At 46.5% G+C, this 288358-nt stretch overlaps 1 protein-coding gene across 4 annotated transcripts; it reads right to left on the bottom strand.

Annotated features, from left to right (window-relative positions):
• Window positions 1-52696: 52696 nt before the first annotated feature.
• Window positions 52697-288045, bottom strand: LOC147117766 (collagen alpha-6(VI) chain-like). Of its 4 annotated transcripts, XM_085989025.1 has the most exons (39): window positions 286939-288039; window positions 286144-286240; window positions 283759-283859; window positions 270896-271507; window positions 265048-265668; window positions 257642-258205; window positions 254755-255315; window positions 252421-252999; window positions 240414-240986; window positions 236960-237315; window positions 227286-227364; window positions 217548-217693; window positions 217176-217268; window positions 216998-217051; window positions 205459-205530; window positions 205329-205355; window positions 205160-205204; window positions 205022-205075; window positions 202654-202716; window positions 177036-177101; window positions 176867-176920; window positions 170464-170499; window positions 160824-160886; window positions 157974-158036; window positions 142404-142466; window positions 140216-140278; window positions 137221-137271; window positions 126796-126831; window positions 126645-126707; window positions 114979-115041; window positions 113466-113501; window positions 113326-113362; window positions 105197-105211; window positions 104589-105082; window positions 97855-97936; window positions 95418-96092; window positions 57180-57276; window positions 57041-57093; window positions 52697-55041 (listed from the first exon to the last, which is right to left on the bottom strand). In XM_085989025.1, the coding sequence occupies exons 3-39, from the start codon at window positions 283832-283834 to the stop codon at window positions 54866-54868; spliced, it is 6861 nt and encodes a 2286-aa protein (XP_085845151.1). In that variant the 5' UTR covers window positions 283835-283859; window positions 286144-286240; window positions 286939-288039; the 3' UTR covers window positions 52697-54865. The 4 variants fall into 4 exon arrangements, with proteins under 4 accessions (XP_085845151.1, XP_085845152.1, XP_085845153.1 ...); XM_085989026.1 differs by lacking the exon at window positions 286939-288039 and having other exon boundaries at window positions 286144-286592; XM_085989027.1 differs by lacking the exons at window positions 52697-55041; window positions 57041-57093; window positions 57180-57276 and having other exon boundaries at window positions 95461-95645; window positions 95740-96092; window positions 286939-288043.
• Window positions 288046-288358: the final 313 nt, after the last annotated feature.

Below are 288358 nucleotides of genomic sequence, written 5' to 3'. Positions count from 1 at the left end.
CAGGAAAGGCTTGCGGGGCAGACGGCATCCTAAGCGAGATGATTAAACACACGGACGATAAAATGAGATTGGCTATACTGAAACTCTTCAACTTGGTTCTGAGTGTCGGTTACTTCCCTGATATCTGGAACAAAGGACTCATAACGCCCATATACAAAAGTGGGGATAAAGGAGACCCAAATAACTATCGAGGCATCTGTGTAAACAGTAACATGGGAAAGGTTTTCTGTAGTATCATAAATAAAAGACTTATAAACTTCCTTGAGGAGCACAATGTCTTGAGTAAAAGCCAAATTGGATTCCTGCCAAACAATAGAACATCAGATCATATCTTCACCCTACAGACCCTAATTGACAAACACGTCCATCAAAACAAAAGCAAAATCTACGCATGCTTTATAGATTTCCAGAAGGCTTTCGATTCCATCTGGCACGATGGTCTATTCCTGAAACTTATCGAAAGCGGGGTAGGGGGAAAAACATATGATGTAATTAAATCAATGTATACAAACAACAAATGTGCAGTTAAAATTGGAGACAAACAAACAAAATACTTCCCACAGGGGCGGGGGGGTGACGCAGGGCTCGCCAATCTCGCCGACACTCTTTAATATTTACATAAATGAATTAGCAAAACTACTTGAACAATCTACAGCACCCGGCCTCACCCTATATGAAACCAAGGTTAAATTCCTCCTCTATGCAGACGACCTGGTTCTGCTGTCACCAACTAAGGAGGGTCTACAGCAGAACCTGGATCTGCTGGAATCAGTCTGTCAGACCTGGGCCCTGACAATAAACCTCCAAAAAACCAAAGTCCTCGTGTTCCAACAAAGATCCAGACATCAGGGACCCAAATTAAATCTCACACTAGGGACAACTAAAATCGAACAAACCACTAACTACACATACTTGGGCATAAAAATCAGCTCTACGGGAAATTTCAAACTGGCTGTGAATGAACTGAAAGAGAAAGCAAGAAGGGCTTTCTACGCCATTAAAAGATCAATCCAAATAGAAATCCCAATTAGCATTTGGCTCAAAATTTTCAAATCAGTAATTGAACCAATTGCACTCTATGGCAGTGAAGTGTGGGGACCGCTAACAACAAGAATTTGCAAAATGGGACAAACACCCAATTGAGATCCTACATGCAGAATTCTGTAAAAGTATCCTCCGGACTCAAAGGAAAACCGTAAACAATGCATGCAGGGCAGAACTAGGCCAATTTCCACTAATAATTACTATCCAAAAAAGAGCCACCAAATTTTGGAAACACCTAAAAATGAGCAACCCCCACTGCTATCATTACGAAGCCTTGAAATGCCAAGAGAGGACCATAAAGAATAACTCCCTCAGTCAACTAGTCCTGGGACTCAGTGAAGCAACCACTAACACTACTAACAATAACCAGCCCCAGGACAGTGACATCGTAGCAGAGAGAATTTGACCCAACACAATTGTCACTAAACAAAAGGAAAAATACCTGTCATATTGGGCAGAAACAACAAAAACCCAAAGCAAACTCAATTGCTACTTGGCCCTAAACAGACAATACAACATGGCTGAGTACCTGACCATGGTAAAGGATAACAAACTGAGAAAAACCTTGACAAGGTACAGACTTAGCGAACATAGCCTAGCGATCAAAAAAGGCAGACACAGGCAGACCAGGCTGCCAAGAGAGGACAGGATATGCTCTCACTGCAGTCAGGGAGTAGTGGAGACAGAGATGCACTTCCTCACAGCCTGTGGAAAATATCAGGGCATCAGGGAGAATTTCTACCAAAAATTCTCACAAATATGCCCTGAATTCAGAAATCTGAATGACGACCAAAAACTCCCATACCTACTGGGGGAGGAGAGAAGCTGTGTAGCACTGGCGGCACACTATGTTACAGCTTGCCATGAACAGAGGGACAACCAGTAAACCTAAGAAAAGAGTATATATAAATAATGCGAATGTATATTTATACACTCAGGGATATACCTGTTTATACACTGTATGAATAGAACTGCGTTTATGTTTTCAACCATAAATGTATTTTGATGCTTTGGCAACATAAGATGTACCTTATCATGCCAATAAAGCGATTTGAATTGAATTGAATTGAGAGCGAGAGAGAGATTGGGAGTGTGAGAGAGAGAGAGAAATTTGGAGTGTGAGAGAGAGAGAGATTGGGAGTGAGAGAGAGAGAGATTGGGAGTGTGAGAGAGAGAGGTTGGGAGTGTGAGAGAGAGAGAGATTGGGAGTGTGAGAGAGAGAGAGATTGGGAGTGTGAGAGAGAGAGAGATTGGGAGCGTGAGAGAGATTGGGAGCGTGAGAGAGAGAGAGATTGGGAGTGTGAGAGAGAGAGAGATTGTGAGTGTGAGAGAGAGAGAGATTGGGAGTGTGAGAGAGAGAGATTGGGAGTGTGAGAGAGAGAGACTGGGGGGAGAGAGAGGAGAGAGACTGGGTAGAGAGAGAGAGAATGGGGAGATAGAGAGAGAGACTGAGGGGGAGAGAGAGAGCGACTGAGGGGTGAGAGAGAGAGATGTGGAGAGAGAGAGAGGGAGAGACTGGGGAGATAGAGACCATACCTTGGTGCCAAATATGTAACAACATGTCACAACCTGAGGACTGTTTAAAATTAATACTGAATGTACCCAACGATGTTCAACGACTTTAAATTAATATTGTTTAAACTAATATTGTATGTACCCAACGAAGGTCAAAATTGTTTGACACCTACAGAATGTTGGAAAACTGTATTTTTTGTTATGTAAGCTTTGGCAATATGGTTCCCTGTAAACTTTCATGCCAATAAAGCATTTGAATTGAATTGAATTGAAATTGAATTGAGAGAGAGACTGAGGGGGGAGAGAGAGCGACTGAGGGGGAGAGAGGGAGACTGGGGGAGAGAGAGAGAGATGGGGAGAGAAAGAGAGAGAGTAGAGAGACGGGGGAGAGAGAGGAGAGAGACTGGGGAAAGAGAGAGAGAGAACGGGGAGAGAGAGAGAGAGACTGAGGGGGAGAGAGAGAGAGAGACTGGGGAGAGAGAGAGAGATGGGCGAAGGGAGAGAGAGACTGGGGAGAGAGAGAGAGACTGGGGAGATAGAGAGAGAGAGCGAGAGAGTGACGGGGGAGAGAGAGAGACCGGGGGGTGGGGGGGGAGAGAGAGAGAGAGACTGAGGGGGAGAGAGAGAGAGATGGGGAGAGAGAGAGAGACTTGGGGGGAGAGGGAGAGAGTGGAGGGAGAGAGTGGGGGAGAGAGTGGGGGAGAGAGAGAGAGAGAGAGACTGGGGGGAGAGGGAGAGAGTTGGGGAGAGAGAGAGAGAGACTGGGGGAGAGAGAGACTGGGGGAGAGAAAGACTGGAGGGGAGAGAGAGAGAGACTGGGGAGAGAGAGACTGGAGGAGAGAGAGAGAGACTGGGGGGAGAGAGAGAGACTGGGGGGAGCGAGAGACTGGGGAGAGAGAGACTGGGGGGAGAGAGAGAGACTGGGGGAGAGAGAGACTGGGGAGAGAGAGACTGGGGGGAGAGAGAGAGACTGGGGGGGAGAGAGAGAGACTGGGGGGTGAGAGAGAATGGGGGGAGAGAGAGAGACTCGGGGGAGAGAGAGAGACTGGGGGGAGAGAGAGAGACTGGGGGGGAGAGAGAGAGAGACTGGGGGGAGAGAGAGAGACTGGGGGGAGAGAGAGAGACTGGGGGGGAGAGAGAGAGACTGGGGGGAGAGAGAGAGGCTGGGGGGAGAGAGAGAGACTGGGGGGGAGAGAGAGAGACTGGGAGAGAGAGAGAGAAACTGGGGGGAGAGAGAGTGCGACTGCGGGGAGAGAGAGAGAGAGAATGGGGAGATAGAGAGAGAGAGACTGAGAGGGAGAGAGAGAGAGACTGAAGGGGAGAGAGAGAGAGACTGGGGGAGAGAGAGAGAGACTGGGAGAGAGAGAGAGAGACTGGGAGAGAGAGAGAGAGAGAGACTGGGGGAGAGAGAGAGAGAGACTGGGGGATAGAGAGAGACTGGGGGAGAGAGAGAGAGGGACTGGGGGAGAGAGAGAGAGACAGGAGAGAGAGAGAGAGACTGGGGGAGAGAGAGAGAGACAGGAGGGAGAGAGAGAGAGAGAGAGAGACTGGGGGGAGAGAGAGGAGAGAGACGGGGAGAGAGAGAGAGAGAGAATGGGGAGAGAGAGAGAGAGACTGAGGGGGGGAGAGAGAGAGACTGGGGGAGAGAGAGAGAGACTGGGAGAGAGAGAGAGACTGGGGGAGAGAGAGATGGGAGAGAGAGAGAGAGAGAGAAAGAGACTGGGGGGAGAGAGAGGAGAGAGACGGGGAGAGAGAGAGAGAGAGAATGGGGAGAGAGAGAGAGAGAGACTGAGGGGGAGAGAGAGAGAGACTGGGGGAGAGAGAGAGAGACTGGGAGAGAGAGAGAGAGGGAAGAGAGAGAAATTTTTTCAGGGGGGAGGGGAGGGGGGGAGGGAAGGGGGCGAGTCCCCGAGCCCCGCCCCCCATCACCCGAGCCCCGCCCCCCCGATCTCCCGAGCCCCGCCCCCATCTCCCGAGCACCGCCCCCCCGATATTCCGAGCCCCGCCCCCCCCGATCTCCCGAGCCCCGCCCCCCCCACCTCAGGAGCACGGCCCCCCCCATCTCCTGAGCCCTGCCCCCCCATCACCCGAGCCCCGCCCCCCAATCTCCGGAGCCCCGCCCCCCCGATCTCCCGAGCCCCGCCCCCCCCGATTTGTAGTCCGGGCCCGCAATCTCCCAATGTCCCGCCCCGCGATCTCCCGATGTCCCGCCCCCCAATCTCCCGCCCCCCGATCTCCCGATGTCCCGCCCCGCCCCCCGCCCTCCCGAGCAGTGGCGTCCCACTCTCCGGAGCCCCGCCCTCCCGCTCTCCGGAGCCCCGCCCTCCAGATCGCCGATTGTGGCTGAGAGACCCGCCCCCTGCCCGAGCCGAGCGCGGAACAGAGAGACGGCCGCGTCTCAGCTGCTCCTGCTGCGCGCGCACCCTGACCCTCGTGGCTGACGCCGATTGTCCGGCCGAAACGTAAATATGCCTATGACCGGTCCGGAATCGCAAGCTTTCTTTTGAGGCGACGCGCGCATCGGTACGCTCTATAACTTTCAAACGTATAGAACACGGACAGACAGACATCGGGACAGACATCGGGACAGACAGAAGAGCCGCTTTACATATATATAGATGAGCCTCTTGGGATGGAGGTGGCCCTCTTGATACCACTGAATCCTGCTAGAAGCCTGCTAGTAATCTGGGCTAGTAATCTCTACAGCCTTGGCCTGGTGACTGTCTTTCGTCTGTGAAGGGATTCACCAGAGAACTCGGGTGCTGTTTCCTTGAGGGAAGGCAGAATTGTCTCCCATTAGAGATGGGATCAGAATATTAGTTGCTACTAATCACTGGATGAACAGACTACATGGAATTACTAATATCCCTTAATGTTCCAGAGACAGAGTACAGTATAACGAATATCATGAAAACCCTCTAAAATTTTGCCTTGGAAATCTCAGACTCTGGTATATTGTTCAGATATATTATTCCTGTAATATCATCCATCTCCGCCCCGCATCAACCCATCGGCTACTGAAACCCTTATCCGTCTGTGCCTTTGTTACCTCCAGATTCGACTATTCTAATACTTGCTTGGCTGACCTCCCACCTTTCATCCTCCGTAAACTTCAGATCATCCAAAACTTCACTGCTCGTATCCTTACTTGTACCAAGTCCTGTTCACCCATCACCCCAGTGATTACTGACATATATGGACTCCCTGTCTGGCAACGCCTCGATTTTAAAATTCTCATCCTTGTGTTAAAATCCCCCCCATGGCTTCGCTTCTCCCTACCTCTGTAACTTCCTCCAGCCCTACAACCCTCCAAGACCTCTGTGCTCCTCCAATTCTGGCTTCTTGCACATCCCCGATTTCCATTGTCCCACATTTGGTGACCGTGCCTTAAGTTCTGGAATTCCCTCCCTAAACCCCTCCGCTGCTCTACCTCTCTCTCCTCTAAGATGCTCCTTAAAACCTACCTTTTTAACCAAGTTACATGTCCTCATATCTCTTTATGTGGATCGTGTCAAAATTTGTTTGATAATGCTCCTGTGAAACACCTTGGGATGTTTTATTACATTAAAGGCACTGTATAAATACAAGTTCTTGTTTTTTCGGTATGTGGTTCCACCATCTAAAGCCTGAATGCCATCAGTCACAACCTGTACTTTGGAGGTCATGACTTACCTCAAAGTCACTCTTCTGTAGGCGTAAGGATAAGTTCTTGCACTGCTGAGAAACCTTCTCTGATGTTGCTGCAAGGGATTGAACTCTGCTGTCAGCCCTGCCATCTGATGCATATTTTTGGACAGAATTTGCAATGCCTTTGTATGAGTTTGAAATTCTGTTAGCATTCTTTATTCATGGCAGGACCTGACATTATCAAAATTTTCTTCAGCCAAGGGTTGACCTTTCCTTAGCCTCCTCTGCAAAGGAGCATTCTTTTCCATTTCTGGCTTCCTTGTGTCTTGTACAGCATCCAGTGCCCACTCCAGCTCTAAACTATGTACATCAACCCGAGTGAGTGAACTGAGGGTGTTGAGTACAAATGAAAGGATGAATAATGGTGTGGGCAAATTCCAGCTGGCAGTCCCTGCTGTTGAAGGTTATGGCATTGGTTATATTTCTCTCTTGCATTTTCCTTCTTGCTTCCAATTTCTGTGGAGGAAAAAGCAAAGACGTGCAGTGAGTTTCCTGCTATCCAGTTTTTCCTTAATGTTCTGCTCATCCAAGGGTCTTCATGTATTAGTGTTAGAAAACTAATTTTTTTGAGCTTTGAATTTGTTCAACACAAACCAACTGTGGTACAGGACCTCCTATGCCTTCTTCCCCGATGTCCTATTTGATTATTCTAACGAGGCCAGGAATAACTCAGTCTCCTCTTCCCTTACTGTCACATGGTCCTGCCTCACTGTGACAAAATGGAGCTACATAAATGTGATGAAATATTCCATTCACCACTGCCTGTGACTGAGATCGGTTTCAGTGTCATTTCCCTTCCCCCAGACCTCATTGTATTGTGTACTGGAATGTGCTGTATTGTATACTGGAATGTGCTGGAATGTGCTGTGTGTAGGGCTCCGCCCATACCTGGCCCCGTTTGTAAGCTAGCTTCAGTCTAGCCTCAGTCTCCAGAAGGAAGACATCTCTCTCTCTTACGTGTTACTTTCTAAGTTAATAAAAGCCTTGTTTTTGTTCTGCTAACTTCGAGTCTCGGAATTATTGAGGCACATCAATTTTATTAACTTATTTTTCAACACTATGGATCAACTCCTGAAACCCGAACGTTTGGATTTGGATCAACATGCTCTGGACGCATCAGCACGCTTCGGACACTGGTTTGAGTGTATGGAATTCTTCCTGGACAATTCCGCAGCCGTCAAAGACGCTACGGACGCTGCGAGGATGAGACTCGGAATTCTGCGGAATTGGGTAAGCCACCGGGTTTACCCCCTCATCCAAGACGCCGAGACGTACCTGGCCGCCTGCGACATCTTAAAGGCGCATTACCAGCAGCCTACGAATGAGGTGTATGCTAGGCACCTGCTCGCTACCCGCGCACAGCGACCTGGGGAATCGGTGGAGGAGTTCCTAAGCACCCTGAAAATGCTTGGCAAAGACTGCAAGTGCCGAGATGTAAAAGCCGCAGTGTACACTGACGAGCTTGTTCGCGGTGCCTTCATCACAGGCCTCAGTTCCACTTACATCCGGCAAAGACTGCTGGAAAAAACAGGGTTGGACCTGAAACAGGCTGCGGACACCGCGCGATCCCTGGATGTGGCCCAGAGAAACTCGGACGCCTACTCTTCAGCCCGCGCCGTCCACGCCGCCACGTGTGCACCGAGGGCGCCGCCATCTTGGAAGGCATCTTCCCCGCCCGACAGCCCGACACCGGCTGGGCCCCGCTCTCCCCCCAGAAGCCCTACGACTGCCGCGACGCGTCAGGGACCCAACTGCTACTTCTGCGGGCAGCCAAAGCACACCAGAAACCTGTGCCCGGCGAAAGGCACCACCTGCTTTAAGTGCGGTAAGAAGGGGCACTTTAGGAAGGTGTGCAGAGGGAACCCCGCCGGAAAACCAACCACCGGAAAACCCGCCACCGCCGCGTGTGCGCCGTGGGAGCGGCCATCTGGGACGCCATCTTGCCCGACCTCGTGGGGTCCGCCATCTTGTGAGCAGACAGCGTGGACGCCATCTTGTATCGATCAGGGCCCTACAGTGGCATCGGTCACAGTGGACCAGACCAGGCCGCACCCGCTATCCAGATCAATGGTGGACATCGAGGTAAACGGGTGCCGGGTTAAATGCTTAATTGACAGTGGAAGCACGGAGAGCTTTATCCACCCAGAACTGGCACAACAACTCTCCCTAAAGGTGGTCCCTACTCAGGGTACCATCTCTATGGCTGATAAAACCCAGACATCGACCATTCTGGGTTACTGCACGGTACAATTGTGCGTTAACGGAACTGTATATGATAATTTTAAAGTATTAATCATGAAGAACCTATGTGCGAGCGTGATCTTGGGCCTGGATTTCCAGTGCAACCACCAAAGCATCACGCTCAAGTACGGTGGGTCCCAGCCGCCCCTCACAGTGTGCGGTCTGGCTACCCTGAAGGTAAAGCCGCCTTCGCTATTCGCGAACCTTACCCCTAACTGCCGGCCAATAGCGACCAAAAGCAGGAGGTACAGCTGGGAGGACAGGCGGTTTATCGCGACCGAGGTAGACAGGCTCCTGAAAGAGCGCATTATTGAACGCAGCAACAGCCCGTGGCGCGCCCAAGTGGTAGTGTTAAGGGGTAGCGAGAAGAAACGGATGGTGATCGACTATAGTCAAACAATCAACAGGTACACCCTACTAGACGCCTACCCGCTACCCCGCATATCAGAAATGGTGAACCAAATCGCCCAATACCGGGTGTTCTCCACCATCGACCTCAAGTCAGCGTACCACCAGCTCCCTATCAGACCAGAGGACCGCCCGTACACTGCCTTCGAGGCGAACGGACGCCTCTACCAATTCCTCAGAGTCCCCTTTGGGGTGACGAATGGGGTCTTGGTCTTCCAGAGGGAGATGGACCGCATGGTCGATGACCACCACTTGCAGGCAACCTTCCCCTACCTCGACAACGTCACCATCTGCGGTCACAACCAGCAGGATCACGACTCGAACCTCGAGAGGTTCCTGAAAACCGCACAAAAACTCAACCTCACCTACAACGAGGACAAGTGCGTTTACAACACCACGCGCCTCTGCATACTAGGCAGCGTGGTGGAGAATGGGGAAATCGGGCCAGACCCCGACCGATTGCGCCCCCTACGGGAGCTGCCCCTGCCCAACACTCCCAAAGCCCTGAAAAGGTGCCTGGGGTTATTTTCTTATTATTCCCAATGGGTCCCCAACTACTCCGACAAAGCCCGCCCCCTCTTGAAAGCATCCTCTTTCCCGCTCTCTGCTGAGGCCCACGCCGCCTTCAAAAGCATTAAGCAGGATATTGAGCGGGCCACGCTACAGGCAGTGGACGAGAACACTCCATTTCAAGTGGAAAGTGATGCGTCTGACTTCGCCTTGGCGGCCACCCTCAACCAGGCGGGGCGGCCCGTAGCTTTCTTCTCGAGGACCCTCCAAGGGCCCGAGATCAGACACTCCTCCGTGGAAAAGGAGGCCCAAGCCATCGTGGAGGCAGTGCGCCACTGGCGCCACTACCTAGCCGGCAAACGCTTCACCCTACTTACCGACCAGCGGTCGGTAGCGTTTATGTTCAATAATAAACAGAGGGGGAAGATTAAAAATGATAAGATTCTTAGGTGGCGGATCGAGCTCTCCACCTTCGAGTACGACATCATTTACCGGCCAGGGGCCCTTAACGAATCCCCTGACGCCCTCTCACGAGGGATGTGTGCCAGCGCCACCGGGGATCGGCTGCAGACCCTCCACAATGACCTCTGCCACCCAGGGGTCACGCGGCTGTTCCACTTCATAAAGTCCCGTAACTTACCCTACTCGATTGAGGAAGTTCGGTCCCTGACCAGGAACTCCCGCACTTGCGCTGAGTGCAAGCCTCGGTTCTACCGCCCAGATAGAGCCCACTTAATCAAAGCTACACGGCCCTTTGAGCGGCTCAGCTTAGATTTCAAGGGCCCCCTCCCGTCCGTCGGCCGCAATGTTTACTTCCTGAACATTGTGGATGAATACTCCCGGTTCCCATTCGCCTTCCCCTGCCCAGACATGACCAGCGCCACGGTCATTAAATGCCTCAACAGCCTGTTCTGCCTGTTCGGTATGCCGAGCTACATCCATACGGATAGGGGGGCGTCCTTCATGAGTGAAGAGCTACGCCAGTACATGCTGTCCAAGGGGATCGCCATGCGCCGTACCACCAGCTACAACCCCCGGGGTAACAGCCAAGTGGAGCGAGAGAACGGGACAGTATGGAAAGCAGTCACTCTAGCTCTAAGGACCAAGGGCCTCCCTACCTCCCGCTGGCAGGAAGTCCTCTCGGATGTGCTCCATTCGATACGGTCGCTATTGTGTATGGCCACTAATACCACGCCTCATGAACGAATGTTTGTCTTTCCCCGGAAATCCACCTCAGGCGTATCCATGTCGTCATGGCTCTCCACCCCAGGTCCGGTACTCGTGCAAAGGCATGTGAGGGGCCACAAGACGGACCCTCTCGTGGAGCCAGTACACCTACTCCACGCCAACCCCCAATACGCATATGTCCAGCACGCCGACGGAAGGGAGGACACCGTGTCCATAAAAGACGTCGCCCCAGCCGGCATCGACAACAACCACGGCAATAGCGGCAACGACGATCACAGCAACTCTTACCCACCCACTACTCTTTCATCACCCCCGGAAGAACACCGACCAACGGCACCCCCACCAACTACCCCTCCAACAACCCTGGCGGCACCCCCGGCAGAGACCCAGGAGGCTACCGGGGACACCCAGCCGACACCCGCGGCACCGCAACAGCCACGTCAGTCGCAGAGGACTATCAAACCCCCGAACAGACTAAATCTATAGAAGGGGTGAATGTGATGAAATATTCCATTCACCACTGCCTGTGACTGAGATCGGTTTCAGTGTCATTTCCTTTCCCCCAGACCTCATTGTATTGTGTACTGGAATGTGCTGTATTGTATACTGGAATGTGCTGGAATGTGCTGTGTGTAGGGCTCCGCCCATACCTGGCCCCATTTGTAAGCTAGCTTCAGTCTAGCCTCAGTCTCCAGAAGGAAGACATCTCTCTCTCTTACGTGTTACTTTCTAAGTTAATAAAAGCCTTGTTTTTGTTCTGCTAACTTCGAGCCTCGGAATTATTGAGGCACATCAATAATTATATTAATAAAACAATATCTTCCTTTATTAGACTGCTGAAAAACTATAATGGCCCTGAATTTGTGGTCGGTATGACGGCGAACTGTCAGAGTACACCGTCATATCACCTTTGAAACTGACCGCAACTTCGGGATTTGGTGCATTTGCAAGTGCATGCGGAAATCCTGAAATTGTGGTCTGTCAATGACAGCTCCAAAACTGGCTGCGCTGTGCCCGCCCCCACCCCCCATAGAGCCGGCAATCGGTGAAATCTCGTAAATCATTGAAACTGACGAAAACGTCAGCTCTTCTGCAGTAAGTACGCTGTTAAATTCCCCACTAAAAGTTCGGCCCAAAGGGATTAGGTATTAATTGAACAGCGTATTGACTGCTAAACAAAGGTTAAGGGCCTGGAAAACTAATTTAAATTTTGTACAGTGTGAAATTTGTCCATTTTAATAAAAATAAAACATTTAAAGAAACTTCTCAAAAATGTTTTTTTAAGTCTGTGCATCTTTATTTCAGGTTTGCCTTTTCCCAATGCAAGAACCCCAATCTTTCTTTTGCTGTCTCTAACTATTTTAAAAAGTTAGAATGTTCGCTGTTTGTGAGAATACTGCCTTTTGATTGGCTACTTAGACAGCCTGTTGACGTCACAGCAGTTTGAACAAGGGAATTTCCATTAAGTTCCGTTGAATTGAATTCAAGGTCGGAAGACCTGAAGTTCTCGACACAGGGATTGCGAGATCCTTGTGCGGAGCATACTTTAGGGCCAGCAGCGAACACCTTTGCTTCGCTGCTGACAATTAATTCAGGACCAATGTAATCAAGACAGATGATTTTGACTTTCTAAACCACATGAGCATTGCTGTTGTGCTTTGGTGCATTATTTTAAACTTTGGCAGCTGTGTTATGCATTCTCTGCTGTTTATAGTTTATGAAATGTACTGTGACATTGGAACCACTGTTCATTTTATTATGTGTAGATATCTGTTATTGATAGATTTTCTGTGTATTTCCACCATGCTCTGTTTTTATTTCGCATTTCCAGTATTCACTGTTTTTCTTTTCATTTTTGAATTTATCACTGGGCAATTATGGAGCCATTCCTAAGGTACCAAGGGGACGAAATTTGTCTTGGGACAGTAGCGCAAGATATATACCCATTTTATACCCGGGCGATTTTCTTTTCCAATGGAATAAACGGAGTGTAAAACGGGCTGCTGATTCGTTGCTGTCACTCCAAAAAATCTAGGATGAACAATAACAACACCACCTTGCATTTATATAGCACCTTTAACGTAGAAGGCTTAGTTGGCTGTCCTGGTAGATTTTGATCAAACTCTCACACCAAAGACTATTATTCTCTCTTCTTTCTGGCTGTAAAACTATGTTTGTCCTGTCCATTATTGTAGCAGAAATGATGCTTCAAGTGAAACTCAGTACTTGACATTAGTTTTATTTAATTTAGGCCTTGCTTTGCTGCTTTAAGCAGTGTTGAGTTTGTTGTATTGTTTTGCTACCCTGTTGCTATGCTCTGATGAAATGCTTTTGACTCATACCTGTCACCACTCCTGCTGAAGCTGCTGTGAGAAGGGAGTCTGGCTGTGCCTTTCGAGGCTTGGGGATGAAGCCATAACCTCCATTACACATATGTTTCCATACATTTAGCTGCCTGTGTAGCTCATAAGTAATGAGACATGGTGGTGGTGCAACACTAATAACTGACTTCGATTTGTTCAATAGGCTTCTCCTTCAATAATGATTCCAAGAGTTGAAATTGGTAATAAAAAAACCAATATTTCCAGCCTCTGCAATGTATAATGTCACAGTAATCCCCAAACTTGACTTGAAACACTCGCAAAGGGCACTTTAAGAGCAATGAATGTTTGTGTTTCATTCTCCAGTGTATTCACAGCTTAAGCGAAGGAAGGATACATTGGCCCAGAACTTGGTGTCGGGGGCTTGCCGCGCGTGCAAGCCCCCGATGTGCACTTACCCGGCGTGCCGACATCTGAAACCTGGCCCACAGTGGATTTCCTGTCAGTGGCCAGGTTCTGATCCCGACGCGCTGTGCTAACCTGACCCAGCGGCGTAGTCAGTGCGATGTGTCGGCTGGGATCAGGTGAGCACTGTTCAGCTAATCAGGGGAGGGGAAACTTCATTCATAAGTTTGATAGTAAAGACTGTCAAACTCATGAAAAGTACGGCACCCCAAAACACTACTTAAACTTTAAATAAATTTTTAAAAAGCATCCCAATAATTAAATTAACTATGAATAACTTTAAAAAACTATTTTAAACAATTAATCAAATTTTTGAAAAAAATAAATTTTTTAAAAATAGGGTCTAAAACTAAACTTACCTTACTGTAGATTCTTTAAAAATAATACACCTGTGGAAAAAAAAATTCTAAATTGTACTAAAAGACCACTTACCTGTAAAACTAAGTACTTACGTGTGGTTTTTCAATGCGTAAAAACCGGAGCCCTTTACACATGTGCAAATCTGTAAAAATACAGGAAATCCAAGTCGCACGCGCGGCCCAATACCGCGCATGCGTTCAGCCTCTTAACCCCTTGGGTCAGAGGACAGGAAATGCCGGTTTTCAGCGCATGCGCTGTGCATGCTGAAAACCGGCAATTCCTCCTGGCACACGCGTGAGTACCCTGTCCGTACTCACGCGTTGTGACAGGAATTACTGGGCCATTAGTTTACAATCCAGTTTGTTTACACAGCCAAAGTTTCAATATAGATTGTGTGAAAAGCTGGTAAAAAGAAATCATTCAGTTCATAGTTCACAGATTTTATCCCTTCCTTAGCACAAATGCTAAGGAAAATGGTTGTGGTTGTTGGAGGTTAATCATCTCAGCCCCAGGACATCACAGCAGGAGTTCCTCAGGGCAGTGTCCTAGGCCCAACCATCTTCAGCTGCTTTATCAATGACCTTCCCTCCATCATAAGGTCAGACGCGGGGATGTTCGCTGATGATTGCACAGTGTTCAGTTCCATTTGCAACTCCTCAGACAATGAAGCAGTCCGTGCCTGCATGCAGCAAGAGCTGGACAATATTCAGGCATGTGCTGATAAGTGGCAAGTAACATTCGTGCCATAGAAGTGCCAGGCAATAACCATCTCCAACAAGAGAAAGTCTAACCAGCTCCACTTCACATTCAATGGCATTACCATCATCAAATCCCCCACCATCAACATCCTGGGGATCACCATTGACCAGAAACTTAACTGCATCAGCCACATAAACACTGTAGCTACAAGAGCAGATTAGAGGTTGGGTATTCTGTGGCAAGTGACTCACCTTCTGACTCCCCAAAGCCTCTCCACCAGGCACAAGTCAGGAGTGTGATGGAATACTCTCTACTTGCTTGGATGAGTGCAGCTCCAACAACACTCAAGAAGCTTGACACCATCCAGGACAAAGCAACCCACTTGATTGGCAGCCCATCCACTACCTTAAACATTCACTCCCTCCACCACAGGTGCACGTGTCTGCAGTCTGTACCATCTATAAGATGCACTGCAGCAATTCAGCAAGGCTTCTTCGACAGCACTTCCCAAACCCTCGACCTCTACCACCTAGAAGGACAAGGGTAGCAGACACATGGGAACACCACCACCTCCAAGTCACACACCATCTTGACTTGGAAATATATTGCTGTTCCTTCATCGTCGCTGGGTCAAAATCCTGGAACTTCCAACCTAACAGGACTGTGGGAGTACTTTCACCAGCCCATCAAATACAAATAGGGATGGGCAATAAATGCTGGTCTAAAGGAGATACCCACATCCTGTGAATGATTTTAAAAAGTGTTGCGTGTTCCACCTCTCTGGAAGGCAATGTAAAGGGCATTTGCATGAAGCAGCTGTACTTGCAGAATAGTGGTGTGAGGCTCTCAATGCCTTTCCCACCGGCAATGCTGATAGGAAACTAACAAGACAGACTTTGCAAGGTACAACGCTGATACACGAAGGGTGGGGGCAGACATAAGAAGATAAGAATATCAATCACTGATGACAGAAAGCTATAGAATCATCAGGTGCTAAATTGGATAAGGCCTGAAAATGGCCTCGCCCATTGAAAGTAGTGCGTGCAGCACGTGAAATTCATGCTGCCTGCTCATTAACATGATTGCAGTGCTGAGCCCAGCGCTAATCGCGCTGCTGGTTGGCTCAGCGTACAAGGGGCCCAATATCATGGGAAGTCTTTTTATTTAAAGGTTGCCTGCAGACCGAAAGGCTGTCTGAATTTCTTAAAGGGGAGCTGCTTTGTGAGAGAAGTACCTCATTTTAACTGGAGCTGGATTTTAGCAATGTCTCAACAGGGCAGAGAAAGGGCTCCTCGGCTCTCTGATGCAGCACTGGAGGCCTTGGTGCAAGGGGTCTAAAGGAGGCGACAGGTGCGTGAATGTATCTTCAAATGCCGTATCCCACCAACTGCACCACTAGCCTCACCCACTGCTCAATGCACCACACCCCCATCACTCACCTACCAGCAATCACGACTCCTACCTCACATTCATGGCTTCATCTCACCCTCACACACGTAGCATTACTGCATGTCTCACACCCTCATCTCACACCTTGCACACAATGCCAGTTATTCAACCATGACAGGCTCATCATCCAGACACATTGCACCACACTCACTGGCACACTTCCCTTTCCCTTGCAGGCCAAGATGGCTCACAACTGGCACGAACAGGAGCAAACAGGCGGGGAGCAAGCATGGCTGCAGAACCCGACCCAGCTGCAGGAGACAGTGCTGGAGATAATTGGAGTGACCATCACTGAGGCCTTGGTGATCGACGAGGGTAAAAGCATTGATGATGACGGTATGCTCATACGTAATCTTCCTTCTCGCATCCCACTTCCCCCTCAATCTCTTCTCACTTACAAGCTGCTGATGGTGTAAGCATGCACATCTTGCTTTCTCCCCCTCCCCTCACCAGATACTCAAGAACTGCCACCAGCTCAGCCTGTGCAGGAAGAAGTAGTGGAGGAGGGTGATGGAGAAGAAGAGACACCGTCACTCGATCTGACACTTCCAGGCACCAGCTCAGAAAATGGCACTGCACGAACTTGAGGGTAGTATAGAGGCAGGATCTGCACGTGGTGAGTCACCGGGCATGAGTGGACTCTAGCCAGGACAGGGGGAAAGGGTAGCGCAGGTGCCAACTCCCTGGCAGGCGAGGTCGCATGTGAGTTCTGCTGCAGACCCCTCAGATGAGGACTTTCATGGGGTGACCTTCAGAAGAAAAGTGATGGGTGTGCACACAGAAATACTTGGCACAATGGCAGGCCTGCCAGGTAGCCTCCTGTTACTGCCAAGTAGCATGGAGGAGTCCGGCTCCAACATTACATGGGGCTTTGCGCAAAACTTTACATGATTTCCAGGGTGGATGTGATGGGCAACTCTATTAGAGCACTTGTGGACCCAACAATGATGCTGGATGTGATGGGTGATGTTGCAGCTTCCATTGCAGCACAAGCAGAAGCTACCCAATATTTGAGTGCTGCAGTGGAAGCTCAGACTTCTGTCATGCAGGCTCAACTTGCTGCCAAGCAAGCTCAGACTGCTCTCATGCAGGCTAAGGTTGCTGCCATGCAAGATCAGATTACTGCCATCGTGACTGGGTTTACGAGTGTGGAAAGGGGCTTACAGGATCTCACAGCAGTCCAGCAATCTGACCTCCAACAGATGGCTAGGAATGCTGAGGCGCATCCCAGAGGAGTGGCAGTGGCTCTGTGGAGCAAGAATCTGCTGTCCTCTCTCAGGATGACTGCATTCGTACTTCCAACACTGCCACTCTGCCAGTGCTATTGCAGTTGCCTGTAAGCCAGCCAGCCCGGATTGCTGCCGCCCATTCTGAGGTAGTGCAGTCTATAGCTGGGCATCTAGGCCCAGAGCTGCTCGAGGCCGTCCTGCAAAGCCATTTGCAGTGTCCCGCACGGAAAGTCAGCAGCCTTCATTCAGCCATACTGTAGCCACTGGGGTAGCACTGCATAGGAGCACTAGAATAGGCAAAGGCACACAAAAGACAGACACTAAGGGGGAGAAATTCGTGTTCGCCAGCAAAGTTGCCGGTGTCACCAGCAACTGGAGTTAACGGGCGCTGATAATGGCCACAATGCCAACGGAGCAAAATTGGTCTTGGGGGCATGGAGATTGGTGGCGCAGTGCTTACCTCAGTGCAACGCTGTCCTGGTGGCGTTGCTGGAGGCATCCAAGATGAAGTTCTTGTCCTGGTGTGACGTTGGAGCTTCCCACAGCCTCTGGAAGCAAGGCCGTGTAGGTCGCAAGGAATTGTGGGCAATTAAGAGGTCTGAGAATTAAAGGGGCCATGCACATTAAAGCAATACAAATTAAAATGAAGTGAAACATTGCAGTTTTCAGCCCTTTCTGCCTTTTAAATAATATTTAACATTAACAAGAAGTCCCAAATGTGAATATTCAGCTCTTTAAGCAGAATTACCTTCCTAACCTCAATAAATGGGAAAACTGCCTCAGCACTAATGCAAATGGCTCAGCAAGCCAGGGAAGGGGCACCCAGGGTCTTGCATGCAGCACTCCAGCTTTGTGCTGGGGTCAACACTGCAAAACAGGCACAAGGGCCAGGAGGCATTCCAGAAAGAAGGATGTGGGAGTACATAACTGAGGCCGTCACTGCCAGCAGTCGCCCCCACCAGTGCCCAAAGAAGCTTCATGACCTCAGACCACTGGTCAAGGTCAGCGAATGCATCTTCAAAAACCGTCTCATACCAACTGCACCACTGCTCAATGTACGGCCCCTAATCACTCACCTACCAACAATCTGCACCAATCATGAGGCACAACTCCCATTCCTAGCCTCACCTCACCCCCTTGGAGGGGATGGTGCAGGCCATTCTTGGCAGGGGCATGGCTGAGCACATGGCCAGTGGCAGGGCTGAAAGGATACAAGATGCTGGTATCCTCGTATGTTATCCTCCTGGCATGCACCTCAAGATTTACCATCTTCCCGTCACCACAACTCCACCCCTGTGCCTTACTAATTTCACACACCCAAGAAATACAGCCTGCCCAGCCAGTGGGTGACCAAGAAGAGGGAGAGGAGAGTGAAGAACATAAGAAAATTGATTTGACGCTTCCAGCCACCAGCTCCTCAAGGTCAACCAGCAAGGCCATTTGCAGTGTCGCTACTGAAAGATAGCAGCCTTCCACCAGCCAGGCTGCTGCCACTGGGGTAGCACTGCGTGACATCAGTAGAGTCGGCAAAGGCACACACAAGACAGTCACTAAGAGAATGCATATGGGTGATGAGTTGATTTCTTGATGTCACATTGGATGGCTAGATGCATATAGGTGGATTGGAAAGTTTGCTTTGTGGTGCCTTTTATTTCAGCATCGTGGCCAAGAGTACATTGTGGTGGTCAGTAACAGATAGAAGGTAAGTTGTGTGACTAATGTTGAAAGGGGAATTGGAATTGTGGTCACTGGGACTGCAGGCGGATGATTCCATTCCAGATATCCCGGCCACAAAGGGGCTGTCTGGGATGCTTCCTTCCTTCTGATTCTTCCTTGTCTGTGCCTTCCTCTTCCCTCTGCACGCGGATGCTGTAAATGTGAAATGACAGCATAAAATGGTGGAAATACTCAGCTGGTCAGGTAGCACCTCAACCTGAGACAAGAACTCTGTTTTTCTCTCCACGGATGTTGTGTGACCTGCTGAGTATTCGCAGCATGTTCTGTCTTCTCAGAGGCCTTCATTTACCATCCAAGCCCTTGCAAGCGTCCAGCAGCACTACCTACACACTTAAAAACTTTTCACATCTATTGCCACAAGCCACCACTTCAATAAAATCAAAAAAACAGTCCAAAACCTTAAATTCAAACTTACCTGAATGATGTGTGTGTCCCTTTAAGAGATGCAGTCATTGCCACTAATACAAAAAGAAAATACTGCAGATGCTGGAAATCTGAAATAAAAATAGAAAATGCTGGAGATACTCAGCAGGTCAGGCAGCATCTGTGAAGAGAGAAACGGAGTTAATGTTTCAGGTCGATGACCTTTCGTCAGAACTGGAAAAAAGCAGGAAATGGAACAGATTTTTAAGCAAGTGTAGAGGCTGGGAAAGGGGGGAGGGGATGAAAGAACAAAAGGGAAGGTTTGTGATAGGATAGAAGGCAGAAGAGGTTAAGGGACATTAAGAGATATTCAAGGCAAAAGGAGATAGTAATGGGACAGGTTAAGAAACAAAGGATGGCTCTAGATGAAGTGTAAGTTGCACTGGCAGAATGAAAGACAGCTGCCATGTGGGGGAGAAGGGGAAAAAAAGACAGACAAAGAGTGTGGATAAAAAAAATATGATAGGGGCCGAGGTTATGATCTGAAATTGTTGAACTCTATGTTGAGGCCAGAAGGCTGTAAACTGCCTAATCGAAAGATGAGGCGCGGTTCCTCAAGCTAACGCTGAGCTTCCATGGAACAATGAAAGAGGCCGAAGACGGTGAGATCTGAGTGGGAGTGGAGCGATGAGTTAAAGTGTCAGGCGACCGGAAGCTCGGGGTCCCTCTTACGGACTGAATGGAGGTGTTCCGCAAAGCAGTCACCCAATCTGCGTTTGGTCTCCCAATGTTGAGGACACTACATCATGTGCAGCGAATACAGTATACTAAATTGCAAGAAATACAATTAAATCACTGTTTCACCTGGAAGGGATGTTTGGGGCCCTGGACAGTGGGAAGGGGGGAGGTATAAGGGCATGTGTTGCATCTCCTGCGCTTGCACGGGAAGGTGCCGGGCAAAGGGGAAGGGGTGCTGGGGGTGATAGAGGAGTGGACTAGGGTGTCGCAGAGGGAGCGGTCCCTATGGAATGCTGAAAGGGGACGTGAGGGGAAGATGGGATCACGCTGGAGGTGGCGGAAATGGCAGAGGATGATCCGTTGAATGTGGAGGCTGGTGAGGTGAAAGGTGAGGACAAGGGGAACTCTGTCGTGGTTCCGGGAGGGAGGGGCAGGGGTGAGGGTAGAAGTGTGGGAGATAGAACGGACACGGTCAAGGGCCGTGTCAACCACTGTAGAGGGGAATCCTCGGTTGAGGAAAAAGGAAGACATGTCAGAAGCACTGGTATGGAAGGTGGCATCGTCAGAGCAGATGCGGCGGAGACGGAGAGACTGGGAGAATGGAATAGAGTCCTTACAGGAGGCGGGGTGGGAGGAAGTGTAGTCCAGGTAGCTGTGGGAGTCAGTGGGCTTGTAGTGAATGTTTGTCAATAACCTATCCCCAGAGATGGAGACGGAGAAGTCGAGGAAGGGAAGGGAAGAGTCGGAGATGGACCATGTGAAGGTGAGGGAAGGGTAGAAATTGGAAGCAAAGTGAATGAAATTATCTAGTTCAGGATGAGAGCAGGAAACGGCACTGATACAGTCATCAATGTACCAGAAAAAGAGGTGAGAGAGGGGACCTGAGTAGGACTGGAACAAAGAGTGTTCCACATATCCCACAAAAAGGCAGGCATAGCTAGGACCCATGCGGGTTCCCATAGCAACACCTTTGTTTTGGAGGAAGTGAGTCAAAGAAGTTGTTCAACGTGAGAACAAGTTCAGCCAGGCAGAGGAGGATGGTAGTGGATGGGGACTGGTTGGGCCTCTGTTCAAGGAAGAAGCGGAGCGCCCTCAGGCCATCCTGGTGGGGGATGGAGGTGTAGAGGGATTGTACGTCCATAGTGAAAAGGAAATGGTTGGGGCCGGGAAACTGGAAACTGTTAAAGTGGTGGAGGGCGTTGGAAGAGTCGTGGATGTAGGTGGGAAGAGACTGGACAAAGGGAGAAAAAATAGAGTCGAGATAGGAAGAGATAAGTTCCGTGGGGCAAGAACAGGCTGAAACGATGGGTCTACCAGGGCAGTCCTGTTTGTGGATCTTGGGAAGGAGGTAGAAGTGGGCTGTGCGGGGTTGGGGAACTATGAGGTTGGTGGCCGTGGGGAGAAGATCTCCAGAGGAGATGAGGTCTCTTAACCTCTTCTGCCTTCTATCCTATCACAGACCTTCCCATTTGTTCTTTCATCCCATCCCCCCTTTCCCAGCCTCTACACTTGCTTAAAAATCTGTTCCATTTCCTGCTTTTTTCCAGTTCTGACGAAAGGTCATCGACCTGAAACGTTAACTCTGTTTCTCTCTTCACTGATGCTGCCTGACCTGCTGAGTATCTACAGCATTTTCTGTTTTTATTTCAGTCATTGCCACTGTCTGCCTGCTTGCATGCCAGGTTAACTTGGCATGTTTAGGACCCAGCGCTGAATTCAGCGCTAGGGTCGAAGTTCACGTTGGTGACATTAAGTCGGTATTGCATGCCACAATTGACGTCACCATGCTGCCATTTTTTCTTTCAGGCGCTACCAGTTACTGGCACCGCAAAGGGGGACATGAATCTGGTGGCCGCTGCGGGACCCGCCACCAGCTGGCGAAAGAGCGGCGGCCGCCATTTTTTTGTCATTTCATGGCGCTACGGAGTGACGGTATGTAGATGAATTTCTAGCCCTAAGAATACACATGGGTGATTAGTTCACTTTGTTATGTAGTATTGGATTGAACCATTTATAAATTATGTTTGAAATGTTTGTTTTGTGGTGGCTTTCATTTCAGCATTGTGCTCAAGAGGGCGCTGTGTTGTTCCATGACAGAGGGATGGTAAGGTGGGGAAGTGTTGAGCCATGGAGATCTGGCGTTTCATTCAGGGGAATTGGAGTCTGATGATGCGCTCACAGACAGCCCGTCCAGAACGGGGATTTACTGGCTGTTTGTGGGACCTTGTGCAAAATTAGCTGCCACATTTCGCTACAACAGTGACAATACTTCATTGGCTGAGGTTGTGAAATGTGCTATATAAATGCAAGTTTGTTCTTTTAGTAGGTTTGACTCTGAAATCTACATCTGGAACCACCACAACAAATGTAGATTAAATTTTTTCAAATTCATTTTTCCATGTGGTGAGCTAGCAGGATTCTTCCACTCCTTGACAGTCTATTGGAGGTATCTCACTGCTTGGCAGTCTGGTAGTGAGACTGACCTGGATTTTCCTGACATCATCGCTAAAATGGCAGGGTAGGACATGCATCCGGCGAAGTGATCCTGCCAGCACTGCATTTTCTTTGCCGGGGTGGGGGGGGCTCATTTCATAAGCAGGGTGGGATTTCAGTGAAATAGCCCAAATGCTTTGTAATGGCCAAACTTTGGAGATGTAGAAAGCCACTACAATTATTGCTCAACTATACTGAAGGGCTCCCCATGATGTGTCCAGGCACCAGAAATGGAACATGAGATTTCTGATGGCCTATTCCAGAGTGATCCTGAAAACACCACCAACTTCTTGTCCATTTTGGGCCTGGGATGGTCAGAGCTCAGATTAATTTTGTGGGACAAGGAGGAGCACGCCTGTTCCTCCGATCCGCACAAAAATCATTTCTTCCACCAATCTTTGAGGGCCTCCACTTATTGTCCAACAGGTTTTATCTGAGTGGAACATCCACATTGGATGCTCCACCCAGTAGATTGTAAAAATTGCTTCAGGGTCCTATCTATATAATAGGACCCCTGATTTAAACGTAGTCACGAGACTCCCGCCTGTCAGGCAGGCGCCTCAGCTGCCTATTAAACCAGCGGTGGGAAGATGGCACTGAGTGGCAAACCATTGGTAAGCCTAACGCTTTGATTTTAACACCCGTACCAAAGAATTCCTTGGTAACTGAAACAATTTCTGGCATGTTTATTCACATGCAGTGTTCTTTTACTTTTTGATTCCTGGTGTCATTAATATATTAAAGAGTGCATCTTGACTTCTGTGAGCTGCAGCAGAGAAATGTTGCAGTGATGTGTGTATTCAGAATACTGCACTTATTTAATGTGCTGCAAGAGGCTTCATGCATATCTTGCAGCGCATATCTGTGTGAATAATCATTAATATAGGGATATACATTAGAATATTGCATGCAGTCATTTGCCTACATAACAACAATCACTGAACTTCAAAGAATTGAATTGTATGTGAAGCACTTGGAGACATTTCCCGAATCTGTGATCAGGCACTGTATAAATGCAAGTCTTTCTTTTTTTTAAATGAAATCTTCCTTTAGATTTAAACAACACTAATCTTATTGACCAGTTTGTTGGAATAGATTAACAGCTGGTGCAAGCATGACTTAAATCCAGTAAATTTTCCAACAGTAACTTGCATTTTTATAACACCTTTAACATAGCAAAACGTCCCAAGATGATTTCACAAAAATTGACACCGAGCCAAAGAAAAAGGCATTAGGACAGGTGACGAAAAGCTTGGGCAAAGAGCTAGGTTTTAAGGAACATCTTAAAGGAAAGAGAGGTGGAGATGCCAGGAGGTTTAGGGAGAAAATTACAGAGCTTAGGGCATAGATAGCTAAAGGCACAGCTGCCAAATGTGGGGCAAAGGAATTGGGGCATGCACGAGATGTCAGAATTGGAGGAATGCAGAGTACTCGGAGGGTTGTAGAGCTGAAGGAGGTTACAAAGATAGGGAGGGATTTGAATACGAAGATGAGAATTTTAAAATCGAGGTGTTGGTAGGGCGGGAGCCAATGTAGGTCAGCGAGTATGGGGGTGATGGCTGAATGGGACTTGGTGCAAGTTCGGATATGGGCAGCAAAGTTTTGGATGAGCTTGTTAATGGAGGGTGAAAGGTAGGAGGTCAGTGAGGACAGTATTGGAATAGCTGTGTTTGGAGGTAACAAAAACATGGATGAGAGTTTCAGCAGCAGATAAGACGAAGGCAGGTATGGCGAAAGGTAATTTTACATAGGTGGAAGTAGGCGGCAGGGTTAATTAGTAATGACGGTTAATTAGTAATGACAGAGTTAATTAGTAATCTAATAGTTAAGGATCCTCTAAGGAAGAGTGATCATAATATGATAGAATTTCACATTGCGTTTGAGAGTGAAATACTTAAGCCCGAAACTAAAGTCTTAGGCCTAGAAATTGGGTATAGCCCCGCTTGGGGCGTTAGAATTGGCGCTGCGCAAATTTTATAGCCAGACGCAACTTATCGCCACTTCGCGCGATATTGGGTTGCAGCACCCCTAAAGGTGATTGAGGCACGAGTTCAGGCATTACACGGGGCTCCTAAGGCGCTAACATGCCGGCGCAACCCAATATCGGGGCGGGCGGGCGCAGCGCAGGTGCTCTCAATTACCGATCACCATGAGGCTTCCAGGCGCCGGCCAGCTCTTAAAGGGGTGGGTCAGGCAGCTCCAGCATCGACACTTAGCGCCTTGTAGGCCTGAAAATCGGAGCAGGCCCTTCTCTGGCGCAAAAAACTTGGAGCAGATGGAGAGGGTGAGGCAGAGAGCAGAGCGCTTCACCAATGAAGCTCTGGAGGAATTGGTGGCCGCAATGGAGCACCGGCGAGATGGACTCTACCCCGACAATGGCAGGAGGCCTAATCATAAGGACTACCGATGAGCTTGGAGGGATGTTTCTCAGAGGGTCACCTCCAGCAGCATGGCGACCAGGAGCCCTGTGCAGTGCAGGAAGAAATTCAATGACCTCACTCGGGTCGTGAGGGTGAGTGGTGTTTAGGCAAACTTCTGCATCCCTCCATTTACACCTGACTTTATGGCTACAGGGTGCGCTATGCCCCAATGGCCATCTGTCAGCAAGCACCCATGGCCCTTTCTGGGCACACACATGCACATTTGACTCAGGGCATCATGTAAGGGCTCTTCCACCATGGGGGGCATGAGATGATAACTCAGGGCATCATGTAAGGGCTCTTCCACCATGGGGGGCATGAGATGATAACTCAGGGCATCATGTAACATCACTTCCCGTCCTTTCCCCTGCAGGCCAAGCTGGCGAGGAACCGCAAGGACCAGCTTCGCACCGGAGGAGGTCGTCCTCAACTGCAGACTCTGACGGATCTCGAGGAGAGAGTCCACCAGATTGTTGGAGGACGTCTGAGTGGTCCTGTCACCACTGCAGCTGCCGACCCCATTGTCGACAGCGATGGTAAGGTTCTCACCTTTTACAGCTGTCTCCTTCCACTTGTTTCCCCCGCCAGCATGCTTTCTCACTGTGGACCCATGTCATAGCATTGCCGCACTCTTGCATCCCTTGCTGCCAAGCTGTCCTTTTGCTAAAGCCCCTCTTCAACCTCCCTGCTTTCAGATGCTGCATCACCAGCTCGGGAGCCGGCCCCTCAAGTTACCAGTGCCAGTGCCTCCGGAGGCGACGATCAGGAGGAAGCCGGACCATCCGTGCCAACCTCAGGGGAGCCAACGCACCTGGAGACTGGGGATAGTAGTTCCCTGGAGGGGAGGGGGGGTCTCTGATGAGGAGCCAGTTGCAGGAACCAGCGGCCTGCAGCAACGCGAGGGGGGTAGGGAAGCTCGGGGGCCGTCTCCCCGGAGGGCGAGGCAGGCCACGATGACTGCTACACAGAGTGCGGAGGAAACATAGAAACATAGAAGATAGGAGCAGGAGTAGGCCATTCGGCCCTTCGAGCCTGCTCCGCCATTCAACGAGATCATGGCTGATCATCCAAACCCTAACACCCGGTCCCTACACCGACAACCATCCCACCCAAGCCCTATCCCCGTAACCCCGTAACCCCACGTATTTAATCCCCCCTAACACTAAGGGCCAATTTTTTATCATGGCCAATCAACCTAACCCGCTCATCTTTGGACTGTGGGAGGAAACCGGAGCACCCGGAGGAAACCCATGCAAACACGGGGAGAATGTGCAAACTCCACACAGAGGTGCGTAGCCTTGCCGATATGAGCGCCCAGGCCCGGCTCAGGCACACTGAGCTTATGGCTGCAGTGGGGAGGATGCCTGAGTCGATCGACACACTGGCAAAGAGTGTGCTGGACTTTGGGGCAGCAATGGAAAGGACTGTCCAGGGCTTCGGGGCAGCAATGGAAAGGTCTGTCCAGGGCTTCAGGGCAGCAATGGAAAGGTCTGTCCAGGGCTTCTCCGAGGCAGTGGAAAGGACTGTTCCGGCCTTGTCCGAAGCAGTGGAAAGGACTGTTCCGGCCTTGTCCGAAGCAGTGGAAAGGACTGTCCAGGGCTTCTCCGAAGCACTGGCACCTGCCACGCAGGTCCTCACTGCTGCCACGCAGTCACTTGCTGGCCTCCTCCACATGCAAATTGAGGCCACGCGAACACTCACTGCTGCCACCCTAACTGCATCAGGCAGGATCACCCCAGGCCCTTGCAGCACCACAGCAGGCCATGAATCTGTGGAGCAGTCGATTGTGGCGGATGATCCGGTGCGGCCCCGTCAGAGTGCCAGTGTGTCCGCCGACCACGGTGCAGGTGTCCTCTCTCGGCATGTGAGCATTCCTGATGCCACCGCTGGAACGTCAGCAGTGCAGCTGCCACCACCTGCACGGCAGACTGCTTCCAGCCATGCCCAGTTGGAGCAGCCAGCTTGCGGGCCCTCCAAGCCCAGAGGTCATCCAGGCCATCCCTCAGGGGCTTCAGCGCTTCCAGACACTCATCAGGCGTCCCCCAGCCTTGACGCAGCCACTGGGGTCCAATTACGGAGGAGCTGCAGGGAGGGAAGGGGCTGACCTCGTAAGAGAAGTCGGTCTCCATCAAGGGGTCAACAGTAGTGGGAGGTACTAAGACGTCTCTTTTTTTGAATTCAAGGCCGTCCACACCTGCTGTGTTTGTTTGTTATGTTTTGGTTAGTCTCGCCGGTTTGCCAGACAGTTATCTGTTAGTTTGTTAGTTATGCTTTCTGTTGCCATTACGTTGTCATGCTGGAAGGAAGCACTTTTTTGAAAATAAAGAAAATGTTTTATTTACAATGGAGCTGTAGACTCTTTACAATCATGGTGGCCTTCATAGGCTTACTGCGAACCGAAGGGCGCTGTTCCAATCACACCCAGCATTCCGTCAGAGGGGCCTAGAACCGCGTCCTTATGAGCCTCTGACGAACGGCCCTTCCAATTTCTGGAGCCCTCCCATCTTCCTGCTCCTCCTCGTCCGCATGTTCCTCCTCCTCCTCCTCGTCCGCCTGCTCTGCTGGACCTTGAGGGTCGGCTGGCATTGGCTGGGTGCGTCGAATGGCCAGGTTGTGGAGCATGCAGCAGACAACGACGATGCGCGCCATATGCTCCGGCGAGTACTGTAGGGCGCCCCCCGAATGGTCGAGACAACGGAAACGCTGCTTCAGCACACCAATTGTGTGCTCCACAATGTTCCTGGTCGCCTGATGGCTGTTGTTGTAATGCTCTTCTGCCGGGGTGCTGGGCAAACGGAGCGGGGTCATGAGCCATGGGCAGAGAGGATAGCCCTTGTCGCCAAGAAGCCAGCCTTGTGGGTGAGCCAGGGCCTCAAAAAGGTCAGTCACTGAGGTCTGCCGCAGAATGAACGCGTCGTGGCTGCTGCCAGGGAATTGTGCGTTGACCGCCATGATCATCTGCCGGTGGTCACAGACCAGCTGCACATTGAGGGAGTGGAGCCCCTTGCGGTTGCGGAACTCCTCAGCATTCTGTAATGGCGCCCGCAAAGCCACGTGTGTGCAATCAATGGCCCCCTGCACCATGGGGAAGTCTGCAATAGCCGCGAAGCCCTGCGCGCGCTCCCCCTGCTTCTCCAGGGTCACAGGGAAGGTGATTAATTCGCGCCTCCTTCTATAAAGGGCAGCTGTCACTTGCCGGATGTAGCAATGCACCGCAAATTGTGAAATATTTGCTATGTCCCCAGTTGCTGCCTGAAACGAGCCGCTGGCGAAAAAGTTGAGGGCAACAGTGACTTTGACGGCCACCGACAGAGAGGTCCTGCACCATAGCCGCGGCTGCAGATCTTCAGCAAGCAGGTGGCACAGCTCAGTCACAGCATCCTTACCGAATCTGAGCCTTCGCAGACACTGCTCCTCCGACATGGTAAGGTATGAGACCTGCTGCCTGAAAACTCTGGCAGCGTATGGTCGGATTTGGCGACGTCCATTGCCCCTTCTCCTTCTGGCCAATCCCGGCCCTCTCTCCCTCCGTCTCTGTGCCCTTGCCAGTTGTTCAGCCAGGAGGACGTTCCCCTCCAAAGCAGCTCCCATTATTATGTCAGACAAGTAAGACGCAGTAATCTCTCATGATCAAACTGTTCTGGACAGGGCTGAAGGTCCCAAGGCTCCGCTGGCTCAATGAGAAGAACTCTCTGCAACTGAAGGTCTGCAACTCTCTCCAGCAGCGAGCAGGATGGCCAGCCCAAATGACTGCCACTTTTATACTAGTGCTGTCCCCTTTAAAGAGCGCCCCCCGAGTCCGAGAAGGACCTGGTAACGTTCCATCCAACTGTCACTAATAGCGCCAGGCGGAACGGAGGGGGGCGCCACTGAATTTCCGGTCCGGGGCGCCAAAAAGGCGTTTCACACTGAAATGATGTCATGATCTGCCTGCGCCCGCTTGCGGGCGCAAAGAGTTAGCGCCGGTGCTAAAAGGCTACTCAATATGGCAGGAAGCGCTGGGTTCACTGCGCCCGCCCGAAAATTGGGTAACGCCCCAAATCTCGGGCTCTTTAGGCGCTAATCGCTGGCGCTACCAACCGAATTTCTCCCCCTTAAACTTTAACTTAAATAAAGCCAATTTCATAGTTATGAGGGCCGAGTTGGTTAAGGTATATTGGGAAATTAGATTAAAAGGTATGACAGTAGATAAGCAGTGGCAAACATTTAAAGAAATATTCCAAAATTCTCAACGAATTCCATTGAGAAAAAAATATCCACGGGAAAAGTGATCCATCCATGGCTAACTAAAGAAGTTAAGCATAGTATTAGATTAAAAGAGGCATATAATGTTGCAAAGAATAGTAGTAAGCCTGAGGATTGGGGGAGCTATAGACACCAGCAAAGGATGACCAAAAAATTGATAAAAATGGAGAAAATATAAGGAGCGTTAACTATTATATCTAAAAACAGATTGCAAGAGCTTCTTCAAGTATGTAAAAAGGAAGAGAGTAGAAAAAGTAAAAGTTGGTTCCTTAGAGGCTGAGACAGGAGAAATTATAATGAAGAATAAGGAAATGGCAGCAACTTTAAACAAATATTTTGTAACCGTCTTCACAGTAGAAGAAACAAAAAGCATACCAAAAATAGTGGGGAACCAAGGGGCTAATGAGAGTGAGGAACTTAAGATAATTAAGTTCAGCAGATTAAAAGGACTTGAGAAACTAATGGGACTAAAAGCCAACAGATCCCTGGACCTGATGGCCTACATCCTAGGGCTCTAAAAGAGGTGGCTGCAGAGATAGTGGATGCATTGGTTGGGACTTTCCAAAATTCCCTAGATTCTAGAATGGTCCCAGTGGATTGGAAGGTAGCAAATGTAACCTCGCTATTCAAGAAAGGAGGGAGAGAGAAAACCAGGATCTACAGGCCAGTTAGCTTGAATCAGCCATTGGGAAATTGTTGGAATCCATTATTAAAAAAGTGGTAACAGGACACTGAGAAAATCAACATATGATAGGCAGAGTCAACATGGTTTTATGAAAGGGAAATCATGTTTAACGAATTTATTAGTTTTTTTGAGGATGTAACTAGCAGGGTATAAAAAGGGGAACCAGTGGATGTAGTATATTTGGATTTCCAGAAGGCATTTGACAAGGTGCCACATAAATGATTGCTATGCAAGATAAGAGCTCATGGTGTTGGACGTAATATATTCGCATGGATGGAGGATTGGTTAACGTGCAGAAAACAGAGCATAGGTATAAACGGGTCATTTTCAGGTTGGCAGGCTGTAACTAGTGGGGTGATGCAAGGATCAGTGCTTGGGCCTCCGCTATTTACAATCTATATTAATGACTTCGATGAAGGGACCGAGTGTAATGTATCCAAGTTTGCTGACGATACAAAGCTAGGTGGGAAAGTAAGCTGTGAGGATCACATAGAGCCTGCAAAGGGATATAGACAGGTTAAGTGAGTAGGCAATAAGGTGGCAGATGGAATATAATGTGGGTAAATGTGAGGTTATTCAATTTGGTAGGAAGAATAGAAAAACAGAATATTATTTAAATGGTGAGAAACTTAAATGTTGGTGTTCAGAGAGATTTAGGAGTCCTCGTACAGGGAACACAAAGGCTGGAATTTTCCAGGGTGGTAGCGGACGCGATCGGTGGCGGGTCAATTGGAAAATTGTTATTTTTGATAGCGGGTCAGGAACTCTCTGTCATCTCGATCCCATGCACCTATCCCCCAGGAGCATCTGTCATCACAGAGAGTTTACAGGCACTTAAGAGCCACTTTTCACTTACTCTTTAAATTTTCCTGTATGACCATGGAATTCACGCAGCTCGGGAACCACCTCTGTCAACCGGAGGCGGGAGTTCCATGGCCATTGCCCCAGCTGATGACTTGACAGCATGAAATGTACAGTAAAAGCTCCCACCTGGCAGATGATCACTTTCCTCAGGCAGAAGCTGTTGCTCATTCCATTTCCAGCACAGATTCTGCAGGCTACAAGTGTTTCCAGCAGAGTCTCCATCCAGTGTCACCTCAATGGAAGAACTCTATCACCATTGACAGAATGCTTCTGTCATTTCAACTTCACCTGCCATCTATTCCATCAGCATGGGTGCCGTTTATACTGTCTCACCTTGGTCCTCAGAATCGGAGCACGGTGAGCCCCAACATCAGTAGCACCAGGTACACCAACAACGCCAACCTTCTCCGCAATCACCTCATGCTGCACAGGACACAGGCATCAGCACCCGACCACATTGCTGCCCGGGAGGCCAGGGATGGCCACATCATGGCCAGATTTATTTAACTTTACGCTGTACACCCATATAGCTGCCACATGATGTGCCAAGTTGGCACCACCCCACACCAACACCATAAAGCATCCCTACAATGACCAATCCATTCCTTTCACACTCATTGCCATTGCAGGGGGTATGTCTCACCATTCACTGCAACTCACTAAGCCACTTCCAAAGGTGCACACAAATCTGTCCAAAAGCGGCAAGTGTTGATTTTTATGTTTGACACCACATTAACAGAAACTTTACATAAACATTGGATAAAACATCCAATGCCTACCCTTGTGTGTTGTTAGTTGGTATGATTGCACTAGGATAAATGTGAGTGTGAGGGGTGGCTAGTGAGATGGGAATGTGATAATGTAGATAGAGAGGGATGGATGGACGTTCAAGGTATATTGGTGTGAATAAGGATGTGCAGGAGTAGGGTAGAGAAGGCAGAGTGATGGGGATGTGATGAGAGGCACTGTTGGATGCAGTTGAGTGTGGCTTTTTACTAATGTTTCCTGATCTAATGAGATCATTGAAATGTTTGCAGCACTGCACCCAGGTCCTCCTGACCACATCCCTGCTTGTGACCTCCTCTGCAATCTGCAACCAGGCTGTCTTGGTCTCCTGGGGAGGTCTCTTCCGCCCATGGGAAGGGACGAGGACCTCCCTGCATATGAGGAGGGAATCATCAGAGAAACTGGGAACCCCCTGCCTCTCTGCAGTCATTATCAGTGTTTGCAGGACTCCAATGCTGTAGTGCACTGACAGCACTATGTTGGATGAAACTCCAAATGTAATGTAGCCATGGTCCCTTTAAAGATCCCAGCTGAAAACGCATCATGAATGAAGTCACGAGACCCGCTCCATCTCATTGGGTCGGGTAACGCACTGGGGGGGCTTAATAGGCCCCATTAAGGTAAGTTCATTTTCAACAGCGGGATGGAGGTAGCAATGGGCTCGGAACCAGGCATGGCCACCGCCTGCACCGGACCCGCCAAGGTAAAGAAAATTCTGGCCTAAGAGTTAGCATGCAGGTACAGCAAGCAATTAGGAAGGCAAATGGCATGTTGGCCTTTATTGCAAGGGGGTTGGAGTACAAGAGTAAGGAATTCTTGCTACAGTTGTACAGGGCTTTGGTGAAACCACATCTGGAATACTGTGCACAGTTTTGGTTTCCTTATCTGAGGACGGATATACTCGCCTTAGAGGCGGTGCAATATAGGTTCACTAAATTGATTTCTGAGATGAGAGGGTTGTCCTATGAAGAGAAAATAAGTAGATTTGGCTTATACTTTCTGTCGTTTAGAAGAATGAGAGGTGATCTCATTGAAACATATAGGCCTAGAAATTCAGTGTAGCCACGTTTGGGGCGCTACAGCCGGGCATTCGCTAAATTTTGCGCCCGGCGCAACTTAGCACCACCTTCGCCGATATTCAGTTGCATCGCCCCAAGAGGTTGCTGCTGCACTAAAGCAGGCAATGTACGACTATCATAAGGCGGTGAGCCGGGGCACTACCATCGAGGGCGGGCGCAGCGCAGGTGCGGCGAGTTGCTGATTGAAGGCAGACACGCTGGCGCTGGTCAGCTCTTAAAGGGGGAGGGCGGATTTGTTTGGCTGCCACGCCCTGCACACTGCAGCCCTGAAGCAAGGCCTGACCATTGCTGCTTCAACAGCTCAACGCCCAGGACAATGGAGAAGGCCAGGGAGAAAGCGCAGCGCTTCAGCGAGGGTGACCTGAAGGTACTGGTTGGCGCAGTGGAGCGCAGGCGCCTTGTCCTCTTCCCTGAAAGTGGCAGGAGGCCACTGCCCAACGAGTATCGAAAAGCCTGGAGGGAGGTGGCAAACAGGGTGACCTCCAACAGCGTGGTTGGCAGGACTCCTGTGCAATGCAGAAAAAAGTTCAACGACCTCACTCGGGTTGTCAGGGTGAGTACCCTTTCCAGTATCCTCCTCATCCCTGCATGTGCACCTCACTTTATGGCCAAAAGGACCTGAAAGCCCTAATGCCCAGCCCTCATCCAGCAGCTATGGGACTGTCATGAAAATCACTTGCACATTCAGGACTTTACACACTGTCAGGGCTATTCCACCATGGGAGGCAGTGCAGGCAAGATGAGGGCTTCACACTGTCAGGGCTATTCCACCATGGGAGGCAGTGCAGGCAAGATGAGGGCTTCACACTGTCAGGGCTATTCCACTATGGGAGGCAGTGCAGGCAAGATCAGGGCTTGACACTGTACTTAGAGGCCGTCCTTTCTCTTGCAGGGCAAGCTGGCCCACAACCGAAGGCAGTAGCGACAGACCGGGGGAGGCCGTCCTGACCTCAAACAGCTCAGCGACCTGGAGCAGCGTGTGGAGCGCATAATGGCAGGCCGGCTGATTGGCCCCATCGCCAGTGGAGATGCCGACCCTGTTCTGGGCCCCAATGGTAAGGGCATCACCTTTTTGACCTCTCTCTTTCCACTTGCGCCTCACACCAGCATCCTTTGCCACAATCGAACCAATGCAGTGCATAGCAGCACTCATGCCTCCCTCGCTGCCGCCCTGTCCTCACTCTAAAGCAACTCTTGTGCCTCCCTGCTTTCAGATGGTGAATCGCCAGGTGAGGAGGCAGGCCCTCAAGCTGGCACTGTGTCTGAATCGGAAATCGAGGAGGTGGAAGAGGAAGCCGGCCCATCAGTGACACCCTCAGCCGAGGCAGCCCATGGCCATGATGGGGACACGTCTTCCCTGGAGGGGAGCAGGGGGGAAGGGTCTGAGGAGAGTGAAGCTCTGGGGCCCAGCGGGCTGCAGCAATGCGGGAGGGGTGGGGAAGCTCAGCGGCCTTCTCCCTGGAGGGTGAGTGGGCCTCCAGTCCTGCTACGGTGAGCGCAGAGGAGGTTCGCTCCTTGTTGAAATGGGCGCCCAGGTTGAGCGCAGGCACACTGAGCTCATGGTTGCAGTGGCAAGGATGCCTGACTCCATAGAGTCACTGGCACGGAGTGTACAGGAATTCGGGGCAGCACAGGCCAGGAGTCTGCAAAAGTTCAGAGCAGCACAGGCCAGGAGTCTGCAGGACTTCACGGCAGCACAGGCTAGGAGTCAGCAGGACTTCGCTGCATCACAGGCGGCTTCCAGCCAAGTGCTCAGTCGTGCCGTGCATTCACTGGCTGGTGTGATGCAGACACAGACCAGGGCCACATGGGCACTAACTGCTGCCACCCTCGCTGGATTGGCCAGGCATTGCCGGGGCACTTGCCGCGCCGCAGCAGCCCAGCAGTCTGTGCTTCAGCAGATTGCTGCGCATGCTGCAGTGCTGGCCCGTGCGAGTGCCAGTGTATCAGCTGACCAGGGAGTGCCTGTGCTCTGTCAGGTTGGCAGCATTCCTGCAGCCAACACTGTCACTCCTCCACTGCAGCTGCCACCACCCGTAGGACAGACTGCTGCTGCCCAAGCAGAGTTGGAACAGTCAGCAGCCAGCTCCTCCAGGCCCAGAGCTGGTCCAGGCCGACCCCCAAGGGCATCTGCCGTCTCACCATCTGACCCTCAGCAGCCTTCCCCCAGCCTTGCTGCAGCCACTGGGGTCCCATTGAGGAGGAGCTGCAGGGCGGGAAGGGGCCATTCGCAGAAGCGAGACGGATCACCCTCGCAGGGGTAAAAGTAGAAGGTGTGGCCAAATTATTTTTTTATATATGAGGCCGAGAGGGTTTTTTTATATATGAAGGCCAAGATTGCTGTGTTCTTTTATATATGAAGGCCGAGACTGTTGTGTTCTTTTATATATGAAGGCCGAGAATGTTGTCTTCTTTTATATATGAAGGCCAAGACTGTTGTTGTGCTGCCTTCCTTTAGGAATTCATGTTAGTTTTCCAGTTAATTCAGGGGTTTGAGTAATTTGGGTCGATTTCCATTGTGTGCCGCCACCTAGTGGATATTTGGTACCTAGCAAGTGCAGTAAAGTGCAGTAAAGCGCAGTAAAGTAAACTGTATATCACAGACCTGCAGCTCAACACATGGTCTGGGAAGTTAATTTCTTGTTACGCTCCGGCCTTGGACACTATTTGTCTGTAAGTACTTGAGAATGCTATAGATGATTAGTGTACACTATATTTTGCAGAAAATGTTTAGTTTGTAACTTTTCTCTGTAAGCAAACTTACACAGCTAGCCGTGAAGTGCTCGCTCTCTGTCTAGCTGGTTAACTTGTAGCTGTATTTTGATGCACTATGTACAGGGCTAACTTAAAGTGAATGTAAGAGAATGCCTTTCAGTTTGCTAAATGTATATTCACAGTAAGCTGTGTTTCCACGTGTTTTGGTAAGTTACATGCCAAATGTACTGTGTTGCTCAGGCTTACCTAAATTTGTGTATGCATATCAGTTATGTGCTTGTGTACTAATGTATGCTTCCATTTCTGTATTGTATTTCAGTTTCGCAATAAGAATCTTTCAGTAAAGTTTACAAGAAAAGTCAAGCCTTGTGATTTTTATGGGAAGATATCAAGTTGTTAGCTACCTGTCTAGCTCTGCATAGGAACGTGCTGCAAGGGCAGAAAAGTTGTGTTCTTTTATTTATGAAGGCCGAGACTGTTGTGTTCTTTTATATATGAAAGCCGAGACTGTTGTGTTTGTTTTTTATAAAGGCCGAGGATCATGGTCATTTTTGTTTAACTGCTTTTTGCATTTTCTGAAGGTTGTGAGAGCCAGTTATGTCTCTGACTGTTTTTTGGGGGGGTTTCTCTGAATTAGTTTGTTATGCGGGAAGGGCACAGAGTTTGCACAGTAAAAATTTTTCTTTAATCGCATTGTCCATGTTTGCTTTTGGAAGTATTTGTTGCCTTGACCGGCTGAGGGCTTGCGGAGCGGCTACATTCACCTTCTTTCATTGGCACACGCCATTCCCTGAGAGGGGGCCTAGAACCGAGTTGCAATAAGCCGCCGACGGACGGCCCTTGCACTTTGTGCCTCCCTCCCGTGCTGGTGCTCCTCCTCCTCCTCCTCCTCTGGTGGTCCTCCAATGTCTGCTGGCAGTGGCTGAGTCCTGCGGATAGCCAGTTTGTGCAGCATGCAGCACACTACAACGAAATGGGAGACTCACTCAGGCGAGTACTGTAGGGCTCCCCCGGAACGATCCAGACAGCGGAACCGTTGCTTCAGCATGCCGATTGTGTGCTCAATGATGTTCCTGGTTGCTTGATGGCTGTCATTGTATTGCTCTTCAGCAGGGGTGCTGGTCGCATGGAGCGGGGTCATCAGCCAGGTGCACAAAGGATAGCCGTTGTCCCCAAGAAGCCATCCTTGTGGGTGAGGCTGGGCTTCGAAAATGTCTGCCACAGAAGTCTGGCGCAGGATGAAGGCATCGTGGCTGTTGCCTGGAAAGTGGGCATTGACAGCTAGTATGAGCTGCCTGTGGTGACACACCAACTGCACGTTGAGCGAATGGTAGCCCTTCCGGTTGCGGTAATCCTCGGCATTCTGTAGAGGTGCCCGCAAAGCCACATGCGTGCAGTCAATGGTGCCCTGCACCATGGGGAAGCCCGCTAATGCTGCAAATCCCATTGCACACTCTTGCTGTTTGCCCAGGGTCATAGGGAAGGAGATGAACTGACGTCTCCTTCTGAAAAGGGCATTGGTCACCTGGCGGATGCAGCAATGTACTGCGAACTGGGAGATGTTGGCAATGTCCCCAGTAGCGGATTGGAAGGAGCCGGTGGCATAGAAGTTGAGAGCCACCGTCACCTTCACTGCCACCGACCGAGACGTCCTGCTCCTCGGCTGTGGCTGCAGATCTCTGCGAAGCAGGTGGCAGATCTCATTGACCACCTCCCTTCTGAATCGCAGCCTCCAAACACACTGCTCCTCAGACATGTTCAGATATGAGAACTGCTGGCGGTATACCCTGGGTGGGTAAGGCCTTCTGTGCCGACGCCTGTTGGCCCTTCTCCATCTGGAGATGGAGAAGGACTCTCTCACGGCATCTCTGAGCCCTTTGAATGCAATGCAGTAAGCCAACGTTTCCACCCATTGCAGCCCCCATTATATGTTTCGAATCAAGGCTATGGCACTGAAAGTTAAATCCAAGTGCAAAGCTCTGGCCTGAAGCCACAAGTACCTGTGCGAGCGTTGAGTCAAACCAGAAAGCTCTCTCCCTTTGTCTCTCTCCAAATATCCGTCTCTCACAAAGAAGGAGTGGAACAAAATGGCTGCCACTTATACTGCAGGAGGAGTCCCCTTTAATTAGCGCCCCCCGCGCCCCGCAGCGACTGGGAACCGTTCCCCTCTACCAGTCGCTGGGGGCGACAGGCGCACATAAGGGCGGCGCCACTGAAGTTCCGGTTCGGGGCGCACCAAGGGCGTTGCACCATGACATGACATCAGGATCTGCGCGCGTGGCTGAGCGGGCGCTGCGGTTTTGCGCCACTGCTAAATCTTGAGTGAAGTTCGCGAGAGGCACAGATCGCGCCGCGCACGGGCGCTAGCCGCTTAGCGCCCCACTTCTCCTCCTCCTAAGGTGCTAGCGGCAGGCGCTAACAACTGAATTTCTAGGCCATAAGATCCTGAGGGGATTTGACAGGGTAGATGCTGAGAAATTGTTTTCCCTGGCTGGAGAGTCTAGAGCTAGGGGGCATAGTCTCAGGATAAGGGGTAGGCCATTTAAGACTCTTCACGCAGAGGGTTGTGAATCTTTGGAATTCTTTACCCCTAGGGCTGCGGATGCTGAATCGTTGAGTATATTCAAGGCTGAGATAGATAGATTTCTGGACTCTGGGGGAATCAAGGGATATGGAACTCTGGTGGGAAAGTGGAGTTGAGATCAAAGATCTTCCATGATCTTATTGAATGGCGGAGCATACTTGAGGGGCCGTTATGGCCTACTCCTGCTCCTAATTCTTATGCTCTTATGTTCAGATAAAGGCTAACATTCCATTAGCCTTTTTGATTACTTTTTGTACCTGTGCACTAACCTTTAGCGATTTGTGTACCTGGACACCCAAATCTCTTTGCTCTGTAACAGTTTCTAGTTCTCACCATTTAGAAAATACTCAAATTTGTCTTTCTTGGATCCAAAGTAAATGACCTCACACTTCTCCCCATTGAACTCCATGGGCAGGATTTTCATTGAGCCGTGGAGGCAGGATTGGGGGTTAAAATCTTGAAATCTGGGGGCACGAACCCATCCTGCCCCCAACCCATGCCAGTTTCAAAGGAGGCGGGTACCCGATCCGCGCTGGGACCTGCCTCCCCGAGGCGGGAAGGGGATTAGTGCCAATTAACTGCCTGTTAACAGGTAGTTAACAGGCAGTTTTTAGCCTAATCCCTATTTTTATTGGTGAAGTGTGGGATTCCCGACGTCTCCAAACCACGCCAAGTTAGCGAGGCGGGCCGTTGGGATGAAGGGCTTGGAGGGGTCGAGTGTTCAGGTGAGTGATGGGTGCATGAGTGCAGAGTTAAGTGTGTTTGGTGTGTGTAAAGTGTTTAAAGAAGTTTTACTTACATGTACTTACCATTGCAGCCTTCTGTAAAGGGTCGTTTTAACGAGCTTATGGTGTGCTAAATCGGTTTTGATTTTCGCACTACTCGTGAGCGGTTACGAAGCGCTCCCCCCTCACGGTTCTAGACACTGGGCTTATTGCCAGACAACCTTTGTGTGTTGGCCCAACTCGTGACTCGGAAGACAAATGGTCAGATGAGACAGATTGAGTTTTAAATCAAAACGATCTTTATTTTTGAAAGAGAATGTACACAGAGAAAAATGGCAAGAATAAATGCAGACGAAAAATAACGTTTCTCACAGAGGACTAAATTATACACTGAGAAAAATAACTTTAAAGCATATAAACAGTTCTAAAATAGCGATAAGCTAAAAGCGGGGGTGAGGGAAGCACACGGACACATCGAGGGATAAATCACACTCCTGACTTACAAATACCCTTAACGTTACAAACCCTCCCGTTACTGAATATACCTCAATTATGTCAGTTAGGTAGAGTTGGGCCTTTATGCTCACCAGAATTTCAAAACCCTTCTGGACCTTGGTACTTCTTGTTACGTCTGGAATTTCCGATCTTCCTTATGGGACCGGCTCCTGGACCCTGTTACTTGGTGTCGTCCGGGACCTCCGACCTTCCTTATGGGACCGGCTCCTGGACTCGCTCTCCTGTACAAACTTTGGAAGTCCTCCGAAATCCTCGAGCCGTTTTCTGTTCCGCACGGTCCTCGAACTCCTGATGGTAACTGGACTTGGACGTCACGGTGTGAACCGTCTCCGGAGGAGTCTTCCTTACTCTGGTCGAATCTTAGACTGACTTGCTGACGATTTACCTGAACGGTTATACTCTTTTCTGGCCCTAATCTTGGCGCCAAATCAACCGTTTTCCTTTGTTAAGGTTGCTTTAACAAAAGCAAGCACATTAATTTTAACTGCTCGCAAATCGAACTAATGGGAATCTGATTAGTGTCCCTTCGTTTGTGTGTGCTCAGCAGTTTCTGAGATCGGTTACCGCTTTGCCATAATGGGAATCCATTTAGTGTCCCTCCGTTTGTGTGTGCTCAGCGGTTTCTGAGATCGGTTACCGCTCTGCCAGTGATTAGTGCACCTCCAGGTGCTAATAGTTTTGTTTACTGCTGTAACCACATTACAATATCAAAAACAGTAAGGTTCTAGATTCTTCTAATCGATGATGACTCAGACTGCTTTAAGGTACTGTGTGTGTGTCCTTTTGAACTGGGCCATGAGAACTGCCAACTCCATTCTGTGTTCTCACAATGTGGCCACTTCAGGGGCCCTACCCGTATACTGTATTTCCTGGATTTTTGCGAATCCTACAGTCCCCCCTGTGATACAATGAGCATCTTCAATCATCTTTGTATCATAAAATGTCTTTGGGTGAGCACAAATCCGTTCCCTCCCCAACTGACCTTCCCCGTAATTTACTTTGCTAAGGAGTGTACCTCGCCCGCACTTTCCTCATTCCGAACAACGAAGTTTGAGAAAACATTTCCTATTGGAGACAAACCTTTAAACAATATACAGACTCACCTAGAGTCATAACAGAATAATCATAATACAATATAATGCGAAATCAAACAAGGTACAGAACAATCCAAAATATTAAAACAACAGTAATCACACAGGCGACTCCCCGTTTATACTGACATAGTGGCTCCGCCAATTCGGCTGACTAGGGAATTCCCTGCTGTGTCCCTTCCTTCTGCACTGTACACAGACCAGGTACAAAACTATCCCCAGTTGGCACACCACCAAAATGTGGGAAGCCAGTCGGATCCATGATGGGACCTCTATATTATCAAAAAGGTCCCACCACGGTGGAACCACTATATCCTGAATTTCTGCCCCTATATCAACGGTCTTTTGTTCCAAAGTGAAAAAGTGTTTCTGCGAGATGGCGACCGCTTTGAGCAGCACGGTTAGGTGTTCTGGGAGAGGGGGAATCGTAAAACCAAAATGTGCTACATACTTTTGGCGATCAGTGAAATTCTCCTTAACGGTGAGGTGAACAGTGGATGGTTCGGGGATCGGGACAATCTGCAGCTGTGCCACTTGAACTATTGCCTCGGGTTTAAAACAGAAGCTGCTGTCACTGACCGCGCACCAGCCGTGCTGTCCGTGCCGGTAGTGAGACGCTGCGGTGGCGACACAATATGTCCCACCTCCTATGTATGCCACCTGTGGGGGAACATGGCCTTGTGCCATGGCTTCCATAGTGCAATTGATAGGCTTAGCGTCAGCAGACCTGAACCTGCATTGTGGTATTGAATAGGCATTCAAGTGCTGGGGACACAGGATTATGTGTGCTCCCCGGCTACGGCACCCCGAGAAGTCAGTCCTCGTCATAGCATGCTCCCACTTAATGACGTAGGGTGGGACGTCTGCAAAACGGACATGAGCTCCCCCCGAATGACTCCAATGCTCACCACCCTATACACTGGCGCAGGTCGGGCTGTCCTGCTTATTATGGGGATCCGCACGACGACCCCCATGATGGTGTGGTTGGAGCGACCACAGTCCACAGGGACTGGGTAGGCCTCAGAAGCGAGCCGGAGCTGGCACGGACTCAACGCGTTCTCAAAGGGGTGGAGGGCTGCGAGGTGTTTGTTACTGATCCAGGAGGGGACCAAACCCTGTTTTAAGTCCTCCAGATTGCTGCGGCCCTCGCCCAGCAACCATGCTCCGTATAGTACGCACACCTCATTCTGGGCAGCCTGATCTGAGGCGTTCCTCTCCTCCCTAATGAGAGCGTTGACTGCCCGAGCCTGCTTCTCCAGCTTTCTTTTAAGTGGAGAGTCATAGCCTGATCCTCATGGAGCTCCGAACCCACCACCCGATTTTCGTCCGTGAGGATTCCCTTCAACTGGGTCTTTAACCCGTTGACCTGCTGCTGCAGTTCAATGTCGTCCAAACTATTTATGATGGACGACCCAGTGTTAAACCCTGTGAACCAGTCGTTCACGGCGCCCCTTCTTTGTCTCCCCACTTGCTCCCATTCCTTGTGGCCCTCGGTATAGAGTTTGGTCCTGTTGACCCTTGCGAAGTCAAATTCAAAGAACTTCTGCAGGGTCTCTTTTAGCAGGGCCTGATATAGCCTTCCTGTTTCTACGGGGCACCATTCCGGCAGGTGCACCTCGGTCAGGTTGAGGATGACTGAGGCCACCACGTAATGGACCCCCTGGTAAGCCATTTGATCAGTCGGAACTAAAACTAAACCGTTCCCCGGTCCCTTGGTGGTGGGGCACCCCTCTGTTACCGTCCGTGGTGTCTGGGTCGTGGGCAGGGGCTGTCGGGGGCGGGTCACTAACTCAGTGGCATTAACTGCGATTGGGGAGTAGGGGACCGCGCATGCGTCCAAGCGCGATTCCCAGTCCATCCCCCTCCCGTTATCTTGCCACTGGCTGTGGAAAATGATGGAAACACCTGCGGGGCAGACTTTTCCTGAACCTCACATACATACGTAAATCCCTTGATCGGGTTCCCACCATTTATCCCAGCACACTGTCAGCCCTCCCTGGGTCCCTGTGATGGTCCGGTGAGTGTTGTTCCCTAACCTTTCCCACTGTCCTCTGGGGTTCCCCATGTCCTTGCTCAGTTTCCTGAGCCACCACCACCTATCCAGGGGGACGTTCCCCCTGCACGTTAAACAAATTCATTTTCCCACAGTAACACTGATCCGCGTGGCCTTGATCGTGACCCGCGGACACGATAGTGAAACTTCTCCATAAGTGAAACCAATGTCATTAGAGTATTTAGTGGCGTTCGATCCCAGCCAACCCGGCCAGTTGCCCTCGTGGGTATATCCAGCGACTTCCTCTGCCTTACGCAGGCCCTGCCCGTCGTGGGCCAGGGGCGCCGTTTCCCCGGTACATCCGAAGATGTGGTGATCCTCCGTCTCCCCTCGCCACGCGATGTTGAGGCCCACCAGGGCCGCGAGGATGATGCCTCTTAGTAGCATCATTGGATTAATATCTGTTGGAGAGATAAAAGAGAATGTTCGAGCCGGGCTCCTTGGGCTCCTCGGCTTGGGTGTGGGGTGAGTGGGTCCCGCGACCCTAGCTCACTTAACTTGCCACTCTGTACCGTTCCAAAATGCCACCATACCTCAGAAAAACCTTATACATACATACTAAATTTACAAATAACTAAACCTTACTTAGCAAACTATGGTGTATGTACATGTGCCGTCCGTCTCCGGACGGCCAGCTTAAAATCTGTGGGGACTGTCGCAGGCCTCCCCCTGCGGCGTTCCCACCTCAGTTTCAGCTGCTGGTCCCTAGCAGCCTGTAGCTGCTGGCTGTGAACTGTTTAAAATTCCCACAGCTTTCCTACAGGGGTATCTTTTTACAGTAACCGGCGACCAGACCTTTTCAATGCTACACTGAGGGGCAAGACCTAAGACCTCTGGCTCCTCCCCTTTACCGCTGTCGGGGGCGGGACCTTCGTCCTCCGACTCGGCTTCACTTTGGCCAGGGACAGGACCTAGGACCTCCGGCTCCTCCCCTCCTGGGTCCCAGAACAATGGGGGAGTCTCCCGCTTAGATGGGACAACTCCTCCCCTCACGCAGGCTGCACGTCCAGCCTGTGTGACCCGTGGCCGCAGCTCCCCTACAGCGTTAGATTCTTTACTGGCCTTTTCAGCCCCCGCTGCCTGTTTCCCTGCCTCCGGTTTAAACAGTTTACATTGGTTAATGTGAAACCATTTAGTGCGCCGGGGCAGTTTCACAGCATACACCATGGGGCTGGCCTGATCTACAATACTGTAGGGACCCATGTAAAGTGGCTCAAAACTCCCCACACGGGCAAAGTTTCTTACCATTACTAGGTCCCCTACCTCCCAGCGATGGGTTTTACTGGGCTCGAGCAGCATTTTATTCCCCTGATGCTGCCTCCCCATGTTACCTGCGGCTCCCTCATAAATCCTTTGGAGGCGTTCAAGGAGCGTGCGGGCAAATTTGTCCCGATTCACCTCCCTTAGCTGCCCCTCCGTTAGGACTGGGGCCAGGACATGAGTGGGGGTTCTCATGACCCTGCCGGTCATGAGCTCATGCGGAGAGTACCCCGTACTCTTTGATTGGCTGGCGCGGACCCCCATGAGGATAAGAGGCAGGACTTCTGCCCACCTTTGGGGCGAACCCATTATCTCCTTCCTTATTTTCTCTTTTAAGGTGCGGTTCATCCGCTCCACAATCCCAGATGACTGGGGATTGTAGGCGACGTGCCATTTCCCTTGAATGCCCAGCAGCATCAGGGTATTCTGCATGACTTGGCCGGTGAACTGGCTTCCCTGGTCGCTTTCCACGAACTGGGGCAGTCCCCATCTCGAGAACACCTCCCGCACCAAGATTCTTGCAGTTCCTAACGCTGTGGCTGTTCGGCAGGGGAAGGCTTCAACCCATTTAGAGAACACATCCACCAGAACGAGGCAATACTTATAGCCTCCCTGGGTGGCGGGTAAGGGTCCGATATAGTCAATTTGGATTGACTGCCATGGTCCCTCTACCCTCCTAACGTGTCCCATTGGCACCTTCCTCCTGTGAGGGTCGGGGTTATTTGCCGCGCACACAAGACAGTTCGCGCAAAACTCCCGGACGTCCTCCCGGAGTCCTGGCCACCATCCTGCCTGCTCTCCCCGCTGCCAAGTGACCTCAGGCCCTGGGTGCCCTGCTCCCGGACCCTCATGGGCCAGTTGAAGGAATTCCCTCCGGTGCTGCTGAGGCACCACCCACTGCTCTTCTCTAAACAGCATCCCCTCTCTTACGGAAAGAGATGCTGTGCCATATGGGCCTTCTATTTTCTTCCCCTCGCTAACCGCGTTAAATACCCCTCTCAGGGCAGGGTCCTGAGATTGGACCGATTTGAGGTCCGGGGCTAGTGCTACCCCTACACTCTTCTGAATCCCATCCCTGCCTTTTACAGCTGCCACTGGTCCAGGCCCGTAGGGGTCCCAGAGAATGCCGGACATAGCACCCTCTCTAGCCAGTGCGTCAGTTCGCTGGTTTCCCTGACCGCGAGGTTCTGTGGAGGAGTGAGCCTTCACTTTGTGGATGAAGACCTCACCCTTCTCCCCCACGGCTGCCAGGATCTTTTCCAGCAGGGGCTTGACCACCAAGGGTCTCCCATCCGCAGAAGTGAATCCACGACGGGACCAGATGGCCAGGTACTCAGTACACGAATTGTATGTGAACATGCTGTCCGAGCAAATCGTGTACGGGGTAGGGAAGACTTCGGGGTGGGTGACCACATACGCCACAGCGGACAGTTCTGCCTGCTGGGCGCTCATGGTGCTGGGGAGTTTAATTGCCAACGCAATGTTTGCCGTCGGGTCATAAACTCCGCACCCCGTGAGCCGTTTTCCAGCAAATACCATGCTGGAACCATCCACGTAGATCTCACGACCGGTGGGATGTATCCCAGCCCGGAGACCCACGTCGACCTCCCATACCCCTTCTACAGAACACTGATGGGCTGTCCCAGGGTAAGCCAGGTTGGCGGCTAATCTGGGCTCACACAGGCCTTTTACCCGCAGATCCATTTGGGAGAGGAGTAGGGTCCAGTGCGCAATGTGGGCACTGCTCATGGTCCCATCCTTGATCCTCCCATCCAACAGCATCTTGGTAGGCGTGTGGTGTGTGAGGAGGGTGATGGGGGAGGTGCCTGTGAAGATGGCGGATCTTTTCACAGCCCAGTGTGTGGCCAAGAGGTGCCGCTCACAGACCGAGTAGCTCCTCTCCACGTCGGTGAGCACCCTGGAGGAGTAAACCACGGGTCTCAGCTTGCCATGTCGCTCCTGGAGCAACACAGCACTCAGACTGTCCCCGCTGGCTGCCACCTCCAGGAAGAACTCCCTTCCCCCATCTATCGCTCCCAGGGCCGGTGCGGTCTGCAGCTTCCTTTTTAGGAGCTCGAATGCGGCCTGGCATCCTTCCTCCCATGACCACTCCACTCCCTTGTGCAGGAGTCGGAGTAGCGGGGCTGCCATGGCCGCATAGTCCTCCATGAAGACTCGGCAGTACCCGGTTAGCCCTAAAAACGACCTCACATCCTTTATAGTGACGGGGACCGGTAACTCCTGTACCGCCTCCCTCCTAGCCCTATCGATGGCCCTTTCTCCGGTGCGGATGGTCAGCCCCAGGAACTTGACTTCCTTCTGACCGATCTGCGCCTTCTTTGGGTTAACCTTAAACCCCTTTCGGGTCAGCAGCTCCAACAATTCAGCCAGCAGTGGGCCATGCTCTCCGACCGTGTCGGTAAACAGGAGCAGGTCGTCCACATACTGCACTAACTGAAGGGGCTGACTGAACTCCTTCAGGCTGTCCGCCATGCATTGGTGGAAAATGCTGGGACTATTGTGGAAGCCTTGTGGCAAGCAATTCCAAGTATATTGTTGCCCCTTAAAAGTAAAGGCAAATTTATACTGGTCCTCCCTCCGCACAGGGATTGACCAGAACCCATTAGAAATATCCGGCACCGTGAACGTGGTCGCGGATGCGGGAATACTCCCAATGAGGTCGGCCACTGCTGCCACTGTAGGGGCACATGCGGGGATGTTGCTGTTCAACACCCGATAGTCCACCGTGGCTCTCCAGGAATTGTCCGGTTTCTTAACCGGCCAAAGCGGAGAGTTCACATGGGTGGCTATAGGCCTTAGCACCCCCTGCTGTACCAGCGCTGATATGGCCACCTCCATATCAGCCTCTGCCTCCTTTGGGAAGTTGTACTGCTTTTGGGGCCGGGCCATGGGATCCCCATCTACCCTGACCTCAAAGCTGACGACTCTCCCACAGTCATGTTTGTGCGTGGCGAACGCACCTAACTGAGCCTGTACTTCGGCCCTAAATACTACCGGGATACCCTCCATCATTTCACCGAGGTCGTAACTCCCTTTCGGCTTTATGGTACACAGGGTTCCCTTCCCATCCTTTCCCGGGATTACTGCTACTCCACTCTCCTTCCTGGTATTGGCCCCCCAAAGGCAATGGTTCCTGAGGTCTACGAGGATCCCATGGCCCACGATGAAGTCAGCCCCTAGGATCCCTTTACCTCCCTCCGCGTCCCATCTCGCCAGGACTTTGTGTGTAGTGTGCCCAAGCAGATCGAGAGCGGCCTGGAGAACGCACCCGTCTGCTCTGCCCCTGTGAACCCCGATAAGACGTATGGAACCCCGCTAGACAGAGGTGAGGCGGTGGGATTCTCCGTATGAATCACGGTGCAGGAAGCCCCCGTATCCAACAGATAAGTCCCCGTACCCTTCTCTACCTCCATCTGCACGAGCGGTCTCTTCCATCCGTCATACCAGAGCGCACACAGATAGACGGGCTGCGCGGGTTCCAGTCATTGCAGGCCACCTTGGGAAGGGGTTGGGGGAACCACTGGACCGGTGGTGGCTGCTATCTTACCCTTTGTGAGGACCAATGATCTCACTGAAGCTAGCAGCATGTCCAGCAGCTCTTGAGGAGCATTTGGCTCCGTTTCTTTTTCTGGGGCAGAGGTCAGGGTTGTAGCTGGGGCTTGGGCTGGGGCTGTTGGGACCTTCTCCCTATTATCCTTCCAAGGATTTTTGCAGTCCCTGCGCCAATGCCCTTCCTTTCCGCAACCGTAGCAAGTTTGCCTGCTTTGGTTGGGACGGCTCCCTTCCTGGCGCCACTCCTTATGGGGCTGGTCACCAGGCATGACCTCACAAACCTTCCCATTTTTCGGGGGGGTTTCACTATCTCTACCATTTCTAAAACTGACTGTGAGTTGACGGATTACCGTCGCCTCCGTGGTCAGAGGGTTTCGGGGGTCGAACCAAGCCATTGACTGCATTCGAACGCGGGGCAGGGAGTTATTCATAAGGCACCTTAGCCAGTGAACTAACGGTTCCCCGTCCAGGTGCACGCGCGCCGGCATTCCCGGGCACGCATCCTGGTAGACTGGCCACAGCCTGTCCGCGAACGCCTGCGGGAATTCCCCGGGGAGCTGGACTGTTCTCTCTACCCGGGAGAACGGACTCCCCTCGTTCATCCCCATGGCCTCCAGGATCTCTTCCTTGAGCTTGCCATAATTCTCCTGACCCCTCTTACACTCATCGGGTAGCGTCTGGAGGAGATCGCTACCCAGGGAGAACAGCATCATTTTGGCCCTTTCTGCCTCGTCGCAGTCATTCACACAGGCCGCCTGCTCTATCTCCCTAAAATGCAGGGAAGGGTCCCCCCTCATGGTGAGCTTGGGGATGTGGCTCACCATGGAACGCAATTGTTGCGTACCGTGTGGAATTGGTTCTGGATGTCCCCAGTTTCCCCGTCGTTACCGGGTGGTCCATACCTCCGCTGTATAACGGGTACACCGGTCCCGGTCCCTGACTCTCTCTTGGGCTAGCCTGGTCTACCTGGGGCTCTTCATCCCCCACCTGCTACTGTTCCCAGACCTCTGGAAAACTAGGGGCTAGGGCCGATTTTTGGGCTAATGAGACATATCATCCCCTTTGCTTTGGCCAACTCCATACGTAGGCTTTCAATTTCCTGCCTACAGGGGCCATGGTCTGCTTCCTCAAACCCCTGAGCGCAAGCCACCTTATAAGCTGCTTTTACCTCGGCTACTTTCTCCTCCTGTGCCTTAAGTTCCCCCGTGAGACTGCTAATTTCCGCCTTTAACTTCCTTTCACTTTCCCTAGATTCTCTTGCTTGGTACTCAACATGTTCTACCCTAAAACTAGCACTCCCCTCTAACTCAGCTATCTTGCCCTTTAGCCTTTCTACCCTGGCTTGGTGCTCACGCTGTACTGCAGCGGCCTGGCTTTCCATGTGCTCTACTTTCCCCCGCTGATCCCGGACCATCGCTGCCCTCTCTTGGCTTATTGCTTCCAGGGCCACTAGCACTTTCCCTTCTGCTGCAACCTTTTCCTGCAGCTCTTGGGACAAATGCCTAATCTTAGATTCTTTACTGGCCACCGCGTGGTCCAGTACCAGAACCTGCTTTTTGTAACACATGAGCCATACCGCTTTCTCAATGCCCTTGCGGTGCTTTTTACTAGCCGTCCACTGAGCGGCTGCCTTTAGGGGATGCTCGGCTCCTAACATGTCATACACCCATTTTTTCACTACATTGACTTTCCCACACACGTAGGAAGCTAACTTATCTTCCATCACATCTGTCTCACCCGAGTCTTTGTCCACCACACAAGGTTTCTGTAGCCAGTGTCCTGCCGCGGTCGCCATTCTGTAAGGGGTCGTTTTAACGAGCTTATGGTGTGCTAAATCGGTTTTGATTTTCGCACTACTCGTGAGCGGTTACGAAGCGCTCCCCCCTCACGGTTCTAGACACTGGGCTTATTGCCAGACAACCTTTGTGTGTTGGCCCAACTCGTGACTCGGAAGACAAATGGTCAGATGAGACAGATTGAGTTTTAAATCAAAACGATCTTTATTTTTGAAAGAGAATGTACACAGAGAAAAATGGCAAGAATAAATGCAGACGAAAAATAACGTTTCTCACAGAGGACTATATTATACACTGAGAAAAATAACTTTAAAGCATATAAACAGTTCTAAAATAGCAATAAGCTAAAAGCGGGGGTGAGGGAAGCGCACGGACACATCGAGGGATAAATCACACTCCTGACTTACAAATACCCTTAACGTTACAAACCCTCCCGTTACTGAATATACCTCAATTATGTCAGTTAGGTAGAGTTGGGCCTTTATGCTCACCAGAATTTCAAAACCCTTCTGGACCTTGGTACTTCTTGTTACGTCTGGAATTTCCAATCTTCCTTATGGGACCGGCTCCTGGACCCTGTTACTTGGTGTCGTCCGGGACCTCCGACCTTCCTTATGGGACCGGCTCCTGGACTCGCTCTCCTGTACAAACTTTGGAAGTCCTCCGAAATCCTCGAGCCGTTTTCTGTTCCGCACGGTCCTCAAACTCCTGATGGTAACTGGACTTGGACTTCACGGTGTGAACCGTCTCTGGAGGAGTCTTCCTTACTCTGGTCGAATCTTAGACTGACTTGCTGACGATTTACCTGAACGGTTATACTCTTTTCTGGCCCTAATCTTGGCGCCAAATCAACCGTTTTCCTTTGTTAAGGTTGCTTTAACAAAAGCAAGCACATTAATTTTAACTGCTCGCAAATCGAACTAATGGGAATCCGATTAGTGTCCCTTCGTTTGTGTGTGCTCAGCAGTTTCTGAGATCGGTTACCGCTTTGCCATAATGGGAGTCCGTTTAGTGTCCCTCCGTTTGTGTGTGCTCAGCGGTTTCTGAGATTGGTTACCGCTCTGCCAGCGATTAGCGCACCTCCAGGTGCTAATAGTTTTGTTTACTGCTGTAACCACATTACAATATCAAAAACAGTAAGGTTCTGGATTCTTCTAATCGATGATGACTCAGACTGCTTTAAGGTACTGTGTGTGTGTCCTTTTGAACTGGGCCATGAGAACTGCCAACTCCATTCTGTGTTCTCACAATGTGGCCACTTCAGGGGCCCTACCCGTATACTGTATTTCATGGATTTTTGCGAATCCTACACTTCCTTCCTTCAGGTCTAGGGAGTCCCTCATCTCACCAGCACAGAAAGCAGAATGGCCGCGATCTGTCCAAATCTGCAGCATTCAGCTTTCTGTTCTGGAGAGATCTCTAAATCATCCTGAGAGGAAGGAATTAACTTAAGAGTACAGATTGTCAGTGTTTGACAGCTTCAAACAGCTGTGAAACACTGATATTTCATCTGTCAAAAGCTCTTGACAGATGTAATGTCAATCTGTGACGTCACCTGTTGCCGGGTGGCCCTTAATTGGCCTGCTGAGCCTGCTGGGCGTGGGTTGACCACAACTTGATGGAGGCGGGACTACAACCCCGAAAGTTGTAGTCCCGCCTCCTACACACCTCCTCAATGACAATCCAGCCACTTGTGTCACAATTTTGGTCACTCACTTAATCTGTTGCTGAACATGTTGTCGCCTCCCAAATCCGTGCCCATCTTACCCGCAACTCCATGTTTGAACCCCTCCAATCAGGCTCCGCCTTGCCACAGCACTGAAACGCCCCTTATCAAAGTCACAAGTTACATCCTATGTTACTGTGACCATGGTAATCTATCCATCATCATCCTTCTCGACCTGTCTGCAACCTTTCACATGGTTGACCATACCATCCTTCTCCAATGGCTCTCCTCCATTATCTAGCTGGGTGGGACTGCCTTCTCCTGGTACCATTCCTATCTATCCAGTTTTCACCAAAGAATCACCTGCAATGGCTTCTCTTCCTGCTCCCGCACTGTTACCTCTGGTGTGCCCCAAGGATCTATTCTTGGACCCCTCCTATTTCGCAACTACATGCTGCCCCATGGAGGCATCACCTGAAAACACAACACCTGGTTCCACATGTACGCTGATGACGCACTACCTCACCACCCCTCCCTCAACCTCTCTGCTGCCTCTAATTTGTCGCGCTGCTTGCCCGACTTCCAGTATTAGATCAGCAGAAATTTCCTCCAATTGTGAAGATCAAAGCCATTGATTTCAATCCCTGCCACAGACTCTATCTGGTTCCCTGGCTACTGTCTGAGGCTGAACCAGACGGTTTGCAACACAGTCGTCCTATTTGACACTGAGGCCCCGATAGTGAAAGGAAGGTTTTCCGAGTGGGGTGGGCGGTGATTTTTGGTTGGGTTTCCCACATGCTGTACAGTTTTAACTCCACAACATGCACTTTTTTTTTTGACAGGTTTCCCACCAATGTTCCCTGTTATTTTTCTTGGCGCCTTAAAGGGGCCGCGCAGGACATTCAAAATACTGCGCAGGCGTAATTTTTGCATTGAAAAACTGGCAAGCAAGCTGCGCGGGATCCCTGGAGCACTGCACAGCCGTGCAGCTTAAAGGGAACATTGCTCCCAACCTGGAAGCCAGCCTGATTTGCAGGCTTGCTTTCTAGTCAGGCGGGGAGCACTCTGGATTAAGCTTCAGCCACAGGCAAGGAGCCTGCAGCTGCTAGTGGGAGCGTGGGGTCTGCTCCTGGGAGAGGTCCGATCTCTGAACCAGTGGGGGGGCTCTGATCCCCAATCTCATGGGGGGGGGGGTTTAGGGGTTAAAATTCACCCAAGTTTTTCATGACTTCCGGAGTCCTAAAAAGTGGCTTACAGCCAAAGAAGTTCATTTGAAGTGTAGTCACTGTTGTAATGTAGGAAACAAAGCAGCCAATTTGTGCAAAGCAAGGTCCCACAAACAGCAATGCGATAAATGACAGGATAATTTTTTTTGGTGGTTTTGATGAGGGATACATTTTGTCTAGGACACCGGGTAGAACTCTCCTATTCTTCTTCAAACAGTAAAATTTTACGTCCATCTGAGAGGGAAGACAGGGCCTCAGTTTAACATCTCATCTGAAAGACGGCACCGCCGACATGCTGCACTCCCTCTTACTGCATTGGTGTCATCCTGAATTATGTGCTCAAGTCTTCTGAGTGGGTGATTAACCCACAACCTTCATCCGAGTCTATAAGTTGCAAACATCCATAGAAATTAAGTCTGTGTGATCAGACTGGCCAAAATTCCACATGGTTCTGGTGGGAAAGTGGCAGAACTTCCAAGAAAACAGTGGCGACCAGGGTCTCTATCATTTCTGGGAGTTTTCTCTTTGCCTTGTAAGAGGCAGAACCCTCTGTGCATCCCTTGCAAGGCGAAAGACAGCTGGGGTGGAGCCAGGAGCAGGGACTCCCTAAGCAGGGAGTTTCTGCTCCTGAGCCTGGAAGGGAACCCAGTGTAGTAGTGGTGGCCAATAGATCAAGTCATTAGAGGTGTACTGAACTCTATAAGGGTGTATGTGGTCCTCACCATTGGGGCCTAGGCTGGGCTCCCCCACCTCCCAAAAGAGTTTACTTAAAAAAAACTCTCCCCAGTGGTTGCCAGAGTTATCAGCCCGAAATGGCACGTGCACCCACCTGACCCATGTAAATTAGGTGCCCTCCCACTGACCATGTAAACTCGAGCATGGTCATTAATGGAGAGTTGAAATGCAAAATGTATGGACCTTCAAATGTGAGCTGCAAGTCATGTTTCATACAAACAAAACTAGAATTCAGTTCATAAATGTACTTTATATCAAAAGACTAGTAAATGTTATTATATCACACAACTTTAGTTTTCACATCATTAAATTGGCATTTCACTGAAGTCATCAGCTTATTCTTTTGAGTCCAGCAGTACCACGTGTATCATTGACTGGAGCTTTAGAGATACAAGGTAATGTACAAATAACTATATTTCCTACCCTGAGCAAAGAACAATAATGTTTCCCTTAGAACAAATATACTTGGAATATAAAATAACAGAAATCATCTTCAATTCTTACACTGACAACAATAATTTTTTAATGTGTAGTTGGTTTGACTACAACTGCAAAGCAATATAAAAAGTTAAGTGGATGGTACTGATTAGTAAGGAAACAATGACAAGATATTGGTGTATCATTCAAAAGTTTTGCTGAACTTTGCAGGCAATATAAATTAATGGTCTTGTGGGAAATAGAGAAGTAAATATAAATGGGGAATCTTGTCACACTCAACATTATTAGTAAATCCTGTTTAGCTGAATTAGAACCCCTAACCTGTCCTTTAATTACCCCGTGTACTGATTCCACTCGTAAATGCCTCTTCAAAATTCCCTTTGCAAGTATTTTTTATATCCATATATGGTTGAATCCTGGTAAATGCATAACTAGTTAATCAGTACATTTTGTACTTGATACAGGACTATACTTTCAACAGAATCTCTGTAAATGACACATTAAAAAGCCACTTTGGAAATGTTTGCACCACTACCCATTTAATATTAAATTAAGCATTTCAGTACATTAACATCAATAAGTAGATAATAGAAACAAAATTTACACAAGAGATTAAACTTCTGGAAGATTCTAGTCTCAAACTTAAATATGACAACAGGTTGAAATGGCAATGGATTGCAATGACCATCAAAAACATAGGGAATTTTAACTTGTCCAGGATTTTACATGTAATTCGCATTTATAGTGCAATACATTATTTGCACCATTCAAATATGAACTTGTTGGTATGAACCATACCAAATTTCTGCCTCTTCGCTTGTAACCAGTGGCAATATCCTCCCTATACAGGCTTCATTCAGACATCAGTCTGGAGCTTACATAATGCCAAGTAGCCAATCGTGTAAAGCCAATTAATTTTCAATAAAATCGGGAAATAAAGCAGCCCATCCATTTTCTACAATTTCATATATTCTAATTTTTTTTGCATGTATAGTACTCTCTGATGAGTAGAGATTAGGGTCAATTTTCCTTTATCCTGCTCATGGGGAATCAGCACTCCCTAGGTGCAGGGCCAAAGAAAATGGGGTGAGGGCCTCTTGGGTCTCTGCTTCCACTGAACTGCCATGAACTTTTCTGGGACTTCCCCATGCAGTGTCATTCGGACTGCACATGTTATACCTACAGGCTCAGCATCAATATTAATGAGATAAGAGTGGACTTTCCCTGATGTCCTGCCTCATTCTTCCACTCTGTTTGCTTGGTCAGCACCCCAGCGACAGTCGCCTGTCAAAAACTGGCACTAAGACCAGAGAGCCCACAGGGTTCTCGGGACAAGCTGAATAATTCACATGCAAGTGGAGATTTTTTTTTCTATCACCCCTCCCCTCTCCCAGAAAATTGAAAGCATTCAGGATCTTCGACTGATGTTTTCCAGTAGCAGGCAGAAGGTCTGATCTCAGCAGCTCTGCTGCTGTGCTCACATTTCCTACAGCACTTTTGAGTGCACAGCCACGCTGGCACCTGGAATTCCCCAAGGCCACACAAATAGCCCATGGGAGGAAAAACTGGGGAAGCTGCCTCCTCAACGCGTTCATGTTTTAATTTGAATTTACTTGATTGCAAATTTGTAACTTTAAAAAAAAATCTTGGAACCCATTTGATGTTCTGTCATTATTTCTGGCTGATCCTTCTGCCATCTTTCTGCTCCATTTCCTTTTTGAAAAAAAATCCACAGAAGAAAAATCCACTTATCCATTGTGGAGCTGTCCTGCTTTGAGGGACAGTGTAAATGGGTAGTTCTGTTTCCTAATTATTATTTAAAAAAGAATGGTAAGTAGTATAACCTTAATGTGCCAGTAAAAAGGAGATATTCTATATGTAAATAGGAAATGCCGTGGTATATTGGAATTTTATGTTTGTGTCAGGTATGTGTTTATCTGAAATCAACTGCACCATAGTATTTAGAAGGCAGATTTTAGACACAAGCCTTCACATTCCTCTTGGGTGTCAAATCGGTTCTTGTTTCCTCCACAGCCACCGTACCAGAACCTTTTGCAGACTCGTAATGTTTTGTCGAAGAACCATTTTAAGCTGTAGCTGTAACATTCCCCTTCATCGGGACTCAGTGAACACACATCTAGAATGGAAAAGAATGAAAGAGGCTTATTAAAAATGTATATTAATAGAGTAGATTTTTTGATTGAATTAGATTAAATGAGCAGAATTTTTGGATTTGAAAATATGAGCAATGGAGCAAAATCTACAGAAATGCTTATGAATTTCATGTAAAAGATTTAATTTAGCAAACTTTATATATTATCCTCTTTAGTAAGGACTGAAAGAACTTATGAGCTGGATTTTCCTCTGTGATCCTGCCCAAAATCGGGTATGATATAGCAGCAGAAAAAGGGAGAAAAATATCAATTGGCACGGCCTACCACCACCTCCCCACTTTGAGTTTCATTTCCCGGCCACTGCCGGCTGCTTCTTTCCTGCCCATTGCATGTAAACGCCAGCAAGAGCAGGATCCAGCTTTCCAGTGAATTTTCCTGATGGCAGCTACTCTTTCTGCCACTCCCAAGGCTGCCTGATGAAGTTGGCAGATGGCTCGGGTTAGCAACGGTCAGGTCCCGAATTCTGTAAACAGAGGGAGAGGGCCGAGTAGAGACCTCTGCTCCCTCCAATTCAGCTCCCATACAGACCTTTATAGGTCTCAGTCTCGGCCAAGACCCATAAAGCCGGGGGTTTTTTCCCGTTTCAGGGCTCTCCCGCCTCCTCTTCGGGTGCTGTAGCAGCAGTCCTGCTGCAATACTTCCTCATTCTGCTCTTTGGTACTAACAATCTCCCTCTTGCTAAATGAGCAATCAGAAGGTCACTTAAGTTACCATATTGTGAATATTTTTTTCCTGTATTTTCCCCTTTATTTTCCTGATTATTAGCATTTTTCCCAATGTGGCTGCAAATATGAAGACAAACCAGGAATAACATATACATAATAAAGCTCTGATTTTAATTCAGGATGCAAGTGGCCTGGTGGGGGGGGTTGGGTGGGGGGCAGCGCCAGGAAGCTTGGATGGCGTTGCCGGCATGAGACTTGAGCCACTTTAATTCCTGAACCTCATTTTAATTTTTCAGATCAAACTCCCAGCCGAAGCTGGCGGGAATGATGCAGGGGCTGGCAGGCAGGAGCAGGAAATCATGCGGCCCTGGCTAGGTGAGTGTCGAGGAGCAAAATCCGAGGCAATCACGGTATGCACAGGACAGGGGAGGCCATTGGACCCCTCCCTTTGCATAATAGGGAAAATGGTAACTCCATACATTTTGTATAATTTTCATATATTATTTAACACTCTCACAAAACACATAGGGAGCTATTTTAACCCACTCCGCTCGGTGGGAATTGGATGGCCGTGCAGTTGAAATCACCTCCAAAAACTTACTGCTCCATTCCAGCCAGCCACTGCTTTAACTGGGCTCTTTTTAAGGCGAGTGAGGTGCTAACCTGACTCAGTCAATCGATAGATTTTTGGATATTAAGGGAATCAAGGGATATGGGGATAGTGCAGGAAAGTGGAGTTGAGGTAGAAGATCAGCCATGATCTTATTGAACGGAGGTGCAGGCTCGAGGGGCCAAATGACCTACTCCTGCTCCTATTTCTTATGTGCTTATGTAGTCAGGAGCCTCATTATTATGTGCAAATTGAGGTTCTTGAATGTCATTAGGACCCTGATGACATTTTAACTGGGACTGACCGGGGCACCTGCCCCACTCAGTAAGATGTGTCGGAGAACAAACAGGCCCGAAAAGGTCAGTTTTGCTCCTCCAGGTCTCTCAAGTAAAGTCTGGTCCTCTACTGCCATGGGGTCCCTCCTCCCTTCCCATCCACGAGACCCAGACAAACCTTTCCCCACCCCCCGGCACTTACCTACATTGTGGTGGCTTGACTTTCACCTGCTGGCAGTTGGCCATCTACATCTTTGTGCCCATTTCAGGTGGGCAGCTGGCCAGTGGGATGTAAATGAGGTCTGGGAGTTCAAATAGCATGGGCCTCAAATTGATGCAGTCACGCCGCACCCTTCTGAAACCCATTGCCAGGTAAAATTCACCACATAGAAATGTTTTTGTCCGTACCTACCATAAACATTGGTGTCATCTTTTTGTTCTTCAAAATCTTCCATCATATTCACTCTGTAATGAGGAAGTAATACATTAATCACTGAAAGAAACTTACATTCTATGTTCAAAATTTGGTAACAGATGTCTACAAAACATACAGCACATCAGGAAATGTTTCTGTTTCTTTTATGTTGTGAGAATTTATTCCTCCGCATTCCCTCTTTAGAGCTGGAGGTGGATAGTTGTTGATTCCAGCTATAAAATAAATAGAATATTTTAGTCTTTTTTTCAGAATGACAGCAAGACACCCACACCAAATATAAAATGTAACAAGATTGCAGTAATGTGTAATTTTCATAGGTGTTTTTCAGTTAAGGTCAGGATAAGGGGTTGGCCATTTAAGAGTGAGATGAGGAGGAATTTCTTCACTCAGAAGGTTGTGAATCTTTGGAATTCTCTATCCCAAAGGGCTGTGGATGCTAAGTATATTAAAGGCTGAGATAGATAGATTTTTGGACTCCAGGGGAATCAAGGGATATGGGGATCTGGCAGGTAAGTGGAGTTGAGGCCGAAGATCAGCCATGATCTTATTGAATGGCGGAGCAGGCTCGAAGGGCCGTATGGCCTACTCCTGCTCCTAATTCTTATGTTCTTATTTCACCTACTATATCTTAGCTACCTCACTGAATCCCTCAATCCATCATCAGCCAGAGGAGACATCAAATCAAAAATAAACTGGCAAACTCAAGCAAACAGTGGAGCACTTTAGTGGCATAAAAAGAATAATTTTCCAGGGATGCGCGAAGTCCCGTTTCAGTCATTTTTATCTTTCCTGATTCATTGGTCTGCTTTAACATTGGAAAAAGAATGTAATAACATTTAGATGGCTGTTAAAGAAGCGTGCATTGATGGTTGCACTCTGATGCAATATTCTGCAGCCAAATCTTCCATCTATTGAAATGGTTAGGATGAATTTAGAATAAGAACATAAGAAGTAAGAGCAGGAGTAGGGCATACGGCCCCTCGAGCCTGCTGCGCCATTTAATAAGATCATGGCTGATCATCGACCTCAACACCACTTTCCCGCCTGATCTCTATATCCCTTGATTCCCCAAGAGTCCAAAAATCTATCAATCTCAGCCTTGAATATACTCAGCATGCACAGCCCTTTGGATAGAGAATTCCAAAGATTCACAACCCTCTGAGTGAAAAAATTCCTCCTCATCTCAGTCTTAAATGGCCTACCCCTTATCCTGAGACTGTGTCCCCTAGTTCTAGACACTCCAGCCAGGGGAAACAACCTCTCAGCATCTACGATAGCAAAATACTGCAGATGTTGGAAATCCGAAATAACAACAGAAAATGCTGGAAAAACTCAGCAAGTCAGGCAACATCCGTGGAGAGAAATTTGAGTTGACGTTTCGGGTTTGACCCTTCTTCAAAACTGGAGAGAAAAGGAACTAGATCGAAGGCAGGGCTGCGATCGGACAAAAGAATAAAAGAACCAAAAGAAGTAAAAGAGATTAGAAGCTAGATGAGATGGTAATAGGCTGTGATTAGGTGTAAAGTGTACTGGCAGGGCAAAAGATAGCTGCCAGGTGTGAGAGAGAAACAAAAGGAAAGGGGGGGGTGGGGAAAGGAAAGGAGTGGAAAAATATAAGTGAAAATGAAATAGGGGCCGAGGTTATGATCTGAAATTGTTGAACTCGATATTGAGACCGGAAGGCTGCAGACTGCCTAATCGGAAGATGAGGTGCTGTTCCTCGAGTTTACGTTGAGCTTCCGTGGAACAGTACAAGAGGCCAAGGACGGTGAGGTCCGAGTGGGAATGGAGCGGTGAATTGAAATGACAGGCGACCGGAAGCTCGGGGTCACCCTTACGGACTGAACGGAGGTGTTCCGCAAAGCGGTCACCCAATCTGCGTTTGGTCTCCCCAATGTAGAGGAGACCGCATCGTGAGCAGCGAATACAGTATACTAGATTGCGAGAAGTACAAGTAAATTGCTGTTTCACCTGGAAGGGGTGTTTGGGGCCCTGGACAGTGGGGAGGGGGGAGGTATAGGGGCAGGTGTTACATCTCCTCCGCTTGCACGGGAAGGTGCCAGGCGAAGGGGAAGGGCTGTTTGGGGTGATAGAGGAGTGGACTAGGGTGTCTCGGAGAGAGCGGTCCCTGCGGAATGCTGAAAGGGGAGGGGAGGGGAAGATACGTTTGGTGGTGGGATCACTTTGGAGGTAGCGGAAATGCCGGAGGATGATCCGTTGAATGTGGAGGCTGGTGGGGTGAAAGGTGAGGACAAGGGGAACCCTATCGTGGTTCCGGGAGGGAGGGGCAGGGGTGAGGGCAGAGGTGCGGGAGATAGAACTGACACGGTCGAGGGCAGTGTCAACCACGGTAGAGGGGAATCCTCGGTTGCGGAAAAAGGATGCCACCTTCCACACCAGTGCTTCAGACATGTCTTCCTTTTTCCGCAACCGAGGATTCCCCTCTACCGTGGTTGACACTGCCCTCGACCGTGTCAGTTCTATCTCCCGCACCTCTGCCCTCACCCCTGCCCCTCCCTCCCGGAACCACGATAGGGTTCCCCTTGTCCTCACCTTTCACCCCACCAGCCTCCACATTCAACGGATCATCCTCCGGCATTTCCGCTACCTCCAAAGTGATCCCACCACCAAACGTATCTTCCCCTCCCCTCCCCTTTCAGCATTCCGCAGGGACCGCTCTCTCCGAGACACCCTAGTCCACTCCTCTATCACCCCAAACAGCCCTTCCCCTTCGCCTGGCACCTTCCCGTGCAAGCGGAGGAGATGTAACACCTGCCCCTATACCTCCCCCCTCCCCACTGTCCAGGGCCCCAAACACCCCTTCCAGGTGAAACAGCGATTTACTTGTACTTCTCGCAATCTAGTATACTGTATTCGCTGCTCACGATGCGGTCTCCTCTACATTGGGGAGACCAAACGCAGATTGGGTGACCGCTTTGCGGAACACCTCCGTTCAGTCCGTAAGGGTGACCCCGAGCTTCCGGTCGCCTGTCATTTCAATTCACCGCTCCATTCCCACTCGGACCTCACCGTCCTTGGCCTCTTGTACTGTTCCACGGAAGCTCAACGTAAACTCGAGGAACAGCACCTCATCTTCCGATTAGGCAGTCTGCAGCCTTCCGGTCTCAATATCGAGTTCAACAATTTCAGATCATAACCTCGGCCCCTATTTCATTTTCACTTATATTTTTCCACTCCTTTCCTTTCCCCACCCCCCCCCTTTCCTTTTGTTTCTCTCTCACACCTGGCAGCTATCTTTTGCCCTGCCAGTACACTTTACACCTAATCACAGCCTATTACCATCTCATCTAGCTTCTAATCTCTTTTACTTCTTTTGGTTCTTTTATTCTTTTGTCCGATCGCAGCCCTGCCTTCGATCTAGTTCCTTTTCTCTCCAGTTTTGAAGAAGGGTCAAACCCGAAACGTCAACTCAAATTTCTCTCCACGGATGTTGCCTGACTTGCTGAGTTTTTCCAGCATTTTCTGTTGTTATCTCAGCATCTACCCTGTCAATCCCCTTCAGAATCTTGTATGTTTCAATGAGATCACCTCTCATTCTTCTAAACTCCAGAGAGCATCGGCCCATTCTACATAATCTCTCATCATAGGACAGCCCTCTCATCCCAGGAATCAATCTAGTGAACCTTCATTGCACCACCTCCAAGGCAAGTATATCCTTCCTTAGATAAGGAGACCAGAACTGTGCACAGTACTCCAGGTGTGGTCTCACCAAGGCCCTGTACAGTTGTTGCAAAACTTCCTTACTATTATACTCCAACCCCCTTGCAATAAAGGCCAGCATGCCATTTGCCTTCCTTATTGCTTGCTGTACCTGTATTCTAGCTTTCTGTGTTTCTTGCACAAGGACACCCAAATCTTGCTGAACACCAACATTTGAAAGTTTCTCACCATTTAAAAAAATATTGTTTTTCTATTCTTCCTACCAAAGTGAATAACCTCACATTTCCCTATATTATACTCCATCTGCCACCTTACTGCTCACTCACTTAGTCTATCTATATCCCTTTGCAAACTCTGTGTTCTCCTCACAGCTTGCTGTCCCCCCAAGCTTTTTATCATCAGCAAACTTGGATACATTACACTTGGTCCCTTCATCTAGGTCATTAATATAGATTGTAAATAGCTGAAGCCCCAACACTGATCCTTGCGGCACCCCACTAGTCACAGCCTGCCAACCTGAAAAAGATCCGTTTATCCCTACTCTGTTTTCTGTCTGTAAACCAATCCTCTGTCCATGCTACTATATTACCCCCAACACCATGAGCCCGAATCTTGTGTAATAACCTTTTATGTGGCACCTTATCGAATGCCTTTTGGAATTCCAAATATACTACATCCACTGGTTCCCCTTTATCTACCCTGCTAGTAACACCCTCAAAAAACTAAAATTTGTCAAACACGATTTCCCTTTCATAAAACCATGTTGACTCTGCCTAATCATGCCAAGGGGGAAAAATTCAGTTGGTTAGTGCCTCCTGTTAGCACCTCCAGGGGGCGCTAATGGGGCGCTAGGAACTTAGCACCCGAGCGCGGCGATTTTAGCGACGAACGTGAAATTGACCAGTCATTTTGCGGTGGCGCTAAACACTACCACCACGATCTCCTGTGCCCACAGATCGTGACGTCAGTCAAGCGTGCAACGCCCCGGTAGCGCCCCAGACCAGATATTGAGTCGTGCCCCCTGCCTTAGCGCCTGTCGCTAGCAACGACATGTAGAGGGGAACGTTTTCAAGTTGGGAAGGGGCTGGTGGAGCACTATTTAAAGGTGGGTGCTTCCTGCCTTTTCTTGTAGGCAAAATATTTGGTGTTAACACTGTCCTAAGGAATTTTGGCCCTCAACACCACTTTGGAGGTTCCTAAGCACTGAGCTCTTTCCCTGGGCCTATCCATTAGTGCTTCCAACACAATTGCTTTTGATCTCTCCAGGCCAAGATTCAAGGCTGCAATGAGCAGGGAGTGGCTGGACAGCAAGATGGCCCTTCCCCTTTAAGAACTGGATGGTGCCAGTCTGTCTGGCTTACATGGTAATTGGCATCGCCTGAACTTTGGTAGTGTTCTGAGGTAGCGCCTCGCTCCCTGATGTTTGCACCTTAAGAGAGGTGTGTCGTGCCTGATTTAACGCTCCAATCACCTCCGGGGCGATAGTGGCGAATTTTGCAGTAGGAGGCGATAATTAGGGCCGGGCGCTAAACTTTGCGCCCGGTCGATATTAGTACCCCAAAATGGGCGATACCGAATTTTTCCCCCTAAGTGCCCTGATACCACTTCCTTAACAATGGATTCCAGCATTTTCCCAATGACTGATGTCAGGCTAAATGGCCTGTAGTTCCCGGTTTTTTCTCTCCCTCCTTTCTTGAATAGCGGTGTTACATTTGCGACCTACCAATCCGCTGGGACCATTCTAGAATCTAGGGAATTTTGAAATATCAAAACCAATGCATCCACTATCTTTTCAGCCACTCTTTTAGAACCCTAGGATGTAAGCCGTCACGTCTAGGGGATTTGTCGGCTTTTAGTCCCATTAGTTTCTCTAGTACTTTTTCTCTACTTATATTAATTACATTAAGTTCCTCACCCTCATTAGACCCTGATTTGTCCATTCTATATGAAGATTAAAGTCCCCCAAGGTTATTGCATTACCTTTGTTGCAAGCTCTTACTATTTCTTGATTAATATTCTGTCCAATGGTATAGCTACTATTAGGGGGCCTATATACTACTCCTACCAGTGTTTTCTGCCCCTTGTTATTCCTTATCTCCACCCATACTGATTCTACTTCCTGGCCTTCTGAGCCGAGATCCTTTCTCGCTACTGCCCTTATGTCATCCTTTATTATGAGGGCTACTCCCCCTCCTTTTCCATTCTGCCTGTCTTTTCGAAATGTCAAGTACCCTGGAACATTTAGTTCCCAACCTTGGCCACCTTGCAACCACGTCTCTGTAATGGCTATTAGATCAAACCCATTTTATTTGTGCCACTAGTTTGTCTATCTTGTTATGAATGCTTCATGCATTCAGATAAAGTGCCTTTAATTAAAAAAATTTACCATTATTCTTTGCTTTGACCTTATTCTCTGCTGCACTGCTACCGTTAATCTCTCTGCCCCTTCCTGTCACACTGCTTATTTTAACCAAATCACTACACTGCTCTATTGCCTTGACCTTTCTCTTCAAATTTCTAAATTTCCCCTCACCTGACCCCTCCCCCCTTTTTAATTTTAAAGCCCCATCTACATCTCTAGTTATTCGATTCACCAGGACGCTGGTCCCAGCCCAGTTTAAGTGGAGCCAGTCCCGACGGAACAGCTCCCTCTTTCCCCAGTACTGGTGCCAGTGCCCCATGAATTGAAACCCCTTTTTCCCACATCACTGTTTGAGCCATGCATTTATCTCTCTGATCTGCTTGACCCGATGCCAATTTGCATGTGGCTCAGGTAGTAATCCAGAGATTATTACCCTTGTGGTTCTGCTTATTAATTTAGACCCTAGCTCCTCAAACTCCCTCAGCAGAACCTCATTCTTAGTTCTACCTATGTCATTGGTTCCTACATGGACCATGACAACTGGATTCTCCCCTCCCACTCCGTTGTTCTCCAGCCGCAAGGAGATATCCTTAACCCTGGCACCGGGCAGGCAACACAGCCTTCGGGACTCTCTTTCACGGCTGCAGAGAACAGTATCTATCCCCCTGACTATACTGTCCCCTACTACTACCACATTCCTTCCTTCTCCCCCCCACTTGGATGGCACCCTATACCACAGTGCCCTGGTCAGTTTGCCCATCCTCCCTGCAGTCTTTTTCCTCATCCATACAGGTAGAAAGTACCTCGTACCTGTTGGACAAGGTCCAGGGCTGAGGCTCCTCCATCACTACATCCTGGGTCCCAATACCTTCCTGACTTGCAGTCACACCCTCCTGTCCCTGACCACTGATGAACTCTAAAGTAGTACTTAACCTAAAGTGACTGCCTCCTGGAACAAAGTGTCCAGGTAACTCTCCCCCTTCGCATCACAATGTCTGCAGCTCGTACTCCAGCTCAACAATTCTGAACCGAAGTTCCTCGAGTTGCAGACACTTACTGCAGATGTGGTTGCTTGATATCTCGATGCCCTTCAGACTCCCACATGCTGCAGTTATGACACGCCACCTGCCCTGCTATCTCTAGCCTTGTTTTATTTATTAATTAATTAGTTAAAGATTTTATTCAATCGATATTTTAGGTTTATTGGTTGATTATTTTATTTAGTTTAAGTTATTAATTTAGTAAATACTAGCAAGTTACAATTTCTCAGCACTTAATTTAACCCCCTTCCCTAACTTAGAGAGCAAAAAAGATCTGTAATACTCACCAACCAATCACCTACTTGCTCTCCTGTGACGTCACTCTTTCATGTTGTTTTTGAATTGGAGCCTCGCTGCTGCTGTTGCTTTAATTGAGGTGCGCTCTCGGGCCGCTCTTTATCCTCTCGCCGCTGCCGCTGTTTTAATTGAGGTGCGCTCTCGGGCCGCTCTTTATCCTCTTGCCGCTGCCGTTGCTTTAATTCAGGTCTGCTCTCGGGCTGCTCTTTATCCTCTTGCCTCTGCTTTAATTCAGGTCCACTCCCGGGCCGCTCTTTATCCTCTCGCTGCTGCCACTGCTGTGTGAAGTTGTGGATTGATGATCCATGGTAAAGATCTAACTTTGATGCCTAGTTGGTTGTAGTCCTTATTGATACTTGTGCAATTTCTTCCTTTAAAAAGCATATATGTATCTAGACTGCCTATAACTCTGAATATTGAAAATATAAAGGGGGCAAAATTTGGTTGCTTTGCGCCTCCCGTTAGCACCCTAAGAGGCCGCTAAAGGGACGCAAAGCAACTAGTGCCCGGGCGCGGCACCGCTAACACCTCCCGCAAAATTCAGCAAGAGGTTAGCAGCGGTAATCGGTAGTGCCCCGTGGCGCTGTGCCTCCGGCAGTGACGTCATGGCCATGCGCAGCGACCTGCTCACGTCCCGGCCACGAAATTCCGTAGCGCCCCGACTTACCGACAGACGCTATGTCTGACAGGGTCAGGGGGGCGTACGTGCGGCTAGGGCGGCGCAAATTAAAGTAGAGGTGCTGGCAGGCGGCCATTTTTGTTGCTGGCTGCCTGCCACTCCTCTCGAGTGCCAGGCTCATTTGCCGGCACCCCGATCCCTGGTGGCCCAGCTGGGCTCCAGGTCGCACTGCGCAAGGCCACTCCCCTTTAATAAGGGGAGGAAGGCCTGCAGTACCGCAGCACATAGCGCTGTGATATTCCTTGGTAGTGCCCCAAGAGGGAGGGGGAGCACTTCCAGTAGTGAAGTTAGCGCCCTGAAGGGGCCGCGACTGAATTTTCCCCCCAAAGTGTGAGCACTTAATGTTGAAGGCACTCTTCAGACGATTTATGAATGGCACTACCACTTTATATGAAAATTCTTGTCCACATCACAGGAATAACCATCACGGTTTGAAAGAGAGTACACACAAGAAAGCAGAGATGAAAATAAGGCTCCATTGAGGAATCAGGCATTGCCTTACAGATCTCAAGAGAATTGTTCTAAAGATCTAAATGTTGGAATAAGGCCTAAAGAGTGAGGTTGGACCTTGCATCTGGCAACTCCCAGGGGTGATGCTGGGACTCACTGTGCTCAGGAACATGTTGTGTCTGTCAGTAGTAAGACACAGACTGCAGGAGAATGGTACAACAGGTGTTTACTCAACGTGGCTCACTTTGGAACTGCCTGTACAGATTACTACTCAGTGCTATATACAGGTGTGGTCACTGCCGGTACTACAGTATACATGAGCTGTAAAAAGTAGTTCCCCCCTTAAAGGTATATACATTACAATTCCTCCCCTTTTAGATTAACAGTACCATAACACTCATTTAACAATTAAATATCAAACTAATTACAATTAACACTTTTAACATACAACGTTAGCTGAAAATAGTCCATTTATATATTAAATCTTTGGGGAGGCTTCCTGATCCTTTCTGGATAGCGCCTTTCCCGAGTGTCTCGCTCTTGGTGCGAAGGCGATTCTGGGCCCCTGTCGTCGGTTGGGTCATCAGCTTCCGATGCTACTGTTTCTGGGGTAGATGCGACCTGTACATCGGGTTCCTCACCAGGTACGTATGGGCGAGGCATGGGGTTGACTTGTTCCTGTGACTCTAGGATCTGGTCAACATGGCATCTCACGATGTTCTCCCCAACGTCCACTGTGTACATTAGTGGGCCCTGCCGTGTGCATATCGTTCCTGGCTGCCATTTTTCTGTTCGGTAGTCGCGGGCCAAGACTGGTTGCCCTACATTGAAGCTCCTTGTTGGCTTCTCATGGATGTGCTGGAATTGCTTACTCTCAACATCTCTTCGTACGTTTGGTCTGAGCAAATCCAGGCGAGATCTTAACCTTCGGTTAAAGAACATCATGGCCGGGGCCTGGTTGGTGACTGCATGTGTCGCATTCCGGTAGGCGAACAGGAAATTGTCCACCTTATGCTGCAGGGGAATGTTGTCATTGTACATAGCCTTTATTGCCTTCTTAAAGGTTTGTACGAACCTCTCAGCCAATCCATTTGTGGCTGGATGATACGGGGCGGATGTGTAATGCCTTACCCCATTCTTCTGCATAAACCTCCGGAACTCTTCGGACACAAACTGTGGTCCGTTATCGGAGCAATTCTGTTCTGGCAAGCCGTTCCTGGCAAAAATGGTCCGTAGGACTGCAATAGTTTTCTCCGTGGTGGTGGAGGACATTTTGATGACCTCAGGCCATTTCAAGTGCGCATCCACGGCTATTAAAAACATTGAGTCCATGAATGGACCAGCAAAATCAATATGCACCCGTTGCCATGGAGATGAGGGCCACTCCCATGGGTGTAGAGGGGCATGTGGTGGTGCATTTTGGACTTTCTGGCATCCTGAGCAGCTCTTGGTCGGGTCCTCGATTTGTTTATCGATTCCCGGCCACCACACATAAGCCCTGGCAAGGCTTTTCATTTTTACCCCTCCCAGATGACCCTCATGAAGCTCATTGAGCACTCTCTCCCTTAACTTGGGTGGAATTGCCACTCGGGATCCACATATCAAGGTCCCCCGGCACACTGACAGCTGTTCTCTTCTTGTCGAGAATGCTGGCAACAGTGAGTCGCCATGTGCTGGCCATCCCTTCTCCGTCAAATCATATACCCGAGACAGTGTCGGGTCATTTCGGGTCTCCTTTTCTATACGAGCGTTAGTTACCGGTAGGTATTCAACTATAGTCGAATGAAATATTTCGACAGGATCCACTGCTGGTGCTTCCTCCGCAGTAGGCAGTGGCAGGCGTGATTGCCCATCAGCATTTCCATGCTGTTTCGTGCCCTTATATTCAATTTCATAGTGGTGCGCCCCTAGAAAGAGTGACCATCTTTGTAGTCGTTGCGCAGTCATTACTGGAACGCCCTTCTTTGGATTGAAAATGGAGACAAGAGGCTGGTGGTCAGTCAGCAAGGTGAATTTCTGCCCGTGCAGATAGTGATTGAACTTTTTCACTCCCCACACTAGGCTGAGGGCACCCCTGTCAATCTGGGCGTAGTTACGCTCGGCTGAGGTTAGTGATCGTGACGCAAAGGCTATTGGCCTCTCTGAGCCGTCCGAGAATTTGTGCGACAGCACCGCTCCAATGCCGTAGGGTGACGCATCACACGCCAATCGAATTGGTAGTGCTGGGTTGAAATGGGCCAATACCTCTTTCGATGTGATTAGTGTTTTGCTCTTCTGGAAAGCTCGTTTACATTCGTCACTCCACTTCCATGGCACTCCAGTTTGCAGTCGGGTGTTCAGTGGGTGTAGTATTGTAGACAAATTTGGCAAAAACTTATGGTAGTAGTTTACCAGCCCGAGGAACGACCTCAGTTGTGACACGTTTTCCGGTGCTGGAGCCTTGACTACTGCCTCAATCTTTTCTGGGGACTTATATAACCCCTCTTTATCGATAACGTGGCCACAATACGAGATCTGTTTTTTAAAAAACTCGCATTTGGGGCGGTTAGCTCAGAGCCCATATTCCTTCAATCTAGTGAGCACCTGCTCCAGGTTGGCGAGGTGATCACTGTCATTTTCGCCCGTGACCAGGATGTCGTCCAAATAACACTGGGTCCCTGGGATCCCTTGCAGGACTTGTTCCATTGCCCTTTGCCAAATAGCCGGAGCTGATGCTACCCCGAATACCAGCCGGTTGTATTGGTAGAGACCATTATGGGTGTTGATTGTGAGGTATTTTTTTGATGCTTCTTCTACCTCCATTTGCAGATACGCCTGGGCCAGATCAATCTTAGTGAAGCGTTTCCCTCCAGATAGCGAGGCGAAAATATCTTCAATCCGCGGAAGTGGATATTGCACGGTGTGAAGGACTGGGTTCACTGTTACCTTAAAGTCCCCACAGATGCGAACCTTCCTTGGTTCCCCAGGCATGCTGCTCAACGACTTTTTCATCACAGGGACGATGGGTGTAGCCCACTCGCTCCAGTCTACCTTGGATAGTACTCCTGAACGTTCCAAACTCTCCAGCTCTGCTTCGACGGCTCGCATAAGGTACCGGTCTGGCCTTAAAAAATTTTGGGCTTGCGTTTTCTTCGATTTTAAATGTTGCTGTCATGCCTTTTAGTGTTCCGAGTCCTTGCTGGAACACTTCTTGCGCGTCGGTTAGGATCTTTGACAGTCGCCCAGGTGTGACGTCGTCATCCTTTTTGGCAGCCATAGTCAGTGCTTGTATGGAATGCCAATCCAGCTGTATTTTCCGGATCCATTCACGTCCCAGTAATGGTGGTCCTCCATCTTGCAATACATACAGGTCTGATATACCTATCAATTCATCCAATGAAAAGCGACGAGTTAAGAAAGTAACTATAGGTTTTTATTGGCTAAATAACAGAGCCCACCCTCGTGGGTGATCGGATACAACAAGGAGGAATGCCAGCCAGTCGACTACCTTTATACCTGGGCAGGTAGGTGGAGTCATGGGCGGAGTCAGCAGTGGTCAGCCCAGGTATAGCAGCGTGACAAGAGGCGACCTCGTATAGTGATACAACAGTGTGAACAGTGATAACCATAGAGTAACGATATAACAGTGATAACTATAGTGTAACGATAGTGAACGATAAAAGTGGTTTACCACATTCACCCCTTGTTTAGATTTGAGTCCGGCGGGGTGAAGTGTACTACCAGTTCTGGTATGTCAGTCTGTCCGGAGGCCTCATAAGCCTTTCTGATCGTCGCAGCGGCGGTGTTGCATTAACCGGTGTTAATGCTGGTGTCTGCGTGGTCGGCGAAGGCTCGTGGGGTTCCGGCATGCCATCTACCCGGTCTGGAATTGGGGGGGTGGTGGGGGGGGGTGAAGGTGGTGTCTCCGGAGTGCCCGAGGGTGCGAGGTCTCGTAAGGAGACTGTGTCCTCCCGCCCGTCTGGGTATGCCACATAGGCGTACTGGGGGTTGGCGTGCAGGAGGTCCACCCTCTCGACCAGGGGGTCCGTTTTATGAGCCCTCACGTGCTTTCGCAGCAAGACGGGCCCCGGAGAGGTCAGCCAGGTTGGTAGCGTGGTTCCCGTAGTCGACTTCCTGGGGAAAGCAAACATTCGTTCATGGGGGGTGGCGTTGATGGCAGTGCAAAGTAGTGACCGGGTGGAATGCAGCGCTGCCGGGAGGACTTCCTGCCAGCGGGAGGTTGGGAGGCCCTTAGACTTTAAGGCTAAGAGGACGGCCTTCCATACCGTCGCGTTCTCTCTTTCTACCTGGCCGTTCCCTCGGGGGTTGTAGCTGGTGGTCCTGCTTGCAGCAATAGTTCAGTTCAGTTCAGTTCAAATGCTTTATTGGCATGAAAGTTTACAGAGAACCATATTGCCAAAGCTTACATAGCAAAAAGGTACAGTTTTCCAACATTCTGTAGGTGTCAATCGATTTGACATTTGTTGGGTATATACAATATTACTTTTAAACAATATTAATTTTAAACAGTCTTTCTACTTCATTTGGTACGTTCAATATTAATTTTAATACCTCTCGCTAGTAGGAACTGACGGAGTTCCTCGCTCATGAAGGAGGAGCCCCGGTCACTATGTATATAGCTTGGGAACCCGAACAAGGCGAAGAGGCCGTTCAGGCATTTAATGACCGTGGTACTGGTCATGTCTGGGCAGGGGAAGGCAAAGGGGAAACGGGAGTACTCATCAACAATGTTGAGGAAGTACACATTACGGTCAGAGGACGGGAGGGGCCCCTTAAAGTCGATGCTCAGGCGCTCGAAGGGGCGGGTGGCCTTGATCAGGCTTGCTCTGTCCGGCCTAAAGAAGTGCGGTTTGCACTCGGCACAGGTCTGGCAGTTCCTGGTCATGGTCCTGACCTCCTCGATGGAGTAGGGCAGGTTGCGGGCCTTAATGAAGTGGTAAAGTCTGGTGACCCCGGGGTGGCAGAGGTCGTTGTGGAGGGTCTGAAGTCTATCACTTTGCGCGCTGGCGCATGTAATTCGTGACAGAGCATCGGGGGGTTCGTTCAGCTTACCTGGCCGGTACAAGATATCATAATCGTAGGTGGAGAGCTCGATTCTCCACCTCAAGATCTTGTCATTCTTGATTTTGCCCCTCAGCTTGTTATTAAACATAAAAGCGACCGAACGTTGGTCGGTAAGGAGGGTAAATCGTTTGCCTGCCAGGTAGTGCCTCCAGCGTCGTACCGCCTCCACAATCGCCTGGGCCTCCTTCTCGACCGACGAGTGTTGGATCTCAGGGCCCTGTAGGGTCCTTGAGAAGAAGGCCACCGGTCTCCCCTCCTGGTTAAGGGTGGCGGCTAGGGCGAAGTCGGATGCATCGCTCTCGACTTGGAAGGGGATGGACTCATCCACTGCGTGCATAGTGGCCTTGGCAATGTCTCCCTTAATGAGGGAGAAGGCTGCGCACGCTTCCTCCGTAAGGGGGAAGGATGTGGACTTCATGAGGGGTCTGGCTTTGTCCGCATAATTGGGCACCCATTGGGCATAGTCGGCGAAGAGCCCCAGGGTTCTCTTCAGTGCCTTTGGACAGTGGGGGAGGGGTAGCTCCATGAGGGGTCGCATTCTTTCGGGGTCGGGGCCGATGACTCCGTTCTCTACTACACAGCCGAGGATGGCAAGGCGCGAGGTGTTAAACACACATTTATCCTTATTGTAGGTGAGGTTCAGCCGTTGGGCCGTACGGAGGAATCTCTCCAGATTAACATCGTGGTCCTGCCGGTCGCGGCCGCAGATGGTGACGTTATCTAGATAGGGGAACGTGGCGTGCAGCCCGTTCTGGTCAACCATCCGGTCCATCTCCCTTTGGAAGACCGAAACCCCATTGGTGATGCCGAAGGGAACCCTAAGGAAGTGGTAGAGGCGGCCGTTCGCCTCGAAGGCTGTATACTGGCGGTCCTCAGGGCGGATAGGGAGTTGGTGATAGGCCGACTTAAGGTCGATGGTGGAGAATACCCGGTACTGCGCAATCTGATTGACCATATCAGATATGCGGGGAAGGGGGTATGCGTCCAGCTGGGTGTACCTGTTTATGGTCTGGCTGTAGTCGATGACCAGGTGGTTTTTATTGCCGGTCTTAACGACCACGACCTGGGCACGCCAGGGACTGGTGCTCCCCTCGATGATGCCCTCCTTCAGGAGACACTGCACCTCAGAGCTAATGAAAGCTCTGTCTCCGGCGCTGTACCGCCTGCTCTTGGTAGCGACGGGTTTGCAGTCGGGGGTGAGGTTAGCGAACAGGGAAGGTGGCGGGACCTTGAGGGTGGATAGGCCGCAGGTGTTACGCGGTGGGTGGTTTAAAATCTGCTGGTTGTCGACTGTGAGTGGGGGGAGGGGTCCGCCGTATGCTAGCGTGACGCTTTGGAGGTGGGATTGGAAGTCTAGGCCTAGTAGGACGGCAGCGCATAGCTGGGGCAGGACGAGGAGTTTAAAATTTTTATACTCCGTACCCTTAACCGACAGGGTCACAACACAGTAGCCGCTGATGTCTGTGGCGTGTGACCTCGATGCCATCGAGATCCGGTTGCGCGTTGGCAGGACAGGGAGGGAGTAGTGGCTCACCGTGTCTGGGTGGATGAAGCTCTCCGTGCTTCCGCTGTCGAACAGGCAGGTCGTGGCGTGGCCGTTTACTTTGATGTCCATCATCGACTTGGACAGGTGATGCGGGCGGGCCTGGTCCAGTGTGACGGAGGCTAGTGTATAGCTGAGCGAGTTGTTGTAGTCTGCGGTTGAGGCGGTAGTCGGGTCTAGAGGCACGGTGGCGGTCGGGCGTGGTGGGTAAAATGGCGTCTCCTACGAGGTTGGACAAAATGGCGGAGAAGATGGCTGCCCCCATAACTCACATGAGGCACTGCTGGTGTCGGTTGCCTGTATCAAAGATGGCCGCCCCATGACTCACATGTGGGGATGCTGGCCTCTGTTGCCTTGAAGGAAGATGGCCGCCCCCACAGCTCGCATGAGGCACTGCTGGCCTCTGATGATCCACCTCTGCAGGCCTTAGCGAAGTGGCCTTTCTTCATGCAGTTTGAGCAGGTAGAGTTCCTGGCTGGGCAGCGCGACCTCGGGTGTTTCGCCTGGCCGCAGAAGAAGCAGCCGGCGGCCCGATCGCGGGGGTCCGATGTCGGAGCTGGTACCGGGGGTGGCGGTCTCGATCGGGTCCGGGACGCCGACGCTGAGGTAGGTCCCAGGGGGGTTGCTGCGGGGGGTATCGCGGTCGGGGTCGGTCCCAAGTCCCAGGGTCGCGAGTTACAGTACCTTGAGTATGCCTTGAGGTCCCGATGGGCCACCTCTAGAGAGAGAGCGAGGGCTGCAGCTTTGTCCAGGTCGAGGTCCCTTGCTTCCAGTAGTCTTTGCCGTGAGTAGTCGGACCGCAGGCCTTTCACGAAGGCATCGCGGACATTGTCTTCAGTATTTTCTGCCGCCGTTACCGCTTTAAAGTTAGCACCCGTAAAAATTCCTCCACGGGCTCTCCTGGCTGTTGCGGGCGGGATCTTAGGAGGTGTCTGGCATACATGGAATTTACCGGGGTTTGGTATTGTCTTTTCAGCCGGTTGATGGCGTCCTCGTATGTTTTAAGGTCCCGGATGAGTGCGAATACTTTAGGGCTCACTTGGGCGTTCAGAACTCTTAGCATGGATTTCTGAGGCACGCCGGATTCTCCCAGGTAGGCTTCGAAGCAGCTCAGCCAGTGTTCGAAGTCGAGGGCTGAGTTTGCTGCCTGTGGGTTTAGATCCAGGTACGGTGGTCTGAGGGCTCGCAGCCAGGCCGGCTGCTGTGGCTGTTGTAGCTGGGCGTCTGGCTGGTCGCTTGGCTGGTCGTTTGACTGCTCAGGTGTCGACATTTTAAAATTTAGCCAATAAAATTGATATACCTATCAATTCATCCAATGAAAAGCGACGAGTTAAGAAAGTAACTATAGGTTTTTATTGGCTAAATAACAGAGCCCACCCTCGTGGGTGATCGGATACAACAAGGAGGAATGCCAGCCAGTTGACTACCTTTATACCTGGGCAGGTAGGTGGAGTCATGGGCGGAGTCAGCAGTGGTCAGCCCAGGTATAGCAGCGTGACAAGAGGCGACCTCGTATAGTGATACAACAGTGTGAACAGTGATAACCATAGAGTAACGATATAACAGTGATAACTATAGTGTAACGATAGTGAACGATAAAAGTGGTTTACCACAGGTCTAGTTTTGGTGTTTCCTTACCGTTATATATAACGGTCACCCTTATTTTTCCTTTGGGGTAGACTTTTTGCCCCGTGTACGTCTTCAAAATAATTTTTGTGTCTCTCAAGGGTATGTGTGAGAATAGCCGCTCGTAGTCCCGTCGGTTTATGACTGTTAGGGCTGATCCTGTGTCCGATTCCATTTTTACCTGAACTCCTGCTATCTTGAGAGTGACCCAAATGGTTCGGTGATCCTCCGTTTTGATCACATTATCTAGTTTCAGACAACTCAGCTCCCTGTTTTCGGAGTCGGTATCACTCTTTTGTTCGTCTGAACTATTCTCCGTCACCTTATGTACCTTCTTGTACTTTTCTTTTGGAGATTTCTTATTGCTGGTTTTCTTTCCCGACCTGCAGACTCGTGCTATGTGTCCTACTTTTCCACACTGTCTGCACACTTAGTCTTTGAACCAGCAATCATTGTGGTCGTGTGTTGTTCTGCCGCAGCGATAGCACTTCTCTGTTCTGTATGACATTTCGTTTGTGCCATATTCTTGCCGTCTCTGTTGTATCTCTGCAGCACCCCGTGCTGCTGCTTCATATGATACCGCAATGCTGAAAGCCTTGTCCAGCGTAAGGTCCTTTTCAGATAAAAGCCATTTCTGGGTTCCTTCACTTTGAAGCCCACACACAAACTTGTCCCTTAAGGTATCTGCCAGTCCCGTTCCAAACTGGCAGTGTTTCGATAGTTTGCGCAGTTCTGTTAAATATTCCGCATTGCTTTCATCCTTTTGCTGGTTCCGTTTGTGAAACTTAAATATTTCTGCTATCAGCAGCGGTGTGTGGTTTAAATGTTCCTGTAGTATCGTCACTATGTCTCCAAAACTCTTTTCCACTGGCTTCGCTGGGGTTACTAGATTTCGTAATAAGCCATACGTCTTTGCACCCATTAAATTTAACAATACCGGCGCTTTCTTGTCATTTGACACCTCATTTGCCTTGCAGTATACCTCTATTCGTTCGACATATGTAGTCCAATCTTCGACTTCATTGTCAAATGCGGTGATACTGCCACTCTTCGGCATTTTGGGTGTGGTTTACAATGGCTTAAAATGGAGTCTCCCACGCTTTCCTTCCTCCCCCGCTGCTGCCAACGCCGCCCTTGGCGGTCCTCGTGGCAATGGCGGCGCCCTGTAGGTTTCGCGCGCTTCTCCTGCGCTGCTGCCAACGCCGCTCTCGGCGGTCCTCGTGGCAATGGCGGCGCCTCGCGGGTTTCTGCGCGTCTCTCTCCCTCTCCTCGACGCTGCTCGGCCCCTGAACACCGGCTGCGCCCTGTGCGCTCTGCCCTCTCTCTCTCCCGTCGACGCTGCTCGGCCCTTTGCTGTGCCGTTCAGTCGGGCTCTAGCCCGCCGCTGTCTGGGAAGGGTCTGCGCACTACCTGTTGCCAGCCCGTTTCGCTGGACCACCGCGACTGGAAAGCCAAGCCTGGCTCTCAACAGCCTCCCCCGCAATTCTCGAGTCTCTGCTGGATGACTGGGCGGTTGCCCGTGGTCGACGCCCGTGTCTCTGGCCTTGACCTCCAGTCTACTGGTCTCCAGGAGCGAATCCCTGGGAGGTGATGCAGAGTTGCAGGTAGGATCGAATTTGCCTCGTCGCCAATGTTGTGTCCGTCAGTAGTAAGAGACAGACTGCAGGAAAATGGTACAACAGGTGTTTACTCAACGTGGCTCACTCTGGAACTGCCTGTACAGATTACTACTCAGTGCTATATACAGGTGTGGTCACTGCGGTACTACAGTATACATGAGCTGTAAAATGTAGTTCCCCCCTTAAAGGTATATACATTACAGAACACAGCTTTCTTAAAGCCGTCATGCAGAAATTCAGATTGTTCCCATTGTTCCTGCTTTCACTTAAATAATTTCCAGATCTTGTAACAACATACATGCCAATCATCCGTGTTTCATATTGACAACTAGTGTTTTGGTGTCCTATTCCACGAGCGAGCATTTGCTGACAAAAATCAGCATGAACCAGGTCCATTTTCCCTCAACACCACTCCTACAAGAATGTTAACACTAAGGAAAAAGTATTCAGTTGCTACATACAGAGAACTGGAATTGTCACAAGAAAAGGTATTCCTGCCTAGAGTATACCACAATCACTTCCATTACTAGCAGCAGCGCTCAGGTAGGAGTGGCAATGAGGGGAGGTGGAAGGGTGAGGAATGGATGGCAATGAAGTGGGAAGTGAGGCAGAAAATGGATGGGAATGAAGGGGCTGGGAAAGGGAAAATTGATGCGATTAAGGGGATAATAAAGGGGGAAATGGATGACAATGAGGGGAGAGCAAATGGCAAAAGAAAATGGCATTGGAGGAGAGGGAAGGGCAAAAAGGGTGACAATGACAGAAGAGGGAAATGGATAGCAATACAGGAGATGGGAAAGGGGAAAATAAATGGCAATGATTGTGAACAGGAAGGGAGGGAAAAGAACTGTAATGAAGGGGGGTGTGGAACTGAAGGAAGTGGATGGCAGAAGTGAGAGATAAAGGCAGAAGGAGGGCGTGGTGCTTTGCAGGGAACTGGGGAGAATTTGAGAGTAGTGCATTGGGGTGAGCAGCAAGGAAAGTGTCAGCATTAATATGAGGGAGAGTGGGGCAGTGGGGGGGAGAGTACCAACTTGAATTGAGGGAGGGAAAAAAATGTCAGCAAGAACGGAGGAGTGGCAACTTGAACTGAGGCAGTTGAAATAAGGAAATCAGGCACGTTATTGAGTTGTCAGCTTTTAGGGGCTGTGTTAGCTTCCTTTAAGCTGCTGGTCAGCTTTTGCTAGTTTTCTGGGTTGGTGTGTATCTAACAAAAGGAACTAGATAGAGCTCTATTAATTTCCAACTTCCATTGTTTCTGTTTACATAGAAACATAGAAGATAGGAGCAGGAGTAGGCCATTCGGCCCCTCGAGCCTGCTCCGCCATTCAATGCGATCATGGCTGATCATCCAAATTCAGTACCCTGTCCCTGCTTTCTCCCCATATCCCTTGATCCCTTTAGCCTTAAGAAATATATCCAACTCCTTCTTGAATATATTTAATGAATTGGCCTCTACTGCCTTCTGTGGTAGAGAATTCCACAGGTTCACCACTCTCTGGCTGAAGAAATTCCTCTTCATTTCTGTCCTAAATGGCTTACCCCTTATCCTTAGACTGTGACCCCTGGTTCTGGACTCCCCGACCGTCCAAAGATGTGCGGGTTAGGTTGATTGGCCATGATAAAAAATTGGCCCTTAGTGTTAGGGGGGATTAAATACGTGGGGTTATGGGGATAGGGCTTGGGTGGGATGGCTGTTGGTGTAGGGACTGGGTGCTAGGGTTTGGATGATCAGCCATGATCTCGTTGAATGGCGGAGCAGGCTCGAGGGGCCGAATGGCCTACTCCTGCTCCTATCTTCTATGTTTCTATGTTCTATGTAACATCCTTCCTGCATCTAGTCTGTCCAGTCCTGTCAGAATTTTATAAGTTTCAATGAGATCCCCTCTCATTCTTCTAAACTCCAGCGAGTATAACCCCAATCGACCCAATCTCTCCTCATACGTCATTCCTGCCATCCCAGGTATCAGCCTGATGAATCTTCGCTGAACTCCTTCCATGGCAAGAACATCCTTCCTCAGGTAAGGCAACCAAAACTGCACACAATACTCAAGATGTCCTCTCATCAAGGCCCTGTACAACTGCAGCAAGACATCCTTGTTCCTGTACTCAAACCCTCTTGCTACGAAGGCCAACATACCATTTGCCTTCCGAACCGCCTGCTGCACCTGCATGCTTACCTTCAGCGACTGGTGCACAAGGACACCCAGGCCTCGTTGCACTTCCCCTTTTCCCAATCTATTGCCATTCAGATAATAATCTGCCTTCCTGTTTTTGACACCAAAGTGGATAACCTCGCACTTATCCACATTATATTGCATCTGCCATGCTTCTGCCCAATCACCCAACCTGTCCAAATCATCCTGGAGTTTCTCGGCATCCTCCTCACAGCACACACGACCACTCAGCTTTGTGTCGTCTGCAAACTTGGAGATATTACATCTAGTTCCATTGTCTAGATCATTAATATATATTGTGAATAGCTGGGGTCCAAGGACCGATCCCTGCGGTACTGCCTGCCACTCGGAAAAAGACCCGTTTATTCCAACTCTTTGCTTTCTGTCTGCCAACCAGTTCTCTATCCAAGTCAATACCTTGCCCCCAATCCCATGTGCCTTAACTTTACACGCTAATCTCTTATGCGGGGCCTTATCGAAAGCCTTTTGAACGTCCAAGTACCCCACATCCACTGGTTCTCCCTTATCTATTTTACCAGTTACATCCTGAAAAAATTCCAGTAGATTAGTCAAGCACGATTTACCTTTTGTAAATCCATGCTGACTTTGTCCGATCCTGTCACTGTTTTCCAAGTGCTCTGCTATTACATCTTTTATAATGGACTCTAGCATTTTCCCCACTACCAATGTCAGGCTTACCGGCCTGTAATTCCCCGTTTTCTCTCTACCACCTTTTTTGAATAGTGGGGTAACATTAGCTACCCTCAAATCCATGGGTACTGTTCCAGATTCCATCGAATGTTGGAAGATGATCAGCAATGCATCTACTATTTCTAGGGCCACTTCCTTAAGTACCCTAGGATATAGATTATCAGGCCCTGGGGATTTATCGGCCTTCAATCCCGTCAATTTCCCTAACACCATTTCCCTACAAATACTGATTTCTTTCAGTTCCTCCCTTTCATCAGACCCTATGTTCCCCGACATCTCTGGGAGGTTATTTGTGTCCTCCTTTGTGAAGACAGAACCAAAATATGTATTTAATTGGCCTGCAATTTCTTTGTTCCCCCTTATAAATTCCCCTGATTCTGACTGGAAGGGACCTACACTTGACTTCGCCAATCTTTTTCTCTTCACATATCTATAAAAGCTTTTACAGTCAGTTTTTATTTTCCAAGCTTACTCTCATATTCTATTTTCCCCTTCTTAATTAATCCCTTTGCCCTCCTTTGTTGAATCCTAAACTGCTCCCAATTCTCAGGTTTACTGCTTTTTCTGGCCAATTTATATGTCCTCTCCTTGGATCTTATGCTATCTCTAATTTCCCTTGTTAGCCACAGTTGAGTCACCTTTTTTGTTTTATTTTTATGCCAAACTGGGATGAACAAATTTTGTAGTTCATCCATGCAGTCTTTGAATGTTTGCCATTGCCTATCCACCGTCAACCCTTTGAGTGACATTCCCCAATCAATCCTACCCAACTCGCGCCTCATACCATCGTAGTTTCCTTTATTTAAATTCAGAACCCTAGTCTCTGAGTCAACTACTTCACTCTCCATTTTAATGAAGAATTCTATCATATTATGATCGCTCCGACCCAAGGGGCCTCGTACAACAGGATTGCTAATTAATTTACACATGTTCATATGGCTGGAGTTTAATAAAATAAAAGAAACACAAACAAAAACTATTTCCTTTATTAATAATTTAAGAGGTCTCCCATAACACAAACTAGTGTTTCTTGAATATTTAAGTACCATGTGATTTTTTTTTAATCACAAAAGTGATGGCAAGAATGTTTGTCCATGCCAAATAGAACAAACTTCCACTTTTTCCAATTCTTCTTGAAATAAAGAGCTTTGTACTTTTTGGCATACTTTACCAGTCATCCACATTGATGGTCTAATACTATAATTAAAATTGATAGTAAGGTCTGGAAAAAACAGATCAAGACCGGCTAACGGAGGCAGTGTTGACTTGTATGTGACAGCAGCCTTTAGGATTGTTTTCAGCTGGCAGGATTTCTGCTGGAACCCTTCCCTGTTGAGCTATTTAATTTGTGGTGCAGAGAGATCATTTACTTTCCATCTTGAGAGAGTAAATGGTTTATTAATTGTAAAGACTTAAACAGACTAAGCTCCACCACTTTGTATAGGGAGGTATAGGAGCACTGGAAACAAAATGAATCCATGAATCAAAAGGTTCCCATGCATAGGATTAGACAAGGTAAAAAAACATTGTGAGATAACAAAACACTGCTTCCTGTTGCAGAGAGGATAAAAAGCAATATGAAGACTAAATTAGATGGCTTTACCATAAAAGGCTTGTAACTTGTAATCCTAATTACTTGTAATCATAATGCTACCATCTTACCCACTAAGGCTACAGCTGGAAACTGTTCTGAAATTGTACCAGTTTAAAAACATTCAGTAAAATATTTAAGTTAGGTATTAATTTAATCATGCACAAAAATATATGTGCTTATAATTTTTTTTCCAATTTAATTCAATATTCTTTGGTTCCTTGCTAATTACTGGGAATGTTCTCTAACCTGTAAATTAAAAGACTTCAGTAGATATTTTTAAACTTTCAAAACTACAAATAATTGATCTGCTTACAAGGTTAGTTTGCGGTACATTGGCCTGTAGCAAAATGCTGGTGCTATAACTTCATCAATAGTGAGTCACTAAGACAAGGGCCCACACAGTGTTAATATACAACAACAGCAACAATTTGCATTTATATAGAACCTTTAACATAGTAAAACATCCCAATGCGCTTGACAGGAGCGTTATCAAACAAAATTTGATACCGAGCCACGTAAGGTGGCATTAGGACAGGTGACCAAAAGCTTGGTCAAAGAGGTAGGTTTTAAGGATCGTCTTAAAGGAGGAGAGAGGGAATTCCAGTACTTAGGACCTAGGCAGCTGAAGGCACGGTCGCCAATGGGGGAGCATTGAAAATTGGGGATGCGCAGGAGGCAAGAATTGGAGGAGTGCAGAGAGAAAACAGGGAACTACAGGTCAGTTAGCATGACATCAGTCGTCGGGAAAATCCTGAATCCATTATTAAGGAAGTGGTAACAGGGCACTTAGAAAATCATAATCTTATTAGGCAGAGTCAGCATAGTTTTATGAAAGGGAAATCGTGTTTGACAAATTTATTAGAGTTTTTTGAGGATATAACTAGCAGGGTAGATAAAGAGAAACCAGTGGATGTAGTATATTTGGATTTCCAAAAGGTATTCGATAAGGTGCCACATAAAAGGTTGCTACGCAAGATAAGGGCTCATGGGGTTGGGGGTAATATATTAGCATGGGTAGAGTATTGGTTAATGGACAGAAAACAGAGAGTAGGGATAAACGGATCATTTTCAGGTTGGCAGGCTGCAACTAGTGGGGTGCCGCAACAATTAGTACTTGGGCTTCAGCTATTTACAATCCATATTAATGAATTAGATGAAGGGGCCAAGTGTAATGTATCCAAGTTTGCTGACAATACAAAGCTAGGTGGGAAAGTAAGCTGTGAGGAGAACACAAAGAGCCTGCAAAGGGATATAGACAGGTTAAGTGAGTGGGCAATAAGGTGGCCGATGGAGCATAATGTGGGGAAATGTGAGGTTGTTCACTTTGGTAGGAAGAATAAAAAAACAATATTTTTTAAATGGTCAGAAACTATTAAACGTTGGTGTTCAGAGAAGTTTAGGTGTCCTCGTACAAGAAACACAGAGTTAGCATGCAGGTACAGCAAGCAATTAGGAAGACAAATGGCATGTTGGCCTTTATTGCAAGGGAGTTGGAGTACAAGAGTAAGGAAGTCTTGCTACAATTGTACAAGGCTTTGGTGAAATCACACCTGGAGTACTGTGCACAGTTTTGGTCTCCTTATCTAAAGGAAGAATATACTTGCCTTAGAGGCAGTGCAACATAGATTGATTCCTGGGATGAGAGGATTGTCCTATGAGGAGACATTGAGTAGAATGGGTCTATATTCTCTGGAGTTCAGAAGAATGAGAGCTGATCTCATTGAAGCATAAAGAATTTGAGGGGGATTGATAGGGTAGATGCTTAGAGGTTGTTTCCCTGAGCTGGAGAGTCTAGAACTAGGGGGCATAGTCTCAGGATAAGGGGTTGGCCAATTAAGACCGAGATGAGGAAAAATTTCTTCACTCAGGGTTGTGAATCTTTGGAATTCTACCCCAAAGGGCTGTGGATGCTGAGTCGTTGAGTATATTCAAGGCGGAGATAGATAGATTTTAGGGCTCTAGGGGAATCAAGGGATATGGAGATCGGACGAGAAAGTGGAGTTGAGGTCGAAGATCCGCCATGATCTTATTGAATGGCGGAGCAGGCTTGAAGGGTCGTTATGGCCTACTCCTGCTCCTAATTCTTATGTTCTTATGTTCTTATCTCAGAGGTTTGTAGGAGGTTACAGAGATATGAAGGAGTGAGGCCATGGAGGGATTTTAACATAAATATGAGGATTTTTAATTTGAGGCGTTGCCCGACCGGGAGCCAGTGTAGGTCAGCGATGGGTGAATGTGACTTGGTGCGAGTTAGGATGTGGACAGCAGAGTTTTGGATAAGATCAAGTTTAAGGAGGGTGCAAAGTGGGAGACTGTCCAGGAAATCATTGGAATAGTCATGTCTAGAGGTAACAAAGGCATGGATGAGTGTTTCAGCAGCATATTAGCTGAGGCAGGGATGGAGATGGGTGATTTTACAGAGGTAGAAGTAGGTGATCTTGGCGATGGAGAGGATATGGGGTCGGGGTCAAGTAGGACACCAATGTTGCGAACAGTCTGGTTCAGCCAGGGAGATATATGGGGCTTGATTTTGATACTGGAGGCATGTAGGAGACGGGACTACAACTTTTGGGGCTGTAGTCCCGCCTCCATCGAGTTGTCGCCAACCCATGCGATTTTCACTTGATTGACCTTGTTGAGCCCACCCAGCAGGCTCAGCAGGCCAATTAAGGGCCAGCCGGCAACAGGTGTTGTCACAGATTGATATTTCATCTGTCAAGACCTTTTGACAGATGGAATATCAGCGTTCGCAATCTGTACTACAAGTTAATTCCTCCCTCTCAGGATGAATTCGAGATCTCCCCGGAACAGAAAGCTGAATGCTGCAATTTTTGACAGCTCGCAGCCATTCTGCTTTCTGTGCCGGTGAGATGAGCGACTCCCGAGAACTGAAGGAAGGAAGGCTGTAAAGGTAAGTAAAGGTATGTAAAACTTATTTAAACACTTTACACACACCAAACACACTTACCTTTGCACTCATGCACCCATCACTCACCTGAACACCGGACATCTCGACCCCTTCAAACCCTTCATCCCGACGGTCCACTTCCTCTAACGTGGCGTGGTTTGGAGCCGTCGGGAATCCCACACTTCAACATTAAAAATAGGGATCAGGCTAAAAACTGCCTGTTAACTACCTGTTAACATGCAGTTAATTGGCCCTGATCTTCTTCCCGCCTCGGGGAGGCGGGTCCCAGTGCAGGGCGGGCACCCGCCTCCTTTGAAACTGGCATGGAGGCGGGTTGGGTGCGGGGTGGGGTCGAGACCCCCGATTTTGGGATTTTAACCCCCCGCACGCCTCCAATCCCGCCTCCACGGCCCAATGAAAATCCTGCCCATTGGCTTTGGTCTTCCCAATATTTAATTGAAGGAAATTTCTGCTCATTGGACAAGCAGCGTGACAAATCAGAGGCAGTAGAGTGATCGAGAGAGGTGGTGGTGATGTAGAGCTGGGTGTCGTCAGCATACATGTGGAAACTGATGTTGCATTCTCAGATGCTGTCGTTGAGGGGCAGCATGTAGATGAGAAATAGAGGGGCAACGATAGATCCTTGGGGGAACTCCAAAGGTAACGGTGCAGGAGCAGGAAGAGAAGCCATTACAGGGAATTCTCTGGCTGCGACTGGATAGATAGGAATGCAATCAGGTGAGGGCAGCCCCACCTAGCTGGACAATGGAGGAGATATAATGTAGGCTGCCTTTTGGATATATAGTGCTGATTGACAGCTCATTTTAGGTCTATAATCTCACTGCCTCTTATGTCTTCAAAGTGTCTGTCTAACTCTTTAATATCTACAAGTTAATCTCCCATTATGTTGCTCATAGATTTATATGGATGAGGGTGAAGGATGTAGCTAACATAGAATCTTACAGCACAGAAGGATCATATTCGGCCCATCGAGCCTGTGCCAGCTCTTTGAAAGAGGCTATCCAATTAGTCCCACACCCTGCTCTTTTCCCATAGCCCTTCCAATTCCACCACCCTTTCAGTCAATGCATTCTAGATCATCATAACTCACTTAGTAAAAAAAATTCTCCTCCTTTCCCCTATGGTTCTTTTGCCAGTTATCTTAAATCTGCGTCCATTGCTTAACAACTGACTCGCCAATGGAAACAGTTTCTCATTATTTTCTATATCAAAATCTCTTATAATTTTGAAAACCTCTATTAAATCTCCCTTACCCTTCTCTGCTCTAAGAAGAACAATCCCAGTTATTCTAGTCTCTCCACATAACTCAAGTCCCTCAACCTTGGCACCATTCTGGTAAATCTCCTCAGCATCCTCTCCAAGGTCTTGACATTCTTCCTAAAGCGTGGTGTCCAGAATTGTACACAATACTCTAACTGAAGTCTAAGCAATAATTTATAAAGGTTTAGCATAACTTCCTTGCTTTTGTACACTATGGCCGCGATTTTGCCGGCGCTCAGAGGGTGGGTTTGGAGGCGGGTCAGAGGTTAAAGTCCTTTTGATTGACAGCGGGTTCCGAACCCGCTATCACCCCGCCTCCACACAACCTTCCCAAGTGTCGGGTCCCCGATTTGTGAATGGACCCGACACCTAGCGGCGGGATATGGATTAAAGGCAATTAACTGCCTAAAAACAGGTACTTGTGAGCAGTTTTCAGGGTCTTTTTTGATTTTCCAGCTTCTGGGTCGGGTATTACGACGTCCGGACAACACACCAGGTAAGTGTGGTGTTTTGAGAGTCTGGTCTCATGTTTGTAAAAAGATGACAGCTGCAGAAGTGGTCTCAAGGATGCCATAGAAACATAGAAAAATAGGAGCAGGAGTAGGCCATTTGGCCCTTTGAGCCTGCTCCGCCAGTAAATATGATCATGGCTGATCCTTTATCTCAATACCATATTCCCGCTCTCTCCCCATACCCCTTGATGTCTTTTGTGTCTAGAAATCTATCTATCTCCTTCTTAAATATATTGAGTGACTTGGCCTCCACAGCTGTCTGTGATAGAGAATTCCACAGGTTCACCACCCTCTGAGTGAAGAAATTTCTCTTCATCTCAATCCTAAATGTCCTACCCCGTATCGAGACTGTGACCCCTCGTTCTAGACCCCCCAGCCAGGGGAAACATCCTCCCTGCATCCAGTCTGTCTAGCCCTGTCAAAATTTTATACGTTGCCATGAGATCCCCTCTCATTCTTCTAAACTCTAGTGAATACAGGCCTACTCTACCCATTCTCTCCTCATACGACAGTCCTGCCATCCCAGGAATCAGTCTGGTGAACCTTTGCTGCATTCCCTCTATGGTAAGTACATCCTTTCTTAGGTAAGGAGACCAAAACTGCACACAGTACTCCAGGTGTGGTCTCACCAAGGCTCTGTATAACTTTAGTAAGACATCCTTGCTCCTGTACTCAAATCCTCTTGCAATGAAGGCCAACATACCATTTGCCTTCCTAACTGCATGCTGCACCTGCATGTTTGCTTTCAGTGACTGGTGTACAAGGACATTCAGGTCCCTTTGTACATCAATATTTCCCAATCTATCACCATTTAAATAATACTGTGCCTTTCTGTTTTTCCTACCGAAGTGGATAACTTCACATTTATCGATGTTTAACTGCATCTGCCATGTATTTGCCCACTCACTCAACTCGTCTAAATCGCCTTGAAGCCTCTTTGCATCCTCCTCACAACTTACAATCCCACCTAGTTTTGTGTCATCAGCAAACTTGGAAATATTACATTTGATTCCCTCATCCAAATCATTGATATATATTATGAATAGCTAGGGCCCAAGCACTGATCCCTGCAGTATTCCACTAGTCACCACCTGCCACCCCGAAAAAGATCCATTTATTCCTACTCTTTGTTTCCTGCCTGTTAACCAATTTTCAATCCATGCCAGTATATTACCCCCAATCCCATGTGCTTTAATTTTGTACACTAACCTCTTATGTGGGACTTTATCAAAGGCCTTCTGAAAATCCAAATACACCACATCCACTGGTTCTCCCTTATCTATTCTACCAGTTATATCCTCAAAAAACTCCAGTAGGTTTGTCAAACACAATTTCCCTTTCATAAATCTATGTTGACTTTGTCTAATCCCGTTGATATTTTCTAAGTGTCCTGTTATCACATCCTTTATAATAGACTCTAGCATTTTCCCTACTACTGATGTTAGGCTAACCAGTCTGTAGTTCCCTGTTTTCTCTCTCCCTCCTTTTTTAAATAGTGGGGTTACATTTGCCACCCTCCAATCTGCAGGAACTGTTCCATAATCTATAGAATTTTGGAAGATGACAACCATATTGCACATGGTGAGTTTCAGAGGAAAGAAAATGTTGGTTACTGCATTTTTAATACATATACAGATTACTTTAGCTGACAAGTTTTTAAATCCAGCTGTATGTCCAGTGCCACCTCATTGTGAGAACCTCTCTCACCAGTGACAGATCGCTTCTGTCATCTCACCTGCAGCTGCCATCTATTCCAGCAACATCAGAGCCAATGAAATAATCAGACCTTGATGCGCCAGGTTAACATCATCCCACACCAGCACCGTGAAGCATCCTTTTAATGTCCAAGCCATTCCATGCACACACATCACTATAGCGGGGGTGGGGGGAGTTATGACTCAGTAAGACACTTCTCAATGTGCGCTCAGAACTGTCCAATAAGGGGCACTTTTTGAAAATGAGATTTCACTGTATAACAAGACATTACCAGAAACTTCACATAGACATTGGCTAAACCTCTCAAGTGCCCACCCTTGTGTGTTGTTAGTTGGCATGCTTGCAGTAGAATGAGGGCGAGTGTGAGGGGTGGCTAGTGAGATGGGGAAGTGCTAAAGTAGATAGAGAGGGTTGGGTGGAGGTGCAAGGTAAGTTGATGTCCTGGGGAGGTCTCTTCTGCCCTTGGAAAGGAAGAGAACCTCCCTGCGTACTGTGACTCCCTCTATAAGCATTTGGAGGGAGTCATTGGAGAGCCTGGGTGCAAGAGTTCATCTTTGTGCAGTGATTGTCAGTGTTTTCAGCACCTCAATGCTGTTAAACACTGAAAAATCAACTGTCAAAATAAAATTGTGCATGGTCCCTTTAAGGAAACTGGCAGATGACTCGTCACCAAATGATGTCATCAGACCCGCTTCCTGTTGATTGGCCGGTAAGCCCAGAGGCCAATCAAGGGAAAATCACGTCTGCAGAGTGGATATAGCTGGGGGCAGGACTGGAACCCGGAAACCAGCTGACCCGCACCCATCCCAACACCGGTTAGAAAATCGTGGCCTATATCTCTCTATTTATAAAGCCAAGGGGGGCTAATTCAATAGCACCCGAAACCGGGTGCGAGGATCGTGATGCGCAATAAAACTGCACCCGTTGCTTCCGATGCAGACAGCATGCAGCATTGAGGCGGCGTTAAATGCGCTGTTGAGTAGCTGTACACCTCAGCCAGAAGTCAAGCTCCGCGGACCTGGATGCAGTGCCGCAAAACGTTCAATTTCCTCTCTCAAGTGGTCAAGGTCAGTGAATTCATCTTCAAATGTCATATGCTACCAATTGCACCACTAGCCTCACATACTGCTCAATGAGCCACACCCCATGATTCATCTGCCAACAATCTCTATCAAACAGGGCTCATACCTCACATTCATAGCTTCACCTCACCCTCAGACACTTAGCATTGCTGCAAGCCTCACACCCACATCTCACAGCTTGAACACACTGTCAGCTATTCAACCATGACAGGCACATCACTTGAACACATTGCACCACACTCACTGACACACGTCCCTCTCTCTTGCAGGACAAGTTGGTGCATAACCGGCGGCAGTGGGAGCTAACGGGACAGGCATGGCTGAATGACCTTATCCCGATGGAGGAGACAGTGATCACCATCATTGGAGCAGCCATCGCTGAACCCGTGGTCAGCGGCAGGGCTGAAACAATCGAAGATGATGGTATCCTCATACCTAATCCTCCTTCTCACATCCCACTTCCCCCTCATCCCACAATCTCTTCTGATTTACAAGCTGCAGATGGTGTAAACATGCATCTCTTGTTTTCCACCCCTCCCCAACCCTTGTGCCTTTCTCCTTTCAGACACCCAAGAAATGAAACCTAGTCAGGCAGTGGAGGAACAGCAAGAAGACAGTCATGATAAAGACACACTGTCATTCGATTTCACACTCGCAGCCACCAGTTCAGATTCTGACATGGCACGTAATTTAGAGGATAGCATGGAGACGGGATCTGCACGTGGTGAGAAACCGGGCACAAGTGGCCTGCAGACAAAAAGGGAGCATGGATAGCACCGGTGCCAGCTCGCCGTAGGGCTGCACATGAGTTCTGCTGCAGAGGACTCGGATGCGCACTTTGACATGGCAGGCTACGGAAGAAGGCTGATGGGTATGCACAATGAAATGCTTGGTGCATTCGGAAGCCTACCAGAAAGCCTGTGTTTAATGTCAAGGAACATGGCGGAGTCCAGCACCAACTTGGCACAGGGCTTTGTGCACAGCTTGGAGCCCATTCTTCCTAGCATAGAAGTGGTGGTCAACTCCATTAGCACCCTTGTGGACCCAACCATGATGCAGCGTCGGATGGCAGATGTCTCCGCTTCTATTGCAGCACAAGCAGCTTCCACCAGAAGTCTTGAGTGCTGCAGTGGAAGCTCAGACTTAAATCATGTAGGGTCAGCTTGCTCTCATGCAAGCTCAGACAGCTGCCATCATAGCTGTGAATACCAGTGTTCAAAGTGGCTTGCAGAGTGTCACAGCAATCTGTCCTCCAAAAGATTACTAGGATTGCTGAGGCGTCGCCCTGGGGGAGTAGCAGTGGCTCCATGGATTACGAACCTGCTGTCCTCACTCAGGATGACAGCATTTGCGCTGCCACCTCTGCCACTCCACCAGTGCCCTTGCTGTTGCCTGTCATCCAGCCAGCCCGGACTGCTGCCGCCCATGCCGAGATGCTGCAGTCTGAAGCCGGGCCTTCTCGGTCCAGAGCTGTTTGAGGTAATCCTCCAAGGCTATCTGCAGTCTCCTTCACTGAAATTCAGCAGCCTTCCACCACCCATGCTGCAGCCACTGCGGTAGCACTGCATAGGAGCACTAGGACAGACAAAGGCAAATGGAAGACGGGCACTAAGGGAATGTACAAGCGTGATTAGTTTCCATTTGAATGCAATATGGCATTTCATTTATAAATTTGGTTTGGAATGTTTATTTTGTGGTGCTTTTTATTTTTTGCATTGTGGCCAAGGTGACGATGTGATGGTCAGTGACAGAGGGAAGGTAGAGTGTGGGACTGTTGGTGAATGGGGAATTGGGGTTGCGGTTACTGGTACCTGTGGTGTATGTAACTTGTTCCACCTTAAGAGAACTTAAACCTGTTCCACCTTAAGAGATGTACTACTTTCTCTGGCTGCTGTATACGGTAATACCGGTGGTGACCACACCGGTATATAAGTGCTGTGTAGTAATTTGCTGGGTAGTACAGCCCTAACCTCCGAATAGTAAAGACCTATTGAAAAGTTATTCTTGTAGTCTGTGTCAGTAATTGACCTTAAATATAACTGGAACACACAGACTTAACAGTGGCGACGAGTCCGATCTTACCCTGCGGCAGTTTACATCCACGGCAGCTTCGTCCTCAGAACGGGCGTCGAGAAGAGGCATCCACCCTCATCATCCTGCTGAACAGCACGTCGCGCGGGAGGCATTGAGGACCCGGAGTGAAGAGGAGAAATTCTGAACTCGAAGCCCCCATCAGCGGCAGACAGCTATCTTCCTTCTACCACGGTGGTGGGTAAGCCAATCAGCGAAAGTCGGCCGCGTTGGCTGTAGCGAAGGGGAGGGAAGACGGAGGAAAGAGGGCGGTGAAATCGACCGCGGCCGGTGAAAAGGGCCGGGCCGCATTCGGGCCGAAAGGCGCAGCGACTGGGGCAGCTGAAGGCACGAGAGCCGCGGTGAATTCGAACGCAGCGGGTGCACATAACCGGGCTGCAAGAAGGGCTGCAAGGCGCGATGGCAGGGAAGCGTGAATGCCCAGGGGAACCGCGGTGGAGTAGAAGCAGCGTCGGGGGAGTTGTTAACCACTGGGGAGGCGAGACCGGCAGCAGCACAGCAATCGCCATTGCAGCCAGCGGGTGAAGAAGACGAGCGCGGGAAAGACCGCCAAGCGCGGGAAGCCGCCATTTTGGAAAAAAAAAAATGCAAAGATGCCTAAACAGGGGAACATTAATACTTTTGATAGCGACATCGAAGATTGGACCACGTATGTAGAACGCATAGAAGTTTATTGTAGAGCAAATAAGATACCAGATGGGGAGAAAGCACTGACCTTATTAAACTTAATGGGTGCGAAGACATACAGGCAATTGAAACACCTTCTATCACCAGAGAAACCGGCGGATAAGACTTTCGCGGATATTGTTACCGCCTGAAAAATCATTTAAGCCCCACGCCGCTGATGCTAGCGGAACGATTTAAATTTTACAGCAGAAAGCAGCTGAAAGATGAAAGCATTGCTGAATTTTTTATTGAATTGCGTAAGCTAGCAAAGTACTGTCAGTTTGGAACAGGACTAACAGATGCGCTAAGAGATAAATTTGTGTGTGGATTGTTAAAAGAAGAGACACAAAAGCGACTGCTCGAGGAGAATGAGCTGACGCTTGATAAAGCTGTCGCTATGGCAGTATCGCACGAAGCCGCAGCGAGAGGCACGGCAGTAATGCAGCTACGGTCACCGGAACTCAGCACAAATCAAATGGTCTTGGGTACAGTAAAATGTTATCGTTGTGGAAAGACAACGCACGATCAGAACCAGTGCTGGTTCAAAAATAAGGAATGCAGAAAATGTGGCAGGCTTGGTCACATAGCTAAAGTATGCCGGTCAGGAGAGAAGACCAGCAACAAAAAGTCACCGCAGGGAAAGTACAGAAAGGTACACAAGGTGACAGAGAACAGTTCGAACGAACAGAAGTCAGATTCAGACGCCAGCAGTAATGAACTGGGTAGCTTAAGAGTACACAACGTTGGTAAGGAAGCAGACCTCCAGACAATTTGGGTCACACTTCAGATAGCAGGAGTCCAAGTGAAGATGGAATTGGACACTGGATCGGCACTGACGGTCATGAATAAGAAAGATTACAAAAGGTTATTCCAACATATTCCCCTACGGGATACGGAGATTGTATTGAAAACATACACGGGGCAAAGAGTATACCTCATCGGAAAGATAGAGGTAAAGGTGGTCCACAAGGGCAAAGAAAGCCGAGGAATGGACTTATATGTGCTACCTGAAGGAGGTCCACCACTACTGGGATGGGAGTGGATTAGAAAAATGAATATGGACTGGCATTCCTTAAAAGCACTAACGGTAGATGCCAGGGAAACAGATGTCAAACCTAAACAATTGTCCAGAATATTGGACGATGCTAAAGAGGTGTTCCAGCAGGGACTGGGAACACTGAGAGGAATTACGGCAAACATCAAGATGCGATACGACCTGCTGTGGAAGCGCAGCTGGAAGCGCTAGAACGTTCAGGAGTACTGTCTAAGGTAGACTGGAGTGAGTGGGCTACGCCCATTGTTCCCGTGATGAAACGTCCTTCGAGCAACAAGCCGGGAGAACCAGGGAAGGTTCGCATCTGTGGAGATTTCAAGATCACTGTTAATCCGGTGCTTCACACGGTGCAGTATCCGCTTCCGCAGATTGAGGATATCTTCGCTTCATTGTCGGGAGGGAAACACTTCACCAAGATAGACCTGGCGCAGGCGTACTTACAGATGGAAGTTGAGGAAGAGTCACGCCAGTACCTCACGATCAACACGCATAGAGGCTTGTACCGGTATAATAGACTGGTTTTTGGAGTGGCATCGGCTCCAGCAATTTGGCAGAGGGCCATGGAGTAGGTATTACAGGGAATTCCAGGCACACAATGTTACCTGGACGATATTCTGATTACAGGAGATGGTGACGAGGAACACCTCGCAAATTTGGAACTGGTGCTCATCAGATTGAAAGAATATGGACTTCGAGTTAATCAGCAGAAATGTGAGTTCTTTCAGAAGCGGATCTCGTACTGTGGCCATGTCATTGACCAGGAGGGACTTCATAAGTCTCCTGACAAGATCGAAGCGGTTGTGAAGGCTCCCACTCCGGTTAATGTATCTCAGTTGAGGTCGTTCCTAGGATTGATTAACTATTACCATAAGTTTCTGCCAAATTTATCCACGGTACTGCACCCGCTGAACGCTCTTTTGCAGAAGGGAGTACCATGGGAGTGGAGCGAGGACTGTAAGAAGGCCTTTCGCAAAAGCAAGGAATTGATAACCTCAGAGGAAGTGTTGGCTCACTTCAACCCAACACTGCCTATTCGTTTGGCTTGTGATGCTTCTCCATATGGTATTGGGGCAGTACTCTCACACAAGTTGCCAAATGGCACGGAGAGGCCAGTCGCGTTCGCATCCAGATCATTGACCTCCGCTGAGCGCAACTATGCTCAGATAGATAGGGAGGCTCTCAGCCTTGTGTGGGGAGTAAAGAAGTTTAATCATTACCTGCAGGGCCAAAAGTTTACGCTTCTGACAGACCATCAGCCGTTGGTATCCATTTTTAACCCTAAGAAGGGTGTGTCGGTGATGACAGCACAGAGACTCCAGAGATGGTCCCTTTTCCTAGGGGCACATCAATATCAGATAGAATTCAAAGGTACAAAGCAGCATGGTAATGCTGATGGGCTGTCGCGCCTGCCACTACCTGAAGAAGAGGAGACAACGAAGGTTGACCCTGTTGAGTTATTTCACTCGACGATCATCGAGTGTTTACCAGTCACCAATGCAAGTATTGAAAGAGAAACCAGGAACGACCTGACACTGTCCCGAGTCTACGAGGCGACAGTGAAGGGATGGCCAGCACATGGTGATTCTCTGTTACCGGCATTCTCGGCAAGACGAGACCAGCTGTCCGTCTGTCAAGGAACATTGATGTATGGAACGAGAGTGATTATTCCTCCTAAGTTAAGGGAAAGAGTTCTAAAGGAACTGCATGAAGGTCATCTGGGGGGGGTCAAGATGAAAAGCCTTGCTAGGGCTTATGTGTGGTGGCCGGGTATCGACCAACAGATAGAGGAGCTGACGAAAAGCTGCTCAGGGAGCCAAAAAGTGCAAAATGCACCTCCGATTGCAGCGCTGCATCCATGGGAATGGCCTTCAGCCCCATGGCAACGCGTACATATTGACTTTGCTGGTCCATTCATGGACTCCATGTTTCTAATTGCGGTGGACGCACATTCGAAATGGCCAGAAGTGATCAAGATGACTACCACTACTTCAGAAAAGACAATTGCGGTGTTAAGAACGATATTCGCAAGGAACGGATTGCCAGAACAAATATGTTCCGACAACGGACCACAGTTCGTGTCAGAAGAATTCCAAAAATTCTTAACGAAGAATGGGGTGAAACATTATACCTCTGCCCCATATCATCCGGCTACAAATGGGTTGGCCGAGAGATTTGTACAAACATTCAAAAAGGCAATAAAGGCCATGAGCAAAGATCAGATTCCACTACAACATAAGGTGGACAAGTTTCTACTGGCATATCGAAACGCCGCTCATGCAGTGACAAACCAAAGTCCTGCCATGATGTTTTATAACAGGAGGTTGCGGTCCAGGTTGGACTTGTTAAAACCAAATGTGCGGAGGGAAGTTGAAAACAAACAGTTCCAGCATATAAATAACAAGACCACTCGGAGTTTCGAGGTAGGACAACCAGTGTTGGCCAGGGACTATGGAAACGAGAAATGGCAATCCGGAACAATTCGGGCCAGACAAGGACCCCTGATGTACACGGTAGATGTTGGTAAAAATGTAATACAGCGTCATGCTGACCAACTGGTAGAATCGAGAACAAGGGTCGAACCCATGGTTACGACAGAGACAACCGTGGAAGAAGTTAATGAACCTGAAGCATCTACCTCGGCAGTGAATGTACCTGATGATGATGTCCAAGACATAAGAGACCAACTAGAGGAGTCACCTCAGCAACAAGAATCAGAGACCCCTGAAAGGCGTTATCCAACTCGAATCAGGAGGCCTCCTGAGAGACTGAACCTTTGAACTGTTTCTACATGAAGTTGTATATGTATATATGTTATTATGTTATGTTAAATGGGGATATAACTGTTAAGCTAAAAAGGGAGGAGTGTGGTGTATGTAACTTGTTCCACCTTAAGAGAACTTAAACCTGTTCCACCTTAAGAGATGTACTACTTTCTCTGGCTGCTGTATACGGTAATACCGGTGGTGACCACACCGGTATATAAGTGCTGTGTAGTAATTTGCTGGGTAGTACAGCCCTAACCTCCGAATAGTAAAGACCTATTGAAAAGTTATTCTTGTAGTCTGTGTCAGTAATTGACCTTAAATATAACTGGAACACACAGACTTAACAGTACCTCACTCGAAGTAGTTCTTCACGGTCAGCACGGGCAGAAAGGGGCTGTCTAGGTTGCCACCTCCCTTCCTCTTCCTCCTCCTCCTCCCTTCCTCTTCCTCCTTCTCCTTTCTAGCAGCTTGTCCTGCTCTGCATGGCCCGTGCTCATTCTCCCAGTCATGCTCTATTACAAGGGGAAGGCCTACTAGTGCACCCATGTCTGACAGCAACCAGTTTGTACAGGAGCCTTGAAGTCAGGATAAAGTCCTTCAGCACTTGCCACACCACTGCCTGTAGACTTTTGCAACTTTAAACAACTATGGAAAGCACCAAACATTTGTAGAATCGTACCAATAGCCAGAAGAAATCAACCAGCAACTAACCTGTAAGTAGCTGATGATTCCTTTAAATAGCGCTGGTGGGGTTCTTCCTGCTGCTTAATGCGTGTTCAGCCATGCAAGGTTAAGAGAGGAGGTTGGCTGGAACGTTGAACTCCAAAATGGCAGCGCTGGCATCAAATCAGTGTTGCACGCTGATTGACGTCATGATCTGCCTGCTCTGCACACTTCTGATGGACATTAGCAACGCGCGCACTCACACCTTCACCAATATGCTATCCGGCGCAATTCGCTGCAGAAGTGTGCGCAGACGCATCGAACGCCATTTTGGTCCCCAAACGATACCCATAGGCGCTACCTAGTCCAATTTTGCGGCCAACTTGTTTTAAAATGAAATTAAATTAGAATGAGTAAAAAAAAACTGCTTGTATGCCTTTCTTTCTGTTGCATAGATATTGGAGATGAGAATCTCGGGTAGATTTTCACATTGCCAGTGACAACTTTAATGCCTATCACAGCATCAGCTAAAGGAGTAACAGGTACTGCAAGTAATTAAGATGAGTTTTCAATGAAATGTGTGCCCCACATATCAAATTCAATATATAATAAATGTCAATACAGATAGATAGATACCAATTAATTTAAATTAGAATGAAACAGTACTGGATAAGCTATTGTATTTGTGTTCATCATATGAAGTGTCAACACTGCACAATATCCAAGTATAGTTTTATCTGTAAACTTTGTATTATATTGTTACTGCACTTACCTGCCAGGTTTTTCAGAAAAGCCACTGCAAACCTTTGTGCATATTCCATTTCAGCCTCCAGGGCTCTGTCCAGATGAACAAAATGTTGATCAGAAGGAAAACTGACAAACTCCTCCAGGACTGTGACACTAGTTACCTCTCCAAGGACCAATGCAAATATTGTGAAACCTTTACATTTGGCTTCTTGTGATATTTCCAGTAATTTCTTCTCATCAATTTTTGTTTCCCCTGAAAATATTGTAAAGATAACCTTGTAAGTCTTCTGCTTTGTAGCATTTAAATTTAAAAAGAAATTCTTCAAGCTCCATTCAATGGTACTGACAATGCCAGAGGAACCCTCTGGCTGACTGAGTGAGTCTTGAATGTGTCTCTTCTTCAGTGTTTTTGCAGTGTAATCCAAAATTCCAAACTCCAGGTTAAATGGATCTTTCCCATATCTCGGTGTGTAACTTGGTGTGTGTTGTACAAGAGCCACTCTGGGATGAAGATCAGAGGCCTTTGGTTCTGTGGAACTTACAAACTGGTTAATCATTGAGTTTAAGAAATGCTGAACTGATTCTGATTGCGTAGTTTCCATTTGCTGTAAGTCTTCAACAACAAAAGCTAGGTCCAGGTTTACTGGAATAGGAAGTGGGGAAGTGGCTCTTGGGCACTGGTCATCTGGTTTACACTCATCTGTAAAAGAAGATGAGAAGTTTCTAGTTACATTTTTTGCTGAACAAAATGTTTGGGTGTTAGATCAATGTTTTTAGATATGTGTGTGTATTTTATTTTGCTGTTAATTTAGGGTTGTTATGCACAAAATTCAAAGTTTAAACAAAACAATTTTACATATGACACAATATATAGTAGCCAATTGAAAAATAGAATTTTTTTATAAACAAGATGCTTATAGAGTTGGGAGAAAGAATAAAGAAATTCACTGCACAAAACAACATTCTGGCCAGAGTTGAAACCACATTGTTAAAGGCAACTGTTAACATACAGGATTTCCATTCTATATATTTTAATAGGCAGTTTTACAGTATAACATTGACAGAAAAGTATGACCAAAAATGACAACAGCAGGAAGGTGGGCAGGAAGCATGCACATACACAGGATTTTTAATAATATACTAGTTGATCTCCCATGACACAGAGAGTCAGGACCAAGTGTAGTCTTCAGGTGAAGCAGGGTTAGAGGGTGGGGATAATTGGATGAGGATGCACAGACATAATTCAGTCCCCATTATATAGTCATACATTCTGTCCTGAATGCTATATAATACTTTGATTTTATACTATAAGAACATAAGAACATAAGAAATAGGAGCAGGAGTAGGCCAATCGGCCCCTCAAGCCTGCTCCACCATTCAATAAGATCATGGCTGATCTGATCCTAACCTCAAATCTTCTATCACTCTCCATCCACCCGAACCCATGTGATCTCCCGGGAGAGGCGAAAAACCAGATAAAAGACCCAATGGCCAATTTGGGAGAAAAAAATCTGGGAAATTCCTCTCCGATCCATCTAGGCGATCGAAATTCTTCCAGGAGATCACTCTGTCCCTATATTTTCTACAGTACTTACCTTCTGTAAAGGCGATCTCCACCCCAGCCAGGAACAGGAAGAAAACCATCTCCTGAAATCTAACACAGAATTAGAACACAGTAGGAGCAGAACCAGGCTACACGGCCCCTGGGCCCACTCCACTACCCACAGGGCCATGACCATTCCGAACCTAGACTCATGTCCAATTTCCTGCCCGCTCCCCGTAACCCTTAATTCCCTTTACTTCTAGGAAACTGTCTATTTCTGTTTTAAGTTTATTTAATGATGTAGCTTCCACAGCTTTCTGGGGCAGCAAATTCCACAAACCTACCACCCTCTGAGTGAAGAAGTTTCTCCTCATCTCAGTTTTGAAAGAGCAGCCCCTTATTCTAAGATTATGCCCCCTAGTTCTAGTTTCACCCATCATTGGGAACATCCTCACCGCATCCACCCGATCAAGCCCCTTCACAATCTTATATGTTTCAATAAGATCGCCTCTCATTCTTCTGAACTCCAATGAGTAGAGTCCCAATCTACTCAACCTCTCCTCATATGACCACCCCCTCATCCCCGGGATTAACCGAGTGAACCTTCTTTGTACTGACTCGAGAGCAAGTATGTCTTTTCTTAAGTATGGACACCAAAACTGTATGCAGTATTTCAGGTGTGGTCTCACCAATACCTTGTATTATACCAGTGTGTTCTTATGTTCTTATAGCATGACAAGTTTATGTAGGTAGTTTGCATTATAAATGTACATAGGACTTTACAATGGTAAAAGGTGACACAAAAAAGTGTGACAAAACAGTGACAACAGGAAGTAAGGTTTTGTAGACAGGAAGTGTGTGCAGACACAAGATTTCTTAATATATTATAGACTTAGGTTTGATCAATCTAAAATCATACCAAAACACAGTGTACACAAATAGATTCGGCGTAACAGTTCTTGGGACCTTTGCTGCTGTCTTGGCAACACAACCACTGCATTCTTGTGAAAAAGAATGTAAAGAAAATTCAAATTTAGAAACAATTAAAAAATCTCCAAGATTTGTAAATGTAATAATATAATTCAGTAACAGAAACATGAGCCCTGATTTAATTGCCCCCGCCTGGCAGGAACTGGTCGCGGGGCTGGGGGGGGCGCCAGTTAAAATGAGGCGAATCACTTACCCCTTTTAATCTCGCTGTCTTCCCGTTGTGTCCTGATATTAACCTACTCTTTTGAGCAGGCGAGCAGGACACCCGCTGGAAGGAAGTGGGGTCCTACTTTAAATATGCAGATCATGTCCAATGATGTAATCAGGACCCGATCTGCAATTTCAACCTGAGGCCTGAGCAGGGGAGCCGTGTCCGCTCCCCCGTCAGGCAAACCTGTCGGAAGCTGGATCTTGGGCCAGAAAAGCCCAGAAATTCAGTTTAAATTGGCATAAAGGACATATAAATTGGCCAGAAAAAGCAGTAAACCTGAGGATTGGGAGCAGTTTAGGATTCAACAAAGGAGGACAAAGGGATTAATTAAGAGGGGGAAAATAGAGTATGAGAGTAAGCTTTCAGGGAACATAAAAACTGACTGTAAAAGCTTTTATAGATATGTGAAGAGAAAAAGATTGGTGAAGTCAAGCGTAGGTCCCTTGCAGTCAGAATCAGGGGAATTTATAATGGGGAACAAAGAAATGGCAGCCCAATTAAAAACATACTTTGGTTCTGTCTTCACAAAGGAGGACACAAATAACTTCCCAGAGATGTCGGGGAACATAGGGTCTAATGAGAGGGAGGAACTGAAAGAAATCAGTATTTGTAGGGAAATGGTGTTAGGGAAATTGACGGGATTGAAGGCCGATAAATCCCCAAGGCCTGATAATCTATATCCTAGGGTACTTAAGGAAGTGGCCCTAGAAATAGTAGATGCATTGCTGGTCATCTTCCAAAATTCGATAGACTCTGGAACAGTACCCATGGATTGGAGGGTAGCTAATGTTACCCCACTATTCAAAAAAGGTGGTAGAGAGAAAATGGGGAATTATAGACCGGTAAGCCTGACATCAGTAGTGGGGAAAATGCTAGAGTCCATTATAAAAGATGTAATAGCAGAGCACTTGGAAAACAGTGACAGGATCGGACAAAGTCAGCATGGATTTACAAAAGGTAAATTGTGCTTGACTAATCTACTGGCATTTTTTGAGGATGTAACTGGTAGAATAGATAAGGGAGAACCGGTGGATGTCGTGTATTTGGACTTTCAAAAGGCTTTCGATAAGGTCCCGCATAAGAGATTAATGTGTAAAGTTAAGGCACATGGGATTGGGGGCAAGGTATTGACTTGGATAGGGAACTGGTTGGCAGACAGAAAGCAAAGAGTTGGAATAAACGGGTCTTTTTCCGAGTGGCAGGCAGTGACTAGTGGGGTACCGCAGGGATCGATCCTAGGACCCCAGCTATTCACAATATATATTAATGATCTAGATGAGGGAACTAGATGTAATATCTCCAAGTTTGCAGATGACACAAAGCTGGGTGGGCGTATGTGCTGTGAGGAAGATGCCAAGAAACTCCAGTATGATTTGGACAGGTTGGGTGATTGGGCAGAAGCATGGCAGATGCAATATAATGTGGATAAATGCGAGGTTATCCACTTTGGTGTCAAAACAGGAAGGCAGATTATTATCTGAACGGCAATAGATTGGGAGAAGGGGAAGTGCAACGAGGCCTGGGTGTCCTTGTGCACCAGTCACTGAAGGTAAGCATGCAGGTGCAGCAGGCGGTTAGGAAGGCAAATGATATGTTGGCCTTCGTAGCGAGAGGGTTTGAGTACAGGAACAAGGATCTCTTGCTGCAGTTGTACAGGGCCTTGGTGAGACCACATCTTGGGTATTGTGTGCAGTTTTGGTCGCCTTATCTGAGGAAGGATGTTCTTGCCATGGAGGGAGTGCAGCGAAGATTCACCAGGCTGATACCTGGGATGGCAGGAATGACGTATGAGGAGAGATTGGATCGATTGGGCTTATACTCGCTGGAGTTTAGAAGAATGAGAGGGGATCTCATTGAAACTTATAAAATTGTAACAGGACTAGACAGACTAGATGCAGGAAGGATGTTCCCAATGGCTGGGGAGTACAGAACCAGGGGTCACAGTCTAAGGATAAGGGGTAAGCCATTTAGGACAGAGATGAGGAGGAATTTCTTCAACCAGAAAGTGGTGAACCTGTGGAATTCTCTACCACAGAAGGCAGTAGAGGCCAATTCATTAAATATATCCAAGAAGGAGTTAGATATATTTCTTAAGACTAAAGGGATCAAGGGATATGGGGAGAAGGCAGGGACAGGGTACTGAGTGTGGATGATCAGCCATGATCTCATTGAATGGCGGAGCAGGCTCGAGGGTCCGAATGGCCTACTCCTGTTCCTATCTTCTATGTTTCTATGTTAAAAGTTTTATCTTGGGTTTCCTTGTGGGCCAGGAGGAGCAGGAGTGCCCCTCTGGGCCTCACAAGGAACCCTTGGGTCTCCCGAGCGCCAGGCTACCTACCTCCCAATCATCGGCAGATCCTTTTTCCCTTTCCCAATCACTGCCGACAGCCTTCTCCCCTCCCGATTCCCGATGACAGCTTTCCCCTCCTCCACGTCCACAGCCTTTCTGGGTTTGTTGCCCGCTACCGGGTTCCCTCCATCCCACCCCCGCTCCCGTTGAAAATCGAGGCCATGAAGTATCAAACCAAAATGATCCCAAAAGGAAAATTACTGAAAGCTACTGAAATTACATTTTAATATTGGAAACCCTTGTTGAGAAAGGCACAGAAACACCAGGGGGGGGAAATTGGGTTGATTTGTACCTCTCGTTAGTGCCCCCGGGATGCGCTAATGGGGCACAAATCCCCTCGCGCCCGGGCACAGCGCCACTAATGATTTCGCAGGAGGTTAGCGGCGGCAGTAGCCGGTAGCACCCCGCGGTGCTGCTCCGCCGGCGATGACGTCATGGCCATGCGCAGCGCCCCGCTTGCGGCCCGGCCGCAAACTTCCCTTGTGCTCCCCGAACTATCACTGGATGATATGTCTGACAGGGTCAGGGGGCGTTTTTGCAGTGGCGGCGGCGCAAGTTAAAGGGGCAGGTGTTAGGCGGCTTTTTTTTTTGGTTGACAGCCAGCACCTGCCCCCATCCCCTTTTTCTCCTCGGGGTACCGGCCCTGATCGCTCAGCCTGGCACTCCTCTTGAGTGCCAGGCTGTTTTCACGGCACCCCACTCCCCGGTGGTCCAGCAGGGCCCCAGTGCATGCAGCGCTAGGCCCGTCCCATTTAATCCGGGGAGGAGACCTGCAATGACGCGGCGCTGTTGCACGTAGCGCCCCAAGGAGGAGGTGGAGTGCTTCCAGTAGCACTCCACCTCCTGCTTGGGGCGCTACTACTGAATTTCTGGCGGAGGGGTGCTAACTTTTTCAGGGCATTAAAATTAGCGCTCCAAAAGGGGCGCCACCCAATTCCCCCCCCCGGGGTTTAATTTAATTTTTTTTAAAGGCACTCTACTTTATATTTGCCTAGAAATTACTATAGGTAATATTAGTGGAGTAACATATTTGCGTTAGATTCCTCTCTCTCTATTTTAACAGAGGCATTAATCTTATTGAGTTCACAGGAAAATAATTTGACACCAAAGCAAGAGTGAAGTATACATGGATTAAACAGCTGGAGTACTGTAAATATAAATGTTTCATTTACTACAAGCAATTAAAAAAAATAAAAGCATAGAAAATATTGTTAGAGTAAAGAGATATGCTAGCAGTCAGTCAGCACTGCTAGCCAGCAATATGAGGCCGCTGGAATTTTTACCCATTTCCACCAGTACTGAAATTAATGCAGCACCTCTGAGTTTGCAATGCTTTTTGGCCTTCTACTCTGCATTAGCTTTGTTATGCTCACTAAGTCCCACATCACTGCTTGTTAAGAGGGTCTCCACAAAATTCTAATAAGCATCGTATATATGATGTATTAATTCCACCATATGAGCTGAGGTGGGTTCTCACCCATTTGGAATTAAAGAAGAAAGAAGTTGCATTTATATAGTGTCTTTCATGACCTTAGGCTGTCCCAAAGTGCTTTACAGCCAATGCAGTACTTTTGAAGTGTAGTCACTGTTGTAATATAGGAAACGCAGCAGCCAATTTGCACACAGCAAGTTCACACAAACAGCAATGTGATAAATGACCAAATAATCTGTTTCTAGTGATGTTGGTTGAGGGATAAATGTTGGCCAGGACACCGGGGAAGACTCCCCTGCTCTTCTTCAAAATAGTGCCATAGGATCTTTTACATCCACCAGAGAAGGCAGACAGGGCCTCGGTTTAATGTCTCATCCGGAAGATGGCACCTCTGACAATGCAGCTCTCCCTCAGTGCTGCTCTGGAGTGTCAGCTTAGATTTGGTGCTTAAGTCTCTGGAGTGGGACTTGAACCCATAACCTTCTGAGAGGCGAGAGTGCTACCACTGAGCCACAGAATTTATGCAGAGGGGCTAGTAATGCAGGCCTGGCACTGGTCATGGCTGCAGGGTTAAAGCTAACCGAGCCTTCTGATAAGAGGTCAGGTAATTTAAATATTTAGAGGTAACTCCAAGTCTGTATCACAAGACACACTGGGAGTGCTTGGTGGTGATGAGTTGGATTATCGGGCACAATGTTAATGGGCTCGTGGTTGCATTTAAAGCCATGCTCTTTTTTTGTAAATGCTTGGAAAAAGGGCCGAATTCATTGATTGGTGATTGGAGACTATGATGCATGAGCGAAGCATCCAACAAATTATTTGTGATATTTTTACCTGGCCTCTGTTGCTCAGGTGCTTTGGAGCATTATGAGACTTTCCAGGTCACATTGCTAAGCCCAGTGCACATTGGGCACTGAGTAGGCCAGGGCTTTCAAGGCTAATGCAGGGAATACAAGCATTATCAGACCATTTGGTACCGATAGATGCAAATATCATTGACAGAGTTGCCCAATTCCACTGGACTGCTGGATTCCTGAAAGTAGAAAGGTCCATGTGGAACAAAAAGGAATTCTACTCCATTAATGTGCAGTTGTTCTACAAACACCAACACTGTGTATTATACATATCTATGCCACTTATCAGGCACCAGCCACAAGGCTTTCATTTTCCACCAATTTCTGTGCCAGGTTTAATATAAGGTAAAGTAGGACTGGAAGGATGACTTTTCGGAGACTAAAACTACCTTCTTCAGCCTTGGCTAATGACATTTTTGTGGTAGTCATTGTCAAATACAAGGTGGCCTATGCAATTACCATCATTATTTTTGAGTGCACCAGTGTCATCCTAAAACAGCACTCCAGATGTTTGGTTTGGATAGATTAGGGGCCACTTCCAGTGCAGCTCCCCCAAGGTCTCAAAGGTCATAGTTGTCAGAGGCATGCTCCATAATTTTATTATATAAACAACTTAACTATGGGAAGAGCCCAATTCTCAATCGGTTCCAGAGAAGGAAGCAGTTACTGACCATGAAGATGCTGCTCCACAACAACAGCTTGCATTTATGTAGACAAACACCAGTGCAGCAAAGAAGACCAATGCATCAGGCGCTCATCCAAAATATATTTAGCAATGTGCCTGAGCTGTTCCATCCTGTGCACATCTAGAAAATAAAATGACCCCAAGCACCCTCTGCAATATCCATACTTTATTGTGCTGCTGCATAATCATAATAGTAAAAATATAAATACATTGGAACCAATGTATTACCATACTTGTCATGTGTGAGTGATGTCTCTGAGTTTCCCATGGTGCTTCCCTTTTGTACTGGTATCTTATGTATACTATCTAACTTCTAACGTGTGACTTCTAAATGAATTCCCCATAGAAGGGGTAAGTATGCTGGCTAATGGTAAAGTAGCAGTGGGAGCTGGTTGGAGTTTAGGCGGTCCAGTAATTCCTTCTGCTGGTTCATGTGATCATCCTATAACTGATTCATCAGCCATGCCAGATGTGACTGGCACATCTGTCACATGCACAGGAGAGCTGGATGGCCAGATAGTTAGCATCACTGCCCACAGAGAGCTCTCCCTCATAAGTAAGCCTACCCTTACAATCCTAAGAATTGTCTATAATTCCCATACAAGTACAACTGTGATCACATTGAGACCACCTCCCTTGCAAATTTTCACAGGCTTACTTGATGATATTTGTAATTTTTTAAACAAAGCCTCATTTGCCTGCAGTGGGTGAACAGTTGGAATTAAAATAGGAGGAAATCTAGACTTGAGTTTAGTTTGAAAAGCTTAACGCTTTTAGAACGTGTAGTATAAATTATTCAGGCACTGAGCAGCTACACAAGTTCTAAATCTTACATCCCAATGACTTGCAAACCATTTTAAAAACAATTAAAAATCTAATTTTCCATAAATGTAACCTCTAATATGGAAAAAGAAACAGCAATATGCAGTGCATCAGAGTCATGCACATAAGTAAAACCTTTCCCGGGTTTCAAGCAGTCTGAAAAATGTCAGGAGTTTTGTGAAATAGACCTTGAAAATTAAAATTATGCACATCTTGCTGCTTATAATTCCAGCACTTTTTGCAGAGCAAATCAACGTTTTAAAAGCAGCTAAAGAGAATATTAAAATAGACATATATAATTTTCCTCACCTTAAAAGCCCGTTCTACTTCTGGGATGTTTTTAAAGGAGATGATGACTGGAATGATACCTGAAGCACTGAATTGTGAGGCAGCTGCAGCTATAGCCTCAGTGTCTTGGGATCCTCCATTAGTGATAAACACAGCTATTTTCTTCACAAGGACACCATTACGAACCCGTTTAAAAGTATTTCTTGCAACAAACTGCATACCAATGCCGATATTCCGTGTGCTAGTTGATCGTTCATGTGCTAGTTCTTCTATTTCTTTCAGAAGTAACTGTTTTTTCTTAAAGGCTGAAAATCGAATGAAAGGCCTTGCTACATTATTGTATGTAAGAATCGCCACACGGGCACCAGTGGGACAGTTGCTTCCAGCGATGTTAATATCCTGCAGAAAATTAATTACAATTCTCTTCATCCTTTCAAATATAGATAGTGTGACATCTGTAGACATGTCCAGAGCGAACGCCAACTCTGTGGGGTATGCAGGGCATTCTCCACCTCCTGCAACAATCCAATGAAGCTTAATATTTAGAGATGTCATTTATTCAAGTAAGAAACAAAATTCAAAGGAATGGCAAGTGTTTTATTTTACAAAACTCTTTAAAGATTACTTACTTTGCGAACAACAAGCTAAACAAAAAAGAGAAAGTAAAATTAATGATTGACGTTACAATATAACACTTATTTTTATTATTACCGGTTCATTTGAAACACAAAGATAACCAATGATCTAACTGTTGGAACTCCACAAAGCCACATTCTACAAGTGAATCTGCACCTCTAGTAATTTGAATACCTCAGATTGCAGAGCCTCAGGGAACTTTTAGTTAGGTTACATTGAGGGAAAACTTTCTGTTTATGAAACTGTGGCTATACAGTCCATAGCCTTGAGTACTATATTTTGGTCAATATTATTTTTAATTGCCGTGAGCATGGACATTTAAATCAATAGTATTTAAACTGATGTAGAAGGATGGGTGGTGCACTCAGTGGCACAAGCTGGAGGACGACTTGAGTTTAGTCCGGGGCTGCCTGCCATTCAGTTTTGCTTGCTTTGCTTTGGTGTGTTTCATCTGTTCTTGAACAAGCAACTTGAGAGAACATGATGCAGAGGCAAAGTTCTCTATCTTCTAGAGATTGAAAAAAAAATCAAGGACCAACTTGCACTTGAAATTTGATTTTATCCATTGACCAATTATGGAAGAAGAATGACAGTAGCCCACACAACCTAGCATTGCACCCTGACTGAAGGAGATCTGATAGAAAGCACCCTATTTGGAGAGAAGACAGGAGCTTTTTGCACTTGCTTGAAATTTTTTAAAACACATTCTTCTCTTCCCTGATTCCTCAGCATGTAGTTGAGATAGGCATTCTGGATGCTCCCTCAATAGCTGAGCTGGTTAAAGCATTTGAGTAGCTGAGTCATACAGACCAGGAAGGTCACAGGTTCAATCCTCATCTGTGCTCAGTTAGTTGATTTCAGCTGGGGGAGGTAGGGGTGTAATGATTGACCTTGGTGTCTACCTTCGGATTAGGTGGCGAAAGAGTGTTCAAAGCAAAAAATACAAATCAATCAGAAACCTGAATATTTTTACTCACTGAATAATCTGCACTGTTCATCACCCCAATTAATTGAATGGACAACAAGTCTCCGATCAGGTGACTATCCCCAATTTCTAATAAGATTGCAATTCCAATTTATAATGGCCCAGAAATTCGGGTCCCAACGCATGAGTACGCACGGGGTACTCATGCATAGGCCCAACAAAAGTGCCGGTTTTGAGCATGCACTGCGCATACGCGGGAAACCGGCACTTTCGTTCCCCTGAAAGAAGGGGTTCAGTGGTCGAACGCGTGCGGCGGAGAGGCAGCACGTGCGCATTCAACGTACTTTTTCTTGCAGGTTTCTCCAGGAGGGTAAGTCTCCAGCAGTTACACTTTTAAAAAGCAGGCGCAAGTGGTGAATTAATTACAATTAAAACATTTTTCCACAGGTTTATTATTTTTAAATACTTTAAAGAAAGGTAAGTTTATTTTTAGCCCCGTTAGAAAATGTAATTAATTTTTTCAAAAATTTAAATTGTTTAAAATAGTTATTTCATGTAATTTATAGTTATTTTAAAAATGTGATGTTTTTTAAAAATGTATTTGAAGTTTTAGTGATGTTTTGGGGCTTATAGTATTTATAGGTTTGACAGCTCTTCCTGTCAAACTTATGAATGAAGCATTCCCTGCTACCATTGGCTCTCCATGGCCCACGTGATCCCAGGGGACGCATCGAACTAACTGCGCCCCTGGGATATGCAAGCACGGCGCGCCGGCAGTTGAAGGAGGCCCAGGATCAGAATCCTACGTGGGCCCACAGCTCAACGGCCGGCGCGCTAGCTAAGTGCAGGTCGGGGGCTTGCATTTCTGGGCCAACGCTTTGTGAAAATATGGAGTGAAGACCATGGAGGTATATTTTCCAACCGCCGCTGTTCCTGTACGAGCGATTAACATGTTTCTATTAAATTCCCCAACACAATTTTGCAATGCAGACATTACCCATTTAAACCTGGGCTAACACCGGTGTTAAAAATACCACAGAGAGAATACATTATGCTCTCATATCTGAACAGAACCATTTGAAAAATATTGCCACATATATCACTTCCCAGCTTATGTCAGACAATCAAACTTTTCTTTCTTATGGAATGCAACCTCTGGTGGACTGATTTTTGACTTGGCCTCCAATTTGAAAATCCTGAAACTTGCAGGCTTGTAGTGCTCCAATGTTTTAGGCTAATATCTTTGATCGCTGTCCGCTGAACAGAGGAGTTCCTGCAGTAGGTTGCAGCATCCATATATCTGTTATACCTCTGAGGATCAAATTAAGACTTAGGCATGCTTAGAATGAAAACCCTGATCTGTTGTTCTGCAGGAAAGAGGGCTATATAACTCTAGAAGTCAACTTTGATCCCCAAAAGTAATCAAGCAAAACTCGAGAATATCCACCAATTCCTATATGGTAACTACACAACTTTGACTGATTACTTTCTATATGTTTCTTGGTGTCAGCAGCACACAGAACATTTTATTCCATGGAGTTTCTGATCAGATTTGTTTTTACTTATCCCTATAATTTTCAATCTCCTCCCCAACCAAATATTTATCCAGCTCTATTTTGAACTAGCTGGAGTGCCCGGCAGTGCCGAGGGTTTTTTGAGGGCATGTTGTTGTTGGAAGAGAGAGAGAGAGAGTTGGAAGAGAGAGAGAGAGAGACTGGGGGGAGTAGAGAGAGACGGGGGGTGGGGGGAGAGAGAGAGACTGGGGGGGGAGAGAGAGAGAGAGACTGGGGGGGAAGAGAGAGACAGAGAGAGAGGGAGAGAGAGACAGAGAGAGACAGACAGAGAGAGAGAGGGAGAGAGAGACAGAGAGAGAGGGAGGGAGAGAGAGACAGAGAGAGAGAGGGAGAGAGAGAGAGAGAGAGAGAGACAGAGAGAGACAGACAGAGAGAGAGAGGGAGAGAGAGACAGAGAGAGAGGGAGGGAGAGAGAGACAGAGAGAGAGGGAGAGAGAGACAGACAGAGGGAAGAAGAAAGAGAGACTGAGAGGGACGGAGAGAGAGAGGGAAGGAGAGAAAGGGGAAAGGGGTGTGGGGGAAAGGGGGGTGGGGGAAAGGGGTGGGGGGAGGGGGGGTGGGGGGAAAGGGAGGGGGAGGGGGGAAAGGGGTGGGGGGAGGGGGGGTGGGGGGAAAGGGGTGGTGGGGGAAAGGGGTGGGGGGGAAGTGGGGAAAGGGGTGGGGGGTAGGGTGTGTGTGGGGGGGTGGGAAGGGGGTGGGGGGGGGAAGGGGGAGGGAGGGAAAGGGGAGGAGGGGAAGGGGGGGAGGGGAAGGGGTTGTGTGTGGGGGGAAAAGGGGTGGGAAGGGGGTGTGGGGGGTGGGAAGGGGGTGTGGGAGGAGGGGAAAGGGGGGTGGGAAGGGGTGGGGGAAGGAGGGGGGAAAGGGAGGGGGGGAGCCAGCAGACCCTCTCCCCTCTGCCAGTGTTGAGAGTTGCACTGCCGGTGGTGGTTGGAGAAGGCTAGGCCCCGGGGCCTCGGGCACCCGCACTGACATGGCCTAGCTGAGCCCAGTGCCCCGGGCAGCCCGAGCTCCACAGCCGCCATTCGGCCGCAGGCCACAAAGCACCCGAGCCCAGCGCCGACGATGGCTCCGCGGAGCTCCATACCACCCCGCCAGCCTTTACAAAGATGGCGGCGGTGGCTACGCTCGGCTCAGGCCCACCCCGCCAGCCTTTACAAAGATGGTGGCGATCGCGGGCCGCTTGTTGAGCGGGATGGGAGGTGCCTAGCTCGGGCATGGCTGGGGAGGAGAGGCTGAGGCTTCGAGGCCTGCAGGCGGGGTAACCCTGGAAGGTTGCGGCGCCCGGCGGAGGTAGCGAGTCAAGAGGGGAAAAAAAGGGTGAAAGGTAGGAAAATTAATGAGGTTAGAGAAAATATTTACAAATTAATTAACTTTTTTTAAAAACAATTTAATTGTGTTTTAAAAGCAACTTTTTTTTTGCTGGAAATCTAGATTTGAAAATAAACACGCAGAAAGTGGGAAAAATAAATGAATAGTTAGGAATCAAGATGGCGGCCACTCACCTCAGCTCAGAAGGATTAGGCCCGCCCACACACGCAATGAAACGCCCCCCCGTGACGCACCGATTAGTCAACCATCAGGTTAATCCCCTGTACGATTGGTCAACCATCACATCACTCAACGCTAATGAGCGGAATGTTGCCGTTTTTTGAACCTTTTTTGTATACTGTCTGAACAATTTTTGTCTGACCAAAAAAGTAAATACACCTATTAGAGTCCCCTAATGATAAGCTTTCTTTTGATATAGCATATGTGTAGGTACGCTCTATAACTTTTGATTGTATAGTCGGACAGACAGACCGAAAGACAGACAGAAAGACAGACCAACCGTTTCATATATACTAGCTGAAGTGCCCGGCGGTGCCGAGGGATTTTTGAGGGCATGTTGTTGTTGGAAGAGAGAGGGAGCGACTGGGGGGAAGAGAGAGAGCGACTGGGGGGAAGAGAGAGAGCGACTGGGGGGAAGAGAGTGAGCGACTGGGGGAAGAGAGAGAGCGACTGGGGGGAAGAGGGAGAGCGACTGGGGGGAAGAGAGAGAGTGACTGGGGGGAAGAGAGAGAGCGACTGGGGGGAAGAGCGAGAGCGACTGGGGGAGGGGGAGGGAGGGAGGGAGGGGGAGGAGGGGGAGGGAGGAGGGGGAGAGAAGGGGGGAGTGCGGGGCAGAGAAGGGGGAGGGGGGAAGGGGGAGGGGGAGAGAAGGGGGGGAGAGAAGGGGGGAAGGGGGGAGGGGGGAGAGAAGGTGGGGAGGGGGGGAGGAGAGAGAGACACAGAGGGAAGGAGAGAGGGCGAGTGGCCCGCGGGCGCAAATGGAGCCAAGCCCCGGGAACAGGCGTGAGCCGGCTTGAGGCTGTGAGAGACGGCCAGGCCCGGTTGCCGGAGTAACCCTTCCCCTCCTTCCGAGCCCCGGCTGCCCCGCCCTGCTCTCCCGAGCCCCGCCCCTCGCTCTCCCGAGAGCCCCGCCCCCCCACCCCAGGCCCGGTTGCCGGAGTAACCCTTCCCCCCCTTCCGAGCCCCGGCCGCCCCGCCCCGCACTCCCGAGCCCCGCCCCCCGCTCTCCCGAGAGCCCCGCCCCCCCGCCCGAGCCGGCTTCAAGACCGCCGAGCGGGGAAGAGAGACGTCGCATCTCACCTGCTGGCTTCCTGCACTCTGTGCCTCGGACTTCTGTGTGTCGCCTGCTGCGCGCGCACACTGTGCCTGTCCCGTGTCCCTCGCGGCCGATGCCGTTGCCCCGGGTAACGGGACAGGGGAGACTGGGGGGGGAGGAGCTTACCACAAGCCGTGGAACAATTACCTAGCTCGGGCGTGGCTGGGCAGGAGAGTCCCAGGTTTTGAGGCCTTACAAAAACGGGGAAAGGTAGGAAAAAGAATCAGGTTACAGAAAATATTTACAAATGAATTAACTTTTTTTTAAAAACAATTTAATACAAGCAATTATTTTTTGCTGGAAATGTAGATTTGAAAAGAAACATGCAGAAAGTGGGAAAAAGAAATGAACAGTTTGGAATCAAGATGGCGGCCACGCACCTCGGTTCAGAAGGATAAGGCCCGCCCACACACGCACCGATTGGTCAACCGTCATGTCACTGAAGCGTAGGATTGGTCAATCGTCCTGTCACTCGACTCTAGGAGGGCCCGCCCGCACGCGTGACGAATCCGCCCCCGCGACGCAGCGATTGGTCGACCGTTGGGTCGCTCGACCGTACAATTGGTCGACCTCGACGTCACTCGATGCTAATGAGCAGATAATGAGCGGAATTTTGAACGTTTTTTGGATACCGCGGGCGCAATTTTTGTCTCACCAAAACGTAAATACGCTTCTGACCGTTCCGGAATCATAAGCTTTCTTTTGATGTAACGCACGTGTAGGTACGCTCTATAACTTTAGAGTGTATAGCCAGACAGACAGACAGACTGACAGAAGTACCGCTTTATATATATAGATAGATGGAAGATGAGTTAATCGGCACGGTAATAACTGCTTTTGATGGGAATCAGTTCTATATATTCACTACTCTGGGTGAGAAGAACTCTTTTAGTTTCAACTCTCCTTTGAAGCTATTTAAACATAGTATCACATCAACAGTTTCAGCCTGGAGAAGATTTTTGGTTCCTCTAGCCCACCTTATTATTCCCTTAGTATTGCCTTAGTTATTCCTACTTTCAACAGCGACTACACTTCACAAACTACTTCATTAGCTCTAAAGTGCTTTGGGACGTCCGGTGGACGTGAAAGGCGCTATATAAATGCAAGTCTTTTTTTTAGTGAATTTCTAACAATCCTGAATTCCATTTGTTGACAAGAATTTGTATTAAGTTTGAATCTGTGTCCTCCATACCTCGCAATTGTTCCAATTTAATCAGGATGTCCCAATTTTGTGGATGAATTTTAATCTTGTCCCAACTGTCCCATCTTTAGTGTAACATTTAGGAACATAGGAACAGGAGTAGGCCATTCACTTAGGTCATGGCTGATCTGTATCTTAACTCCATCTACCCATGTTCTGTAACTCTTAATACCCTTGTCTACCAAAAATCTATCAATCTTAGTTTTGAAGTTTTCAATTGACCTAGCCTCAACAGTTTCTTGGAAGACAGAGTTCCAGATTTCCACTACCCTTTGTGTGAAGAAGTGGTTTCTGACATCACCCCTGAACGGCCTAGCTCTAATTTTAAGGTTATGCCCCCTTGTTCTGGACTCCCTGTGATGAAATATATGTCTTCATCAGCCCCTGTGTTTTACCTGCATTGTATTGTGTGTACCGCCCCCTTTTCCCCTATTGTGTGTATTGGCTCCACCCCTGTCTTTTGTCATATAAAGGTCTCAAGAGCTGTATGAGTCATTCTGCCAGACGAATCCGATGTGGAATGGCGTGCAATGTTCTTAGCGATTAAAAGCCTTCAGTTGACTCCTTTAACTTCTTGTCTTTGAGTTATTGATGGCACATCACTCCCCACCAGTTCGAAATGGTTTCTTTCTATCTACCATATTAACTCTTTTGATCATCATCAACACCTCAATTAGATCACCTCTTAATCTTTCAAATTTCAAAATGTCCTCCAGCCTACAAAGTTGGTTCTTAGACTTTTTTGGAGTTGAGAGATAAAGCAAGACTGAAATGTTTGTTATCACATTTCTCAATCAGAGGCATTAACACCATATTGCATTTTGATAGTACATTATCTGTGTTCCCAATTAGCCTTGAAAATTTTCATGGAAGTTGAGGCTGGTGGTAGTTCCAGGGATAGCCGTGGTAAGTCTTCAACCCTGGGTATTCAAGTATTCTATTCTCCAGCGCTAGCATCCCTCATGTCAATGAGTACAAAATTCACCAAAAAGTCATTAAAAAAATATATAGACTTGTTTAATAAAGCTGGTGAATAACTAAGCTATGTAGACCAGAAGGTTCAAGGTTTAATTCCTGGCCTGTTATGAGTTAGTTCCTCTCGGCTGGGATGGCAGTAGGGTTCCTGCTACAAAGTATGTGGTTGATTTTTTTTTAAACAAACATGTTGAGGGATGGTGGGAAAAAGAGCATTAGAGGGAAAATAATCCATAAAATTCTCTTTCAGATCTGAAAGAGACTTATTGCACACAATAAAAGTGCAATGAACTGACACCTACATAAAGTGCAAACAAAATAGTGGGTGAAGGCAATCTGAATACAGTCCAGTGAAACCTTAATTATCTACCAATTTCCATTACCTGCTATGAGGTTTCCTCCATTATGATGGATAATGGAGGTTCCACTTAAACAATGCACCATACAATAAGATGTTAATCCTTCTAATGTTTAAAAAAAAACAACCACATACAAAGCCAAAACTCCTTTACTTTGTAGCAGGAACCCTACTGTCATCCCAGCCGAGAAGAGCTAACTCATAACAATGCCATTCTTATATTTTCATCTAAAAAGAATACCTAGAGTTAGATACAATAATTGGAAAACCCGGTTGTAGAGTTTAAAGGTATATTCATAATTATCTAAAGGAATTTGAACAAAATTTGGCTTCACTTTTCCATGAAAACCTTCAAGTTATAATATATTTCAGAAGTTTTCCATTTTTACTGAGACTGCAGCTTAAAAATCACTGAAAAGAAAGCTGTGAAAGGGCTGTTACTTACGGCAGTTATCTCGTATATATGCTACAAGGTCACAAGACTGCAATGAAAATGAGAAAATGTAAGTTTGCAAACAAGCTTTAAATAAAATCTATGATTAAACTACATCAGTTAACGTTATACATATACAGTAAGTTACTTACTGCTTCCAATGTGTAGCCCGGTGGTCCTTTGGGACCCTGAAATAAAGGAAAGATAAACCTTGTTTAAAGAATGCATCTATTTTTTCCATTCTTATTAATCTTCTCTTCCTCTTCCCCTGAAGGTATTGACTTTTTGCTGGGTATGTTTCCATGGACACCCTCCACTGTCTCTCCCAAGTAGCTAATACTACCTAATAGTAATTTTTTAGCATGCTCATTGATCATAAGTGGCATTACAGTTCAGCCTGGTCCTATCTTCATCCAATGTCCACAGTTCAGTAGGAGTCACTGGATAGTGAGCAGGAGCAGAAACCTGGGTGATCTTCCCCTCGTTATGGCAGTGGCATAGAAGCTAATTGTAGCACTCCTGCTGCTGCCCCAGTTGAGATTAGCTAAATCAGCAATGACAGATTATTAATTCTGGGACCTTCCCAGGATGTATGACTCGATTACTTGCTAGGTAAACTTATTGGGGGGAATTTTAACCCCAAAAAATGAGCAGTATGAGGTTAAAGTGTTAAAACTCTGAAACCCGACCCCAACCCGCCTCCAACCCACCCACTCCTGGTCTTAACAGAGGCGGGGCGGTGGGGCGGGCAGCCAACCCGCTCCCAGGAGGCAGGTTGGCACTTCAAATATGATAATGAGGCTGGAAGCCTTGGATTTAACCTGCCTTACAGCTTTAACTGTGGCCGACTGGAGCGCCTAGGCCTCGGGAATCCGGCAGATGCAGCGAGGCAAGGACAGCCTCTGGGAGCACTCCTTGTGGGTGGGGAGGAGCAGGAGTGCTTCCCCTCAGACCCCCAAGCTTCCTCACCATCAGCCCCCCCGACATACAAAGCCACCACCCGCCCCCCCTCCGCCGGATCGGATATCGGATCCCCCCCACCCCGGGGTCGGGGATGGGGCAACCCCCCCCCGTCCCGGGATTGGATCCCGGGGTCAGTGATTGGACCCCCACCTCCCCAGGTAGGGGATCAGACTTATCTGGTTCCTTCAACCTCATGTGTCTTGTTCTTGGCAAAGTCCTTGCTGCTGGGTATTAAAGGGTACTTGTGAAACAACAACGGTGTCTAAAAATGAGGTTCAACTGAAAATCTGGGCACAACACAAAAAGTGCAACTGTTGAGAAAAAGTGACATTTGCCAATGCAGCCAATATTACATCTAAATCAACCAACTGGGAAGTTAGGGCCACTATCAAAACTTTAAATTATGTTATTTAATTTTGCAATAAGCATTGGTTAGGCATAAATACTAGAAGTAATTATGTCATTGTTATTGCCATTGGTCTTTTAAAAGTACTTTGTTTATATTTGCTTGTGTTCATGGAGGTGAAGTATGAAACCACAGAGTAAGAATAACAATCTTGGATCACTATAGTGATAGTACCAAGCACTCCTATTGCAGGTAAAGCACATCTCACAAGATATTCTGTGGCACCTATCCTGTTATCAATCAGCACATTGATTACTTTTCTGACCGGCTTGCTCACTTTGTGGAACACATCTTACCCTTTGTCCAGGATATCCAAACACACCTGCATCACCAGGATTACCAAGAGAGCCAGAAGTACCCTAATATTATAAAAATATCATATTACTTCACTTGAAACTTTATCAACCACAAATATCAGTGATAGTTATAAACAGTTCTACAATTAGATAGCAGTTGTGACTGTAACTTACTAATATCAATACTAATTATCAAAATTATCAATATTTCTAAAATGTTTTCTAAATCTTTGCTACAGGATGTTTTAATGAGGGTTCAAGAATAGCTGATGATTAAACTTCTCTCTAATGCAATAATAGTCCAACAGGTTTATAGAATCATCTACTTAAGTTCAATAAAAATAACAGCACCCTCTTTAGGAGTTGCCATCCGAGATCAATTTTGCCCACAAGAAACATCCTTTATGTGGACGTGTTAAGCAAAGTATTGGTGAAGCGTACACCCAATTTTTCTCTTTTTTTAACATTAATAGTCTTTTTAGAAAAAAACATTGATAGTAATTCCCAAGGTCTAAAATCGTAGGATAAATACAGACCAGGGCCGTGAAATTCGGCTCCGTAGTGCCCGTTTTTTGTGCTGAAAATGGTGTCTGTTTCGCCCATGCACACTTTCGCGCCAGACACCATTTTGGTGAGGTCGCTAGCGCAGGCACTGGGAGCGTGCGCCGGAAGTATGCAGAACATGCAGATCGTGATGTCAGTCAATGTGTAATGCTGATTTCACGGCAGACTACCATTTTCAACCTCAGCGATGCAGCCAATGCCCTCTCATAAGCACGCACAGCTGAACATGCGTTCAGCAGCAGGAAGGACCCCCCCACCAGCGCTATTTAAAGAGATCATCAACTGCTTTCAGGTTAGTTTCTGATTGATTTCTACTGACCCTTGGTGAGTTTGTAGAAGTGTTTTGTGGTTTGTTATCTTACTTGAAGTTGCTGAAGTGTCCAGGGAGTGGAGTGGCAGGTTGCTTCAAGGCTTCTGCTCAGACTAGTTGCTCCCAGGTATGGCTGCAGTAGTTTGTATCCCCCTTGGCCTGTAGCACGATAGGGAGAATGAGCAGAGGCGACACAGAGGAGGACAAGCTGCTTGAAGAGGGCGGAGGGGGCTAAGGGCTCTCAGCAGGAGACCATATCCACCCGAGGGGGTCTTCAGGGAGCAATTCTCCTACCTCAACCTCAGCGAGAAACAGTGTATGCGACATCTCTGCTTCACTAAGGAAGTGCTCACTGAAATCTGCCACCTGTTGCAGACAGACCTGCAGCCTCAGAGCAGGATGAGGACGGCATTGCCAGTGGCTGTGGAAATTAGCGTGGCCCTGAATTTTTATGCGTCGGACTCCTCTAGGCTGGAACAGCCAACATTTGCAACATCTCACAGTTCATCATTGCATAAGGGAGGTAACTGAGGCTCTGTATGCAAAGAGAGGTGAATACATTTCATTCTCCCTTGCCAGAGAGAAGCAGGCAGAGCAAGCACACGCTTCGCTAGGATAGCAGACTTCTCCATGGTGCAGGGTGCCATTGACTGCACACACATTGCTTTGCAGGTGCTGAATGTGAACACGGCAATGTACCGCAACCGGAAGGGATTCTAATCCCTCAGTGTCCAGCTGGTGTGTGACCATACTCAGTGCATCATGCAATCAATGCTTGGTATCCTAACAGCAGCCATGATGCCTTCATTGTTCATTCAGTCCGCTGTACCATCTGTTTCCAGCCACCATGACAAACGAGAGGGTGGCTACTGGGCGACAAGGGATATCCGCTCACCACTTGGCTCATGATGCTGGTGCGTAACCCAACCACACATGGGCAGCATACATATAATGAAAGCCATAGTGCCAAACAGATTTTGATCGAGCAGACCATTGGAGTCCTTAAATAACGCTTCTGCTGCCTGGACTGCTCTGGAGGAGCTGTGTTGTATTCGCCACCACTGACACTCCACCAGTGCCCTTGCTGTTGCCCATCAGCCAGCCAACCCAGAGTGCTACCGTCCATGCCGAGGTGATGCAGTCTAAAGTCGGGCTTTCTAGGGTCCGAGGTGCTCGAGGTCATCCTGCAAGGCCATCTGCAGTCTTCCCCATTGAAAGTCAGCAGCCTTCCACCAGCCATGCTGTAGCCACTGGGGTAGCACTGCGTAGGAGGATTAGGACAGACAAAGGCACATAGAAGACAGGCATAAAGGGAATGCACAAGGGTGATTAGTTGACTTTGATATGTAATATTGGATGGTTTGATGTATAAAGTTTGTTTGGAATGTTTGTTTTGTGGTGGCTTTTGTTGTAGGATTATGGCCAAGAGTCCATTTTTGGACTCGTTTTACCGGCCGCATCCAGCCAGATTGAGAGGCTGGCTAGCTGTTGGGTGGGTAGGCCTTTGGCACCAGGCCACAGACGGGGAGTGGGGGGGACAGCGATGGGGAACCTGATAAAATCAGGGGTCGGAGAGGGAGAAAATCGTGGAAGGGGCCAGAGAGATCGGGAAGGAGGGGAGAATATTGTGGAAGGGGCCGGAGGGATTGGGAAGGAGGGGAAAAGATTGTGAGGGGCAGGAGAGAGGTTGAGGAAGGAGTGGAGAAGATCGTTGGAGGACATGGGGGCCCGGCAGGAGATTGCAGGCTGTGGAGGACAGCAGGAGGGGATTGGATTGTGGGGGTGGTGGGAGGAGGGGTCCAATTGCTGGGGAGATTTGCTTGTTGGGCCGAGGGGCAACACTCCTGCTCTTCTCCTGGCCCACAAGCAGTGCTGGAAAAGCATTTACCTGTTCCCTGCAGCAGTCCTCGCCTCCCTTTAGCTGCCGGGTTTCCCGAGGCCTGGGAAACCTGGTCAGCTAGCATGAAAGTTGTAACAGAGAAAAAAATCTGAGGCACGCAGCCTCATTAAAATATTTAAATGTGCGACCCGCCTCCTGGGCGCGGGTTGGTCGCCTGCCCCTCATCCCGCCTCCGTTAAAACCGGAAGTGGGCGGCTTTGAGGCTGGATGGGTTTGGGTTTGAGATCTTTTACATTTTTCCTTCCCACCTGGCCCAAACCCACCTGTTTTGGGGGGTTAAAATTCCCCCCATTGATACCAATTCAACATTTGCATGCTACCAGCAGGAGGCCTCACTTACCAGTGACTCACTTTATAAAATTGCAGATGTGTTGCGCTCAATTTTACATCCATTAAAATTAATGAGTGAAAAATCATGGGCAACGCATGATATGCATGACTGGCAGGTGAGGACTCCCCATAGGTGGTGTACATTTGTAAAACCATCCTTGTGTGTCAAGTTTACTACCGCCTCCAGATTCTTTCCAACTTCACCTTTAGCTATATTTCTGCATTGTCGCAGTTTACGCAGGACACCATTCCTACTTCCAGTGTGCACTACCTTCCACTTGCCTGTATTAAATATTATCAGCCACTGTTCTGTTCACTTACAGATTTTATCTTGCTCCTTTTATAGGTCCTTGGCTGTGGCCGCAGACATTGAATTCCAAGCCTAAATCTGAGCCGTTGATATAGATCAGAAACAGTGAACGTTTTCGTATCAATCCGTGAGGCATTCCATTCAACACTTCTTACCTACACCCCACCCCAACTCTACTTCCCTCGCAAGTACTATTTGCTTCCTTTGCTTCAACCAACTTCTTTTCCACTTCTATGTTTTGCTTTTAATTTCCTATTTTCAGCTTCTGTAGGAGTCCTTCATGGAGAACTTTATTGCACGTTTTTTAAGAAATTTAAGCACATCATTTTGTATGTTTCTTCCTCCAAAACATCAAGAAATTTCAACAAAGGATCGGTACCGGTTAATCTACAAATGGGTTGCCATATAAACTCGCTGAAACTGATAACCTATGTTTTTAAACAGCACTAAATAGGAGTCCAGAGAGTGAGTTGAAATATTAGAAACAGGAGCTGAAGGAAGGCAAACTATTGTGGTTTTCTTTATTATTGAAAAACTTAGCTGAAGGGCCAAGGTCCATGGTACAGGACATCACCCCAATGCTGAAAAGATCAAGAAGATGAGGTAAATAAAGTAGCAGTAGTAATTAGGTGACATTGTACTGTATATGGGTTTTAAAAGCATGAACATTGTAAGAATGGATAATTGAGGGAAGCAAGAAGTTCTGCAGTTTTAAGGTTCTCGGACACAATGGGCTGAATCTTAACTCCCAAAACGGGTGGGTTGGGGTTGTGTCAGAGGGAAAAATGCAAAAAATCTGGAACAAGAACTGAATCCGTCTTGAATCCGCCCACTTCCGGTTTTAACGGAGGCGGAACAAGGGGCGGGTGACCAATCCACTCACGGGAAGCGGGTTGGTCATCTAAATATTATAATAAGGATGCCTGCCTCCATTTTAAGTCATTCTATTTTTAACCACAGGCGGCCGGGTTTCCCAGGCCTCTGGAAACTCGACAGTTTAAAGGAGACGAGAAGGGCTAAATCCATGAGGTAAGTGCTTCCTCCAGGCCCAACAAGCTACCCAGAAACACTCCCCCCACGATCTGTCTGCTCCCCCACCACCATTGGACACCCCCAGACCATCAATGGACCTCCCTGCAATCAGGATCCCCCCCCCCAAATGATCTCTCTCACTCCCCCAGTACACCTACCTACTCTCGTAGGCTTCAACCTTGTGAAGCAGGCTTCCTGCCCAAAAGGCCTCCAGCCTGTCAATCAGGCTGCCTGTGGGTGGGAACCCCACAGAAAAAAATGTAAAGCAGCCCTGCAGTTAAATTCTGCAGGACATTCAGGAAACCCATCCTTCTGCGCTTCCCACACCTCACAACAGCCCCTCCCCCACCTCCCACAGAACCTGCCTCCAGACTAAAATCCAGGCCAATGGATTAGAGCAGCTGACAGTTTGATGAGCCTTCATTTCAAAACAATGAACACATAGGGAGGAGAAAATGACTGTATAGTGGTATATTTGGAGGAACATAAGGACAAAGTTCAGATGACTAATAGCTACAATAGTGTCAGTGAAACAGAAATCCAAAGAGAATGGAGGCTAGAAATAAGCGAAGGATCATCTGTTGGACAACAAGCCTTTTGTTGTATCCTGAACAGGGATGTGATAGAGTTACCAGAAGTACTTCTCAGATATGGAAACAATATTCAAGCCTTGGATTGGTTTAGGCTTTTTTGAGAGTTAAAAGCCACTGAAGGGAAGAGAAGTGATTGAGATAAATAAAAAACAGAGGGGGAGAAATTTGTGTTTGCCAGTAAAATTGCCAGTGTTACCAGCAACTGGAGTTAACGACTGCTGAAAACGGCTGCAATGCTGACGTTGGAAAATTTGTCTGGGGGGCAGGAGATTGTTGGCGCAGTGCTTGCCTCCTGTGCAGCGCTGTCCTAGTGGCGTTGCTGGAGGCATACGAGCCGAAGTTCCTGTGCAGGTGCGGTGTTGGAACTTCCCACAGCCTCTCGAATCGAGGCTGTGGAGCTTGCAAGGAATTGTGGGTAATGAAGATGTCAGATTTAAAGGGGCCATGCAAACTGAAGCAATACAAATTAAAATGAAGTGAAACAATGCAGTTTTCAGTCCTTTCTGCCTTTAAAAAAAATATTTAACATTAAAAAGTCCCAAATGTGAATATTCAGCTCTTAAAGTTGAATTATCTTCCTAACCTCAAAAAATTGGCAAAATGCCTCAGCACGAACACAAATGGCTCAGCAAGCCAGGGAAGGGGCACCAAGGGTCTCGCGCACAGCACTCCAGCTTTGTGCAGGGGGTCAACACTGCAAGACTGGGCCTCTACCCACAGGGGGCCAGAAGCCCTCCAGAAAGAACGATGAGGGAGCACATCACCGAGGTCGTCACTGCCAGCAGTGTCGCCCCCACCACCTGGCTCCAGTGCCCAATAAAATGGCTGAGCCCTTGGCCAGCAACGGGACTGAAAGGATACAAGATGCTGGTATCCTCATGTTATCCTCCTTCTGGCATGCAGCTCATGCTTTCCCGCTCTCCCATCACCACAACTCCACTCTTCTGCCTTCCTCATTTCACACACCCAAGAAATGCAGCCTGCCCAGCCAGTGGGTGACCATGAAGAGGGAGAGGAAAATGAAGAAGATTAATTTGACACTCCCAACCACCAGTTCCTCAAAGTCAACCAGCAACGCCATTTCAAGTGTCCCCCACTGAAAGTCAGCAGCCTTCCACCAGCCATGCTACATTCACTGTGGTAGCACTGCGTAACATCAGCAGGGTAGACAAAGGTACACACAAGACAGTCACTAAGAGAATGCATATGGGTGATGAGTTGATTTCTTGATGTCACGTTGGATGGCTAGACATACATTGGTAGATTGGAAAGTTTGCTTTGTGGTGGCTTTTATTTCAGCATTGTGGCCAAGAGGACATTGTGATGGTCAGTAACAGATGGAAGGTAAGGTGTGGGACTAATATTGAAAGGGGAATTGGGGTTGTGGTCACTGGGACCACAGGCGAATAATTCCATCCCGGATATCCCGACCATAAAGGGGCAGTCTGGGATGCATCCTTAGGAAACTACATTAAAAGGTATGACAGTGGACGAGCAATGGCTAGCATTTAAAGAATTAATACATAATTTACAACAAATATACATTCCTTTAAGGCACAAAAACCCCCACAGGAAAAGTGGTCCAACTGTGGCTAACAAGAGAAGTTAAAGATAGTATTAGATCAAAGGAAGAAGCTTATAATGCTGCCAAAAAGAGTTGTAAGCCTGAGGATTGGGAGGATTTTAGAATTCAGCAAAGGAGGACCAAGAAATTGATAAAGGGAAAATAGAATGATAGTAAACTAGCGAGAGACATAAAAACAGACTGTAAAAGCTTCTATAGGTATGTAAAAAGGAAAAGATTAGCAAAAGTAAATCTGGGTCCCTTACAGGCTGAGACAGGAGAAATTATAATGGGGAATAAGGAAAAGGCAGAGAAATTGAACAAATACTTTGGCTGCGATTTTATCGGGACTGAGAGGGTGGGTTTGGAAGCGGGTCAAAGGTTAAAATCGTTTTGATGATGGCGGGGTCAATGCTGTCAAACAGTGAGAAATGAGCTGTCAAAAAAAATGTGTGCGTGGTCCCTTTAAGAAAACCGGCAGATGACTCGTTATCAAATGATGTCATCTGACCGGCTTCCTCTTAATTGGCCGACAAGCCCGCAGGGTGGGCTTAACAAGGTCAATCAGCGTAAAATCATGTCCGTGGGCCGGATCCAGTTGGAGGCGGGAATGAAAGCTGGAAACCCCCTGACCCGCTCCCAACCCACATCCATTTACAAAATCGCGGCCTTTTCGTGTCTGTCTTCATGGAAGAAGATGCAAAAAACTTCCCGGAAATAGTGGACAACCAAGGGTTTCGCGAGAATGAGGAACTGAAAGATATTAGTATTAGTAAAAAGTAGTACTGGAGAAATTAATGGGACTGAAAGCTGATAAATCCCCATGACCTGATGGCCTACATCCTAAGGTTTTGAAAGAGTTGGCTATAGTGGATGCATTGGTTGTAATTTTCCAAAATTCCATATATTCTAGAACGGTTCCCGTGGATTGGAAGGTAGCAAATGTAACCCCACTATTTAAGAAGGAGGGAGAGAGAAAACGGGGAACTACAGACTAGTTAGCCTGATATCAGTAGTAGGGAAAATGCTAGAATCTATTATTAAGGATGTGGTAACAGGGCACTTAGAAAATAATAATAGGATTGGGCTGAGTCAATATGAATTTATGACAGGGAAATCATGTTTGACAAATCTGTTAGAGTTTTTTGAGGTTGTAACTAGCAGAATAGATAAGGGGGAACCAGTAAATGTGGAGTATTGGGATTTTCAGAAGGCATTCAATAAGGAGCCACACAAGAGTTTATTAAACAAAGTTAGTGCTCATGGGATTGGGGGGTAATATACTAGCATGGATTGAGGATTGGTTAACGGACAGAAAACAGAGTAGGAATAAACGGGTCATTTTTGTGTTGGCAGGCTGTAACAAGTGGGGTACTGCAAGGATCAGTGCTTGAGCCTCAGCTATTCACAATCTCCATCAATGATTTGGATGAGGGGTCCAAATGTAATATATCCAAGTTTGCTGATGAAACCAAGCTGGGTGGGAATGTAAGATGTGAGGGGGATGCAAGGAGGCTTCAAGGGGATATAAACAGGCTAAGTGAGTGGGCAAGAACATGGCAAATGGAATATAATGTGGAGAAATGTTAAGTTATCCACTTTGGTAGGAAATACAGAAAAGCAGAGATTGGGAAATGTTGGTGTTCAGAGGGACCTGGGTATCCTTGTACACAAATCACCGAAAGTTAACATGCAGGCACAGCAAGCAATTAGGAAAGCAAATCGTATATTGGCCTTTATTACAATGGATTTGAGTACAAGAGTAAAGACGTCTCACTGCAATTATATAAGACCCTGGTGAGACCACACCTGGAGTATTGTGTACAGTTTTGGTCTCCTTACCTAAGGAAGGATAACTTGCCATCAAGGGAGTGCAACGGAGGTTCACCAGACTGGTTCCTGGGATGAGGGGATTGTCCAATGAGGACAGATTGAGTAGACTAGGCCTATATTCTCTAGAGTTTAGAAAAATGAGAGGTGATCTCATTGAAACATACCACATTTTTACAGGGCTTGACAGGGTAGATGCAGGGAGGATGTTTCCCCTGGCTGGGGAGTCCAGAACCAGGGGTCATAGACTCAGAATAAGGGGTCGGCCATTTAGGACTGAGATGAGGAGAAATGTCTTCACTTAGAGGGTGGTGAATCTTTGGAATTCTCCACCCCAGAAGGCTGTGGAGGCTCAGTCATTGAGTATATTCAAGACAGAGATCAGTAGATTTTTAAACATTAAGGGATATGGAGATTCTTCAGGAAAGTGAAGATAAGGCAGAAGATCAGCCATGATCCTATTGAATGGCGGAGCAGGCTCAATAGGCCAAATGGCTGACTCCTGCTCCTATTTCTTATGTTCTTATGTTCTTCCTTCTGTGTCTTCCTCTTCCCTCTTCTCACGAATGCTGTAAATGTGAAATGACAGCATAAAATGCTGGAAATACTCAGTTGGTCAGGCAGCATCTCGACCTGAGACGTGAGCCGCAATTTCCTCTACCTCGGCGGGTCCGTGGTGGGCGACGTCGGTGGCGGGCCCGGCCCCGCTGCTGGCTCCAACCCGCTCTGTAGAATGATTTTACATTGATTGGGCTTGTTAAGCCCGCTCACCACGTTTGCCGGCCAATTCAAGGAAGTGGATCTGATGATGTCATTTGATGACGCATCATCAGCTGGCTTCCTTAAAGGGACCATGCGCAAATTTACTTTGACAGTTGTGCTGTCAGTGTTTTACAGCATTGAGGTGCTGCAAACACTGACAAGCACTGCACAGATGTGCACGGCTACACCCAGGCTCTCCCATTACTCCCTCCATATGCTTATGGAGAGAGTCACAGCATGCAGGGAGGTTCTCTTCCCTTCCAAGGGAGAAAGAGACCTCCCCAGGACACCAACGCAGCCTGGTTGCACATTGCACAGGAGGACACAAGCAGAGATGTTGTCATGAGGACTAGGCTGCAGTGGCGCAAACCTTTCAATATTCTCAGTAGAACACGAAACGTTAGTGCAAAGCTACACTCAACCTCATCCTGCTGTGCCACTCATCACATCCCATCACTCTGCCTTCCCTACTCTACTCCTGCACATCTTTACTCACACCAACTTACCTTGCACCTCCACCCATCCCTCTCTATCTACATTATCACTTCCCCATCTCACTCGTCACCCCTCACACTCACCCTCATCTTAGTCCAATCATACCAATTAACAACACACAAGGGTAGGCACTTGGGTGTTTTATGCAATGTTCATATAAAGTTTCTGTTAATGTGGTGTCAAACATTGAAACATTTATTTTCAACACTTTGCGTTCTTGGACAGATTTGTGTGCACCTTTGGAAGTGGCTTAGTGAGTTGCAGTGAATGGTGAGACATAACGGTACCTCCCGCAATGGTCATGAGTGTGAAAGGAATGGCTTAGGCATTATAGGGATGCTTTATGGTGTAGGTTTGGGATGGTGTCAGCCTGGCACATTATGTGGCAGCCAGGGTGTACAGCATTAAGTGAAGTAAGTCTGCCCATGGTGAGGCCATCCCTGGCTTCCCAGGCAGCAATGTGGTCGGGTGCTGATGCTCTGTGTCCTGTGCAGCATCAGTTGATTGCGGAGAAGATTGGTGTTGTAGTTGGTGCTGCTGGTGTGCCTGGTGATGCTGGTGTTGAGGCTGATCGTGGTGGGATTCTGAGGACCAGGGTGAGAGAGTTTCAAGGGCACCGATGTTGATGTAGTCGATGGCAGGTGAAGTTGAGATGACAGAAGCAATCTGTCAATGGTGAGAGAGGTTGTTCCAATGAGATGACACTGGACAGAGAGTTTGCTCCAAACACTTGCAACCTGCATAAAGCTCAATCTGTCTTCCAAATGCAGTAAGCAACAGCTTCCGAGCTTAGAAAGTGAAGAGCTCTGAGATGGGAGCTTTTATAGCACATTTGCAGCTGTCAAGTAATAAGATGATCCCATGGTCATACAACTCCCGACCTCCTTACCTGGCGTGATCCCCGAGCTGCGTGGACCCCGTGGGTAACCTCGTAAAATGGCAAGGTGAGCTCAAAATACTTTTTAATGGGCTGTTAACAAGGTCATAATGACCTGAATTGCCTCCCCTACCACTGCGTGTCGGGTCCGTTCAGCCCAAGCAGACCTGACATCTGGGAAAGTCGCATGGCAGCGGGTTCCTGACAATTTTTTTCCCGCTTGACCCACACGCCCGCTGACCCCCGAAAAATTCCCCCACATTAAATCTGTTTTTCTCTCCACAGACGTTGCATGACCTTTTGAGTATTCGCAGCATGTTCTGTCTTCTCAAAGACCTTCATTTACCAGCCGATCCCTTGTAAGCATCCAGCAGCACTCCCTACACACTTAATAACTTTTCACATCTGTTGTAGCAGGCCACCACTTCACTAAAATAGAAAAAAAGTCCAAAACCTTAAATTCAAACTTACCTGAATGTCGTGAGTGTCCCTTTAAGAGATCCCAACATCGCCTGCTTGCACGCCAGGTTAACCAGGACCCAGCATTGAACTCAGCGCTAGGGTCGAAGTTCACGCTTGTGATGTAAAGTTGGCATTGCATGCCGATTTACGTCACAACGCCGCTATTTTGTTGAAGATGGCGCTGCCAGTTATCGGCAGCGCAAAGGTAGGGACAAAAACAGCGGCCGCCGAGGGAACTGCCAGCATTTCCCAAAAGAGCAGCGACTGCTGTTTTAGCGCCATTTAATGGTGCTACAGAGTCGTGCTAAGGCCACGAATTTCTAGCCCAGTGCTTTTTACAGCAGTTTATCCTCAATGAAGATGTGGGAACTTCATTTGAGATGAGAAAACAGTGAGGCCAAGAACGTCAATAGAAAAGGCTGGAGTAAGTGTGGATCCATCAATGTTACGAGGTACTAGTTGTTTGTTGGACTAGCAAGAGACAAAAAGAATCTGACAAGCTTTTTCAGCCATTTGCTAATTTTAGTAAAAGGGTAGACACAAGTATAAAGCAGGAAAATAAAATTCAGAAAATATGCTTCTGCTTCTTTGAGGACTTGAAAAAACAAGTTGAGAATAATTTAAATGAAAATCCTACCCTGCAACCTCTTATTCCTTTGAATCCTTCATTGCCAGGAGCTCCAGGTTCTCCATCTACTCCCTAAATGCCATGATAGACAAATACAGGTTAACCAGAATGTTATATCCTTTAATATAAAATGTAAGACAACAAAAATTGTGGTAGTTACCTGTGAGCCAGGATTTCCAGGGGTTCCTCGTGTTCCCTATAAAATTTAATTTAAGAGCAGTCATTTTTAGTCCACATATATACTACTGTCACTAATTCTTTAATTCTTCTGCAATGTTTAGTAATACTATTATTAGTGCCTTTAATATGGAACAATATTAGGTATGAACTATTCAATGCATCCTATGAGTTGTAGGGGCTGATTTTCCTGAACTTTACCCCAAAGAATGCCCAGTCCCCAGGTGCAAAACTCAGGAAAAATGGACCAGAGATCCATTACGCTGGCTCTCCACAACCTTTACACTTCCCTGGGATTATCAGGGCTTCTCCATAGGGGAGGAGCAGAGCTGGGCATACGGCTGCAGCAGAAGTAGCTCCAACAGTGGGGCAGTAATTCCTCCCCAAACGCGTGAGTACGGAAGGGGTACTCACGTGTCTGGCCGGAGGAAATGCCGGTTTTCAGCATGCACAGCGCATGCGCTGAAAACCGGCATTTCCTCTCCTCTAATCCAAAAGGTGAAGAGGCTAGCGCGTGCGCTGTAGGGGGCAGCGCGTGCGTCTTGGATTTCCTCTGTTTTGGGGGATTTGCGCATGTCTAAAGGCCTCCGGTCTTTACGCTTGTAAAAAGCACACGTAAATATTTATTTTTACAGGTAAGTGGTGTTTTAGTGTAATTTAGAATTTTTTTTCCCACAGGTTTATTATTTTAAAGAATCTACAATAAGGTAAGTTTAGTTTTAGACCCTTTTTATTAAAAATTTATTTTTTTCAAAAAGAAAATTTTTGTTTAAATTATTTTTTTAAACTTATTTATACTTAATTTAATGATTGGGATGTTTTTAAAATTTTTATTTAAAGTTTAAATAGTGTTTTGGGCCCCCGTAGTTTTCATGAGTTTGACAGTTCTTACTCTCAAACTCATGAATGAACCTTCTCCTCCCCTGATTGGTTGTACAGTGCTCACCTGATCCCAGCCAGCACATCGCACTAACTACGCCGCTGGATCAGGTTAGCACTGCGCGCTGACATCTGAACCGGGCCTGTGACAGGAAATGCAAGCAGGCCCGGGCTTCAGATGTCAGCGTGCAGGGTGAGTGCAGATCGGGGGCTTGCACGCGCGGCAAGCCCCCGACACCAAGTTCTGGGCCAGTGTCTTGTAAATAAGGTGGGGGAGGAGGCGGTGGGGGCTTTCCTTGTCCTCGCACATTCATGTCCTCTTCTCTTGTCAGTTGGGTATCCATTTTCAGTGGCGCCAGAAGAAGGCGTTGAGGTCTGAGTGGGCCCAGCAGCAAGGCCAACATTAGCACTACTCCTATCCTGCACTAGTGCAGATGGAACCAGAAATACTGGCTGCGTGATCTTTAATCATTTAGAATCATTAATATTGTTTACATTTCAAAAAGGTAGACCTTGGTTTGTGTCGTATTTATATGAGATTATCCAAGGAATACTACATTAGTACCATGTACATGAAAAAGCTATTCAAACACTATTTACAAAATGCACTGGCTAAACTAGTTTTTTTCCCCAATGTATGCATTAGTATCATAGTTTTTCTATTTTTGAATATAAAAGATCCCATGGCAGTATTTGAAGAAGAGCAAGGGTGTTCTCCCAGTGTCCTGGCCAATTTACACAACCAAAAACAGATTAACTGCTAATTTATCTCAATTACTATTTGTAGGACATGGCTGTGCACATATTAGATGCTGCATTTGCCTATATAACAGCGACTACAATTCAAAAATAATTAATTGGCTGTTCAGAGCTTTAGAACGTCCTAAGGGTGTGAATTACACAGGATATACAGCACAGAAACAGGCCATTCGGCTCAACCAGTCCATGCTGGTGTTTATGCTCCACTTGAGCCTCCACCCATTTTTCCTCATCTAAATCTATCAGCATAACCCTCTATTCCCTTCTCCCTCATATGCTTATCTAGCCTCCCCTTAAATGCATCTATACTATTCGCCTCAACCACTCCCTGTGGTAGCGAGTTCCACATTCTCACCACTCTGAGTAAAGAAGTTTCTTCTGAATTCCCTATTTGCTTTTGTGGTGACTATCTTATATTGATGGCTCCTAGTTTTGCTCTATAATGTAATGGTGCTAGAAAAATGGAAGTCTTTTCTTTTTTCATTCTGTCTGGTGATGCAATATTGCAGCAGATTCGACTCTCTGTGGCAGACTTCATCAACTGATACTTGAGCCCGGCAGGTGCAGAGGATTGCATGGCACTGCTAATGATTGTCCAGGCAGCCTGTTTCATTAATTAGATCTTGAGGAGTAGACCTGTCACTGGGATTCTTCCCATTCAGTTTGAAATAACCATGCAAGTCAATGTCATGTCAGATTAGTTGCTGCTGGCTGGATAAGTAGTGCAAAGCTTATCAGTGCTGTGTTCTGATGGGCTGTGCGGTTTCAGAGGATTAAACTCTAATATTGGACCGTATTTTCTGATCTGAAGAAAATCTACGCCCTTACCTGAGGGCTCCAGAGTCCGGCAATTTTTGCTCCTGGACCTCTGCTCTACGAAATGAAAGGGCCCAGGTATCCCAGGGGCACATGCGGTTCGCAAGCATCCCTGGGATCGCGTGGGCCAGGGGGAACTAATGAAAGAAGGGAATCTCCCTTCATACTTTTAACAGCTTAGACCTGTCAAAAGTATGAATGGAGATCACTCCAAAAACACATCAAAACATTAAATACATTTTTTAATCACATTTTTAAAATTAGTTAAAATTACATTAAATTAAATATTTTAAACAAAAATTTAATTTTTGGAAAAAAAATTAAAGTTTTTTACGGGGCTAAAAATAAATTTACTTTTTTAAAAGTATTTTTAAATTGTAAATGATAAATGAGTGCATTTTTAAAAAACTTTTTAAAACTCTTATGCTGGTAAAAGCAGGGCTTACGCCTGCTTTTACCAGGTGTAAGATCTTTAAGGGATTTCAGCAGGCGGAGGTTCTGCAGAAAGCGGAACTCTCCACCCGCAGAGGCCCTTCTCCAGGGCAGGCGAGGATTCTTGACAGATTGGAAGTGCTGGTTTTCAGCGCATGCGCTTCGCATGCCTGAAACTGGCACTTGCGAGGTCCCTACGGACCTGTGTGTACACAACTCGTACACACCTGTAGGGATCAGAAAATACGGGCCAATACCTTTGCACACTCATAGGTCCAAAAGCCTTGGCTCTTGCCAATCTGCAGCTAAGTTCTATGGACATGGGTAAAAAGCAGAACCACAAGGGTAATAATCTCTGGATTATTACCTGAGCCACGAGCGAATTTGGCTGGGACAAATAAAATTAGAGAGTTAATTGCATGGCTCAAAGACTGGTGTGGGAGAAATGGGTTTTGCTTCCTGGGACACTGGCACCAGTACTGGGGCAGGAGGGAGCTGTTCCGTTGGGACGGGCTTCACTTGGCCAGTGCTGGGACTAGAGTCCTGGCGGATCATATAACTAGGGCTGTAGAGAGGGCTTTAAACTAACTAGTGGGGGGGAGGTTCCTAGAGAGCAAATAATAAAAATGACAACAGAGAAGGTCATAGACTTAGGTAGCAGTGGGGAAATTAAAAACCAGAGCGTGTCAGGAAGGGGCAGAAGGTATGGAGTAAAAGGTAAAGTAATAAAAAGGGCAAAAGCAGGAACTAAGTGTCACAAAACATCTTTGAAAGTTCTCTATCTGAATGCACGTAGCATTCGTAACAAAATAGACGAGTTAATGGCACAAATAACTACATATGGGTATGATCTTGTGGCCATTACAGAAACATGGATGCAGGGTGACAATGCCTGGGAATTAAACATACCAGGTTATTTAACGACCAGGAAGGACAGGCAGGAGGGAAGGGGAGGTGGGGTGGCTATGTTAATAAAGGAAGGAATCACTGTAATACAGAGAAATGATATTGGGTCAAAAGATCAGGATAATGAAACAGTTTGGGTGGAGGTAAGGAATAATAAGGGGAAAAAAATAATAGTGGGCGTAGTCTATAGGCCTCCGAACAGTGGCAACTCTGTTGGACGGAGTATCAATCAGGAAATAGTTGAGGCTTGTAATAAGGGAACATCTATAATTATGGGGGATTTTAACTCATATTAATTGGACAAATCAAATTGGGCAGGGCTGCCTTGAGGATGAGTTCATTGAGTGTATTAGGGATGGGTTTCTTGAGCAGTATGTAACTGAACCGACCAGGGGGCAAGCAACCTTCGATCTGGTCCTGTGTAACGAGACAGGATTAATTAAAAATGTCCTAGTAAAGGATCCCCTTGGAATGAGTGACCATAACATGGTTGAATTCCATATTCAATTAGAGGGTGAGAAGGTTGGATCTCAAACAAGCGTGCTAAGCTTGAATAAAGGAGAATTTGAAGGTATGAGAGCGGAATTGAGTAGAGTAGATTGGGAAAATAGATTAAAGGGTAAGACGATACATGAAAGACGATACATGATCAGTGGTGTACATTTAAGGAGTTATTTTACAACTTCCAAAAAAAATATATTCCACTGAGAAGAAAAGGGTGTAAAAGAAAAGACAGCCATCCGTGGCTAAGTAAAGAAATTAAGGATAGTATTCGACTAAAAACAAGGGCATATAAGGTAGCCAAATCTAGTGGGAGGATAGAGGATTGGGAAAACTTTAAAAGACAGCAAAAAATAACAAAAAGATTGATTAAGAAAGGGAAGATAGATTATGAAAGTAAATTAGCAAAAAATATAAAAACAGATAGTAAGAGTTTTTATAGTTATATAAAAAGAAAAATGGTGGCTAAAGTAAATGTTGGTCCCTTAGAGGATGAGACCGGGAAATTAATGGTGGGAAATATGGAGATGGCAAAAACACTGAATGAATATTTTATATCAGTCTTTACAGTAGAAGACACTAAGAATATCCCAACACTGGACAAACAGGGGGCTATAGGGGGGGAGGAGCTAAACACGATCAAAATCACTAAGGAAGTGGTACTCGGTAAAATAATGGGACTCAAGGCGGATAATTCACCTGGACCTGATGGCTTACATCCTAGGGTCTTGAGGGAAGTGGCGGTAGGGATTGTGGATGCATTGGTAATAATTTTCCAAAACTCCCTGGACTCAGCAAAGGTCCCGGCAGACTGGAAAACTGCTAATGTAACACCCTTATTTTAAAAGGGCAGTAGACAGAAGGCTGGAAACTATAGACCGGTTAGCCTAACATCTGTGGTAGGTAAAATTTTGGAGTCCATTATTAAGGAGACAGTAACAGGACATTTGGATAATCATAATTTAATAGGACAAAGTCAGCATGGTTTTATGAAGGGGAAGTCATGTTTGACAAATTTGCTGGAGTTCTTTGAGGAAGTAACATATAGGGTGGATAAAGGGGAACCAGTGGACGTAGTGTATTTAGACTTCCAAAAGGCATTTGACAAGGTGCCACACAAAAGATTATTGCTTAAGATAAAAAATCACGGGATTGGGGGTAATATTCTGGCATGGATAGAGGATTAGCTATCTAACAGAAGGCAGAGAGTTGGGATAAATGGTTCATTCTCAGATTGGCAATCAGTAACTAGTGGTGTTCCGCAGGGGTCAGTGCTGGGTCCTCAACTCTTTACAATCTATATTAACAATTTGGAGGAGGGGACCGAGTGTAACATATCAAAGTTTGCAGATGATACTAAGATGGGAGGGAAAGTAGTGAGTGAGGAGGACATAAAAAACCTGCAAGGGGACATAGACAGGCTAAGTAAGTGGGCAGAGATTTGGCAGATGGAATACAATACTGGAAAGTGTGAGGTTATGCACTTTGGCAGGAAAAATCGTAGAGCAAGTTATTATCTTAATGGCAAGAAACTGGAAAGTACTGAAGTACAAAGGGATCTGGGGGTCCTGGTGCACGAAACTCAAAAGGTTCGTATGCAGGTGCAGCAAGTGATTAAGAAGGCCAATGGAATGTTGGCTTTCATTGCTAGGGGGATAGAATATAAAAATAGGGAGGTATTGCTTCAGTTGTACAAGGTATTGGTGAGACCGCACCTGGAATACTGCGTACAGTTTTGGTGTCCATGCTTAAGAAAGGACATACTTGCTCTCGAGTCAGTACAAAGAAGGTTCACTCGGTTAATCCCGGGGATGAGGGGATGGACATATGAGGAGAGGTTGAGTAGATTGGGACTCTACTCATTGGAGTTCAGAAGAATGAGAGGCGATCTTATTGAAACATATAAGATTGTGAAGGGGTTGGATCGGGTGGATGCGGGGAGGATGTTCCCGATGATGGGTGAAACTAGAACTGGGGGCATAGTCTTAGAATAAGGGGCTGCTCTTTCAAAACTGAGATGAGGAGGAACTACTTCACTCAGAGGGTGGTAGGTCCATGGAATATGCTGCCCCAAAAAGCTGTAGAAGCTACATCATTACATAAATTTAAAACAGAAATAGACAGTTTCCTAGAAGTAAAGGGAATTAAGGGTTACGGGGAGCGGGCAGGAATTTGGACATGAGTCTAGGTTCGGAATGGTCATGGCCCTGTGGGTAGCGGAGCGGGCCCAGGGGCCGTGTAGCCTGATCCTGCTCCTATTTCATGTGTCTAATTCTGTTAGATTCAGGAGATGGTTCTGTGATAGTGGATTGGCAGTTAGGATCAGATCACCCATGATCTTATTGAATGGCGGAGCAGGCTCGAGGGGCCGATTGGCCTACTCCTGCTCCTATTTCTTATGTTCTTATGTTCTTATGTAAGTGAGGTGTCTCTCTGCTTGGAGAGAGTGTGTACCCATATTAACATACAGAAACACTAGCTGTGTGAATTTTCCAGTAGTTTGGTTTGGAGACTGAATAATTTTAACATGGCACTGGATTTGCACTGTAGTATGTAGGCAAATGTAGACAGAATAACACTCATCAACGGCCACACCATGTGTGTCAGGAATTGCCTCGGGGGTTCAGATTGGCTGCCATAAGTTCAGTGGAAACATCATTTATATGGTGTATCCAGGGTTTGTGCTGAAGTTACCGTGGCAAATCAGGAACATTTTGGAGTAAATTCCCAACAGTGTGATTAAACACTGCCTCAATTATTTGACATCATGCTTGAAAGTATGAGGCAAATTAGGAACTGCAAGGAGAAATTGAGTTGATCAGCAAACTGGTTATTATATATCAGAAAAAAGTTAACCGAATTTGTTTATCTCTTCTATTAAGGGTGGAGTTTATCAAAATCTCTGGGTCCTCCTGCAACATCATCGTAGTTATGTTTATGTTAACATGCTATTTACAAGTACATTATATGAACGTGCCTGCCTACTCGGCTATCTACATTATATGCTACTTCATGATATTTAGTACAACAATTCTAACACCTCTGAGTTAACCTGTTTCCAAGCAAAAGGTATTTTAAATTGAAAGTGATTCTGTAATTCTTGCGCTCTCAACAAGGAAGACATGCTCAAAGAGAGCACAGGTCAGAGATAGCGCTCCAGCATGGTAGCCTGGATTTTCTCACCCAAGCTCTTGTTGAGTGTGATTACCCAATGGAAGCAGAGAATCACAGAATCATCCATGCAGGATAAGCTGTAGTGTACCAGGGGGTTCAGCTATAGCTCATCCTAAAGTGGGCGAGTGGAGAATATGAACTTTGCTTTGATAAACATTGAGGGTGGATTGTTTAAGTATTTGTCATATCTTTATGTTGAGTGGCTCTCACCCCGCTCTGTTAAATTAGAGTTAGAAACATTGGATAAAGACAACCTCTTTGTGCCTCTGAACTGGCTAAAGAATCTTGATATTGAAGTTCCTCTGTATTATTTTAGCATAATGGTTATCATGTTTGTAGCAAAAACCTGTTTATTTTAAGTGAACCTATGACTTTGCTAAAATAGTACACAGAGGAATTACACATCATTGTAGGCTTCCTGCGGGTGCAAGCCTCCGACCTGCACTTACCTAGCGCGCCGGCCGTTGTGCTGTGGGCCCCTGTGGGATTCCGATCCTGGGCCTGCTCCAACTGCCGACGCGCAGTGCTTGCGTATCCCAGGGGCGCAGTTAGTTCGAAGCATCCCCTGGGATCACGTGGGCCATGGAGAACCAATCGTAGCAGGGAATCTCCATTCATAGGTTTGACAGGAAGACCTGTCAAATCTATGAATACAATTCAGCCCCAAAACATATCTTAAACTTCAAATATTTTTTTTTAAAAACATCACATTTTTAAAATAAAATATAAATTACATAAAATAACTACAGTATTTTAAACAATAATTTAAATTTTTGAAAAAATTAATTACACTTTCTAACAGGGCTAAAAATAAACATATCTTTCTTTAAAGTATTTAAAAATGATAAACCTGTGGAAAAAATGTTTTAATTTTACTTAATTCACCACTTACCTTGTTAAAAGCAGGCCTTGCGACTGCTTTTTACATGTGTAGCTCCTGGAGACTTGCCCTCCCGGAAAAACCTGGAAAAAAAAGTTCGTTCCAGGCATACGCTGCCTCTCCGGCGCACGTGTTCGATCTGTGAACCCCTTCCTTTAAGGGAACGGAAGTTCCGGTTTCCCGTGCATGCACTGCATGAAACCGACACTTTCGTTGGGCCTACGTGTGAGTACCCAGCCCGTACTCGCCCGTGGGGACCCGAAGTTCTGGCCCAATATTTTTGCCAAAATGTATCAATATTTTGAATTGTTTACCAATTCTTTGATGTAGGACATTTATACAAGGGTTTATTAAGTGGCCAGTGTTTAAACGTCTGTATAATGTTAGCATACAAGAGCAAACTTGTGAAAGTCCACTCCTAGCACAAGAGCCTAGCTCTATTGTGGCATGGATCAGGGAATTGGGAGAGGTCAGAGCACCCAATTCATGGCACTCATTTTCCAATAATTAATTTTCATTTACCGAAAAATTGGAAGCACCGTGAATCACGGTCATTGACCCCCATCACTATTCTCCAATCCAAATACCAATCAAACAAGGCGCTGCATCAGAAACAGAGCCGGACAAAATTTAAGTTTAAGTAGTTTGTTGAATCCTTTGTTTAAGATCAATACAACAGCGCCCTCTGTAGGAAGTGCAATCAAACAGCATCACATAAACTCAGCTAAAAATTAAACACTTAAAACCCTTTTGGGTCCAAAGTTCCTCAGGCCTCCTGAGCTGATGTTAGTGTGGCAGGAAACCACTGGTGTATCTGGAGTCAGGGTGGGGGGTCCTTGAATCTAAATATCCTTGGCAGGAGCATCTTGGAAACCTATGTGGTGTTGGGGGGGATTGTTAGAAGGTCCTTTGTAAGGAGAACCATTCAAAAAATTTGCCATTCAGTTCCGGGAAATTGCAGGATGTGACCCTGGCCTTGAGACCCTAGTGAGCCCTAAGAATGAAATGGATATGGAATTATTCCTGGCATCTAGATTGCTGGTGGAAAGCAGGTGGCGGCTGCAGGAATTCCAGTGGGGAAGCTATTGTGCTAGCTCCACCTCCTTATGATTTCAGGAGCTTTATATGAGGTGGATGTAACTCTGCCACCCCAGGCCCCATTGGAAACTAATACTGGCATCTCTCCCAGGTAGATAGCCAGTGTTTCAAGGTCCTGTCCAATTTTCCTCCCCCTCTGATTTATGGTGTGAGTGTGCCCCAAGCCCCAAAGAAATTTGGGGTCTCATTCTTTTAGTCATCAAAATAATGCATTTGAAAATAAAATTAATCTTGTTCCAGTGAAAGAATGGTATGCAGACTTTAATAAAAATGAGAGCCATGATGTTGCCTTCCCTGGCACTGGCATTATCTTTTAGTGTAAGATGCAGTGTGTTTCAAAATCCCATCAATGAAGTTCAGGGACAAACGCTTAGTGTGTTCGTACTACATTTTCCTGTACATTGTTTTTAGGTAAATTTTAAAACATTTATTTTAAATAGATTGACACCTGCCTAAAAATAGCACCCAGAGAAATGTTGTACGAGCACACTAAGCATTGATATCTGAATTTCACTGATCAGAAAATATATCGCTTCTGCTCCATTTGGTCATTTCCCTCTCATTTCCAACGGTTATTGAAATGATAAGCTGATGGCCTTGCAATTTAAGAAAACTCTGCCTTTGCGCTGTTTCTTTCAATTTTGCTGCTATAATGGGGTAAAGGGAGGAACCTTAATATTAATCAGAGTACTAATATTGGCAAAACAAGACAAAACTCTGGTCCTACATCTCTCAATAATACTTCTGTAGTCAGAAGCAATTTCCAAAAATAGTAAAAGTGTTTTTCAGATCAAGAAACAATACAGGGTAAATTCAGTGTTTCCAGTAGAGAGCCTCACGTGAAAGGATCACGAGTTAGAGATACGGCTACAACACTTCAGTTCTGATCCTCTGACCCATGCACCCACTGAAGTGTGGGATCACTGAATTTACTCTACATACAACAATAATATGGTTTGTTACCTTTCTGCCTTTTGGTCCTTGGGAACCAAATCCATTTTTGCCATCTGCCCCCTATATGATAAACAACATCTTTAGCAAAACAGTTGTACAATTTGCTCAGCACTTTTTCATTTGACTTGGTATATTTCAAAATGTAGATGCTATCAAGAACAAAATATAGTTGTTATATGTCCTTAAATTCATGTTTTGGAAAATTAGCCAACAGACTACCTCAGAGCTATGAGTTTTTTTCCCCAATGGAAATCAGCCAAAAGAACTATCCGGTATTTCTGCTGAGCCGTGACACCTCCCTTCCCAAATCCTATGCCTGTCTTACAACCACAAAACACATTGCGGGTAATTTTAACTCCCAAAAACAGGTGGGTTTAGGTCGGGTGGGAAGTAAAATATTTAAAAAAACTCAAACAGGAACTCAAACCAGCCCACTTCCGGTTTTAGCAGAGGTAAGACGAGGGGCAGGCAACTAATCCACTCTCAGGAGGCGGGTCGGTCGGTCGTTGAAACCTTTTAAGGAGGCTGTGTGCCTCCATTTTAACAAGGTTACTATTTTTAATTCATGTCAGCCGGGTTTCCCGGACTTCGGGAGAGCCGGCAGGTTAAGAGCAGGCGAGAAGGGCTGGATACATAAGGTAAGTGTCTTTATAGCACTGCTTGTGGGCCAGGAGGAGCAGGAGTGTTTCTTCCAGGCCCAACCAGCTTACCCTCTTAACCGTTCCCCATCGCCCACCCCCTCCCCATCTGCACGATCTCCCCACAAACCATACCCCCATCACCGACCCCCCGAACCCCCCAAAAGAAAATCATTTTGGCAGTTAACAAATGTGCAAGCTCCAAAAAGACATACAGTACTCAAAAGGGTTAATCTGCATCATTTCATTTCAGTGATGTGAGCTGTGTAGCAAAACATTTTTTTAAAATTGCAGTTCACTGCTGTTGCAACAAGTCATCGCCTCACCCCCAAACTGCTCACGACATCCCAACCCCCGTGATCACCAACCCCACGATCACAGACTCCCCACGATATGCAGCTTCCCCAACCCTTCCACAATCACCCTGACCCCCCAACCACCCTCTACCCACCGGCTCCCCCCCACCCCACCCAAATCACCACTAAACTACCTGCTCCTCGGCTGCGGCTTTTTCTGGAGCCGACCTTGCCCAACAGGCAGCCAAGTTTGTCAATCAGGCTGACTTTCGGGCGGGGAACCTGGAAAAAAATACATACACGCTGTGGAGTAACTCCACAGTGTACGAGGAAACTCGCACTTCTGGGTTTCCTAACCATAACTCCTCCCACACACCCCCCACCTCCGCTCCAAAACCCCGCCCCAGTAAATATTGGGGCCATTTGTTCTGTGTGTGAATTAGACTAAGTAGTGTTAATCATTGTGAACTATAGTGAGAGGATTGGCAACTCATGTGGTGATTGGGTTCCAATGGAGAGATGTTACAATTGGGATTGTTCTTGTACAAACACTTAAATTTGATTATCCCATGTGTTATTTTAATGTCATAGTTAAAATAGCTCAAATAAGAATTTGGTATGTGCGTGTTCAGCTTTCATATGAGAACTGTACCAACGGTATTTTCTACCTTAATGCAGGTTTACCTTCTCATTAAAATTCCATGTGGTCATAAATGGTTGATGCACATTCATCTTGGCATAATAGCAGATTAAATGTAATTTCTGGTTATTGTCACATGTTAATATAGGCTGGGTGCTATGTATGAAAGTTACAGGTGGGTCAAGACTGTCCCAATATTTTATTCCATTATTTACCAAGATGATATGGTTATTAGCACTATTTATTTCAAAAGAATTGCTTTATACCAAAAGAATTAAAGGATAAATTCACTGATTCTGCAATACCAGTGGGGAGCTATGCTCAAAAGGAACATGAGTTAATGATAGGGCTACAGCACCGTAGTAGAATCCTCCAACCTGTGCTCCCTTTATGCACAGTTCCTCAGAAGGAGCACAGAATCAGCAAATTTACTCAAAATGCATAAATGACCCAGGCCTGGCTGCTAGCTTTTCAGTTCTGGTATGACATAGAACTCCATAATCACTTTGGCTTATGTATTCTATGTGTCAATGCTCTACCAAAGGAATGCACCATCATACTAAATTCTGTTTACCGAGTCATCAGTTTCATCCTAAGCAATTGTTCCATTCCAAAAAAAAAGAAAAAAACACTGATGTTTCTGGCTCGTTAAGTGAATATTTAAAGTGTATGTACTTTTAAACCCTCTTTGTCCACTGCCTTATTATCCTTGCTACAGCAAATTATTTAAACACTGATAAATTTGACCAGTTACTTTAGCCTGTATGAAGCTGTGATGTTTTAAAGTTTCTAAGTTGACAAGAGAATATTGTAGGCAGAATATTACATGAATTTTGTAATGTTACTGATAAGTAGGATAATTGTTAGCATTGGGCTGCTCACTCTAAGACATGCATTAGCTGGTTATGTAGGTGCGGCTCATTCATGGATAGTCTGGTACAATCATTAAAATGAAACAAGTTTTAAGAGCCTGAACAATAACTACTCTATCATAGGACTAAATGAAACGACTTAATTTTTGACAAAGATACTAAAATACAGCCTATGTAAATATTATATTCTAAAATCAGTCTGAAACTATCCTATTCTATAACTATAAACTGGCATTTTTTCACATAAACAGCTTTTTATTATTGCATCCTTTCTACAGTTTCTCATAAATATGTTCTCCCAGATGTATTAAAAATAGAAAATCAGATATGCACTTTCCAAATTTAAATCATATATTACTACTGCAGTACTATATTTTGGATTTGAATATAATGTCCTGAATAACAGAATCAATTATATTTCTCTACAAGGTTAGTAACTGGGTGGGAGCTCCACAACTTTATTTCTAATGCTCTTCTAGATCATTTGTTATCGATGATTTTTTGCCAGAAAATGGGTTACAAGAAAGAATAAATTGAAGTAAAACAGAATAAGCTCACCACCATCCCACGAGGTCCCTCTGTTCCTCTTACACCTTTGTCCCCAGGATTTCCAGGTTGACCCTGTTAAATATCCCAAGGGGCTGGTTAGTAATTGGTTAATGATGCAAGTACCTGTATATATAAGGCGTACATTTTACAATTTAGCACTCCCAGCGCAGGGCTTCAAGTGACAAGTGCATAATCAGGAATTCAGGTGTGGAGGCCAGTACAACTGATTAACAGCCCACATGATTTTCCCTCCATTAAAATTAGAGTGCTACTGTTACATGAAACTCTGTACTAGCTCATAAAATGTACCCTATAATCTTTTTTCATTTTGCAACAAGATTTCTCATATATGCAAAAAATGAAATCTCCACACATTACCAACAATAAAAGCTACAATCAATTATTATGTTATCGGGCAAAGCCCCAAATTACTACATTTTAAAATATTATTGAGTGAACTGAACCTGGTGCAACAGGATTAAAACTCAATGATCTGTTTTTTTAAATGAAAGTGAAGTATCATGACCAGTTTAAAAATGGCCACCAGCAAAAATCAAATATTCCTATTATTATGAGTCTGGCAACTCTCATTGTAGGAAATTGCAGACTTGATGCACAAGTGCAAATGGAAGTATTTGATAACCATGTTTTTTTCTGGTTGCTACTCCTTAACCTGTACAATATTACATTATAGGATATACAGCACAGAAACAGGCCATATGGCCCAACCAGTCCATGCCGGCATTTATGCTCCACTCAAGCCTCCTCCCGTCTTTCCTCATCTAACTCTATCAGCATAACCCTCTATTCCCTTCTTCCTCATGCTTGTCTAGCCTCCCCTTAAATGCATCTATACTATTCGCTTCAACCACTCCCTGTGTTAGCGAGTTCCACATTCTCATCACTCTCTGGGTAAAGAAGTTTCTTCTGAATTCCCCATTTGATTTCTTGGTGACTATCTTATATTCATGGCCTCTAGTTTTGCTCTTCCCCACAAGTGGAAACACTCTCTCTGTATCTATGCTATCAAAACCTTTCATAATTTTAAGGACCTCTATTAGGTCAGAAAAGATGTGATTGCACTAGAGAGGGTACAGAGGAGATTTACAAGGATGTTGCCAGGAGTAGAGAATCTTAGCTATGAGGAAAGACTGGATAGGCTGGGTCTGTTTTCCTTGGAACAGGAGGTTCTGATGCACATCAGCAGCTGGAATGGGGTAAGGGTTGGGGGGCGGTGGGGGGGCGGGTGGCTCAGAACTCAAACACATCAGTCTTCTCTTTTCAAGAGAAAAGAGACCCAGCCTGTTCATCCTTTCCTCACATTTCTGGTATCATCCTTGTAAATCTTCTCTGCACCCTCTCCAGTGCCTCTTCTGTGTCAATGAAGTAACTGATGTTATTATAAATGGATGCAAGGTTTCATGCCTGTCTATTCCCCGTCTGTTTGATCTGATGGTGCTTTTAGGTCCAATCATGTTTGCTGTTCTGCTGCCTCTTGTAAAAATTCTGACTTTCACAAGGTGCCTTGATCAGTCTGAAGCATTCAGAGCCAACTTTATCTCTGCTGATAACTTTGGTAAACCCACTTTCAGAGCTGCTGAATATTACAAAAAAAATCAAATACAGTTGCAGCTTTCTAGCCCCTTGCCAAAATGGTGTCTCATAACTTGTATGAATTCTCTTTTCTAATTCTCTTACATTTTAGTACAGAATTCCCACTTTTCTGATGAGAATGTCAAATTTTTGGCTCCCAATTTAACTTTGACAATGTTCTTTCGTTGCTTCATTCTGTTCCACTATTATGACTGGCAACACATTTTATCTTCTGCTGTCTGAACTGCAACAAGATCTCTGACCCTGATGGTATCCTTCCCATGTATGCCACTTAACTAAATGTAACGTTTCCTACCTTACAACAGTGACTACACTTCAAAATACTTAATTGGCTGTAAAGCACTTTTGGGACATCCTGAGGTCATGAAGGGCGCTATATAAATGCAAGTCTTCCTTTCTTTTTAAACTTATCCCTGCTTTATACCAGATATTTTAGTCCCACGAAACTCCCACCTTTCCTTCTCCTTAGAAATTTGCTAATATTCATCCTACCCCCAAGAAAGGCCAAATCCATAATCTCCAGTATGTACATTCCACTGGTGATCGTGTTGTCTAAGTTAGATAAATAAATAATGAGACTTACAGTTTTCCCTTTTTGTCCAAGCTCGCCGATTATTCCCAGAAGACCTGGAGCTCCAGATGGACCCTGCCATACAAATGATACAGTTGATTATAGTGCCTTCATATTTCACAATGACTAAAGAAAACTAATTTAGGAATAATGTGGATTATTGAAGTTAGCAAATTAACCAGTGTGTGTTTTACAGAGTATAGGGCTAAAGTTAGATGGGATTTCCTACATCATCATGAAGCAGTAACTGTCAACATGATAGTTGGTTTTAGAGTATGACGGAGGTTGGGATAACCCCATTGCTTAATAGTGGTCCTGAGATTGTCTCTTGCAGCAAGGATTGGAGCAGGATGGGGTAGCACTGTACTCTCGATGCACATCAGCAGCTGGAATGGGGTAAGGGTGGGGGGGCGAGTGGCTCAGAACTCAAACACATCAGGTGCTGCTCAACTTCAACACAGGAATACTTTCCGGCATTTATTACTGGATAGTGATCGGTAACAGGAACCTTAACTGATTTTTTCCACTCAATAGCCTAGTGACATTAGGATAAATTGTAGCACTTCTGAGATCAGCTAACTCAGCACAAAACAGCAACTGAACCTGAAACCTTCATGGTTTAGTACCACATCTGGCAGTGTACATAGCCAACAACCATTGGGAGAGTTTTGTTTTTCATTTCATTTCAAGATTCAAGCCAAGGACAATCGGCTATCTACACTGCTGAACTTAATTCATCCTTCTAGAAAGACCCTATAGTCCTCCCCATTACTGCATCAAATTGTTTTTTAAATGACTCCACGACTCTATTTTAAGTCCATTACAAGCGCCTTGGGACATTTGACTATGTTTAAGGCGCTGTATAAATGCAAGTTGCTGTTGTTGTTGTGGATTACTCTTTATGAGAAGAAGCACTACCTGATATCAGTTTTAAATTTACCTTATGCTAGTTTGAACCTGTGTCCCCTTGACCTACTCCTTACTCTTAATTTAATTTAAAGTAGTGTTATAAATCTCATCATTCATCAAGAAACTACTCATGAAATAACGCTGGATGGCCAGCTGGTGGTGCCGTCCAAGGAGTATATATACTCGGGCGTGGGCCCAGCTTTCCTGGGACATTTTGTAAGACAAGGAACTAGTGAAGTACAACTAGACCTCCATGTTCTGAAATAAGTTGATTAAAGCCTTGCTTTATGCTCAAACCAAGTGCATAGTGAGTTTTATTACGTCAATTTAATCAACTTGATATCGACTCCATGCTTTGGGTGATTTGGGAACAGCCAGCTACGACTCGAACCGTAGAAGGGAACTCAGACAAGTAATCGATCCATCATGGAGAAACTACTCAGACCCGCCCATCTCGACCTGGACCCAAATTCACTTACAGCTGCTAAGGTATGGAAACACTGGTATTGTACCTTTAGCAACATCCTTGAGGAGTGTGGTGAGAATGTTCCTAACAAGTTACGAATGCTTGCTAATTATGTATCCCCTCATGTGTTTGATTATATCGAAGACTGTGTAGACTATGACGCCGCTATCCAAATACTACAGCAGCTATATGTCAAGTCCCCAAATGAAATTTTTGCTCGGCATCTACTGGCCACAACTCGACAACAACCCGGGGAATCACTTGACGAATTCCTTCAGAAACTTTGCCGGCTCAGCAAGGATTGTAATCTTAAAGCTGTTACAGCTGAGCAGTACCAGGAGGAGTTAATTTGTGATTCCTTTATTAATGGGATTGCATCTCCCTTCATATGTCAGCATCTGTTGGAGAATAAAACCCTCAAGTTACAGGCTGCCTATGACCAGGCATGTTCTCTGGACTTAGCAAAATGTAATGCAGACACCTACCTTTCACCACGTGCATGGGCTGCTGCTATCACTTTTAGTGACTCTTTCGATAGGCCTTGGGCGGAAGCCCTCACGGATGACGACTCCAACCCGGCTGATGACAACCCTACCATAGAAACCTACACTGATGATGACCCTGCCCTAGCGGCATCTTGGCAATCTGGAAGGAAGTGTTTCTTCTGTGGAGGTGCGTTCCATTATAAGAAATTCTGTCCTGCTCGTAACGCAACCTGCAATCATTGCAGCAAGAAAGGTCACTTTTCTAAGGTATGCCAGTCAAGAGCCGCTGTTAGTAAGAAAGGCCACCTTTCTAAGGTATACCAGTCAAGAGCTCCTGTTAGTTTTGCAGCTACTATCTATAAAACTGCTCCTCCCCCAAGAGCCACTACTAAGGTTACAGCTGCAATCTATAAAACTGCTCCTCCCCCAAGAACCACTACTAAGGTTACAGCTGTTAAGGGTAAAACTGCCCCTCTTCTCATCACAGCTGTTTTTCCCCAAAGTCTGTCCCATGCAGCCACGAAGGTTTCAGTAAATGGACACATTCTGAGTGCACTAATCGACTCATGCAGCTCTGACAGCATCATTAGTGAGCGGGCTGTCAGTAAGTTAAAACTGCGTATTTACCCCTTAGACAGGGAAATTACAATGGCTCTGACGACACTGACCACCAATTCTTCCGGCTTTTGTCTTGTTGACCTTATTCTCAATGGCCGCACTTATTTCTCCACCCAGCTCGGGGTGCTCAAGAATCTATGTAGTGATGTGCTCCTGGGACAGGATTTCCAGAAACAACACAAAAGACTTACTTTCAAGTTTGGAGGATCAAAGCCGGAGCTAACTATTTCCAAAGTACCGTTTTGTGCGCTTTCAGCGGCTTTGCTCGACGAGCCCTCCTTGTTTGCCAATCTTTCCCCCCAATGTAAGCCCATAGTCACTAAATCATGACATTTCAGCCAAGATGATCGATCCTTTATCGAGGCAGAAATCTCTCGCCTTCCAGCTGACGGTATCATTGAGCCATGTTCATCTTCCTGGCGGGCTCCAGTCGTCATTGTTAAAAATCCTCTGAAGCAACACAAGAAACGTCTTTGCATCGATTACTCGCAAACTATTAACCAGTATACCGACCTGGATGCCTACCCACTACCGCGCATCGATGATATGGTCAATAACATTGCCAACTACAAGGTATTTTCAACTTTTGATTTAAAGAGCGCATATCATCAAGTGCTGTTAAAGGACTCTGACAAGAAGGATACGGCCTTTGAGGCCAATGGTCGGCTTTATCAGTTTTGTCGCCTTCCATTTGGGGTCACCAATGGGGTGGCCGTCTTTCAACGGGCAATGGATAGCCTAGTCAAACAGGAGAACTTAACGCACACTTTTCCATATCTGGATAATATCACCATTGCTGGTCATGACCAGAAGGAGCATGATGCCAACCTCCAGAAATTTTCTGACGTTCTCCGTCGTCGCAACTTAACCTTAAATGAGTCCAAATCTGTGAAATCAGTACCATCAGTCAACATCCTTGGCTACTGGGTGGGCAACGGTGTCATCAAACCGGATCCGGAGCGACTTCGTCTGCTTCAGGAGCTCCCTCCCCCTACGAATCTCGGCTCTCTTCGTTGGGCACTCGGCATGTTCGCCTATTATGCGAAATGGATACCCCACTTCTCCGACAAGATCCAGCCCCTGCTTCACGCAAAGTCATTTCCATTAGAGGCAACAGCTATTTCAGCTTTCAACCTCCTCAAGCGACAACTGGAAAAAGCCATGCTTCGTTCCATTGATGAGAATCTTGCTTTTGTGGTCGAGTGCGATGCATCGGATGTAGCGATCTCTGCTACCTTGAATCAAGGTGGTCGACCCGTTGCATTTCTGTCCAGAACTTTGCAGGGTAGCGAGCTCCATTATCCTCCTGTCAAGAAGGAGGCTACGGCCATCATCGAAGCGGTACGTAAATGGAGTCATTTTCTCGCTTGTCGCCATTTCACACTTATAACCGATCAGCGCTCCGTGGCCTTTATGCTGGATAACCAGAAACACACTAAGATCAAGAATAACAAAATACAACTCTGGAGGATGGAATTGGCCGCCTTTGGATACACCATGCATTATCGACCCGGCAAAGAGAATGTGACCCCGGATACCCTCACGCGGGCATTCTGCTCTTCTATGTCAACTTCGACTCTGGCGGATCTTCATACTGACTTATGCCATCCTGGTGTTACCCGTATGCTGCACTTTATGCGATCTAAAAATCTCCCATTTTCTACGGAAGATGTGAAAAGAACGTGCTCCTCCTGTAGAATTTGTGCGGAATTAAAACCGCAATTCTTCCATCCATCGGATGTCTCGCTCATACACACTATGCAGTGACTCAGCATTGACTTTAAAGGGCCATTGCCTTCCTCAATGCGAAACACCTACTTACTGACTATGGTGGATGAATATTCACGCTTTCCCTTTGCTTCCCCCTGTCCCAATATGCTTACTTCCACAGTGATCAAATGCCTTGATCAAGTCTTTTCCCTTTGCGGTACAGCCAATTTCATCCACTCTGATCGGGGTCCCTCCTTCATGTCAAGCGAACTCAAAAGTTATCTCTCCCAATGGGGAATCACCACAAGTAAAACAACACCGTACCATCCCATTAGTAACGGACAGGTTGAGAGATACAACGCTATCATTTGGAACACTGTTCATCTTGCGCTGAGGTCACGCAACCTACCAGACCAGCAGTGGGAAACTATGCTCCCTGACGTGTTGCATTCCATCAGGTCTCTCCTATCTACGTCTACTAATGTCACACCTCACAAGCAATTCTTCAGCTTCTAGCGTCGCTCCACCCATGGGACATCTCTACCGTCATGGTTGGCAGCTCCCGGCCCCGTGCTGCTCCGAAGATTCGTCCGATCCTCTAAAACCGATCCTCTCGTCGACGAGGTAGAACTCACAGACGTCAACCCCACGTATGCGCATGTGCGGTACCCTGATGGCCGGGAGTCCACCGTTTCGCTCCGGGACCTGGCTCCCTGTCCAGCCGGTTCCACAGACTCAAATGATAGAGGGACCCACGGGGATGATGCCGACATTCTTCGCTCCCCCGAAGATGATGCCCTACCTGGGGCATCGAGAGATCTGCCAGCTGCCCCACCGGATCCACTCGGGGAGCCGAGCGCTCCCCGTGGGATGGCCACCCGAGGCCAGGACGCCGGTCAATCCCCGGCTATCCAACAGGATGAAGCCAGTTCTGCGCCTGTGGGGACCCGCACCCGGAGTCACGATCTCCCCAGCCTCCCTCGGGTTGATCAGAGCAACACGGGCCCTGTCGATCCACCGGTACGGATCAAGCGGCCCAGGGACCAAGATACGGTCCGGGGAGATGTGCCTTCTGGCCATAAACAAAAATCTAAAAGACTGCAGCTATTCGTGATCCGCCTGATCCGCTAAGAGGAAGTCGTCAGACTTCTAAATCTTTTAGGCAGGAAGAATGTTAAAAATCTCATCATTCATCAAGAAACTACTCGTGAAATAACCCTGGACGGCCAGCTGGTGGCGCCGTCCAAGGAGTATAAATACTCTGGCGTCGGCCCCAGCTTGCCAGGGACATTTTGTAAGACAAGGAACTAGTGAAATACAACTAGACCTCCATGTTCTGAAACAAGTTGATTAAAGCCTTGCTTTATGCTCAAACCAAGTGCGTAGTGAGTTTTATTTCATCAAGTAGTAATCTGGATTGACCTTTCCCATTCCTTTAACTACCTTCTTAAAAACTAGCAATTTTTTTTTTACTCATTCATGGGATGTGGCCGTCGCTGGCAAGGCCAGCATTTATTGCCCATCCCTAATTGCCCTTGAGAAGCCGCCTTCTTTAACCGCTGCAGTCCGTGAGGTGAAGGTACTCCCACAGTGCAGTTAGGGAAGGAGTTCCAGGGTTTTGACCCAGCGACGATGAAGGAACGGTGATATATTACCAAGTCAGGATGGTGTGTGATTTGGAGGGGAACTTGCAGGTGGTGGTATTCCCAAGCACCTGCTGCCCTTGTCCTTCCAAGTGGTAGAGATCGCGGGTTTGGGAAGTGCTGGCGAAGAAGCCTTGGCAGGTTGCTGCAGTGCATCTTGTAGATGGTACACACTGCAGCCACAGTACGCCGGTGGTGGAGGGAGTGAATGTTTAAGGTGGTGGATGGGGTGCCAATCATGCAGGCTGCTTTGTCCTGGATGGTGTTGAGCTTCTCGAGTGTTGTTGGAGCTGCACTCATCCAGGCAAGTGGAGAGTATTTCATCACACTCCTGACTTGTGCCTTGTAGATGGTGGAAAGGCTTTGGGGGGTCAGGAGGTGAGTCACTCTCTGCAAAATACCCAGCCTCTGACCTGCTCTTGTAGCCACAGTATTTATGTGGCTGATCCAGTTAAGTTTCTGGTCAATGGTGCCCCCCAGGATGTTGATGGTGGCGGATTTGACGATGGTAGTCCCGTTGAATGTCATGGGGAGGTGGCCAGACTCTCACTTTTTGGAGATGGTCATTGCCTGGCACTTGTGTGGTGCGAATGTTACCTGCCACTTATCAGCCCTAGCTTAAATGCTGTCTAGGTCCTGCTACATGCAGGCATGGACTGCTTCATTATCTGAGGAGTTGCAAATGGAACTGAACACTGTGCAATCATCAGTGAACATCCCCACTTCTGACCTTATGATGGAGGGAAGGTCATTGATGAAGCAGCTGAAGATGGTTAGGCCTAGGGCGCTGCCCTGAGGAACTCCTGCAGCGATGTCCTGGGGCTGAGATGATAGGCCTCCAATAACCACAACCATTTTCCTTTGTGCTAGGTATGACTCCAGCCAAGGGAGCATTTTCCGCCTGATTCCCATTGACTTCAATTTTACTGGGGCTCCTTGATGCCACACTCGGTCAAATGCTGCCTTGATGTCACCTCACCTCTAGAATTCAGCTCTTTTGTCCATGTTTGGACCAAGGCTGCAATTAGGTCTGGAGCCGAGTGGTCATGGTAGAACCCAAACTGAGCATTGGTTAGCAGGTTATTGGTAAGTGCAGCTTGATAGCACTGTCGACACACCTTCCATTGCTTTGCTGATGATTGAGAGTAGACTGATGGGGTGGTAATTGGTCGGATTGGATTTGTCCTGTTTTTTGTGGACAGGACATGCCTGGGCAATTTTCCACTTTGTCGGGTAGATGCCTGTGTTGTAGCTGTACTGGAATAGCTTGGCTCGAGACGTGGCTAGTTCTAGAGCATAAATCTTCAGCCCTACAGCCGGGATGTTGTTGGGGCCCATATCCTTTGCTGTATCTAGTGCACTCAGCCGATTTTTGATATCATGTGGAGTGAATCAAATTGGCTGAAGACTAGCTTCTGTGATGGTGGGGACCTCAGGAGGAGGCTGAGATGCATCACCCACTCAGCACTTTTGGCTGAAGATGGTTGCAAACATTTCAGCCTAGTCGTTTGCACTCACATGCTGGGCTCCGCCATCATTGAGGATACGGATGTTCATGGAGCCGCCTCCTCCCGGTAGTTGTTTAATTGTCCACTACTATTTATGACTTGATGAGGCAGGACTGCAGAGCTTTGATCTGATCCGTTGGTTGTGAGATCACTTAGCTCTGTCTATAGCATGCTGCTTCTGCTGTTTAGCATGCATGTAGTCCTGTGTTGTAGCTTCACCAGGTTGGCACCTCATTTTTAGGTACGCCTGGTGCTGCTGCTCCTGGCATGCTCTTCTAAACTCTTTATTGAATTAGGTTTGGTTCCCTGGCTTGATGGTAATGGTAGAGTGAGGGATATACCATGAGGTTGCAGATTGTGGTAGTATACAATTCTGCTGCTGCTGATGGCCCGCAGTGCCTCATGGATGCCCAGTTTTGAGCTGCTAGATCTGTTCTGAATGTATCCCATTTAGCATGGTGGTAATGCCACACAACACAATGGAGAGTGACCTCAGTGTGAAGACGGGTCTTCGTCTCCACAAGGACTCTGCAGTGGTCACTGCTACCAGTACTGACATGGACAGATGCATCTGCGACATTGCAAATGCCTCCATTCCAGTTAGGGTTGCCAACTCTGGTTGGAAACATTCTTAGAGGTTTGATTACATGATGTCTGACCACATGACTTTTGACCACATGACATCTGTAAATGTTATTGCATTTAACTTATAAAGGTTGTGTCCCTGTAGTTGAATATCTTTGCTCATGGTTTTTCGCCAACAGCTTTTGTGCAAGAAGTTCCGAGAACCATGAGACCAGCATGATCAGGCAAAGAAGGGAAACCAAAGTTAGGAGAGCGATTAGCAGAGGGGACACCAGAGGTGGTTGGAATTTTGATTCAACCAATAACTGATAGTAACTCACTGAAATTGCACAGATAACAAGTAGTGATATTGGTAATACTCAGATTCCCCTCATAACCAACAGTAATATAATGACTCACTGATAGTTTAAAAATAACTGGTAGTAAAAGGTGTAACATCCCGATATCCTACCTATAATTAGTAACAATCCTTTCACCTGCTGATATTCACCCTAAAACTAGAGACAGAATCTCTCTGCACTGCACAAGGTGCTGTCAGGCTCCCCAGTCGATGCCACTTTCAATAGGCCCCGATCCCTCTCCATATCTCCTTGGACTCAGGTTTTATGTGAAGGTGACTAACCTGACTGGGAGACTCAGTTAGAGCGATCTGTACTTCACACATCAAAACCATCTGACATTGACTGACCTGAACAAAATGAGAGATGGCACAAAGGGTTCAGTGTTTGGGCACATCGTCCTAAACTCAGCTCAGCACTAATATTTCTAAACCACTCACCTGGGCTCGGACTCAATATTTGAAAATTTTCATAGAATTAAAGAAATTACAGCACGGGAAGAGGCCATTTGGTCCCAGTGCCTGTGCCGGAGCTGTCTCCAGCAGCCCCATTCCCCCCAGATTATTTTATGTTCCTTCTATTCTAATATTTATCCCATTCCCTTTTAAATGATGTTCTAGTTTCTGCCTCAATAGTCACATAGTGAAGCATCCCTTGAACCAATAGCCCACAATTCAAGAACCTTCCTTCTCCCTTTCCCTTGGTTTTGCAGAGGGAATCCTCGGTCTCTATTCCATTGTTCTCCATTCACCCAACAGTGGGAACAATCTGTGACTATTTACCCATAATAAAGTCCCCAGGTTTCACTCACTCCTTCATGAGCTGCTTTTCTTCCAGCACTGCTGCCACTTACCAGGCCTGCTGCCACTGGCTCTACAGGAAATTGCGGGCCCCACGCCATACCCACCATTCCCCAGTCTCTCTCTCCCAAAGTCCCAATCCCTTATTCTCTCTCTGACCCCCAGTCCCCATCCCTCGGTCTCCCACTCTCCCCAGAGACCTCATTACCAACCCACAAACTCCAGTCTCCATCTCGCCCCGATTCTCCCTCTCTCTTCCAATCCTCCATTCTCCCTCTCTCCCCCTACCCCCACTCTTTTTCCCATTCTTCCCCTCCCGACTCCTGAGCCCACCTCCTCTGACTCTCAATTGTTTCTGGCTCACCAGCCATTCCCAGCTCTCTGTGGTGTCGGTGGTTTCTCTGCAGTGTCAGCCGGTGAGGTCATGGAATGGGGAGAGAGCTGCTGTTGTAAAAGATAACCAAAACCCGCTAGACTCCATAATAACAGAAAAAGAACTTTTTGAAAAACTCAAGGACCTGCGACCAGGAAAAGCTTGCGGGACAGACGGCATACTAAACGAGATGATTAAACACACAGACGACAAAATGAAACTGGCTATCCTAAAACGCTTCAACTTGGTTCTGAGTGTCGGTTACTTCCCTGATATCTGGAACAAAGGACTCATAACGCCCATATACAAAAGTGGGGATAAAGTCGACCCAAATAACTATCGAGGCATCTGTGTAAACAGTAACCTGGGGAAGGTATTCTGTAGCATCATAAACAAAAGACTTATAAACTTCCTTGAGGAGCACAATGTCTTGAGTAAAAGCCAAATTGGATTCCTGCCAAACTATAGAACATCAGATCATATCTTCACCCTACAGACCCTAATTGACAAACACGTTCACCATAACAAAAGCAAAATCTACGCATGCTTTATAGATTTCCAGAAGGCTTTCGACTCCATCTGGCATGACGGTTTATTCCTGAAACTTATCGAAAGCGGGGTAGGGGGAAAAACATATGATGTAATTAAATCAATGTATACAAACAACAAATGTGCAGTTAAAATTGGAGACAAACAAACAAAATACTTCCCACAGGGGCGGGGGGTGACGCAGGGCTCGCCAATCTCACCGACACTCTTTAACATTTACATAAATGAATTGGCAAAACTACTTGAACAATCTACAGCACCCAGCCTCACCCTATATGAATCCAAGGTTAAATTCCTCCTCTATGCAGACGACCTGGTTCTGCTGTCACCAACTAAGGAGGGTCTACAGCAGAACCTGGACCTGCTGGAGTCATACTGCCAGACTTGGGCCCTGACAATAAATCCCCAAAAAACCAAAGTCCTTGTGTTCCAGCAAAGATCCAAACATCAGGGACCCAAAATAAATTTCACACTAGGAACAACCAAAATTGAACAAACCACTAACTACACATACTTGGGCTTAAAAATCAGTTCTATGGGAAACTTCAAACTGGCTGTGAATGAACTGAAAGAGAAAGCAAGAAGGGCTTTCTATGCCATTAAAAAATCAATCCAAATAGAAATCCCAATTAGCATTTGGCTAAAAATTCTCAAATCAGTAATTGAACCAATTGCACTCTATGGCAGTGAGGTATGGGGACCGCTAACACAACAAGAATTTGCAAAATGGGACAAACACCCAATTGAGATCCTACATGCAGAATTCTGTAAAAGTATCCTCCGGACTCAAAGGAAAACGGTAAACAATGCATGCAGGGCGGAACTAGGCCAATATCCATTAATAATCACTATCCAAAAAAGAGCCACCAAATTTTGGAATCACCTACAAATGAGCAACCCCCAATGCTATCACTACGACGCCCTGAAATGCCAAGAGCTGACCATAAAGAAGAATACCCTCAGTCAACTAGTCCTGGGACTCAGTGAAGTAACTACTAACACTACTAACAATAACCAGCCCCAGGACAGTGACAGCGTAACACAAAGAATTCGACCCAACACAATCGTCGCTAAGCAAAAGGAAAAATATCTGACATATTGGGCAGAAACAACAAAAACCCAAAGCAAACTCAATTGCTACTTGGCCCTAAACAGACAATACAACATAGCTGATTACCTGACCATGGTAAAGGATAACTGTAAAGTCTGTGGGTTGTGCAGTTAATAAATACACAGACTTCAGAAATAACAACAAACAGGTCTTTACTATTCGAAGGTCCGGGCGAATCTGCCCCAGTTATCCTGTCACAACACTTATATACTGGTGTGGTCACTGTCGGTATTACAGTATACAGAAGTCAAACAAGTAGTGCCACACTTAAAGTAGTTCCCTTAAAGGTGAACGGTTACATACAATAATTTCCTTAAGGGTAGACGGGTACATACACTACAATAACAAACTGAGAAAAACCTTGACAAGGTACAGACTTAGCGAACATAGCCTAGCGATCGAAAAAGGCAGACACAGGCAGACCAGGCTGCCAAGAGAGGACAGGATATGCTCTCACTGCAGTCAGGGAGTAGTGGAGACAGAGATGCACTTCCTCACAGCCTGTGGAAAATATCAGGGCATCAGGGAGAATTTCTACCAAAAATTCTCACAAATATGCCCTGAATTCAGAAATCTGAATGACAACCAAAAACTCCCATACCTACTGGGGGAGGAGAGAAGCTGTGTAGCACTGGCGGCACACTATGTTACAGCTTGCCATGAACAGAGGGACAACCAGTAAACTAAGAAAAGAGTATATATAAATAATGCGAATGTATATTTATACACTCAGGGATATACCTGTTTATACACTGTATGAATAGAACTGCGTTTATGTGTTCAACCATAAATGTATTTTGATGCTTTGGCAACATAAGATGTACCTTATCATGCCAATAAAGCGATTTGAATTGAATTGAATTGAATGGGGAGAGGGCTGCTGCTGTAGTGGAAAATTGAAAGTGCAAAGTTCTACCAGACTATTAGTAGCAGCACTTGGGTAACCCATGCCCCATTCCAGGAAACTCCTGGGCAATCAGGGATGATTGGCAACCCTAATCAGAATCTATAAAGCCAAAAGGGGAGAAATTGGGCACCCTTGCGCCTCCCATTATCGCCTCCAGGGGATGATAACGGGGTGCTAATCACTTACCGGCCACGCGCGGCGAGGTGATCGACCCCCACTATATTCGGTGGGAAGTTTGCGGCGGCGGTATGGCGTTGCGCCCTGATCTCCTTCACCCGGAGATTGTGACGTCATTGCCTTGTGCATCGCCCCGGTAGCGCCCCGGACCCGAACTTCGGTTCTGCCCCCTTCAGCATCGCCAGGCAAAAACACCGACAGCTGCAGGAGGCGTTCACCGGGAGGCCGTGCGCTTTGGGGGTGATAATTAAAGGCGAGGTGGCCGAGGTAAGTGGAAAAAATTGTGAAATGCTGTTTCAGGTTTTTTTCATTTTTCTTCTACAGCGATCGATCAGCTCGGCACTCTGCTGCAGTGCATTGGGCCAGATCGGGGCTGTCGTCGGGGACCAGGTAAGGTTTGCCCTTGCAGAGCCTGCAGTGATGGCTCTTCTCTTTAAGGGAGGGAAGGAGCCTTCCAACGCGGCAGCGCTGCACGGCCCATTGTGCAGCGCTGCACACCTACCACCCCGCCTGCTGCCTGTTGTGCTCCAGGAAGTAAGTGGAGCGCTTGATTTAGCTTCCTTCCTGGAGCACAAAACCAAATTTTTTTAAAGTTGAAAGACATTAGCACTAACTTTTTCAACTTTAAAAGTTAGTGCCCCAAACGGGGCTGTAATGAATTTCTCCCCCAATATCTCTCCAGTCTGAAGTAATAACTCAGACCTATGACAGTAGGAATCATCCTCCTCCCTCTTCTCTGCAATGCCTCCAGCAGTCTGAATGTCTCCACTTGTTTTTTGGCGACTAGAACTGGTTGCGGTACACAAGGTGTGGTCCGACCAGAGCACTGTACAGTTTGATCATAACTGCCTTGGATATTCTACTGTTTAGGTTATGTCGTTTAACATTCTATTAGCTTTGTTGATTGCTGATATGCAATGGTTTGACATGTTGAGCATTTAGTCTAAGACTCCTAGGTCTCTTTCAAGTCATCCTCAGCTATTTTAACAACTATTCATAAAGTATGTGGGTCACCCACTTTCCTTACTGTGTGCAGTACTTCACATTTGTCTGTATTAAATTTCAGCTTCTACTGTTCTGCTCACTCACATATTTTGTCCAACTCATCCTCTAATTTTTGAGGCACCTCCTTCGATTTCACTACCCATCATAGTTTTATATTATCTATTAAGCCTTTGGCTTAATAAATATCTGGCCTATAGGCTTCTCTGATGATTCAGCAAGGTTATCCAGTGAATCGCTGAGCCATGAATGGGAAGGTCTCAAATCCCTGATCTGTGCTGAGTTAGCTGATGTCAGTCAGGGTGACAGTAGAAGAGCTCTAATTGGACTCGCCACCTCTGGGCTAGAGATGGGAAAGACAGCCAGTGTTCCTGCTTCTGCTTACTATCCAATTATCCCTGCGGAAATACATATGCATGTTAGATGAGGACAGGATGGACTAAAGCAATAATAATAGGCAGTTGGGTGAGGTACCCCAACAAGAAATCAGTGCTCCTGACCGAGATGGACTACGAAGAAAATTGACACAGCAAGATAAAAAAAGTGCGAGCTATTAGAGCTCCATAAATGAAGAGAAATCTTTTTCATCAAAAAAGTAAATTAAACAGAATATTAAGAACTCATCCCTGGACTGTTTGTATCACCTTTGGTATCGGAGTCAGTTCCATTTGAAGATTAAATAGGCTGGTAGCTTGTACTTGTGAATAAAGGTTGTTAAATGAAATATCTGGCACAGAATTACAGCTCATTCAGTACCACTTTTAGTCAGCAGATGTCACTGTTGCTCCTGGTAGGAGGTGTAGTGAAAATGTCCAGAACAGCAGTCCGGCCTGCAGAAGTATTCTTCACTGGGAAATGGGGTCAAATTTTATGTTAGTGCGCTCAGCGTAGAGCTTCACACGTGGTAAATTCAGGCATGGATATCAGGGCACCCGACTCATAGCCTGTATGACTTTTCCATTTATTAAAAGGATAGAATAGCTCACTCCCCTCAGGCACCTATGGCCCACAGCCCATCTAAAAACATTTTTACCGCCTCTTCAGCTCTGCCATCTCGATAGAGCCTCTTGCTAACTGCCTGAAACTTCTGCTTCTTGCCAACATCACTAATTCTGCTGTATTTTGCCAGATCGCCTCTTGTCCATTCATGCTGTGCTCTGTTCCAGGATCTGTGTGAGTACACAATGATCTGAGCCTATGCTCGGGTCTTGGCTTTGTCGTGGACTGCTTCCAGATCTAATCCCTTGTGCTTCAACTTACTATTTCCTTTGCAGTGGTCCTTAACCCCTTCAGTTCCCTTAGTCTCCTTCTCCCCTTTCAGTGCCCCTGCTTCCTGTACACCCTCAAGGCTCCCACAACCCAGTCCCCATCCCGTGCACCTACTCTCATACCTCTAGATCAGCTTGAAGCACTTAGCTATTTTGTGTATATGTTATGCATCGTATGGAAATTCTGGATTGAAATCCTCTAGTATTTTATCATTTCCACTCATTTTAGAATCAATGCAATCAGCACTGTGAGTGAACAGAATAATACTGTGCCCCGAGCCATGTAGACGTGACTGACACATAGGCCAGAATTTTAAGTTTTTGACCCGCCTGGGGCGGGGGTGGAGGGCCCCAGTAGAGCACGGGAAACCCAGAAGTCCGGGTTTCCCCCTGCGCTGTGAAGTTTTAACTCCATGGCATGTATGTGACTTCACTGATTGACAGGCTGGCTTTCAGTCGGGCAGGGAATGCACGGGAGCCCCGACCCCGGTGGAGGGGTTCCGATCCCCGACTACGGGGGGTGGGCTCCAATCACTGGGGTGTCCGATCCCCAAATCCGGGGGGAGTCCGATCACCGTCCACGTGGAGGAAGTGGGGGGGAGGAGGGTGGTTTCCTGGGGGGGAACCGATGGTGGGGGAGCTTTGGGGGGAAGCACTCCTACTCCTTCCGGCCCACAAGGATTATTCCTCGAGGCTGTCCTCACCTTGCTGCAGCTGCTAGGAATCCCGAGGCCCGGGATCCCCTACTGGACACAGTTAAACCATCACAGCAGGTTAAATCAGAGGTTTCCAGCCTCATTATAATACTTAAGATGCCAACCCTCCTCCTGGGAGTAGGCTGGCTGTCCGCCCCCCCACCCCCCCCCCGGTTCTGTCTCCATTAAACCCTGAAATGGGCGCGTTGGAGGCGGGTTGGGGTCAGGATTCACATTTTTAATACTTTAACCTCCCACCCGACCCCAACCCACCCTTTTTTGGGGGTTAAAATTCCCCCATACTGTGATTGTAAACAGGCATTCATATCCATCTAGGTTCGAAATTACCCTGTAATCTCTATTACAATGGCTCAGCTGAATAATTGTATTTTTACAAACCTGCCCTAAAACATACCAAGATTCAGCTGTACTACAAACCTGCCGACCTCGAGCTCCCAGTTCTCCTTTTCGACCTGGAGTTCCAGAGGCACCTGGTATCCCCTGTAAGAAGAAAAGGCATGTCAATAATTGTTTGTAAACTGTAGTAAGCGTGTTTAATGTAGTGACGATACATTTGAGCCACAGCTTATTTAATAGATGCGAGTTCCAGTATCAGCAGACATACCCAAAGAGTATGCCTGCTCTCACTCAACATGATGAAAAACAGCCACAGATGGCCCTCGCTCACATCTCGGAGCAGAAGCTTTTATCCAGTTAGGAAACCCAGTGCAGTAGATCACCAGTAAAGTGCTGTGTGACTTACAGTTGGAATTTTTAGGCAGTTTTTCCCAATCTTTATTAGAGGGTATTATAGACTTTCTGCCCGGGCGCGGCACCGCTAACGACTCCCATTAAATTCAGCGGGAGTTTAGCGGCGGCGGTAACCAGTAGTGTCCCGCTCCGTCACCGTGTGCAGCGCCCTGTTTTCATCCCGCCTGCAAAATTGGCCTGTGCCCTCTGACTCTGCTCCGGGCGATGACAGTGACCAATTCAGGAGGCGGGAACGGAGCAGCAGGAGGCTCGGAGGGCTCTAACTAAAAGGGAGGTGGCGGGCGGGGAAAAAAAAAATCGGCCGACCTGTTGCGTCTTTGAACGCGGAGTCCATGCCGTGATCTGGCAGCCCAGCACTCCTCTTGAGTGCCAGGCTGCTGGCATGGCACCCCACTCCCCGGTGGTCCAGGTAGGGGCCCGCAGAGTTGTGGGCTTGGGCCCTCCCCTTTAATGAAGGGAAGAGCCTTTTGATGCGGTGCACTGCATGGCCCAGTGCGTAGCACTGCAGAACGCACCGCCCCGATATTCGGCGTTAGTGCTCTAAGGAGGAAGTGGAGCGCTTGAATTAGCACTCCACCTCCCTCTTGGGGCGCTAAAACTGAAGTTAGCGATCGACGGCGCGATTTTTCGCCGGGCGCTAAATTTAACCCAAAATGGTCGCTGATGAATTTTTCCCTCTTTAAATTATTTCCACCACACTATTGTCACTTAACTTTCCATTAAAGAGACACTGGAACCAATTTAATACTGTACTGTGTGCCAACATTATGTTGGTGATGTATATACAACTATAAGCTGCAAGAACTTTTAGTTTAATATATGGTGATTTGTTGCCAGGCACTTGATGTAAATAGTACAATATTGTGGCTTTAGTGTAAACACCACCAAAGTTGCCGCTGTTTGTGATGCAGTTGAAGGTCATGGTATATTACGGAGCTGTATCCAAGCTGTAATCATTAAAAATGGGCTACGCAAACAAGAGTGTAATATTTTTCCAAAGGAATTTCTGGCCCATTGAATTTGATGAATTCTATGGCCTTGTTGAAGACACAGTAAAAATCCTTTATTTTGACTTCAACTACTAAGTGCAAGCAGAGCAACGAAGTACTACATTACAGCACCTATTTCCTCCTACAATATGTATGCAAAGTGTTGGTTTATAGAAAACATAAATAAGTTCAGTCAGGTTGATTGTATCACATTTTACACATTTCTAGTTACATAGCCATTTTTCTGTTACAAGTGTTACCTATACAACATTTCAGTCATCACTAATAATAGAACATGATCATTCCTGTTACTAGATTGTAAGGATAGCCTGGAACTCAGCCATGAATTTGAAAATATTTGTTCTTGGCCTGTTTAACCAAGACAAGACATTGAGTTAGAGGAAGGCATGAGATTCAGTATCGGCATGTCTCAACTCAAATTGATTCATCCATTAAGCACTGTTAAATAATTTCCTCCAGATGCATAGTAACAGTAAATAACAATAAGATACAAAAGAGAGCCCATCATGTTTCTGCTAGTCTAGCAAGCAGCATTATTGTGGATGAAGCTTCCATTAACTATTACTGCCCTACATACAGCATTATTTTTAGGTGCCATTTTTTCCGTCATTGAAAATGTTCAAAATAGGAGTTTCAACAAACTAATATCCGCTCCATCACAAAGACCGCCTACGTCCACTTCCATAACATCGCCCGTGTGTTTGTTGACCTACATTGGCTCCCAGTGCAACAATACCACGATTTTGAAATTCTCATCCTTTGTTTTCAAATCCTTCCATGACCTCGCCCCTCCCTATCTCTGTAACCTTCTCCAGCCCTACAACCCTCCGCGATCTCTGTGCTTCTCCAATACTGGCTTCTTGCACATCCCGATTTTAATCGCTCCACTATTGTCAGCCGTGCCTTCAGCTGCCTAGGCCATAAGCTCTGGAATTCCCTCCCTAATCCTCTCCGCCTCTCTACCTCTTTCTCCTCCTTTAAGACACTCCTTAAAATCTTAAAAGCTTTTGGTCACCTGTCTTAATATCTCCTTATGCGGCTCGGTGTCAAACTTTGTTCGAGTCGCTGCTGCACTGGCAAATGCACACGACAGAAAGGCGCATGGGGGCAGGATGACGGCGGGTTCCTGACCCGCTCCAAAGATTTTCAAATTTCCCTCCTGACCCGCCTCCAATCGCGCCCACATGGACGGCAGAAACTTCCTGCCATAATGTTCTATCACACTAATTCAAGCACAGTGGATGTTGACTCACAGTCTGTCAATCATCCAGCCTACCCTGAGTTTGGCAGTATTGCACATATATATCAGTAGGTAAAATAATGAAAGCTTAAAGGTTAAAAAAGTAATAAATGTTTCACAAACCTTAGAATTATTGTCACCTGTAGATAAAGTTCAGTGAGTAAGTCACTGAAATGTTAGTAAAACTACAACATTAAAAATTAGATGAACATTGAGCTTGTACAGTACTAATATACTAATTAAATGCTAATCGCTACTGTTAACAACCTGTGGGCCTCGGATTCCTGGATCTCCTTCACGACCTTGCTCACCCACTGTTCCATTAGTCCCCTACACACAAAGAGACAAGTATAATTTCATTATATGACTACAGTGATACTTCATACCATCTTAACAGAGCGGACACCTTGGCAAATAAGGGAAATTGGTGCATAAATCAATAACCCCATATTACACTGCTGATTGCTGCTTTAAATTGTCAATATGCTTTCTGCCCACACCCACCCACCTCAGTCCTTGCCAGCACCACTCCCCTGCTGGCAAAACCAGCAATTATCATTAACATTTCCATTTTGTCTTTGAGCACTGAAGTATGTAATAATTTCATGATGCCCCAAACCAAGCTTTTATTTCAGGAAGTCTAACTCCCCAAGTCTAGCCAAAATCAACTCTAATCTGTCACAGTTCCGGCAGTGATTGTTATTAATTTTTGCTTTCTTTCCAGTCTCCCCTTCGGCCTCATTGGGTACCGTTTCCTACTCATGGACATTGCTAAAGCAACAGAAGCCTGCTTCAATATTATTGAAGATGAAATTGCCCAAATTGAAATAATAATTCCAATTTTGCCCAATGATTAGTGTTAGTTTCAAATAGCTCCACTGATCTTTTCCTGAATGGCAGTCCTAGTGTGATTGACATGTAGGATGTGAATGGTTTTCTTTCCCTAGTGGTTGCCACTGACAACTGAACCAGACTCCCTACCCACCCAAATAGAGGAGAAGTGATCAGGCACATTGGTGCAGCAGCCCACAACCTGCACGGGACACATCTTCCCCAATCCAGCAGTGAGCCCAACCTAATCAACTCTAATAAAAATATGATGAACTTTGGCAGAGCAGAACACCTTCAGTATGCCGCCTCTTTTAAAGGGACAGCACCTCCTTTGAAAGGCAGAAAGTGTTTAGGAATAACCATGAATGATTCATAGAGTCATGGGGGAAAAATTCAGTTGATTTGCACCTCCCATTAGCACCCTAAGAGGGCGCTAACGGGGCGCAAAGCAACTAGCACCTGGGCGCGGCGCCGCTGACGCCTCTCGCAAAATTCACCGGGAGGTTAGCGGCGGCAGTAACAGTTAGCGTCCCGCGGCGCTGCGCCTATGGTGATGACATCACTGTGCGCAGTGCCCTGCTCGCGCCCCGGCTGCGATCTTCGGTAGCGCACCCTGAATTACCGCCGAATGCTATGTCCGACAGGGTCAAGCGGACTTACCTGCGGCCGGGGCAGCGCAAATTAAAAGGGAGGTGCTGGGCGGCCATTTTTGTTGTTGGCCGCCTGCCAGCACCTGCCTCCGTTGCTGTCCCCGGCTTCCTGTGCAGCCCCCCCATGGGGTGCTGGCTACACTCTGTGAGCCCGGCACTTCTCTTGAGTGCCGGGCTCTTTTGCCGGCACTCTGGTCCCTGGCGGCCCAGCTGGGCCCCGGGTCACGCTGCGCTAGGCCGCTCCCCTTTAATAAAGGGAGGAAGGCCTGCAGTACTGCGATGCGATGTGGTGCTGCTGCACATAGCGCCGCAATATTCACTCGCAGCGCCCCAAGAGGGAGGCGGGGCACTTCCAGTAGCACCCCGCCTCCCTCTTGGGGTGCATCCAGTGAATTTCGGATGCGGGGGTGCTAAAAAATAGCACCCCGGCGAAGTTAGCGCTCCAAAGGGGGCGTGAACCAATTTTGCCCCCATAGAGTCATAATGGCACAGAAGGAGGCCATTCTGCCCATCGATTCCGAGCCGGCCCTCTGCAGAGCAATCCAGTCAGTCCCATTCCCCCGCTCTATCCCCGTAGCCCTATCCGTCGGCAGCGAGTTCCAGGTCATCACCACTCGCTGCGTAATAAAGTTTTTCCTCAACCACCCCCCCCTCCCCAGTATCTCTTGCCCAAAACCTTAAATCTGTGTCCCCTAGTCCTTGTACCATCAACTAGTGGGAACAGCCTTTTCCCGTCTAGCCTATCCAAACCCGTCATAATCTTGTACACCTCTATCAAATCACCCCTCAATCTCCTTTGGTCTAATGAAAACAAATCCAGCTTCTCCAACCTGTTCTTGACATCCTTCCTAAAGTGTGTAGCTAAGATCCCCCATACCCGGAACCTTTCTGGTAAGTCTCCTCTGCACCCTCTCAAGGGCCTTCACATCCTTCCTAAAATGTGGTGACCAGAACTGGATGCAATACTCCAGTTGTAGCCTAACCAGCGCTTTATAAAGGATCAGCATAACTTGTCTATTTTTGTACTCAATACTTCTATTTATGAAGCCCAAGATCCCATATGCTTTGTTAACCACTCTCTCAATATCTCCTGCCACCTTCAGGGACCTATGCACATTAACTCCCAGGTCCCTGTCCCTGCACACTCTTTAAAACTGTACCATTAAGTGTATATTGCCTCTCCCTGTTCCTTCTGCCAAAATGCTTCACCTCACACTTCTCTGTATTAAATTCCATCTGCCACTTGTCTGCCCATTCTGCTAGCCTTTCTATGTCTTGTTGCAGTCAATTGGTATCATCCTCACTGTTTGCCACACCCCTAAGTTTGGTGTCATCGGCAAATTTAGAAATTCTACTCTGTATTCCAATATCCAGGTCATTTATATACATCAAAAAAATCAGTGGCCCCAGCACTGACCATTGGGGAACACCACTGTCTACCATCCTCCAGTCTGAAAAACAGCCATTTACCACAACTCGCTGTTTTCTGCCCTTAAGCCAATTCCTTATCCAAGTTGCCACTGACCCACCTATTCCATGAGTCTCAATTTTGTCAACCAGCCTTCTATGTGGTACTTTATAAAAACACCTTCCTAAAATCCATGTAGACAACATCCATTGCATTTCTTTCATCAATCCTCCCTGTTACTTCATCAAAAAATTCAATTAGATTAGTCAAACACGATCTGCCTTTTACAGATCCGTGTTGGCTCTCCTTAATTAGCTTAAACCTCTCCAAGTGCCCGTTAATTTTTTCCTTGATTATTGTTTCTAAAACTTTACCCACCACTGATGTTAAACTGACCAGCCTGTAGCTACTAGGATTGTCCTTGCACCCTTTCTTGAACAATGGTGTCACATTTGCCACTTTCCAATCCCCAGGCACTTCCCCTGCATCTAGGGAAGATTGGAAAATTATGGCAAGCGCGTCCGCTATCTCCTACCCCAATTCCCTTAGCAACCTGGGATGCACACCATCTGGACCAGGTGACTTGTCCACTCTAAGCATACCCAGCCTTTCTAGTACATCCTGTCTATCAATTTTCACCCCTTCCATTGCTTCTAACTTTTCCACTTCTACCGATATTTTGTCAGCATCCAATACCTTATTAAACACTGATACAAAGTACTCATTGAGTATTCTAGCCTTGCCCTGCGCCTCTAAGCATATATCACCTTCTTTGTCCCTTATAACCCTCACCCCGCCTCTTACTACCCGTTTACTGTTTACATGCCGGTAGAAGATTTTTGGGTTCCCTTTTATGTTAACCGCCATTCTACTCTCGTATTCTCTCTTTGCCAATCTTATTTTCAACTTCGCTTCCACTCTCAACTTATTGTATTTGGTCTGGTTCTCCCTTGAAGAATTCACCTGACATGCATCATACACCCTCTTTTTTTGTTTCATCATCTTCTCTATCTCCCTCGTCATCCAAGGAGCCCTTGCTTTGTTTCCCTTACCCTCTTATTGGAATGTACCTAACCTGTACTTGGAACATCTCCTCCTTAAAGATCACCCATTGTTCCGTTACAGTTTTTCCTGTCAGTCTTTGGTTCCATTTTACCCTGGCTAGATCCTTTTGCATCCCATTGAAGTTAGCCCTATTCCAGTTTAGAAGTTCCACTCTAGATTGTTCCTTGCTCCTCTCCATTGCTAATCTAAATCTTATGATACGATGATCACTTGTACCCAAGTGTTCTCCCACAGGCACTTGGTCGACCTGGCCCACCTCATTCCCCAGCACCAGATCCAGCAATGCCTCCTTTCTAGTTGGGTTAAGAACATACTGGTCAAGGAAAGTCTCCTGAACACATTTCAGAAATTCCTCCCCCTCCTTTCCCTTTACCCTAGCGTTATCCCAATTGATGTTTGGGTAATTAAAGTCCCCCAATATCACCACTCTATAGCTCTTGCATATCTCTGCGATTTCCCTGCAGATTTGCTCCTCTACCTCCCTCTCACTATTTGGAGGCCTATAGAATACCCCCAATAGTGTGATCATACCCTTTTTACTCCTCAACTCTAACCAAACGGATTCTGTCCTTGTCCCCTCAAAAACATCCTCCCTTTCCAACACGACAATGTCTTCCTTAATCAGCACTGCCACCCCACCTCCCTTTTTTCCTTCCCTATTTTTTCTGAACACCTTGTACCCTTGAATATTAAGTGCCTAGTCCTCACCGCTTTTAAGCCACGTTTCCGTTATTGCCACAACATCATATTGCCACACGGCTAATTGTGCTTGTAGCTCACCAATCTTATGCGCTTATACATGCATTCTAAACCCATTTTTCATAGTCTTTCTTAGTCTGCTCCTATCTAATATACTACTTCCGCCTCTAATACTACTTTCTTCTCTAGTACTATCCAACTCACTCACTCTTTTATGCACCTCATTAATTCTCAACATTTAAAATCATATTGTAGAATTTTGCACATATAGTTAATGGGGCATTAGAGGCTATGAAAGTTTAAGTAGAACACTGCATTCTTTTATTTTTTAAAGGAGCATCTATTTATCATACCATTGTGATTATGCACCTCATTTTGTTTACCAATACAGGTGTGTGGGTTTATATGACAGCAAATGCCTTCTACTTTTATAAAATGTCAGAACACTTGAAACAAGACAGTGTGGCGGAGCCACCAGGGGGACTCTGATCTAATGTACATAATTATCTTTGACAAATTATTAGCTACAGAATGAATCTGTATCTTTGTTCATATCATTGCATGTACATAGCGCGGTCCCTTTAAGAATGAGACCAAACGCGATGACGTCATCACGTTGATCACGTGATCCTCCAGCGGCGGGAAAACGTGATGACGTGATGACGTCAGGCTGGGGAGCCGCCCTAGCCAGTCTTCGTGGAGCCAGCAAAGAGTACAGACCTGTAATGTAGTTCTCCTGTGTTTTCATTTTAAACTCTGTTGATTAGTATTAAACATCATTTGTTTGATAGACTGACTCGACCTCAGTCCTTTAGTTAGGAATCTAGCCATTCCTACAGTGGTGACCCCGAATTTTCGTGAACAATTTTCGCGGGAGAAGCGAAGCCCGACGAAACATGGAAGCGAACTCCATGGCTTTGAAGCTCCCACAGTTTTGGGAACAACAGGCGGCCTCCTGGTTCGTCCAAGCAGAAGCACAATTCGATCTCCGAAACAGCGTTGCGGATCAGACCCGTTACCTTTACGTGGTCTCCGCACTCGACAGCTCAACGGCCTCACGGATCATCAGCCTGCTCGAAAACCCCCCGGTTGACAGCAAGTATAATACTCTTAAAGCGCGGTTAATACAGGTCTTTGGGCTCACGAAGGCGGAGCGTGCCCGCCGGCTACTCGCTTTGCCCGGGCTTGGTGATTCCAAGCCATCTGAGTTGATGAGCCAGATGCTCATGCTCCTTGGCTCAGAACCACAATGTTTCCTCTTTCGGGAGTTATTCCTGAGTCAACTACCCGAGCAGGTTCAGGCTGCCCTTGCCAGATCGGAAGCCACAGATTGCGCAGCACTGGCTGAAGAAGCAGATACGATTTATGCGGTCATGCAGCCATACTGCGCCGCCACGAGGCACCCCTCCCCCGCGAACGCCGCCCCGATGCCTCCATCCCCTGGCTTGTGTTTTTACCGCACCCGTTTCGACGCGAAAGCCAGAGGCTGCCGCCCTCCCTGCAGTTTCGCGCCTAAAAACAAAAACCGACATCAACACCGGCAGCAACTCCAGAAAAGGAGGACCGAGTCTGAGGGACGTTCCGCGGCCGCAATGGCGATTGGAAATTCCGGGATGCTCCTCTACATTACAGATTCCCTCTCAGGCTGGCGCTTTTTATGCGACACCGGGGCGCAGTGTAGCATCCTTCCTGCCTCAGCACTCGATATTCAGTTTGGGATGCACGGCCCCTCCCTCGTGGCAGCTAATGGTGGGGCCATTCGTTCCTTTTGCAAACGGCGGGTCCAGGTGTGCTTCGGCGGGCAACGGTTTCAGTGGGAATTTATTACAGCCAAGGTTTCGCAAGCCATCCTCGGCGCGGATTTCTTATGCGCCAACAGCTTCTTGGTGGATGTAAGAAATCGTCGATTGGTCAACGCGGCCACCTTCCACTCCATCCCTTGCTTCCGCAGTTCCGCAACGTCGCTCACTGTCTCCTGCACGTTGCCCTCGCCGGACGAGTTCACTCGCCTATTAGGTGAATTCCCAGAGCTGACCAAGCCCACTTTCTCCTCCTCAGCCACTAAGCATGGTGTCGAACACCACATTACTACGACTGGCTCTCTGGTTTACGCACGAGCTCGGCGCCTGGAACCCGGCAAGCTCGCGGCTGCGAAGGCAGAGTTTGCCACGATGGAACGGCTGGGGATTATTCGTTGGTCGAATAGTCCCTGGTCCTCGCCTCTCCACATCGTCCCGAAGCCCGGCGGTGGATGGCGGCCATGCGGGTACTACCGACGCCTTAATTATGCCACTACTCCAGATCGGTACCCGATCCCGCATATACAGGATTTCTCCGCCCATTTGGCAGGAAGCTCAATCTTCTCCAAGGTCGACCTCGTCCGTGGCTACCACCAAGTTCCCGTACACCCGCAGGACGTCCAGAAAACGGCTGTCATCACTCCCTTTGGACTGTTCGAGTTTCTACGGATGCCATTTGGGCTCAAGAACGCCGCACAGGCTTTTCAACGACTAATGGACTCGGTCCTGCAGGATCTTCCCTTTTTATTTGTCTACCTTGACGACATCCTGATAGCCAGCTCTACCAAAGAGGAACACGTCTGCCATCTCCGCACCCTCTTTCGGCGCCTCAGCCAACATGGCCTCATAATCAACCCAGCCAAGTGTCAGTTCGGCCTACAACAGATTGACTTCTTGGGCCACCGCATTACTTCGGAGGGCGCAATTCCGCTGCAGTCAAAGGTCGAAGCAATTATGGCATTCCCAAGGCCGCAGTCCACCAAGGCTCTTCAAGAATTCCTGGGCATGGTGAATTTCTACCACCGCTTTGTGCCCAAGGCAGCACGACTCATGCACCCCCTCTACGAGGCCCTCAAAGGCAAGGCCGGAAAGGATACAATAGCCTGGACGGTCGAAATGGACAATGCTTTCAACAACACAAAAACCGCTCTAGCCAATGCAACTATGTTGGCGCACCCTCTGCCAGGTGCCACCATCGCCCTTACCACCGACGCTTCCGACTATGCCATAGGCGCTGTGCAGGAACAGTGGGTCAACGGGACGTGGCAACCACTGGCATTTTTCAGCTGCCAACTCCGGCGCAACGAACGCAACTACAGCACTTTCGACCGGGAGTTGCTGGCGCTGTTCCTGGCTATCCGCCATTTCCGTTTTTTGTTAGAAGGACGTCCCTTCACTGCGTTTGTAGATCACAAACCACTGACCTTCGCCATGGCCAAGACCGCCGAACCATGGTCGGCTCGACAGCAGCGACAGCTAACTTTCATTTCAGAATTCACGACAGACGTCCAACACGTAGCTGGCAAGGACAACTTGGTAGCTGATTGCCTTTCTCGCGCGACCATACGGGCGGTCCAGCTGGGCATTGATTATGCCCTCATGGCTACCGATCAGGCATCCGAACCTGAAACACAGGCGTATCGCACCAACACCTCTAGCCTCCAACCGACCGATGTGCAATTCCACGTTGCAGGCACCTCGTTACTCTGTGATGTCTCCATGGGAGATCCCCGCCCGATTGTTCCAGTCGCCTGGCGCCGCAAAGTTTTCGACGCCATACATGGGCTTTCGCATCCTGGCGTGAAGGCATCTCAAAAATTAATGTCGGCTAAGTTCGTCTGGAGAGGAATGCGTAAGGATATCCGCGACTGGGCTAACACCTGTGTCGTCTGTCAAACGTCTAAGGTGCAACGTCACATTAAGGCCCCATTGGCCACGTTCGCAGTACCAGAACGTCGATTCGACCATGTCAACGTGGACCTCGTCGGGCCGCTTCCACCGTCGCAGGGGTTCACACACATCCTCACCATGGTCGATCGTACTACTAGATGGCCAGAGGCAGTTCCTCTGGCGTCTACTACGTCCGCTGATGTCACCAGAGCATTCCTCTCCTCGTGGGTCGCACGTTTCGGCGTTCCGGCGGACATTTCTTCAGACCGCGGTCCACAGTTCTCTTCCGAGCTATGGAACGCTGTGGCCCAGGGTCTCGGCACCAAGCTTCACCGCATCACGGCCTATCACCCGCAAGCAAACGGTTTGTGCGAACGTTTCCACAGATCGTTAAAGGCATTGCTGAGGGCCAGTATCCAAGGCACCGGATGGGTGGATAAGCTTCCGTGGGTCATGTTGGGTCTCCGCACGGCACCCAAAGAGAACCTGCAATCATCCGCCGCGGAGCTCGTGTACGGCCAGCCACTCCGCGTACCGGGAGATTTCCTGCCGCTTCCGACTGAGCCGTGGTCCGCAGCTGAACAACTCAGCAGCCACCGGGAAACAGCCAGGGCTTTTGCGCCTATCCCAACTTCGCATCACGGCCTTCCATCTTCACGCGTACCAGTGGAGGTGAAGAAGGCTGAATTTGTATTCATTCGTCATGATGCCCATAGGGATCTGCTCAAGGCCCCTTACACAGGCCCTTTTCGCGTACTGGAGACAGGCGACAAGAGTTTCTCTGTAGACATCGGTGGTAAACCCGACCACATATCCATTGACCGTCTCAAACCGGCACACCTGGACATCGACCGGCCAGTAGAGACTGCACAGCCACCACGGCGTGGTCGACCTCCCGCTGCATCCACGCCAGACCGAAGGCTTCCATCCGCCAGCCCGCCCGCTGTTCAACAACGTCCACTCCAAGAATACAGGAGTCGCTCTGACAGGCTTGTCAGACCTCCTAGTCGATTGACTTTTACTGTTAAAGACAATTCTGGGGGGGGTGCATGTGGCGGAGCCACCAGGGGGATTCTGATCTAATGTACATAATTATCTTTAACAAATTATTAGCTACAGAATGAATTTGTATCTTTGTTCATATCATTGCATGTACATAGCGCGGTCCCTTTAAGAATGAGACCAAACGCGATGACGTCATCATGTTGATCACGTGATCCTCCAGCGGCGGGAAAATGTGATGACGTGATGACGTCAGGCTGGGGAGCCGCCCTAGCCAGTCCTCGTGGAGCCAGCAAAGAGTACAGACCTGTAATGTAGTTCTCCTGTGTTTTCATTTTAAACTCTGTTGATTAGTATTAAACATCGTTTGTTTGATAGACTGACTCGACCTCAGTCCTTTAGTTAGGAATCTAGCCATTCCTACAACAGCTTTGTTAATTCTGAGATTCCCAGGATAAAACTGCATCTTTCACTCTTCCTGTGCACATTATAAGCTTTTACCTGCCATTACACATTGTGTAAAAGCCACTAAACCACTATGACGTAGACAAAAAAAATCTCACCTGTGCACCCAGTAGGCCCCTCTCACCATCTTGACCCTAAACAAAGTGGAAAATATGATGTTCTTTTTAGTCAGTTATTTTAATAACTCTAATGCAATCGTTTCTTATTGGACAATATTTTTGAAAAAAGACATTTCCATTTTTATATAGTTGAGGTAAAAAATTAATATAACTTGTAGAACTATTAGGGTTCCCTTCTCACCACAAACCAGCACCTCAGGAGTCCCCCATGGATTCATTCTTGGCCCCCGACTCTTCCTCATTTTCATGCTGTTCCTTGGTGACATTATCTGCACACATGGGATCAGCTTTCACGTGTGCATTAATGACATCCACTTCTCTTGACCCCCACACTCTCCACCACCTCTCTTGACCCCTCTACTAACTCGGTTGTCAGACTGCTTTTCAAACATCCAGTCTTGAATGAGCCACAATTTCCTCCAGCTAAACACTGGGAAAACTGAAGCCATCATCTTTTGCCTCTGTGCTCTCACCATCTACTCCATCCCTCTCCCTAGCCACTATCTGAGGCTGAGCCTGGACCTGGGAGAGAGCAGCATCGAGCGCGGTGGCAGAGCGTAAAAGCGGCGGCAGTGAATGAGGCCCGACCACAGAGCCTGGACCTGGGAGAGAGCAGCATCGAGCGCGGCGGCAGAGCTTAAAAGCGGCGGCAGTGAACGAGGCCCGACCACAGAGCCTGGACCTGGGAGAGAGCAGCATCGAGCGCGGCGGAAGAGCTTAAAAGTGGCGGCAGTGAACGAGGCCCGACCACAGAGCCTGGACCTGGGAGAGAGCAGCATCGAGTGCGGCGGCAGAGCTTAAAAGTGGCGGCAGTGAACGAGGCCCGACCACAGAGCCTGGACCTGGGAGAGAGCAGCATCGAGCGCGGCGGCAGAGCTTAAAAGCGGCGGCAGTGAACGAGGCCCGGCCACAGAGCCTGGACCTGGGAGAGAGCAGCATCGAGCGCGGCGGCAGAGCTTAAAAGCGGCGGCAGTGAACGAGGCCCGACCACAGAGCCTGGACCTGGGAGAGAGCAGCATCGAGCGCGGCGGCAGAGCTTAAAAGCGGCGGCAGTGAATGAGGCCCGACCACAGAGCCTGGACCTGGGAGAGAGCAGCATCGAGCGCGGCGGCAGAGCTTAAAAGCGGCGGCAGTGAACGAGGCCCGACCACAGAGCCTGGACCTGGGAGAGAGCAGCATCGAGCGCGGCGGAAGAGCTTAAAAGTGGCGGCAGTGAACGAGGCCCGACCACAGAGCCTGGACCTGGGAGAGAGCAGCATCGAGTGCGGCGGCAGAGCTTAAAAGTGGCGGCAGTGAACGAGGCCCGACCACAGAGCCTGGACCTGGGAGAGAGCAGCATCGAGCGCGGCGGCAGAGCTTAAAAGCGGCGGCAGTGAACGAGGCCCGGCCACAGAGCCTGGACCTGGGAGAGAGCAGCATCGAGCGCGGCGGCAGAGCTTAAAAGCGGCGGCAGTGAACGAGGCCCGACCACAGAGCCTGGACCTGGGAGAGAGCAGCATCGAGCGCGGCGGCAGAGCTTAAAAGCGGCGGCAGTGAACGAGGCCCGACCACAGAGCCTGGACCTGGGAGAGAGCAGCATCGAGCGCGGCGGCAGAGCTTAAAAGCGGCGGCAGTGAAGGAGGCATACCAATTCAGCAGCAGGGGACAGAGGGAAAAAGTAATCAAAGTGTGACGTCAGCAGAAAGCAGGTAAGTGATTGGTTGGTGAGTATTTCTCTCTTTTTTAAACTTTAACTCTGGTTTATAGTTTCTAAGGTCTCTCTGGTGTAGTGGGGACTGTTGGTAAACTATTTAACTGTAGTGTAATTAGTGGGATTGATTGATTTAATTTAAACTCAATTAATTAAAGGGTAAGTCATGGCAGGACAGCCCGGCCCTGTGATCTGCTCCTCCTGCGAGATGTGGGAACTCAGGGACACTTCCTGTGTCCCTGACAACTATGTGTGCAGGAAGTGTACCCAGCTGCAGCTACTGACAGACCGCATTGCGGCACTGGAGCTGCGATTGGATGCATACTGGAGCGTTCACGATGCTCGGGACATCGTGAATAGCACGTTTAGGGAGTTGGACACACCACAGGTAGAGGTTGAAGAGGAAGAAAGGGAACGGGTGACCAACAGGCAGAGTACTAGGCGCAGGCAGGTAGTGCAGGGGTCCCCTGTGGCCATCCCCCTCTCCAACAGATATACCACTTTGAGTACTGTTGGGGGGGATGGCTTATCAGAGGAAGGCAGCAGCAGCCAACTTCCTGGCACCAGGGGTGGCTCTGCTGCACAGAATGGGAGGATAAAGAGTGGTAGAGCTATAGTAATAGGGGATTCAATTGTAAGGGGAATAGATAGGCGTTTCTGCGGCCGCAAACGAGACTCCAGGATGGTGTGTTGCCTCCCTGGTGCAAGGGTCAAGGATGTCTTTGAGCGGCTGCAGAACATCTTGGAAGGGGAGGGTGAACAGCCAGTTGTCGTGGTGCATATAGGCACCAACGATATAGGTAAAAAGCGGGATGAGGTCCTAAAAGCGGAATATAGGGAGTTAGGAGGTAAATTAAAAAACAGGACCTCAAAGGTAGTAATCTCAGGATTGCTACCAGTGCCACGTGCTAGTCAGAGCAGAAATAGAAGGATACTTCAGATGAATACGTGGCTAGAGGAATGGTGCCAGGGGGAGGGATTCAAGTTCCTTGGACATTGGAACCGGTTCTGGGGGAGGTGGGACCAGTTCAAACCGGACGGTCTACACCTGGGCAGGGCTGGAGCTGATGTCCTAGGGGGAGTGTTTGCTAGTGGTGTGGGGGAGGGTTTAAACTAAAATGGAAGGGGGTTGGGAACCTCAGCAGGAAGACAGAGGAAAGGGAAACAAGGATAAAAGCAAAAGATAGGAAGGAGAAAAACAAAAGTGGCAGTCAGAGAAATCAATGGTTTAAATCAAACGTGGCCACAGTAAATAATAATTCTAATAGGTCTAAGAGCGTCAAAAAAACAAGCCTGAAGGCTTTGTATCTTAATGCGAGGAGCATTTGTAATAAGGTGGATGAATTGGCAGCACAAATAGAGGTAAATTAATATGATTTGGTTGGGATTACGGAAACGTGGCTCAAGGATTGGCAAGACTGGGAACTCAACATCCAGGGGTATTCGATATTCAGGAAAGATAGGCAAAAAGGAAAGGGAGGAGGAGTAGCATTACTGGTTAAAGAAGGGATTAACACAATTGTAATGAAGGATATTAGCTCTGATGATGTGAAATCTGTATGGGTAGAATTGAGAAATACTAAGGGGAAAAAAACATTAGTGGGAGTGGTATATAGACCTCCAAACAGTAAGGCGGAGGTTGGGGATGGCATTAAAAGGGAAATTAAAGAAGCGTGCAATAAGGGCACAGCAGTCATCATGGGTGACTTTAATCTACATATAGATTGGGCTAACCAAATTAGTAACAATACTGTGGAGGAGGAATTCCTGGAGTGTTTACGGGATGGTTTCCTGGACCAACATGTCGAGGAACCAACCAGAGATCAGGCAATCTTAGACTGGGTATTATGTAACGATAAAGGATTAATTAGCAATCTTGTTGTACGAGGCCCCTTCGGTCGGAGCGATCATTATATGATCGAATTCTTCATTAAGATGGAGAATGAAGTAGTTGACTCAGAAACTAGGGTCCTCAATTTAAATAAAGGAAACTACGAAGGTCTGAGGAGCGAGTTGGGTAGGATTGATTGGGAAATGGCACTCAAAGGGTTGACGGTGGATAGGCAATGGCAAACATTCAAAGACCGAATGGATGAACTACAGAAGTTGTTCATCCCAGTTTGGCATAAAAATAAAACAAAAAAGGTGACTCAACCGTGGCTAACAAGGGAAATTAGGGATAGCATAAGATCCAAGGAGAGGACATACAAATTGGCCAGAAAAAGCAATAATCCTGAGGATTGGGAGTAGTTTAGGATTCAACAAAGGAGGACAAAGGGATTAATTAAGAAAGGGAAAATAGAATATGAGAGTAAGCTTGCAGGGAACATAAAAACTGACTGTAAAAGCTTTTATAGATATGTAAAGAGAAAAAGATTGGTGAAGTCAAGCGTAGGTCCCTTGCAGTCAGAATCGGGGGAATTTATAATGGGGAACAAAGAAACGGCAGACCAACTAAATACATATTTTGGTTCTGTCTTCACAAAGGAGGACACAAATAACCTCCCGGAGATGTCGGGGAACATAGGGTCTGATGAAAGGGAGGAACTGAAAGAAATCAGTATTTGTAGGGAAATGGTGTTAGGGAAATTGATGGGATTGAAGGCCGATAAATCCCCAGGGCCTGATAATCTACATCCTAGGGTACTTAAGGAAGTGGCCCTAGAAATAGTAGATGCATTGCTGGTCATCTTCCAGAACTCAATAGACTCTGGAACAGTACCGATGGATTGGAGGGTAGCTAATGTTACCCCACTATTCAAAAAAGGTGGCAGAGAAAAAGCGGGGAATTATAGACCGGTAAGCCTGACATCGGTAGTGGGGAAAATGCTAGAGTCCATTATAAAAGATGTAATAGCAGAGCACTTGGAAAGCAGTGACAGGATCGGACAAAGTCAACATGGATTTACAAAAGGTAAATCATGCTTGACTAATCTACTGGAATTTTTTGAGGATGTAACTGGTAAAATAGATAAGGGAGAACCAGTGGATGTGGTGTATTTGGACTTTCAGAAGGCTTTCGATAAGGTCCCGCATAAGAGGTTAGCGTGCAAAATTAAGGCACATGGGATTGGGGGCAAGGTATTGACTTGGATAGAGAACTGGTTGGCGGACAGAAAGCGAAGAGTTGGAATAAACGGGTCATTTTCCGAGTAGCAGGCAGTGACTAGTGGGGTACCGCAAGGATCGGTCCTAGGACCCCAGCTGTTCACAATATATATTAATGATCTGGACGAGGGAATTGGATGTAATATCTCCAAATTTGCAGATGACACAAAGCTGGGTGGGAGGCTATGCTGTGAGGAGGATGTCATGAAACTCCAGTACGATTTGGACAGGTTGGGTGATTGGGCAGAAACATGGCAAATACACTATAATGTGGATAAATGTGAGGTTATCCACTTTGGTGGCAAAAACAGGATGGCAGATTATTATTTGAATGGCAATAGATTGGGAGAAGGGGAAGTGCAAAGGGACCTGGGTGTTCTTGTGCACCAGTCGCTGAAGGTAAGCATGCAGGTGCAGCAGGCGGCTAAGAAGGCAAATGGTATGTTGGCCTTCGTAGCAAGAGGATTCGAGTACAGGAACAAGGATGTCTTGCTACAGTTGTACAGGGCCTTGGTGAGACCGCACCTTGAGTATTGTGTGCAGTTTTGGTCGCCTTACCTGAGGAAGGACGTTCTTGCCATGGAAGGAGTGCAGCGAAGATTCACCAAGCTGATACCTGGGATGGCAGGAATGACGTACGAGGAGAGATTGTGTCGATTGGGCTTATACTCACTGGAGTTTAGAAGATTGAGAGGGGATCTCATTGAAACCTATAAAATGCTGTCAGGTCTGGACAGACTAGATGCAGAAAGGATGTTTCTGATGACTGGGGAGTCCAGAACCAGGGGTCATAGTCTAAGGATAAGGGGTAAGCCATTTAGGACTGAAATGAGGAGGAATTTCTTCACCCAGAGAGTGGTGAACCTGTGGAATTCTCTGCCACAGAGGGCGGTGGAAGCCAGTTCATTAAATATATTCAAGAAAGAGTTGGATATATTTCTTGAGGCTAAAGGGATCAAGGGATATGGGGAGAAGGCAGGGACAGGGTACTGAATTTGGATGATCAGCCATGATCTCATTGAATGGCGGAGCAGGCTCGAAGGGCCGAATGGCCTACTCCTGCTCCTATCTTCTATGTTTCTATGTTTCTATGAGTCAAACTGTGTGATACCTCAGTATCCTATTCAACCCTGAGCTGAGCTTTCCACCCCATATTCTCTCCATCAAAAAGATCGTCTACTTCCACCTCCACAACATCGCCTATCTCTATACTGGGCCCTCATGCAGTGTTGAATCCGTGTTAATTTATACACTGAGTGTACTGTACTAAACTACCTAAATTACTTACATTTTAAGGTTAGACGTTAAGGGCTATATCTTTTCTCTGTTTTCTAATTTAATTGAAACAGTAAACTACTTTATAGTCACATTTAGTTTTTAAGTAAAATCAGCAAACAGGAAAATATATCAGTATCAGTCAAATTGAGAAATTGTTCCCAGTTAGAATTGTTCTCTTGATTGGATTCCACTGATAATTAGCCTTTGCTAAGTCAATCTACCTTTGGTTATGAAATGTAATAATTTGGACAAATAAGTATTGTGGAACTGCAGTGTATCTGATGAAGGTAACTGAGACTTTCTTACAGGGTTTCCTGCAACACCACGTTTTCCTGGATTACCACCATTTCCTGAATCACCCTGTAAAAAAATGTATCACTGTTATTATATTCACGATTTTCTAGTCCATAAAAAAAAAATGACAGCTCACTATAAATTACTAAATAGATACATTAAAGAAATGAAGATAATGTACCACTTGGCCTGGGTTTCCTATTTCACCCTTCGGACCTTGAACATTGCCATTGGTGCCAGTTTCACCCTTAGAAAGAAACACAAAAAAAAGTCATAAAACCTTTGCCAAAAACACATTTAGTAGATAGTTCAACCAGAAACAGATCCAGCTCTCGCTTGAAGGAATTCAGCGAATCGGTGTCCAACGTACGAGACGGCACTATTAATAGTAGAGGAAGTGTGTTGGGACAAGTACCTTGGCCACTCTTGTAACACCATTGAACCTTTTCGGCACTTCTGCCATCTCCCTCTAGACAGCTATACTACCCTCTTTGGGGGCTTGCTGCCCTCAATGCCCATGAGATAGTCCTACCTTGACTTGTCTTCTGACAGCAGGACCACCATAGATGGAACTGAAAACCTTGATACTTTGGTTGTTGCTGCCGAGCCCGGGACTGCTGCTACCTCAGTTATCCTGCAGTGTGTAGGGCTATAAATGGAAGGTTCCCCCCCTTAACAGGCTGCAATCTTTTAGATGCTGCACCAGAACTGTAATGCACACAGCCATCCCCACACCCCTCACTGAAGAGTGTTTTTCTGACGCCAAACCGCCCTGCATGGTTAAGAGGGTTCTGGGAGGAAATAGCAACAAGTTAGTGGCGCTTTCACATTGGCGAGCATTAGGAATATCCTGATGCAAACCCACCAACAGTACAAGAATCCAGCCTATGTTCTTATTGGGAATATTAACATAGAACATAGACATAGAAGATAGGAGCAGGAGTAGGCCATTCGGCCCCTCGAGCCTGCTCCGCCATTCAATGCGATCATGGCTGATCATCCAAATTCAGTACCCTGTCCCTGCTTTCTCCCCATATCCCTTGATCCCTTTAGCCTTAAGAAATATATCCAACTCCTTCTTGAATTTATTTAATGAATTGGCCTCTACTGCCTTCTGTGGTAGAGAATTTCACAGGTTCACCACTCTCTGGGTGAAGAAATTCCTCCTCATCTCTGTCCTAAATGGCTTACCCCTTATCCTGAGACTGTGACCCCTGGTTCTGGACTCCCCGACCATTGGGAACATCCTTCCTGCATCTAATCTGTCTAGTCCTGTTAGAATTTTATAAATTTCAATGAGATCCCCTCTCATTCTTCTAAACTCCAGCGAGTACAAGCCCAATCGACCCAATCTCTCCTCATACATCATTCCTGCCATCCCAGGTATCAGCCTGGTGAATCTTCGCTGCACTGCTTCCATGGCAAGAACATCCTTCCTCAGATAAGGCGACCAAAACTGCACACAATACTCAAGGTGTGGTCTCACCAAGGCCCTGTACAACTGCAGCAAGACATTCTTGTTCCTGTACTCGAACCCTCTCGCTACGAAGGCCAACATACCATTTGCCTTCTTAACCGCCTGCTGCACCTGCATGCTTACCTTCAGCGACTGGTGCACAAGGACACCCAGGTCTCGTTGCACTTCCCCTTCTCCCAATCTATTGCCATTCAGATAATAATCTGCCTTCTTGTTTTTGACACCAAAGTGGATAACCTTGCATTTATCCATGTTATATTGCATCTGCCATGCTTCTGCCCAATCACCAACCTGTCCAAATTATACTGGAGTTTCTCGGCATCCTCCTCACAGCACACACGCCCACCCAGCTTTGTGTCGTCTGCAAACTTGGAGATATTACATCTAGTTCCCTCGTCCAGATCATTAATATATATTGTGAATAGCTGGGGTCCAAGGACCAACCCCGCAGTACCCCACTAGTCACTGCCTGCCACTCGGAAAAAGCCGTTTATTCCAACTCTCTGCTTTCTGTCTATAAACCCATTAAAAACATTTTTGTACCACTTGAGTTAGAATGTTGTGGTCTAAGCTACACTCTAGGATAATCTAGTCTGGGAGTTCCTGAGCGTTGTGCTATATTATCAGATGAGACAATTACAGCCTTGTCTGGTGGATGTTAAAGATCTCATGTCACTAACTGAAGTAAAGCAGTCTTCCCTCAACCAACATTACAAAATATACATTAACTGGTCATACATCTGCTTGCTGTTTATAGGACCTTGCTGTGTGCAAAATTTCTGATATGTTAATCTAATTAACAACATTGGCAGTAAATGCTACCGTATCCCCAGTAAACATTGGGGGTACGGTAGCATAGTGGTTATGTTACTGGACCAGTAATCCAGAGGCCTGGAGTAATGATCCGGGGTCATGAGTTCAAATCTCACCACGGCTGCTGGGGAATTTAAATTCAGTCCACACAGACCACAGCGGTTCAAGAAGGCGGCTCACCACCACCAACTAGGGATGGGCAATAAATGCTGGGCTTGCCAGCGACGCCCACATTCCATGAACAAATAAAAAAGTAAATAAATAAATAAGTATCAGTAATAGTAACCGATTATCGTAAAAACCCATTTAGTTCACTAATGTCCTTTAGGGAAGGAAATCTGCTGGTTTGGCCTATATGTGACTCCAGACCCACAACAATGTGGTTGACTCTTAACTGCCCTCTGAAATGGCCTATCAAGCCACTCAGTTGTATTCAAGGTGGATCACCACCACCTTCTCGAGGGCAATTAGGGATGGGCAATAAATGCTGGCCTTGCAAGTGACGTCCACATCCCGCGAAGGAATAAAAAAAAATTAATTATGTGTTAACATTTTGAGGTGTTTTTATGAGACGTGATCAAATGTTATAGAAATGGAAGTTCTTTCTAACTACTAGGGAGAAATTGCAATGGCCTAGAAATTGGACAAGGCCTGAAAACGGGCCTGGGGATAGCAACGCGCGATCGCACCATGCCCGTTCCTTCCGATGCAGGCAGCGTGCAGCCCAGCACTGAATGCACTGCTGAGTGGCTGCACGCCTCAGCGGGGAGCCCAAGTTCTGCGAGGCTAGCACCACCTACAGTTAGCCTGCACTACTTAAAGGCAGCCTGCACCTCTGGCTGCAGCAGATGTTAGAAGTGGCTGGGGAAGAGAGTGTGAGCTAGAAGACGACGTTCTGAGAGTGCGCTCCAAGATTCGCTGACTGGCACTGGAGACCTTGGTGCAGGAGGTGGACAGGAGGAGAAAGGTCCTGTATCCACAGGGAACCAGGAGGCCCTCTAGACCAACTCTGAGAATGCAATGGGAGCAGATAGCTATCGCAGTAAATACCAGCAGTGTAGCCCTGAGGACCTGGATGCAATGCCGCAAGAAGTTTAATGACCTCACACGAGTGATAAAGGTCATTGAATTCATCTTCATATGCCATATCCTTACAACTGAACCACTAGGCTCAGACACTGCTCAATTCATCACCCCCCCCCCTTCACTCATCTACCAACAATCTCTATCAATCGCAACTCATACCTCACATTCACAGCTTCACCTCACCTCACACACTTAGCACTGCTGCAAGCCTCACAGCCAAATCTCGCAGCTTGCACACACTGCCACCTATTCAACCATGACAGGCACATCACCGAAACACATTGCACCACACGCACAGACACACTTCCCTCTCTCTTGCAGGACAAGGTGGCTCATAACCAGAGGTAGCAGGGGCTACCCGCAGGAAGATAGGCGCGCCTGCATGACCTAACCCCATGGAGGAGACAGTGTTGGAGATAATTGGAGCACCCATTGCTGAGCCCGTGGCCAACGGCGGGGCTGAAGCAATCCAAGACAATGGTATCCTCATACCTAATCCACCTTCTCACATCGCACTTCCCTCTTGTCCCACAATCTCTTCTGATTTACAAGCTGCAGATGATGTAAACATGCACCTCTTGCTTCCACTCCTTCCCCTCACTGCAACCATACCCTTGTGCCTTTCTCCTTTCAGATAGCCAAGAACTGCAACCTGGTGGAGGAGCAGAAACTGCAAGAGGAAGAAGGAAGTGATGCTGAAGATGCACATCACTTGACTCAGCCACTAGCTCAGATACTGACACTCTGAGTACTTTAGAACAGGGGTTCTCAACCGGAGGTCCGCGGCCCCCTAGGTGTCAAAGGGTTCACCAGCCAATCAGTGTGAGGAGAAGGCGGGACCCTCCCAGCGCATGTCAGTGGCTGGACAGGCCTGCCAATCACACTATTAGGTTACAGTGCAGCTGCCTGCAGGGTCGTCAGGGTGAAGGTGCAGTGGGAGTGCAAGTGTAGCCCGAGGAGGATATTAGACAAATAAAGGCAAGTCAGTAAGTACCTCAACAACCCGAGAGTTTATCAGCATGCGATCCTGGCCAGTAAAAAATGTAGTTTTAACTATTCAGCTTGATTGTACCATTATCAAGCTGAGAGCTTCAGTAATCTTCTGATTACAGTAATAGGAAATGTACAGTAACAACAGTCTCTTTAAAGCCTAGTCATTGAATTATTTTAGTTACAATCCATCACTGTCTATTTCCCACAGAGGTTTCGTTGAAGGTGCAGTGCTGCCCGGCTTACTCCCGACTAGAAATTCAAGGTCATGAATAATGCCTACCCATGATCATTTTTCTTAGTTAAATATTGCAGATGTGTATTTAATAACGGAGTACTGGATTCATATATTCAGCTGGTTATTAAAATCTTCATGAAAGAAGGCGCATGCATGTTTTCATGTATGCATTAAATTGAATGTTATCCATGATTTGAAAAAAGATGCCTCTTCCACACCGCATAACCCCCCCCGCCCCCCACCCCCCCCCCCCTCCCACCGCCCAGCAATTATGTAATTTGGTGAACTAGGAGCCAGCAACAGGGGATTCGTTTCTGCTTGAGATTGTTTCCTGCTTGGCTCTCAACAACTCACTGGTAAATTTTCAGGGAGTTGCTTACTTGGATTTCAGGACAATGCCCCATTTATGTAACCTCTATGCCTTAGATAAGTCAATCTCTCCTATGATTATTTCACTTTTTAAAACATAATTAAAGACCTTATACTTGCTTATACAGAAAAAATACTTGTATTGTGTTCCAGGGGGTCAGTGGAATTTTTATAACACGGGAGGGAGGGCTTCAGAAGCAAAAGGTTAAGAACCCCTGCTTTAGAAGTTGTTAGACACGGGATCTGCACATGGTGAGCCACTGGGCATGAGTGGCCTCCAGCCAAGGCAGGGGGAAAGGGTAGTGCAGGTGCCAGCTCCCTGGTGGGGGAGGTCACACACGAGTTCTGCTGCACAGGATTCAGATGAGGACATTGATGGGGCGGCCTACAGAAGAAGGCTGATAGCAATGCACAATGAAATGCTTAGTGCATTGGCAGGCCTGTCAGAAAGCCTGAGTGCAATGTCAAGGAGCATGGAGGAGTCCGGCACCAACCTTGCACCACACTTTGTGCAGAGCTTGGAGGCCATCTTTTCCAGCATGGAAGTGATGGGAAAATCCATTAGCGCACTTGTGGACACAACCATGATGCAGCGTCTGATGGTCAATATCTCAGCTTCCATTGCAGCACAAGCAGAAGCCACCAACGTCTGGGTGCTGCAGTGGAAGCTCAGACATCTGTCATGCAAACTCAGCTTGCTCAGACTGCTGCCATCATGGCTGCAGTTACCAGTGTGGAAAGGGGCTTGCAGGGTGTCACAGCAGTCCACCAATCTGTCCTCCAACAGATTACTAAGATTGCTGAGGCGTCATCCCGGGGGAGTGACAGTGGCTCCGAGGAGCAGGAACCTGCTGTTCTCTCTTGGGATGACTGCATTCCTGCTCCCACCCCTGCCACTCCGCATGATCTTATTGGTGGAGCAGGCTCGATGGTCCAAGTGGCCTATTCCTGCTCCTATTTCTTATGTTCTTATGCCCTTGCTTTTGCCTGTCAGCCAGCTAGCCCGGACTGTTACCGCCTATGCCAAGGTAGTGCAGTCTGAAGGCAGGCCTTCTAGGCCCAGAGCTGCTCGAGGACATCCTCCAAGGCCATCTGCAGTCTCCCACACAAAGTCAGCAGCCTTCCACCAGCCATGCTGCAGCCACTGGGGTAGCACTGCGTAGGAGCACTAGGTCATGCAAAGGCACACGGAAGACAGGCACTAAGGGAATGCCAAGGGTGATCTGTTGACTTTGGTATGTAATATTGAATGGTTTGATTTATAAATTTGGTTTGGAATGTTTGTTTTGTGGAGGCTTTTATTGTAGCATTGTGCCCCAGAGGACGCTGTGATGGTCAGTAATAGAGGGAAGGTAAGGTGTGGGATTGTTGGGGAATGGGGAATTGGAGTTGCGTTCACTGGTACTCTGATGGGCTGGAGAGGAACTTGCAGTGGGAGGGGAAGGATCCAGTTGTCATGGTCCACGTAGGAACCAACAACATAGGTAAGACTAAGAAAGAGGTTCTGCTGAGGGAGTATGAGCAGCTAGGGTCTAAATTAAAAAGCAGAACCACAAAGGTAATAATATCTGGATTACTACCTGAGCCATGAGCAAATTGGCATAGGATCAATAAGATCAGAGAGTTGAATGCGTGGCTCAAGGATTGGTGTGGGAGAAATGGGTTTCGATTTATGGGGCACTGCACCAGTACTGGGGAAAGAGGGAGCTGTTCTGTTAGGATGGCCTTCACTTGAACCATGCTGAGACCAGTGTCCTGGCGAATTGAATAACCAGGGCTGTAGATAGGGCTTTAAACTAAATAGTAGGGGGGAGGGTTCAAGCGAGGGGAAATTTAGAAAGTTAAAGAGAAAGGACAGGGCAATAGAGCAGGGTAGCAATATGGACAATGAAAACCAGAGTGTGACAGGAAGGGACAGAGCGTACAAACATAACAGTGCACCAGCAAATGAGGTCAGAGTAGGGAAAAATGGTAAAAAGACAAAATTAAAAGCTCTTTATCTGAATGCATGCAGCATTCGTAACAAGATAGATGAATTAACGGCACAAATAGAAATAAATGCCTCTGACGTGGTTCCAATGTGGCCAAGGCTGGGAACTGAGTATTCAGGGGTGTTTGACATTTTGGAAGGATAGACAGAAAGGAAAAGGAGGTGGGGTAGCTCTGTTAATAAAGGATAAGATCAGTACAATAGTGAGAAATGATCTTGGCTCGGAAGTTCCAGATGTAGAATCAATTTGGGTGGAGGTAAGAAATAGTAAGGGAACAAAGGCACTGGTGGGAGTAGTCTATTGGCCCCCTAATAGTAGCTACATTATAGGACAGAGTATAAATCAAGAAATAATGGGGGCTTGTAAGAAAGGTACTGCAATAATCGTGGGCGATTTTAATCTTCATATAGATTGGACAAATCAAATGGGCAAAGGCAGCCTTGAGGACGAGTTCATAGAGTGTATTCGGGACAGTTTCTTGGAACAATACGTTGTGGAACCGACCAGGGAACAGGCTATTTTAGATCTGGCAATGTGTAATGAAACAGGATTAATTAATGCTCTCATAGTAAAGGATCCTCTATGGAACAGTGATCATAACATGATAGATTTCCACATTCAGTTTGAAGGTGAGAAACTTGGGTCTGAAACAAGAGTATTAAACTTAAATAAAAACAATTACAAAGGTATGAGGAGAGAGTTGGCTAAAGTCGACTGGGAAAATAGATTAGAAGGTAAGATGGTAGAAAAGCAGTGGCAGACATTTAAAGAGATATTTCATGACTCTAAACAAAGATATATTTCAGTGAGAAAGAAAGACTCGAAGAGAAGGATGAACCAACCATGGCTAACCAAGGAAGTTAAGGATGCACCAACCATGGCTAACCAAGGAAGTTAAGGATGGTATCAAATTGAAAGAAAAGGCATACAATGTTGCAAAGATTAGTGGTAGGCCAAAAGATTGGGAACATTTTAGAAATTAGCAAAGGATGACTAAAAAAATAATAAAGAGGGAGAAAATAGCTTATGAGAGTAAACTAGCAAGAAATATAAAAACTGACAGTAAGAGCTTCTACAAGTATATAAAAAGGATGAGACTGGGGAAATAATGGGAAACAAGGAAATGGCAGAGGCATTGAACAAATATTTTGTATCTGTCATCACAGTAGAGGACACTAAAAAATCCCAGTAATAGTAGAAAATCAAGGGGCAAAGGTGAGGATGGAACATAAAACAATCACTTATCACTAGAGAAAAAGTGCTAGGCAAACTTATGGGTCTAAAGGCTGACAAGTCCCCTGGACCTGATGGCCTGCAACCTAGGGTCTTAAAATAAGTGGCTACAGAGATAGTGGATGCATTGGTTGTAATCTTCCAAAATTCCCTTGACTCTGGAAACGTCCCTGCAGATTGTAAAACCGCAAATGTAATGCCCTTATTCAAAAAAGGAGGGAGACAGAAAGCAGGAATTTATAGGCCAGTTAGCTTAACCTCTGTCATTGGCAAAATGCTCAAATCCATTATTGAGGAAGTAGTAGCAGGGCATTTAGAAAATCATAATAGAATCAAACAGAGTCAACATGGTTTTATGAAAGGGAAATCGTGTTTGACAAATCTATTAGAGTTCTTTGAGGAGGTAGTGAGCAGGGTGGATAAACGGGAACCAGTAGATGTAGTGTATTTGGATTTCCAAAAGGCATTTGACAAGGTGCCACATAAAAGGTTACTGCATAAAATAAGAGCTCATGGTGTTGGGGGTAATATGTTAGATTGGATAGAGGATTGGCTAACTAACAGAAAACAGAGTTGGGATAAATGGGTCATTTTCAGGATGGCAATCTGTAACTAGTGTGGTGCCACAGGGATCAGTGCTGGGGCCTCAACTATTTTCAATCTATATTAATGACTTGGATGAAGGAAGCGAGTGTATTGTAGCCAAATTTGCGGACGATACAAAGATAGGTGGGAAAGCAAGTTGTGAGGAGGACACAAAGGGCTGGATTTTCATTCAGGGGACGTGATGGAGGCGGGACTACAACTTTCGGGGTTGTTGCCCCGCCTCCATCGAGATGTGGCCAATCCACGCGATTTTAACTTGATTGACCTTGTTGAGCCCGCCAATTAAGGGCCACCCGACAACAGTGACGTCACAGATTGAAATTTCATCTGTCAAGAGGTTTTGACAGATGAAATATCAGTGTTTGAAAGCTCTTTGAAGCTGGCAAACACTGACAGTCTTACTTCTAACATGAGTCCTTCTCCACAGACTCAGTTAGAAATCTCTCCTGCAGAGAAAGCTGAAGGCTGTCACTTTTGACAGTTCGCAGCCATTCTGCTTTCTGTGCCGGTGAGATGAGGGACTCCCGAGACCTAAAGGAAGGAAGGCTGTAAAGGTAAGAAAAGGTAATTTAAACTTCTTTAATCACTTTAGACACACCAAACACACTTACCTTTGCACTCATGCACACATCACTCACCTGAACACCAACATCTCGAACCCTCCAAGTCCTTCAACCCGACGGCCCGCCTCCTCTAACTTGGCGTGGTTTGGAGCCATCGGGAATCCCACACTTCAACCTTAAAAATAGGGATTAGGCTAAAAACTGCCTGTTAACTACCTGTTAACAGGCAGTTAACTGGCACTAATCCCCTTCCTGCCTCGGGGAGGCGGATCCCAGTGCAGGGCGGGTACCCGCCTTCTTTGAAACTGGCATGGAGGCAGGTTGGGGGCGGGATGGTGTCGGGAACCCCAATTTCGGGATTTTAACCCCCCACCGCCCCCCCCCCCCCACGCCTCCAATCCCGCCTCCACAGCCCAATGAAAACCCTGCCCAAAGAGTCTGCAAAGGCATATAGATAGGTTAAGTGAGTGGGCAAGAATTTGGCAGATGGAGTATAATATGGGAAAATGTGAAGTTATCCACTTTGGTAGGAAGAATAGAAAAGAAAAATATTTAAATGGAGAAAGACTACATAATGCGGCGGTACAGAGGGATTTGGGTGTCTCGTACATGAAACACAAAAGTTAACATGCAGGTGCAGCAAGTAATTAGGAAGGCAAATGGAATGTTGGCCTTTATTTCAAGGGGGATAGAGTATAAAAATAGGGAAGTCTTGCTACAACTGTATAGGGCGCTGGTGATACCACACCTAGAGTACTGCGTACAGTTTTGGTCTCCTTATTTAAGAAGGGATATACTTGCATTGGAGGCAGTTCAGAGAAGGTTCACTAGGTTGATTCCTGGGATGGAAGGGTTGTCTTATGAGGAAAGGTTGAGCCTATACTCATTAGAGTTTAGAAGAATGAGAGGTGATCTTATTGAAACATATAAGATTCTGAGGGTAGATACTGAGAGGATGTTTCCCCTCATCAGGGAATCTAGAACGAGGGGGCATAGTCTCAGAATAAGGGGTCGCCCATTTAAGACAGAGATGAGGAGGAATTATTTCTCTCAGAGGGTCGTGAATCTTTGGAATTCTTTACCCCAGAGAGCTGTGGAAGCTGAGTCATTGAATATATTCAAGGCTGAGATAGACAGATTTTTGAGCAACAGGGGAGTCAAGGGTAATGGGGAGCGGGCAGGAAAGTGGAGTTGAGGCCAAAATCAGATCAGCCATGATCTCATTAAATGGCGGAGCAGGCTCGAGGGGCCGAATGGCCTGCTCCTGCTGCTATTTCTTATGTTCTTATGTACTGCAGTTAAATGAGTCAATCACGGACAGTGCGGCCAGAAAGGGGCTGTGTTCGTTGCTTCCTCCCTTCCTCCTCCTCCTCCTCCACCGCTCTTTGCTGTATACATGGTGGCAAGGGCTGTGCCCTCATGATGGCGATGTTGTGTGCATGCAGCAGACCACGGCGAATCTTCAGATTCACTTAGGCAAGTACTGCAGGACTCCTCCAGAGCCATCCATACTGTGGAAGCATTGTTTAAGCTCACCAATGGTCTGCTCTATCAGATTCCTTGTGGCAGCATGGCTATCGTTATATCTATGCTGCCTACATGTGCTTGGGTTGCGCACCGGAGTCATGAGCCAGGTGGTCAGTGGACAACCCTTGTCATCCAGTAGCCACCCTCTGGTTTGTCGTGGTGGCTCAAATGCGGATGGTACAGCGGACTGCCGCAGAATGAAAGCATCATGACTGCTGCCAGGATACTGAGCATTGACCTGCATGATGCGCTGAGTATAATCGCACACCAGCTAGACATTGAGGGAGTTGCTGTACATCTCCAAATTCACATGCGGCACCTGCAAAGTGACATTTGTGCAGTCAATGGCACCCTGGACCATTGGGGAGCCTGCTATCCTGGCGAAGCCACCTGTTCGCTCCGCCTGCTTCTCTCTGGTAATAGAGAATGAAATGTATTCAGCCCACTTTGCATACAGAGCCTCAGTGACCTCCCTTATGCAACAGTGCACGGCAAACTGGGAGATGTTGGAAATATTGCCTGCTCCAGCCTGGAAGGAGCCTGACGCATAATGGCCACGCTCACCTTCACAGCCCGGGAAATGCCCTCCTTGTCCTGCTCTGTGGCTGCAGTACTGCCTGCAACAGGTGGCAGATTTCAGTGAGCACCTCCTTAATGAAGCGGAGGTGTTACATACACTGGCCCAGAAATTCAGCTCTCCACGGGTGAGTACGCACGGGGTACTCACCCGTAGGCCGAATTGAAGTGCGGGTTTTCTGCATGCACTGCGCATGCGCGGGAAACCGGCACTTCCGATCCTCTTAACGAAGATGTTCAGAGGTCGAACGCGCGCGCAGGGGAGGCTGCGCGTGCGCTTTGAACTTAGGTTTTTTTTGCAGGTTTTCACGCGAGGTTAAGCCTGTAGGATTTACACATTTAAAAAGCAGGCGTAAGGCCTGCTTTTTACAAGGTAAGTGGTCAATTAATTAAAATTAAAACATTTTTTCCACAGGTTTATTATTTTTAAATACTTTAAAGCAAGGTAAGTTTATTTTTAGCCCCTTTTTTTATAAAATTATTTTTTTCAAAAATTTAAATTATTGTTTAAAATAGTTATTTAATGTAATTTATAGTTTATTTAAAAAGTGTGATTTAAAAAAAAAAATTATTTGAAGGTTTACTGTTATTTTGGGGCCCGTAGTATTCATACGTTTAGACAGGTCTTCCTGTCAATCTTATGAATGGGCTTTTCCCTCCTCCGATTGGCTGCCCATGGCTCACGTGATCCCAGGGGACGCATCGCTCTTACTACGTCCCTGGGACACACGAGCACAGCGCGCCGGCTGCTGGGCCAGGCCCCGGAGTGGAATTCCACGGGGCCCTACAGCTCAACTGCCGGCGCGCAAGGTAAGTGCAGGTCGGGGGCTTGCACCAGCGGGAAGCCCCCGACCCAAATTTCTGGGCCAATGTTCCTCGCTGAGGCTTGAAAGGATTCGCAAATTTCATGTCTCCCCCGAAGATTTACTTTTGATTTATTAAAGAAACCCTGGTTGGACTGAGTTTAAAACCCAGGGCTCAACAAGATGGCTACGGTCAGCCTCATGGAAAAAGCCTGTAAGTTTCAGTTTGGACTGACAAAGAAGGAACTTTCCAGAAATTAGAATGCAGACAGACCTTCTGCATTTATGCATGAGAAGCAAACCCAGTGGCATTCGGGCCTCTGATTAAAACCCATCAAGGTTGTTTGCACAGACAATCAATATGTAATAGCCACATTCAGACCTTCGTTAGAGAACATCAACACTGTTTGCAAACGATCAATGGGGCATTCAAACTGGAATGGCCCATCACGAAACCAGTTGGACAAAGGGGAACACTGATGAGATGTTTAAAACTGATTAACCGGCCATTCAGGTCGATGGGCCCAGATCTTATGAGCTTCAACACATCCAGGTCAGACAAAAGAAATGAGCTGATCTGGCAGGAGATAAGGGCTACCAGGAAGGGTATAACTAGTCCCTTGGGAGGCCATTTCTCTCTCTCGCCTCACCTCCAGTGCCCTGCCGTATTGTCAACCCAGCGAGAGGATCATCGACGAAGAGCCCGTCCAGGGAAGTAGGACACCCACAGTTACATTTGAATTACTGGGGTATCTCTGCTATGGGGCGGTGAAAACCTAAAAACATCGACAGGCAACAGGGCACGGTGCAGGCGTTTCAACAACCTAGACTGGTGAGCATCAATTTTCTGGCCCATCACAAGACAACCTAGATAGGTGTAAAGGGTGGGAGTTAAGGGGAATTGCTAAAGTGTCATTTTAGTCATTTTCCCTCGATGTGTCCGTTTCTCCTCCCCCGCTAAGTGTAATTGTGTTGCATCCATAGTGATTTTCTCTGTATAGTAATTGTTTCTCTATTTTAATAAACATTGGTTTTCTTTGCACCGAACCACAGGTCTCGTTTGTCTATATCGCTACTCGTAAATAAGTCCGGTGCTCAGGACTAAAAGGGGGAAGCGATTCAAACCGCACGGGGCTGGGGTAGCTCAGGCACACAACTGACTGACCAGACAAAAACCCCAAACCAAAACCCCCTACAGGCTGAGGTAGGAGAATTACTCCCTGAAGTCCCTGGGTGGATATAGCCTCCTACTGAGAGCCCTTATCCCCCTCCTCCTCCTCCGTCTTCGAGCAGCTTGTCCTGCTCTGTGTTGCCTCTGCTCATTCTCCCTGTCATGCTGCATGCCAGGGGGGATACAAACTACTGCAGCCATATCTAGGAGCAACTGGTCTGAGCAGCAGCCTTGAAGCAACCTGCCACACCACGCCCTGGAAACTTCAGCAACTTCAAATAAGCTAACAAACCACCAAACACTTCTCCAAAGTCACCAAGAGCCAGTAGAAATCAATCAGCAACTAACCTGAAAGCAGTTGATGATCCTTTTAAATATTGCTGGTTGGGGGCGGGGGGGGGGGGGTCCTTCCTGCTGCTGAACGCTGGCATCAAATCAGCGTTACACGCTGACTGATGTCACGATCTGCCTACTCTACATACATCCGATGTATGCTCCCAGCGCCCGGGCTAACAACCTCACCAAAATGGCGTCACGTGCGGCCCCTGGCGCGAAGTGTGCGCACGCTGCGTGGACGCCATTTTGGACTCAAAACAGCACCCATAGCGCTGAAAAAATGGGCGCAACTGAGCCAAATTTAGCGGCCATTGACTTTTATTGTCTGTCTTAATAGGGGTAGGTAATATCTCATGTATACGTAATGTAAATAAATGACAGCCGAGGAAAGCGGAGTTACTCTAAAGATAGAGGAATCCAGTTCTGGGAGTATGTAGCAGTGAGTTTTCACTGCCTAGGTAGCAGCCAGAAAGCTCCTGGAAAATATATCTAAAAAATTATGTTTTGGAGAACTCTTTGCATCTGATTCAATTTGAAAAGAACCCATATCACATCGCAATGGCAACAGTTGTTGTCCTATGATAAACTACCATCTGCAAACCATGAAAAACAGAGAATGAGTTTGTCAGGGACCATAAGAGAAAAGTTTTGAACAGACAAATGCAACAAATAGGTAGATGAGATTTAAAAGCTCACAGAAATGGCTTATTCCATTTAAGCCCACTAGCTAAGTTTGACTTCAGTAAGGCAACAGAATGAACAAGGTGGATAAGGTGATTTGAACGATTTAGAATTGCTACAGACTTAGACAGAAAGAACTGGATTTGATTAATACGCTGGTATATTCAATAGGTGAGAAAGTTGAAGAGTTTTGTATTCTTTTCAACTCTCCAAGAATGAAATAATATTTTCAAAACAGTATGAGACTGGTTTGAAAAACATTTTGTAATGTGTAGAAATATAAGTTTTGAAAACGAAATTTAATCAAAGGAAACAAAAAACAAAGCAGTGGTCAATTTAATAACAGTCTTGTAGTATTTGGCCTATGCTATTTTGCATGATAAAATGATCTATGATCATATTGTAGCAGGCCTATGAGATTAGAGACTGTCTGGGAAATTACAGTTAGACCCCAAGTTAACCCTTAATAAAGAGAGAATGAGCGAAGCTATTAAGGGACAGCAAGTAGTAATTAGACAGTAGGGGGTGCAATTAAAAATATTAGGAAAGCAAAGAGAGCATGAAAAATTCTTGGCAAGTAAAATCAAGGAAAACCCAAAGATGTTTTATAAATATATTAAGAGTAAGCGGATAACTAAAGAAAGGGTAAGGCCTATTAGAGATCATGAGGGTAATCTGTGTGTGGAGGCGGGAGACGTCGGTAGGGTTCTTAATGAATACTTTGCGTCTGTTTTCACAAAGGAGAAGGGCAAAGCAGACATTGCTATCAGGGAGGAGGAGTGTGAAATATTAGATGAAATAAACATAGTGAGAGAGGAAGTATTAAGGGGCTTAGCAGCTTTAAAAGTGGATAAATCCCCAGGCCTGGATGAAATGTATCCCAGGCTGTTAAGCGAAGCAAAAGAGGAAATAACAGAGGCCCTGACCATCATTTTTCAATCCTTTCTGGCTTCAGGTGTGGTGCTGGAGGACTGGAGGACTGCTAATGTGGTACCCTTGTTTTAAAAAAAGGGAGAAAAGGATAGACCGAGTAATTACAGGCCAGTCAGACTAACCTCGGTGGTGGGAAAATTATTGGAAAGAATTCTGAAGGACAGGATAAATCTTCATTTAGAAAGACACGGATTAATCAAGGATAGTCAGCACAGATTTGTTAATGGAAGGTCGTGTCTGACAAACTTGATTGAATTTTTTGAGGAGGTAACAAGGAGGGTAGATGAGGGTAGTGCATTTGATGTAGTGTATATGGACTTTAGCAAGCCTTTTGATAAGGATCCACATGGCAGACTGGTCACGAAGTTAAAAGCCCATGTGATCCAGGGCAAAGTGTCAAGTTGGATTCAAAACTGGCTCGGAGACAGGAAGCAGAGGGTAATGGTTGATGGGTGTTTTTGTGACTGGAAGGCTGTTTCCAGTGGGGTTCCGCAGGGCTCAGTACTAGGTCCCTTGCTTTTTGTGGTATATATCAACGATCTTGACTTGAATATAGAGGGTATGATTAAGAAGTTTGCAGATGATACTAAAATCGGCTGTGTGGTTGATACTGAAGAAGGAAGCTGTAGACTGCAGGAAGATATCAATAAATTGGTCAGGTGGGCAGAACAGTGGCAAATGGAATTCAATCCAGAGAAGTGTGAGGTAATGCATTTAGGGAGGGCTAACAAGGAAAGGGAATACACATTAAATGGTAGGACACTGAGTAGTGTAGAGAAACAAAGAGACCTTGGAGTGCACGTCCAAAGATCCCTGAAGGTAGCAGGCCAAGTAGATAAGGTGGTTAAGAAGGCATATGGAATGCTTGCTTTTATTAGCCATGGCATAGAATACAAGAGCAGGGGGATTATGCTTTAACTGTATAAAACACTAGTTAGGCCTCAGCTAGAGTACTGCGTGCAGTTCTGGTCACATTACAGGAAAGATGTGATTGCACTAGAGAGGGCAGAGGAGATTTACAAGGATGTTGCTGGGAGTAGAGAATCTTAGCTATGAGGAAAGACTGGATAGGCTAGGTCTGTTTTCCTTGGAACAGAGGAGGCTGAGGGGAGACCTTATTGAGGTGTATAAAATTATGAGGGGCATAGATAAAGTGGTTGAAAGGACCTATTTCCCTTAGCAGAGGGGTCAAAAGCCAGGGGGTTCAGATTTAAAGTAATTGGGGGAAGGTTTAGAGGGGATTTGAGGGGAAATTTCTTCACCCAGAGGGTTGTGGGGGTCTGGAACTCACTGCCTGAAAGGGTGGTAGAGGCAGGAACCCTAACCACATTTAAAAAGTACTTCGATGTGCACTTGGGATGCTCTAACCTGCAGGGCTACGGACCAAGAGCTGGGAAATGGGAAATAACAACAGAAACTGCTGGAAAAACTCAGCAGGCCAGGCAACATCTGTGGAGGGAAAATAGAGTTAATGTTTCGGGTCAAAACCCTTTGTCTTGCTGAGTTTTTCCAGCATTTTCTGTTGTTATTTCAGATTTCCAGCATCTGCAGTATTTTGCTATCGTACTAGTGCTGGGAAATGGGATTAGGCTGGATAGCTCTTTGTTGGCTGGCGCGGACACGATAGGCCGAAATGGCCTCTTTCCGTGCTGTAAATTTCTGTGATTCTGGGAGCAAATATTGGCAAGTTGGAACAGTCAAGAAAAAAAACAGCACAGTAGAAAAATAGCACCCAAAGGTGATTGATCAGGCAGGATCTCCCCCTTCTGAATTCATGTTGACTAATTGTTACCAGATTATTATTGTACAGCTAATTCTCAATTCTACTCCTAATAATCAATTCCATTATTTTTTATGGGACTGAAGTAAGCATGTGTCTGCTTTGTTGCCCTTTTTGAAAATGGGTACTTAATTTATTTGTTTCCAATATACTGCTACCTCCCCAATGTCCAGTGACTCTCTTATAATGACCATAAATGCCTCATAAAACACCTCCTATTCCCCTTTCATACTTTGTAAAGTAAGATGCCCAAAATTGGACACAACAGGGTGGACATTTTGCAGACTCTTTTGACAGGGTGGAAGTTCAGTTGGCAGGACTTTTTGGGGCCACGATTTTCTCAGCGGTGTCGGAATGGTGGATGGTTTCCGGGTTCCGGTCCCGCTGCCAGCCGCAACCACTCTGTCAAAGGGATTTTCCCTTGATTGGTCTTATTAAGCCCGCCCTGCGGGCTTCCTGGCCAATTAACAAGAAGCGGGTGTGATGACGTCATTTGATGACGCGTCATCAGCCGGTTTCCTTAAAAGGGACCCCAGCCACATTGAGTTTGACAGTTGTTCTGTCAGTGTTTGATGGCATTGAGGTGCTGCAAACACTGCACAAAGGTGGACCCTTGCACCCAGGCTCTCCAATGACTCCCTCCATATGCTTATGGATGGAGTCACAGCATGCAGGGAGGTTCTCTTCCCTTCCAAGGGTGGAAGAGACCTCCCCAGGACACCAACGCAGCCTGGTTGTACTTTGCACAGGAGGACAAAAGCAGGGATGTCGTCAGGGGTCCCTGGCTGCAGTGGCACAAACCTTTCAATGATCTCAGTGGATCACAAAACGTTACTGCAAAGCCACACTCAAACTCACCCTGCTGTGCCACTCAACACATCCCCATCACTCTGCCTTCCCTACCCTTCTCCTGCACATCCTTACTCACACCAACTACCTTGCCTCTCCACCCAACCCTCTCTATCTACATTATCACTTCCCCATCTCACTAGCCACCTCTCACACTCATCCTACTGCAAGCATACCAACTAACAACAGACAATGGTAGGCACTTGAGAGGTTTAGCCAATGTCCATGTGAAGTTTCTGGTAATATGTTGTCATACAGTGAAATCTATATTTTTAACACTGCCCCTTATTGGACAAATCTGTGCGCACCTTGAGAAGTGTCTGATTGAGTTCCAGTGAATGTTGAGACATAACTTTCTCCCCCGCCCCCCCACTATAGTGATGAGTGTGCATGGAATGGCTTGGACATTAAAGGGATGCTTTACGGTGCTGGTGTGGAATGGTGTCAACCTAGCGCATCATGTGGCAGCCAGGGTTTACAGCGTCAAGTGAAGTAAATCTGGCCATGGTGATGCCATCACTGGCCTCCCGGGCAGCAATGTTGTCAGGTGCTGATGCCCTGTGTCCTGTGCAGCATCAGGTGATGGCGGAGAAGGTTGGTGATGTTGATGTTGTGGCTGATCGTGGAAGGATTCAGAGGACCAAGGTCTGATTTTTTTCAAGGGCACCGATGTTGCTGCAATAGATGGCAGCTGCAGGTGAGATGACAGAAGCGATCTGTCAATGGTGAGAAAGGTTGTTCCAATGAGGTAACACTGGACATACAGTTGCCTCTATACGCTTGCAAGCTACAGAAATTTCTATATGTGTTACAAATGCAGTAACCAATAGTTTCTGCGGTCTGAAACTGACCATTTGCAACATGGCATCCTTTACACAACTTCTGCAGCTGTCAGCTTGTCAGATACATCAGAGCAGACTCAACTCACGCCGGGGTGAGCTGGTGTGTTCCCCGAGCAGCGGCTAACCCGTGGGGGAAGCACGTAAAATTGGAAGGAAGCCTCAAAATACCATTCAATTGGCTCTTAACAAGCCATTTAATGAGCTCAATTGTCTCCTCCGCTGCTTGGTGTCGGATCAGTTATCTGCTGACAGACCCGACACCAGGGAGACTTGTGTGGAGGCGGGTTTCCTACCCGCTGTCAATCTTTGCTATTTTGACAGCAAACCCGCCCTCTGAGCACCGGCAAAATTCCAGCCTACATCTGCTTTTAGACCTATGCCTGCTATCAGAGGTAAGTTGGGCGGAATTCACAGAGAAGTTTGGAAAAGCCCCCAGACATGTCCCTAGAGTTGGTTTTAAAAATTGTTTTCGTATCTTCACAATCTTCCCTTCCAGAATAGCCAATCTACTAATTTTTCTGTATCCTCCAGCAGTTCCTTATAATCATCTTCATAGTTAATCACGTGCCCTATTTTTGTGATTTCCTATGAAATAATCCCTCAGATGTACAGTAATTATTTTTTAGGCTGTTCTGCACTACCCAAATCAAATGCCTTTATTTTAAATCATTTAAACTATTTATGCAATAACCCTTGAGTCAGTGCTACAGATGTACAGAGTGAATATGGACTGTAGCAAGTGAGGACATTGCAATGGCAATATTCAGTGAGTTACATATTCTCTTGTTAATATAGAAGTTAAAGTTTTTCTTGTTAATATTGACCAATACATCGCTATCCTCCTTAGAGGCTGGTGCAGTAGGCAGTATCTCTTTGGATTCAAGATGGCTCCACGATGACACACTTGGTGATGGGAAATTAGAACCGAGGCAACTCTCCATGGAAGGCTCTGTAATCTGATATCCGAGCCATATAGTTCCATATTATTCCTGCCAATTTGGCTCAGTGATGGGACCTGAAGAGGTAGAACTTCACTGATAGATCACACTCATTACCTATACCCCCCAGGGCCTGATAATCTACATCCTAGGGTACTTAAGGAAGTGGCCCTAGAAATAGTAGATGCATTGCTGATCATCTTCCAACATTCGATGGAAGCTGGAACAGTACCCATGGATTGGAGGGTAGCTAATGTTACCCCACTATTAAAAAAAGGTGGTAGAGAGAAAACGGGGAATTACAGACCGGTAAGCCTGACATCGGTAGTGGGGAAAATGCTAGAGTCCATTATAAAAGATGTAATAGCAGAGCACTTGGAAAACAGTGACAGGATCGGACAAAGTCAACATGGATTTACAAAAGGTAAATCATGCTTGACTAATCTACTGGAATTTTTTGAGGATGTAACTAGTGAAATAGATAAGGGAGAATCAGTGGATGTGGTGTATTTGGACTTTCAGAAGGCTTTCGATAAGGCCCCACATAAGAGATTAGCGTGTAAAGTTAAGGCACATGGGATTGGGGGCAAGGTATTGACTTGGATAGAGAACTGGTTGGCAGATAGAAAGCAAAGAGTTGGAATAAACGGGTCTTTTTCCGAGTGGCAGGCAGTGACTAGTGGGGTACCGCAGGGATCGGTCCTTGGACCCCAGCTATTCACAATATATATTAATGATCTAGACAAGGGAACTAGATGTAATATCTCCAAATTTGCAGACGACACAAAGCTGGGTGGGCGTGTGTGCTGTGAGGAGGATGCCGAGAAACTACAGGATGATTTGGACAGGTTGGGTGATTGGGCAGAAGCATGGCAGATGCAATATAACGTGGATAAATGCAAGGTTATCCACTTTGGTGTCAAAAACAAGAAGGCAGATTATTATCTGAATGGCAATAGGTTGGGAGAAGGGGAAGTGCAACGAGACCTGGGTGTCCTTGTGCACCAGTCGCTGAAGGTAAGCATGCAGGTGCAGCAGGCGGTTAAGAAGGCAAATGGTATGTTGACCTTCATAGCGAGAGGGTTTGAGTACAGGAACAAGGATGTCTTGCTGCAGTTGTACAGGGCCTTGGTGAGACCACATCTTGAGTATTGGGCCAGAAATTCCAGGCCAGAAGCGTGAGTGCGGTCGGCTTACTCACGCTTCTGGCCGTTGGAAATGCCGGCGTTCAGCATGAACAGCGCATGCGGGGAACGCCGGCATTTCCAGACCTCGAGCGCGTGCGACTGCACAGGCAGCGCTTGCGCAGTGAACTTCGTGGATTTCATTCATGAAATCCGTGAGGTTAAGTCCTTAGAAGTTACACTGAAAAAAAGCAAGTGTAAAGTGGTTCATTGGCTGCGGAGGAAGATATATTTTATCGTGGAGCTTTTGAAATGCAATATTTTTGTTTGGGAAAGGGAGGGAAGTTATTTTAAGAAATTTTAAGTAAGTTTTAAAGTTAAAATTTTTTTTTTTTAAAAAGGGTTTTCAGAACGGTAGGTAGAAGGAGCAATTGTGGCTGTGTGAATGGAATGTGAGAATGAGTTATGTATGTATGTCCACATATATTCCTTTACGTATATGTATGTATGTTTTATATTCCTTTACTATGAATGTATGTTTTTAATTATGATTTTCCAATAAGTTACTTTCTCTGAAAGTCATAATTAAATAATACATTCATACACATAAGTAAAGGAATATATACATAACACGCAAAGGAATATATACAGACATACATACTTTCAGAAGCTCCACGATAAGAAATATCTTCCTCCGCAGCCTCTGTAGCAACTGTACCCATGCTTTTTTCATGTGTAAGTTGTAATGACTGGACCTCACTGAAAGCATTAATGAAAGCGGCGAATTATACTGCGCACGTGCTGCCTGTGCAGTCGCACGCGTTCTGCCTCTGAACCCCTTCGTTCAGAGGACAGGAAATGCCGGTTTTCCCCACATGCACTGTGCATGCTGAAAACCGGCATTTCATCCGGCCAGATGCGTAAGTACCCCGACCGTACTAGCGCATTTGGAAGGGAATTATTGGGCCAACATTTTACGTCAATAAAATAAAAAATTTAACACTTGCACGACTTGCCCCCTCGCATCTGCGACTGAGGGTCCAAGGAGGTGCATTGCGCAAGAGGTCATCATCGCACGTATCCTCACACTGTTCCCTTTGGGGAACTGTATGAAGTGGTGGAAGGATTTATGGCCGTGATTAACGCTCATTCCGTGACCGTAACCATCTTTGAACCAGCCATTAGGGTGGTTAGTCCTATGGCGGGAGGGTTTTACGGGCTCCCACAACCCATCTGAGGGGGGGGGGCGGGGGCCACCAACACCCACGGACGCAAGTATCCCGCTGGATGTCCACCCAGAATTTAAAGTTGGAGCTCCGACTCCACTTGCCGGGACTGTCTGGAGTGGGGTTCAAAACCCTACTCCTTCTGGCCCAACGGCAGGGATGCTTACTGCTACGCAAAAGGCCCACTCCGCACAAAAGGTGACACCCATACGTTTCCTGCGCCTTTTCCCTCCCCGTGACTGGAGCCCTATGCTGCCATTTCACGTAGCTAATCGGATTGGGCGTTTGTCATAGCGGTAGGATCCCCGCCGCTGGGCCAGATCAGGGTAGGGTTTCGAACCCCGCTCCAGCAAGTGGAGTCGGAGCTCCGGCTCTAAATTCTGGGTTGACATCCAGTGGGATATTTGCGTCCGTGGGTGTGGGTGGCCCCCCCTCCTTGTATAGCTTGTGGGAGCCCGTAAAACCCTCCCGCCATAGGACTAACCGCCCTAATGGCTGGTTCAAAGATGGTTACGGTCACGGAATGAGCGTTAATCACGGCCATAAATCCTTCCACCACTTCATACAGTTCCCCAAAGGGAACAGTGTGAAGACACGTATGACGACGACATTGCTAAATAAATAAATGGAATTTAAAAAATTCTTTTAGGGCTTTTAAAAGTCTTTAAATTGCTTTAATTCTCTTTAAAACTACTTCAGATTACTCAAAATAATGTAAACATTTAAAAAAGTTTATAAAAGTTACCAAAAACTTCCAAAAACCTATTTAAACTGCTGCTTTGCATGTAAAAAAGCAAAGCAGCTTGACAGAAACATTGGGGGCGTGTCCAGTGAAACTGAGACCTCAAGGGGCGTGTCTCACTTACACTGCACGCTCCTGGGTCCGCGCTGGCTGCACTCCTGGGCGGCGTGACGTCATACGCTGCCCGGGAATGTGCTTTCAATTTCTCCAAGTTCAGGCGTCCCAGAAGCTGATCGGCAGGAGCGCGGGGTAAGTGCAAATATGGGGCTTGCACGCGCTGCAAGCCCCGTTCTGGAATTTCTGGCCCATTGTGTGCAGATTTGGTCGCCTTATCTGAGGAAGGATATTCTTGCCATGGAAGGAGTTCAGCGAAGATTCACCAGGCTGATACCTGGGATGGCAGGAATGACGTATGAGGAGAGATTGGGTCGATTGGGCTTGTACTCGCTGGAGTTTAGAAGAATGAGAGGGGATCTCATTGAAACTTATAAAATTCTGGCAGGACTGGACACACTAGATGCAGGGAGGATGTTCCCGATGGTCGGAGAATCCAGAACCAGGGGTCACAGTCTAAGGATAAGGGGTAGGCCTTTTTGGACAGAAATGAGGAGGAATTTCTTCACCCAGAGAGTGGTGAACCTGTGGAATTCTCTACCACAGAAGGCAGTAGAGGCCAATTCATTAAATATATTCAAGAAGGAGTTGGATACAGGAAACTTTGGTTTATCCGGAGGTTAACTGTCCGGAATTCTCGATCCACTGGCAAAATTCAGGAGTCGGTTCAGTAAGTTTTTTTTCTTTTCATTGCTTTTTTTTCACCAGTCAGGCTCTGCAAGGTCTAGCTAAAGCTGTTGCTTAGCTACAGAGTCGCTTGCAAGCTACGGCCGACTGTTTAGCAGCTGTAAGCAACAGGGTTTGTTGCTAGATACGGAGCTGAAACGCTCCGTATGTTTTAACATTAGCGCTGGTTTGTCCGGCAGTTTTGATGGGACGGCAATAGCTCGGTCCCATCGGTGCCGGATATCACAAAGTTTCCTGTATATTTCTTAAGGCTAATGGGATCAAGGGGTATGGGGAGAAAGCAGGGACCGGGTACTGAACTTGGATTATCAGCCATGATTGCATTGAATGGCGGGGCAGGCTCGAGGGGCCGAATGGCCTACTCCTGCTCCTATCTTCTATGTTTATATGTTTTACACAGCCTTAGGTACACTTGCAAGACAGTGTCCTAAGGGGCATGGAGGACCAACCTGGACCAACAGCGGAGAACTTACTATTGCTCTGTGCCGATAAATTGAGCTGGTTCAACTCCACCAGTATCCCTGTTTACGCTTAGAGGTCTCTAACCTCTGTCTCTTGCCAATTTGTGCCCAAGCTCTCTGAATTTTGGTTAGGTGATGTGTTCTTACAACTATTTCTAGCAAACAGGAACTTTACCTGTGGATTTCATCATTCCAGGTTTGAGAACTCCTAAATATGATGATGGGTTTCCATGCATTTCAGGCATGTGGCTGACCAAAAAACAATGTGATACAGCAATACAACTCATTACCTGTACCGAAGCGCTCCACTTCCTTCTTGGAGCGCAATCAGCAGCAGGTGGGGCGGAGACTTCAGCAGTGCTGCACACTGGGCCGTGCAGCGCTGCCGTGTCCAAAGGCTCCTTCCCTCCCTTAAAGGAAAGGGATATTGCTGCAGGCTCTGCAATATTAAAAGAACCTACCTGGACCACCAAGGCAGCCGCGATCAGCCCGGTACTCGAGCAGAGTGCCGGGCTGATCGATCACAGGCAGGAACCCACAAAAAAACTGGAACAGGAAAGGTACTTTTTTTTTTACTTACCTCGGCCACCTCGCTCTTAATCATCGCCCCTGAAGTGGCCAGCAGCCCGATGCACACCTTCTGTAGCTGTCGGTGTTTTCGACTGGCACTGCTGCAAGGGGCGGAAGTCAATTTCAGGTCCAGGGCGCTACTGGAGCGATGCGCATGGCGATGAAGTCACGATCTCCGGGCGAAGGAGATAGGGGCGCAATGCCATAGCGCTGCCGCAAAACTCCCGCTGAATATGGCGGGTGTTGATGTCAGCGCCGCGCCCGGTTGCAATGCCATTTGTGCCCCGGGGGTGCTAATGGGAGGTGCAAAGGCCCCCAATTTCGTCCCCTTAGTTTGTTTTCTTAATTTCCTTCTATGGACAAACTCCATTTTTTTGTTGGCTTTTTCAGTCATTAAACTGTGGTAAATGTATAATACAATAGCAAAATACTGCGGATGCTGGAAATCTGAAATAACAACAGAAAATGCTGGAAATACTCAGCAGGCCAGGCAGCATCCGGCTGTTAACTCTGTTTCTCTCTCCACGGATGCTGCCTGGCCTGCTGAGTATTTCCAGCATTTTCTGTGGTAAATGTATATCTGATTATTATAGTCTTATGTGACAATCCAACTGTCATTTAAAAACATGCTGCTTTCTGCATTATCACAGCGCTACTGTCCTAACATTCTTATTAGTTCAAAGCAAAAGCATTTGTATTCAGATTTAATTCAACTGTGTAATTGTGCCATTTGTTAAATTCTAATGCAATGTCCTCCTCAGTTTCTTAGTGTAACACCATTAAGAGAGTGGAATGAGAAAGACGACTCAGCCATCAAGCCCACACTTTGCAATGGATCCTGTGTAATTTACACTCTTACCAATTTATTTAATTCATTGAATGGATATAAAATTCTAACCATGCAAAAGCTCCAGGACATCAGTCTAATATTACAGCCTACATTATTCAGTCCTAACCAGTTACATTCCACAGACAACATTCTTTAGCAGGTCTAAACAGGACTTGAGGAACAGTGTTCCATACAGTCTTTGAACATCTAGGTTTATACTAGCTCTTTTCTAAAGATTACTTACAGGATCTCCACGTGAACTGGCCTCTCCACGATCACCTGGCATTCCTCTTTGGCCTTTTCCACCCTAGAAATTAAGGGAAGCCACGTTAGTTATCAGAAATAAATTGAATACTCAGCATCTAAATGAAATTTATTCTATAGGGAAGAATAGTTTCACTGTCCAGGAATATGATGCACCCCAGTCAGATGAAAAATATAATTCACACGCTAAAAAAAAACTAGAGTATTTTTACTGCAGCAGAGATGGTATGGATCTAGTATAAATTATTAAAGGATTTGACAGAATAAATAAATAGTGATTACTTCCACTATTCTCTAAATCAGTATCAGGTGCGTAATCAGGAAGATGTTGCTTGACAAACCCGAGTTTTTTAAGAAGGTGACAGATGTGGTAGATGGAGGAAATGCAGTGGATGTGGTGTATATGAACACTCAGAAAGGCTTTGACAAGATACCATATAGGAGATAACTAGATTAAGGGGTATGGAATTAGGGAAAGATAGCAAAATGGATTAAAAACTGGTTAAAAGGGAAGAAACAGAGAGTAGAGCCCTGATTTTAAACCACTGGCCAGAGTTGTGCAGCCTGGGGCCGAGGTAGATGGCAAATCATCTGGCCCTCTACAGCATTTTAACTCCCGGGCCTCATCTGCATAGGTCAATCTCCCACTCTAACCCGGAAGGAAGTATTATATGGCTGGCAGGCAAAAGTAGGATTTCGGACAGCAGGAGGCCGCTGCCAGGGCCCTAAATGAACGTTCCCTGGCACTCGGCTAACTTGTTGGGTCAGGAGGGCATTGCGGTCGGGGGTTGGGGAGGAAGCCCAAGGCAAGGGAGGCCTGACGTTTCCTTGTGGGGCTCAGAGAGCACTGGGTCTGGCTCCACTTGCCGCTTGGTAGGCCTAGTGGGAAAGGCATGGCAGCTTTCTCGTGCAGGCCTTGGGTTAAAATTGCAGTCGAACCCCAATGATGTCATTGGAGCCCAATCTGCATATTTAAAGAAGAACCCCACTGCATTCCGGCGGGTATCCCTCTCACCTGTTTAAAAGCGCAGGTTAAAATTACAGGATCAAAGGGGGTAAATTTCTGTGGCCATTTTAACTGCCTGCCCACCCTGTCTTCGCAGGGCCGGAAGGGTTAAAATCGGCCCTTAAGAGATAACAGCAGTTTCTCAGTGTGGTTAGAAGTAAGTAGTGGTATTTATCCCTCAATCAACATAACAAAAAAAACAGATTATCTGGTCATTATCACATTGCTGTTGTGGGACCTTGCTGCCCCGTTTCTTACATTACAACAGTGACTACACTTCAAAAGTACTTAATTGGCTGTAAAGTGCTTTGGGACGTCCTGAGGTCGTGAAAGGCACTATATAAATAGAATTTTTTTTGCATAAAGGGTTATTAGAATATGGAATTAATTATCACTTTAGCTATTGAAGTTCAGTCAATCATGGCATTTAAGAGGGAATTACATGAACACATGAAGAGTGAAAATATTAAAGGATATGAGGAAAGAACAGGGAACTGAGGTTAGCATAGGTAACTCCAATGTAGAGCTAGCACAAGCACAAGGATAAAGTACCCAATGGTCTCCCTCTGTACCAAAATTTCTATGGGGTAGATTCCAACTTTGGGAATGGGGCCTCTTCTTTTTCACCACCCAGTTCAACTGGGCGTGCGTGTACAGTGCACATTCTGCGCAGTTGTATCTTTAAATTGGACTGGGATCCTACGTACATCAAAGGATCCCAGTTTACATACAATAGTAAGGCTCTTGTCTGATTCAGGCAGGCGTCTGTATGGCGGTGGAGCAGGAATGAGGTGCCATTTGCATCTGGCAAGCCCAAGGTAAAATTAGTCATCAATATTCTATAATCTCTTCATTTTGAACAATTATTCACACATTTTCCTTCATTATTCTTCATTGCATTGCCATCAGCTAGTTTTCTTGCTTTCATTTTTTTTGTTATATAAACTGGGATTAATGTTGTGTAATCCATTGAGAAATAACCATCTCCTATAGAAATCTGAATCAGAACAGAAAATACTGCAAATACACAGCAGGTCCTCCGGCATTTGAAAAAAGAAAAGGCAGGTTAACGGGGGGGGAGGGAGGTAACTTTCCAAATCTGTGCCAACAGCGGGTATACGATTTTCCAATTTTCACTGCTGGTAGGCACCGGGACGTACTTGGAAAATTTAGGCTAGGGTCTGTACCCAAACATTATCCTGTCTTTTCTGTTCACTGTGTATTTCCTGTACTTGCAGTTTTTTCCTTTTATAGCCACTGAAACAGGACAATTCTGCACAAAGCAGTAGATACACATTTCTTGGTCACAATAACTGTTTAAAGATAACGGGAAAGGTTTTACCAGTTTTCCATCATTGCCTTTTTCACCAGAAGCTCCAGGGACTCCATAGTCTCCCTGTAAGAACACAATATTGTATTAATACTTGTAATGTATTTGTAAATAGTCTTTCTGCGCAACTCTAGTTCAGAAAATTTGTACCTGCTCTCCAATTATTCCATCGATACCATGGTCCCCATCACTACCCTGTTACAATAGAAGGTTGGGTTTTAGTACACTGGTAAAATTAGAAATGTCAGGCTGAAGAAACTATTCAAATTTCACAGGACAAAACAATTAAAAATAAAGAATTTTATTATGCCATATTTACCTTCTGTCCTCGATAACCTTTTCTTCCCTGAAATATATATGTAGTTGATTATGAAACTGTCAGACTAAGAAGTTACGTATTTTTGATAAATGTCATTGATGTGAACAATAGATTAGGAACATGTTCTTACCTTGAAACCTCTGTTACCCGGACATCCATCATCTCCTTGAGTACCATTATATCCAGATGGGCCTCTCTCCCCCTAAATAAACAATTAAACCTTATTTTACTAGAACATGATATCAATCCAATGTTGCTTAAGGTTTCAGTGACTATATTAGCAACCAAAAAAAATCATACTAAAAAGAAAAAAAAAATACACGGATAGTGTTCTCAGCTCCATTTTCAAACTTCTGGCAGCATTGAGTAGATTGGGCCTATACTCTCTGGAGTTTAGAAGAGGTGGTCTCATTGAAACATATAAGATTGTAAGGGGGATTGACAGGGTAGATGCTGAGAGGTTGTTTCCCCCTGGCTGGAGAGTCTAGAACTAGGGGCCATAGTCTCAGGATAAGGGGTCGGCCATTTAAGACTGAGATGAGAAGGAACTTCTTCACTCAGAGGGTTGCGAATCTTTGGATTTCTCTACCCCAGAGGGCTGTGCATGCTTAGTTATTGAGTATATTCAAGGCTGAGATAGATTGATTTTTGGACTCGAGGGGAAACGAGGGATATGGGGATCGGGTGGGAAAGTGGAGTTGAGGTCGAAGATCAGCCATGATCTTATTGAATGCTGGAGCAGGCTCAAGGGGCTGTATGGCCTACTCCTGCTCCTAATTCTTATGTTCTTATGTACTATTCAATTCTATGTTCTTATGTACTGTTCAATTCAGATACAATTCAATTTGTCATTTTCATTGGCAGAATAAAAATCATAATCCCACCTTCACCAGTACTGGCTGGCATTTTGCAAATACTTGCAAGTCATTTATAACAGCCTAATTGGCACAGTAGTTTGGTTCACTACAAACATGAATATTTCCATATGCGAGTTGGGAGTGCTCTGAATCTGAAGAATCAGCTATAGCGGCCCAGATATAGACGGGGAGGGTGCTGGGGAGGCCGAAAATGGCCGAAGAACCCGGCAAGACCAAATTATTCATTTTCATGTACCGTTTCCTGCCCGGCAGGCGGCAGAATTGACAGTCTGGCCGGCGGGCGGGAGGCAACACAAGCGGCAGAAGGCTGCAGCCAGGGATAGTCCCCCTGGTAGGCAATCAGGGAAAGGAAGATCAGCAACAGCAACTTGCATTTAAATAGCGCCTTTAATATAGCAAAATGTCGCAAGGTGCATCTCAAGAGCGTTATCAATCAAAATTTGACACCAAGCTACAGAAAGCAATATCAGGACAGTTGACAAAAGCTTGGTCAAAGAGGTAGATTTTAAGGTGCGTCTTAAAGGAGGAGAGAGAGGTAGAGAGATGGAAAGGTTTAGGGAAGGAATTCCAAAGCTTAGGGTCTAGGCAGCTGAAGGCACAGCCGCCGATGGTGAGCAATTAAAATCAGGGATGCACAAGAGGCCAGAATTGGATGAGCGCAGAGATCTCGAAGGCTTGTAGGGCTGGAAGAGGTTACAGAGATAGGCAGAGCGAGGGCATTAAGGGATTTGAAAACAAGGAAGAGAATTTTAGAATTGAGGCATTGCTGAACCGCGAGCCAACGTAGATCAGCTAGCACTGGGGTGATAGATGAACGGGACTTGGTGCGAGTTAGGATGAGCTCAAGTTTATGTAGGGTGGAAGATGGGAGACCGGCCAGGACAGCATTAGAATAGTCAAGTCTGGAGGTAACAAAGGCATGGATGAGGTTTTCAGCAGCAGATGAGCAGGGGTAGAGTCGGGCGATGTTACGGAGGAGGAAGTAGGCAGTCTTGGAGATGAAGCGGATATGTGGTCGATAGCTCATCTTGGTGTCAAATATGACACCAAGGTTGTGAATGGTCTGGTTCAGCCTCAGACAGTTGCCAAGGAGATAAATGGAGTCGGTGGCTAGGGAACATCCTCCAGTTCCTCACCACGTGGCCATTCTTCATATGTGAGCATATTCAACTGTGCAGTACATCGCAGCTGAGGCTGATCCTACCCTCACCTGACACATGTCCACACATGCACACTTTTCAGCAGAAGTCATTGGTTAGCAATCAGGAATTGGAACCTGAGGAGATTTTTTACTCTACCTAGACTGTGGACACAGAAGACAGTTATAGGCTCCACCACCACCCCAGCTGAAATTAAATAATTCAGTCCAGACTGAGGTTCAAACCCTGGACAAGTGTCAGCTTTGACTCAGTGGTAACACTCTCGTCTTCCCTCTCAGGTGGACATAAAAGGTCCATGGCAGTATTTGAAGAAGAGCAGGGGAGTTCTCCCAGTGTTCTGGCCAACATTTATCTCTCAACCAACATGTAAGAAAAACAGATTATCTGGTAAATTTATTTCATTGTTGTTTGCGGAACCTTGCTGTGTGCAATTTTGGCTGCTGCATTTCCTACATTACAATAGTGACTACACTTCAAAAAGTACTTAATTGGCTGTAAAGCACTTCTGGACATCCTAAGGTCATGAAAGGTAAATCATTCTTTCTTAGGACCTTCCTGGTTTCAGTACCACATCAGATGGTGCATTTAAGCATTCATCAACAAGCAAAGCTTTCCTGGAATTTCTTTTTAAAACCCTGCCTATTATAATGAAGGGAATAAAGGTCACTCAGCTGTGGATATGGTTTGCCTCTGAGTCATGATCTGGTTAATGAGACATTAATAGAATGTAAATAATTCAGACAAAACAAGTTCTAACACAAACACACTTGCCCACACATATTAAACTGGATTTTTGAAAGCACAATCTAGTAAGGCAGACAGTAGATTTGTTCCTCTGAACCACATGATTCCAATACTCTCCTGGCCTCCCATTCTCCACCCTCCATAAATTCCAACTTGTCCAAACTCCGCTGCTGGTTCTTGTCCCATATTAAGTCCTGCTTGTCCATCACCGCAGTCCTCACTGGTTTACATTTACTCCCAATCCCCAAGTGCACTGAATATAAAATCCTCATTCTCAATAAATTCCTCCATGACTTCAAACCACCTCATCTCATCCACCCCTGTCTCCCTTCCAAACACTCAATTCCTGACTCCATCCTCTTGTATTCTCCTGCCGCTTGGCTCTGCTACTGGTGCAGAGCCTATAGCCACTTCAACCCTACTCTCTGGAACTCCCTCTAAAATGCCTCAGCCTCTCCACCTTTAAAAACTTTCCTAAAACTCATTTCTTCAACCAAGCTTTCAGTCAGCTATCCTAATCTCCCCTTTTCTAGTTCAGTGTCCATTTCCTTAAGCCTATTTGTGAAATGCCGTGGGAAATTTATTTATGTTAAAGACCCTATAAGTGCACAAGTTGTTGTTGAAAGTGATACATTTCTTTCAATATTTGGATTTTATTGCTAAACATTAGTGTAGTCTATATACACACTAACTATGAGAGCAGCCCACCGACTGAGAGAGCACTAAACACTGACTGAGATCTAAACATCCATTGAGCTGCTTTTATCCCCAGAGTCTGCTGAGGGAAATTCAATTAAAAAAAGAAAACTTCTGCTGAATTTGTGAGCTTTCCTTTGTGGAGTGATTTAACGTTTGGTGAGGTTGTTGATCCAATGAAGTTTTGCAACTGCAGCTGACAGTTGATTAATTAGATAATTTAACATTTTATTGTACCATTGAGGTAGAATGTACCAAGTGTAACAACTTTTTGATCCATTCAGTACAAGGCACCTGGAGTAAGGGGGAAGTCCTGTTTAGGACCAAGATATGTCTCTTCTAATCTGTGCCATTCTGTGTAACCCAAATTCCCTCAGTGTCCATTTGCATGCTCATTTTGGCTGCTGCTCTGGACCCAAGCTCATTACCTGCACCTCCTTTTTTTTCCCCCTGGCCACTCACGAGCACTTCTCTCCTGTCTCGTCTCTGTCCTGTTGCTGCCATGCCACCTTTCTCCCCTCTTGGGTATTTTGTACACCCCCCAATCACTACCCCAATCCATTACTACTCTGCTACCTTCCTACTCTCCTGTTGCTGTTCAAGGCCTGAACACCCCCCCCCCCCCCCCATGGATAAGCCTACAGCTACCCTCTGTGCCTCTCTTGGCATTCTCCAAAGGACCCATCGAGGCCTGCTTTGCTGCCTCTTTACAAGCAGCAACCCAAACTGCTCCATTCTCAGGTATCACCAATCTTCCTACCCAGCATGCCGCTGGAGGCCAACGTCGCCAACCTCACATACCACTGCTCTCTTGGACTCTGCCAGTGGACCAACAATCACTGACCCTCTCTGCATTTCTCTCCAGAATGTTTCATGAAAGATTTTCCTCAGGGCTTCTCCTGCTCACCCATCGCAACTTTGGTGGAAACCCAATTACGTGTGTAAAAGGAGTTCATGCAAATTACCACGGCAGAGCCGCAGAAGCCTCAAGGAAATTCACCCCACTTGTCTCGTAAACTGATTTCCGTAGGAGCACAGGAACAAGCAACTCTGAATTCTCAGCTGATAAGGTCTTGTAACGGAAACAGGTGCACCGCCTGGGTGGTAATCTGGCAGAGCGGATTATGTGCCTTTTGTAGAACACACCCAATTTTGATCCCATTGGAATGCCTTTAAACTGAGTGGGATCTACATGCCCTCCATGCCTGTTTGCCAATTGTAGTTATTATTATTATTATTATGGTATATAAATGAGAAGTTCAGTGCTAGCTCCTTTTGTAGTCGATGAACATCTTTCAGTTTTCTTTCCTTCCTTCTCTGTCTCCTTATGTATTCAATTTGGTACTCGCCTTTCTCCCTAACTTTGCTTGCTTCTTTTCTTTTTCCCCAACCCTTTTCCAACCCAGCTTTTCTGTCTCGTTCCAGTACTGAATACTTTTGCACACTGCAGAATAAATATTTGAACTGATTTTAGTCCAGTTACAGACACCACATGAGAAGGATGGGGGATGGAATTTTAACCTGGAGGAGCGTGTGGGTTTGGGTGCGGGTGAGGGTTAAAACCAGCAAAAATATGAGCGCAATGGGCTGACTTCCGCAGTTAACTCAAGCGCGTTATGTTGATTGCACGAAACCTGCTCGGGAGAGGCGGGTTATCTATTAACATAAACATAGTTTTAAATTTAACGTTGCATCCATGGGTTTCCCAGACTTCCTGAAACTCACCATTGAAAGCATGGCGACAACATAATGGCAATTCAGGGGGCTAATTAAAACTCATGGACATACTGCAATAAATACTCAATACTCAACTGCTTTCTTAACTACTAGTGGGAAAGGGTTTGTTCACACAGTACATTTGCTGAGAGTTTACTTTCTACACTTTGGAGGCTTTCTGAATCACATTAGGATGGGTGATGCCTTGGCTGCCTTAGATTGGACCTCGGATGAGAAACAATATGACCACCAGCAGCAGCAGCAGTCTGCTGCTGAGAAACCTGTTACTGGGCATCAAGGATGGGAGCAGCAGAGGGTTGCAGATTGCAGGAGGCACTCCCCGCGACACAGCGTGTACAGGCAGAGGCCGACTTTCTTTGACATATCAGAACAGAAGTGCTTCATGAGGCTCAGGTTGCCGCTTCAGGTGGTGGCCGACATCTGCAGCCTCCTAGAAGAAGACCTGCTCCGTGCTGGACCTGGTGGCCATGCGTTACCAGTGGCTGTCAAAGTGACCATCGCCCTCAAGTTTTTTGCCTCTGGATCCTTCCAGGGCTCTACTGGAGACGTATCCATTATCTCCAAGTCGACGGCCCACAAATGCATAAGACAGATGACTGAGGGGTTGTTTGCCAGGGCCGGCAATTATGTGAACTTCGGTAGTGATGATGCTCGCCAGAATGAGCAGGCACTCGGGTTTGTATCTCTGGCTGGCTTCCCATAGGTGCAGAGCGTCATAGACTGCACACACATGGCAATCCGTGCACCCCCAGATCAACCAGGCGTATTCGTAAACTGCAAGGGCTTCCACTCCATCAATGTGCAGCTGGTGTGCAACCACAAAAAGATATTTCTGCAGGTATGCACAAGATTCCCAGGGAGTTACCATGATGGTTTCCTCCTGCAGCAGTCTAACATCTCTGACATCTTTGGACCTGCAAGCGGACTTAATAGGTGGCTGCTAGAATACCCACTTCAAACTTGGCTGATGACACCCGTCAGAAACCCAATCAATGATGCCCAACAAGGCTACAATTAATGACATATGACCACCATATGTGTGACCAAACAAGCCACCACCAGCCAGGGTGTCCAGAATGGTTGTGGTGTGTTGTGCTCTGCACAACATTGCACAGCAGCGAGGTTTGGACCTGCAAGAGGAACAAGGCACAAAGCGCACATGGTCTGTGGACAATTCCGAGGAGAAGGAGGGTAATGAGGGCAATGCAGCATCAGCTGCTCACATTGCTGCCAGGGATGCCCTTGTTAATGCAAGATTCACTTAGGTTGCACCCTTGGACCGATGTCAAAGCCAAATCCAATCCGGCCAATTACCGCCCCAGCAGTTTACTCTTAATCATCAGCAAAGTGATGGCAGGTGTTGTCGACAGTTCTAACAAGCGACATTTACTCACCAGTGTCCTGCTCGCCGATGCTCACTTTGGGTTCTGCCAGGACCACTCGGCTCCAGGCCGCATTACAGCCTTGATCCAAACATGGGCAAAAGAGCTGAATTCCAGAGGTGAGGCAAGAGTGACTGCCTTTGACATCAAGGCAACATTTGACCGAGTGTGGCATCAAGCAGCCCTAGTAAAATTGAAGTCAATGGGAATCGGGGGGGAAACTCTCCACTGACTGGAGTCATACCTAACACAAAGGAAGATGGTTGTGGTTGTTGGAGGCCAATCATCTCAGCCGCAGGACTTCACTGCAGGTGTTCCTCAGGGCAGTGTCCTAGGCCCAACCATCTTCAGCTGCTTTATCAATGACCTTCCCTCCATCATAACATCAGAAGTGGGGTTGTTTGCTGATGATTGCATAGTGTTCAGTTCCATTTGCAACTCCTTAGATAATGAAGCAGTCTATGCCTGCATGCAGCAAGACCTGGACGACATTCGGACTTAGGCTGATAAGTGGCAATCAACATTCGCGCCACACAAGTGCCAGGCAATGACTATCTCCAACAAGAGAGTGTCTAACCACCGCCCCCTGATATTCAACAGCATTACCATCGCCAAATCCCCCAACATTAACATCCTGGGGGTCACCATTGACCAGAAACTTAACTGAACCAGCCACATAAATACTATGGCTACAAGAGCAGGTCAGAGGCTGGGTATTCTGTGGTAAGTGTCTCACCTCCTGACTCCCCCAAAGCCTTTCCACCATCTACAAGGCATAAGTCAGGAGTGTGATGGACACTCTCCACTTGTCTGGATGAAAGCAACTCCAACAACACGCAAGGAGCTCAACACCATCCAGGACAAAGCAACCCACTTGATTGGCACCCCATCCACCACATTAAACATTCACTCCCTCCACCTCCAGCGTACCGTGGCTGCAGTGTGTATCATCTACAAGATGCACTGCAGCAACTCGCCAAGGCTTCTTTGACAGCACCTCCCAAACCCACGACCTCTACCACCTAGAAAGACAAGGGCAGCAGGCGCATGGGAACACCATCACCTCCAAGTTCCTCTCCAAGTCACACACTATCCTGACTTGGAAATATATTGCCGTTTCTTCATAGTCGTTGAGTCAAAATCCTGGAACTCCCTCCCTAACAGCACCATGGGAGTACCTTCACCACACGGACTGCAGGGGTTCAACAAGGCGGCTCACCACCACTTTCTCAAGGGCAATTATGGATGCACAATAAATGCTGGTCTTGCCAGCGATGCCCACCTCCCAGGAACGAATATTAAAAGAAAATGACTTCAGTTATGGAATCCACATTTTCAGCTGCGTTTGACTATTGCAGAGCAGACATTTAGAGATAGTTTGGGGTCAAGAGGAAAAGTAAATGCAGTTGCATTCAACCAAATGGTAGAGATTGGAGCAAGCTGAGCCCACAAGAAACAGTTAAAAGGATATTTTCATCATGGTAAGGCACTAGTCATACAAGAGGATACAATTAATAGCATGAAGGATATTGAGTCATCATTTGTCCCAGACACTTGACTTAACATAAACTAAGATAAAAAAATATAAAAACCGCATTGAAGAAAATCATGCTACAGTACACAGAGCGTATCATTAATGTTTTTGAAAGTCTGTTTCTAGCACTCCACTGACCAGCAACAACTGGATTTCAGCATTTCATGACTCAATGCCAGTACAGCCAAAAAGCAGCTGGGTTACATTAGTGGGGTCAAAGAGTCAATTGTATTATGCACATAAACCTGTTTTCATTTCAGAATAATTCAGTCAGTGGTCACATTCTGGTTCTGATGTAAATATACTTTGTATATGTTAAAAAGATAATTTATACAGTTTTATGATAAATGGATTCAAAGCAGTGATAATGCAAACTTTCCAAACTGGGTCACAGATTTTGTGTATAGTCTACTGCTTGTAATTCAAGGTTGCTTAATCCAAATTATCTGATAATTAAAAAAAAATTGTACACTAATTCCCACTTTCCTGCGTTATGTATATTGTTTAATTCAAATTATTGGATAATTCAATTTCTTTTAGCACAAAAAATTATAACAATCAGCAGTCGACTATAATACAGACCGAAGGAGTGAGCTAAATCTTTTATCATCTCACTTTCCTAATATATTTTCTTTGCATTATAGATATTGTTACAGCATAAGATATTTAGGCCCTTTGTCTCCTGGCTGGTCTAGAATACATTAACAACTATCTCCTGCTGTTTGTTATTTGTACCTAGTGGGAGAGAAATGCAAACTTAGGCAATATTGTAACAATCTCCCTGATGTCGTAGCATTGTCTACATATACAAAAATCAAGAGCTGCTAGGTGTAGGTGGTATGAATCATCCCCAGTAGAAGAAGTTACCACCCCTGCAATATCAAGATAATTAACTCCTCCAAGTTGGTCCCCTCAATACTACCAGGATTTACTGTTATAACTAAATATATATATTTTTTAAAACAGACATAATAATACAAAGAAATGTTTGTTTAAGTCTTTACAGCTATTTGATTATATAGGACATTGATGGTATGGGCTCGCTCTTTAACAGCAATTTCAACTCTCAAGAACCCTGTGTAAATTTCATCAGAGACACCAAACTAATCTGCAAATTCAATCTAGAGTCTTTTAACTTTGGCGGGGGCAGAAAATGGGCGCTGATTGATCAGCTGCCCACACTACAACCACCCCTTTTCCTTTCCATTGAATTAAAGGAAATTTGGGCAGGCAGTATAACTAGTGTCTGATGTGCTATCACCCATTTTTCGCTACCGTCCAAGACTAATTTCACCCCTTTTAAGTCCGCTTTTGTAAAGGAATTTTATCAGTGCTTTGTGAACTAGGGTTTGGAGAAACGGGAATTGATTTTAATCTGCGTTGGTGACCTCAAATAAACTTACCTACTCTTTATTGCCAACGATCAGCCCGCAGCCACTTTCAGAGGGGCCGACCACTGGGCAATCTAAGTGCCTGCCTATTGAGGCGGTAGGTCCCTTGTACGTAATATGCAAGTCGGAGTCCTATGATGTACAAAGAACCCCAGTTACTGTTTTAGGAAAAACTGGTTGCGCGTGCACTCTCCGACCAGTTTCATTGAGTCATAGGGCACAGAAGGAGTCCATTTGGCCCATCGAGTCCGTGCCGGCTCTCTGTAGAGCAATCCAGTCAGTCCCATTCCCCCACTCTATCCCCGTAGCCCTGCAAGTTTATTTCCCTCAAGTGCCTATCCAGTCTCCCCTTGAAAACATTGAGTGTCTCCGCTTCCACCACTTCCATTGGCAGCGAATTCCAGGTCCTCACCATTCGCTGTGTAAAAAAGTTTTTCCTCACATCCCCCCTGCATCTCTTGCCCAAAACCTTAAATCTGTGTCCCCTAGTCCTTGTACCATCAACTAGTGGGAACAGCTTTTCCCCGTCTAGCCTATCCAAACCCGTCATAATCTTGTACACCTCTATCAAATCACCCTTCAACCTTCGTTGCTCTAATGAAAACAAATCCAGCTTCTCCAACTTGTCCTTGTAGCTAAGATCCCCCATCCCCGGAACCATTCTGGTAAATCTCCTCTGCACCCTCTCAAGGGCCTTCACATCCTTCCTAAAGTGTGGTGACCAGAACTGGATGCAATACTCCAGTTGTGGCCTAACCAGCACTTTATAAAGGTTCAGCATAACTTCTCTACTTTTGTACTCAATACCTCTATTTATGAAGCCCAAGATCCCATATGCTTTGTTAACCAATCTCTCTCAATAGGTCCTGCCACCTTCAGGGACCTATGCACATTAACTTCTAGATCCCTCTGTCCCTGCACACTCTTTAAAACTGTGCCATTAAATGTATATTGCCTCTCCCTGTTCCTTCTGTCAAAATGCAACACCTCACACTTCTCTGTATTAAATTCCATCTGCCACTTGTCTGTCCATTCTGCTAGCCTTTCTATGTCCTGTTGCAGTCGATTGGTATCATCTTCACTGTTTGCCACACCCCAAGTTTGATGTCATCGGCAAATTTAGAAATTCTACTCTGTATTCCAATATCCAGATCATTTATATATCAAAAAAAGCAGTGGCCCCAGCACTGACCCTTGGGGAACACCGCTGTCTACCATCCTCCAGTCTGAAAAACAGCCATTTACCACAACTCACTGTTTTCTGTCCTTAAGCCAATTCCTTATCCAAGCTGCCACTGACCCACCTATTCCATGAGCCTCAATTTTATTACCCAGCCTTCTATGTGGTACTTTGTCAAACATCTTCCAAAAATCCATGTAGACAACATCCATTGCATTCCCTTCATAAATCCTCTCTGTTACTTCATCAAAAAATTCAATTAGATTAGTCAAACACGATCTGCCTTTTACAAATCTGTGTTGGCTCTCCTTAATTAGCTTAAACCTCTCCAAGTGCCCGTTAATTTTTTCCTTGATTATTTTTTCTAAAACTTTACCCACCACTGTTGTTTCACAGATGATAGAGCTGAAGTCGCCTTAGGAAGTAAGTTTTAAATTATTTTTTTCAGCCAGGAGAAACATTACGAAAATAATCTGGGGCTCTGCCGCACCGGGCTCCTCCCTCCTCCATGATCGTGACACCTTCCCACCCTGGACTGACTATGCTGCTGTGTCAGCAGCCACAAAGCTGCAGATATTGACAGGCCTGTATCTGGCGAGCTGCATCCGGTCGCCCATTTGGTGCCTGCAGTTCGCCTGTTGTATTTAAATAAGGCCGGTGCCAGAACGGGCTGGCTGCTGGCACACTGTATTAGTCGGCTGCCCAGAAGTTAAGATTGAACCCACTGTAACCTAAATTTGAAGCAGTCCACAGTTTCAGGAAGTAAGTATTTAAGCTATCCAGTGATGTGAGGTCCCTGCATTGGCTTCTCTTCTGTGTACCTGTGTGTGAGTCAAAGCTCTCTTTCGTCTGCCACCTGGTAAATGCCACTGAGCTCAGAAACAAAGAGAAGCAGCTGCACTTCACATCACGTAAAAGAGGGCGGGTGTCAATTTTCTACAAGAATCTGTTAAAAGTACCAACTTACTGGTCCTCCGTCTTCTCCTGGGTAGCCTTGGAGTCCCTTTACACCTGGACGTCCCTGAAATAACATCAACACGTCTATTAGGTAATTAATATAAAAGGCATAGTACTGTACTTTCTAAACCCCAATGAGTAATTTGTATCAAGAAACTGGTAAAAGTGCAAATAGATTATTCATTTACCTTCTGCCCTATGCTTCCTTGCAAACCAGTCACACCTGGTTCTCCCATGCACGTGCAAAGGACATTACAACACTTGGTTTCCATAACTGCACTCTGAAAACAAAACATTCTAATGTTAATCATTTTTAATATGATGCTAATTCAGAAGAAATTCATTATGTAATGAGTTGCTAAATGTATTTAAGTCACTGAACAGAAAATTCTTCTTCAGAGTAAATTACCTGTTTGATGAATCGATATGAGAATCAAATACCAATAAAATAAGCAAACCGTCACTGAATAAATGGGCCATTTTTGTTTCAAATTCCATATTCTTAGAGAAACCAACAGAATATTGAACAATCCTGTTTTGCTTTTCTCAGGGTCACTTACTATTTGTTTAAGCAAAGCACTTCCAATATCCTCCATTTCAATTGATAGCTGTTGTTTGTATCCAAATCCAGTTCCAAACTCAATGTGAGGAATCTCATCAACATTCACAGCACCTTCCAGAGCCACAGTGATGAGTGCATGGACTCCTGTAATTATAAAATGACCATTTATTATTACACATTACTATAGATAACTGAGTAATATTGAAGATTCTGACTGGATGGCTGGCCATCTTTGTTAAATGTCAGCGAGGAAGGCAGATATATATCAAGTGACATTATGAAATACAGTGTAGCAGTTGCCATGAATAGAAATGAAGGAATAATAAAATTAAAATCTTCTGAGACAGATGAATGAAAATGAGCAATCTTTCTGGCAGAGTGGGAGAAAACGTTAGTGGGAGTGGTATATGGACCTCCAAACAGTAATGCGGAGGTTGGGGATGGCATTAAAAGGGAAATTAGAGAAGCGTGCAATAAGGGCACAACGGCCATAATGGGTGACTTTAATCTACATATAGATTGGGCTAACCAAATTAGTAACAATGCTGTGGAGGAGGAATTCCTGGAATGTTTACAGGATGGTTTCCTGGACCAATATGTCGAGGAACCAACTGGAGATCAGGCCATCTTAGACTGGGTATTATGTAATGAGAAAGGATTAATTAGCAAACTTGTTGTACGAGGCCCCTTGGGTCAGAGCGATCATAATATGATACAATTCTTCATTAAGATGGAGAGTGAAGTAGTTGACTCAGAGACTAGGGTCCTGAATTTAAATAAAGGAATCTACGATGGTCTGAGGCGCGAGTTGGGTAGGATTGATTGGGGAATGTCACTCAAAGGGTTGACGGTGGATAGGCAATGGCAAACATTCAAAGACCGCATGGATGAACTACAGAATTTGTTCATCCCAGTTTGGCATAAAAATAAAACAAAAAAGGTGACTCAACCGTGGCTAACAAGGGAAATTAGAGATAGCATAAGATCCAATGAGAGGACATAGAAATTACCCAGAAAAAGCAGTAAACCTGAGGATTAGGAGCAGTTTAGGATTTAACAAAGGAGGACAAAGGGATTAATTAAGAAGGGGAAAATAGAATATGAGAGTAAGCTTGCAGGGAACATAAAAACTGACTGTAAAAGCTTTTATAGGTATGTGAAGAGAAAAAGATTGGTGAAGTCAAGCGTAGGTCCCTTGCAGTCAGAATCACGGGAATTTATAATGGGGAACAAAGAAATGGCTGACCAATTAAATACATATTTTGGTTCTGTCTTCACAAAGGAGGACACAAATAACCTCCCAGAGATGTCGGGGAACATAGGATCTGATGAAAGGGAGGAACTGAAAGAAATCAGTATTTGTAGGGAAATGGTGTTAGGGAAATTGACGGGATTGAAGGCCGATAAATCCCCAGGGCCTGATAATCTACATCCTAGGGTACTTAAGGAAGTGGTCCTAGAAATAGTAGATGCATTGCTGATCATCTTCCAACATTCGATGGAATCTGGAACAGTACCCATGGATTGGAGGGTAGCTAATGTTACCACACTATTCAAAAAAGGTGGTAGAGAGAAAACGGGGAATTACAGACCGGTAAGCCTGACATTGGTAGTGGGGAAAATGCTAGAGTCCATTATAAAAGATGTAATAGCAGAGCACTTGGAAAACAGTGACAGGATCGGACAAAGTCAACATGGATTTACAAAAGGTAAATCGTGCTTGACTAATCTACTGGAATTTTTTGAGGATGTAACTTTAAATAGGTAAGGGAGAACCAGTGGATGTGGTGTATTTGGACTTTCAGAAGGCTTTCGATAAGGTCCCACATAAGAGATTAGCGTGTAAAGTTAAGGCACATGGGATTGGGGGCAAGGTATTGACTTGGATAGAGAACTGGTTGGCAGACAGAAAGCAAAGAGTTGGAATAAACGGGTCTTTTTCCGAGTGGCAGGCAGTGACTAGTGGGGTACTGCAGGGATCGGTCCTTGGACACCAGCTATTCACAATATATATTAATGATCTAGACAAGGGAACTAGATGTAATATCTCCAAGTTTGCAGACGACACAAAGCTGGGTGGGCGTGTGTGCTGTGAGGATGATGCCAAGAAACTCCAGGATGATTTGGACAGGTTGGGTGATTGGGCAGAAGCATGGCAGATGCAATATAATGTGGATAAATGCGAGGTTATCCACTTTGGTGTCAAAAACAGGAAGGCAGATTATTATCTGAATGTCAATAGATTGGGAGAAGGGGATGTGCAATGAGACCTGCGTGTCCTTGTGCACCAGTCGCTGAAGGTAAGCATGCAGGTGCAGCAGGCGGTTAAGAAGGCAAATGGTATGTTGGCCTTTGTAGCGAGAGGGTTTGAGTACAGGAACAAGGATGTCTTGCTGCAGTTGTACAGGGCCTTGGTGAGACCACATCTTGAGTATTGTGTGCAGTTTTGGTCGCCTTATCTGAGGAAGGATGTTCTTGCCATGGAGGGAGTTCAGCGAAGATTCACCAGGCTGATACCTGGGATGGCAGGAATGACGTATGAGGAGAGATTGGGTCGATTGGGCTTATACTCGCTGGAGTTTAGAAGAATGAGAGGGGATCTCATTAAAAACATAAAATTCTGACAGGACTGGACAGACTAGATGCAGGAGGGATGTTCCCGATGGTCGGGGAGTCCAGAACCAGGGGTCACAGTCTAAGGATAAGGGGTAAGCCATTTAGGACAGAAATTAGGAGGAATTTCTTCACCCAGAGTGGTGAACCTGTGGAATTCCCTACCACAGAAGGCAGTAGAGGCCAATTCATTAAATATATTCAAGAAGGAGTTGGATATATTTCTTAAGGCTAAAGGGATCAAGGGATATGGGGAGAAAGCAGGGACAGGGTACTGAATGTGGATGATCAGCCATGATCGTATTGAATGGCGGAGCAGGCTCAAGGGACCGAATGGCCTACTCCTGCTCCTATCTTCTATGTTTCTATGTTTCTATGACAAAGAACAAACTATTCACCAAAAAAGCAGAAAATGGAATTCATCTAGCCATTTCACAATATAAACTGTCTCATGATCAGTTATTTTTTTTCCTGCAATGTGCCTGCTTATAATAGGGATAATGCAGCTTCTAGCCTCTCCCTTTGCCCCCACCCCAACCAAAATAGTTTGAAGCATTTTCTCTGAGTTCACCTTGTCCATGAGATCCTTCTCTTGCTCAATTGGCCCCATTCTCACTGAACTGCTGACCAACTAACTTCCTTTCCTGGCCCCCCGCTAGCTGACATTACAATTGGTTCCCTCTCCTCAGATACTGTTTCCCCTCCCTTTCAAAACCGCTGCCACCACACTTCCTCAAAAAAACAAATCTTTAACTGCTCTGTCCTTGCAAATTGCTGCCTATCTCCAACCTCCCTTTCCGCTCCAAAATCCATGCCCATCGTTCCTGCAAGTTCATGTTTGAATCTCTCCAATCAGGTTGCCATCCCTGCCAAAACACTAAAATGGCCTGAATCAAAGAATTACATCCTTTATGACTGTGACCACAGTGTATTTTCCCTACTCGTCCTCCACCTCTCTGCAGCCTTTCACACCGTCAACCACACCATCCTTCTCCAATGCCTGTCCTTCATTATCCAGCTCAGTGGCGCCACTCTAAACTATCCGATCATAGCTAGAGCAGCTCCAGCAATTAATTCTCTTCCCACCCCTGAACCCTTCAGGAAAGTACTACATTCAGGAAAACCAAGTCTACATGCAGCCTAACCAGCGACACTGCAGGCTACCATCAGAAAGGTATTTTTTTAATGACTTACGTGAATGTGGAGACAGGAGGTGGAAGAGTGCTCCTCATGGCTGCACATTAAACTGATGGGCCGCTGCCGGCCACAGCTCGCACCCCTCCTGATCGCCTCCTCTACCCACCCCTTTTCCCAACCGTCCCCCTCCCAGTCATCCCACTCTCTCCATCGCCCTTTCCCGGTCATCCTAGCTCTCGATTGCCCCTTCTCCCAAAGTCTACCTGACCTGCTGGCAATGCAGCGGCTCCAAATTCAATGTTCTTCAATGGCGAGCTGTCTGGAGTCACCCAACAGGTGTGCGCAGCTTGCCGGTCTGAGGCATATGAGTCCACGGCCCAATATCTTGTGGGCCTTGCGCCTATCCATTCCGGCACAGTTCTAGGTCATGGGGGTGAATTTTAATCCACAAGGACGGGTGGGTTGGGAAGGTAAAAATTTTAAAATCCTCACATCTGACTCCAACTCGCCCACTTCCAGTTTTAATGGAGGTGCATTTGGCTGCGTGTAAGTAACCCACGCGCCAGAGGCGGGTCGATCATTATCACATACAGGTTGATCATTATCACATGCTAATGAGGCGCATTTAAAGAGATTTCAACAGGGACTTGAATTTAATGCCTCCAGCACGGGTTTCTTGGGGCTCAGGAAACTCCTCAGTGAAATGGAGGCAAGACGAATGGCACTTCATGGGAATGTTTAAAGTTCTGATTGCCTGATAGGAATAAAGACTCACTGCTTACACCTGCTTTCTCAGTTCCCTCTTGCAAACGTTTTGCAGAGAGTTCTTGTGATCATAGATGTATTTCAGAAGTTTGGAGGCTTTCAAATGGACATCATCAGAACTGGGGGTGCCATGGATGTCTTAGATAAGACAGGGAACTGGTGGAACAGCTCTCCATCTAATTTTCCACCCCTGACGACTGAAGTCACACCGGGGAGCCAATAGAAAATCTCAGCTGCCTTGTTTGCGCAGTAGCTGATTTAGAAGTCTCTAAAGAAAATATGACGAGTAAGACACAAGATTCATTTCTGGATGGGATTTGAATGCATTTTGGAATCTAATGTACTCCTCCCTTTCATGCCAAAAATAATTTATCCTGCACTAGCTGCTTTAAATATGAAAATACAGCAGCTATTTAGACTTTAATACAACTTTACAAGGTCTGTTTTTTTCTATTGGAAACTTTACATATACATCACAAGAATTTTTTATATTTACTGCATTTTGGAAGGAAAAATGAGGAGAGGCAATATAAACTAAATGGTACAATTTTAAAAGGGGTGCAGGAACAGAGAGACCTGAGGGTATACATACACAAATCTTGGAAGGTGGTAGGACAAGTTGATAAGGCTGTTAAAAAAGCATATGGAATCCTTGGCTTTATAGACAGAGGCATGGGCCCCGATTTTCGGCTTGTGTGGGGAATGGTCGGATTTCCCCGAATGTGGGGTTTCTGACACACGTAAAAAAGTGTCAGCCAGCTCCACGCAATTTTCCCTCAAGTGGCCAATTAATTCCCAGCATGTGGGAAGCCTTGCTAATTGTCCAATTCGAGTCAGAAATCCCCACACTATGATGTCATCGTTCGTGGTGCTTTCAAAGTGTCCAGCAAGCTTCTCCACCTCTGCAGGCGTCTCAACCACTCTTGCACAATGGCAGAGGAGCCTGCACCAGCTGCTGCCAGCGGCAGAGGCCGAGTTGCCTTCAAATTCGACGAGGCTTCACTGCAGGCATTATTGGATGGGGTTAGGGCCCACAGGGAGGTCTTCTTCCCTAGGTCAGGGAGGAAGAGGCCTCCCACTGAGACCAATGCTGCATGGATGCAGGTGTCAGCAGATGCCAACTCGCTGGGAGTCACCAGAAGAACCTTGGCATTACATCTCTAACTCCTTCCTTTACTCCCGCACAGTACCATCCAGAGCCCCCGTCCTCACTGTGGAGGAGGACAAGGCTGTGCAGCCAGACTCCTCAGAGGAAGCTCCAACCTCTGAGGGCGCAGCATCAGCAGAAGTAAGCGCACCCAGCACCAGCGCAGACACTCACACCTCGGGGGGACCTTCGGGACATAGAGTAGTGTTGTCACCTGGTGTTTCACATCTCACAAGTGAGCCTCAGCAGATTCTGGAGACAGGGGCAGCAGTGGAGAGTCCTCGTCGGAGGGCGCAGGACTCTGCCAGCTCAGCTCAGCTGTGCTGCATGACGACCCTCTGCCTCTGGGTCCATCCACAAGAGAAGAGGTGATGGATCTCCATGCACAGATGCAGGAGTCTCTGGCAGGTTTTGTCTCCAGGGTCGCTGCGAGTGTGGAGCGAATGGAGGAGTCCATAGCGACCATGAGCAGAGCCTTTGTGGAGTCATTGGTGCATGAACGCAGCACCATGGAAAGGTTGGCAACCTCCATGGAGGAGATAACTCGCCAGCATACGGAAAACATGGTAAGTGCTCATAAAAGAATGACATCTCTTGAGGAGCGTTGGCCATCTGTTGAACAGAGAAACCAGATCTTCATGGAAGTCCTTCTGAGTAGGACTGCCAGTGCAGAAATGGGTCCCACTGGCCCCCTAAAGTGCAGCAAGGTGCTCTCAAGCCACTTTCAAACGCTGGCCCCTTCTGGCTTGTGCAGCTTCAGGTGAGTGAGCAGCAGCCTGGTGCTCCTGGTAATCATCCTGCTGTTCCTGGTTCTGCTGCTGTCACCTCTGCTGTTGGAGATCCTCTAATGCCAGGAAGGGAAGGTGCCAAAGGCCTCCCATGCTTCTAGCAGATGCCTCGGTTGAGGAGGTCCTGAGTTAGGGTGGTGAGAGGGGCTTCCCAGGAGCTCACACTGAAGAAGTGTGTGAGGCTCCAACTTTCTGCAGCTGCTCCTAAGGCTTCAAATAGTTCCCCCAAGCCTTGATCAACAAGGTCCTGCAGCCTGCAAATGCTGCCTCTTTAAATCTCTTCAGCCCTCAGCGACCTGCTGCTGCAAGCAAGCAAGCCAGCTGTTTTCACGCCAGCTCTCATCGGCGGGGTTCCCCGCAGGCGGCTTTCAGGTGGGGAAAGCCCCAAAGTTGCAACGGCACGGGAAAATCGTCCTTAACAAGGTGATCATTGGTGATTAGTGCTCCGACGAGCAGTCCCGCCAGCGGCGGGCGGGACTGAAACGGGGCGCGTGAAAACGGCAGTCCGAAAGTCGGACGGGGCAGGGAATCAGGCGGGGGGGGTCCCGACCCGCTTTTTCCGCGATTTTCGGACCACGGCCGCATGAAAAGCCGCCCGACAGCTGCCCAAAAATCGGGGCCTATACAAAAGCAAGGAGGTTATGGTAAACTTTTATAAATCACTGGATAGGCCTCGGAGTACTGTGTCCAATTCTGGACACCACACTTAAATATGTCAAGGCCTTGGAGAAGGTGCAGAGGAGATTTTCTAGAATGGTGCCAGGGATGAGGGACTTCAGTTATGTGGAGAGACTAGAGAACCTGGGATTGTTCTCCTTAGAGCAGAGAAGGTTGTGGGGAGAGTTAATAGTGGTGTTCAAAATGATGAGGAGTTTTGATAGAGTAAATAAAGAGAAACTGTTTCCACTGGCAGGAGCGTCAGTAACCAGAGGACACAGATTTAAGATAATTGGTAAAAAAACTAGGGGAGATGAGAATTTTTTTTACGCAACAAGTTGCTATGATCTGGAATGCACTGCTTGCAAGGATGGTGGAAGCAGATTCAATAGTAACTTTCAAAAAGGAATTGGATATATACTTGAAAAGGAAAGATTTGCATGGTTATGGGAGAAGAGCAGGAGAGTGGGACTAATTTGATAGCTCTTACAAAGAGCCAGCACTGACACAATGGGCCAAATGGCCCCCTTTTATGCTGTATGATTCTAAGATACTGTTTTAGACCTACTGTCCAGTTCTTTACATTTACCAACAAAAATCAGCACAAGTTTAAAACACCTGTACTGCTCCAAGGTCACTCCATGAGCCACAGGGTCTCAGGTTTTCTGCACATGTGCTGCTTTATCACACAGCTCCCATGTTTGACAGGACAGATTTATGGTTGTTAGATGGAGAAAGACAGATCCAGGTGGGGGATTCAACTTGATTCTGACTGTGCCAGATGCTTGTGTGACGTAAACTGTTATCTGAATTCCTATTTGGTGTTTATCCTACTCCATGAATCACACTGCAGTGAATTATTAATAGCATTGCAAATGTTCTTTCAAAGCAATGCTACACACAATTCATTTTGGATGTTTGAGAAAAATGTTAAATCAGTCTGGGATAGGTACACTGTAGCTCAGTACATTAATAGCATAATGCACTGTAGTATGAAAGATATAGGATTTCTGCACACACTTCCCCACATGGAAAGTTCTTAATCTTGGCCTAGTTATCTGTGGAAGTTGAGCTGAATCCAGGCACTTACCCAGCAGGAGGGAAGGAACATGTCGGGCAAGTAACCCTGGGTACTCGCATTTACCTCCTAGTGGTGGTTACAGCATGGTATGGGGTTAAGAAACTTAAAGAGTGGAAAAAAAATCTTTTAATAAAAGTAAATGTCAAAAAATAATTTAATATGAGTTTAAACCACCAAATCAAATGACATCTATTATTTTAATTATATTTTTCAGGAATGAAAATTTAAATCCGGGGTGGGGGGATGGACTGACAATAATAACATGAAACAATAAAAGCGATGATCTTGTACAGCCAAGATAAGTCAGGAACAGTTGAACAGAGAAAACTCCAAGGATTGTGGTAAATATAATTCACAGGATTGTGGGGTTAGAGAGTTTCAAACATTACACATTCAATTACTTTCTCATATCCCATAATTTTCCAACTGTCATATATATACATCACGCATTTGTATGGTACAACAATAAAATAAACATTAGGAGAGCTGAAATTCCTGTGAGAGAAACTGGCATAAATTGGGCAGGATATTATAATGACACGCAAATGAAGAAAATAGGTCAGGTGATATATTTCTGTCATTTGAACCCTAATAATAGTAGGCACAAGGGTCGCCTGTGTTTTCTTAGCCTCCAGCGTTCCTATGGGCCACGGGGGGGGGGGGGGCTTTAAATTTTAAAAGGTCTTTTTCCCGAAAGCAATTGCTCTCAACCAATCATAGAACAATCAATCGCAATAGGGAAACCAGCATACTTAAAGATTTTCTTGACTGTTAGTCCGGGACCGTGGCCCACCTACGCTGCGGCAAAATGCCATAGTCCACCTATGCTGCAGCAAGATGCCACAGTAGAATTCCTCTGCTGATGTGAGGCGGGCACCCGTTGGTGCCATAAATATTCCACCGGTGCCTGCCCAAAATATTTAAATACCAGGGTCGGGGTGCAGGCAAGGTGAAGCAGGCAGTTCCATCCAGTCCAAAATCTACTCTTACACTCCAGAGGAATTTCTAGGCTAGATTCAAAAGTATGTTGTTAGGTGACCTATGAATGTAATATCAACATTTCTTCCAGAGCACTGAAGTTTCTCCTGTTGATAATTTTACTGTTTTGTACTTACACAAATTTTTCCCTTAAAGTTTTTGACAAGAAGCAGTTCAGTTCTCCAGACTACAGATTAATCCATTGCACCTCAGACTCTGGCCTTGAAACTGTGAGACTACATTCCTGGCACTGGATCTCACTTACTAGGAATGCAGATTAGAGAATGGGTGGGGAAATCATTGAGACAGATGCACACCACTCCCAATTTTTTAGCAATTAAAATCAACTGCGAAAAAGTCACAGGAACTGCAAATTGGTCGTGCTGACCTATGCACCCAATCCTCCCATCTGCATTCTGGGCAAGCAAAACTCTGAGCCTAACCATTTTTGGAATTATGTGTGTGTTCCAAAAAATACCAATGTAATTAAAAATTCAGCCTTCATAGGTTCCTCTCAATAGGTCTAACAATACCAACGAGAGGTCTAGATCTAAATGAAAATGCACATACCATTATCGTTGATTTCTTCTGATTTTTGTTGAAGTCTCTTTACAGTGTTATCCAATCCGTCTGTGAATAAGAGTATCACCTATAAAGAGATTGTAATTAAAGAGATAGTCATTGTTGCTAATTTACATTTAAAATTGCCAGACTTTCAAAGAAACTGAGAAAAAGTTAGTTTTCAACTCCATTATCTGTAATAGTATTAAAGTAACTGGAGGTACTTACATAGAATATACAGCACAGAAACAGGCCATTTGGCCAACTAGTCTGTGCTGGTGTTTATACTCCACACGAGTCTCCTCCTATTCTATCTACCTCACCTTAGCCTTTCGGTATATCTTTATATTCCTTTTTCTCTCATGTACTTGTCTTGTTTCCTTTGAAAGCATCTAAGCGATTTGCCTCAACCACTTCCTGTGGTAGCAAGTTCCACATTCTAACCACTCTCTGATAAAATAAATTTCTCCTTATTTCCCCATTGGATTTATTAGTTGCATTGTATATATGGGGGGAGAAATTTCGGTATCGCCCCATTTGGGGCGCAATTATTGGCCGGGCGCAAAGTTTAGCGCCTGGCGCTAATTATCGCCTCTGACTGCAAACTTGGTTTTTATCGCCCCTGGAGGTGATTGGAGCGCTAAATCAGGCGCTACACACCTGTCTTAAGGCGCAAAGGCCGAGGGGCGAGTCGCTAACTCAGAGCGCGGGCGAAGCTCAGGTGATGTCAGTTAGCAATGGAACACAGACACACTGGCGCCAGCCAGTTCTTAAAGGGGAGGGTCGATCTTGCTTTCCAGCCACACCCTGCTCATTGCAGGCTTGAATGTCATCGTGGACAGACCTGTGCCTAAATTTTCCAGCCAAGGACTATGGAGAGCGTCAGGGAACAAGCTCAGCGCTTCAGCGACTGGGCTTGGAGGCTCTGGTTGGCGCGGTGGAGCACAGAAGATCTATACTCTACCCTGAGAGTGACAAGAGGCCATTGCCGTGCGACTACAGAAGAGTGTGGAGTGAGGTGGCTCAGGAGCATGGTGCCCAGGACCCATATTCAATGTCGCAAATAGTTCAATGACCTCACAGGAATCGTCAGGGTGAGTAGCTACTTTTCAATACCTCTCCATCCCTCCATCTCAACCTCACTCTATGGCCAGGGGTTCTTAAAACCCCAATGCCCAACACTCATCCCATTTGCAACATTTTATCTTTCCTGCCTCTTACAAAAGTACAGTATGTTCTTTCAATTCCTTCCTCCTCTCCTAAACCCCCACTCCCCTGTCTCTGCACCTGCTTAATATCTGTTACATCTCCAGCTTTTTCCAGTTCTGATGAAGGGTCTCAGACCTGAAACATTAACTCTGTTTCTCTTTCCATGGATGCTGCCTGGCCTGCTGAGTATTTCCAGCATTTTCTGTTGTTATTTCAGATTTCCAGCATCTGCAGTATTTTGCTATTGTACTCATCCAAGACCTATGGTCATCTCATAAAACACACATGCACATTCCACACCTTGCATACATTAAGGGCTATTCAACTATGGGAGGCACATCAGGCAAGCACATGGCTGCATACATTAAGGGCTATTCAACTATGGGAGGCACATCAGGCAAGACCATGGCTCAATACATTAAGGGTGATTCAATTATGGGAGGCACATCATGGCTGCATATTTACTCAGACGCTGTCCTTTTTCTTGCAGGCCAAGCTATCTCATAACAGGAGACAGCAGCAACGGACGGGTGGAGGGCCGCATCCGCTGCAACCCTTCAGCGATCTTGAGGCATGCGTCCACAGGGTTGTGGCAAGCCAGGTGATCGGTCCCGTCGCCCCTGGGGAGGCCGACCCTGATCGGGACAGCAATGGTAAGGTCATCACCTTTTTCTCCTCTCTCATTCCACTTGTCCCTCACAACACCAGCCTTTTACACTTTCAATCCAACTTACCAAATCGCTCCACTCCTTCCTCCCTTACTGCCCCCCATCCTCACGCTAAAGCCACTCTTGTACCTCCCTGCTTTCAGATGGTGATTCACCAGCTGAGGAGACGGGCCCTCAAGCTGCCAGTGGGAGGAAAGCCGCAGGCGAGGAGGAAGAGGAAGCCAGAGCCTCAGCACCACCTTCTTCCGAGGAATCCCATGCCCACACTGGGACCACGTCTTCCCTGGAGGGGAGCAGGGAGTAAGGGGCTGATGAGGGTGAAGCTCCAGGACCCAGCGGGCTGCAGCAACTCAATGGGGGTAGGGAAGCTTGGGGGTATTCTCCCTGGAGGGAGGGTAGGCCAGCAAGTCCTGCTGCACTGGACGCAAAGGAGGAGCAGCTCATCACTGAAATGAACACCCAGGCAGTGGACATGCACACTCAGCTCATGGGTGCAGTGGGAAGGGTGCCCGAAAGCATTGATGCACTGGCAAGGAGTGTGGAGCACTCCGCTGCAGTGCAGATGGACGCCACGCAATTGCTTAGTGCTGCAATTCAGTCATTGGCTGCCATGATCCCATCTCAGATTGCTCTCATGCAGTCTCAGATTGAGGCCAGGCAAGCACTGACTGCTGCCATCGTCGCTGGTTCGGACACATTGTCCCGCAGGCCAGCAATCTGTGATCCAGCAGATTGCTCCGGATGCTGAGGTACTGCCCCGTGGGAGTGGCAATGTGTCGGTCGAGCTTGGAGGTGCTGTCCTCTCTCAGGATGACAGCATTCCTGCTGTCACCACTGTCACTTCCCCATTGCACTTGCCACCGTCTGTAGCCCAGAATGCTGCCGCCCATGCAGAGTTGATGCAGTCTGCAGCTGGGCCCTCCAGGCCCAGAGCTGGTCGAGGCCGTCCTTCAAGGGCATCTGCAGTCTCAGGATCTGACATTGAGCAGCCTTCCACCAGCCTTGCTGCAGCCACTGGGGCCCCATTACGGAGGAGCAGTGGGGTGGGAAGGGGGCAAGTAAGCAAGGGAAGGAGATCACCCTCGCAGGGCAAAAAGTAGGAGGTCTGATGAAATGTTGGGAATGTTTTAATGAAAGGCCGAGGTTCGTCTGATAGCTTTTGTTAAGTGTTTTGGCCATTATCTCCAGGTTGTGAGAACCAGTTATGTTAATTATTGATTTTTTGTGTTTGTTTCTATTAGTTTGTCATGAATAAATGACACACAGGGGGAGAAATTGGGTGGAGCCGCAAACGGGGCGCTAAGCTCGCCTGGGCGGCAGATTTTGCGCTGCGATCGGAGCAGCAGCGATCGCCGGAAATTCAGCTTGAGCGCCCCAAGAGGGACATGGGGCGAGGCTCGAGGCGCTCCGCGTCCCTCTTAGGGCGCTGAAACTGAATATCGCAGCATGGCGCTGCGGCATGGCGCGCTGCGGTACTGCAGGCCTTCCTCCCATTCTTAAGGGGGCGGGGCCTGCACCAGCACAATGAGCGATCGCGAGTGCCAGCAAAAGAGCCCGGCACCGAGGAGAAGTGCCGGGCTCTCGGAAAACAGCCGGCAATGCCGCGGGGGGAGAACAGGAGGCCGGGGACGGAGGTGCTGGCAGGCGGCCCCGAAAAAAATGGCCGCCCCGCACCTCCACCTTAATTTGCGCCACTGCCGCCACAGGTAGGCCCCGTGAACCGGGCGCAATTAGCGAGCGACGCTATAGAGGCGGTCGCTGCCAAGTATTGCAATCGGGGTGGTAGCGGGGCACTGCGCACACCGATGACGTCATCGGTGGCGGCGCAGCTCAACAGGCTAACGCCGCCATTAGCGCCCCAGCTAAATATTGCGGGAGGCGTGGCCAGTGATGCTAAAGCCACTGAGTGCCCTCTTTAGGCGCTAACTGGTGGCGCAGCCCACTGAATTTCTCCCCCACTGAGTTTGTAAAATAAAAATGTTGTTGTATTCAAAATGTACATGTTTGGCCTTTGGAATCATTGCTGCCTTGGCCGGCTATAGGGGCTGCGGGTTGCTTTCCATCATGTTGTTCTCCATACCAGAAGCCATTTCCTCAGTAGGGGCCTAGAAGCAGCTTGTTATCAGTCTTTGACGGACGGCCCTTGCAGTCTCAACATTGTGGGCCTCCCTCCCGCCTTGGTGCTGCTGCTGATCATCCTCCTCCTCTTCCTCCTCGTCCTCCTCCTCCTCCGGTGGTGCACCAAGGCCTGGTGGCATTGGCTGGGTCCTGAGGATTGTAAGGTTATGAAGAATGCAGCACACAACTATGAAGAGGGAGACTCGCTCAGGCGAGTACTGCAGGGCTCCTCCTGAGTGGTCCAGACAGCGGAACCGTTGCTTGAGGACGCCGATCGTCTGCTCAATGATGTTCCTGATGGCGAGATGGCTCTCATTGTACCGCAGCTCAGCAGGGGTGTTGGGGTTACGGAGTGGTGTCATCAGCCAGGTGCACACTGGATATCCCTTGTCCCCGAGGAGCCAACCAATTGGCTGATGCGCTGCCTGGAAAAGCTCTGGCACACCAGTCTGGTGCAGGATGAAAGCATCGTGGCTGCTGCCAGGACAGCGGGCATTGACAGCGAGTATCAGCTGTCTGGTCACAGACCAACTGGACATTTAAGAAGTGGCAGCCCTTGCGGTTTCGGAAAACCTCTGCATTCTCATGCAGTGCCCGCAATGCCACATGCATGCAGTCAATGGCGCCCTGCACCATGGGGAAGCCCGCTATCCTCGCAAAGCCCAATGCGCGTTCATGCTGTTTGGCCCGGGTCATCGGAAAAGAGATGTACTGCCGTTTCCTTTTATAGAGGGCATTTGTGACCTCCCGGATACAGCAATGGACCACAAACTGGGAGATATTGGCGATGTGACCTTCACTGCCACCGACAGACGCGTCCTGGTCCTCAGTTGAGGCTGCAGATCTGGCTGCAGCAGATGGCAGAGCTCAGTGACCACCTCCTTGCTGAAGCGCAGCCTACGCAAACACTGCTCAGACAAATGAATGTAGGAGAATTGTTCCTGGAATACCCTGGGAGGTAAGGTCTCCTGTGCACAGGCCTTTTGGCCCTCCGCCCTCTGGCCATGATTGCCACTCTCTGTCTGCGTCTCTGATGCCTCCGATTCTGCAGGCGCAGGACAACGCCCCGAATCAGTGCAGCCCCCAAAAGAACCTGAAAAGTGTTGCTCAGTAGCCAAAACTACTTCACACAGCGTTGACTCTCTGCAGAATTCTCTCTCTCTCCCTCTCTGTCAGAATGAGTGGTGCAAAAATGTCTCCCACAAAAAAAGGCAGGGAGAGGGCACCTTTAAATAGCGCTCCCCCAGCCCTTTACCGGCTGGTCCAGTCTCCCTGTCGTTGACTGCGGCAGGCGGAAAGGAAAGGGACGCCACTCAATATCCAGTCTGGGGTGCCACTGGGGCGTTGCACGCTCGACTGACGTGACGATCTGCGGGCGCAGGAGATCGGGGCGGTAGAGTTTAGCGCCGCCACAAAAACTCTGGTCAATTTCGCGAGCAGCTCAAACGGGAGGCGCTAAGCAACCAAATTTTTCCCCCATGGTCTCTATTTTTGGATTCTCCTGCAAGTGGAAACATTCTCTCCACATCTCACTTGTCCAACCCATTTATAATTTTAAAGACCTCTATCATGTCACCTCTAATCTCTTTTTGAAACAAAAGAGCCCAACCTGTTCAATCTTTCCCAATAGCTGTAATCTCTCAGTTCTGGTGCCATCTTTTTTTTGCACTTTCTCCAGCGCTTCTATGTCCCTTTTATAGTATGGAGACCAGAACTGTGCACAGTCCTCTAACTGCAGCCTGACCAGGATGCTGTACAAGTTTAACATAACTTCACTACTTTTGAATTCTATACCCCTAGAAATAAATCCCAGTGCTTTGTTAGCATTTTTAATTGCTTTGCTGACCTGCGATGCTACTTATCTTGATTTGTTCACCTGTATACCTAGATCTCTTTGCTCTTCTACCTCATTCAGTTTCTTATTTTCTAAGGCGTAGGTGATGTTTCTAGTTTTTCTACCAAAGTTTTTCTACCTCACATTTATCTATGTTAAAATTCATTTGTCACTTAACTTCTCAGACTGCAAGTTTTCTAATGACTTCTTGTATTATGTTGCATTCTTCTTCAATGTTAGCTATATCCCCCCAGTTTGATATCATTTGCAAATTTGAGTTACATGTTCTTAAGTCCAAATCATTCATGTAAATTATGAGTAACAGTGGTCCCAGCACTGATCCTTGTGGAACACTGCTTTCTAACTTCCTCCATCCTGAATAACTACCCTTTATTCCCTACTCTCTGCTTTTGATTTTTTAGCCAATTTGCTATCCATTCAGCTACTTCTCTTGACTCCACATGCCCTATCCTTTATCAAGAGCCTACTGTGTGCTACCTTATCGAAGGCCTTTTGAAAATTCAAGTATGTGACATCTACTATATTTCCCTTGTCTACTCTTTCCGTTACCTCTTCAAAGAATTCTGTCAGGTTAGTTAAGCATGGCTAGGCTTTTGTAATTCATGCTGACTATTTTTTGTTATATTTTCTATCTCTAGATGCTTTTCTATCATTTATTTTCGTATAGATTCCAGTATCTTTCCTACCACTGATGTTAAGCTGACTGGTCTATAATTCCCTGGTTTTGTACTATCTCCATTTTTGTATATAGGAACAACATTAGCTGTCTGCCAGTCCTCTGGCACAATCCCCTCTTCTAAGGATCATACATATATGTGTATTTTGATATTGAGTTACTTGTTCCTAAGTTCAACTCATTAATGTAAATTATGAATAATAGTGGTCCAGGCACTGATCCTTGTGGAACACCGCTTTCTAACTTCCTCCAATCTGAATAACTATATAAAAATAAACTAGTGCCTTTGCTATCTCTTCCCTAGTTTCCTTGAGTGGGTGCATACCATCCGACTTGACAACACTGGTATCTTTAATGTTAGTAAGCTTGGCCTCATGATCCTTTTGAGTGTGCATGCTGCATATCAAGTGCCTAAATAAACAAGATGAATGTTAGGTATGCAGAGAATTCTTGCTTCATGCCATATGACTTTGTAATTAGAAAGTACTAAAAGTGTTTTTTTTTGTCATTATTTACCCCAAATTTCCTCCCAAAAGATGCTCACTCAGGTTGGGATATGGTTTCATGGCACCTTGGCCAAGTGACTATCCTTCCTGTGTGAGCCTAAATCAGGGGTGCTGATCAAACTGTTCTGCATTGATGACCTACTTAGTTGCATACCATGAACCCAATGTTACATATCCTATCATTTGGGAATGGTATTTCCTGACATGGTACAAGTCCACAAATTGTGTGTGCACGAATGCTCATGTATATGCTCGAACATTCAGAGTTTACTTCAGTTTTGGAGCTTTTGCATCCCCAGGATGCGTGGGGGGAGGGGATGAGATGGTGGAGATTTGTTTTTTGTACTATACAAGGAAGTAGTAGTACGGGAGCAGTCACCCAGTTAGTCCTAGGGTTCTAGAGATTTCCCCACCAACCTTTTGAGACAACATATCTAGCAGATCTTGGTTCAAAAAGAACAGTTCTGAGCTCTCAGCTGTTAAGTGACTTCACTTGCTCAGAACAAGAAGTGACCAAAGTAATGATTTATTTCACACTAAAACAGCAAATCATTGACATTTCAGGGTTGATCATAAAAAGTAGAAAAGCTGCTGCACTCTAACAAACTCAAGCTCAGATTTTAGTTTTCTTCTTTTTCACTTCATCCCTGCAAAATAAAATCTTTAATTTGCTCTGAATTGATTATGTTCCTGTTCTTTCTATCCTCCTTTTCCCCAAAGCATCGTGTCTCAGGGTTAAAATTGTGATTCTGCAATCTCCCTCTCTATTCTTTTGCTTTCGCTTTCTCTTTACATTCTCCCCAAACCCCTAATGGCCACTGCGGCTATAAATATAGACAATGTTGACAATCTTTCCGTGCTGTAACCATTCTATGATAAAGGGAAAAACACAAAGAGCAAGCGCAAGAAAGCATATGTTCCAGGAGGTGAGAGAAGTTATCTCACAAATAATTCACATGGATTCATGGACCAAATAGCCAGGATTTGCAAGACATCTATGACCCATAATCTGGGCACCGATGGCTAGAAGAGAGTACGGCCGCGATTTTCTCATTCGATGCGGCTTGGGAGCAGGTCAACCTTTAACAGGCAGTTAAGTGGCTATAATCCTCTTCCCGCCACTACGTATCGGGTCCATGCGCAAATCGGGGACCCGACACTTGGGAAGATTGATTGGAGGCGGGTTGACAGCGGGTTTCCTGCCCGCTGTCAATCTTTGCGATTTTGCTGGAGGTCCCGCCCCCTGAGCACCGGCAAAATTCTGGCCTACGAGTTTTGGCAAGCTTTAAAACTATGGCTGGCATCACAGCCAAATTTAATCCTGCTCTCATTTGTCACCCACGATATGTGGACTTTCCTGCAGGAATCAATGAATAACATTGAGCAGTGGTAACCTTAGGCCATGAGTGCTCAGGCTAATTACAGTGCCCCACCATCTCCCAGCTGAGATCAGTTAAGTCAACACTGACATTACATCGAACCTTGGCACCCCCTGGTCTGAACAACTGAGCAACATACAATGCATTTGAAAACTGAGTTAATCAGGGAAGCTATCTAAAAGTAACTTTATTGCTACAATCAGTACAAAATTCCCAGACCACAGCCAATACATGAAAGCCCATGTTAAACCTCAAGGGGGAGAAATTGGGTGAGTAGCGCCACCTGTTAGCGCCTAAAGAGGCAGGCAGTGGCTGTAGCGCCACTGAATGCGCCTCCCACGATATTCAGGAGGGGCGCTAATGGTGGCGTTAGCCTGTTGCGCTGCGCCATCACCGATGATGTCATCGGTGTGCGCAGCACCCCATTTGTGCCCCGTTCGCGATATTTGGTAGCGAACGCCGCAGTAGCACCGTTCGCTACCCGCGCCCGGTTCACGGGGCCTTACTGTGCCAGCAGCGGCGCAAGTTAAGGTGGAAGTGCGGGGCGGCCGCTTTTTCGGCGGCCGCCTGCCAGCACCTCCGTCCCCGGCCTCCTAACCACCCCACCGCGGCATTGCCGGCTGTTTCCCGAGAGCCCGGCACTTCTCCTTGGTGCCGGGCTCATTTGCCGGCACTCGCGAGCGGGGATCGCGCTGTTGCAGGCACCTCCCCCTTAACAGTGGGAGGAAGGCCTGCAGTACCGCAGTGTGCCGTGTCACAGCGTGTGGCGCTGCGGCACGTTGCGCTGCGATAATCAGTTTCAGCGCCCTAAGAGGGACGCGGAGCGCCTCGAGCCTCACCCCGTGTCCCTCGAGGGGCACTGAAACTGAATTTCTGGCGATCGGTATTACTCCGATCGCTGCGCTAAATACTGCGCTCAGGCAACTTTTGCGCCCCAACCCAATTTCTAGGCCCAAGAGTTTAATAACCTTGCTTGTATAACAATTAAAAGAGTACGCAGGAGACAGAGTTCAGTTCACAGCCATCACTTTCCAGAATCTTCTCAACTCAATGCACTCTATTTCCCATAGTGCATTGCACATCACAACTACGGTAAGCTATGTGGGACAATTCAAATACAACATTCAAAATACACAACAGCCCAAACCATTAGTGTGTTCAAACAGCCAAAAGTGGTTCATCCGTGCCTTTTAAAAACAATTAATATTTTTGAAACACTTAGGATAAACAGGTTTTAAAAAGTTTTGCATATGTGGTTAAAAAGATCCTTACCTTTGCAGTTGCAGTTGATGCACTGAATTGGCCAAGAAATGATTTCAAATATTCTTCATTCAGATCAATTCTGGCATCTGTTTGAGTTGTTAGCAGCTTATCTAAAATTGCTGGGTTGTATTCTTCAAATTCGGTTTCAAAGATAGAATAGCCAGTGTTGTTTTGTACATGAAAGCCCACTCCTATATTTAGCTGAGAAGCAGATGCACAGCTGATGTTATGTATGGACGCGATTTCCTGTAATATTTGACCAAGCTTTGCTTGCAATTTTTGCTGGCTAGTAAATATGTTCTGTGATCCAATCCTTCTTGCGAAATCAAACCCCACAGCAATGTCTATCTTACACGCTGGATCCTCTATAATGTAAACAATCCAAAGTCAGATTTTTTTATACATTTCGTACAGTAAATTTCAAAGTAAATAACTTTCTTTTCAAATAGTTTTTTTGAAAAGAAAAGAAGAAATGGGAGAATCCTATCTAGTGCACAATATTTGTGCTTTCCAACAAACCAGTTGAAAACTACATTCTCATGGACTCTCCCTAAAGTAGTATAAAGTAGTATGAAGGAACAGCAATATATATCTAAGTCAGGATGGTGTGTGACTTGGAGGGGAACTTAGAGGTGGTGCCTGCTGCCTTTATCCTTCTACATGGTAAGGGTCACGGGTTTGGGAGGCGCTGTCGAAGATCCTTGGTGAGTTGCTGCAGTGCATCTTGCAGATGGTAAACACTGCAGTCACATTGCGCCGCGGTGGAGTGAGTGAATGTTTAAGGTGGTGGATGGGGTGCCAATCAAGCTTTGTCTTAGACGGCATTGAGTTTCTTGATTGTTAGAGCTGCATTCATCCAGGCCACTGGGGAGTATTCCATCACACTCCTAACTTGTGCCTTGTAGGTGGTGGAAATGGGGAGTCAGGAGGTGAGTCACTCGCCGCAGAATACCCAGCTTCTGACCTGCTCTTGTAGCCACAGTCTTTATGTGGCTGGTCTAGTTAAGTTTCTGGTCAATGGTGACCCCCAGGATATTGATGGTGGAGTATACGGTAACATAGTAGTTATGTTATTGTAATCCAGAGGCCTAGACTAATGATTCAGAGACATGAGTTCAAATCCCACCACGGCAGCTGGGTATTTTTAATTCAGTTAACTAAATAAATCTGGAATAAAAAGCTAGTATCAGTAATGGTGACCATGAAACTACCGGATTGTTGTAAAAACCCATCTAGTTCACTAATTAATGTCCTTTAGGGAAGGAAAACTGCCGTCCTTACCCGGTCTGGCCGATATGTGACTCCAGACCCACAGCAATGTGGTTGGCTCTTAACTGCCCTCTGAAATAGCCCAGCAAGCCACTCAGTTGTACCAAACCGCTACGACACAATGCACGGACTGCAGCGGTTTAAGGCGGCGGCTCATCACCACCTTCTCTGGGCAATTAGGGATGGACAATAAATGCTGGCCTTACCAGCAACACCCACATCCCGTGAATGAATTTTTTAAAAATTCAGCAATGGTAGTGCCATTGAATGTTAAGGGGAGGTGGTTAGACTCTTGTTGGAGATGGTCATTGTCTGGCACTTGTGTGGCGCGAATGTTACTTGTCACTTATCGGTCCAAGCCTAGATGTTGTCTAGGTCTTGCTGCATGCAGGCATGGACTGCTTCATTATCTGAGGAATTGTGAATGGCACTTGTAGTGTATGTACCTTTAAGACAGAACTACTTTTACAGCTCCTGTATACTGTAGTACCGGCAGTGACCACACCTGTATATAAGCCTTGCGCATGCCTCTGTACCCCCAGTCTTGAGACTACCCTCCTCCAGTAAATACCTGTTTATTGTTAAGTTACAGCATCCGTGTGGTTATTGAAAAACATCATACTCTCAGAATCACGGATCTAACAGAACTGAACACTGCAATCATCAGCAAAAATCCCTACCTCAGACCTAAGTGGCAATCTAAGGCAGTTCTTTCATTCTGAAGGGAATCACAGCCAAGCCCTATCCTATCCTCACCCAATGTCAACACATGCACTTTCCAACAAGATAGCAATGAAAAGCATGAAACCCTGATTTATTTTCCCGTTCCTCGGCCAGGGATGCTAACACTAATTGTAGTGTCTTTATCACTGCCACAGATGAGGCCAGCTATCTCAACACACACCAGAGATGGAATCAGGGAGTTTTAATTGGTGTGGCACAGTACTGCATTAGGCAATACAGATTTGAACTGAGCCTTTGGAAGCATGCTGCTATTTCTAATGCACAGAACTGGTTTCAAAATGTTAATTAGTGAAAAATTCTATTAAAAAAAAATAGAACTTGTTTTGCTTCCTGGTCTTTGAAACCTCTCTACTGGATCAGAAATAATTAAAGTTAGTTCCCATATTAAATTATTACAGGTAACCATTAAATTATTACAGGTAACCATTAAAAATTAACAGGATTCAGTGAGTTATTGGAGTGCACTGGGTCTCAAATGCTTGGATATATGTTAATGGACATATTTACAGGAAACTTTCGATTAACTGGCCCCTAAATAACCGGAACGCTCTATCCACCGGCAAAATTCAGGAGTCGGTTCAGATAACTTTTATTACTTTTATTACTTTATTTACTCCATTTGTTGCTGTGCAAGGGTGTAGCTGAAGCTGTTGCTAAGCTACACAGACGCTTGCAACTTGTGCCGACTGTTTTGAAGGTACAGGGTTTGTTGCTTTATACGGAGCTCAGAGCTCCGTATCTTTTACTATAGCGTTCGGTTATCCGGAATTGTTGATGAACTGGCACCACGTCGGTCCCGTCTGTGCCGGATACCAGAAAGTTTCCTGTACCTCTTTTGCATGTCGCTAACAGTCATTCACCCACATATGGACAAGACATTCACCACTGACAGAGTCAGTCCCCGGGAAATGGGCTGGGAGGTGGGGGGAGGTGCATAAGAGGCTCCTTCTGCCCCAATCTGCCAAAAAAAACAACTGGAGACAAAAAGTACAGGAAACTCTCGATTTACCGGCACCTAAGTAACTGGAAATCTCTGTTAACCGGCAAAATTCAGGAGTAGGTTCAGGTAAGTTTTACTTCATATTAGTGGCCGTTCCTGAATCTGTGGCTGTGTAATCAGGGTTCCTGCACTTGTTGCTAAGCAACAGGGACGCTTGGTCTGTGGCCGGGCTTCTTGCACCTGTTGCTAAGCAACAGGGAAGCCTGGATTTGTTGCTGTGTACGGAGCTCTCGTACCTTTTAACTGTACCTCTCTGTAATCCAGACTTTTTGATAAACCGGCACCACGCCGGTCCCGTCAGTGCCGGATAAAAAAAGAGTTTCCTGCATCTAGGCCAATATATGGCTAGATTCATGATTTACTTCAACAGTTGTCAGAGACTGGGGTTATGTTACAGAGAGCCAAGCACAATCTTTTAGAATGCTGCATCATTGATAAAACCTCACTTACCCCTTGGAGGAAGAGGAGGAATACAAATTTTATGAACGATTCTTCTTTTAATTTTACTTATATCTTTAAAATCTTTAATAAAAAAATTTCTGTCTGCTGCTCCAGTGATTTGCAGAAGCTCATTAGTGTTTGCTTGTTGAATACCCAGCGCAAATATTTGGATGTGCTGTTTCCTCAATTCAGCAGCTGCTGCAACCACACTATCACTAGATTGTCCAGCTGTAATCACTAGAAGGTACTGGGGCACCTTTTCTTTTTTTCGACTTCCCACAGATGGATGAAAGAAGCTGCTCACGAATCTTAGTGCTGCTCCAGTGAAGGTTTCTCCGTGCAGCTGGGTTATTTTATCAATTCTGTCTCTTAGCGTATTGTGCGAATCAGACTCGTTCAAGTAGATTTCAGGTCTTTGCTCTGTGCCATACTGGGCTACAGCGAACTGGAACTGACTTGGACCAACATCAAACAAGGTGACAAGCTCTTTCAAGAAACTCTTCAACTCCAGGAAGTCACTGTTTTTTATTATTTCTGATCCATCCATAAGGAAAACGATGTCTGCTTTTTCAACTTCACATCCTGCACAAAATAAATAGAATCATAGAGCAGTTAGAGCAAGGCAAGATGATGTGACCAAAATTAAAATCCGCAAATATACAGCAAGACCATTAAAGTCTGTAGAGAAAAAATGCAGATTAATGTTTTAGGTGTAGGCCTTTCATCAAAACTGGAAACTGGGAGATAAGAAAGGATTGAACAAAACAAAGCCAGGGTAGAACATGTTTGCTGATTCCTATCACAAAGAAACAGTTAGTATATATTATTTTTTTTTTTAAGTTGTAAAGAGGTAAGAATGTGCTGGATGATATACAAAGGTCACCTCAATTAAGGAGTGAAAAAGATTTAGGAAGACAAAAAGAAAATGAAGACATTGACAATATGCTGATTTTCACTTCCTGGACAACATCTCTACATGTTCCGTATATTCAATTTAAAATCTTTTCATACATAAGAATGTTGCCCTGTTGCAACTTATAAAAGGAATTGTATTGCGATAGTAAAATACTGCGGATGCTGGAAATCCGAAATAACAACAGAAAACGCTGAAAAAACTCAGCAGGCCAGGCAACATCCGTGTTCTGGACATTATGTGACATTCTGGACATTTTTACATGCAGTAGCACCCTCTGGTGGTGGTTATTGTGTTAGCAGTGTGTTTGTATGAAGCAGAGGTCATTTGACCTTTGTTCCTTTCTTCCTGTGTGAGGTCATTTGACCTTTGTTCCTTTCTTCCTGTGTGAGGTCATTTGACCTTTGTTCCTTTCTTCCTGTGAGAGGTCATTTGACCTTCGTACCTTTCTTCCTGTGTAACACAGGAAGTAGAATTCCAGGAAGAACCTGGCAGTAATGGAGGATTCCATAAGGGTTTCACAATCCAATGTAATCTGATTTCATATGTTAGGCCAAGCGCAATATCTGTGAGTATCTTTGTTTCTTAGCATAATAGCAACATTGTCAGAGTAGTATTTTGATAACACTATGTTTATAAAAGGTTAATATTTGATAGTTATAGAAGTTAGTCCAAATGTTAGTTAGTTATACAATTAGTCTATTCTACTGTTGTAAATATGTTTATATCTTATGTAATATCGAATGTATAGTACTCAGTTTATGTACAAAACATACTTTATCTTTGTTTACAGTTTCAAAAATTTGTTCAAGTAAAGGCTTCAAACAGCAAACGGCTTCACGAAGAATTATTTTGAATAGAGTGTTTAACTTGCTAGATAACTAGATAGGAGCATGTCTAGCACGGCCAGTACAGAGAGAGAAACAGAGTTAACGTTTCAGTTCAATGACCCTTTATCAGAACTGAGAAAAAAGGCAGGAAATGAAACAGATTAAAAGGCCAGTTTGGGGGCTGGGAAATGGGGGAGGGGATGAAAGAACAAAAGGGAAGTGAAGAGACATTAAGAGGTATTCAAGACAAGATGAGATAGTAATAGGACAAGTAAAGAGACAAAAGATGGCACTAGATGAAGTATGAAATGCGCTGGCAGAATGAGAGACAGCTGCCATGTGGGAGAGAAAAAAAAAGGGAAAAGGCACAAACCAAAGGTATGGATAAAAAATATATAAAAATGTAATAGGGGCCGAGGTTATGATCTGAAATTGTTGAACTCGATATTGAGTCCAAAGGGCTGTAAAGTGCTTAATCGGAAGATGAGGTGCTGATCCTCGAGCTTACGCTGAGCTTCCATGGAACAATGCAAGAGCCTGAGGATGGTGAGGTCTGAGTGGAAATGGGACGGTGATTTAAAATGACAGGTGACTGGAAGCTCGGGGTCACCCTTATGGACTGAACGGAGGTGTTCCACAAAGCGGTCACCCAATCTGCGTTTGGTCTCCCCAATGTAGAGGAGACCACATCGTGAGCAGCGAATACAGTATACTAGATTGCAAGAAGTATAAGTAAATTGCTGTTTCACCTGGAAGAGGTGTTTGGGGCCCTGGACAGTGGGAAGGGGGAGGTATAAGGGCAGGTGTTGCATTTCCTGCGCTTGCACGGGAAGGTGCCGGGCGAAGGGGAAGGGGTGCTGGGGGTGATAGAGGAGTGGACTAAGGTGTCTCGGAGGGAGCGGTCCCTATGGAATGCTGAAAGGGAAGGGGAGGGGAAGATGCATTTGGTGGTGGGATCACGTTGGAGGTGGCGGAAATGGTGGAGGATGATCCGTTGAATGTGGAGGCTGGTGGGGTGAAAGGTGAGGACAAGGGGAACCCTATCGTGGTTCCGGGAGGGAGGGGCAGGGGTGAGGGCAGAAGTGCGGGAGATAGAACGGACACGGTCGAGGGCCGTGTCAACCATGGTAGAGGGGAATCCTCGGTTGAGGAAAAAGGAAGACATGTTGGAAGCACTGGTGTGGAAGGTGGCATCTTCGGAGCAGATGCGGCGGAGACAGAGAAACTGGGAGAATGGAATAGAGTCCTTACAGGAGGTGGGGTGGAAGGAAGTGTAGTCCAGGTAGCTGTGGGAGTCAGTGGGCTTGTAGTGAATGTTGGTCAATAACCTATCCCCAGAGATGGAGACGGAGAAGCCGAGGAAGGGAAGGGAAGAGTCGGAGATGGACCATGTGAAGGTGAGGGAAGGGTGGAAATTGAAGGCAAAGTGAATTAAACTGTCTAGTTCAGGGCGAGAGCAGGAAACAGCACCAATACAGTCATCAATGTATCGGAAAAAGAGGTGAGGGAGGGGACCAGAGTAGGACTGGAACAAAGAGTGTTCCACATATCCCACAAAAAGGCAGGCATAGCTAGGACCCATGCGGGTATCCATAGCAACACCTTTAATTTGGAGGAAATGTGTGGAGTCAAAGGAGAAGTTGTTCAATGTGAGAACAAGTTCAGCCAGGCGGAGGAGGGTGGTGGTGGATGGGGACTGGTTGGGCCTCTGTTCAAGGAAGAAGCGGAGCGCACTCAGGCCATCCTGGTGGGGGATGGAGGTGTAGAGGGATGGAGGTGTACATCCATGGTGAAAAGGAGGCGGTTGGGGCCAGGAAACTGGAAACTATTAAAGTGGCGGAGGGCGTCAGAAGAGTCGCGGATGTAGGTGGGAAGAGACGGGACAAGGAAAGAAAAAATAGAGTCAAGATAGGAAGAGATATGTTCCGTGGGGCAAGAACAGGCTGAAACGATGGGTCTACCAGGGCAGTCCTGTTTGTGGATCTTGGGAAGGAGGTAGAAGCGGGCTGTGCGGGGTTGGGGAACTATGAGATTGGTGGCCAAGGGGGGGGAAGATCCCCAGAGGAGATAAAGTCAGTGACAGTCTTGGAAACGGTGGTTTGATGTTCGGTAGTGGGGTCATGGTCCAGGTAGAGGTAGGAGGAGGTGTCGGAGAGTATTGCCTTCCCTGATGATGCAGCTTGTTAAGGCAGTAAGAAGTTTAGCTATGTAGACCAACAAAGTCCCAGTTTTGATCCCTAGGTCTTGGCTATGTTAGCTGATCTCATCTGGGCAGCAGCAAGAAAGCTATTAATTTCCTCAGCATTGTTATATTAGAGAGGGGAAAATTGGCCAGGCTTATACTAGAAACTCCTGCAAGATGTATGTAGGTCAGTTTATGTTGGATGAAGATAGGAACAGGATTTGGCTCTGTTGTCGCTATGGTAAAATTGTCTGCCTATACTAGTTTTCTGGACACAGATGTAAGAATAGGCACTGGGACAAAGTACTGGAGGTGCTCATGATTACAGATAGAGAACCAGAGTGGGTGTGGAAGCTGATATATTGGGGTGACAAACATCCATAAATTTCTAATTGGTATAGAATACAAAGATAGTAATGAGTCTGTGCAAATTGCTGAAGAATCAGAGACATTTTTTAATTAAGGATTTTAGGGAATTGCGTAAAACTGAGCATGAATGACACTTGTGGTGCTCTCGTCACAATCTTGTAGAGGACTGGCAATCCAGCCTCATCTCTTCATCATTGTTGGGAGCAGACTCTGGCATGAAGTAGGTCATCCTCATCAACTCAACTTGTATGAATGGTTTTCAACTGTGCTGATTCCAGGAGCAACAGATGAGTTTTCCCTGCAATTTGCCAAATATGACTGCAGTATTGCATCACTGGGCAGACTCAGGGCTAGAATACATATTGAAACAACTGTCCTGAGACCAAAGATCAGTATATCCATATTTCATCCTTGACTATCTGTTACTCTACACACTGTAGGAGATCAGAATGTTCAAGTGATGGTGCATTTTATCATGATTTACATCACTAAATTGTTTATAGAGAACTGATAATTTTTTATGTAGATACTGGTATTTTAAAATATAATCACTGATTCTTGGAAACAGAATGAGGGAGAAAAATCACTAGAGTTGTATTTGTCAATCTTGCTTTGTGTGTCATTTAAAGTTTATACACTTTCACTTTTTATGTAGAATGTTACTGATTTGAATAAAAATGACCATTATTGTCCATAAGAAAATATGTTGTAAAATTACAAAACACATATGCCCAGAGTTTAACATGGGGAAGAAATCAGGTGGGCAGAAGCAGAGTTAGGCAAAAAAAATTCATGCTGACTTCGGCAGCGTGAGGCCTGGGCGATTTTAAATCCCGGGCCCCAGCAGCATGCCCGTGGTCAGTTTCCCACCCAAAACCGGTGGAAAGTGGGGAATGCCTACACTTCCCTTGTGTGGCCCAGAGGAGCACTCCTCTTCCTCCTCCAGGCCCAAGAAGGAATGCAAAAAAAAAAAGTAAAAAGATACCTTTATGGGCCTCATGGCCCCGACTCCTCTTCCCTCCAGGTGGACCTAAAGGGAAACGCACAACCACCACTCTGCCCAGGCCCACAATTTAAACAACAGTTGGGCCCAATCAGTATACTTAAAGAAGGATCCTGCCAGTTTCCGGCAGATGTCCCTCTCTCCTGCTCAAAAGAGCAGGCTAAAATCATAGACTGCGGGATCGGTGTGGGTCATCGGCAGGTGAGTCCAATAGGTGATTTTAATCACCTGCCTGCCCAGTTTCTGCTGAGTGGGCAGGATTAAAACCATCCCTATAGTAAACCCTCCTCCTAGAACTTTGTAAAAAATGTAGGGGATTACGTCTTGGTGTAGCTAATTTAGTTATTAGATACACCCAAGGCCCCAGCAGAATTTCAGACTCATATGGGTAGATTTTCCTCTTTTGCATTTGTGTGCTAAATAATCATTTGGATAGACAAATAAGGAGTTAAATAGAATAAACCCCGAAAACGGGCGTGGGATCACGGTACGCAATAAACCCGCGCTCGTTCCTTGTGTTGCAGGCAGCACGTTAAATTTGTGCTGCCTGCTCTTTTAAATGATTTCTGTGTACAGCCATCACAACCCTTGCTGTTCATTGGCTGCACACATCAGCTGGGGGCCTGATATCACGAGTGGCTAGCGTTAATTAAAGGGAGTCTGCCCCTCTTAAAGGGGAGATGCATTGTGGCTGTAAACATAGAAACATAGAAGATAGGAGCAGGAGTAGGCCATTCGGCCCCTCGAGCCTGCTCCGCCATTTAATGAGGTCATGGCTGATCATCCAAATTCAGTACCCTGTCCTTGCTTTCTCCCCATATCCCTTGATCTCTTTAGCCTTAAGAAATATATCTAACTCTTTCTTGATTATATTTAATGAATTGGCTTCAACTGCCTTCTGTGGTAGAGAATTCCACAGGTTCACCACCCTCTGGGTGAAGAAATTCCTCCTCATCTCTGTCCTAAATGGCTTACCCCTTATCCTTAGACTGTGACCCCTGGTTCTGGACTCCCCCGCCATCGGGAACATCCTTCCTGCATCTAGTCTGTCTAGTCCTGTTAGAATTTTATAAGTTTCAATGAGATCCCCTCTCATTCTTCTAAACTCTAGCAAATATAAGCCTAATCGACCCAATCTCTCTTCAAGAAAGACTTGCATTTTTATAGCACATTTTCCTGACCTCAGGATGTCCCAAAATGCTTTACAGCCAATTAAGTCCTTTTTGAAGTGTAGTCACTGTTGTAATGTAGGAAATGCAACAGCCAATTTGCACACAGCAAGCTCCCACAAACAGCAATGTGATAATGATCAGATAATGTTTTAGCGATGTTGTTTGCCCATTACACCAGGGATAACTCCTCTGTTGTTCTTATATGTCCATTTGAGAGAACTGATGGAGTCTCGGTTTAATATCTCATCGGCAAGAAGTGGTGGGAGTTTTTTCAAAAGTCAATCAGTGCTATGATGCTTTGAGCAATGACTGAACATGTGAGAGTGAGCACCAAGGTTTTCAGACAATGCACTGCAGGTCTTAGTGGAAGAGGTGAAAAGAAGGAGAGACATACTGTATCCGCGGGGGGCAGGAGGACCTCCAGACATATGCTCAGGAGGCAGTAGGAACAAATAACAGTAGAGGTCAATGCCAGTAGGGTTGCTCCAAAAACATTGGGATGCAGTGCAGGAAGAAGTTTAACGATCTGACATGAGTTGTCAAGGTGAGTGAGTTCATCTTCAAATGGCATATCCTACTAACTGCACCACTAGCCTCATCCACTGCTCAATTCTCTACACCCACATCACCCACCTATCAACAATCTCCATCAATCAGTTTACAGCCCTTCAATTCATATGTTTTACCTCACCCTCACACACTTAGCACAACTGTTACAAGCCTCACATTCAAAATGAACACACACTGGCAGCTATTCACCACGACAGCCACATCACCCAAATATACTGCAGGACACTCACGAACACTCTTCCCTCTTTCTTGCAGAAGAAGGTGGCAGATAACAGAAGGCAGCAGGAAAGAATTGGAGGAGGACAAGCACGCCTGCATATTTTAACCCCCATGGAGGAGACAGTGCTGGCCATTGTGGGACGTGGCATCACTGAGCAGGGCTGGAGGGATCGATGATGAGAGTATCTGCATACCTAATCCTCCTTCTCTCATCCCACAATCTCTTCTGACTCAAGCTGCAGATGGTGCAAGCAAGCACTTCTTACTTTCTCCTCTCCCCTCACCACAACCCAACTCTTGCCCCTTTTTAATTTCAGATGCCCATGAACTGGAACCTTCCCAGTAAGTGGAGGAAGAGGAAGAAGAAAGTGAAAATGAATAAACACTGTAACTCGATCTTACACTCGCAGATACCAGCTCAGAGACTGACACTGCGCGTATTTTAGAGGCTAGGATAGAGGATCTGCACGTAGTGAGACACGAGGCACAAGTGTGCAGGAGCCAGGGCCTGGGGAACTGGGGGGAAAGGCGTCAGCTTGCCAGGGGCTGAGGTCGCACACTTGTTCTGCTGCACAGGGCTCAGATGAGGGCTTCTATGGGCCAGGCTACAGAAGAAGGCTGATGGGTGTACATAACAAAATGCTTGATGCACTCCAAAGCCTTCCCTCCTCTTCCTTCTAGCAGCTTGTCCTGCTCTGCATGACCTCTCTTCATTCTCCCAGTCATGCTCTATTCCCAGAGGAAGCCCTACCAGGCCACTCATGTCTGGAAGCAACTTGTTTCAGCACAAGTTTTTAAATCAACAAAAAGTACCAGCCAGACCACTCCCTGTTGGCCATTCAAACTTTAGCCAAGTATAGGAAAGCTTCAAAAATGCGTACAATTGCACAAGCAGCCAGAAGAAATAATCCAGCAACTAACCTGTAAGTAGTTCATGATCCCTTTAAATAGCGCTGGTGGGATATCCTTCATTTCGTTTAATGTGTGTTCACCTGTGCGAGGCTAAGACAGGGCACAGGTTGGAGCGTGGAGTTCGAAAATGGCAGCGCTGGCGTGAAATCAGCATAGCAAACTGATTGACGTCATAATCTGCCTGCTCTGCATGTTGCCAAGATGGCATTGGAAGTGCACACACCTCGGACCCCATTTTTGCACGTTAGGGAGGCTGCGTAGCGCCTAAGAAATGGGTGCTACATAGCCCTATTTCTCCCCCATAGAGGTAAATCAGGCTGTTCACACACTCAATGGTGCTCAACCAATGTTCTGTCCTTCTAAATGGATGAGCTGAATATAATTGATGTCTTTGGCTTTCGCTAAAAAATTACAGCCTATGTATGTCACTCTTAAGCATGAACACACCTCGATATGCTTCAATTAGCTTTCAGTTTGCACTAGTCTTGCTGAATATATGTGTCACTCCTAACTTCTCCCCAATGTTGGCAGCTCTGGGTTAATAGTATGTACACCAAGGATAATTTTTTTAATCTTAGTTCTGCATTTCCCCTTGACTATCCAATTTTTTTAGATGTTTCAACTTACAGCGTATACTGTAACACTGCACTGGGTTATGTGAAATAAATGTGAACATTTGTAAGACTTTGAAAATATCAAAGAGGCATTTCAAATGGAGTTATTGGAAATAGGTTTTGATGGCATCAATTAACCCTTGAAATGATATTTACTAACTAAGTTGCCTATTTAAAGCTGCTTTCATATTGCATTTAGTGGAGTGCTAGGGCCACTAGCTTCTGACATGTGGGTCGCATGCAATCACTAGCAACCCCAGAATAAACTCGTCAGATTTGCTGACTCTTTGGTATCCGGCACCGACGGGACCGGGATGGTGCCGGTTGATAAAAAATTCCGGATAACGGAGAGGTATATCTACCGAGGCTATTTTTAACAAACAAAAATAAAAAAAATCAAGAAATGTGCAGTATAATTGGGTACTCACCTACAGAATGTTGTGTTAAATGGATGGTGGAAGATGCTTGATTAAGTACAGTAATGCCAGTTGAGGGTAATCCATAACTCTTTAATTACTTAACAGTAAAACAAAACTTATAAACGACTGTATACTGTAGTTTTCGGAGTGAGAATTTTGCCGGTTATTAGAGAATTCTGGATATTTAGGTGCCGGTTAAACGAGAGTTTCCTATTAGGAAAGTCAGTGGATCTGGAGGCTGGTCTTAGTGAAAATGGTGACCCCAGCACCCAACTGAGCACAGTATGAAAACACTAAGAAATAGATCCAGATGAAAATATCACAACTCAATTGTATCCCAACTTCTGAAATTCTCATTGAGACACTTATAAAGTAATTGCTATGGGAACTTGCACCCTAGGAAGAAGAGGCTAGACCTTCAGGTGGTCTATCCAGGTAGCTCTTGATTGATAGTTCTCAGCAAAGCTTGTGGTATAACTTGTGATGCAGTCCAGTGGGACATCTCTTCAGTCATTTTGATTTGTGATGGGATTTGTAGCTAGTCCCTTTTTTCCTCCTTCTCTTGCTCCCTTTCTACTTTCACAGGTAGTAAAGCATCCAAGAATTGTTAGTGAATAGAAAGATATGGGGGCAGATTTTCCCCTGCTGCAGATTTTGGGTGGCCTGTGGGCAGAGTGTACCCGCTGCTGCTCAATAGTCACAGTGGGAAGCCCAGTCCAGTCCATTTTGAAAGCAAGGCCTCATTATCATTCGGCCAATGGGCTGCTGGTAGAATATGAATGCCCCAGCCCACCAGCTCCACATCGGAAAAAGGTAAGTCCAGGGTGTCCGATCTCTGGAGCTAGGGGGGCGGGCCCCGAGCAGCAGTGGTCCAAGCTGGTTTTGTGAAGCCGAGAGGAGCACCCCTCCTCCTTCTGGCTCCACAATAACACAGTAAAACTTACCTTTGGGCTCCTCTTTGGCTGGACCATCAGCTGATACTGTTGCTTTGCCCAGTACTGTCCTAAAATGCCAAACAGGGTCCTATGTACTTTATATCACCACCATTTGCATATTAAAAGGGCCAGCCGACTGTCTCAAACAGGTGCTTGGCCACCCAGCAATAGGCCCGGGAGGGAATTGCAGCAGCCACAACGATGGCAGGAATGGGACGTCAAGTCATTCCTCACCATTTTTGGGTCGCTACTGACCAGTTTCCGCCAAGTGGCCAAGGCTTCAAAATCTCCCCCATGTCATGTTGTCTGACCAGATTAGCTACGGATTCTGTAGCAGAATCAGAAATGCAAATAAAACCAAGAATCTATATAGAAACAGGAGTAAGCTATTCAGTCCCTCGAGCCTGTTCCACCATTCAATCAGATCATAGCTGATCTGTACCTGAACTCCATTTATCCACCTTTGCTCCATATCCCTTGACACCCTTACCCAACAAAAAGCTATTGATCTCAGTCTTGAAAATGTCAATTGTCCCAGCATCCACAGCCTTTTGGGGGAGCAAGTTCCAGATTTCCACTACCCTTTGTGTGAAAAACTGCTTCCTGATTTCACTCCTAAATGGCCTAGCTCTAATTTTAAGATTGTGCCCCCTTGTTATCGATTCCCTCACCACAAACTATTGGCCTCAATTTTAAGTCAGGGTGAGATTGTTGCATGTGGGGAGAACAACAAACTCGCATGCCGAAGCGGGCCTTATTTAAATATTCAGGTCCCAGCTCTTGGCAGGAGTGGGAATTTGGGCAGCAGGAGGCTGTCGTCGGAGACCCAAGGAAATACTCCCCAGCTATCAGGTAAATGATGGTTGGGGGGGGGGGGGGGGGAGGAGGGGTCCAGAGGTGATCATGATTGGGGTGGTGGGGGGTGGAAGCACAGGGCAAGGCAGGGCCTGGAGGAGTACTCCTGCTCCTCATGGCTAACAACAAAACTTAAAAAATCATTTTAAACTTACCATGCTGGGCCTGTTCAGGCCCTTGATCTAACATTTCAGCAGATTTGACCTGGCGGGAAGCCACCACTGCTCCCCTAAGGCCTTGGGTTGAAATTGCAGATCCAGGCCCCAGTGACATCATCAGAGCCCGACCTACATATTTAAAGAGGGCCCCGTCGGCTTAAACTGGTGTCCTTGTCACCTGCAATTTAAAATTGTAGTCGGATTGATTGGTGTGGGAAATTGAGAGAACCCTGGCGGAGATTATTGGCATATATCCTTTACTATACGGAGTCAGTTAAAGGCTACAAATGACATAAAACTGTCCAAAGTGAACTTCATCTCCTGAACACTTTGATCAGGTTAGAGGCTTGTAGCTGGTAAAGAGTCATCATCTGGATATTTTAATGGATAGTTAGTATACACATGACCTAATTTTCAATGAAGAAATTACTTCTGAAGTCAGTTATAAATAAATTCTCAAACAATTTCAACTCCGCTACACTATCCACATATAGTAATCTGGCTTAATTGTCAGAAAATCATTGCACTTTTAAAGGTCCCTTGACCAGATCTTCCATTCACCAAAATAATTTCTACCATACATAATTCTGTACTTTTGGTATTTAATGCAGATTTCAATATTTTCAGAAATAGAAGTTCACAAAATCTGTGCATCAGTTTAGTTCCCATTTAAAATTAAATTTACTCCTTGCTTTTAGCACTTTAATCTAGAATATATATGTAAAGTGTGGTATAAAATACTCTTTGTATTTTGTATAGAGCACGAGGATATCCCACTGATTGCCATTTATGATAAGATTTACGTCCTATGGTTCCTCGACATATATACTTTCCATACAATTTGCTTTTACAAATAATTACTCACCAGGTTTAGTTTGGGTACACAGCAACTGAGAAATTATTCTGGATAAACCTTTCAAAACGCCAAAATCCAAGGCATAGTAGTATTTCTCTTCTGATCCTGTAATCGCCACAAGTTCTTGTTTGTTGGCACCAGCTACACCAATGGCATAGACTTCAACACCATCGTTCCTGAAGGCTTTAGCTATGGCTGGTATGTCTTTTGAATCTGTGACTTGTCCATCAGTAATGAGAATAATGAACTGCGGCACCTTGGTTTTGCTTCGACCACCCTTTTCTGCAGCTAGAAGTTGTTTTGCATGTTTCAGAGCCTTTGCTGTGTATCTAGATCCACGCGTTTCTTTCCGTTGTCCCAAAACTGCAGCTCTGATTTCAGCTTTGCTTGTAAATTTATCAAGCTGGAATATGGTCCGTGGGCTGTTTCCATACACAATGGCTCCAAATCGAACATTATCAGCGTCAACTTCAGAACGGTTCACCACTGCCATCAGAAAATGCTTCATGCTGTCAAACTGAGGTATGTTTATGCTGTCTGATCCATCCAATACAAATACAATGTCTGCAACTTCTATTCTCTTGCACGCTGTTTAAAAAAAGTCAGCAATAAATAATCAGGCAATGGCAAGTAGAAACAGAAAGAAAAGTAATCTGCAAATGCTAGAAATCTGAAATAAAATCAGACAATGACAAAATGCACAGTACATCTGTCAGCATCTGTAAACAGAAAAGACAGGTTAATGCTTCAGGTGTAGACTGAAAACTGGAAGGTAAATGAATCTCCTTCATAGGTCTGAACAAAACAAAGAGGAGAAAAGAACAACAGCTAAAAGTCAAGGTTTAAGCATTCTGATTCCAATCACAAAGAATTTTATGGATTTAGGCTTTTAAACCCACTAACTGGTTCTTTGTGATTAGTTACTTGAGTCTTGATATTTACATATTGTTCTTCCCTCCCACTTTATTATCTCATTCTATAAAGGGATTGTTCATTCACAGTCTGACAAAGGGCCTGAAGCACTAACTTAACTTTTACATCCTCAGAAGGTGTTCAATTCTGGGCACTGCACCTCAGGAAGGATATTTTTTTTTGGAATTTTTTTTTTCAGTTTGTTAAGATTCCTTTAAAGTTTTATTTATTTACAGACTAATTGGTTAATCAGCCACACAAAAAAGAGTACAGTTGATTTGTTTAACCACCCAATCAAAAGAGTCACTCCGATTGGTCGAATTAAAATAGGCCCCCCTTCCAATAAAGCATGAGTTCTGTCATTTTCAGGAAGGATATATTAGCCTTGGAGGGCTCACAGTGCAGATTCACCAGAATAATACTGGGGTTAAATTAAGAGGACTGATTGCATCGACTAGGCTTGTATTCCCTTGAGTATAGAAGATTAAGTGGTGATCTAATTAAGGTGTTTAAGATGATTAAAGTATTTGATTGGATAGATAAACTATTTCCTCTCGTGGAGGACTTCAGAACAAGGGACATAACCTTAAAATTAGAGGTAGGCTGGTCAGGGGTGATGTCAGGAAGCACTTTTTCACACAAAGAGTAGTGGAAATCCAGAACTCTCTCCCCCAAAACCTGTTGATGCTAGGTCAATTGAAAATTTCAAAACTGAGATTCAATTTTTGTTAGGTAAGGGTATTGCCTCCAATAACGCGACACATTGCAATATTGTTTTGAATAATGTCTTGAAGGGCATTCGTAGTCTTCATTATCTGAAATGGTAGGGAAGATGCACTGTGTGTTGTTATACTGAGTCTTATAAAACAGGAAAGTTGGGATGGGAGGAAGGGTGCTATAATTGGCCTCAATACCTCCAGCTAGAGAAGAGGGAAAAAAATACAATCAAGATTCCAGCTCCTTATCATTATCCAATGACCCCTTGGAAGTGTGAATGGTTGGACTATGGCTGAGAACAGGATGAGGCTCAGCTGTGATAGCTCCCAGAGTCAAATACCCTGCCAGGCTCACATGTAAAGAATGCCCACTTGACTGAAGTACTGGAAGGCTTCTGGCATCAAAGGAACTATAACTCAACACATGTCACACCTTCAGGAGAGGAGAGAAAATCAGCAATGAACCTAACCAGATACACAGTTGAGGCTAATTTTCCGAGTACGCCCTGGTGGTGATTGACCTTGCCCTCTGGCAGCGCATATTGGAAATTTGTTTGGAGTAATGGAATTAAACTGCAGGTAGCACATCCATGATTTTCTAATATTCGTTACCAGTGGGCAAGGCTCCCACCGCCAACACATATTTGAAAAGTTCCTCCCACTGTTGAATCATTCTGCTAACTTTCAAAGTAATTTGGAAACTTTTTAAACTCACGGTCAAATGGACTGCACACTTCAAATGAAATTAATTTATCTAAGTCTTTCAGGGCATCAAAGTTCTCCACGTGATAAACTTTATCCTGGGATCCCGCAATGTCCACAAGCTGACTATTATTAGCATTGAAGATGCCAATGGCAAGAACATTAATCCCTTTATCCCTTATGGCTTTGGCAGGTTTATACACCTCATCTTGTGCTTCTCCATCTGTAATCACGATAAGGTATTGTCGTTCACCAGGACGTCCCCCTCTTGAGCTATCAAAGTAGTTTATTGTAAAACTCAGTGCACGGCCTGTAAGAGTCTCTTCATTCAGTTGATCAATCTTATTAATAGCTTTCTGTAGTTCTGTTTTGTCAGCGTATTGATCGAGCTGGAATTCCAATCTTGTTTGTGTGCTGAACTGTATCACACCAATTTGGACTCTGTTTGCACCAACTTCTGTTTTGTTGATTAAGGTTTCCATAAACCTTTTCACTTTGTTAAAATCTAGAATGTATATACTTCTTGATCCATCAATTAGGAAAATGATGTCTGCCACTTCCAGTTTACTGCAAGCTGTAGGAAAAAACAAAAAAACATTTGTTCCCAATGTTGCCATTTGATACTACATTTTCAAATTGTTTACATCTATTCAATCTCTCCATATCAATGTAGAATAGCAAACTTTGCTCAAAGGCTGTTGGAGGCTTCACTGTGTTGGTACCCCCATCGATACCACTGTGGACCCTGTTGCTATATGCCACGTTTCTTTGTGAAAGTGACATTAGTAAATCTGTTCTGCAAGATTCATGTAATGCTGCATTAGTTTTCCTGTACTGTCAAGACATAGGCCTATAAATTCGGTGACGCCCCGCCAGCACGTTTGCGCCGGAAATTTAGCGCCCGCCGCCGAGCCAGTTGTGCCGCCCCAAATTCACTTTCAGCGCCCCAAAGCGGAAGCGGGCACTGGTACAGGGTGTGCCCGCCCCGCTTGGGGCGCTGAAAGTGAATTTCAGCGCTGCCGGTCCCGCTGCGCCACCCGATGCGGAGCGGCAGGCTGCTGTACTGCAGGCCTCCCCCTTCTCTTAAGGGGGAGGTGCCTGCAACGGCCGGAGCCCCGTTGAAAGTGCCGGCAAAAGAGCCCGGCACAACGGCGAAGTGCCGGGCTCCACGGAAACCAGCCGGCAATGCCGCGGGGGGGGGGGTGGAGGAGGCCGGGGAAGGAGGTGCGGGCAGGCGGCTGCCGAAAAAGCGGCCGGCCGCACCTCCGCTTTAAATAGCGCCTCTAAGGCTGCAGCACGGCCAGGTTTTCAAAACGTTGTTAGCGGCCGCCAGGGAAGAGGCGGCCGCTACTGAAGATGGGGATCGGTGTGGTTTCGGGCGGTACCGGGGTGCTGCGCACACCGATGACGTCATCGGTGCCGGCGCAGCGCTACCGGCTTACGCCGATTTAAAGGCCCACCTAATTTCAGCGGCGACGCAACTTCCGGCGCAACCCACTCTTGCGCCCCTAAATGGGCGCAAACCCAAGGGAATTTCTAGACCATACACTATGCAAATTTTGAGAATTTTTTTAAAATTCGCTACCTTCATTCTGACATCTTTATGCAGTCATATCTGTATTAAAAGAGGGCTAAGTATGGCTTCTGATAACAATGTGTGCAACACCATCAACAATTAGACTGACATATATACATATAATATGGGTGGACTTTCCGAGTCCTCTCACAAGACGATACCTCACCTACTGCCATTGTCGTGTGCCCATGATTTACCGATTGCCACTGCCGGCCAGTGAGATCTCGGAAAATGTACCTAACAGCTGTAGCAATTGTGATTCCATTTCTACCTTACCTTGCTGTCAAATCGCAATATTTCTTCCTAAAGTCCTTCTCAGCCAGCATTATTACACAGCAAGATGGCCCCCAGTAAAAGGTTAGCAAGTGCTCCTGGAGTATCCCACTCCCTCTGCTCTGCCATTGGAGGCCAATCCTTCAGTGAACCCAACCCTGCTCTCTGAACATCCCTCCCAAAACCCTTTGCCTCGTTTCTCATCCTCAAAAGCCTTCTAATAACTGTTCTCTTTGATCATACCTTTCATCCCTTTTCCTGATCAATCCACCATTTTTATCCTTCTTAAGCATTCTAAGACATTTATTTTACATGAGGAGAACTCTACAAATAAAATTTGAGTTGATGAAGCCAGCAGTCTTAACTCTAGCACCAATTTTCATGACTCTTGCCTACAAGGAACATCCATTTCTCTGGGTGCAAGCATCAAGAAAAAGTGATAAAGTTCTGTTTCACCAGGTTACTGCCCCTTTTCTGTTGCCCCAGGATTTGCAAGGCTTCGCTGGGACGGGGGCAGGGAAGAGAACGGACCTAGACTTGTGTCTGCAGTAGCCACTGAGATGCAAAAGAGACAGGAGAAGATGTTCCTAGCTTTACACCACATTTTCCAAATCAACATTCCCCATCTGTCACTGTGCAAGAGCACCCAGAGAAACATGCTGCTGTGGCCAGCCAACCTCCCACCATGTGGAGGGTCTGTGGAGTCCCAGGATGGTGACTTCTTTGTTTAAACTTCCCCTCTTCCCCAGACATTTAGGTGTAATAATACATTATGGCAGCTCATCTCCATCCTGTCTCTTCTGCTCTCTAGGCCCTGCCAGGAAGTGGTGGCTTATACTAGGGCTTTCCCCGCAACTGTGTTAGTGGCCCAGGACTGGAAATCCCACTGCCCTTGGTCCTAGACAGAAGCAGTGCACTTTAGATGCACTTCTCCTCGGGTATAGTGAACCAGGAAAATCAATCCTTCGGTGCCCAGTGCCCTCTATATAGAGTACTAAGACAGAAAACGTCCCGTGTTTGATCATTTCAACAAAAACAGAGAACGGCTTACCTTCTTTTGAACACATATCCCGTATAACTTTATGTTTTATTTCTGTCAAAGCGTCATAGTTTTCAGTGTGAAAAATCCTTTCTATTGCTCCTCCGATCTGTAGAAGTTCAGAGCGTTCAGCTTTTCCCACACCAACAGCATAAACATCTATTCCCCTTTGTCTTAATTCTGCAGCAGGTATCGAAACATCGTCCTGTGACTTTCCATCTGTGATGGTAATCAGAAAGCGCCGCACCCGATTTTTACGACTTTTATCTGCTTCATTAAAGAGATTCTTCATATATGTCAATGCTTGACCCGCCATTGACTGCCCTCCTCCAACCAATCTAATTCTGTTAATTGCAGCTTCCATCTCCTTTTTAGTTGTATATTGAGAGATGTCAAATTCAGTCTGTGCAGTATTTCCATATTGGACAACACCTATCCGAACTTTGTCTCTGCCAATACGGAATGTGCGTACTATATCTCGCATGAAATCTTTCATGTCTTTGATATCCTCAGATTGTAAATCACCTGATCCATCAATCAGGAAGAAGATATCAGCTTCTTCAGTATCAATGCAGCCTGAAAAGACAAAACAACCTGACTTCAGGTACCGAAACATGACCGAGTATTTTAACATATCTCTACATGGTCACCTCTTGGACATCTCATTTCTAAATTTCTCCAATCTTTCCTCATAGCACAGGGATTATCCCTTCTCTGCAATGCCTCCAGTGCATGAAAGTCTCCCATGTGTCTCAGTGACCAGAACTGAACACCTTATTCAAGGCATGATCTGACCAGAGTACTATTAGCTTTGACTGCAACTATCTCTGGCTTATATTTTACTGTTTTGACTAAGTAGTTAAACATTCTATTGCCTTTGTTGAACTGCGTGGTTGGACATATTGAGCATCCAGTCCAAGTCTCTTAGGCTTTTTTCAGCTTCACTCATCGCTACTTCAACATCATTCATGAAGTTTGTGTGTCACCTATCCCAATATACAATATTTAATAAAAACTAAAAATGCTGGAAATACTCAGCAGATCAGGCAGCATCCGTGAAGAGAGAAACAGAGTTAACGTTTCAGGTCGATGACCTTTCATCAGAACTGGAAAAAGTTTGAGATGCAACAGATTTTAAGCAAGTGCATAGACATCTACTCCCCTTTGCCATAATTCTGCAGTAAGTCTCGAAACATCGTCCAGTAACTTTCCATCTGTGATGGTGATCAGGAAGTGCGGCACCCAATTTTTACATGCTTCATTAAAGAGCTTCTTCATATATGTCAATGCTTCACCCGCTGCTGATTGCCCTCCTCCAGTCATTCTAATTCTGTTAATTGTGGCTTCTATCACCGCGGGCTCAGTGCAACCAAGGTAGATGGTGGGTTGCGACCCCGCTCCCGGCTTCATCCCGCTCCGAGAAGAATTTGCCATTGATTGGGATTGTTAAGTCCACCCTGCAAGGTTCCCAGCCAATTAAAAGGAAGCGGGTCTGATGACATCATTTGATTACGCATCATCAGCCGGTTTTATAATTAATTACATAGAATGGGAGATCAGGTGATGTGTTGCTGCTGCAATATGTGGGAGCTGGTGGACACCATTGATGCTCACGGTGATCACATTTGCAGTAAGTGTTGGCTGCTCGAGGAATTCCGGCTCCGTGTTGAAGAGCTGGAGTCCGAGCTTCAAGCACTGAGACACATCAGGGAGGGGGAGAGTTACCTGGACTCTGTGTATCACGAGGTATTCACACCAATTAGATTAATTAGTTCAGATGTAGTCCGTGGCCAGGGTCAGGATGGTGTGACTAGAAGTGAGGCAGGTACGGGGATCCAGGAGGTAGTGTTGGAGGAACCGCAGCCCTTGCACTTGTCCAACAGGTTCGAGTCTCTTACTCCCTGTGAGGATGGGAACAGGGACTGCGGGGAGGATGAGCAACCTGGCCACAGCACCGTGGAGCGGGGGGCCATTCGAGTGGGGGGAGTTAAAAGAAATGTTGTAGTGGTAGGGGATCGTTAGGGGGATAGATAGAGTTCTTTGCAGCCGAGAGCGAGAGTCCCGAAGGCTGTGTTGCCTGCCCGGTGCCAGGGTTAAGGACATCTCCTCTGGACTGGAGAGAAACTTGGAGTGGGAGGGGGAGGATCCAGTTGTCGTGGTCCATGTTGGTGCCAACGACATAGATAGGACAAGGAAGGAGGTTCTGCTGAGGGAGTTTGAGCAGCTAGGGGCCAAATTAAAAAGCAGAACCACAAGGGTAATAATCTCTGGATTATTACCTGAGCCACGAGCGAATTTGGCTAGGACAAATAAAATTAGAGAGTTAAATGCGTGGCTCAAAGACTGGTGTGGGAGAAATGGGTTTTGCTTCCTGGGACACTGGCACCAGTACTGGGGCAGGAGGGAGCTGTTCTGTCGGGACGGGCTTCACTTGGCCAGTGCTGGGACTAGAGTCCTGGCGGATCATATAACTAGGGCTGTAGAGAGGGCTTTAAACTAACTAGTGGGGGGGAGGTTCCTAGAGAGCAAATAATAAAAATGACAACAGAGAAGGTCATAGACTTAGGTAGCAGTGGGGAAATTAAAAACCAGAGCGTGTCAGGAAGGGGCAGAAGGTATGGAGTAAAAGGTAAAGTAATAAAAAGGGCAAAAGCAGGAACTAAGTGTCACAAAACATCTTTGAAAGTTCTCTATCTGAATGCACGTAGCATTCGTAATAAAATAGACGAGTTAATGGCACAAATAACTACATATGGGTATGATCTTGTGGCCATTACAGAAACATGGCTGCAGGGTGACAATGCCTGGGAATTAAACATACCAGGTTATTTAACGATCAGGAAGGACAGGCAGGAAGGAAGGGGAGGTGGGGTGGCTATGTTAATAAAGGAAGGAATCACTGTAATACAGAGAAATGATATTGGGTCAAAAGATCAGGATAATGAAACAGTTTGGGTGGAGGTAAGGAATAATAAGGGGAAAAAAACACTAGTGGGCGTAGTCTATAGGCCTCCGAACAGTGGCAACTCTGTTGGACGGAGTATCAATCAGGAACTAGTTGAGGCTTGTAATAAGGGAACATCTATAATTATGGGGGATTTTAACTATCATATTAATTGGACAAATCAAATTGGGCAGGGCTGCCTTGAGGATGAGTTCATTGAGTGCATTAGGGATGGGTTTCTTGAGCAGTATGTAACTGAACCAACCAGGGGGCAAGCAACCTTAGATCTGGTCCTGTGTAACGAGACAGGATTAATTAAAAATGTCCTAGTAAAGGATCCCCTTGGAATGAGTGACCATAACATGGTTGAATTCCATATTCAATTAGAGGGTGAGAAGGTTGGATCTCAAACAAGCGTGCTAAGCTTGAATAAAGGAGACTATGAAGGTATGAGAGCGGAATTGAGTAGAGTGGATTGGGAAAATAGATTAAAGGGTAAGATGATACATGATCAGTGGTGTACATTTAAGGAGTTATTTCACAACTTCCAAAAAAAATATATTCCACTGAGAAGAAAAGGGTGTAAAAGAAAAGACAGCCATCCGTGGCTAAGTAAAGAAATTAAGGATAGTATTCGACTAAAAACAAGGGCATATAAGGTAGCCAAATCTAGTGGGAGGATAGAGGATTGGGAAAACTTTAAAAGACAGCAAAAAATAACAAAAAGATTGATTAAGAAAGGGAAGGTAGATTATGAAAGTAAATTAGCAAAAAATATAAAAACAGATAGTAAGAGTTTTTATAGTTATATAAAAAGAAAAAGGGTGGCTAAGGTAAATGTTGGTCCCTTAGAGGATGAGACCGGGAAATTAATGGTGGGAAATATGGAGATGGCAAAAACACTGAATGAATATTTTATATCAGTCTTTACAGTAGAAGACACTAAGAATATCCCAACACTGGACAAACAGGGGGCTATAGGGGGGGAGGAGCTAAACACGATCAAAATCACTAAGGAAGTGGTACTCGGTAAAATAATGGGACTCAAGGCGGATAAATCACCTGGACCTGATGGCTTACATCCTAGGGTCTTGATGGAAGTGGCGGTAGGGATTGTGGATGCATTGGTAATAATTTTCCAAAACTCCCTGGACTCGGCAAAGGTCCCGGCAGACTGGAAAACTGCTAATGTAACACCCTTATTTTAAAAGGGCAGTAGACAGAAGGCTGGAAACTATAGACCGGTTAGCCTAACATCTGTGGTAGGTAAAATTTTGGAGTCCATTATTAAGGAGATAGTAACAGGACATTTGGATAATCATAATTTAATAGGACAAAGTCAGCATGGTTTTATGAAGGGGAAGTCATGTTTGACAAATTTGCTGGAGTTCTTTGAGGAAGTAACATATAGGGTGGATAAAGGGGAACCAGTGGATGTAGTGTATTTAGACTTCCAAAAGGCATTTGACAAGGTGCCACACAAAAGATTATTGCTTAAGATAAAAAATCACGGGATTGGGGGTAATATTCTGGCATGGATAGAGGATTGGCTATCTAACAGAAGGCAGAGAGTTGGGATAAATGGTTCATTCTCAGACTGGCAATCAGTAACTAGTGGTGTTCCGCAGGGGTCAGTGCTGGGTCCCCAACTCTTTACAATCTATATTAACGATTTGGAGGAGGGGACCGAGTGTAACATATCAAAGTTTGCAGATGATACTAAGCTGGGAGGGAAAGTAGCGAGTGAGGAGGACATAAAAAGCCTGCAAGGGGACATAGACAGGCTAAGTAAGTGGGCAGAGATTTGGCAGATGGAATACAATACTGGAAAGTGTGAGTTTATGCACTTTGGCAGGAAAAATCGTAGAGCAAGTTATTATCTTAATGGCAAGAAACTGGAAAGTACTGAAGTACAAAGGGATCTGGGGGTCCTGGTGCACGAAACTCAAAAGGTTAGTATGCAGGTGCAGCAAGTGATTAAGAAGGCCAATGGAATGTTGGCTTTCATTGCTAAGGGGATAGAATATAAAAATAGGGAGGTATTGCTTCAGTTGTACAAGATATTGGTGAGACCGCACCTGGAATACTGCGTACAGTTTTGGTGTCCATACTTAAGAAAGGACATACTTGCTCTCGAGTCAGTACAAAGAAGGTTCACTCGGTTAATCCCGGGGATGAGGGGATGGACATATGAGGAGAGGTTGAGTAGATTGGGACTCTACTCATTGGAGTTCAGAAGAATGAGAGGCGATCTTATTGAAACATATAAGATTGTGAAGGGGTTGGATCGGGTGGATGCGGGGAGGATGTTCCCGATGATGGGTGAAACTAGAACTAGGGGGCATAGTCTTAGAATAAGGGGCTGCTCTTTCAAAACTGAGATGAGGAACTACTTCACTCAGAGGGTGGTAGGTCCATGGAATATGCTGCCCCAAAAAGCTGTAGAAGCTACATCATTACATAAATTTAAAACAGAAATAGACAGTTTCCTAGAAGTAAAGGGAATTAAGGGTTACGGGGAGCGGGCAGGAATTTGGACATGAGTCTAGGTTCGGATCGGTCATGGCCCTGTGGGTAGCGGAGCGGGCCCAGGGGCCGTGTAGCCTGATCCTGCTCCTATTTCATGTGTCTAATTCTGTTAGATTCAGGAGATGGTTCTGTGATAGTGGATTGGCGGTTAGGATCAGATCAGCCATGATCTTATTGAATGGCGGAGCAGGCTCGAGGGGTCGATTGGCCTACTCCTGCTCCTATTTCTTATGTTCTTATGTTCCTTAAAGGGACCATGTCCACATTCATTTTGACAGTTGTGCTGTGAGTGTTCTGCAGCATTGGGGCTAAAAATAAACTTACCTTTCTTTAAAGTATTTTAAAATGATAAACCTGTGGAAAAAATGTTTTAACTTTACTTACTTCACCTCTTACCTTGTTAAAAGCAGGCCTTGCACCTGTTTTTTCCACGCGCAGCTGCTAGGGACTTACCCGCACTGAAAAACCTGTGCAAAAAGCGGAAGTTCCAGGTCTATGCGCTGCCTCTCCGGCGCACGCGTTTGATCTTCGAACCCCTTCCTTCAAGAGAACGGAAGTTCCGGTTTCCAGCACACGTGCAGTGCATGTGCGAAACCGGCACTTTCGTTGGTCCTACGGGTGAGTACACAGCACGTACTCACCCGTGGGGACCCGAATTTCTGGGCCATTAAATGGCAGGACACTGAGAAGTGCAGAGAATCAGCAGGACCTTGGAGTGCATGTCCGCAGATCCCTGAAGGTAGCAGGACAGGTAGGTAAGGTGGTTAAGAAGGCAGACGGGATGCTTGCCTTTATTAACTGCGGCATAGAATATAAGAGCAGGGAGGTTATGCTTGAACTGTATAAAACACTAGTTAGGCTGCAGCTAGAATACTGCATGCAGTTCTGGTCACCACATTACAGGAAGGATGTGATTGCACTAGAGAGAGTGCAGAGGAGATTTAAGAGGATGTTGCCTGGGCTGGGGAATTTTAGCTATGAGGAAAGATTGGATAGGCTGGGGTTGTTTTCTTTGGAACAAAGGAGGCTGAGTGGAGACCTAATTGAGGTACATAAAATTATGAGGGGCCTAGATAGAGTGGATAGGAAGGATCTATTTCCCTTAGCAGAGGGGTCAATAACCAGGGGTCATAGATTTAAAGTATTTGGCAGGAGGTTTAGAGGGAGTTTGAGGAGAAATGTTTTCATCCAGAGTGTGGTGGGGGTCTGGAACTCACTGCCTGAAAGGGTGGTAGAGGCAGAAATCCTCATCACATTTAAAAAGTACTTGGATATGCACTTGAAGTGCCGTAACCTACAAGGATACGGACCAAGTGCTGGAAAGTGGGATTAGGCTGAATAGCTCTTTGTCGGCTGGCATGGACAAAATGGGCGGAAGGGCCTCCTTCTGTGCTGTAAATTTCTATGATTCTATGATCCCCTGCCCCCCTCCAATTCCACTGCCCCTGCTAATTTGGGATCATCTGCAAATTTGAATACTCTGCGTTGAGTTTCTGAATCCAGCTCATTTATGTAATTTAGGAACAGCAGTAGTCCGAACAGTGAGTCCTTGGCCACCCCTCTCCAACAACATAAGTTCTCTAACAAGTAGTCATTGGAATGAATATCCAAAGGCCTTCTCCCGATCACTCACCGTAACTTTGGCAGAAGAGTTGCAGAAACCCCAGAAAAATAAACACTGTTTAGGCCATTTTTCTTGGGTATCGCAGCTCTCAGTTACTGTCGACCATAGGGACAATCCCTGCAGTAATTCACCCCCATTGTTTTCTACTCTTAGTCCAGTTTCTTATTCATGCCTTAGATTTATCCTGATTCCTCGCAGATTTGTGTTTAGCTCCTGGGCTTTCTTGTATAACTTTCTCTAAATCCTTTTGGAAGTCAATTAAAAAGATGTTTCTCCACCTAAAATCTCTACATTAAGAATTCAGAAATTTACACTTCTCACCTTGTTGAAGTTGTTCATTTTGTACAGGTCTTACTGAGGTCTTATGGACAATCTCAACACAAATTTTCTTCTGGATAATTCTTTCAATAGTTTTTAAATCTTTAAAATGTTCTATACTTGAAACAAAAGTTTCTGGAGGATACGAGGCAATAATCGCAAGCTCTTTGTAAGCAGCATTTTTCGTTCCCAAGGCGTACACAGTAACACCCATACGTCGAAGGGCAGCAGCTGACTTTTTGACATCATCGTTGGAGTTTCCATCAGTGATCACAATCACAATTTGAGGAATTCCTTGTTTGTTCCTACTGCCAGCTCCTGGTTCAAAGTAATTCCTTTTTATAAAGTCAATAGCAATTCCTGTATTTGCCGCTCCTCCCCTGTAAGGTGTATTTATAATGTGTTGGAGAATGTCATCCTTGTTCCGAAATGTCATGAGGTAAAACTCTGCAGTCGGGACAGTGCCGTACTGAACCAAACCAACTTGCACTTTTTCAGAACCAATATCAAGTGCCTTGATAAAATTTTGCAGAAAATTACGGATCAGTTGAAAGTTTATTCTTCCAATGCTGCTTGATTCGTCAACAAGGAAAACAATATCAGCAACTGAAGCAGACTGGCACACTGAAAATAAACAAGAAAACATTGTAAATGCACTGTGTGGCACTTTCCAAAAGGCCGGATATGGGGAGAAAGCAGGGAGGGACAGGGTACTGAATTTGGATGATCAGTCATGATCTCATTAAATGGTGGAACAGGCTCGAGAGGCCGAATGGCCTACTCCTGCTCCTATCTTCTATGTTTCTATGTAGTCAGTAATTAAAAGAATACCGAGCTCGTGTTTCTTTTCCTGCGCCTGGATGTAAGGGGGGGGCGTAATCTTCAATTTCTGCCTAAAACGGGCACAAATTGGTGGACCAGCCACGCTGCCTGCCTGATGCTGACATCAGGAGGCCTGAAGGACATTTGGTTCAGGCCTCTTTTAAATTCCACCAGCGAACTTCAGGTGCCAAATGGGCATCCAGCTGCAGCTCACGGATTGTGAGAGGGTGGGAAATCAGCACTCCTGTAAGAATAACCCACACTAACCTGCACAGATCACTTCTCCCCCTCCACTCATTAGTAATTCACACCTGTACCCAGCCTCCAACAATTTCCCCCCCACCAAGCAGCACTTCAACAATCCCTTCACTGAGCAGCATTTCAGCCACTCTTACCCACTCCCGACCAAGCCTCTACTGAAACTTACCTCCCCCACTCTGAGCAGCATTGTTGGCCCCCATTCCCCTCCCACCCCATAAGTTGAAATTTTAATTCTAACTTTATATAGCAATACTAGCATTGCACCCACCTTCTCCACACTGACAAGAATTTTGCTATTCCCTCTAATACTCAGCAATATTTCGCCCTCCCTGCACTGGGCAACATCTCAGCACCACCCTCCCACACCCCCATAATTCTGAGTAACTTTTCACCCCTATCCTCCATGCACAGCGTTTCAGCCCTTGTCAACCCACTCAAGACCAACATTTTTGCATACTCACCCACCACGTAGCAGCTCAACATCTGCCACGCTGAGCAGCTGTTCCGCCCCCAATGTACAGCATTTCAATCCTTGCCCGCCACTCTGCTCCTATATTGCTCTCCACCCCACCTATGACCAACATTTTAGGTCCTGATCTCCTTCCCTACTGAGCAAGGTCACCATTCTTGGTATCTCCATCCACATCCATTCTTCTCCAACACGTCCCCCTTTCCTCCACTCTTTCTTTCACCAGTCCTCTCTCCACCTCCCAACCCCCATATTGTCTACCTCCTCTTATCTTCCATTCACTCCATTCAATCCCCTCCCCATCTGCTTTTCCTCCTTTTCTCCCTGCCCCTCTTTTCTCCATTTTTCTTTCCCTCTCCCCTTCATCTCCTCTCTTCTTTGCTTCCCTTTTCCGCTTTCCTCTCTCCCCTTAACCTTCCCTTCCTCTCCCCTCAATCATCTTCTCCACCTCTCACTCCTCGTCTTTCATTCTCTCCTCTCACTCCCTCTCCCACTTTCTCCCTCTCTACCTCATCCTCCCAGACCTCTATTCCCCAGCTCTTTTCTCCCCTTCCCTTTCTTTCTTTCCTTTCCCTCTCCTTCTTTCCCTTAACCTCCCCAACCTCTTCCTCTCCCTCTCCCTCCCTGCCTCTCCTTTCTACTCTCTGCCCTGTCCTCTTCACCCTCCCTTCTTCTCTCCTTTCACCATTCCTCTCTTTCCCTCTCTGCTGTTCTCTCTTCCCTCCTCTTACGCTCTCCACCTCTCATTTACCAATCCCCTCCTGTCCCCTGTCCACTTCTTTACCTCTCCTGCTCTTTAAGTGTCATCACCTGGATGTGAGGGAAACGGACTTATGCAAAGGGGAACCTCTGGGGATAGTGACGCATAATGTTAGCTCACAACCATTCTGTGAACTCACACTGTCTACTTCAAAGGGTTCTGTTAGTTTGGAAGGACAGTTGATTTCAAGGAACAATACACCTGCAGGTCTTATAATCATGGAATGCATGCACTCATTGCGGGTGGGGGTGGGGGGGGGAGGTGGGGTTGTTGGCGAATGACCATGCCACTCACATTCCTTTAACATTTGGGGGGAATTTTATCCTAAAAACAGGTTGGATTGTAGCGTGGGGGTAGTTAAATTGTTAAAAATCGAATTTCCGACCTGAGCCCGCCTCCAACCTGCCCACTTCTGGTTTTAACGGAGGCGGGACGGAAGCACATTGGGGATGAGCAGCCAACCCGCTCCCAGGAGGTAGGACGTCAATTTAAATATTATAATTAGGCTGGAAGCCTCTTTTTTAAACTCCATTTTGTTTTTAACTGCCTGTGGACAGGTTTTATACAATTTATAAAACCCAGCAGTTACAGCAAGGCATGGACTGCAGCATCCAGGAGGTAAGTGCCTTTATACCTCCCTCCCGGATACAGGGTCCCAACTTACCACCGCCCCCGCCCCCCCCGCTCAAAACTGATGATGCTGAGGCCGGCCACGATCCTTCGGTGGCCGGCCACAATCCTTCGGTGGCCGGCCACAATCTTCCCTTCACCACCCCGATCATCTGGCCCCGATCCTCTTTCCGCCACTACCCCACCCCACCCTGATCGTCTGCCGGATACCCCCCTACCCCTACCCCCACCCCCACCCTGATCCTTTTAATGGCCCGGCTTGGCCCGATCCCTTGCTCCCTCCTCAGTGCGGCCTACCCACCCGCAGCCAGCCAGCCTCTCAATCTGGCTGGCTGAGGTCGGGCAACCAAGGTCTCGCATGCAAATCAGATCCTGCCGTTAAAGTCGGCAGGGCCTGCGGGAAACCTGGCCTCCCATGTGTCAGCTGTGGCTCAGTTGGTAGTACACTTGCCTCTGAGTCAGAAGGTTGTGGGTTCAAGTCCCACTTCAGGGACTTTAGCACATAAATCTAGGCTGACACTCCAGTGCAGTGCTGAGGGAGCGCTGCACTTTCGGAGGTGCCGTCTTTCGGATGAGATGTTAAACCGAGGCCCCGTCTGCTTTCTCAGGTGGATGTAAATGATTCCATGGCACTATTTCGAAGAAGAGTTATCCCCAGTGTCCTGGCCAATATTTATCCCTCAATCAACATAACAAAAACAGTTTATCTGGTCATTATCACATTGCTGTTTGTGGGAGCTTGCTGAGCGCAAATTGACTGCCATGTGTACCACATTACAACAAGTCACTACACTTCAAAAGTACTTCATTGGCTGTAAAGTGCTTTGAAACTTCCGGTGGTCGTGAAAGGCGCTATTTAAATGTAAGGCTCTTTTTTTTCCCCCAGGTTTCCCAACCGCCTCGAAGCACCCCTGCCCCTAACCTGCCCTCCTCTTTAAAATCCAGCCCATTGTGTCCCCGTAAAGGAAAAAGTCCCACATAAGCAGCACTTGAGAAATGTAACTGGGGGAGGAAAACCACTACGAATGATAGTGGAGATTTTGACTGTTACAGACAATGCTGTTCTCCAGGTTGAAGTGGAATGCAAGTCTTCAGCCAGCAACTGACATATAACCTCGGCTACCTCTGGCAAGTGGAAGGAGAGTGCAGCCCTCTGAGGTAATGGCTTGCAAAAAATATCTAAATTGGAACTTATTGGTCTGTAAACCCTATTGAGTGGGTATCTACGTGTAGGAAAACAATGTCTTCCATAATGCCTCACTCCAATCTTGCTTCTTTCATATCCTCATCCTCTTCAAATCATAGGAACAGAGGGATTTCCATTGGGAAATCCAAGTTCCCAATTCAAAACAACTTTTGCAGAGTACTAAATATGGCAAGAAGTGTGTTGACAGAACTTCCAAAACACCAAACAGTTAAGATCAATATACAGTACAAAGTTACACAATCTTTCAGCTCCAGTAAACAAGATGGTTTCCAGAATGCTGTATCTGCCTCAAGGATACGGCTGTACTGCTTATATACAGCAAGATCCCACAAATAGCAATGAGATAAACAACCAGTTAATCTAGTTTTTGATATTGGTTGAGGGAGTTATGATGGCCAGGACACAGGGAGAATTCCTGGCTTTTCTTCAAATAATGTCATGAGAGTTTTTAACCAGTGGAACAGGAATATAGAATTGTGATTTAAGAGAAATGGTATCTGTGGCAGTGCAGCACACCCTCAGTACTGCATGATTGAGTTCTATTCAGATAATGGGGCTTGAACTAATAGCCTTCTGGCTCAAAGATGACAGTGACAACATAGAAGTGTACATATGTTGTATATTTATTACCTGCTGACTTGTTATGCTTTATATCAGTATTTAATTGTAAATAAAGATCTTGGTTGTTTTAGTTTGTAAACCACTGGTGTGTATGGTAATATTTTGAAGAGAGCTTGGTAGCAAAGCAGGAAAGTGTTAGATTTAGTGAGGGGCAGTGTCCACTTATAGAAACAGCTGTTAGATGATTAAAGGAGAAGATGGTCCAATAAAAACCCAAAACTCTAACACATGCCTTCCATATACATTTTGCCCTTGGTTATTTTACCCTAATTTCTTTACAGTTTAAATGGCTCTATATTAAAATTTTCAGAGTTGAAATTGCACAGGGGTTCTCCCGATTGTCTACCATAACATCAGAAGATCCACAGAAACCTTAGAAAAATGACGTAAACGGTTTCTCCAAAGGATTCCGCAGATCTTCTGCTGAAATTAAAGTGAAACGAACAGAACAGCCATAGAAATTCAGCCCCTTCATGTTCAAGTCCAACTTCCAAACTCCAAATCCAATACCATTAGTCACTCCTTTTGAATAAATGATTCTTTTCCCAAAATCCATCCTAGGTATCAATGAAATGTATGTCTTGCTCCCAGTGTCATCTTAACAACCACTTGGTCAGGATAATTCTGCTAAACCATAAAAGTTGACCTTTTACTTCTGTCCAAAAACTGTTCCCAGTGTCTTCAAACTTACTGCTCAGTTTTGCTGACTGCCTAACCACAACTTGGGGAGGCAGTAGAAGAATACAAATGGTTAAAACTGAATCATTATTAGAAGTCTAACCCAATTAAATGGGTTAGACTTACCAACGTTTTTCACATTTCCACAAATATAGTGGATTGGTGTGGTTGTCACATGAATTGACAATAAAAATTATTAATAATCAGGAAGTGATCAAGGCAGGGTTTTCACTCCATTAAGATGTTTTCATTCAAGAAACATTCCAAATGAACCATTTTGTAATAAAACACCATCTCAGTGGATTATAATGTTTTTCACAATGAGACTAAATCAAACCAAGACAGCTACCTCCCACTTCCAGAACAACTTCTGATCTGAAGGAAAGAGGAGATTAACCATTACCTGCTGGTGCTTTGAGCTCTTCCAGCACAAAGTGTTTTTGCGTTATTGTTTTGATTGCAGTGGCCATATCACTAGCAGACTGTTTAAGTTCATTAAAGGCATCAACCTGCACCACAAATGGATAGTGTTGAACAAAGGCCATTTTTTCCAGCTCACTTTGGGCTGACCTCCCTATACCAATGGCAATAACTCTCACACCATCACTTTTCAAAGCTTTGGCAGCCGTTTCAACATTATCTTGTGATGCAGCAGAAGTAATTATTACTGCAATCTGAGGAACGCCTTTATCCTTTCGGCTTCCAGCAGATTGTGTGAAGAATGTTTTGTGCAGAAACTCAATGGCACGTCCTGTTCTCAGCGCTGCTCCACCCTTGAAGACATAATTCCTCCGTAAGTAATTCATCACCTCCTCTTTTGTCTGAAATCCATTCAGTAAGAATTCAGTTCGGGAATCCCCACTGTACTGAGACAGTCCAATTCTGTAAATATTCGCTCCAACATTTAGCTGATTGACAATCTCTGAAATAAAACTTTTTATATGCTGAAATCCTGTTCGTCCCACATTTCGAGATCCATCGACCAGAAACACAATGTCAGAAAAAGACTGAGCAGCTGCCAATTTAAAATAACAAAGAATGAATATATACAGAAAACTTTCACTTGTTAACAGTACCATTAATATTATTAATGAATGAATGGCATTACCTAGATATTGCACTACCATTTCTTTAATGAAATGATTATATTGAAAAGGTGCCAAAACAGGAAAATCTACTTTTATTTTGTTTGCCAAACAAACATATTATGCCCAGACCTAGTTGGCTTGATGATTTAACATACTGTCCTTTCCCACATGGGACTTCATTTTGAATACAGCCCAGACTAATAAAATGAAAGTCTCCTCTGTCTGTTAGAGGCAAGGCCCCTACATGAAATGATTTTGGAAATTCAACCCAATAGGCCATAACAAAAGAAACATCCTTAAGTTGATGCTAACCTAGGAATCTCACTCAAGAGGTCAACAGGATGACTGGTGTAGGAAATGGGAAACCTCAGACTGGTGCAGTAACTGGGTATTCTTCTGAGTTTCAGATTGTATAGCAAGCACAGAGTAGATGGAGCTTTACACAGCAGCTAGTTGTACAGTATCTGTCAAAAATGTGTGTAGTGCGGACACGGGTGGGAATGTTAACCCCGCCCCCCTGCTCAGCAGAAACTAGCAGGTGGGCAGTTAAAATGGAGTGGGACTACCCACTGTTTCCACTCCATCTTAATTTTAACGTGTCTGATTTTGCAGGCATATGAGTGGCACAGCTGAGTCAGGTGGGAAACTCATACATTTATGCAAATTAGTGTCTGAATATGTTAATAGGACCCCAATTCCACCTTAACCAGAAAGTCAGAGGTGTCCCCGCAGTGGCCACCCCAACAGCAAACACCTCATCTGAAGATGGAAGAGGCCTTTGCAGGTAAGTTTCAAACTGTTCTTTATGGGGCCAGGAGGAGCAGGAGTGCTCTTCCAGGCCCCACATGGAAAGTGTAGGCCTCCACTTGTCCGGACCCCAACCCACAAAAGGAAAAGTGGCCCAACCATGGCTAACAAAAGAAATTAGATCCAAAAGGAGTCATATAAAGTTGCCAGAAAAAGCAGCAAGCCTGAGGATTGGGAGCAGTTTAGAATTCAGCAAAAAAGGACCAAGAGATTGATTAAGAGGAGAAAAATAGAGTATGAGAGTAAACTTGCAAGGAACATAAAAGCAGACTGTAAAAGCTTCTACAAGTATGTAAAAAGAAAAAGATTAGTGAAGACAAATGTTGGTCCCTTACAATCAGAAACGGGAGCATTTATAATGGGGAACAAGGAAATGGCAGGGCAATTAAACAAATACTTTGGTTCTGGCTTCCCGGAAGAGGACACAAGTAACTTCCCAGAAATACTAGGGAAGCAAGGGTCCTGTGAGAAGGAGGAATTAAAGGAAATTAGTATTAGTAAAAAAATAATGCTGAAGAAATTAATGGGACTGAAAGCCGATAAATCCCCAGGGTAATCTGCATCCCGGAGTACTAAAAGAGGTAGCCATGGAAATAGTGGATGCATTGGTTGTCATCTTCCAAAATTCTATAGATTATGAAACAGTTCCTGCAGATTGGAGGGTGGCAAATGTAACCCTACTACAGGTAGACTATCCTTTATCCGAAAACCACGGGACCGGCCGTGTTTCGGTTTTAGGAAAATTTCGGATTTCGGAAGGTGCGCAAAAACACTTCAGTTTTCAGAGTAATTCGGTTTGCGGGAGTGCGGATAAAGGATGCACTATCCCTTATCCGAAAGGGTGGGGGTCGGCGGGGGGTCGGGGTCGGCGGGGGAGTGGGGGTCAGCGGGGGGGGGTGGGGGTCAGCGGGGGGTCGTGGTCGGGGGGGGTCGGGGGTGGGGGTCGGCAAGGGTGGGGGTCGGCGGTGGGTCGGCGGGGGTCGTGGTCGTGCAGCGTCGGGTCATGCTTTGCGCCACTTTCGGCTTTCAGAGGTTTTCTGGTTTCGGATGTGCGGATAAAGGCTGGTACACTATCTCTTATCCGAAATGGGGCGGGGGTGGGGGTCGGCAGGGGTGGGGGTCGGCGGGGGGGTCGGGGGTCGTGGGGGTCAGGGGTCGGTGGGGGTCGGGGTCGGCGGGGGTCGGGTTCGGCCGGGGGGTCGGGGTCAGCGGGGGTCGGGGTCGTGCGCACGACTTACGCTGAGCGATTTCGGTTTTCAGAAGTCATGCTTTGCGCCACTTTCGGCTTTCAGAGGTTTTCTGGTTTCGGATGTGTGGATAAAGGCTGGTACACTTATGCTGAGCGATTTCGGTTTTCAGAAGTGCGGAAAAATGCTACACTATCCCTTATCCGGCTAGGCCTGTAAGTCGTGCGCCACTCTGGTCATGTCGTGCGCATGACTTACGCTGACCGAAAAAACCTTCGGTTTTTAGAGGGTTTCGGTTTTCGGAAGTCCGGATAAAGGGTAGTCTACCTGTATTTAAAAAAGGAGGGAGAGAGAAAACAGGGAACTACAGACCGGTTAGCCTAACATCAGTACAGTGTAGTAGAGAAAATGCTAGAGTCTATTATAAAGGATGTGATAACAGGACACTTAGAAAATATCAACGTGATTAGACAAAGTCAACATGGATTTATGAAAGGGAAATCATGTTTGACAAACCTATGGGAGTTTTTTGAGGATGTAACTGGTAGAATAGATAAGAGAAACCAGTGGATGTGGTGTATTTGGTTTTTCAGAAGACCTTTGATAAAGTCCCACATAAGAGGTTGGTGTGCAAAATTAAAGCACATGGGATTAGGGGTAATATACTGGCATGGATTGAGAATTGGTTAACAGACAGGAAACAGAGAGTAGGAATAAATGGGGCTTTTTTGGGGTGGCAGGCGGTGACTAGTGGGGTACAGCAGGGATCAGTGCTTGGGCCCCAGCTATTCACAATATATATCAATGATTTGGATGAGAGAACCAAATGTAATATTTCCAAGTTTCCTGATGACATGAAACGAGGTGGGATTGTGAGTTGTGAGGAGAATGCAAAGAGGTTTCAAGGCGATTTAGACAAGTTGAGTGAGTCGGCAAATACATTCAGATGCAGTATAACGTGGATAAATGTGAAGTTATCCACTTCGGTAGGAAAAACAGAAAGGCAGAGTATTATTTAAATGGTGATAGATTGGGAAATGTTGATGTACAAAGGGACTTGGGTGTCCTTGTACACCAGTCATTGAATGCAAACACGCAGGTGCAGCAAGCAGTTAGGAAGGCAAATGGTATGTTGGCCTTCATTGCAAGAGGATTTGAGTACAGGAGCAAGGATGTCTTACTACAGTTATACAGGGCCTTGGTGAGACCACACCTGGAGTACTGTGTGCAGTTTTGGTCTCCTTACCTAAGAAAGGATATACTTGCCATAGAGGGAGTGCAGCGAAGGTTCACCAGACTGATTCCTGGGATGGCAGGACTGTCGAATGAGGAGAGATTGGGTCGACTAGGCCTGTATTCACTAGAGTTTAGAAGAATGAGAGGAGATCTCGTGGAAACGTATAAAATTCTGACCGGGCTAGACAGACTGGATGCAGGGAAGATGTTTCCCCTGGCTGGGGGAGCTAGAACAAGGGGTCACAGTCTCAGGATACAGGGTAGGACATTTAGGACTGAGATGAGGAGAAATGTCTTCACTCAGAGGGTGGTGAACCTGTGGAATTCTCTACCACAGAAGGCTGTGGAGGCCAATTCACTGAATATATTTAAGAAGGAAATAGATAGATTTCTAGACACAAAAGGCATCAAGGGGTATGGGGAGAGAGCAGGAATATGGTATTGAGATAGAGGATCAGCCATGATCTTATTGAATGGAGGAGCAGGCTCGAAGGGCCGAATGGCCTACTCCTGCTCCTATTTTTCTATGTTTCTATGACCGCCCCTGTACCCCCGTCTCACCCTCATTCCCGCTTTCCCATCCGGGAGTTAAAATTCCCACCCGGGTGTCTGAAATTTGAAATTGTTCACAGCGTAACATCCCGCACCTTGATGAGCACAAGAATTCATAAAAAGCACAGTGTTCTCTTTATATTCTTCTACTGATTTAATCTCAGTTGGATCTCAGTTTTGTGCTTTGCTATCTGTTTAACTAGTGACAATTGAACAGTTTGTATGCAAAATTCTTTTAGCCATTGCATTTCACGTGTCACCAGGACTCTGCACATTTGGAAACTCAGTAGCCAGATGGAATCTATTTGCCCAGAATTTGCTGTTGTAATGACGTCGAATCCCCCAAATTCGGCAACTTTACCGGCAGTCCCGCCTCCATACCCGCCTCCTCGGGGCTGACAAAATCCAGCCTCAAAACAGCCTCCATGCTCCCTCCCCATCTCCGAGCTAATATTGGGGCCTAAACATACAAATACCTTACCATAACACATTTCAAATCTAGGTACTAAATCGTGTAACTAAGGTACTAAGTCAGATTACAAATAAAAATATCCATGATGGAAATCTTTTTTGTGATTAACAAATTTTATCATAGATTCTTACAATTTCAAAGTATTAAATTCATCAGTTTGAACAGTTAATGAACTAATTAGTCACAATAAGAAGGAATTTGGCACTGTAACCCAGCACATTGAAATATCAAAAACCAATGCGACAGCACTGGGCTTTGGAAGGGGACACAACAACAACAACCTGTATTTATATAGCGCCTTTAACGTAGTAAAACGTCCCAAGGAGCTTCACAGGAGCGGAATCAGACAGAATTTGACACCGAGCCACATCAGAAGATATCAGGGCAGATGAAGAGGTAGGTTTTAAGGAGCGTCTTAAAGGAAGAGAGAGAGGTAGAGAGGGTGAGAGGTTTAGGGAGGGAATTCCAGATCTTAGGACCGAGGCAGCTGAAGGCACGGCCGCTTATAGTGGAGCAATTAAAATCGGGAATGTGCAAGAGGCCAGAATTGGAGAAGTGCAGATATCTTAGGGGGTTGTGGGGCTGAAGGAGATAATAGAGATGGGGAAGATCGAGGCCATGGAGGGATTTGAAAACAAGGAAGGGAATTTTAAAATCGAGGCGTTGTTCAACAGGGAGCCAATGTAGTTCATCGAGCACAGGGGTGATGGGTGAACAGGACTTGGTGCAAGTTAGGACATGGGCAGCAGAGTTCTGAATAACCTCAAGCTTATGGAGGGTGGAAGATGGGAGGCCGACCAGGAGTGTGTTGGAATATTCAAGTCTAGAGATAACAAAGGCATGGATGAGGGTTTCAGCAGCAGATGAGCTGAGGCAGGGGCAGAGTCGGGTGACATTATGGAGGTGGAAATAGGCGGTCTTAGTGATGGCGTGGATAGGTGGTCGAAAGCTCAACTTGGGGTCAAATACGACACCAAGGTTGTGAACAGTCAGGTTCAGCCTCAGACAGTTGACAGGGAGAGGGATAGAGCAGGTGACTAGGGAACAGATTTGCGGTGGGGACCGAAAACAATGGCCGGAATTTTCTGTACCTGGGTGGGTCGGGTGCGGGTGGTCGATGTGGCGGGTCGCGACCCTGTTGCTGCTTCCAGCTTGCTGCAGAAAACAACTTTGCGATAATGGGGCCTATTAAGCCCACCCTGCATGTTACCCGGCCCAATTAAATGGTGTGGGTCTGATGACATCATCGATGACTCGTTTTCAGCCGGTATGTTTAAAGGAGCCATGCCCACATTGCATTGGACGATTCATCTCGGAGTGTGCAGGCAGCACACTGGAGGTTTTCATTGCTCCAAATAGTTGGAGAGATGGCTGCACAGAGGCAGAGGGCTGCACCCAGGATCTCTGCTGACTCCCTCCATATCCTTGTGGAGGGAGTCAGAGCACCAAGGAAGGTCCTCTTCTCTTCCAATGGGCGGAAGAGATCTCCCCAGGAGACAAAGAGAGTCTGGCTTCAAATTGCAGAGCAAGTCAACAGCAGGGATGTGTTCAGGAGGACCTGGGTACAGTGCTGCAAACATTTCAATGATCTCATTAGATCAGCAAAGGTGAATAGAAAGTCACACTCAACTTCATCCTGCTGTGCCTCTCATCACATCCCCATCACTCTGCCTTCCCAACCCTAATTCTGCACATCCTTACACCAACACAACATACCTTGCATGACCACACATCCCTCTCTCTCTATCTACATTATCACATCCCCATCTTACTAGCCACCCCTCACACTCAACCTCATCCTAATGCAACCATACCAACTAACACACAAGGAGGCCACTTGGCATTGCCACCTCAATCCATCATAGTCTCCCTCTAAAGATGTAACCCATCCATTCCTTACACTCATTCCATCACTCTCACTTAACCTTCTCTTCTTTCCTTCCTTGCAGAAAAGAGAGTGCACAACTTAAAGGGTTGACGGTGGATAGGCAATGGCAAACATTTAAAGATCGCATGGATGAACTACAGAATTTGTTTGTCACTGTCTGGCATAAAAATAAAACAAAAAAGGCGGTACAACCATGCGCCAGCGCAGGGATGCACACCTCGATGGGTCCAACGCAAAATAGAGTAGTGTTGTCACCGGGTCCGTAACGAGTCACAAGTGAGCAAGAGCAGATGGTGGAGATAGAGACAGCAGTGGAGATACCTCGCTGGAGGGCACAGGACACTCCCAGCTCTGATCAGCTGCATGCAGACGCTGAGCCTCGGGGGCCATCCAGAAAGAGGGTAATCCTGGAGGTGCAGCAAGAAGTGCCAGAGAATCTGACAGGTTTTGTCAGTGCAATTTCTGCAAATGTTCAGAGAATGAAGGAGTCCATCTCCAACATGAGCACCACTGTGTCGCAGGCGATGGTGACTGTAGGCTCTTCCATGGATAGGATGGCCACCTGCATGGAGCAGCTAATGCACCACTCACAGGAGCACATGCTGTCTATGGAGAATAGATGGCTATCTATGGTGAATAGGTGCCAGAGGCTCATAGGCCTCCTGTCTAGGAGGGCTGTCAGCATAGACATGGGCCCTCATGGCCCCACTGATGTGCAGCAAGGTATTCTCCAGCTCCTTGCTAGCAGGGAAGTGTGGGTGGCCCATGAGAGGGGAGAGGGAAGTGCTTACACTTCTCCCCCATTGCAACCCCCTCAGTCAGAGCCCCAGATGGCTCCTCGGATCGCGATTGCTGGGTCTGCCCCTGCAATCGTAGAAGGAACAGACTTTGGCAGGGCCATCACAGGCTCCAAAACCCAGAGGACGTCCGCCAAGAGTGTCTAAGCAGTCACAGCAGGGAAGTGAGCAGGCTGCAGCTACCTCTGCTGAAGCCACAGGGGTAGCACCTCATAGGAGCATGTGGAAGAGAAAGATGACACACAAGTAGATTCACAAAGGTAGCCACTTGGGTGTTTTAGTCAATGTTAATGGCAAGTTTCTGTTAATGTATTGTCAATCATTAAAATCTTTATTTTCACCACTTTCCAGTCTTGGACACATTTGTGTGCACCTTTGGAAGTGGCTTAGTGAGTTGCAATGAATGGTGAGACATAACGGTACCTCCACCAATGGTGAATGGATTGGTCATTGTGGGGATGGTTTATGCTGTTGCTGTGGGGGTGGTGCCAACCTGGCGCAGCATGTGGCAGCCATATAGGTGTACAGCATAAAGTTAAGTAAATCTGGCCATGATGAAGCTATCCCTGGCCTCCCAGGCAGCAATGTGCTCGGGTGCTGATGCCCTCTGTCCTGTGCAACATCAGGTGGTTGCGGAGAAGTTTGGTGGTGGTGTTGTTGGTGCTGCTGGTGTGCCTGGTGCTGCTGGTGTTGGGGCTCATCGTGGTCAGATTCTGAGGGCCAAGGTGAGACAGTATAAACGGCACCCATGCTGATGGAATAGATGGCAGGTCAAGTACAGTTGACAGAATCAATCTGTCAATGGTGAGAGAGGTTCTTCCAATGTGGTGACAGTGGAAGGAGACTCTGCTGGAAACACCTGCAGCCTGCAGAAAGTTAAATCTGTGCTGGCAATGTAGTCAGCAATAGCTTCTGCCTGAGGAAAGTGATCAGCTGTGAGGTCAGACCTTTTATAATACACTAGCTGAAGTGCCCGGCGGTGCCGAGGCTTTTTCGAGGGCATGTTGTTGTTGGAAGAGAGAGAGAGAGAGCAACTGCGGGGGGGGGGGCGGAGAAGAGAGAGAGAGAGCGCGACTGGGGGGGAAGAGAGAGAGCGACTGGGGGGAAGAGAGAGAGCGACTGGGGGGAAGAGAGAGAGCGGGTGGGGGAAGAGAGAGAGCGGGTGGGGGGAAGAGAGCGGGGGGGGAAGGGAGGGCGCGGGGAAGGGGAGGGGGGGAAAGGGAGGGGGGAAAGGGAGGGGGGGAAAGGGAGGGGGGGAAAGGGAGGGGGGGAAAGGGAGGGGGGGAAAGGGAGGGGGGAGGGGAGGGGGGAGGGGAGGGGGGGAAGGGGGGGAAGGGGGGAAGGAGCGGGGGGGTAGAAGGGGGGGCGGGGGGGAAGGGAGGGAGGAAAGGGAGGGGGGGAAAGGGGCGGGGGGAAGGGGGGGGGAGGGGTGGGGGGAAGGGAGGGGGGAAGGGGCGGGGGGGAAGGGAGGGGGGAAGGGGGGGCAAGGGGCGGGGGGGGAGAAGGGGCGGGAAGGGGAAGCGGGGGCGGGAAGAGGAAGGGGGGGAAAGGGGGGGCGGCGGCGGAAGGGGGGGGAAGGGGCGGGGGGGGCCCAGGCCGAGAGCCCCGCTCTCCAAGCCCCGCCCCCCCCGGCCGAGAGCCCCGCTCTCCGAGCCCCGCCCCCCCCCCCCGGCCGAGCCCGATTGCGGCTCTGAGAGACGGCAGGCGGCCGAGCCCCGCCACCCCCCCCCCGGCCGAGCCCGATTGCGGCTCTGAGAGACGGCAGGCGGCCGAGCCCCGCCCCCCCCCCGGCCGAGGCCAATTGCGGCTCTGAGAGACGTCCGGCGGCCAAGCCCCGCCCCCCCCCCCGGCCGAGCCGAGCGTGGAACAGAGACGCCGCGTCTCACCTGCTCCTGCTGTGCGCGCACCCTGACCCTCGTGGCTGACGCCGTTGCCCCGGGTAACATGACGCGTGGGGGTGGGGGGGGTGGTGAGGAGCTTAGCAGAAGCCATAGCTCGGGCCTGGCTGGGCAAGAAAGGCCCAGGCTTTCAGGGCCTAACAAAAAAACGGGGAAAGGTAGCAAAAAGAATGTTGAGGTTAGAAAAAATATTTAAAAATGAATGAAGTTTTTTTTAAAACAATTTAATAAATTCAATTTTATTTTGCTGGAAATGTATATTTGAAAAGAAAGACGCAGAAAGCAGGAAAAAGAACGGAAGCAAGATGGCGGCGACTCACCTCGGTTCAGAACGATAAGGCCCGCCCACACACGCACCGATTGGTCGACCGTCAGGTCACCAAAGCGTAGGATTGGTCAATCGTCCCGTCACTCGACCGTAGGAGGGCCCGGCCGCACGCGGCAGCAAGCCGCCGTATGATTGGTCGACCTCGAGGTCACTCTGTCGCTAATGAGCGGAACGTTGAAGGTTTTTGGGATACCGCGGGTGCAATTTTAGCCCGGCCGAAACGTAAATACGCTTAAAACCGTCTCGGAAGCATAAGCTTTCTTTGGAGGTAACGTGCGCGTAGGTACGCCCTGTAACTTTCGAGCGCATAGCCCGACAGACGCACACGCGATGACAGACAGAATGACAGAATGACAGACAGAAGTACCGATTTATATATATAGATTTGATTGATGCTGTCAAGTAATCAGCTGGAGCAGTGGCTACTCAACTCACACCTCAGGTTGACAGGCGTGGTTCTGCAGCTGCATGAATCCCGTGGCCATGCAGGGAAATTTGAAATGTAGTGGGGAAGGGCTCATAAGTGTCTGACAACAAGCTTATAATGATTTCAATTAGCTCATCCACCTCCGCCGGTCGGGTCAATGCCACACCGGCAAACACGCCCGAGGGTGGGATGACGGCGATTTCCTGACCTGTTCTGACTTTTTTCAAATTTCCCACCTAAACCGCCAACGATCGCGCCCGCACGGACCCCAGAAAATTCCAACCAATGGCTTCGATCTTCCCAATATTTAGTTGGAGAAAATTATTGCTCATTCAGTACTGGATGTCGGACAAGCAGTCAGACAATTTAGAGACAGTGGAGGGGTCAAGAGAGGTGGTGGTAAGGTAGAGCTTAATACTTGCTCTACTGAGTTTCCAATGTCACTTGTACTGCTGTGAAAAAGCATCAGAGGAGGCTAGCTCTCCCACCATTGGAGAAGAACAACAGCTGGAAGGAAAGTCCTCAGTAGGCCGCTGTTGCAGGACTAGTTTAGAATGGCATTATGAGGCCTGGCAGCAGGTTCCCACATAGCCACATTCTTTACTCCGGGTGCTGTGTCCTGGGGACACCCAAGGAAAATAGAGAGGTCATAACTTCACAAAAATAGAAAATATTTATCAAGTATTGCAGCTTTAAAGTTGTGGTGTAATTCTATTGGGAGAAGTTTCAGGAAAGCTCAGTTCCCACAATAAAAATTCCAATGTTGGTTGAGGGGGATGGGAAATTTGCAGCTACAGTAAACCCTATACTGGCTGCAGTATGACTTTTTACCACTTGGTTTTGCACTGTTTTCCCTAGTTGTTAATAAAGTTAAGATCAAAATGATTCATTTGAAGCAACAGAGGCAATTATCAATATAACGTTACTGTGTTACTGACTGGATCACTGAATTCCCCTTTGACAAACACAACACTATAAACACAATGAGGGACATTTTCAACGTTGTCGCCAGGTCACCGCTCAGCAACTACAGGAAACTTTCGATTAACCGTCCACTAAATAACCGGAACGCTCTATCCACCGGCAAAATTCAGGAGTCGGTTCAGATAACTTTTTTTACTTTTAGTTACTTTTTTTACTCCATTTGTGGCTGTGCAAGCGTGTAGCTGAAGCTGTTGCTAAGCTACAGAGATGCTTGCAACTTGTGCCGATTGTTTTAAAGCACAGGGTTTGTTGCTTTATACGGAGCTCTGAGCTCCGTATCTTTTACTATAGCATTCGGTTATCCGGCATTGTTGATGGACCGGCACCAGGTCGGTCCCGTCCGTGCCGGATACCAGAAAGTTTCCTGTACATTGAAAATTATCCTCAGCGTCCTTTAAAATAAAATAGCAAGCAGTAGTCACTGACTGCATTTCAAAAGTACTTCATTGAGTGTGAAGAGCTTTGGACATCCTGAGGATCTGAAAGAAGCTATATAACTGAAAGTCTTCCTTTCTCACAAAAAAGGACTGATTGAGAAAATAATTTTAATTTAAAAGGCTAAAATGAGAAGGAAAATTAATACAAATATAATAATTGCATTACAATGACAATGCAAGATTTCCTGAAACTTTTCTTTTGTTTGATTTTTTGAAGAAACAAATCCTTCATATCATGTGTGTATCTCTGATTGATATATTTTATTTTGGCATGCACTGGGGTTGGGAGTACTTTCATCTACTGTGTTCATTCGTAGAATTAACTCAGTCAGTTTTACCTGAAGGATATATTTTAGTATTCTGTACAGGTCTAGTCTAGATTTCTGTCTCCATGATTTATTGCCACTCAGAACACAAATATATTTTAAGATTAACAATTCAGGAAGAATCTGAAGTAAGAAGTTTGTCCCAGTCACTGACAATAAGGCCACATGCTGACAACGATATGATTTGTTTATTTTCTTATATGACCATTAAGGGTGACAAATTTATACTACTGTAGCTACAAAGTTAAATTCTTAACATGAAAGGTTGTATTGGCCCACAATTACCTTATCAAAATGGTAGACAAACTCATTTGGAAGGAATTATAAACCACTTCACATAAAGGCACGAGAAATATTAAGGTGTCCCAATGTTTATAAATGCTTAGACTAAAGTAAAAATTTACATTGAGTAATATATTTATACAAAGAAAGTGCTTTAAATAGTCTACTAAATAGGGGGATTTGTTCCAGGTGTGAGCATTCTCTGCTCAATGTCTTTGCTGCTTGATAGTTATTGCACCCACTTAACCCATGGGACTTGAGTGTGCCACTGACTCTTTAACCCACCACCCTTGCTCCTCAACTCAAATACACGGACAAAACATGAAGCTTGTATTCCTTGAAGATGTTTGTTTGTGCAGCAATATTTAGTAGCGTTACATTAATTCAGTGTCACAGGCCTAATTCAATAAACATGTCTGCATTTTTCTGGATTGTTAATCACATGCAGACAGTTAAAATAAAGACATATGTCAAACCTAAGCATGCTTTGCTCATTAAATAGAAAATAGCTAAAAGAAAAAAGTGTTTATAAAATACATATACAATTACTTACATACCATTTAGCTGAGAGTTGGTAACATATATATTAGCAGTTAGAAGGAATAATACGGCAGCTACCTCCAACAACCCCATGTTGAGAGAGCTCCAAGATGTTTTCCTGAAAAATAGACATGTTTTATAAATCTTTTACCACCTCTCCAAGCTTAAAAAAGTGAGCGCTTTCAGTCGCAAATACCTAATTAGGCATAGTTAAATGGCACATTACAGCAACAACTTACATTTATACAGTGCTATTAACATAGAAAAACATACCAAAATGCCTCCTAGAAGAATAATCAGACAAAAATCAACACTGAACCAAAGAAGGAGGTATTAGGAGGGGTGATGAAAAGCTTAGCCAAAGAGGTTAGTTTTAATCAGGGTCTTAAATGAGGAGAGGGAGGTGGAAAGGCAGAGTGGTTTAGGAAGGTCATTTCAGAGTGTGGGTCATAGATGGCTGCAGGCATGGTCACCACTGGAGGATGTAATTTATGACTTTGATTAGGGCTGTTTCAGTGCTGTGGCAAGGGCGGAAACCTGATTTGAAAGGTTTAAACATGGAGTTGCGGGAAAGAGAGGTGCGGATTTGGGAGGCAACAACACATTCAAGGACTATTGAAAGGAAAGGGAGGTTGGAGATAGGGTGGTAGTTTGCAAGGGCAGGGAGGGTTTTTTTGAGGAGGGGGTGATGACTTTGAGATTTGAAAGGGAGGGACAGTACCTGAGGAGAGGGAACAATGTCAGCCTGGAAGGGTCGTTGGATGGCCAGCAGTTTAGTGGGAATAGAGTCAAGAGACCAAGAAGCAGGTCTCATGGATGAGATGAGCGCAAAGATGCATGAGGGTAGATAGGAGAGAAATATGCAAATTCAGGGCTAGGGCAGGGCGGGGGCCCTAGTTTGGTGGGCAAGGGGAAGGGAGGGATGTGGCAGAGGCAGCTAAACAGATTGTCTCAATCTTAGTGACAAATTAGTCCATGTGTTTGTTGCACTTGTTTTTGGAGGCAAGGGTGGAAGGGGCAGGGGAGAGGGGTTTAAGGAGACAGTTGGTAGTGGAGAAAAAAAGCCAGGGGTCATCTTTTCAGTTTTGGCAGAGGAGATCTAGCAATAAATGGCTAAACCAGCTGTGCACCACATACATTAAAGTCTGAACCCCTTGGACTTAATGGAACAAACGAGGGGGAACAACTAGGGTAGGAGAGAGTAAGGCCTTTGTTGAAGACCAGGGTATCAAAGGTGGAGGCGAGAATGTGATTGAGTAGATCGATAGCTGCAAACGTATTGTGAACAGCAGGCCAAAAGCTAGACAGTTGTGAGTTTGATAGTGCAGTTGGAACTGACTTGGGGGAGTTTTCTTTAAAAAGTTAAATTCCTTCTCAGCACCCAAAGTCAGATGTCCTAAAGTGACCAATTAGCCTAGTCACACAGCATTTTAAATGATCCCTTCTTATATATTCCTACAATATCTTCAAAATATGCAATTATAGTTTTTTTACGACCGTAATGATTTTGTTTGAATTGGCTGTGATGCCTTGTTACAAAAAAAGACTGTAACAGAGTAAGCTTGGTGCAGACACAGGCATTTCCCCTCTTGATCAGTAGGTTATGGGTTGAAGCCTCATGCCACGACTTGAGTAGATAATCTGGGCTGAAGCAGTAAAGAAAGAACATGCATGTATATAGTGCCTTATCGTCTCACAAACAGCTAATGGATTTTGAAATGCAGTCAAAATGTGATGAGGAAGTTCTGTCCTTCAGTGAGACATTAAACCAAAGCGTTGTTCATCTGGTCATTCATCTTATGGCTATCTGTGGAACATTGCTGGTCCTAATAATGGTGCCAATGATTGCCAGTAAGGTTCCAAGAATAGCAACGAGATGAAGCCGCGTTGGTCTATATTACAATAACTGACTTTTTTTTTTAGCATAAACTGCATTGAGATATTTCGATGTGAAAAGTGTTACATAAATTGTCAGCTTTTACTTTAACTATACAACTGCCATTCTCAGAAAATGCAACGCCGCCCCCCATGTTTGTCAGTTCATTTGCAAATTTCAGTGGGATATCTTTAATATAATCCATTGCAAGTCATATTTATGGAAAAATGTACGCGCGTCTTTTTCTCTAAACCAATCTACTGTATTATTTTAACATTCCGAAAGATGTTTTAATGTTGGCTGCTTCCGTTGGAAAATATGTTTGAGCTACACTGTCATTAATCACACAATGTGTAAGCAGGTTCCCTCCGGTCTGATCCAGTAAACCAGTTTCAAACTATCAGTCTCAGTAAAGCCGATCCCTGCCTCTCCTTACAATCAAAAGTTGTTGAAGGTGGCGAGGTTCACGGTCTCGCAGTTCTCCGAAGTTTTGGGCTAGATTCCGTCAAATACGATGTTTACTAACCTTTCAACGCTCCCGCCACACCTTTCACCCTTGGAAAGAAGCTCGTGTTCTCCCTGTTTGCAGTGGATCGATCGCCGCGGGCAGAAACTGAGCAATACTACACACACAAAAAGACAACTCTCTGAATGAATGCACTATGTCCAGTTTAATAGAACGAACCATTGGAGAAGGATTCGCAAAAGCTGATTGCCGCAATTGTCTAATTTTACATTGTCACTCGTAATCCCTGCTGACTGTCGGAAGAAAAGGAACAATTAAACGCACCGTTTTTCGTAGGCAAAAACAAAATCATGCAGCGCCTTTTATCTACCCTGGCAAGTGATTCTCCAAAAAAACGACATGGTTTTATAAGGCAAGGTGCGAAACGGATTAAATGTTGAGTAAGGCAAAGATTAATTTCAAACAATTGCTTGTGTTCAGACACAAACTCGATTTGCTTACAGCACAAGACGGTATATTTCCCTCTGCGTAAAGTTATAAACACTTTAATCAAAAGCACAGGGAGAAAAAACGTACCCGAAATCAAAGGAATTTTAGAATTTTGGACTGTGCGGGGCAGAGAATCTAAAAAAATCTGTATACCTATGGACATTTTTTAATTTAGGTAATTGAAGTAAAAATCAATATAAAACCGATTCAGAACCGCAGTTTTAAATCAGTTCATAATCTATTGTAAATCTGATCACAGTCGCAGCATGCAAGAGGTTCATAATGGCTGTATTGTATAAAGTCATTGCATAGTTTTATTCTGCATAAAATCTGTGCACGGGTATTTCAGAAGAAATCGTTACTTACTACCACACCATGGGATTTCGAGCCGCCCACTGCAAAGAGCAGGTTGTAAAACTCCAAAGTAAGTTGCACTGTTTCACATTAATAAACTGCTCACAAGCTCCTCCTCCTTATTCCGAATACCACTCAGTACCTCCCAAAGGAGTCGGAATTAATAATTACACCGGTTTTACAGTAAATAAAATCCGCCCGCTTTTGCCTAAATCCTGGCGGCTCTTCCCCGAATTTTGTGAGTAATTCTGTAATGTAAACATGTTCCAGCTGGGTGTCCGTTGTCATTGGGGTCATCAGGAATTTGGAAGAGTTTGCTTCATTTCAGGCAGGGAGGAAGAATTGATAGGGGAAATCTTGTCTGACCAACTACTTCGATTTGAGGTGGTAAAAACCCAAGTGGACGGTGGGCTAAATATGTTGTGCACTTAGATTTTCACAAGGCATTTGGTAAAGTTCCACACAAAAAGATCACAGCTGCGAGGCTTCAAGGCAAAACTTAGATATGGATAAGAAACAGTTTGAAGAGTAGAAACAACTGGCACTGTTGGAAGAATAATGTCAGCCTAGACAACATTCTGAGTGGGTGACATCAGTGCCCAGTATCGGGATCACTACTGTTTCTGATTTACATCAATGACTTGGATTCAGAAAATCAAAGCAAATTTGTGAAATTGACATATCATCAAACTTGGAGGGATTGTGGGATCTAAGAAATTATGGAATGAGTTAAAACAAAATATGCGAGTGTGCTAAGCAAGGACACATATTTAATGCAAACAATTATAAAGTATTGCACATAGGAAAGAAAAATGAGCTACATATATGTTTCGTTGAAATAGCTGAGAATGAAGTTGAAAGAGACCTAGGAATCTTAGACTTGATGCTCCACATGTCCAACCAAAAGAGAGCAACAAACAACAAAGCTAATAGGATATTGATCTATATAGCCAAAACATGTCACAAGTATTTATAAGCGTTTTCAGCCAAAAGTGCCAAGTGGATGATCCTACTCAATCTCCTTCCAAGGACAGCACCATCATAGATGCCAATACACAGCCAATTCGATCCACTCCACATGACATTAAGAAGCAGCTGATTATACTGGACACAGCAATGTCTGTGGGCTCTCATAACATTTCGACTGTAGTGCTGAAGAACTGCACACAGCACTACTCATCCCACTAATCAAGCTCTTCTAATGCACCTGTGACAATGTTGAAAGTTGTGAAGGTATGTTCTAGCCACAAAAAGCTGGACAAATTTAACCTAACCAATAATTGCCCTAACAGCCTCCTCACAATCATAAATAAAGTGATAGAGGAAGTAATCAATAGTATCATCAAATTACACCTACTCACCAATAACCTGCTTGCTAAATCTGAGGCGAGATTGAATAGACAAGTCCTATAAGCTGGTGGATGGGGTGCTG

Source organism: Somniosus microcephalus, chromosome 5 (assembly GCF_052327205.1).
Source record: "Somniosus microcephalus isolate GS21.2 chromosome 5, FLI_Smic_1.0, whole genome shotgun sequence".
In the NCBI taxonomy this organism is placed as follows: Eukaryota; Metazoa; Chordata; class Chondrichthyes; order Squaliformes; family Somniosidae; genus Somniosus; species Somniosus microcephalus.
The sequence above is the reverse complement of the archived record's forward strand: the minus strand, read 5'-3'. Positions and strand labels throughout refer to the sequence as shown.

Excerpts from the sequence above, each read along its gene's own strand:
- LOC147117766 (XM_085989025.1), bottom strand. The coding sequence starts at position 283,834 with ATGGGGTTGTTGGAGGTAGCTGCCGTATTATTCCTTCTAACTGCTAAT. Across the intron at positions 137,272-140,215 it reads AGGGACCTCGTGGGATGGTG|GGGGCAGATGGCAAAAATGG; the intron begins GTGAGCTTATTC and ends TTTATCATATAG. Across the intron at positions 57,094-57,179 it reads GAAACATTTCCTGATGTGCT|AGTGAATATGATGGAAGATT; the intron begins GTATGTTTTGTA and ends TCCTCATTACAG.